The sequence below is a fragment of the Leucopleurus acutus genome, assembly GCF_964270905.1.
Source record: "Leucopleurus acutus genome assembly, chromosome: 13".
NCBI classification, from domain to species: Eukaryota; Metazoa; Chordata; class Mammalia; order Artiodactyla; family Delphinidae; genus Leucopleurus; species Leucopleurus acutus.
The window spans coordinates 46,618,066-46,906,423 of record NC_139155.1 but is presented as its reverse complement, the minus strand read 5'-3'; the positions used below and the strand labels follow the sequence as shown (position 1 = coordinate 46,906,423).

General features: G+C 39.5%; 1 protein-coding gene across 2 annotated transcripts; it reads right to left on the bottom strand.

Moving 5' to 3' along the window:
- Nucleotides 1–69,663: 69,663 nt before the first annotated feature.
- On the bottom strand, nt 69,664–284,670 carry CDH2 (cadherin 2). Of its 2 annotated transcripts, XM_082852826.1 has the most exons (16): nt 284,516–284,670; nt 254,819–254,930; nt 130,982–131,208; nt 129,165–129,311; nt 127,279–127,434; nt 122,936–123,080; nt 120,076–120,248; nt 111,992–112,129; nt 111,130–111,315; nt 108,251–108,504; nt 106,688–106,830; nt 103,599–103,832; nt 103,065–103,298; nt 100,967–101,106; nt 80,881–81,045; nt 69,664–70,877 (listed from the first exon to the last, which is right to left on the bottom strand). In XM_082852826.1, the coding sequence occupies exons 1-16, from the start codon at nt 284,573–284,575 to the stop codon at nt 70,671–70,673; spliced, it is 2,721 nt and encodes a 906-aa protein (XP_082708952.1). In that variant the 5' UTR covers nt 284,576–284,670; the 3' UTR covers nt 69,664–70,670. The 2 variants fall into 2 exon arrangements, with proteins under 2 accessions (XP_082708952.1, XP_082708953.1); XM_082852827.1 differs by lacking the exons at nt 254,819–254,930; nt 284,516–284,670 and adding an exon at nt 149,776–151,019.
- Between the last annotated feature and the right edge of the window lie 3,688 nt (nt 284,671–288,358).

Here is a 288,358-nt window from a genome sequence, read left to right as displayed (position 1 = left end):
TTTTTCAATGACTTTGGACTGTGAGTTTATATTTGAGTGATGTGAATCTGTGGATTTGGAGGACACTGGGTTGATAGATTGTTCTTCCAGGGTGAATTTCGGTTCCACCAAGTGCCCTAAGGCAGGACAACTGAAGTCCACTTGGAATGATTTTCTTGTCTTGAGATTTTTCATAACACCCAAAGAGGGCTATTTAATCTCCAGACTTGTGTGAGGAGCTCATGCCTGATTGTAGATCCTTTGGTTCAGACAAGTATCTCTGTCATTTCTTTCAGGAGGCAAATTTCTTTCTAACCAACCCCTCACTGAGGATGTGGCCCTATGAGGGTCTTAGCTTTGTGCCAGATCTCACTTCTAACTCCCTACCTTGCAAAGATCCAAAACCTTATCTCCTGGCCTCACCAGCCAGGAGATAAACCTTATCAGCTGGCAATGCCAATAGCCTTAAGTCCCTCATGCAGACAGATATGTTCAGGGCAGCTGTAGCACTGTGCTCATCACTCTGGTCTATAGCTCATTCAGTTTTTGTCCTGGAATTTATCTGAATTTCTCCTGAGCTCAGTTTTAGTGGAAGGGAACGAGGAGAGGAAGAAGTGGGAGGTAGAGGGAGAGAGGAGGAGGAAGGGGAGACTTGAGAGGAGAAGGAGAATGAGGGACAGAGATAAAGGAGAGGAGTAGGAAGAAGGAAGAGGAAGAAAGAAGGAGAAAAAGAAGGAAGAAGACCAAGAGAAGGAGGAGGATATAATCATCCAGCATCAGTTATTTTGTAGCAGACAGAATTTTCCATTTTCACTATATTACCAAAAACTTTGCAGGAACCCTACATCATATTGAATTTATCTCTATCGTTAGACCACATGCTCTTTCACCTTTGGGCCTTCGTTAGTGTCTATTTAGTTTCCTAAGCTCTCCTTTACCTGGTTTATGAATGCTTTCAGGCATTCATAACAACAATGGTTTCAACAATAAACAGATTTAATTAGCTCACCTGACTGGAATCTGGAGCTAAATGACCCAGCAGGCCAGTGGTGGCTTTCCCCCAGCCACTGGACGTGGAACAGGTCCAGTCACAAGACCTGACACCAGTGTCCCAATCAAGAAGGACAAGCAGAGGCCAACACTTCCGCTCCTCTTTATTAGCCCCACAGTAGATTTCCCTTTCTATCTTATCAATCAGAACATTCTCACTATATCCCTGGCTTCAGGAAAATGCTGATGTGACCCACAGAGTGTGGGTCGTGGCTGACTTACACTAAGCCTGCACAGCCTTATCTTCCCTGATTTCAAAATATCCCCATCCACCATCTGAGCAAAAAAGTGGAATTCCCTTAAAAGTATGTTGTCGAGTGGAGAATAATGTCTTCCTCACCCTGGAAGCTCATTGAGGTCTTTGCTAAATTGTTACTATCCCCAGGCATACCAGGTCTCCTGTGACACTCTCTCTTCAGAATACTAAATTAGGTTCCCTTGTAACTTGCTTATGGGATTTTATTCTTACCCTGCGGTAATACTCCTCACACTTGACATTATTTGTGTGATGTCCCCCTTCCCTGCCATATTGTGAACTCTATGAGTGCAAAGATCATGACTATTTTTGTTCAGTACTTATAATACTTGTACTTACATGTATTTAGTGAATACTAAACATATATTTGTTGAAAAAAAGAACAGCGATAAAAGCAAAATACAATAGGTCTCTACCCATACTTTCATTTCAAACTTTCTGCTGAGAATCAGACCCAAATGTGCAATAGTCTACTAGACATCTCCATTCACGGATCTTAATACAGCCCTAAGATAAAACTCTTACAGAGGAGTACAATTTTATGATGAGATTAGCTTCTAAAGTAAACACAAAAGCCACAAAAGTGCCCTTAGGAATACATAAAGCACAGTGATATTCAGAGACACTGTCTCTCAGGTAAAACCAACATATCACCTAGGGCTTACTATGAAACTTTTCACAAAGCAGGTACTATAAATCGTAATTACTTATTGCATATGAATTTATAGGTTTAGATGTGGTCAGGACAGCAGGGTAAACCAGAGAAAAATAATTGTGTTGTCTAAAAGGAAGCATTCCAAATTCCTCATGCCTTCTAATCATGCCTGTCTAGAAGAACCTGCCGTCAGATCTAAAATGTTGATTTACATCCTAATTATGCATTTACTAAGCCCAACAACACAACATGGATATTTTCTAGTTTTTTATTTGGACCTAAAGGATACAATCCCCATTAAAAAATTCAAAATGCAAACCGCTACAGTGAAACTGCTTCCAGGCAAACAAATAGACCTGGAAACAACCTGTCCATTTTGGAGACTTGTATTTAACTGTGAACACTGTCTTCTATTACTGGAACCCACTTAAGGGTCCTCTAAAGTGGTCACTTCAGAAGAGGGTATTTCCTCTTAGTGATAACTCTGTGATTTCTAACTTCTTAAGGTTCTCTTGAAAGCTTTAGTGTTCACTGGTTATGGCAGAAGCAGGTAGGAGATACAGCAATACATTTTTGTCAGGAAGAGCACATGGTATTTATTCAAAGTAACTAATTTAACCTGATTTTTTCTACCATGATTCATGGAATTCTTTCATTCAGTGGATTTATGCGCTGGCACTGGGTCTAAGGGAGATGAAAAAGAATAAATGGGTTCAAGAGTATATCACTCTCTAGTGGGGAAGAAAGAAAATAACCTTATAGATGATAACAGCACACCAGCAGCATGCAAGAAAGAATTTTTCATTTCTTTCCCTGGTTCTACATTCATCTTAAGACACTTCCATGAAATGTCTATCCTGAATCATGGCTGAGAGACACATGAGGACCATTTTCAGGCCCGCCGTGTAAGGACACCGTGGTTGTATATACTGCACAAAGGTGTGATGTCTAGGGAGGCCATTCCCACCATGGACATTTCCTGACAAGGAGAGATGTGGAGGCTGAATCACAAGTGTATTAAGAGGTGTCTCCAGTCACTTCTGTCCTGTGCTTCTGCTTGAGAAGCCCAATTCCTTTCCTCTAGTTAGGCTCAAAGCTAATATGGTTGTTTCCCCTGGGGGTAAGCTCACTCCACCTTCTCAGCCCCTCCACAGGAGTCTTCCTGCTGCTGTTGGCTTTATAGGGTATGCTTGTGGGTAGGGGGCCGCGAGCAGGCAAGCATATAGGTACGCGTGTGTGTGTGTGTGTGTCCGGCTAATATCATTGTCTGTGGGGCTCAGGAAAACTCCCCCAGTGTAGAGCTATTTAGGTGATGCTAACTTCTTTTTTCTCCTTAACCCTACGGACCAAACAACTTCCTGTAATTCCCAAATAGGTACTAGAAGCAATCATCATCCCATTTCACTTTCACACAAACAAAACTAAACAAAAACAAGAAAACACATCTTGCCTTTTTCTTTGCATACGCTGCCTTGACAGAAGATGATGACACGACAGCAAAAACCCCCAGCATGTAACCAGCACCGCCTTTTGTGCTGTGCACTTGGAAAACTCCTTTGATCTGCAGCTGTAGCTGCTATTTCCAGAGTCTGGCTCTGACTGAGGAATTCCTGGGCAGCCCAGAATGTTCATTCTTGAGAGGCCATGTCCTTCCTGATCACAGCCTGCCTGGCTGCCCCAGCAGCTACTGTGGCTTTCAGCCGGCCACGACTCCCCCGCGCCTGCCCAGTGTTCATCCATCTTTCCTGCTTGCCGCTGCTTTGCTGCAATTCACTGAAAATCAAGGAGCAGCCACAACTCTTTTGCTTTCTTGCTTTTTTATCCCTCTAAGGGTGAGTTAAACAGGCACAGGTAGAAACGTGAGTTTTGTTTTACAAGCACCTTTCTGGAATACACAATTTCTGTCTCCCAAGTTACCTCCCTTGACTCAATAAAATCCTTAAGACAACAACAAAGGAAACAGCAGTGTATTAATTGTATTAATCCTCCCCGAGGCACATAATAAAAGATCAGAAACAGATGACCTTTGTCACCTGAAGCAACAATAATTTCCACGGCTTAGATAACTACCTCATCCCAATCCAGACTGGATCCTCAATGATTAGAAATCCCAAGCCATCTAAATTGCACAGCGTTGGGAAATGGGAGAAAGGAGAATAACATTATCCATGACCTGGATTTGAAGGAACTTAAAACACCTTGCTTCTCGGATTTCAGGATGGCCACTGTTGCATTGAACCCTCCTGCAAGAGCAAAACTGTTTGAAACACTATCCCTTTAAGGTACAGTGGATTTAGTCATAAATAAATCCTGGAGGGAACGTTCTGCTCTGTGCCAGGATGGCCAGGTCGCATGAAGTGCCTGTTCTTTCACACGGGGCTATTTGATAGGCCCCAGCATTGGCTGGGAAATGTAATTTGCTCAGTGAGGCACGCCCAGCCCTTTCCTCTAATTACTCCCTCCTCCTTTTACAAATGCACCGGCCCTTCGCCTCTCGCCTCTCTCGGTATCCATTAGGGCTTATCTTATGCTGATAGCAAACAGTTATCAGATAGGTGATTATTTTTAATATAAAGAAAATACACAGGTCAAACAGCCAGCCATGTTGGTTCAATTACAGAAATTATACCTTTCCCTCCAGGTAATTCCTAATTAAGTAATTATAAGGCTTACAAGGCTCATTGAGGCTTTCCTGGATAACAGGGATCGCTTAGCCTTCTTCCGTGAACCGTTTTCTTGATATTTCTCTTAGGAGAGAAGGTTAATCTTTATCAGCAAAGTTTCAACTGAAAGGACACTGGTGCTCATCAGTGTTATCACTCTGGTGCGTCTGGTTTTCATCAAGACCTTTAAAATGAATAGCCTTTGGGTTTTCTATAAACACCAAGATGCACTACGGTGAGATATCTCTGAGTGGGTCAGGGATCGAAGCGAGTTTCCATTTGTGCCAGCCTGCCACTGTTCTTTCAATTACTGCTCCTACCTTTGGTCTGATTTCTTAAGGTTTGTATCCTGTAGGCAAAGGGAATAGCTATTCTTATCTCCACAGGAGTGGAGTACAGTTTGGTTCCTTCAACTAGATAACAAGCGCAGATGATTATAATTTCTCTAGATTCAAATTTAAACTTTGCTATATAGCTAAGTGCATGATGAACTGTTTTTTATTGCTCAACCAGAGTAAAGAGTGTCTCTACAAAGCCCCAGAAAAATGTGAATAGTAAATAATGGTCTATAAGGAACATCTGTTTTTGAAAAGGAGATAGAAAGACACAAATGGTGACATAAGTTGCCCTCAAATAATCCTCCGAAATTCAGTGCATCAGAGGAGACCATTTCTGTTACTGTATTCCGCTAAGGAATTTTGTTAGAAGCCTGTTTGGACAGGGCTTAAGTAGCAAATGAAGGGGATTGTCTGGGAGGAAAGGTGATGTGGGAAGGACCTGATCTAAATCTCTAGATACAAACCACTACCAGCTCTCCTCAAAGCTATCCGTGCCACTTTCAGCAAGTGCCTCTACTTCTGTAAGAATTTCTTTAACTACAGTTAAGTCCCCTACATATGAATGAGTTCCATTCAGAGAGCGCGTTCATAAGTCCAATTTGCTCATAAGTCCAACAAAGTTAGCCTAGGTACCTAACTAACACAATCAGCTATATAGTACTGTACTGTAATAGGTTTATAATATTTTTCACACAAATAGTATATCAAGAACAAACACAAAAAATAAAACGTTTTTAATCTTACAGTACAACCACTTGTAGAGGATGCACGCACTTGACAATGTACACCAGACACGTGAAATAACTTGCGTGGTTGGACGTGTGGTCGCACGTTCACATCTTTGAAAATTTGCAACTTGAAGGTTCATATGTAGGGGACTTACTGTATAAAAAATATATATTTATTTGCTAGGGTTGCTATAACCAAGTATCACAAACTGGGGGACTTAGCACAAATGTATTGTCTCCCATTCTGGAAGTCAGAAGTCTGAAGACAAGATACCAGCAGGGCTGGTTCCTTCTGAAGGCTGTGAGGGAAGGGTCTGTTCCAGAACTCTCTCCTTGGCTTGTGGGTGGCTATCTTCTCGCTGTGTCTTCACATCTTCCCTCTATGCATGTCTATCTCAATGTCCAAATTTTCTCTTTTTATAAGGACACAAGTCACATTGGATTAAGGCCCACCCTAATGACCTCATCTTAACTAATTACATCTGTAATGACCCTATTTTCCAGTAAGATCACATTCTGAAGTCCTAGGGGATTAAGACTTCAATATATAAAATTTGGAGGGATGGCTTTCAACCCATGACAGTCGGATTGGTAAAAATCTCTAAATTCCCACTCAGGTCCAAAATTGTATGGGGTTTTTTTCTTAATAATTCAGAAAAACAAACTCACAATTGTTCCTGGAAGCCAAACATGAGGGGTGGGTGAGACCAGATTCTATTAATTAATTACCTGTAATCATGAAGTTATCCAGGTCATGCCTTTGCTTTTTGCCGCTCTCTTTAGAGACATATAAAGTAGCCAGCAGATTCACTCACCAGTCTGTGTCCCAGTTGTCTCTTTGGGTGGCAGAGGAACAGTTGTTTTTTGGTGTTTGTCTGCACCTCATGGCATGCAGGATCTTAGTTCCCCAACCAGGGATCGAACCTGTGCCCCTAACAGTGGAAGCACAGAGTCTTAACGGCTGGACCACCAGGGAAGTCCCAGGAACAGCTGTTAAATGTCTGGCAGCCCTGGCCTTCCTCTGCCACCCTATACCCCAGGTCAGAACCTGTCACTGCTGCTCTAAAAGACCAGAGACTTTATTTTGCTTAATTTATTTTTTTACTAACCTTGGATCGTGTTCCTAGATGTTTCTATTGTGTCTGCATTTTTCCTTGAGCTCCAGAAACCAGAGCAGGCTTGTAACGCACACAGTAGTGGGTGATCCAACACTGTCTGGCGGTGTCGTTAAGCTTTACATTGTGCAACTAATTGCTCTACTCTGAGCCTGAGTGCAGTAGAAGCTTCTTTAACTTTCACTTATTACCTGAGTGTGTGCAAAGTATTATGTATCTAAAACATACATATACGCTCTAGGAGTTTTGTTTTTTTTTAATAATGGCTATTCTCTTTTTTTTTTTTTAACATCTTTATTGGAGTATACACTCTAGATGTTTTAATAGTTGGTGTGGTCAGATGGGGAGGGGTTGAGATGCTTTCCTAGCTGAATAGAGGCACTGGTGAGGAATCAACTTAGAACTGAACTTTGGTTCATCTCCTTTCAAAATGTATCTTTCCTAGAAGTGCTGAAGCATGTTATTTTAAGAGAGGTTTTTGGTATTATTAAAAGAATATATCTTTAAATGGAATTTGGTAGTATACCCAAGTTCCTCAAAAAGAAAATTAAGGCTTCTTTATACAGGCTGAGTCAGACTCAAAATCATCAACATATCTTTATTCTGTTCAGAGTCTCCCGCAAAGAAGACCTAGGTAGGGAAAAGACATAAGTAACCAACCTATTTTGAATGTTCACTTTTCCTTAACGTTGGGAAATAGTTCTTACTATTCTGACAGAAAAGTTACAGTGACCCAGAAAGAATTGATATTCACTTGATTTTTGAATGAGAAATGAAGTACCAAGACATTTCATTACAGCCATGGGTCCTAGACGCATTCTGAACATGAATTCTCTGATTGGTTTCTCTATGAGCACAGGGCCCCGGTGCCCTTCTCTGCACACAGCTGATGGAAGGGCGCTCTTCCTGCCCAGAGAAAATTCCTGTAAGTGTCTTCAGTGACTCCTGGTCTGAAGATGGCTATTACAGAACCACGTCTTGAAAGTATGTCAGAAAGAAACAATTTGAGTTCTTGACAAATTACGGAGTAACTTTTTTTTTGCGGTACGCGGGCCTCTCACTGCTGTGGCCTCTCCCGCTGCGGAGCACAGGCTCCGGACGTGCAGGCTCAGCGGTCATGACTCACGGGCCTAGCCGCTCCGCGGCATGTGGGATCTTAGCGGACCGGGGCACAAACCCATGTCCCCTGCATCGGCAGGCGGACTCTCAACCACTGCACCACCAGAGAAGCCCAGGGAGTAACTTTTGAATCTACAAATATTGTAGTTTTAGAGTAGAGCCCAACAGATTAATAAGTAAATCCTGTAGCTAAAGTTTAGGAAAGGAGATTATTGTATTATATTCCCTTCCAGAGATAAGACTTATAACTATGTAAGAACTGCATGTAGGATCTTCTTTAAAAGAGTATATGGATTCACACTTAGTAAGCTTAGTGTTAAAGCCTATGAATGCTGAAGATGAGTGGGATAAAAGTGTAAAGAAAATAAGTGAGGGACTTCCCTGGTGGCACAGTGGTTAAGAATCTGCCTGCCAATGCAGGGGACATGGATTTGAGCCCTGGTCCAGGAAGATCCACATGCTGCAGAGCAACTGTGCGCCACAACTACTGAGCCTGCGCTCTAGAGCCTGTGAGCCATAACTACTGAGCCCCCATGCCACAACTACTGAAGCCCACGTACCTAGAGCCTGTGCTCCGCAACAAGAGAAGCCCCCGCTCGCTGCAACTAGAGAAAGCCCACATGCAGCAATGAAGACCCAATGCAGCCAAAAATAAAAAGAAAGAAAGAAAATAAGTGATGCATCAATATATAATCTAGTCATTTATGACATCATCTCTGAATGCAGGTAAATCTATTTTTAATTTAGCCCACCTAAAGCTCCAGGAAGATGATCTTCCAGGTATTCCTCAAAAACTGAAAAAATAAAATAATCAGGGTAAAAAAAAAAGTCCTACCTGATTGTCACTTTTGTTTATGAAGCAATCACATTATTTCATAATTTAATAAATACATGATCGGAGCATTGAATTTTATACTTAAAAAAGGCATTAGTGGTCATCTAATCCTTTTGCACTTTGCAGATACTGTGTTCTTTTACGAATTGAAGGTTTGTGGCAACCCTCTGTGGAGCAAGTCTATCAGCACCATTTTTCCAACAGCGTTTGTTCACTTTGTGTCTCTATGTTACATTTTGGTAATTCTCACTTTTACATTAGTATTATGTTTGTTATGGTAATCTGTGATCAGTGATCTTTGATGTTACTATAGTAATTGTTTTGGGGTACCACTAACCATGCCCGTATAACTTAGTGAACTTAATCGATAAATGTTGTGTTTGTTCTAACTGTTCCACCAACTAGCCATTCCCCCATCTCTCTCCCTCACCTCAGGCCTCCCTATCCCCTGAGACAAAATAATATTGAAATTAAGGCAATTAATAATCCTACAGTGGCCTCTAAGTCTTCATGTGAAGAGTTACATGTCTCTCATTTTAAATTAAAAGCTAGAGATTATTAAGCTGAGTGGGGAAGGCATGCAAAAGCTAGGCCTCTTGCATCATTCAGTTAGCTACGTTGTGAACGCAAAGGAAAAGTTCTTGAAGGAAATTCAAAGTGCTACTCCAGTGAACACACAAATGATAAGAAAGCAAAATGGCCTTATTGCTGATATGGAGAAAGTATGAGTGGTCTGGCTAGAAGATCAAACCAGCCACAATATTCCTTCAGCCAAAGCCTAATCCAGAGCAAGGCCCTAATTCTCCTCAGTTCTATGAAGGCTGAGAGAGGTGAGGAAGCCGCAGAAGAAAAGCTTGAAGCTAGCAGAGGTTGCTTCATGAGGTTTAAGGAAGGAAGCCATCCCCATAATATCAAAGTACAAGGTGAAGCAGCAAGTACTGATGTAGAAGCTGCAACAAGTGGTCCAGAAGATCTAGCTAAGATAATGAATGTAGGTGGCTACACTAAACAACAGAGTTTCAATGTAAATGAAACAGTTGTATATTGGAAGAAGATGACATCTAGGACTTTCATAGGTAGAGAGGAGAAGTCAATGCCTGGCTTCAAAGATTCAAAGGACAGACCTACTCTCTTGTCAGGAGGTAATGCAGCTGGTGACTTGAAGTTGAAGCCAATGCCCATTTACCATTCTGAAAATCCTAGGGCCCTGAAGAATTGTGCTCAATCTACTCTGCCTGTGCCCTATAAATGGAACAACAAAGCCTGGATGACAGCACAGCTGTTAACAACATGGTTTACTGAATATTTTAAGCCCACAGTTGAGGCCAACTGCTCAGAGAAAAGACTTCTTTCAAGATATTATTGCTCACTGACAACGCACCTGGTCACCCAAGAGCTCTGATGGAGATGTACAATGAGATTCATGTTGTTTTCATGCTGCTAACACAACACCCATTCTGTAGCCTATGGATCAAGGAGTGATTTTGACTCTCAAATCTTATTATTTAAGAAGTACATTTCATGAGGCTATAGTGGCCATAAACAGTGATTCCAACCATATAAATTCATAGGCCAAATATGTTGTACTGTTCTCTTGACCCTTGAAAACTATTACACCTATAGCCAAAATGGTCTTTTACCACATGCTTGACAGAGTATGATCCTTGAAGTCTGTGATCCTCAGTAGGGAATGTTTGAATGCCCAAAAAAGGATTGTGATTTCGGGGGGGGAAACTCAAAAATGCAAATACAATCTGTGATTTTGCATTAATCAGCAAATGATTTTTAATGTGATAAGAACCTCTAGATATTAGAGGCTTTTAAATTCACACATAATTACAATGAAAACATATCTATGTTTACTTGCTAATTATTGATGGGTGTATCAGAATCACAGACATAAAATAAAGTGTGTGTGTACATTCCTTAGAAAAATTAGCAATTCAGTGTTCTTAAAGAGATCTAGTCAGGGCCAATCTCTATAACATTCAAACAAAAACTCAGAATGTTTCCAAATGATCATTTTATTTATTATTTTTCTCTACCAAGAAGAATCTAGAAATTCTGGTATTTTTAATATTGTAATTGACACAACCATTCCTTGGAGTGGTCAAAAATTTATTTTGTGATTCTCTTAAGATAATCTTGGCAGGAAAAAAGTTCCCAGGTGCACCTGCAGAGAGCAGACGGCAGAACAACTCTGCCTGGGGAGAGGTCTCCATTCCCTGCATGTATCACCCTTTCCTGGGGGCAAAGCACCAGGTGCTTCACAAGCTCCATTTATATTCCGTACACTCTTCATCTTCTTTTGCTTTCAAATTTGCACAAAACTATTCCTCCCTCATTTTGTATTAATAACATTTGTTTACTCTTCTTCAGATTCATTATGGGACCCTGAGAAAAGTTAGTGGGCAGGAATGACTGAAAGGGGGTCACATTGATCAGAGGATAGTGCAGGCTGGAATAGGAATGGAGAAATTTCCACTGGTTTACCACAGAACTGAGAGGGGTATGAGAGAAGTTTTAAAGGGAAAAATATTAAAGAAAAAAAAGTTTATTATTTCCTGTTTTTCTTCTCAGTACTTATCCTACAAGCTGAGTTCATACAAATTAATAACATTACCAACAGATAAAGGGAAGAAGGCTATGGCTACGGTCATCCCACAGGGGAGATATAGATTGTAGGCAAAATTTGAAGAATAGTAGTCTCATCTCATCAAAGATACGACAATTAAAGTGGTGTATCACTGACTCTCTATTAAATTATTAGAACTTAAAAATAATCGTATCCAACCCTGTTATATACTTATGTCTCGCTAGTAGCAGTATAAGTTAGAAAGTAGAGAATGTATCTCAACATTTTTGATAATGTTTCTATCATTTTTGCCAAGCTTTTCAAGCTGTTGGAATGTATCATTTAAAAAAAATACAAAAGAAAGGATGATACCAACATACAGCATGATATTCAGTGCAAGTTATGATTTAATATTAAATTGGAAAATAAAAACTTATATGTCCAATAAGAGAATAGTTAAATCCATTTTAGACCACTGACTTAATAGGATACTATGCTGTTAAAATATTTCTTTCACATAATATAGCAATATGGAAATACATTTATCATACAATGTTATGTAACATAAATTATCTCTTTACTGTGACTATATCAATGCAAAACTATTAAATAAAACATGAGTAAGTGAAAACAGTTTGGGTATTAGAAAATTGTGATTACAGATATTTTTTTCTTTTTCCATTACTTTTTTATTATATGGTTATACAGTATTTGAAAGTTGATAATACTAATATGCTTCTCTCACAAAGCCACAGTCTAACCTTTAACAAGCAATTCATTCAGTCAAAATCTTCTTGATTGTCACCAAAATTCAACAGTGTAACCAAAACAGCATATATAATAAGGAGTGTTGTTCTTTAAGGAAAATTGCCTTTCCTAGTACCCATGATTTCAGTAATAATTTCATGTTAGAATGCTATCTGTGGTCGTTAAACTGAAATAAAATAACTCAAGCAACACGCACGATTTAAAACTTCGCTTCTTGGGAAGCTTCACTATGGCCTTTCTTATTGACTCTGGTAACTCCCCAGATTGCAAAGTATCATTAAAAACTCTAAGAAAAAAAATACTATGCACATCAGGCATCACTTTGTCAAAATTAAGCTGAAAGCCCATCTGGCTCCATTGTCTTATTGAATTTGTCACATTTTATAGGTAGTTGAGTTTCTTTCCTAAAAATCAATCTTTCCAAAGGATGACAAGAATTACCTCATCGTAGAAGTAAACTGCTACAACTGGTCACATCAACATGACATTTTCTCTCCCAGAATTTCACTGCTTATCTAAATTTTGAAATTTTTATTTTGAAGATCTCATTTCAAAATCCCCAGGAGACCTCAAAGGATTCATTTGATCTCTACCACCACCCAACTCCAGCCACCATCACATCCCACTCTGAATCTCAGCCTCCTAATGGATCATCTCACATAAACCACTTCTTACTTCAATCTGTCCTCACTTTGGAGTCAGAGTGATATTTTCGAAGCACAATTTGAATCATATTGCAGTCACCACAGCCTCATCCTCTACCCTCTTCTTTTCCCTCCATCTTGCCTTTTAAAACACCCCAGTTTCCTCCTATTAATATGGCCTCCCAGTGCTTCCCTGACCTTGCCCCACCTACCCCTTCAGCTCATCTCATGCCATCCTTTCACTGTCCTTGGTGCTTCGTTCCCATTGGCCTTCTTCCATTTTCCCCAGCTATCATGACGTTCCCCTCCCCACCTCCCCCAGCCCACCCCAAATCACAGCTTTTTCTCCTGTTGCTCATACTCTGCCTGAACATTCCACGACCCCTCACTGAGCGAACTCTACTTACCATTAGGATCTCAGTTCAAGGAAGCCTTTCCTGACCCTCCAGCACAGGCCAGATCCACCATTGCACACACTCTCAGCATCCTCAACTTTTTCCTGATGCTTATCACCAGTTTATGTATTTCTGTACTTATTTGATTAATGTCTTATTCTCCACTATCTTTTAAGCGCCGGTAGAGCAGAGACCACATTAGATTTTCTTTTTATATATATATTTATTTATTTATTTTTGGCTGCCTCAGGTCTTAGTTGTGGCACGCAGGCTTCTCTCTAGTTGAGGCGCACGGGTTCAGTAGTTGTGGTGCAGGCTTAGTTGCCTCGTGGCATGTAGGATCTTAGTTCCCTGACCAGGGATCGAACCTGCGACCCCTGCATTGGAAGGCAGATTCTTAACCACTGGACCACTAAGGAAGTCCCACAGATTTTCGTCGTATATTGTCAGCATTCAGCAGAGTTTGGCTTATAAAGTGGGCACTAAATAAATGAATGAATGAAAGCCAAGAATAGATTATATTTTCTCTCTGCTTCTTTACTTTCCTGAGTTTTTTCCCCTAAAAGCCAAAATGGTGTTCTTATTATTTACCTACCACAGATTTTAGGGATTGCCCTGATGTTACTTTAAGTGACAGATATTGATATTATTTGCTAAGATAAAATGCTTGATATACAGTAAGTCCCCTACATATGAACAAGTTCCGTTCTGAGAGCACGTTCTTAAGTCCAATTTGTTCATAAGTCCAACAAAGTTAGCCTAGGTACCCAACTAACACAATCGACTATATAGTACTGTACTGTAATAGGTTTATAATATTTTTCACACAAATAATACATAAAAAACAAACAAAAAATAAAGAAAACATTTTTAATCTTACAGTACAGTACCTTGAAAAGTACTGTAGTACAGTACAACAGCTGGCATACAGGGGCTGGCATCGAGTGAACAGGTGAGACAAGTTACTGAGTGGAGGAGGGAGAGGAGGCGGGAGATGGTAGAGCTGAAGGATCGTCAGAAGTAGGAGACAGAGGGCAAGCTGCAATTTCTTTCATGCCTGATGTTGATAGAACGCATGTTTGCATCTTTGAAAGTTTGCAGCTTGAGGGTTCATATGTAGGGGACTTACTGTATGTATGGTAGGCCTTCAGAAGAACTTTAGTGAGCAACAGAAATATCCCTATATATCTGGCCAACAAGCCAAATATGGGCAGGGGTTAAACGTAAACATCTCAAGTTACTATATTTCAACTCTAAGAGGGAATTGGTCTAAAAACCAAAAGTAGCCTCTTTGCTTCTTATCTTCCAAGCATCCTTTGGACAAAGTGTTTGTCCCATACACTGCATGGCTAGGACACATGGGTGAAATAAACACAACCCCTGTTCTTGAGGATCCTCTGTCTCACAAAGCTCTACAGCACCCGTATAGCACTGAAGACAACTTCCAACATTTGTAGTCATAAAACCCCAATTTTTTTATATATTCTGTTTATATATTCTAACTTAAATGTATTCAGGTTTTACAAATAGACTGACAGCCTTTGTTTTCATGATGGGAAGAGTTTAAAAAATATCTATAAGTGCTCAATAAATTTTGGTTGAATGGACTAAATTTATCTATCCATCTATTTAGGTTTTATAGCAACTTTAAAGCAAAATTTTACGATCACTTTTTTTTACCCTCAGCTTACCTGAAGATCCTTCAAAAAGAATTGTAGCATGCAATTGTAGTGGAGGAGCGATATCTCTCAGTTGTGCTCGGGTCCACTTATGGTTATGAGAAACGTATAGCCCAGATTGGAACATCTTAGTTGCAAATCCCCAGTCCCGAGTCACTACATAACCTTCAGAAAACAAGAGACCTTGAAATAAGAGGAATGAGATTGGCAACTTCAGATTAGAAGCAAATAGCAGCAGGAGTCCAAGCCAGCAAATCGGGCATGAACTAAATCAAGTATCTAAAAGTCCAAGAATGAGCCACTCTATTGAGAGATGTTCTTTTGAAATAAAATGGGGGTAATAATAATTGTACTTTCCCTAAGAGTTTTCATTTATATTTGAAAAGTGAATTAATCTGATATTAAAATGTGTTATGGAAGAAAAAAATGTTCCGTGTGTGTGTGGTGTGTGTGTGTGTGTGTGTGTGTGTGTGTGTGTGTGGTGTGTGTGTGTGTTGGTTATTCTCAACAAGCATCCAGTCACAGCTTTTCAAGAAAGTGGGAATTCAAAGAGGTTTTATTTCCAAAGCTTATTTTAAAAGTGAGAAGATTTTTGCATGTTATGTTTTTTATATAACATTCCTTGAGCTATTTATCAAGGCACAGAATTGAAGAAACATGATAACAGCTAGTACTGGTTAGGAATTACTGTACTTAATTAAAAATTAGACGTAGATACTGGCAACTTTGGTTTCACAAGATACCTGTCCTACCCACTGAGGGAAATTTAAATTCCACTTAGAACAATCAGTACATCAATACAGAGAAGTGTGTTGTAAGCAGATACTCTGCAGGAAGACAGAAGACGGTCTACGGCTGACTAGGAAAACAGACACAGAACTATAATTATTTTTATTGAGACTATTTAAATTGTGTTGGTTTCTAATGATTATCAAAAATATGTGCTTATAAATGCTGGAGAGGGTGTGGAGAAAAGGGAACCCTCTTACACTGTTGGTGGGAATGTAAATTGATACAGCCACTGTGGAGAACAGTATGGAGGTTCCTTAAAAAGCTACAAATAGAACTACCATATGACCCAGCAATCCCACTACTGGGCATATACCCTGAGAAAACCAAAATTCAAAAAGAGTCATGTACCAAAATGTTCGTTGCAGCTCTATTTACAATAGCCCAGAGATGGAAACAACCTAAGTGTCCATCATCAGATGAATGGATAAAGAAGATGTGGCACATATATACTATGGAATATTACTCAGCCATAAAAAGAGACGAAATTGAGCTATTTGTAATGAGGTGGATAGACCTAGAGTCTGTCATACAGAGTGAAGTAAGTCAGAAAGAGAGAGACAAATACCGTATGCTAACACATATATATGGAATTTAAGAAAAAAAAATGTCATGAAAAACCTAGGGGTGAAACAGGAATAAAGACACAGACTTACTAGAGAATGGACTTGAGGCTATGGGGAGGGGGAAGGGTAAACGGTGACAAAGCGATAAAGAGGCATGTACATATATACACTACCAAAAGTAAGGTAGATAGCTAGTGGGAAGCAGCCGCATAGCACAGGGAGATCAGCTCGGTGCTTTGTGACCGCCTGGAGGGGTGGGATAGGGAGGGTGGGAGGGAGAGAGACGCAAGCGGGAAGAGATATGGGAATATATGTATATATATAACTGATTCATTTTGTTGTGAAGCTGAAACTAACATACCATTGTAAAGCAATTATACTCCAATAAAGATGTTAAAAAAAAAAAGAATTATCCATTAAAAACAGGGATTCAGTGACATTGAAAAAAAAATATGTGCTTATTTTCATATTCAGAGAATTAGGAAATGTATAGGAAATAAGATTGACTCCTAGAGCTATAACAGTACTACCAACCACTGTTAAAATGCTATTGCATTTCCTTCCAATTTTGTGTATGCATGTAGACATTTAAATTTTTCTTGCAAAATTGTGATTATGATTATATTAGATATTCAGATTGTGAGTAAGGGTTAAATTCAAGATTGAGTTTATGGATAGATTCGAGGTCAAGTTCATTGCTATGAAAACTTTATCTTATTGCAGTAAATATCTTATGACATGTTTTTAGTAACCATATAGTACTTAATTATATAGTTATATTTTAAACCATTCCCCATTGTAGATAGTTAGATGGTTTATATGTTTGTTTGTTTTTCTCTTATACATTGCTAGGTGTCTCTAATTATTAAGATAAATCTCTAAAAGTAGACTTTTATGGTCAAAACCTTTAAATACCATGTAAAGGCTATTTTACATGGATTACAAAATTGTTCACAGGACTTCTGATGCTCATAAGAAATATATCAAAGGATCCATTTCTTCACAAACTTAATATAATTGAATATTAACAATTTTATCTCTCTGCAAAATTCATGAGAAAATATAAAATTTTATTATTGTAATCTGTGTTTTTTTATATACTGAGGTTGCATGGTCTTGTACATATACTTTATTTTTGTAAATTGTCATTTCGTATATGATTGCTTATTTTTTAATAAATGTTAGTATTTTTATTCATCTCTAAACAAATCTCAAACATAGTAATAAGTTATATATTTTAAAATACTTCCTCAATTTTTATTTCTATTTTAATATTGTTCAGAGTGCCCTTTGACATTCATTCATGAAATAATCATTGAAATCTTGCTATGGGCTGCACACTGTTTGGAGCCCTGTGACACAGAAATGAACAAAACAGTAAAAACTCTGGCCTTTGTGAAGCTAAAACAAAACAGTCAAAAATCCTGGACTTCATGAAGTTTGTATTCTAGTTGAGGGAGAAAGACAACAAACAGATAGAAAATTAACATATTATGTTAGAAGATGGCAATGTTATGGATAAAAGTGATACAGAGGAGATAAAAGATGCTAGTGATGACGACTGCAACTTTTAGTAGGGTGGTCAGGGGGGATGACATTTGAGCAAAAACTTGAAGGGAGGGGTGGGGCTAGCCAGGCAGAAGAAATAGCAAGTGCAAAGTCAACAGATGAGATATGCCAGTTATGTTTAAGGAAGAGTGCAAACAATACTGGTGTGGCTAGAATCAGTTGAGGTTGAGATGCCGTTAGAGAGGTTATAGGGACCCAGATAATGAAAAACCTAGTGCACCATTGTTAGACCTTGGCATGCACTTCGAATGAAAAATGGATCACTGCAAAATTTTACATACATAAGTGCCATGATTTGACTTATAGGCTCATTCCGGGTGCCATATTGGAAATATGTGGAAGCAGGTATCACGGTTAGGAGGATACTGCATTAATCCAAACAAAAGACAGAATAAGGTGACACTGATTTAGAATGGTCAGACCCTAGATATACATTAGGAAAGAGTTGACAGGATTTACTCAAGGCAAGGTTTTAGAAGGTGAAAACAAGACAGTGATGACTCTAAGATTTTTGGCCTGGGCAACTAGAAGGATGGAATGGTCCTTAAGATAGTCAAGTGAAAGAAAAAAGGCCATTAGATGAGATGAGATCACTCAGAGAGTGATTGTAGGTATAAAAAAGAAGAGGAGCAAAGTCTGAGCTCTAGGGAATGACAACCAGCAGAAGAGTCTGAGAAATGGCCATTTAGGAGGAGGAAAGATAGAAGATTCCTGAAATATAGGGAAAGAGATAGTTTGAAGAGGAGAGAATAACCAATGGGGCAAATTCTGTTGACTGGATAGAACAGTAACTGAGATTCAGACGTGCCATGAGTATAATGACATGGAAGTTATCAATTACCTTGACAGGAAGAGTTTGAGTGAAAGCCTCTTGGAATCGGTTTGAGAGAAAAATAGGGGGAAAGGAGTTGGAAACAGCAAGTAAATACAACACTGGGGTTTAGTTTTGCTGCAAAGAGGAGTAGCGGTAGCTAGAGAGGAAGCTAGATGAGAGAGAGATTTATTTGAGATGAGAGTAATATGACTGGTTTCTATGTTGATGAGAAAGATACTTGGGGAAAAGATTCAGAATAGAGAAGATTTAGTGGAGCAACATATGGAGTTGGAAAGAAACCTCAGGATCTACTAGATTAATGGAAGACTTGACTTTAGATAAAAATATGGATCGTTTATTCATAGTGACATGAGGAGGGGGAAGATATGGACATAGAAGCTGGTATATGGGTAGACATAGTGGTGGAAACTTGAACATTTCCTACTGATTGGCTTTCATTTTCCTAGTAAAACAGAAGGCAATTTCATCAGCTGAGAGTGACACATGCTTTATTATTTTATAAGGGCAAATCTGTTGAGCTGTTTTTTGGGGTTTTTTTTTGTGGTTTTTTTGGTGATTTCTTCCATTGCTTTTCAGTTTAGGAGTCCTCTCCCGTATTGAGGTCAGTTTTTAAATTTCCCCATATTTTCTTCAAGTTTTTTAATATATAAATTTTATTATTTTTTTAATTTTTAAGGGAAAAACTATCAAATAAACAAGTCTAAGTATGACACCAAACCCAGAATCCAAAAATTAATAACTGATAAACTTTACTATTTAAATATTTATGCATGGAAAAAATTTACTATAAACAAAGTTAAAAGACCAACCTAAAACTAATTCTGCATCAGCTGGGCTGCATTTGTGACTTGTAAAATGTGACAGTGTGCCAGTTTTGATCCTAGGCCTCAAGAGTCCTTGCATGCTTCCATGTTGTCTTTTGGAACTCGGCAATCACCATGTGAACAACCCTGAGTTAGCCTCCTGAAAGATGAGAGACCTCATGGAGGAGAGTCCAATTGCCCTTGCCTGGACACAAGGCATGTGAGAGAGCCACCCCATTATGCAGACACATTTGCCTGTAGCCATGAGAGTGAGCCCAGCAAGGATCAGAAAAACCACCCAGTTGAGTCCAGTCTAAGTCATTAACCTGCAGACCCATGAGCTAAATAAATGGTTGTTACTGTTTTAAGCCACTGAAGTTTGGTAGGCTTGTTATGCAAAGATAGCTAACTCATATACTTGTTATGAGCATTTCTAAATGTTGTTGAGAGGATAAAAGATGCTTATTCAGCACCCTCTTCAGTCCCCAGAAAGAGTTAGTTCCATAATTATTAATAAGCAGCTAGTCAACATAAAGCTGATGTTAATTATAAGGGCAAATGTGAGCTTAAGATAATCTTTCCCAAATTGTTCTCTTCCAAGCACTAGTCTTACTACGTGTTTATGAAAAGAGGGACCTCCGTGGTGAAATAGTTTTAAGAAAGGGTTCATACTGCATTCTACAATTGGAGCTCCACAATGTCCATTAGCACATAAAGCCTCTAAGAAGTTTTCGGTCATGGCCTAAAACCTAGTAAATACTCAACAAATGCTCATGTATTCATATCATCATCCTTATCAACATCCTTATTATTTGCTGGCTACAAATTAAATCTGTCAGTTCAGATCCTTGTAACTTTCTAGTTAATTGAGTTAATTGATTTCTCTCTCAGATCCTTCCAGTCAGTTGACTTTTCATCTTAATATAGACTAAACAATAATTTTAAAATAATTTTATGAAGTTACTAAAACTCTTGATTTTGTCATTTTAGATGTTAAAAGAAAAAAATGAACTTTTATTGGTATGGCAGTGCAAGTTAGTTACACAAGGCAAATTTCTCAAAAGGGAGTTCTAAGTAAATAGATACCATTTTTATTAACAGCTTGTGAACCTAGGGTTTGGCGACACTCTTTGGAATTCACTACTCTGAGGTGATGATGGCTAAATGGAAAATGTCACAGGTGAAATATTCTCTGCTCTTTTTTTTTTTTTGCGGTACGTGGGCCTCTCACTGTTGTGGCCTCTCCCATTGCGCAGCACAGGCTCCGGACGCGCAGGCTCAGCGGCCATGGGTCACAGGCCCAGCCACTCCGTGGCATGTGGGATCTTCCCGGACCGGGGCACGAACCCGTGTCCCCTGCATCGGCAGGTGGACTCTCAACCACTGAGCCACCAGGGAAGCCCTCTCTGCTCTTTTAAAAACTGCACAGGTAAAAGGCAAAGTTAATTATCTTACTTACCATCAAAAACATAAACAACCATGAAGCAAAATTATCAAGTAACGCTGGAAAGTCCCCTTGAAAATCCACCTCTGATGAATGCTAGTGGCCATGTATTATAATAATGAACAGGGCAAAAAAAGCGAGAGTATTTCCTCAGAGTTTAATCCTATCTATAAATGCAATGACCTTTCTTGAAGAAAATAACAGTTTTCGTCTCATGTCTTTTCATTAAGCATTTCTCATTTGTTAAATTCTTCCTTTTTGGCATTGATTCTCATTGGTTATTCAATGTTTACATGTTTTCTGCCATTTTACTTGGTAATTAATTGTTATCAATCTATTAATTTTTATCTGATAGCCATTTTCGTTTTTGATCTAAGCACCAAACACTTGGCAGTCTTTACCGGTCAACAGATTTAAGAAATGTCCTAGATTTTATTGTTTACCTGTTTCTCCTGCCTAAGTTGCAAGAGCTTGGAAAGCAGTTGACTTAATACACCTGGATAGTAATAATTCTGCTCGTTTAGATAACATCTCCAGTCAATGTTAGTCATAGGGATTGTGGAATAAATGTATTCACCATGTTACCCTAAACCCTTATCCTAGGCTTCTGTATTAGCTTACTAGGACTGCCATAACAACAGAAATTTATTTTCTCATAATTCTGGAGGCTAGATATCTGAGCTCAAGCTATTGGCAAGGTTAGTTTCTCTGAAGCCTTGATCTTTGGCTTGTAGACGGTGCATCTTTACCTGTGTTTTCACATGGTGTTCCCTCCATACTTGTCTGTGTCTAAATTTCTTCATATAAAGACACCAATCATATGGGATTAGAGCCTACCTTAATTACCTCTATAAAGGCCCTATCTCCAAATAAAATCACATTCCACAGTACTGGTGATGAGGGCTTTTACATACAGATTTTGAGGGGCCACAACTCAGTACATCACAACTTCCTTCTTAGTTTTCCTCCTTAACTGTATTACATAAATGCTCAGTTCTCTGTCTTTAAAATAAAGATAAGGAAGCCGTTATCTTCCAATGCTGGAAGTACCATAAAGACTCAGTTAAGTATCAGCTGATACTATTTTGGACCATCTATTACTCTACTCTGGATCTGTGAAATGAAGAGTAGAATTATCAAGGGTGGAGGAAAAACTGGAGAAAATGAATCACAGACTGCTAAACACAAAACTAGTCTATGGCATAATGGTTAAGAGAACAGGTTCTTGGGTCAGATTAAAATACAGCCCTGCCACTTATCAGGCATAAAACTTTATTCATTGCTTTACGTTTTAGATTGCTCATAAATCAATATTCTTCATCAAGATGTTGAAAAGGTTAAATGAGATAAGGCGAGGAGACTACCATCGAGGTCCTTGGCAACCAGTGGCTGTTATCAAAATTAACCACCCCAGGCTAATAAAGAATTCACTGTATCCCCACTTAACCCTCGTGTGCTTTCTATTTAGTCCAAAGAAGTGAATGAGACTATTTACCGAACCGAACACCATATTATTGTCCTGAAAATGATTAGCCAAAGAAATGTACCCTTTTCACTTAGGAAGAGGAGTGATGACTCTATGAATGCACTGTCTGTAAAGGGTTCTTAGGCTTACAGCTCAGTCCTTAAGCTTTGCAGGCTATTTCTTAGATTCAGCAATTTCTGAAAGCCCAGCAAGTAACCTCACAAAAAAATTTAGTTGATCCAAGATTCACTCACTCAATTATTATTATTAAATAATAATAATAATTTATTATTTCACTCAAAATAATAAATTGGTCCCTAAAACGATGTCCAGGAGACCTTCAAGATGGCGGAAGAGTAAGACGTGGCGATCACCTTCCTCCCCACAAACACATCAGAAATACATCTACACGTGGAACAGCTCCTACAGAACACCTACTGAACGCCGGCAGAAGACCTCAGACCTCCCAAAAGGCAAGAAACTCCCCACGTACCTGGGTAGGGCAAAAGAAAAAAGAAAAAACAGAGACAAAAGAGTACGGATGGGACCTGCAACTCTGGGAGGGAACTGTGAAGTAGGAAAGGTTTCCACACTAGGAGCCCCTTCGCTGGCGGAGACTGCGGGTGGCGGAGCGGGGGAAGCTTTGGAGCCGCGGAGGAGAGCACAGCCACAGGGGTGCGGAGGGCAAAGCGGAGAGATTCCCACACAGAGGATCGGTGCCGACCAGCACTCACTCACCAGCCCAAGAGGCTTGTCTGCTCACTCGCCGGGGCGGGCGGGGCTGGGAGCTGAGGCTCAGGCTTCGGTCGGAGCGCAGGGAGAGAACTGGGGTTGGCGGCGTGAACACAGCCTGCAGGGGCTTAGTGCGCCACAGCTAGACGGGAGGGAGTCCGGGAAAAGGTCTGGAACTACCGAAGAGGCAAGAGCCCATTGTTTCCTGGTGCACAAGGAGAGGGGATTAAGAGCACCACTTAAAGGAGCTCCAGAGACGGGCGCGAGCCGCGGCTATCAGAGCGGGCCCCAGAGACGGGCATGAGACGCTAAGGCTGCTGCTGCTGCCACCAAGAAGCCTGTGTGCGAGCACAGTCCACTCTCCACACCTCCCCTCCCGGGAGCCTGTGCAGCCCGCCACTGCCAGGGTCCCATGATCCAGGGACAACTTCCCCGGGAGAACTCACGGCCGCTTCAGGCTGGTGCGACCGTCATGCTGGCCTCTGCCGCCACAGGCTGACCCCCGCGCTATGTGCCCCCCCCCCCCACGGCCTGAATGATCCAGAGACCCCGAATCAGCCGCTCCTTTAACCTCGCCCTGTCTGAGCGAAGAACAGACGCCTTCCGGCGACCTACACGCAGAGGCAGGGCCAAATCTGAAGCTGAACCCTGGGAGCTGTGCGAACAGAGAAGAGAAAGGGAGATTTCTCCCAGCAGCCTCAGGAGCGGCGGATTAAATTTCCACAATCAAATTGATGTACCCTGCATCTCAGGAATATCTGAATAGACAACGAATCATCCCAAATTGCGGCAGTGGACTTTGGGAGCAACTGTAGACTTGGGGGTTGCTTTCTGCATCTAATTTGCCCCTGGCTTTATGTTTATCTTAGTTTAGTATTTAGAGTTTATTATCATTGGTAGATTTGTTTATTGATTTGGTTGCTCTCTTCCTCCTTTTTTTATATACAGATATATATATTTTTTTCCTTTTTCTCTTTTTGTGAGTGTGTATGTGTATGCTTCTTTGTGTGATTTTGTCTGTATAACTTTGCTTTTATCATTTGTCCAAGGGTTCTCTCGGTCCTTTTTTTTTTTTTTAGTATAATTTTTAGCACATGTTATCATTGGTAGATTTGTTTTTTGGTTTGGTTGCTCTTTTTTTTCCCTCTTTTTTCTTTTTTTCTCCCTTTTCTTCTGAGCCGTGTGGCAGACAGGGTATCGGTGCTCTGGCTGGGTCTCAGGCCTTTGCCTCTGAGGTGGCAGAGCCGAGTTCAGGACATTGGTCCACCAGAGACCTCCCAGCTCCACGTAATATCAAACAGTGAAAGCTCTCCCAGAGATCTCCATCTCAACACTAAGATCCAGCTCCACCCAAATACCAGCAAGCTAGAGTGCTGGACACCCTATGCCAAACAACTAGCAAGACAGGAACACAACCCCACGCATTAGCAGAGAGGCTGCCTAAAATCATAATAAGGTCACATACACCCCAAAACAAACCACCGGACGTGGTCCTGCCCACCAGAAAGACAAGTTCCAGCCTCATCCACCAGAACACAGGCACTAGTCCCCTCCACAAGGAAGCCTACACAACCCACTGAACCAACCTTACCCACTGGGGGCAGACACCAAAAACCACGGGAACTACGAACCTGCAGGCTGTGAAAAGGAAACCCCAAACACAGTAAGTTAAGCAAAATGAGAAGACAGAGAAATACACAGCAGATGAAGGGGAAAGGTAAAAACCCACCAGACCAAACAAATGAAGAGGAAATAGGCAGTCTACCTGAAAAAGAATTCAGAGTAATGATAGTGAAGATGATCCAAAATCTTGGAAAAAGAATGGAGAAAATACAAGAAATGTTTAACAAGGACCTAGAAGAACTAAAGAGCAAACAAACAATGATGAACAACACAATGAATGAAATTTAAAATTCTGTAGAAGGAATCAATAGCAGAATAACTGAGGCAGAAGAACGGATAAGTGACCTGGAAGATAAAATAATGGAAACAACTACTGCAGAGCAGAATAAAGAAAAAAGAATGAAAAGAATTGAGGACAGTCTCAGAGACCTCTGGGACAACATTAAATGCACCAACATTTGATTATAGGGGTCACAGATAATTGAAACTTTCCAAATATTACAAATTTTAATTTATAATAAATTTCCTTTCAAAAGTATCTTGAAATCCTTTTATTTTATTTTGTAATAGAATAGGGTGAAAGGAAAATAATATTTCAGAGTAGATATAATGAAAGCTACTACTAAGATTATCTACCATCGAAAGGAGAGAATTGCATCTAAGTATTGTATTTTGGATGTTTTATTTGCCTCTAGATTTTGAAACACAATAATGTCATTTGATTTTACCTAATTTCCATTGAATCGAAATGATATTTATGTTAAAGTAAAACGCACTCTAGAGACAATACAATAGTTCCCAGAAATGTAAAATGATTCCTTTTCTTTGTGCCTAGGTGCCTCTAACAAGATTCAATCTGCAGTTTACCCATCTTTTTAATAGTAGAGACTTTGGGGAGTGAATGAAAATAACTGTGAACCTAGTGAAAGAAAAATTGGACAGGAGGTATTGAGCAATCATGCTTTATTTATTCAGTTAGCAATTCCCTTTACCAAAAATTCTCTAGACAAATGAGAGGAATTAGAATGGTTATGCAGCACATTTTCTTTGAATTTCTTTTCAACTATGCTTGGCATTCAGCAGTGATGTGTCACAAAGGTACATCGATGGCTCCACATCCTTAGTGTTCTAAGAACAGGGTAAGGAGCATGCAATGCAATAAATGTCTCCAAAGTTACGTGTTAAATTTTCATCTCTATCAGAATCTTTGGGTGTTTCCATTATCAGAAATATTATTCTCTGTTAGGGGGAGAAAACGAATTCAGTGTATCTTTTCTGAAGGTGAAGAGAAGTATTAATGTTTCCTTAAATGCAGACTCTCTGTAATCATACCTATTTAAATCAGCCTCACTGAGTACAGCAATGTCAGCATGTTATCTTGTAAAGAAGGATAAAATTATGCATCCTACTTGCTGAATTATTAATGGTGTTTAATTTCTCCAGCATTCACTTTTGATTCTAGGGTCATAAGCAGAAATGCATTTGCTGATTCACAGGAACAAAAATGGAAGAATTAGCCAACACTTTCCAATATCTATAGTCAACCATTGTCCTACTCTAAGAGCCTATTTCAAACCAAGTATATTATTCAGAAAAACTTTGGGGAATGAAAAAGTTAGCCTTGAGTTTTTAATGCAGAGTGATAAAGAAGAATTGGTGTTTTGAGGACACCAAAGAAGCGGAGCAAAATCCTTTCAAGTGCAAACAATCACAGTTTACAGATATACCTGCCACTCCAGAGTTCACCAGAAAGGGTAATCAGAATTTTATAGTGGATTTCAATGTATACACTTAAAATGACTATTAGAGTGTTTTGTCAGGGTGGCCACAGGCAATCCTTTCATTTCTGGCACTGGAGTTGGTTTACGTAAAGCAATAAAAGAATAAGATGACTTGAAAAAAAAAAAAAGCAAATAAGCCAACACATCAACAAACAATATAACTGTCTCTTGAAAATGTAGTTTTCCATAAAAATCTTAGGTTACGTGATTTTGTTTAACCTCTCTATTCCTGCAAGTGTATATGCAAAATGGTTCTTCTGTTTAAAAAGAGTAAAATCTGATTAATTTCAGTCAAAAGCGGGAAGGGGATATTGTAACCTACAGGGGCTCGAGTCTAAAGAAGGAACAGTCAGGACTTGGAGAAGTTGGGTATTGGGGTAGCTTTGACGATCTCAACAGGAGCGACCAGAGACCACCCTGTAGACTCCTAGCATGAGAATATTCAACTTCAGTCTCCTGTGCCCTTCGGTATTCTTGTTCAAATTCACATTATTGAGAGAGAACCCATAGCCCTCACTTGGGATGTGAGTATGTCCCAGTGGTAAGCTTGGGGGAGTGAAGAGTGGTTGCGGGAATGGGGAAGAGAGCGGAGAGAGAAATGACAGGGATGTGCAGTATACCAGAGTGGCATGCCCACCAGCTCACGTGGAAGGAAGCAGGGCTGCTCCTCCAATGAAAGGAGAAAGCTTTCTCTAGCAGAGGGATGGAAATATTGGCTGGACCCTGCTCCCCATCAAAAATGTAAGTAAACTGGGCTTCCCTGGTGGCGCAGTGGTTGAGAGTCCGCCTGCCGATGCGGGGGACGCGGGTTCGTGCCCCGGTCCGGGAAGATCCCACATGGCCCGTGAGCCATGGCCGCTGAGCCTGCGCGTCCGGAGCATGTGCTCCGCAACAGGAGAGGCCACAACAGTGAGAGGCCCACGTACTGAAGAAAGAAAAAAAAAAAAAGGCTGCAGTGGGTAAAAGAGCTTAGGATGGTTTCTCCCCTGGATGATACATAAACAGATCGCCAAATCTTCCATCAAAACAGGTCTATTTAATAATAGCAAACTACTCGTTCATTACTTCTTCTAATTTTTATTCATTGCTACTTTTAGGATTACAGGAACAATTATGCTTGGAATTGAGGTTGTATTTGCAACAAAGATCAGTTTGGAGAAAAACAGCATATTTGAACTTGGAAATATCTGCTTATTTTGTAAACCACTGTTTAGGAAGCAGTTAGTGTATTTGGTCTATATTAAGTATTTTGCTGATAATCACTTAAGTCCAAATCATATTCACATTACACCTCCTATGGATGTGGTATGGTAATCAAGATATTTTGATTACCTTGAAGGAATTTAGAATATAGCAAAAGAAACAGAGTTAAAACATAGAATATCTCATGGAGCATTGGTCTTATGATAGGGGTATGCATAAATATTTTGTAGTCACTCTAATGCTAGAAATGGCCAATCTTAAACATAAAATATAATACTTTAATGTTAAAATTCAAGTCCTTTGCATGACATACAAGGTTCTCTCTCATCTGGTCCATAATGACATTTCCAATGACTTCCTCTCTTTTCCATTTATAACGCAGGAATATGTGTAATTTCTAAAGATGGACTATGTTCTTTTATGCCTCCATTCATGCCTGTTTGGTTGTTTATTTGTTTATCTGTCTGTTTCCTGGTTAGACTGTGAGACCCTTGCACGGTGGCTTAATAGACCCTCATAACCCCAGCACCTGCCACAGAGCCAGGCATGTAATTGCCATCCATAAAGATTTATGAAATTAAACTGAGTTAATTGATTTATTCTCCATGAGATCTTGCAAGTAAAAATCATTGCTCATTGCTCTGCTCAGGGCTCTCACAATATTTTATCCTTCCTATCACTTTATTCTTTTTTCTCTTTATCATGGAAACGGTAGAGGACAAGATTGATGTCATTTTTCTTCTTTCACCAGCTCCTTGCACAGTGCTCACCACCTACTGGGGTCAAATATATTAACTGAATTAATTATAAGTAGACTAGGCTGATCAAACACCTTACCCAGGAATCTCAATAGATGGCATCTTAGTTATTTTTCCTAACTGCCATTTTTTTAGTGCTCCCAAAACTTCAGACACTATATCTGATGCCATCTAATGTAAAATCTTATGTAAAGGATCGTTAAGATCGATCCTAGTGAGAAAAGCAGCAAAAGTTAAAATAGTCAAGTAGTTAGAGGCTCAAATAATAAAATAAAGATATGTAACAAGTGTTAGAAAAAGCAACTCTTAACCAAGTTATTTTCTCAGGAATGCACTCATCAAGATATTACTTTGTAGAACTTACTTGTTGTCCCGAAGACAATTTCAAGCATAAATATTGGCAAATAAATGCCATCCCCACATTCCTCCCTTCAGTCCAACATCCTCATCTCATGAGGGTATAAGTTATATTAGAAATAAATTTTAAAATATATGTTATACTAAAAAAATTAAAAATATATAAAATGGATGTTATGCTAGAAGTAAATATGTTTAATCTAATTTTTAAGAGTTTCATAAAGTGAAATTAGAAGCCAAAATATTCAAACACAAAAAGCCCAAATCTAATCATGTCTGATTCTAATCTCATCTCATCTAATCGTTGATTTAGGTTACTATAGAGCCAGAGTCTTCCCTGGTCTTGAATAAAGAGATGGGGACTGGATGCCAAGGATAAGAGAGTAGGGAGGGCCAGGCTGGACTGACTGCGGGATGGAGGAGAGCAAGGCAAACTGGGAGACAGAGAGGCAAAGAAATACATTACTTTTATTCTTTGTTACAGAAAATAGCTTTTGCTTTGAAGAAGTTGCTGCATATTTTCTGCCCCTGGCTGCCCCTATTTTCGATCACCCCACTCACCACAAAATTTATAAACATCTAAGCAGAAACAGTGAACAGAAACATTAGAATGTTACCTCTTACTTTCCACATTTTTTTTTTAATCAAAAACACATGAAGTGGAATTAGCTAGCTTTTAGTGGTAGGCTTTTTGAAAGGTGGTTTTTATCTACCACTTAATTGACATAAAATCTTTGAAACTCTGCTGATGGGTGAGCACTCCATAGTATCGCCCCCCCCCCTCCAGTTCTAACCTTGGCACTTTACTTGGGTGATTGTCAAACCTAGGAACGGCAAAGAATATCCAGGCCTTCCTTTTTGAAACAGACTTGATAATAGCAAGCCAAGGGTCTACCTTATTTTTGCTGTGGTTGTTATTTATCTGTTTGCTTGGTTGATTTTTATTTATCTATGTTGTTTTATCTAGTATCTGACAGTGTAACAGGTACTTGAGCACAAAGACTTGTCTTTCCTCTGAGTAGCTCACAAAACCCAGTGACAAAAAATACATTTTAAAACTCTATCTTCTTTCCTATTTGGAAAAATTTCAGGCTAAGCTACCGGGCTTTACAATGAGTATATGGTGCTTTTCAACAAATTACTTGTGGTCTCCGTATTGAAGATATCATGATTAAATTAAGAAGGAAACATTTAGTATTCATCTGTTTTTCAGAGGGAAAGATTCATTAGGTCATATCTATATCATCCGTTGAGCAATTTAGTAGGCAAGAAATATTTTGTTACAATTGCATTAATCATTCATTATCATCCACATTAGAATATCCACATAAGTTGAATGTTCAAAATAAACCATTCTGGACTGAAATCAAACCATATCCATCCAGTGGTACATTATGAAGCAAATTCTGCTTATATTCTTGTAGCAAAGCAAATTCAGCTGATCACAGCAGCATAACTTTAAAACCTACTGAATTTCACTGAAGCCTTTCTCAAATTCACTTTTGGGTCCAAACTAAGCAAGATAAATTATGTACCCAAAGGTGTTTTTCTGAGAAAATTATTAGGGAATGAAAAATAGAGGTTAGCTTGCCATGGCCTCAGTATCACTACTGTTGTCCCTTAAATTAGATTTTCACCGAGATCTGCTACTGCTATTCCGGCCTTGGCCTTCGTACACAATGTGCCACGGAACTGCAGACAGCAGCACAAGCAATTAGATCAGCTCATGTGGGTGTGTGATTCTGTTCTAAATTTGTTAAGTTTGGACTACACACAGTATTAAATAGTAGATCATAAGCTGATTCTAAATTTGATTTCTTTAATGTACTCTATTTCATTTTATTTTACTTTTTCTTTATTTATTTTTATTTTTTGGCTGCATTGGGTCTTCATTGCTGCGCATGGGCTTTCTCTAGTTGCGGCGAGCAGGGTCTACTCTTTGTTGAGGTGCGCAGGCTTCTCATTGCAGTGGCTTCTCTAGTTGCGGAGCACAGGCTCTAGGCATGCAGGCTTCAGTAGTTGCAGCACTCGGGCTCAGTAGTTGCGGCACGTGGGCTCAGTAGTTGTGGCGCACAGGCTTCGTTGCTCTTCGGCATGTGGGATCTTCCCAGACCAGGGATCGAACCCATGTCCCCTACATTGGCAGGCAGATTCTTAACCACTTCACCACCAGGGAAGTCCCAATGTACTCTATTTCATTTTGATCTTGAGGCCTTTGTGTATCTGGGGAGTGGTTCTTGGGGGATTGGCAATTGGGCCAAGTAAGAATCACCTGGGGAATTTTTAAAGCATATGAATTCTCATACACCTGATTCAACCCTCCATTCCAATGCCCTAACTTTCTCCATCCCAGATGTGTGTAAGTTGAAAAAAGTTGATCTAATATTTTGGATACCCAGCACCGTCCAATATCACAAATTACAGAGATTGCTAGGCTGGGTTTATGCTGCCAAACTTGGAGCCGAAATAACCTGGAGTTTCTCACTCAGCAAAAATAACAAAAAAGGAAAATCTTTTTGCCCCCAACTATAGAAGAGAAAATCAAAGGGACAGGGGACACAGAGTCAGGATGGCTTGTGTCCCAGCAGCGAAGAGTTGCCCCTGTCCATAGCAGAATCCACACCTCTAAAGTCAGCCTAGAAACAGATGATGGTGTCAAGGGTGGAAGGTATCATCCTCTTCCCATGTATATCAATCTTGACTGTTCCCTGAAACTACGACCAGGAAAAACTAGCACAATAAATACTGTTATTTGCAAACTGTTGCTTTATGTTATTATATCATTGGATCCTTTTCTGCTTGAAAATGGGAAAAGTGTGAGCAGCTATGAAAATATTCTAGTGTCCTTGAGAGACCATTCACTAAAATAGAGAAGGACCTAGAAAATGCCTAGTCCTGTAATGCCTGTCTGAAACTCAGAGGTGATCGCTGAGTTACCAGAATTTGGCACTTGCTTTTATGTATTAAACTTTATGAATTCATGATGGTGACTCTTTCACTGACACTTGGTATACCCGTGTCTTTTGGACCCAGTTTAATGAAACTCTTAACATTTTCAACTTGAAATTAAATTACTTTTTGCCATCTTCCTGGACATGAAAAGAAAGAAATCATTTACCTATTCCTTGAAGGCTGAACATGCGGCCGTGTTTATTTCTGTATCCCACACAGCATAGATAGTTATAGATATTTTTGAACCAAAAGAACTGCTACATTTGAAGTCTTCATACATGTGTACATCAACACCCCCATTTGGTAACTAAAGATAAACACCTGAGTATAAGAAAGTAGGAGAAAGCCCAGCATTATATTCTTTTAAGATTAAAGTTGTGCTGTCCCTCATTCACTCAACAGTCTCTTATGTGCCAGTCTCAACAATGTGCCAGGCTCTTTTAGGCACTGGGGATACACAGAGAATCTCACAGTTTAATGAAAGTAAAGAGAGAAAAGATTACCTAATCTAGTGCGTAGTTTTCAATCCTCTTATTTTTATTTATCTCACACATCCGTTAATAGAACATCTATTATTTGATTTTGTGAAACAAATATACTTTAGCAACTTGTTTGGGAGAAGATGTGATTAATTTTCTTCTTGGCCTCTGTTACACTCCGGCAGATGTCTGGACTAGTGATCTCTGCCTGTTATGGGAGTTTGGTATGAATTTAGCAAGCAAGCTTTCCCTAATTATTACTGTGTCTCACACAGACCTCAGTCATTGAGTGGGTATCTGAGTATTTTGACTTCTCTGCTGTGAAATAATACTGTAAGGATTGGTCATCACAGGGTAGATTGACATCTTTAACAAGGAGAGAGTATGCGATTTGAAATCACTTGTTGGAAAGGAGAGAATAGCTGTGCTTTGTAAGGAATAGCCTCATTAACAACTTTATGCTAAAGACCAAAGCTAGAATCCACTATTAAAGAGAAACCAAAGAGAAAAACAATCTTAAAAATATAACTCACTGGGCTTCCCTGGTGGCGCAGTGGTTGAGAGTCTGCCTGCCAATGCAGGGGACACGGGTTCGTGCCCCGGTCCGGGAAGATCCCACGTGCAGCGGAGCGGCTGGGCCCGTGAGCCGTGGCCACTAAACCTGCGCGACCGGAGCCTGTGCTCCGCAACGGGAGAGGCCACAACAAGTGAGAGGCCCGCGTACCGCAAAAAAAAAAAAAAAAAATATATATATATATGTGTGTGTGTGTGTGTATATATATATATATATATATATATATATATATATATATATATCCCACTAATTATTTTCCCAGAAAGTACTAACTGAATATAGTAAGGACCATAACTCAGATTTATAACTCGGATTTTTTTCCTAGTTTATGGCACATATGTGCAATATCATACTAGGAATACTAAATAATACTTGATTGCCTGGAACATCTTTGATTAATTAAAGAACAAAAACTTCTCACAGTTGCTTTTCACAGACTTTAAGAAGTACCTAAAAGATTCTCGGGGAGCAGCAAAAGCACCTGAGGTAATGAACTGATATATAAATTATATATCTGGCATATAAATTATAGTTTGCACTTATATATATATTATATATATATAATTATATATCTGGCATATGAATTATAGTTTATAGGGAAATCACAGTCCACAGTCAGAAACTCAGGTGGAACGATCTAGCACCATGCAGTGTTTGGCATGTGGGAAAAGAACAATAAGATGGAAGGAATGATATCATTGTATAAGAAAAGTCCATGGATACACCTCAGTGTTTGAGAAGCAAAACCACAACTTGATGAAAAAAGTTGAGATAGATATGCTCAAAATATCTGCAGGCTGGTTCCCAGATCCTCTGTACCATATGGGGATTAGGAAATCTGTTCTCACAATGGCTTCAGGAAGAAAGGAAAGACCTACCCAAGGACACAGAACTGTTCTCTGGTGCTGTCCTAAACCTTCATAATCGGTTCTGTACCTTCATTTTCTGATATCATTTGCCCATCCTATCAGCCTGAAAATGTTTCAGGGCCCCTCCCAGCGATGTTTGCAAACACTGTTAGGCTTGGTAGCTACTGCTGTCTCTTTTGAAAGACTTGTATATTCTTAGGTTTAAGGGACTTATGACTTTGGCTTTAGACCATTTGGTGAACAAATTACACCAGGATTGTAAAATGTGGTCAACATGAATAGTCACAGCTTGTCAATAGGGTCAAACCACATGGAACTAGAAATACTAATGTCACCATTTGTTGTGGCTTTCTGACCTACAGACCAGTGAAATGACCTGGCCAAGTGTTTCCTTGTCCAATAATGCATCTCCATGTGGTAGAAGTCTTGAATTTTCCCCAGGCTCAGACTTTACTAGAATTCAAAGTATGCAGGCAATGTATTAATGCTCAATGTGTCCTGTAATGATTTTATCAATATTTTCCCATTATTTATTATGCCCTTATCTCACAATAATTTGAAAACAGGTTATAAAAGCCATTCTAGTTTGCAATATAATAAACTGAGGTACAGAAAATAGAAGTGCAAACTATAATTTATATGCCAGGCACCAAGCTTGACATTTAAATATATTTTATAATTTAATATTCACAACAATCAAGAAAGTTAGGAATTATTATACCTACTTTCAAGGTGAAGAAACTCAATCCCCCAAAAAGACTATATAGCTAGCCCCAAGTAACAGAAATCACTCTTTGAGGTTATTAATAATTTTGGCCCAAATAAAATTATTCTATGCAATTCTGAGATTGTAACTTGGACAGTTACTGTTTTTTGTTTTTTTGCTGGTGGTATTAGTTTTGTTTGGCATCTACTTTATGCCTACATTTTTAAAGTATGTTTCAACAAAATTGTCTGACTCTAAAACTCCATGAAAGCCATCTGAGGAATAGATCAAAAATCGATTTGTTTTATAAAAATGCAATAGAAGTGTACTTCTTGGAGGAAGTCCAGTATTTTGACATCACATTTGTAGGTTCAGGGACATTTCTAGGGTCTTAGAAATCTTAGGTTTTAAGGTCTACACCATTGGTAAGAGATACAGGAAAGAGTGAATCCAAAAAGGGAGCTAAAACTGAATGACACAAAATTGCTCACAGCCTGGGGACACAGTTTATTTATTCACACACATTTATTCAGTGCTACTGAATCCTCTGAGGAAGTTTCCATTTCCTCCTTTTCTCCTTCTAGGAACTTCTCTCTTGATCAGTGTAATTCCTTGACTGAATCCAGTTCTCTGCCTAGCCCATTTCTTCTTCCTGCTCTGTTAAAACAAGGAAGAAAAAAATCTACTATTCACATCCGTCTAGGATCATGGCAGTGGAGTTGGGTCTGTTCTCAGCAGACATTTAGAAGCAGGGCAAGTGGGCCTATGGATCAGCCATTCAGATGATGACTCACTGCCCCCCAAAGAAGAATTTACCAAACCAATTTCCTAGGAATTATTTGCCTTTTGCCCTTTTGACTAGATGGGGTAGATCAATTTCAATGACATAATTTCAGTTAATGTTTCCTGCATAACTTGTTTTGTTGCATGGATGTGAATCTTACCAGGTCAACCCCCAAATGCTTCAGAAGTGCTTAGGCTGTCAAACCAAACTGAAATGATTTGCCCAGCCGGGGTTATACAGAGTCAGAGGCTAACCTTGGAATGAATTACCTCATTCCTAAACCAGGAATCTATCCTCTCTCACTGCCTTTTTTTTTTTTAAAAAACTAATAAAATTGGTCTAGCTAATTACTGGATTAGAAAACCTAAGACTGTATGAAAACATCCCTGATGGCCACAGAGGTTAAAGTGGGAAGAAGCAGGATGCATCTGTGTGCTGATTACCATTGAAGGACAAAAGTCTTCTTGAAAATCATGTTCTTCTCTAGCAACCAGCCCTTATGATGGATGTCCACCCATAGGGATTAAAAGGCTTCAGGGCTGCACAAATAACAATAATCAGATCAGGAATTGTTAAAAGCATAAGACAGATAAACCCAATGAGAAACCTTCAGAGGGAAGCTGATAAGCACTGCATCAGAGGGAAAAAGTCAGTGAGGCCATTCTACTCTAAAAGTTATATTTTTTCTTTTCAAGAGAGGAGGAAACACTGATTAGAAACAGAAAATTCGCATGCATTTGAAACAAAAATGAGTCCCATGGAATGCGTATCTTCCCGGTAGACTCTCGTCCCTGGGAGTCTGGGGCTCATTTTGCATCTAACCCTCTGTCATGGTAACCTCCCCTTATGTTTTTTAAAAAGTTGGGACCGGAAAATATACATCAGTCAGGTTATAAAGCAAATGACTGGTGACACATGAGCAAATTTAAAATGAGGGAAGACCCGTGATTGAAACAGACTCAGATTCGAAGTTGGGCTGTGGAACAGCAACAGGTAAAATGCTTATTCATTTAACATTGCCTCACCCAGGTCAAAGCTCTGGCAGGGCTTCTCTTTTTTACCTCCTCAGAATCTTGATTGCCGAGGAAAAAAAATGAAATGATTCCCTGATGTAGACACATGTTGTATCTGCCTCGACATCAACACTTGCTTTTAATACTGCCCTGAGTGACTGACGCATATCTTTAACAGCTTTATTGAGGTGTAACTTACATATCATAACATTTACCCATTTTAACTGGACAATTCAATGACGTTTGCTACATTAGTAGAGTTGTGTAACCATCACCACAATATTTTCTCTTTGTCTACAGGCTTTTGCAGTTTGAATATAACTTGCCTAGGTGTGTTTTATTTGGTATGTATCCTCCTTGATGTTCTCTGACACTCCTGGATCTATGGTTCCCTGTCTGCCATTCATTTTGAGAAGTTCTTGGTGCCAGTATTTCTTCAAATATGTCTTCCACTCCCTTCTCTCCGTCTTCTGATATTCCAATTATATATAGTGTATGGTACTCCTTTTACAATTGCCCATGGTTCTTGCATGTTCTGCTCTGGTTTTGCTTTTTTTTTTTTTTTCTCTTTGCATTTGGAAAGAAATGAAGTTGGACCCTTACCTAGCACCATATACAAAAACTAACTCAAAATAGATCAAAGACCTAAATGTAAGAGCTAGAACTATAGAACTCTTAGAAGGAAAATAAATAGGGCAAAAGCTTCATGACATTGGATTTGGCCATGCCTTCTTGGATATGGTGCCAAAGGCACAGGCCACAGAAGAAAAAATAGACAAATTGAACTTCATTAAAATTAAAATTTTTATTTTTAATAAAAATAAAAGACATTATCAACAGAATAAAAAGTCAACCCACTTACTTTTTGGGAGAAAATATTTGAAAATCAGATATCTGGTAAGGGGTTAATATCCAGAATTTATAGAAAATTCCTAAAACTCAACAACTAAAACCAAACAGCCCAATTCAAAATGGGCAAAGGACCTGAAGAGACACTTCTCCAAAGAAGACATCCAAATGGCCAATAAGTACATGAAAATATGCTCAACATCACTAATAATCAGGGAAATGCAAATCAAAACTACAATAAGATATCACCTCACATCCATTAGATGGCTGCTATCATAAAAATGAAAAACAGCAAGTGTGGGTGAAGATGTGGAATAATTGGAAACTTTGTGCACTACTGGTGGAAATGTAAAATGGTACAGCCACTTTGGAAAATGTGGCAGTTCCTCAAAAAATTAAAAGTAGAACTACCATGTGGTCCAGTAATCCCTCTTCTAGGTAAACACCCAAATGAATTGAAAGCAAGATTTCAAAGAGATATTGTTACACCCATTTTCAAAGCAGCATTATTCACAATAGCTAAAACATGAACACAGCCCAGGTGTCCATTGACACTTGACTGAATGAACAAAATGTAATAAATAATACATTAGAATATTATTCAATCTTTAAAAAGAAAGAAATTTTGACATATGCTACCACATGGATGAAACTTCAGGTTATTAGGCTATGTGAAATAAGCCAGTGACAAAATGACAAATACTTTGTAATTTCAATTATGTGAGACACATAGAGTAGTAAAAATCATAGACAGAGAGCATAATGGTGGTTGTCAGGGGCTGGAGAGAGTGGGGAATGGAGAGTTATTGCTTAATCAATGTGGAGTTTCAGTTTCACAAAACTGAGTTCTCTATATGGATGGTGATGATGGTTGTCCAGCATTATGAATATATTTAATACACGGAACCATACTTAAAAATAGTTAAGATGGTAAACTTTATGTCATGTATATTTTAGCACAATAGAAAAAACAACAAAAAAAGAAAAGAGCAACTAGAATACTACGTGATTAAAAATTAACAAGTACTCTTTTTATAACTGCTGGAACTATGAACTGAAATAGCTTCTTTGGAAAGAAAGCTGGCATTATCTAGTTAGGTTGAAAAATGTTTATATCCTATGGTCCCCAAATTCCATTTTTAAGTTTATGCCCTAGAGGAAATCTTGCATTTGTGCAATAAAAGGCATACTCTAGATTGTCCAAAACAGTAGAGATTGTGATAATAAAAAAGTAAAAAGAATCCAAATGCCTGTCATCTGTAGAACGGATAAATTGTTGTATATATTCTATGATGGAATATTACACAGAAGTGATAACTGAATTATACCTATGCAAAGCAAAACCAAAAATTAATAATCAAAGTTGATAACATACTAAAGCTTATGTGGAAAAACACTAAGAGAGAAAAACTATAAGGAAAACCACCTCTACCAGATATTGAAATAAAAAGATTCTATAATTATATGTTCAGCAAACTTCTACTGCACACTCTGCTCTCTGCTAAAGCGTCTATAATTAAACCATTATGGTACTGGTGCATGACTAGACAGAACAGTGGAATAAAATATATAGCCCTGAAATAGAATCAAATACGTATAAAAATTCAGCATGTGATAAAGGTGGCATTTCAAATCACTGGGACAAGATTGACTTTAAAATAAATGGTGCCAAGATAACTGTTTAGCAACTTGGAAAAAGATACAAGTAGATCTATATCTCACCCCATACACAAAAATAAACTCCAAATGGTTTAGGTACTTACATATAAAAAATTAAATCTTACAAACACAAGAATAAAACATGGGTAAATGAATCTTTAACTTCAGAGTAGATGAAGACTTTCTAATTATGACTCAAAATACAGATGCAATAAAAGAAAAGATTAAGTTTGACCACATAAAAATTGAAAATTCATGTTGCACAAAATACCAAAAATAAAGTCAAAAGACAATTGAACAACTAGGAGAAATATATATGACAGACAAAGGACTTTCAATATATGTGACAGACAAAGGACTAAATTCTTAATTTATAAAGAATTCAAAAATTGAGGGACAAAGAATCAAGTCTTCATAGAAAATTCTGAAAAGACATAAATAAACAATTCAAACAAAAAAGGAAATAAAATAGTCCTGAAACATATGGGAAAATATTTAAATTAAATCATAATGAGTTATGCAAATTAACACTAAATGCAATGTAAGATCCTGGATTAGAATCTGGAACAGAAAAGAGCATTGCTGGGAAAAAATGGTGAGATCTGAAAAGGTCTGTAGTTCATATATTTTTCCAACGTTAGTTTCCTGGGTTTGATAATTGAACTATGCAAGATGGTAACTTTAGGGGAAGCTGCATGAAGATTATACTACACAGGAACTCTCTGTAGTGACTTTGTAACATTTTAGTGAGTCTAAAATCATTTCTAAATTAAAAGTTTTAAAAAACTATATATTTAGGGTCACATCATTTTTGGGAACACTGTTAAAAATCATGAGGGAATGATAAGTATAAAATATAGGCTAGTGGTAACATCTGAGGGTGACAGATGGGAAATGGATTGGGGAGGGACACTCAGGGGACTTCAGCCATAATTTTGAAGTTATTGTTCTCTGAATGGGCATGAATACATGAGTATTTCTTGTAACAGGATTATACATTTTATATATTTGATACTTCTTTTGAATTACTGAAATATATTTAATACATGCCAATATGTGAGATTCTAGCAGAAACAGAGTTTGCATTAGAAGAAGCTTTGTAAAAACTTGCAGTTGCATTGCATTAAATTAGAAGACTCCTAAAAAGGCCTTTCGACGTTACAACTTAAAGTGTTAGGTTTGCTTACTCCTCCATCTGTAGGTCCCTAATGTGAGCTGGCTTGCTTTTGAATATAGTAAAATCTTGGCAATCATGCAGTTTAGTTCTGAGCTCGGTATCAGTGGAGAAAGGGAAACAGTTGGAATATTTGCCTTTGGATACAATTTTAAGAAGAGCAAATGGAAGAGACTACTTACTGGCACATACTGAGAAAAATCCCCCTTCAGTGTGTCTCAAGATACCCAATTAAGATAAAATTAAATCATGCAAATATTGATCCAGCTAAATTTGCCAGGGGTAGGTCTTATTATCAGTCAAATTTCTTTATATCAAATAGCAAAGAACTGTAGAAAAGCCAGAAATGTTTTATATATTTTTTAAATCAGGGGAAATGTAACAGTGGAGAAGAACACACTTCATTTCACTTTTATGACTTGCATTGGTTATCGACTTGTAGTTTTGCTTATTATGACCGATTACGTGTAAAATACCAGTTTTTCCCAGGTGTTTAGCACTATCATGGGTAGTACTTTACCCTCAAGGAGTTGGCAATTTTATTTGAATAAGGTACACACAATTTAGATAATTTGCACAGAGCTAAGTGCATAAAATGGAAGGCAGAATATCGGTGAGACCTACAATGGCACCTGTGCTCTGTGCGTCCTTAGAAAATCTCTATTAGCGATTTTATTGGTCAAAGTCATTGGTGTTACTTTCATCACTTATGGTAATCACTCTTTCGCGGAACTTCATCCAATTGTTGTAGGAATAGATGTACTTAATTCCACAAGAGTGTTTGAATGAATGAGCATCAATTTCCTTAGTAAGATTTTTCTTTAAGGGTATAGTCTCCAAAAACAAAAATCTACCTTAAAAATTTTGCAATAGAGCAAACTCAAAAAATAAAAAGCACTTCATAAGAAAGGTACAGACAATTAGTCCTGAATTTGCTTAATATTGTCTTCACTGTTTATATCATTATACCAAGTTGTTGACCATAATCTAATGGGTGTGTCTGGTAAGGATAGTGGCTGATTTATTTCGAGTCTACCAAATTTTACAAGTCTGTGTGAATACAGACCACATCAAAGCATTCACCTTTGGAGGACACGTTTACCGTGATGCTGACCCTTGACCAAAACACTTTGCATTTCCTCTTTTGGAATTGCTCTCTCAGAGCTCACAGTGTATTCCGGGAAATCCTCAGTAGAGAAGCTTAAACCTTTGACAATGGATTCGATTTTTGAAAAGAAAGTTACGTGGAGTTCAGTATGGTTGATAAAATAGGTGATGAATCTGGCTAGTAGGATTCAGGGAGGAAAATGAGACATGATGACGAATGATGGGGATCGCTCCACGAGACATTTCAGTGGATTTTGCACAAATGGCACCTTCATTAAAATGAGCACATAAACTTCCAACGCATCTGTTTTGCAGAACAGTATTCATTTTTTGTTGCATTAGTTATGGTATTGACATTTAAACAAACAGCATTTCATAATTCCCTACAGTGGGGACTTCCCTGGTGGTCCAGTGGTAAAGAATCCGCCTTACAATGCAGGGGACGTGGGTTTGATCCCTGGTCAGGGAACTAAGATCCCACGTGCCATGGGGCAACTAAGTCCGCATGCCATAACTGCTGAGCTCAAGTGCTTCAACTAGAGAGCCCACGTGCCGCAAAACTGCAGAGCCCACGTGCTCTGGAGCCCACACGCCACAAGTAGAGAAGAGAAAACCCACGCTCCACAACTAGGGAGGAGCCCGTGTGCCGCAACAAAGAGCCCACATGCCGCAGCAACAGCAACTAAAGATCCCGCATGCCTCAACGAAGGTGCCGTGTGCTGCAACTAAGACCTGACACAGCCAAAAATAAATTAAATAAATAAATAAATCTTAAAAAAAAAAATTCCTTATAGTGCAACATTGGGGCCTGGTTAGGGTTTGCTGTCTGGTTTTGGAGGAGACTTGCACGCATCTCTGACAAAACTATTCTGTTTCTGCGAGGTTAGGGCTCTTCCCTACAAGCCACTTCAGCACTGTCGCCACCATGAACCACTGCCTTGGGTTCCCATCTCTTCTTCTAGACCAGGTGGAGCACAGAAGATTGAAGCAACGTTTTCTTTCTTCACAGAGCTTGCAGCCTAAACTAAAGGAAACCAGAAATCAAGACTGTTTCAGAGATGGGGTAGATGACAATGAAAGCCGCAGGTCACCAATCCCCTCAACCTACCAATTTGTTGAAATTTGATTAAAATAAAATGGAAAACATGTTCACTGAAGGAAGACGTACAGCTGAGAGACATGTTGGGTTGGAATAAGGGATATTTTCACCCACAGAAGCTAATTGTACGCACATAGACCTCAATTTCTATCCAGAATCAGTTAGCAGAAGGTTTTCCTCTTCTGTTCTGACTGCAACTTTCTTCTGTAATTTGAAGCTGTCTTCCCCCTACCAGAATCCTCCCAATCCAACCTGGCTGTCCTCCCAGGGCCCCTCTTGGAGCTCAGGGCAACTGATAGCTCGAGTTAGTTGGTCATACCCTGACTTTGCTGCTGCTTCTCTCCTGAACTCTTTTCTAAAAGACCAGGCCAGGGTCTTTCCTTTAGATTTTCATATTTCTTCCTCATTACTTTTCAGGCAGTAACGAAAGAGGTGAAGTGCATGAGCTTGAATCCCAGCCTAAGACCTTAAATAGCCTTTTGATCTACCTCACAGAAGTGTTATGAGGATTGAATGAGTTTGTGCAGTAAAGCATGGCCAGAATAGGCTCTCAATGAATGTTAGTTATTATTATTTTTATTAACGCCTTATTTTCACTGTGCTCAGCAAATACAACCTCTGTGGGCCGCCTCTGTACTCCCCCCTCACTACAAGCATTCAAGGATTCAAGGTCCCACCCTCTTCGGCTTGTGAGGAGGAGGGAAAAGGAATGCCTGTTACCTTCCAAGACTTTTATCTGGAACAGCCTTTATCTTTTTCTCTGTGGGGATTTTCCCCAGGCTCTTTTGTCCTCTGTTTGAGAGCTTATTTTTCCTCCCTTTTGTGTTACATTTGCTTCTATGGGGGGTGCGGTGGGGGTAGAGTTGCCCTATTTACGAGTAGCCATCACCATGGTAACTTGGTATTTTGATACAGGCATGAAACAATTCTGAAGGAAAAAGAAGTCCCTTATTTTTCAACTCTGGCATGCAGATGTATGGGAATCAAAATCCTTGCCCAACATTCTATAGCTGGTTCAAATGTCAAAGGAAAGAAACAAGTTTTGTTGATATTTTAAATAACTATTGAGCAACCCCAGCACGCTATCAATTGAGCAGAACATTCTCACAATTAATTTCTGCCTCCTAGGCACTGACGCTTGCAGGCAACATGGCATATACTTTGGTGAATTCATTCTCTGAATGAAAAAATTGGTACCCATAGTCAGACAAAGAATTGTTGTGTTCACTCAAATTGCAAAGGCGTTGAAGGCATTGAAAAGGCAGTAAAAGATGTCATTTGGAGTTTCTGGGGTATTTTCATTGTTTATTGAGAGGGAACAAGACAGAAAATTTGAAAATCAGCCTGTTCTTAATAATCAGAGGAACATGGTTGCTGTATAGATAACTTACACACTGTATGTGGAACCAGGAACCGGCTGGTTTTGATTACTAAATGTCTGCTGTGTTCAAGGCTTCCTACTATGAGCTGCTAACATTGGTGAGTGAACAGTCACTCCTGCCTTTGACACTCTTCATTTGGTGAGGAAACAAATACTTACAATACAATGTGATGTCTCTATAAAGATAGCTACAGTACACTATCAGAGAAGAGAAGAAAAGAAGACCCCATAGAGATGAATTTTGAACTCTATTGTTAATGGCGGCCAGCAGAAGACATTAGAAGAAATAGACTCTACCTAAATACTGGTGACACTACTGTATAGTATCTCTCTAGAATATGAACTGCTTTTATTCCCTCTGGCAAACAAGGGCAAACACAATCCCAACCTTGGTGTAATCCAATCACCTAGTTGTTCCTAGGTCCAGGCTTGCAGACAGACCCTGTGTGAATTCCCATGCTGAATTATTTCCAGTCTGCCCAATGTACCATCTTTTTTCTCACCATTGCTTATTTTGTTCCATCTGTCTGAAATCTCCTATCTCCTCCTCTTTCAACCCTACATGCTTGCTTTCTCTTACCAACTTTTGTTGACCTTCAGGCCTTAGCTTTGATGTTTCTTCCTTGGGATAACCACGGCTAATGCCCGGAGTGTGCTCATCCTCCTATTTGCCACTGCAGTATTCTCCACTTCCCCTTATACTGGTACTTTGTGATTGCCTGTTTTCTGGTCTGACTCATTCAATTTCACTCACTCCTTTCACTCACTTCACTAGGAAGCAATCAGTTGTTCCTTTTTGTATTCCCAGAGCCTAACCTAACTTTTGTTGAATAGATGTACAAATGAATAAAATGAGACATTGTCTATTATAACTGCTCAACAATAGAAGGGATTACCTTGTTGCATAATAATGTTTTCTTGGATTCATTATAGCGGATCTTCCTGCAAGATATTTTGATTTTTTTGGTCATTTAATTATTGAGTTCTAAGAGTTAAATATCTTGTGTACAAATTCTCTGTCTAAATATGGTGAAAATATTTTCTTCAAGGTTGAAGTTCGCCTATTTATTTTCTTTATAGTGTCTTTTGATAAGCAGAATACTTTAGTTTTGATGAAGCCTAATTTATCATTTTTTTCTTTTGCGGTTATTGCTTTCTGTGCCTAAGTCAATGCCTGCCTGTTGTAAAAATATTTTCTTCTACTTTCCTTTATAATCTGTATAGTTTTACCATTTGTGTTTAGGTCTTTGATCCAAATCAAGTCAACTTTTATGTACAGTGTGAGGTAGGAGTCAAGATTCTCATTTTTGCATGTGGATATCCAGATCTAGTACCATTAGTTAAGAGATTTTTCTTTCCACGTTGAATTGCTTTGGCAAATTTGTTGAAAATCTATTGATTGTTGTAGGAGTATTTTGTTCCATTGATCTCTTTGGTCTATTCTGTAACAATACTGTACTGACTTGATTATTATATCTTTATAGTAAGTCTTGAAGTCAAGTAGTAAAAGACCTCCCAAGTTTGCTGATATAATTATTGGTCAACTGATTAAGAATTGGCATCTTAACAATCTTATCTTACAATTCATGAACATAGTATATCTCCCCATGCATGTAAGTCTTTCAGTATATTTTAGATTTTTAAGCATAGAGATCATGAATATCATGTGTTAAATTTATATCTAGGGCATTCCCTGATGGTCCAGTGGTTAGGACTCCGTGCTCTAATTGCCAGGGGCCCAGGTTCAATCTCTGGTCAGGGAACCAAAATCCCACAAGCTGTGCAGCGTGGCCAAATAAATAAATAAATAAACAAATAAAATTTATATCTAAATCTTTTATGTTTTTGTCACATGTGTAAATAGAATTATATTTTACTTCTATTTTCCAATTGTTGCTAGTATATTAAAAAAATGAGTTTTGTACATTGATATTGTATCCTATGACCCTCCTAAATTTATTTGTTCAGTTAATAGATATTTTTTAATACTCCTCAGGTTAGTCTATAATACGTTATCTCTTTCTGTTGTAAAGATAAAGGATAAATCACTTGGAAAGTGATCACTCTCCAAGCTCTTTCTTTTTCATGAAGAAATAGTGCAATAATAATTAAAATGGTAGAAGCTACATCTATTGAGTTGTTACTGTATATACAAGATACTGTTCAAAGTACTTCATACATATTAACTCATTTAATGCTCAGAACAATGCTATGAAATATGTATGATTATTAATATCTCTATTTCCTGGTTAAGGAAATTGAAACTTAGGCAGAATAAGCTGAAGGTATTTTACAGTCTTTGTTTTTGTTACCAAGAACCTGCTCTATGGATAGAGAGTGTAATCTCTCCCCCCATACTTATTTCTGGTACCTTTGTTTTACCCACTCTTTGCTTCTTTAAAACCCTGTGTTTGCCTTTTATGCATTTCAGTTAATATCATTTTAGTAATGATAAGTTCCCTAAAATCTATTTTTTATTAATGCTTAAAAATACTGTCCAATCTTGGCAAATATTCCCTTATCTCCATCTCTGCGGTGAGCTTCCATTTTTGTCCTTTTAACTGTCATACTTGCCTGTCACTAATACTAATTTTGACTAGAAGAAATAATCTTTTTCAATCATAAGAAGTAATAAGCAATTTATGTTCCCAGAACAACAGTCTTCAACCTTTTTTTAGTTGGTTGTCCTCCATGTTGAATTATGTGTAATGGGAAATTGAAGTGAGTTACTACCCAGTAGGGATTGATTTAGTACTACCAATCTCATTTCTTCTGGGTCCTTAGGTCCTAAAACTATCCAAATGGCGATGATAGGTCCTATCTGTTTTGGTTTATTATGTCATCAGCTGCTTAAAATTTGAAGTTTACTTTTTGTAAGAGATACAGTAAAATGTTTTACAACCTCAAAAGATACTCTTTACCAAAACACAGGAAAGCAGTACTGTGCTGTACACAAAGAGCAATTAAATAATGATAGCTCACTGATGTTTCAACATCTGACATCATCTTTGTTCTAGTATTAAAAACTAGTAATAGTCTTAAGTAGCTCACCATCTTGTTATGAGGAGATTTAATATACATTTAAATCAGTTAAATATTAACTAATATTTAGTTCAATCTGCAAAGAGCTGACACACACTCAGAAACATGGGAATGGCAACCAATAAAAGGAAAATGGTTTCCTTCCCTGAGATACTTATATGAGAAAATATTATTAACAATAATGGAAGTTAGTCATTCACATTGAGAAGGCACTATGCCCATAAGTGCCCTTGAAGCCACACATCAAATTTGCCTGTTTTTAAAGTTCTGATTTATGTAGTGCCTTATTCACTGTGTAATAATATCAGTCTTTGAAGTGCATCCCATAGTTATACCAGCAATAACCATTTCTTTTTGTTTATAAAAATAGCAGTGGGGGCTTCCCTGGTGGCGCAGTGGTTGAGAGTCCGCCTGCTGATGCAGGGGACACGGGTTCGTGCCCTGGTCCGGGAAGATCCCACATGCCGCGGAGCGGCTGAGCCCGTGAGCCATGGCCGCTGAGCCTGGGCGTCCGGAGCCTGTGCTCCGCAACGGGAGAGGCCACAGCAGTGAGAGGCCCGCGTACCGCAAAATAAATGAATGAATGAATGAATGAATGAATGTATGTATGTGAAGGAGCAGCTGAAATGTAATTTCCTGGAGCAGAGATCTAAGAATTGATAGCATCTTTTTAACCCTCTTTCTATCATTTTCAAACCCCAGTTCAAATGGTCAAGGTTTCTGTTTGTGCGATTTCTAAACTATGTTGCCCCATAAAGTAATGGAATTAGCAATGATTGAAAATTACACATCAATTTAATGAATATGTGAAAATATTAAAATATAAGCACACTTCAGTTATTCAGTATAGTTTAAGGGAGAAGACATTTTATTTCTTCAAATTTTCTGGTTATGTGAGGTTTGATCCATTTGTTCTAGAAATATGAACCAGTTCACTCACCTTATCTCATTGAATCACTTCATATTTTTTAAAATATAGACATTAACTAAACACCAGTCTTGAATTTAGAAATGAAAATATTCATTGCATGGTCAATAGTCTTTGGAAAAGTATTATAAAAAGAGAAATTCAAAGTTTCCACCAAATCCCATAAGTGGAAGAGAGTAATTTTTTCCCCCAAATTGATTTTATTTCAAATATAAATTTTAATTCAAAATGTGATGCAAAAAAAAGTTTTGGAAAACAACTGGATAATTTAGAATTTATGTAATCTTATTTTAAGAGGTGATAATAAAAATGCAAATATGAAATTGCCTCTGGCTCTCTTAGTTAACAGAATAAATCTTAGTTGAATCATTTATCCCTCTTAATACATATTCATATTCATGCTGTAGCCTGAAAACTCTGGGGGAAAAGTAAAGGCTTTTAAGGTATCTAGGACACCATTGGTAAACAGATGAAAACTCATGATATTTGGCAATGTGCCTTCTTCCAGTGTCGTCTTCTCATTGCCTATGCTTATGTCCATATGGTACCTCTGTCTCAAGGTAGGCGGGATCTTGTTTTCCCCAAATGAACCAGAATCAAATTCATATTTCATGTTAATTTGCTTATTCTAAGAAATTAATGCTACCTGTCCCACATGCAGAATAACATGTCTTTGTCGGGTTAACTGTTACCATAATATATGGCTTTACCCTCTTGAAACGCCATATTTATTTGGGGCTCTTACTGTATAGAGAGACCAAGTTTACTGGAGATTTTTCTACTATGTCATTATGACAGTTGATTGATATTATGTATATGAAAAATATTTAAATTAAGTTAACTTTGCCTTTTGCAAGAAATTCTTAGGCCAGAATCTTTGGGGATTATGAACCAATTAACCTTCTTTGATTTCTCTTGGACACTTCTTGGTTACCAGTTATATTTCTCAGGCCTTCTTTGGTTTTAGGTAAAAGAAAATCGTTTTAAGCAAAGAATTAAATTTAGAGCCAGGATTCAGGGGTCTCTTTTGGAACTTACAGAGGACAGTGGGGCTGGTGCTAAAGAAAGTCTGAGAAGGAGGGATAGGACTCCTGTCTCAAGGAGTCTCCTATCCCCTCTGATTTCTGTCTCTGCACAGTTGCTGGGTTAGTCCATAGTGGAGGCCAGTTCCCTTTGTTTTTCAACCCATATGATGGAAAGTGGTTATTTAATAACTCCAAGCATACTTTGGCCCCATTGATAGATGAGAAAGATGGAGCTGAAATCTTACTTGCAATGAATGAAATGTTTTCAGAAGCAAACTGGTATTAGCCCCATCCATTCTGGCCTGAAGGCTGAATTGTGTTGCACAGACATAACCGTTCCAGTTAGAAAACACATAAATGGTGAGGGGGGTTGGCACCAGCACAATATTTTAACTCTCAAATTCCTTACTTGGAGTTTTGACTTACAAAAGATATAGATAAGTGGAATATTAGGTCAATCAGTTCTCTTCATTGATTTTTAGTATTTATCAATAACCAATCAGATATCATTCAAATAAATATAGAGCGTTATTTAAGAGAAAGCTAGAATTGGCTTTGTAACCAGGCCTACTGAATCCTACTCTATTGTCCAGAGATATTAACAATATTTGCTGTTTGGAATTATATTTGGTAGCAAATCACATTATTTGCTCCTTTTTATTTTAGAAATAAATAGCACTAGACAACAGTATTGCTGAAAATGCAAGCACATAGGTTCATATGCAGTCGTAACTCTAAAATATTGTTGACCCTGGCACTCTTCTCTGATGTAATGCAGTCATATTTGTTAGGTCAAAAGGCAGAGATGATAGATGAATTGCTGCGATCATGGTGTTGATGAAGCCAAGGTCAAAGGTAGAAGCTCTGTATGGGCGAAGATTTTTGCAGAGAGAAAATGGAAAGCCTGCATCTCAAATCTCACCTATTCTTGTTAATGTATACCATTAACAGGAGGGGAAACAGTGATAATGTTAAAGGAACTTCTTACACAAAAATGCATGTCTTCCTCTGTATCTAATATCAACTTCATAGATAAAGGGAAATTTTCCATTTAATCAAAGAATATCTTGGTCAACAATAAAACCAGCAAATCCATACATTCTGGCCTTTATGGAAATAGATCCTCTTCACTTTCAACTATAAATCTAAAAAATGTAAAGAACATTGTGAATTAATTGTTTAGTCATTCCCATGACCTAAAAAAATCATAATGTATATATATCATTCCAGAAATCTATAGCATTTTGTAAAAACTATGATTTTGCTGCAATAACTAGTGATCTGTTTTAATTTGCATAATTCCAGTTCTTAGGTTAGAAAAAAGAAGAGAGAGAAGTAAAGAGAGATTTATTACGTTAGCAGAAAAGATGTCTTGGGACCCAATATAGTGCTTTTACCTTGAGAAGTCAAACATTGTGTAACTCTAATCCATCCTGGATACCCAAAGTCTCCACAGTTTGAAACTGACTGATGAGTCAAGGGATGTTTTGGGAAAAGCAAGCTAGAAGTGTTTGGGATTTAAACAACATGGCATTATGCCTCGGTGTATATTTTCTTAGACATTTGAAGTTTTTCTTAACTAAGTCTTCCCAAACCTGTGTAGCAGTTTACCAGACTTGTTGACTTTGATGCCACAATACGTTAGCAAATGCCGAAAATTTCAGGTAGCTTTGATTGAAGAGCTTGACCTTTTTGGGATCCATGTGAGTAGTTTCACTGAGATAACGTAAATTAAAGCCAGAAAAGACGCAGCTAATACACACTAAGTACTTCTCACACAATTGTGAAAGGGTAAAACGATGAATGACCTGCCCATATCCTCTTCATTTTAATAAACACATAATAGGATAAAATATACCAAAAAATTGTGATTCCTCTATTCTACACTACTTACATAAAGTATGCTAATGCCCGCGTGTGCACACAGATGTATCTCGTAAGGTCTATTTCTTTTCCTGATTCTGCCTACTTCCATTTTAGGTCTGGTTTATGCTGCTGTCTGTGTCTGTGTCTGTGTCTATCAAGCAAGCCAGTAGGTTGTATCAGTTAACTCCCCATCACCTTCTGACATGATTCTGAGAGCAATCTGAGTGTCATTTATTCTCTGATGTACAGATTTCCTTTTAAGCTAGTGAAGGTTCCATTACTGCAACTAGGAGGAATAGATTTGTTTTTCTACCAGAATCAGAGTGGTCTCTTGTTTCTTTGATACTGTTGGATTTTCTTTTAGGAACCCTTTCCAATTTTAGCGTATCTCTTTCCTACCCAAAAGGTCAGTTATTTTCTCAGTCAAGATCTCCCTTAAAGGGCCGTATAACAATATTCATAATACATTTATTAAATAAAACAATCACATTAAGGGCTGAACCATCCTATTAATATTACAGTGCAATGAAATAGTTATATACATGTGCTTTCTTTGGTCGTTGATCACAGGACTTTATGAGAATCATTTTATTTTATTTTAATCTAATTTATTTTCCAGCTTTATTGAGATAAAATTGACACATAACATTGTATAAGTTTAAGGTGTATAATATTATATGTTGACTTGACACACTTGTATATTGCAAAATGATTACCACTTTAGCATTAGCTGATATCTTCATCAAGTCTTATCATTTCTTTTTTTGCTGTGAGAACATTTAAGTTTTACTCTTTCAGAAATTTTCTAGTATAAAACATAGGATTATTAACTATAATCACCATGCTGTACCATAAGTGCCCAGAATTTATTCATCTTATAACTGGAAGTTTGTACATTTTGACCAACATCTCACATTTCCCCAACCCCTCAGCACCTGTTACCCACCATTCATTCTACTGTCTGTTTTCACAAGTTGGGATTTTTGAGATGCTACAAATAAGTGAAATCATACAGTATTTGTCTTTATCTGACATTTCACTTCACATAATGCCCTCAAGGGCAATCCAGCTAATTTTGTTGCAAATGGCAGAATTTCCTATTTTTTATCCGTTCATCTGCTGATGGGCACTTAAGTTGATTCCGTATCTTGACTATTGTGTATAATGCTGCAATGAACATGGGAGTGCGGATTACCTCTTCAAGATTCTGTTTTCATTTCCTTCGGATATATACCCAGAAGTGGGATTGGTGGATCATATGGTAGTTCTATTTTTAATTATTTGAGGAACTTCCATACTGTTTTCCGCAGTGGTCATACCAATTTACATTCCCACTAATAGTGCACAAGGGTTCTTTATTCACCACATCCTCACCAATACTTATTATCTTGCCTTTTTGATAATAGCCATTCTAACAAGGTCTGAGGTGATAGGTCAGCATTTTTGATTTTCATTTCCCTGATGATTAGTGACGCTGAACACCTTTTCATGTTCCTGTTGGCCATGTGAGTATGCTCTTTGGAAAAATGTCTATTTGGTTTCCTTACCCACTTAGTAATCACATTGCGTGGTATTTTGCTATTGAGTTGTATGAGTTCTTTATGTATTTGGATATTAACCACTTATCACAGCTTTCCATAACCTAAGGCATAAAAATCTAAACTCTTTAGCATGCTATGCAGGGCTGAGCACTACCTGAACCTGATCCCACTTCAAGCAAGCCTAATTCCTTGTCGCCCCATTCTATTCTACAGTCCTGTCAAATGACTTGACCGTTCTGAAAATGAGCCTTGCCATCGCACCTTGATGCTTTTGATGATGCCGTTCCCTTCTAGAATGTTCTCCCCTTGGGGTTTGGGAAATTATCCTTCCACACTCATTTTAAGGTTTGCCATGATGAAGAAACAGAGTCATTTATTCTTTTTCATAGTTCCAATGCAATCAGCCTCATTTCTGCTGTGCACTTACCACGTCTTGTAGTGGCTAGTCATGTGACTCGTCTCCCGGTCGGGACAGAAGCCCCTGCAGGGCAGACCCCAAGTTTTAATTACATTTATAGACTCATGCATGGCATCATGCTTGGACAGCATAGGGGCTCAATCTACTGGTTGTTCAACAACTAAGTATCTTTCCAGGTTAACGTACAAAGTGGAATATGTTTCTTTAATACTTTGTAGTTTTTTGCACCACAAGAGTTGTCTCTTAAGGACAAAAAGATATTTTTTATTCCCATCTAAAGTGTTGAATTTAACAAAACCCTTTTAAGAATGCTTCACTAAAACCTGAACTCTTCGACTTATGTGAATGACTATATTATTCTGCTGTACTATAAACACAGCTATAATATTGGCAGAAAGTAGATCATCTTGGGAAGGTCAGATAATTTTAATTTTATGTTTTTAGTTTTACTTTGTCTTGACTGCGGAAAACTAAGCTGAAGTTATAGACTTCATTCGCAGGCTTATTCATAATGAACAACTGCTGTGATAATCACCTGTCAAGGTTAAAAGATCAAAATTAATATTTATGTACATTTACATTTGACAAAGATTTTTCATATACCATTTCTTTTTGCCTCTCACAATAGCCTTTTAAATTAAGTGCACGACAGGCATTGTTATTATGCCCATGGTAGAGATAAAGATGCCAATGCTGACAAAGTTTGTGTGGTTGACATGTAGTCATGGCATTAGTAATTGGCAATTAATTTTGGGGTGCTAGCTCAGGACTTCTAGCCCTAAAATCCTTCTCTTTCCACTAAACTATGTAACATCCCTGATTCCATGAACCTGGCTACTTACAAACTCCTTCTAGAAGCAGACCAATCTATTCCTCACTCATTCTTTCATAGATTATATATTTTTCTTTCTTATCTCTTCTTCTCCCCTTTGGACTACTTCTGCTATTTGCTGGGAACATTAGCGACATTACAATTATACGGTCAACTTTCAAATATATTAAAAGGTTGACATCTTACCGGAATGTGAACAATTTACAAGTGAAGACTGAAATTTGCTTTATTGGAGATAAAACCAGTTTTATGAATATTTATTACAATCAAAATGAAAACTAATTTAAAAGAATATGTGGGGGCTTCCCTGGTGGCGCAGTGGTTGAGAGTCCGCCTGCCGATGCAGCGGACACGGGTTCATGCCCCGGTCCGGGAGGATCCCACATGCCGCGGAGCGGCTGGGCCCGTGAGCCATGGCCGCTGAGCCTGTACGTCCGGAGCCTGTGCTCCACAACGGGAGCGGCCACAGCAGTGAGGGGCCCGCGTACCGCAGGAAAAAAAAAAAAAAAAGAATATGTGTTGGTTAAAAATATTGGATTTTAGAATTAGACATTCATGAGTTTTCCTCCAAGTTCTGTAATCCACAATGTGATTTTAGACAACTCGCTTATTTTTTTTGAACATTAGTTTCCTCAACTGTAAGATGGATTGTTGTTTGGATACTTTTAAAGGAAGATACGTTATTTAAAGCACATCAGTAAGTGTAAGCTATGTATAAAACAAAGGATTATGTTATTGCTCTATGACATTAGGCTAATTTATATTTTTGTTATTTTTAATATGCCTTTTTAATGTTTTATCCAATAATCATTGATATGTACCACTGGATAACATGAAACTAATCTACAGTCTCAGCCACATGATCTAATTTTCTCTCAAAATTCTGTTCACTAATTGTTAAAAAACCTATGGTGTGTGCAACACAACATTAGGATTACTAGGGAGTTAAAGATGTAAAAACTACATCTTAAGCTTCCTTGATCAAAACGGAATAGCTCAAAAAAAAAATTGAATAGCTCAGTACTTCAGTTAATCAAAAAATATATAATCCAGATAGTCAAGTCAAAAAATCATCTGCTATAAATGAAGAATTGCAGCTTGCATTTAATTCTGAAAACACCAGTAAATTATTTTTTACCTTCTTTAAAACTATAGGCATACATTTTGAAAAGCACACACGGTGTTCAACTGGATATGCTGTTCGACTATACAGTCAATATTCATCAATCATGTTTGTTCTCACATACCTTAATGAATTTTTATAATGGATAATTCTTACATCTGACACCCACATTCTTAAGGTGATAAAAAGTTATGAGAAGAATAAAATGAAGAAAACTTTGGGTTATTTTTTCCAATCACAAACATTTTTTTCAAATCTCTGAGATTAATGTCAGTTTAAAATTTGTTCTAGAAGATGCGACTTATGTCTATTAAGAATTAATTATTTGCTATACTTCTTTAACAAACTGTACTTTATTACTTTCTGAATATTTTCTTTATCTTGAGGAACCAAACCTCTAGGGCATTTTTTTTTTCTTTTTTTTTTTTTTTGCGGTACGCGGGCCTCTCGCTGGTGTGGCCTCTCCCGTTGCGGAGCACAGGCTCCGGATGCGCAGGCTCAGCGGCCATGGCTCACGGGCCCAGCTGCTCTGCGGCATGCGGGATCTTCCCGGACCGGGGCACGAACCCGTGTCCCCTGCATCGGCAGGCGGACTCTCAACCACTGTGCCACCAGGGAAGCCCTCTAGGCCATTTTTAAAAAATTAGTTCTTTAAGCAGCATTGAACAGTACAGTGCAATGTCATATCTAAACCTCTGTATGTATAATCTAATAGAATTTAAGGCATGCACACCAGTCAACTGGTCTACTAACATGTGGGTACATGCAAATTTTACCAGCTAAATTAGGATATTTGAAGGAAAGCAAAAACATTTTTAACAAGGAATTTAAAAATTCAGGGGGCATGATATTTACAATCTGGATAGAAGGAACTCCTTTAAATTATAGAACTACACCCCTAGAGGTTTACGCAAAGAACTATCTCTGTCAGGAGAATGTTTGTGGGCCTTCTGGGTCAGATGACTTTTCTTTCTGTGTATATTTGGGAATGCGTCCTACATTTCCCACCACCTTTATTTCTTGGACTTCTTCTCCTTCGACTTGGCTGTACATTAGGACCCAGTGAGTTTCCCTACAGTTTCTTCCTTGCAGGCACCAAAGCAAGCCCGTTAAGCCCTTGCATGTATGAGCTAATTGCTGTGGGCAAACGCTGGAAGTAATAAAAATAGCTGCAATTTTAGATGTCTCCTGGGGTTTCGGTGTCCTTAAGAGCTCCATTACTTCTATTTCAACCTGTCAATCCCCACCCCCCTCTGTATCAACATTTCTGATGTATCTTTAATTGATTTCCACAAAACACCAGAAACACACAATAGGACAAACAACAAAGCAAAAGCCCCAACCCCTCCTGCGCGTCTTTTATGGGTGGAAATGGAGGGGTGGTTTATACACCACAGTGCTAAAAACTGAAGTTGAATATCAAAATCCCTCACATTAATCTTTTCCCTAATGATATTTAATCGCACGTATTCTCTCATCTTTACCCCATGCTTTTCTGACTTCCACCCCACACCACCACTCTCATTCCTCTGGATTTCAAATACGATATTCTTTATTCACCTCTTTTATACTCGGTCTCAACCCCAAGGAGTTATGTTCCTACACATTGCCTTATTTCCTGTAAGAGGAATTGGTATACCAGGTGGTTTAATGTTGTTTTTACTAGACCACGTAATAAAATGGCTAGGTACTAAAGTTTAAAAAAGTTAATAAGCATTCCTTATGGTGTGCCTCCCAGAACTTTCTTGAGAATTGGAGAATGCAGTTCCCCCGTAGCTGAGAAAGCTGCCGACAGACAGTCCTGGCAGTCTTGTTTCAAGATTGCCTCTACCGGAGAGTGCCCAGTTATCTAGGTCAGAAACCCTCCTAGGGCGCCATGCATCCAGTGATTGGTCTACGTGGGGCTGTAGAGATGCAATGTCCTTGCCTCAATTTAGAGCAACTCTGAAGGACATTTGCAGGTTTATAACAGCCTGACATGTCAGCTGAGGTCTTCCTTGAGACAGCATGGCAGCTCATCATCTCCTTCTTCCTAATCTGGTTTCTTTCACTTGTTTTCCACAAACATCGATCACCAGAGCCCTCCCTGATAAACTTCCTGCATGCCAATCATCTCAGAATCTGCTTCCTTCGGAACTCATCCTGGGACATGTTCTTAATTAAGTGTTAAGAAGTTACCAACTCTCTCAAGTCAGAAGGGACCTCTACAATACTTTTAGGCAAACCTGGACTGGTTTTTCGCTTGGGTGATTTCACATGGTAGGTTCATTTGCTCAGAGTGTGGCCTTGGGTATTTCAGGATGGGAGCCAGGCATTAGTGTTTTTAAAATACTGCCAGCATTCTAGTGTGTAGGTAAGTTCAGGAACCACTGGCCAATAACTGCCACTTCAAGTCTCTCTACCTTCCTGGCTGTACTTCCTTATTGAAGGGACCCTTGCTATCTCTTTGGTGTTCTTGTGTTTGATTTGGGGAATAGTTTTACTTAATGTTCATCTGCAGAGCCATGCTTTTCAACCCTGAGACCCATGAGCGACTTCAGTGTCCTTAGCTCAGGTTATGGTTCCTTCATTCTTCAAGATCTCCATGACTTATTTACTTACGCATTGCATCTTTCCTAGAGAACTAGTGTAGTCATGTTAGAATTACGATTTGACAATAGAAGAATCAACTTACCATGCAAAAATAGTAGAAGACACCATGCATCAAAGGACAAGGGAGTATTTTGTCACACTATTTACTTATTTTATCCCACCATTAAGAAGTCCATAGTTACAATAAATTATTTAAGAATATTAAAATTATCAAGCAAATGAATGCTGAAACAAAAGAACAAACTAATAGCTCTATCTCTGTCCTCTCTGGGTTGTGATATCAGTAATTTCCTGGATAGCTAGGTACTAGCTTTTACTACATAAGGGAGACACATATTTGAGGCTTCAATCTATGTAGTGTCTTTCTGAAGATACATATGCTGTTCAATTTTCCAAGTTATGAATTTAATATTTGAGACCTAACATTTATACTGCCCTTTACAGTTTATAACATATCTTCACATCAATTATCTCATTTGACATTCTCCAGTTGTGCCGAATAATTTAATAAACTGGGTAATACTGGCATTAAGTTCTTGTACAGAATGTAATCATGATTAACAAAAAGCAATTTAATGTATTTGCTGCTATGCCCTATACATCCATTTATTAAGGTTTAATGTTGCATGATGACCTAATTTTTGAAAGATTCCTATACATGCAGTCAAAGGGCTTAAGAGGAATGGTACTATTAAGAAGGAATATTAGAAAGTGGATTTAGAATTAGGTGAGCCAAGCTAAAATAGATGATTCTGCTCACATAGCTCAGTTATTAAGTCTGAATTTTTTTTGCAGAAGTCCACAAAGAAAATTTCCAAAGTAATAAAGTTTTATCTCTTTAGGATCTATCATTTCCAGTCAATTTATTCAGTTTTTAGAATTTCTGTAGTTCCAAGTTTCCTGGGTGTACTTGGATGTTCTTAATCTTGGTGATTAAGGAAACAGAGTTGATAGGTGTTGAAGCAGTCTGGTCATTGGGGCCTGGAATCATGGACTTTTTTTTTTTTTTTTTTTTTGCGGTACGCGGGCCTCTCACTGTTGTGGCCTCTCCCGTTGCGGAGCACAGGCTCCGGACGCGCAGGCTCAGCGGCCATGGCTCACGGGCCCACCTGCTCCACGGCATGTGGGATCCTCCCAGACCGGGGCACGAATCCTGCATCGGCAGGCGGACTCTCAACCACTGCGCCACCAGGGAAGCCCATGGACTATTTTGCTTCCATAAACTTGACTATTAGGGCCAAATACATTATATAAAATATATTTAATGCTGCTTTTAATAAAGATAACAGAGTTTTAAAAATAGACTGCAGAAAACTGAGATTTTCTTCAACTTAAAGAGGTAAAATAAAGTCTTTTATCAAGGTAGGTGTACACATTGAAAAGGTGAAAGCATATGTATTATAGAATCTTAAAGTTCTTATGAAAGTTCCAACTGAACCTGGTTAATAATCTTTGAAAAAATAAGAGATAACATTGAAAGTTAAAGTGAGGAAGCTTTTTGAAAGTGAAAGCATTTTCTTCTCTTGTAAATTATAAAAGGACATATGGATAGGTAGATAAAGATGACTATGTCTTAATGACAGTAGATAAGAATAGCTAACTTCTATGGAGTGATTACTATGATCAAGGTCACAGGCACTGTCCTCCCAACAGCCCTGGGACGTACCCCTATTTTACAGACAAGGGCACTGAGAGACCAAGCAAATTATCGGAAGATATGAAGCAGTTAATGGGCAGAACAGGATCCGAACCCAGGGAGAATCACAGCCGCCTGTGCCTTCTGAGAAAGTTTAGTTTCTCCTTAAGGCACTTGAGGTTGTTGCAGTGTTCTGGCAGGCCAGAAGTTAGTATATTGGAAAAACAAACCGGCTCTGTTGGGTAAAGGAACAGAATAAAAGATTCATCTTTCTTAGCTGAGAAGAAAATGAGTTTCTGCTGGCAGACTGAATGTTCCCCCAGAGCCTTGGAAACGTTACTTTGATTTCCAAAATTGTTCAGCTTACACCAGAAAATGAAACGTTTGGGCTAGAGATGACAGGTGGGTCTCGTATGAATGAATGAGAGAGACTGTTGATAGAGGCTCGGAGAGGAAGGATGCTTGGAGCAGCTCTCCAGGTCTTGGGTCAACAGGGCACAGTGCTGTCTGCCTAAGATTGGGGAAGGGATTGATGCATAAGAATGCTAGGACTGTACCAGTCTTGGTATAAACAGTCCGAGAAAATGACTTAGTGAGTATAAGGAACGATGAAATTTAAAAATTGCCCTCTCATCTTGGGGTCTCTGACTCCCCTCCCTCCCACATACCTCCTCACTACATACCTCCCCTCCCTCCCACATACCTCCTTCTCAGAGTGTCATAGTATATGTATGTTTCCTTGTAAAATATATGATTTATTTTAAAAATTTAGGTTGCAGTCATTCAAAAGTTTAACTGAGGTATGTAAATTAAAGATATTCGACTGTCTTGACATCCCCAATGGCAATCCTGTATGGTGCCCCTAACATAAAGGATAGTGTGCAATAGGGCTGCTTTTTCCTTTGTTCACTCAGCCGTGTGTTTTTTCACTCAGTGCCTGCTGCCACTGAGTGATGAGATAGTGTCAGCCCAGGAGCCAGACGGTTGGGCTTAAATCTTGGCTCTGCCACTTACTAGCTGAGTGTTAGTGGACAAGCCACGTAACTACTGCTCTGGCTTCTCCATCTAAAGAAACTGGGGAAAATAGAAGCGACCTTATATACCTTAGTACGTATATCATAGACTCCAAGCCATGCTGATGCTAGTGCTTTATTGTTGTTATCAAAAGGCGTCACTGGGGAGTTTTCACACAACTTTAACAGAATAGGATGCTATGGGGCCTTCTCTGGACAGCCACCTGCCCCTGCCCTGCCAGCCTCTCATGTCCTCTGCCTGCCTTGTTTGCAAAAAAAAAAAAAAACCAAAAAACTCTAGCCTCTTAGGCCTTCCCCACGTTCCAAAGAATAAATTTAATCAGAGATATGAGAAAATGCAGAAACAAAGGAAAATAGTCAAGCAAGACAAAATAATAATAGTTTAGCCATTAAACAATGGCTCCTCTTCAAGGGCTATACATAACATTCTGAGCCATATCCTTTGAGCTGTTTTGCAGGTACTGAATCCCCCACAGGTAGAATAAGTTAACTGTATGCTGCCCACAAGCATGTAGACCTCAGACCGGTTGGAACCAGAAGGACTAGCTGACCAGAGATTTATGGCTCAGATAATGTTCCAACCACAAGCGAGACATGGTGGCTCCTTGGAAATGCACAATGGAGACAATCATCTCTGAAAATAGAAGACTGTCCCCTACCCAGCCCGTAGTCCGTTCTTCTTTTCCCTATAAAATATCCAAGCAAACTTAGGGAGTGGGGAGTTGGTTCTTTGGGACATGAGTCTACCTTTTCCCCATGATTGCCAGCTTCCTCGATAAAGCTGTCGTTTCTTTTACCCAACACCTGTCTCTCAGTATTGTATTCTTGAACGATGAGCAGCTGAGCCTGAGTTTGATAACACAACTATAGTGCTGCACCACCAGGCTGGGATTCACTCAGTAATTGTATGATGCTTTCTGATCTTGGAATTATTACATTGTGGGGGAAAAAAATGATAAGTCTATTAGAAGCAATGAAGTAGGTAATTACTGTAAGCATTAAATGAGCCAATATGCCGAGTGACTAAATCAGTATCTTTGCACATAAAAAGAACTCAGTATGGTTAAAATTTTTCCATGTAGTTGAGTGTGTATGTGTTTTGGGGTATATGTGAGCAAAAGGTTTAGTTCAATAGAGTCTATGAGGCCATATTTTCTCCAAACACAAGAGTCAACTTCAATTTATAAGTTCATAGGGGGACTGGGAAGATAAGGCATTGATTCATTTTGACTTACTCTGAAGGTCGTAGAGATCCTAGTGCAGTGATGTGAACTAAGTAAGTACAGAAGGTGAAAAAACCCTGGGGCCAAGGAAGAAGTTTCTTTCAGCCTGTGGTTGTTGATGCCTTTATTTATACTAACGATCAAAAGGGATTTAAACAGGAAGGTAAAAAATAATCTCATGAAACAAGAAAAACATTATTAAAATACAGTCTCAAGTAACCCTCCAAATACAGAAGCCATTTAAAATTAAAATAAACTAAATTAGAAAATATTTTCATACAAACCAGTCATATTTCTCTTCTGACTTGGATGTTACCACAGTAAATGTTTTTACCACACACAATCAAAAACCTTATTAGAAAAAAGCAGCAAACTCTAAAATTGTACTATGCAAACTGTATTTCCCACAAAGTAGAAACTGAAAAAATAAACCGTCGCTGATATATATGTATTAACATACAAGATAAAGGTACCATTGTAAAACTTGAAGCTTCTTACTCAAAGTACATTAGTTGCAGAAAAAGATCAAAAAACAAATTACTGTAGCAGCTGACTGGTATCCATGCAGTAATTAAGTTCATCATGCATTCCTGAACAAATAAATGCTTTTAAGAATTATCCTTGAGGTCAACATGTTGAAACTTTAAAAATTGAATAAATGAATCCAATATATTAAATATATATATTGATTTAGAGTAATAGAATACCTCAAAAATATCAGCCCACCATCATGTTTCTGATTCATAAAAGCATTTCTAGTCAAGAGACCCACTCCACCCCAGCCCATTCTCCATGTATGAGTAGGCACTTAAAATAATCAGTATCACAATCCTTACATGGACATATATTTTGTTAAAACAAAAGAATAAATATATTCTCACACTTTCAATTTGCACCTATATTCAGCACAATCATTTGTTGTAAGAGAAATTAAGGGAATCTGAATTACTTTAAATCTATAGATAATCTCCCACAAACTTATTTTAGCTAATTTCCACCCACTGAACTCTTAATTAGACTGGCTAACAAACAGAGAAAAATGGTGATATATGAACTTTCATTAACAACCTTATAGAAATGCTCACAGTCAATCAAAAAGTAGTATCTATAGTAAGACTGAATTTGCTGCCTCAAGAAAAAGAGAGTTTTGTTGCTTTCCTCCTCCAAATGCCTTCTTTTTTTTAAAAATATTTATTTATTTATTTAGTTTTGGCTGCATCGGGTCTTAGCTGCGACAGGTGGGATCTTTCATTGTGGTGTGCAGGCTTCCCTCTCGTTGTGGCACTGGGCTCCAGAGCGCATGGGCTCTGTAGTTGGGGCGCAAGGGCTTAGTTGCCCCGAGGCATGTGGGATCTTAGTTCCCCGACCAAGGAGAAACCGTGTCCCCCGTACTGGAAGGCTGATTCTTAACCACTGGACCACCAGGGAAGTCCTCCAAATGCCTTCTTAAAGGGGGTTAATCAACTGATATTTTCTAGGAAGAAGGGTTTTTGTTTGTTGTTGAACACATGGTAGTAATACACCTGTCAGGTATTTTATATTTGTATCATCTTACTAGCATCTCCTATGAGTTAAAAAAAAGCGACAGTTCAGGGTAGTATGGCTTTCTTTAGGTCTTCCAGTTTTTCCTTTGAATACAAAAATGCTACATTTTCCCCTCCCAATGAGGAGAAAATATGTAAATGAACAACTGTAAAGCTGCAAGGTAAAAATAAGAGTGGAAAGAGACCTGTTTTTTTAATGCCTTTACTGTTTTCATACCATAGGGGTCAATCAGTTCACATGCCATTGGTCTGGAGATACCATGAAAAGCAGTGTGAACTATTGGTGGGAGGGTCACCTCATATGCCCAGTTCACTGAGGTTCACTTCTAAAAATACATGATTGGGGGTTACTGGTTGCGGAGATGGTGAATTGTAAAAAGCAAATCAAGACCAAATTGTAAAAACCATTATCAAGACTGATGTTTTGACCCATCCTCTTTTATAGTGCCTGTTTGAAAATGGCAGTAAAACAAATTTAAATTTGTATGTTGGTTGCAAGGATATAAAAGGCAAAATTATTCAAAAATCCTTAACAATAAAGAGATGGACCAAGCTATATCAGGCAAATGCTAAAACAAAACCAATAGAAAAAGGAAGACAGGTATGGCTGCTACATGAAGGACAGACAAAATGGAATTTAGGGCCAAAAGCACTAAAAGTTGTCAAGCAAGATGTTTCCCACTGATAAAAGCTAAAAACCAAACTAGAGGATAGAACAGTTTTAAGCACACATCAATATGGCCTGATATACAGAAATCCAAAATGCTACAGAAACTAAGTCAAAAGTAAGTAAAACACTAAATACTTGAAGAATAAAAGAAACAGGTTTAGAAAAATGTGTACCCTGTAATCAAGTGAATAAATATTCTATATCAATAAATCAAAAAGCTAGCTATTTGAACAGAAAAATAGACACTTTAAACTACTCTGTTGAAGGAAAAAGGAAAAAAAAGTAAAAGACAGAAAAAAAAGGATACATAACTTCAGATATGAAACAGAGTTTTTAAATCCTATGTGGAACTTTCTATCAATAAATTTTTAAAATGTTAGATAGACACTTTTTCAGGAAGATGTAAATTGTGAAAATTGGTCAAAAAGAAGCATAATGTCTAATACACCAGTTTCTACTGGGAAAAGCCTATCCCCACAATGGTAAAATTGTAGAATTCTAACAAATTTTTATGAATAGATAATCCCAGTTTATATAAATTATCTCAGAGCACAGAAAAAATGGCAGTCTTCCTAATTCTTTATTGAGGCCAGAATAAATCTAGGATTAACATTGAGCAAGAATAGTGGAAAAACATAAAAGTACAAAAAATTACATGTAATTTAAAAGTCCTAAGTAAAGTGGCAGCAAATCAAATACGTGAGTCTGTTAAAAGAATAACATTATGACCAAGTAGGGTTTATTCCAAAAAAGTTTGATTCAGTATTAGAAAACCTAATGGTGTATTTCACCATATGAATGGATTAATATTTTAGTATCTCTGTGGATGAAGGGAAATGCATTTTATAAAATTCAACATGGACACTCATAAAATCTCAAAGTCAGCTAGCTATACCATGAAATATACCTATACCTATAGTAAATGTTATACATAATGATGAAATATACAAAACTATCCTATAGATGGAAACAATAAAAGCTATGATTGACATTATTACTAACTACACAGGAAATAAACTTAGTATTGATCTTGGAATAAGGAAAAAACCTCATTGTATGCAATAATGATTATCTATCAGAAAAATCCAAGAGAATCACTAAAAAGCTATTAGAAATAACACAAGAGTAAAGTGACAGTTAGAAACAAGAAAAATAAATAAACGTGGATAAATTTCCAATACAGCAGTAAAAGAATCATTTGAAAAAAATGCTGCAAAAGTAGATTGCACTAATGAAGTAAAAATTATAAAACAGTGTAATAAAATGAGATGTTTAATAAAACTCTATATATAATCGGAAAAGCGAGAGAGATTATAGTATTGGATGGGAGAATAGATGAAGCTATTAACTCTTCACAGCTCTATAAAATTTCCAAGAAAATTTGTTATGGAACTTGACAAAAAGTTTCTAAAATTAATGTACAAAAGAAAGATTAAGAATATAGAAAATTTTGATTAGAAGAAAGAACTGTGTGGACTGGCTTGTCAGAAATTATATTCTAGTATAAAGATCTAGTAATGTGCAGGGATTAAGTAAATGATCAGAATAAATGGTCTAGAAATAATCATACACTTCTATGGGAATTGTGTATATGATAAAGGTGGGTTATGATTGGGTTAACAAATGGTGTTTGGAAAACACACCATGTTATCTAGAAAGTTATTTATTTATTTTTGGCTGCGTTGGGTCTTCATTAATGTGCTCAGGCTTTTTCTAGTTGCAGTGAGCGGGGGCTACTCTTGGTTGTGGTGCGTGGGCTTCTCATTACGGTGGCTTTGCTTGTTGCGGAGTCCGGGCTCTAGAGCGCAGGCTCAATAGTTGTGGCGCATGGGTTTAGTTGCTCCGCAGCATGTGGGATCTTCCCGGACCAGGGCTCGAACCCATGTCCCCTGCATTGGCAGGCGTATTCTTAACCACTGTGCCACCAGGGAAGCCCCTAGAGAGGATTTTAAAAGTTAGATTTCTACCTCATACAAAATAATTATCAGGTAAATTAAAGAGCTAAGTAAGTGCAAAACCATAAAAAAACAGAAAACAACATAGGATAATAATTTTATAATTTGGAAGTGAGAAGACGCTCTCAAAAATCTACGGTTGAAAATACTGACAGAGTAAACCACATAAATGAAGTGTTTGTCCGTAAAACACCATAGACAAATTTACGAGACTAGCAAAAGACCGGGAAAAAAAATGCAGGTAACAAGTTCTTACTAATCAATTGGAAAAAGCCAAGTAATTCAATAGGGAAATAAAAATAGGCAATTCAAAGAAACACAAATGGCTAATAAACGTAAGAAAAAAATCACCAACCCATCTCATTAGTAATCAGGAAAGTCATAATTAGCATGAGTTTATCTTATGTTGTGTATCATATTGGCAAAACTTTTAAACACGTGTAATGTCTCAGATTGTTGAAGATGAGGATCTATAGATTTTTATATACAGTGTTGTCGGGAGTGTCAATTGGTGTAGTGTTTATTAGGGCAATTTGGTCATGTCTCATTAAAATTTAAAATGCAGACATTTTTGTCATGGAAAATAACCCACTTCACAGAGATTCTAGCACTTTGTATGCAAGTTTTTTTATTGGCAATGTTGCAGAAGTGATCCAAATCACTAGAAACGACCTAGAAAAACATGTTTCTTGATGGGGTCCATAAACCACGTTCATAAATATAGTCTTCAAGGTTTTATTACATTACATAGTTACAGTCATTTTACAGAGTATTTGAAACTAGCACTGTGGCCTGATTCAAAGGCTACCTTCCAAAGAAAAAAGAAAAAGGCCTTGGCTAGATTGTCTTACATTTTGTGGTTACTATTTTGAGCAGCATAAAATCCTTTTGCCAAAGAAGGAAGTTGCTGGCTTTTAGAAAGCCTCATCATCTTTTAGCTAAAAGGCACTTTGAAGTAACATTAAAACACTTATGATTTTAGCCATATTTAATTAACTACTCTTCACATTCTTTAATCTAGCAATTCCACCTCCAAGCATCTAACATACGAAGAGACAGGCAGAAGGATGTTAACTGATTGCAGCGTTGTTTGTAGTAGTGAAAAAGTTGGAAACACCAATTACTTAGGACAGGGGTCCCCAACCCTTGGGCCGAGGACTGGTACTGGTCCGTGGCCTGTTAGGAACCGGGCCACACAGCAGGAGGTGAGCGGCGGGTGAGCGAGTGAAGCTTCATCTGTATTTACAGCTGATCCCCATCGCTCGCATTACCACGTGAGTTCCACCGGCATTAGATTCTCATAGGAGCGCGAACCCTAGTGTGAACTGCGCATGCGAGGGATCTAGGCTGTGCGCTCCATATGAGAATCTAATGCCTGATGATCTGAGGTGGAGCTGAGGCGGTGATGCTCGTGCTGGGGAGCGGCTGCAAATACAGATTATCATTAGCACAGAGGTTTGACTGCACAGAGACCTTAATATGTCAATTGCTTGCAGGCTCGTCAAAACCCTATCAGTGAGTGGCAAGTGAAAACAAGCTCAGGGCTCACACTGATTCTGCATTATGGTGAGTTGTATAATTATTTCATTATATATTATAATGTAATAATAATAGAAATAAAGTGCACAATAAATGTAATACACTTGAATCATTCCCAAACCATCCTCCACCCCATTCGTGGAAAAACTGTCTCCCATGAAACTGGTCCCTGGTGCCAAAAAGGTTGGGGACCAGTGACTTGGGAAAGTGTTAAACTCTATGTGCATATTAAAGTATACTATATGTAGCAATTAAAAAGAATGAAGTAGATATGTACACTAATATGGAAAAATTTCCAAGATTCATTCCTAGTGAAAAAGACAAATTACAGAAAATACATAATGTACAATCCCACTTTCATGAAAACAAAACAAAATAAAATCTTTATGGAAAGGTATATGTAAAAATGCTTTTTTGGAAAAGACTAGAAATTACATATTAAATAGCTAAACAGATGTTCCTCCTGTATCAGGGCAGGGGGCTTCTACTTTGTTTCCTGTTTTTTTTAAATTTGAAAAAGTATTTTCACAAAGGAAATGTAGTCATGAATTACTCCTGCAAAAAAGGGAAGTTTTGAAAAATACTATGTTTACATTTACTGATTGTGTATATATAAAATGCTTATTATTAGTGCTTAAAATTTATATATATATAGATGTCTGTGTGTGTGTATATATATATATATATATATATACACAAGCATACCTCAGAGATATTGAGGGTTCAGTTACAGACCACTACAATAAAGTGAATATCGCTATAGAGTCACACAAATTTTTTCTGGTTTCCTGGTGCACATAAAAGTTATGTTTAGGGCTTCCCTGGTGGCGCAGTGGTTGAGAGTCCGCCTGCCGATGCAGGGGACACGGGTTCGTGCCCCGGTCTGCGAAGATCCCACATGCCGCGGAGCGGCTGGGTCCGTGAGCCATGGCTGCTGAGCCTGCGCGTCCGGAGCCTGTGGTCCGCAACGGGAGAGGCCACAACAGTGAGGCCCGCGTACCGCAAAAAAAAAAAAAAAAAAAGTTATGTTTACACCATACTGTAGTCTACTAAGTAGGCATCAGCATTATGTCTAAAAAAATGCACTTACCTTAATTAAAAAATACTTTATTGCTAAAAAAATGCTAACCGGGCTTCCCTGGTGGCGCAGTGGTTGAGAGTCCGCCTGCCGATGCAGGGGACGCGGGTTCGTGCCCCGGTCCGGGAAGATCCCACATGCCGCGGAGCGGCTAGGCCCGTGAGCCATGGCCGCTGAGCCTGCGCGTCCGGAGCCACAACAGTGAGAGGCCCATGTACCGCAAAAAAAAAAAAAAAAAAAAAAATGCTAACCATCATCTGAGGCTTCAGTGAGTAATAATCTTTTATGCTGGTGGAGGGTTTATAATATTGCAAGAATTACCAAAATGTGACACAGAAACAAGCAGTTACGCAAATGCTGTTGTAAAAATGGCATGATAGATGTGCTCCACGCAGGGTTGCCACAAACCTTCATTTTGTAAAAAAATGCAAAGCGCAATAAAGCAAAGGGCAATAGAACAATGTATGCCTGTGTTAGAGATAGTCTGTGACTGAACATCAACCATAAGAAAGTAATTGGGGGACTTCCCTGGTGGCACAGTGGTTAAGAATCCACCTGCCAATTCAGGGGACATGAGTTCGATCCCTGGTCTGGGAAGATGCCACATGCCGTGGAGCAACTAAGCCTGTGCGCCACAACTACTGAAGCCTGCACGCCTAGAGCCCATGCTCCGCAACAAGGGAAGCCACTGCAATGAGAAGCCTGCTCACCGCAACGAAGAGTAGTCCGTGCTCACTGCAACTAAAGAAAGTCTGAGCGCATTAAGGAAGACCCAACACAGCCAAAAATAAATAAAATTAAAAAAAAAGAAAGTAATTATATTTGTTTACCTGAGTGCTGCGAATTTTAAATGTTGCAACATTTGAATTTAAGAAGATAGTTCAGTTTTCATTTGGATGTACAGCAGCACAGAGGTGCAGTCTAAAAATCCATTAAAAAAAAAGACTATTCCAATTAGCAAATTAGTAAGTTTCATTATGAAAATACCCAGAGGTAAGGTCTGGCATTTAATGATTAGAAAAGTAACAAGAAACTATTGCTTACAGAGTGAATCAATAGAAAAGTAAATTTCACTAATATAAAATTATCTTTAAGTTAAGCAAAAAACCACATGGAGTTAATTAGAGGAGGCATATTGTGTAAGTTTTTTTCAAAGTGTACAACATAAGCATATGTAGTGAGATAACGATCATGAGGGATACAGGAAAATAGAGTGAGAATTTTTTCAAGTCTCTTAAAATCCATTTATGAATCATAGTATGACACTGAACAGTTTTACAGAACTGAGTAAGGTGGTTTTGCTTTTCTGTCCTCTGTGACTACATCAGGCTCCTACTGTACTATATGCTTGAAGTTTGTTAAGAGAGTAGATCTTAAGGGTTCTCACCACACATACACAAAAAGGGTAACTATGTGAGGTGATAGATTAAACAACATGATTGTGGAAATCATTTCACAATGTATACGTGTATCAAGTCATCACACTGTACACTTCAAATATACAAAATGTTGTCAGTTATACCTCTTTAATAAAGCTGGGGGGAAAAAAAGGTCCAGTCAATGAATAGAAGTCAAACCAAAGTGTATTTCACTAGCTACATCAAACAATGGCTTCAACAGATTGCCTGGGAATTCCTGGCATCCGCTGCAGTTTCCAGGGCCAGCTCTAGCCCTTTTTAGTGAGCTTTTCTTTAAACTGGTGCTCTAGTGGGAAAGGCCCGTTGGAGTCAGTTGTAACCACAAGCACGAGCAGAAGGGCATAAAGGATGTTAGGAATGACACAAAGTTCACTGAACTTAAGGATGTGATTTGTGTACCACCTTCAGTGTAGTCTAGTCTTGTGTCACTCGGTGTTTTTCTTCTATGATGAGAAGATCCACAGTGGTTCTCTCTGCTGCCCACTGGACACGGCTGCCACGCTAAGGCTTTCAGTGGTGAACAGTTGCAAGAACTAATACACGCTTTTGTACTACGGTTCTCAACGCAACTCCAGGACCTGGATCTTTGCAACATTCAAAGCAGCTCAAGTAGAAAAGAAAAAGTTCAAACCAGTCACCAGATCCAAAATTAGCATTTTATTCAGAACGCTGGGGTCAGAGGTGTATCATTTATATTCTGGTACACAATACAGAGGCAAAGCTGTTGTCAGAAGTCTCTCCAGTTTAAAAGCTTTTTTTTTCATTTTTTTAAAAAAACACACACTTTAGTAGTGCCACCAGTGTCAGGCCACCCCTTTCGTTTCTTATGTTTCCTTTTTTTTTTTTTTTGGTACAAATTATGTAAAACATTTGTGCTAAGAACTTTTCTCCCTCCCCGAACAAAAATGAAAATAAAAAATAAAAAAAATAAAAAAATTAAAAATTGAGTATTCTAACTACAGCTCAACAACTGAATCAAATGTCACTGTTTTGTAAATACTTTATCCATAACGAAAGATATAAACATGCAAAAAACCTGAATCCAGTCCAAATAATACATACACGTGTTCTGAAGTTTCTGCACTTCTCCATAGACTATGCCAATAAAACATTATGTACACATACCATTTTTACAGTGAAGTGGAAAAAATACAGTAAATAAAAAAGTGTACATGGATTAAGACCAAAATGTGTCTAACATTCTAGTTTATGAAAAAATTCAATTTTGCTACAAATTGGTGATATGAAAACTCCCTTTATTTGCAACCAGCTGCATAAGTTTTAAGATTTTAGTGGAAAAAAAAAAAAAAACAAAAAAAACTAAAGTCTAAATCTAGAAGTAATGTACATTTTCCAATCTCATGGTCTCATCCCCCAAGATAATAAAATTGCTCCATGAGTGGTTTTGTCTCTTTAATTCCGTATTTTTAATAAAAGCAAATGCATTGTAACAAAAGCGTGTCGAAGCATTATCATGGTTTAACTTACTGCTCCCACCACAAAATATTTTGTCTTTTACTTATCGTTTCAGAAATCAGTACCATTAAAGCCTTAAACATAAAACTAATTCCAATCTGAAAAAGGTACAAAAAGGCACATAAAATCCCAGTGCTTCTGTACTGTAAAATTCAAGTGTAACTGAGCTCAGTGTCTTTCCAAACAGTATTGGATCACTGATATTCCCTCTGAGCCCAAACTGGTTTACAGCCTCTGCCACAGCCTCCAGCAAGCACTGTGCTAGTAGACTACAAAGTTCAAGCCTAGCTTCTGAATGCTTTTTGGGAATATCAGTTGAAATTGTTTGTACTTGTCCAAAAGCGAAGTTCACCCTGAAGTTCAGTCATCACCTCCACCGTACATGTCGGCGAGTTTCTTGAAGCGGGGCCCCCAGTCGTTCAGGTAGTCATAATCCTGGTCGCCTCCACTACTGGAGGAGTTCAGGGAGCTCAAGGACCCGGCCGTGGAACCACTGCCTTCATAGTCAAACACTAAGAGGGAGTCGTATGGCGGAGCTGTGGGATCGTTGTCAGCAGCTTTAAGGCCCTGCAGTTTGGAAGACAAGAAAGGGATGAAGAGAGGGTTACAATTAGCAAATCCACAAGCAGACGCTAGTGGTCCCGTGGCATCAAACACTTGTTTTTAAGTTTCCACCTGCAGACCACCGCATTTGCAACCCAGAGAAACTGGGGTTATCACCATGTTTGAAAGTTAGACAAAAACTAACTGTTGTCTTTTCCTCTGCAAAGAAAGAACCCTAAGGAGTCTAGCCCAGTGAGGCCGAAACATACCACGGGACAGGGTTCATTGGAGAATGCGTTTGACAGGTGACAGAAATGAATGGCCAACTGCCTGAAGCTGTGAGGGGGAAGACCTTAAATGAAGTCTGGTAATGCATTCCTGTAACAGTACATCGGGTAAGACCAGTTTTGAATAATTACTGGAAGAGTAAGTTACATGAAATAATACAGAAGGCTATGAAATCATGTGGTATGTGGACCCTAATCTATGTAGGGTCAGTCAGAGGATTCTGACAACAAACTGGCTTAAAAGAAATTATAGGCAAGGCAAAAAGAGAGACATAGAAATGAGTGCCATATGATCCTTGCCCTCTGTAAGCTTACAGTCTAGCATAACAGACATTATTGTAGTATGAAATAAATGATAAACAAGTACCAAAACTATGAAGTCTAGACAAAAATTATCAGAATGCTGAAAACAAACTTTGACCGGCGATGAGAGCTACGTGTCCAAGGAGGAAGTGGCATTCTATTTGACATAAATTTGGAAAGATGTCAAAGGAAGAAAGAAGACGGGCCAGATGTGATTACAATACAAGGAAAGTTATTCACTAAATCATTTATGTTCTCAACAGAACATAAAATGTGAAATTAATTGATAAATTGTGATCAGGTATTATTTTTTAAGAACGGAGTGACTTCTAGCTCCCACAGGCTTTAGAAACGTCATGATCCAATATCAATACATAGTATAAACATTGAGGAAGAGGATCCTGCCAATGTAAAGTAATATGTGTATACATGGCTCTTAAAAAGAACTGGAAAAATAAGAATCAATGAAATGCTTATCAATACACTTAACTCCTGCAAAAAGATGCTTTCTTTATACATAACTCATGTATCTGAAGCTATCATAATTCATAATTATGCTCTACAAAACTTTAAAGATTTAATACCATGTCTTTCTGCCACATACTAAGTATTTTTTTAATACTAAAATACTAAGTATTTTTTTCTCTAATTTTTTCCCACTTCCATTCTAGTAAGTCCAAGATATACCAATGTTAGTCTCCAAACAATCATTCTCTTTTCCCACAACTCTTAGATGTAGACATAGAAAATGGACTTGAGGACACAGGGTGGGAGGGGGAAGCTGGGACGAAGTGAGAGTAGCATCGACATATATACACTACCGAATGTGAAATAGCTAGTGGGAAGCAGCCGCATAGCACAGGGAGATCAGATTGGTGCTTTGCTATGACCTAGAGGGGTGGGATAGGAAGGATGGGAGGGAGGCTCATGAGGGAGGGGATATGGGGACATATGTATGCATATAGCTGATTCACTTTGGTGTACAACAGAAACTAACACAGTATTGTGAAGCAATTATACTCCAATAAAGATTTAAAAAAAAATGCCGGTGAGCTTATGGTGGCTTCACTCATCCAAGACGTGATGAACTGTCCATCTTTGCATCAGTCCTTCCAATCCACATGTGTTTTATGAGTACATATATGTTTTTTATCAGTAGAAAGGAGGAGGGAGAGGGAAAAGAGCATGAAAATTAAGGTCAGAGTCAGCACACGTAGTGGTTAAGAGCTCAGACTCTGGGGCGACGCTTCAGCTCCGCACAGCACTAGCTGTGGGACCTGGGCTAAGCTCTACCAGCTTCATTTCCTCATCTGCAACTGTAATCACAGTAATACGATTATTACGGAGACCAAATAAAATAAAGGGACCCAAGGGCTCACCACAGTGTCTGGCACTTGTTAGAGCTCAAGGAATATTAGTGATTTTTTTTTTTTAATTTTTAAGGTTAGAGAAAAAAATTCTTGCTTTGGAATTTGAAAAAAAGAAAAATAGATGTGAAGACATAGCATTTTAGAAACAAAATGGCAGTTGCTGGACTTCAATCAAAAACCAGAAAGAAAAGTACACCCTACTGCTTCCCCATCCCAAAGTCTGTCTCACCAACAATCCTAACCTTTGATTAAACACCACTGTTCCTCTTCTCAGGTAGACTATAACCCAGACATGCCTGTGTAAAGTAAAATAAAACAAGTCTTCCTTGAACTACTTCAGTATATAAAACACAAATAATTTTGGATAGGAGTTTCTTGATCATATTTACAGAATAAGCTACAGGGCAATTCTGTTAAGATGGAGAACTGCAAACTCCCAATTTCTCAAAATTCCTAATTTCTTTTTGTGGTAGATTGTGTTACTGTCCTCAGTGATTCACCATCCTCTCCCTGTGGGTGGATCACACGCCCGCAGCACCACAAGTGCCTCTCTGGAGCCAGCTGACTTCCCTAACCCACTGTCAGGCTTGGCTACCCGACTGGCCTTGGCCAATGAATGGAAGCAGCTGCGTGGAGGAGACTCGAAGGGTCTAACATGCTTCCACCAGTCCCCTCGCCTTTCCCCCTCTGCCAGGAGAAGAGCCTGCCCCAGAGGAAAGTTTTCCTTCTGCCTGGATCCTGAAATACAGAAGATACGTGAATCATGGCATCAGCACCAAACTGGAAATACGGAAAGGTGAAGACGAACTTGAAAGGGTCAATGGCAGGGCATCATGTGTGCCTGGATTCCCTGGAGATGAAAACCATGGCCTGTGCTTCCTGTGACTTAAAATAAATGCTAGACGCTCCCTGGTCTTCACCGGTGTGTTAAAGGGCTCAAGACTCTTCATCAAATGTCTGTGCCACCTAATTAATTTCCTTAAAACAAATATAACACTGGTGAGAATCCAGCTCCATACTCACCACCGAGGTTCTCAAAAATATTTCTTAAAAATTTTTTTAATCTCCTGCCCTGACTTTCTGGTCATTCTGATAGCTGTTGAATCTATGCTTTACTTCTTTTTTAAAAAAGGGGTTCAGGCTATAAAACCCCTGAGAGGTCACTGTGCTAGCCAGAACATCAAACACTGCCTCAGGTTTTCATGATTACAAAAGAGCAAAACCCAGTGAAGTTTTCAAGAATTCTTAGGCAAGAGCCGTCTTTCTAGGCTGAAGGTTAAGAACTTTAAGTCCCCTCCACTTGGAGAGCACTGATTTGTATCCGAGAATAAAATATGACTGTTCCGGCTGAGGCATTATATCAATTCCGGGTAGTATTCTGGTAATTTTAAAAAGTTCATAGTCAAGTCCTGAGAAACTGATGGTGACAGGCCGGCAACCAGGGTGAACGTACCGATAAATCTGGGAGTGGGAGGCGGGGCACACGAGCTCTGGTCCTCCCTTATGGGATTCCTTTATTTGTACGTGTGGACACCACTTCACATGATGTGTGACACGCTGTTGCCAAATTTACAAGCTAACTGCATGTGTTTCTCTCTCCCTACCTGGGTTTGACTAAATCTAGAAGAGGATGTGCTTGTTTCACCTTTCCTGGACAGGCAGAGCTTGAACTCTGGATAAATCTGAACTAGTTTCCATAGTGAACTGCCTCTGTCACATCAAAGAGCTGTGGCCCTGGCTGAATTCTTGCTGAGCTTATATTTATAGACTTCTGATCCCATGCTTTATGGATGGAGACATGCTTCTATAGGGACTATAAAAAACCCACATTCTTGGGTGAGGGAACACACGAAGGATGTAAGAGGAAAGAGGTCCTATTGATCCCTTACATTCAGTCCTCTATTGTCTCAAATCCACCGCCTTAGTTCAGGTCATCATTATATCCTGCCTGGACCACAGCAAAGGCCTGACTGGTCTCCCTGTCCCCAGGACTATTCCTGCTTTTTTCGGGGGCGGGGGCGGTGTGCAGCTTGTGAGATCTTAGTTCACAGACTAGGGATGGAACCCAGGCCCTCGGTAGTGAAAGCGCAGAGCCTTAATCACTGGACTGCCAGGGAATTCCCTATTCCTGTTTCTTACTTACAAACAACTATTGGTTCCTTTCTCAGACGTTATTTGATTATTTGATGTCACATCCTCCCCACGCCAAGTAAAACTTTCTGATTGCTATCCCCTACAGCAGTGTTTCCAAAATAAGGGAGGAGTCCCCCTAGGTGTATGCAAGATGATTTTTAATTGGTGCACAGGCACTTTAAAACAATTATTTTTATTTAAAAAAGAAGTTACATTGATTAAAAGTTTAATAAGTACATCATAGATGAAGTTTGCAGACATGGAGAAAACTAGGTGTTACTCAAATGCCTGACGCCTGATGTTAGAGTAAGCTATAGGATGATGTCAAAACCCTCTGAGGAGCATTCAGTGAACCTAATCTGTTCACCCACCTCTTCTGTTGCAACTCTTCTCAATTCCAGCAACCATAACTGAATTATTCACCAAAATCTCCCCAAACCTAAAAGAGTCATGTTCTTAGTGTACCTCCATGTTATTTATGCATTCATTTCCTGCTAGCTGAAATGGGATTCCTTTTGTTTAAAATGTCCCATCTCATATTTTTTCATTTAATTTCCATCCATCCATCCATCCACTGTTAAAAATGTCACTTCTGGGCTTCCCTGGTGGCGCAGTGGTTGAGAGTCCGCCTGCCCATGCAGGGGACACGGGTTCATGCCCCGGTCCGGGAAGATCCCACATGCCGCGGAGCGGCTGGGCCCGTGAGCCATGGCCGCTGAGCCTGCGCGTCCGGAGCCTGTGCTCCGCAACGGGAGAGGCCACAACAGTGAGAGGCCCGCGTACCGCAAAAAAAAAAAAAAAAAAAAGTCACTTCTGCTGCCTGGAAGTTTTCCCCTAACCATGACCGAGAGTAATTCCTGTGGTCTCTCTGGTCCTCTTTACTTTTATTGCCATGTTTTGGTTACACTAGATTGTGACATCCCTTTCTGCTGAGGTGGTGTTGTATTCATTTCATATCCGCTGTCCAAAACACTGCTTGACATCCAGTAAGTATTCTAGATGGTAGCTTTGTACTGTTGTCCTGGGCTTAATTTTTTTCTCCTCAGCACCTCGTTCATGTTTATATCTATACCTTTCAGAAGAAGCTAGGATTTAGGTTTAAAATATCTGCGGACATAAAAGTATACCGTGATCACATGACAGTGGAATTTTGAGACTTATCAACGCCAACATGACTATGTCTCCCTCTGGGAAATTCATTTTGCTGAAACATTTTTTTTTTTTTTTGAAAAGGAGAGGTTTCTATCTGTTTTATTTACAGTTATAGGGCAGTAGAAAGTTTTTACTCCTGAACAGTAACTTGTAATGATAATACAATACTAATAATAATTAAGAGATTTAACTATGCAGCAGTCACTATACCAAGCACTTTACATCGACTTTATTATTCATTCCTCACTGCAATCTTAATAGAAGGGTCTATTCTCACCCCCATTTTATGAATAAGAAAACTAGAAATCCAAGTGGTTACGTCCAAGGACCTTGACCTTGTACAAGGTCACAGAGCTGTTAAATGAGGCACCTGGATTTGAACTAAAACGCCTAACTCTTGTAGGAGAAGACAAAGATATTTTTAAAAGAACATGTTAAATTTAATTAATAGGAGAAAAAAGGCAACAATTTTAAACTTCAGGAGTTTTAAACAAAGTATTCCAGGAGCACCTTCCATAAGTTTTTTAATAATATTAATCAAAAGTCAGTCCTTTAATAGAAATATGTCCTTGGTTTTTAGATTCCTGAGATAAAGAAATATACAGAATTAGTATCGTTACTGGAGGTATGCTAATATCTACTGTCGGGCTGAGATTAAATGACACTGTTTCAACTTTTCACCATCTGAAGGTCTTGTTTAAAAATCTCAAAATAGAATGAAATTCTGTGTTTAAAATTCAAAAATGTGTGATTTGTTTTACCCTACCTACCATCTGGAAACGCTATCATTTTTGAGATTTATTATTTAAATAAACAAACTAGAAAAATTTCTCATGCGTTTACCTATTCCTTACACCTGTAAACACACTCCAATTATAATCACCACTATATTCTTCTTCCTTTGGAACATTCGGTATTATGCTAAACCAAATAAAACCTGGGGATAAAGAAATCTGTTTGTATTTTAAGTGTATTTATAAAATGTGCTTGAGTTCTTTCTAGGTGACTTCAACCACTTTTAAAACTTTACCCGTATTTATTTTTATCTGTCCAATTATAGAAAGATACTGTACAAGTCTTAATGCGTGTCTTAGGTGGAAGAATCTACACAGTGAGTCTGAATGTAATCTCTGATTTAGGCCTTTGAACAGTTTGATCTCTTTGGACTTCTCCACAGACCTGACCATCACATGCCTCGACCCTCTTTTTAGTTGTTTTCTGTGACACCTTAAACGCCTTAGACTTTCTTTTTCCTGTGTCCAAAAGTAGGGCATTTCTAGGTATAGATTTTGGGTTCCCCTTTCTACTCCATATTCCTCTGCCTTACAATCACATTCAATTTCAAGGATTCAGTAGCCATTTGGGGAATAATTTCCAAATGTGATCCTTTTGTCCATTCATGTACTCACCGAATCAGTGTGCCCCACAATGATTCCCCAGGGATACACCTCTTCCACTGGACCACAGGAGGGCCCTGAGGGGAGGTAGAAGGGATGCTTGGGATAGGAGTCATGGAGGGAGGCGAGTTCTAGGTACATTGGGATGTCGCAGGATGGTGCCCACCCATACTCTGCGTCCCTGAGCCTTCTTGGTCTGGTAAAGACTTAACTAATATCTAGAAAAAGGGCAAAGGACACTCCAGGCAGGAAAAACACTGTGGGAACTGGTGCTGGCATGGAATCACAAGCTGAGAAGAAAGTACAAGTAGAGGTCTCTGTTGCTGGCCTGTAGGATGCAGGTAGGGGAGGGGCCTGAGATGAAGCCGGACCACCTAATAAGAACCAGATCTAATGGGTGTCCTCTGCCTGGCAAAGTAAGAGTTCAGATACTGGAACGTTTGCCTGGTACAGAGATCACGCTAGCAGCAGCGCAGGGAACTCACACAGAGAGAATCTCTGTCTAATGTCTTACCTACACATCACTGGCACAGGATGTACACACCATAGGTATTCGGTAGTTATCTGGTAAATGAATAATCCTTAACCAAGCTCAAGGTGATTTCCAAGTGAGCCATTTCTAACAAGTGCAGACAGTTTTCAGAGTATGAATGGGTTGTATTCTGGAGGTTAATCTGCAAGTCAGTTGTTCAGAACAAACTTCTTCATATATGTATCCACGCATGTTTGCTACGACCTCCAGCCACTTTATAGACTGTGTACCTGGGCGCTGTTTTAGGAAAAGGCGATTCCAAATGGAAATTCCTACTGTGTACCTTTTCCTACTGTGGCATAAGAAGGGTTGGGTAACTGACCCTTACTAACTAGATACTCTCCTCTCTCTACTGAAGAAAATCCAGTCATGTTAAAAAAAAAAAAAATGAGTGAACGCACCAGACACAAACACAAGGTACACAAAACACACAACTTGGAACAGCCAATATCCTCACTTCCTGAATGTAATCGGCACCAGTGAGGGTGAAAGCCTCCAGACATGGGCCCCAGTGAACCCCAGCCAAATGCAGATGGGTGATGCTCATGGCTGCATGCCCTACACGCCCGCCACAGTCCTTGAATTCCTTGAAACAACAGAATCTAAGAGTTACGCAACATAGTAGATGTTTAGGTTACACAAAGAAGAACGGGAAATGGCCCCCGTTTCAGAGAGAATGGACGCACTCATAAGGAAGAAATAAATACTAACAGTGACACCCCATGGTGAGGGAGAGTCTTGTAACCTTCCCAGGGGTACCAAAGGGGCTTCACAGAGAAGGGGCGCTTGAGTTGAATCTGAAGGCTAAATGAGTGTCTCACTGAAGGTCAAGAAGGAAGGGCTTTGCAAAAGTTATAGTTAAACCTGTGATGCTTTTGAGGAACTACAAATAGTTCAGGGGGCTGCAGCACAGAAAGGGAATGTGGAGGGAAGAGAGGGCAGGAATCAGATTACAGACAGCCTTAGAAATGACCCTTAGTGCTTGAATTTTATCAGGAGAAAAGCAGAGTGTCCTGGATGGGATGGAAGCCCACGGAACAAGTGACACTTCAGGGACTGGCAGAAACATTCAGGTAAGTATTTGCTGAATTACACCAAAGCCAGAAATCTTGCTTGAAAAAAATCCAGTGCCTACACCTACAGTCAAAGCTTCACTGTATCTTGAAACCTGACAACCACAGGAATAAATCATTTCTTGTAATGATGAAAGCTAAATTAGAAGTAAAATCATCAGAAGTAAAATCATCAGGCACTCTTACATATTCAAAAATATCTATATATATATAAAAATATATTTTATATAATATATATATTAATTTTATAATATATATATATTATATTTTATATAATATATATGTTTTATATAATATATATATTATATTTACATCATATATATTCCTGCTAATTCCCCTAACCAGGCCTATATGTATATAAGTAATCTGGAAAAGTCGGGGCATATTTTTGTACATAAAGGAGTTACCAGCATCCTGTTTTTGCCTTCTATCAGCTTTTAAATCGTGTCTACTACAAATTAACCTATTACCAATTTAACAGAAGTGAACAGATAAGTTCAAAAAGTAGCATGTATTTTAGGAATAGATAGTAATGAATATTGTAAAGACAGATAAGCTAATTTTGTTTCAAAACTTTTCCTACAAACTATAAGAGCATCTAAAAATCTAAGGTAGATTGATTATGTAGTTGTAATATACAACTATTTCAAGGAAGCCCAGGAAATGAGTCTTATCTGCACGAGACTGAAGGCAATATATACAACAGATGCTTTCCACTTTGTAAGGCACTGAGACCAATTCTAATCTTGGAGATTCTGAGTGGGAGGATCTGGCCAGAGAACGCAGGCCCTGCCATATATTCGCGATCAATATCAATATGTATCATTTTCTTATACTAACAATAAAAATTCGAAAGAAGAATTGCAGGGCTTCCCTGGTGGCGCAATGGTTGAGAGTCCACCTGCCGATGCAGGGGACACGGGTTCGTGCCCCGGTCCGGGAAGATCCCACATGCCGCGGAGCGGCTGGGCCCGTGAGCCATGGCCTCTAAGCCTGCGCGTCCGGAGCCTGTGCTCCGCAACGGGAGAGGCCACAACAGTGAGAGGCCCGCGTACCGCCAAAAAAAAAAGAATTGCAGTAGAACTGTAGACATGATCAAAAGAAGCAGTATAAATCATCTGACTTCAAAACTTAAGGATTAAGTGTAGCAGAACTCTTGGTCAGTAATGAAATAAGAGAATACCATAATAATTTTGACAGTGGAAATCATATCTGTTATAGTCAACAGAGAATTAGCTGCCTCTTGCAGAAGCTCTTAAAACTCCTCAACTAGACAAGTATTTAAATCACTTACATAATATTTAATTTAGCTGCTCTTCCTGTTAATCTCATATGATGGACCTCTCGTTGGGTAGGCACTGAATTCTCACCATTTGTGGCATTCAAAGGGTACAGTGTGAGGAAAATGAAAGTGAACTCTTATTACATGTATCGGTGTTAATAACTGAAATTAGAATTCACTATAATATCGTTAGCCTATTTATTACTTGTAATCTAGGGAAAAAATTCTTTTGGAGAGAGTGTGACTAATACTGATAATATATACGGATGTCATTTACAAATGCAGAACATTAGTTGATCCGTCTCTTTTGGGCTGACCAAAGCCATCTCATCTGTTCTCTGTTACTGAAGCCACATTTCCTTTTGCATAAAGTTAGGAAAAAGAATTGTGTTTTAATGAACTACATAGCTGTATTCCCAGCAACTTGTGGTCTCCATAGTACTAACTGTTAGCATAAAATGAACACCCTTATAAAAAAAAGTGAGTCTCTCTTTGCACCTCATTAATAAAGTCACCGATGTCCCCAGGGTGCGGGGCTGCAGATCGAACCGGGTACTGGGGCTCAGCATGGATGGGTCTCTCATCCAACCGTCGGATTCCGACCGGCTTGATGGCATCTGGCTCCACGGTATCAGGCTGCTGGAGCTGGCTCAAATCATAGTCCTGCAAGAGACAAAACCAACACCCCATGGGAGACGGGCATTAAGATGGAAAGTTACCACCTCTGTTTTTAAACTCATACCCAGAATGCATAGAAATGAATGAAATTTAACATAATGGAAAAGTTGCCACTAGGAGCTTTTCATGTTATGATTAAATATTTCTTTCACGCAGCTCTTTCTTCTGTGTTTTTCATTTCGACAGTCTGTGCGCCATCTGCTTTCCTATGTTCCTCATCAGTTTCCAATGGGAAACAGCAGTGAGATGAGGTCCCACTACAAAGTGACTAAAAAACCGACTAGAAAATATAGTTGTACCATAGAAGTAAAAGTACTAGCTTAATGTTGATGGGGTTCAGGACAGCTACCCCAAACTATGGCATCGTGGCATATTAAATATCTGAAGCTCAAGCACTCTTTTCAAAAACGGCAGAAGCAGGAACGTCCCTCTGACTCTTCCCACCTCACCCTTCTTCCCTGAAACAGGTCGTAACGTTCCCATGTGAAAAGCCCCCTCCTGGACCAGGAGGAGGAAAGTCCTCTTCATCATCAGAGACGAGGATTTGGGACCTAGAACTCTGCACAAACAAACCTTTCTTTAATGATAAAAGAATTACGTGTTTATGATATAAAACTCAGAAAATAAAAAAGCTATAAAGAAAGCAATCTCATCTGTAATTCTGCAATGCGGCGGTCATATTTGGGTGTATTTTATTACTATAATGAAATGTTATTTTTTTAAAAAAATTTTTATTGGAGTATAGTTGATTTACAATGTTGTGTTAGTTTCCAAGCGAATCAGTTATACATATACATATATCCACTCTTTTCTAGATTGTTTTCCCATATAGGCCATTACAGAGTATTGAGTAGAGTTCCTTGTTCTATACAGTAGGTCCTTATTAGTTATCTATTTTATTATATACAGTAGTGTGTATATGTCAATCCCAGCCTCCCAATTTATCCCTCCCTCCCTTACCCCTGATAGCCATAAGTTTGTTTTCTACATCTGTAACTCTATTTCTGTTTTGTAGATAAGTTCATTTGTACCCTTGTTTTAGATTCCACATATAAATGATATCATATATTTGTCTTTCTCTGTCTGACTTACTTCACTCAATATGGCAATCTCTAGGTCCATCCATGTTGCTGCAAATGGCATTATTTCTTTTTCTTTTTTTACGGCAAACCTTCTTAAAATAGCTCTTAACTTCCTAGTTACTTCACCATTTACTACTCTCAGCCCAAACCCTTTGTCTTGTCAATTCTTTACAAATTTACTGTTTCTTTGTCTAAAGGGTATAAGCTCTTCTTGCTCTGGTCACTTCTTCAGGTCTTCATTCTCTTGTGAAGGTCCCCATGTACAGGTAAAAGTTCGATCAAACGTGTGTGCTCTTCTCTTGTTAATCTGTCTTTGTTGGTTTGATTTTCAGACTCAGCCAGGGACCTGAGGAGGGTCGAGAAAACTTTTTCCTCCCCTACAATGTTATATTGCTTTCATATTAAAAGAAACTGTTGCAAGTGTATTTTCCTTTACTTAGAGGAAGGCATTAGTTCATCAAGGTTTCAAAACCACTTCACTCCTCCCTCCCTTCAGTGGTCTAGAGCAGGGGTCCCCAACCCCCAGGGCACAGACCAGGCCCCACAGTAGGAGGTGGGCGGCGGGTGAGAGAGTGAAGCTTCATCTGTATTTACAGCCGCTCCCCATCGCTCTCATTACCACCTGAGCGCCGCCTCCTGTCAGCATTATGGTGAGTTGTATAATCATTTCATTACATGTTACAATGTAATAATAATAGAAATAAAGTGCACAATGAATATAATGCACTTGAATCATCCCCAAGCCATCACCCCACCCCACTCCGGCCCGTGGAAAAACTGTCTTCCACAAAACCGGTCCCTGGTGCCAAAAAGGTTGGGGACCGCTGGTCTAGAGTCTGCAAACTATTGTTGGTGGGTCCAGTCTGATCTGTGGCCTGTTTTTCTTGAAGAATGGCTTTTACATTTTTAAAGGATTATTTAAAACAACGGTAACAATAAAGAAGACAAAGAATATTCTACGGAGACTATATGTGGCCCCCAAAGCCTTGCTATCTAGCCCTTTAAAGAAAAAGTTTTCCAACCTCTGGCCCAGAGGTAAGAAGCCAGGGAGTGTGGATTCTCTTCTGGTGCAGTCCTGTGGGAATGTCTTGGAAATACAGCCTGTTCACTTTGAGGGGCAGAGAAGAACTTGGGAAGAAGGATGCTCTGGGCATTGGTTGGACCTTCAGAACTACTTTCAGCTTTAGCATCAGCCAGCTGGACAGGAATGTCCAAAGACACTAACTATAATGTGGAAATGCATCAAAATTTTAGGTTTGGGCAAATACTTTATAGTTTTCAAACCTCTAAATTCTGGTGATATAAAACGTCACATCCCCAGCTTAACTGAAATTCTCTAATTCACTGTTGATATTTACAGAAAGTACAGATTTGCTGGTACTCTTTTTAGTTCAGGCTTCATCTCTGTCTGAAACCAGCTCAAAACTGTTTACAGTTATCTCTATAGTGGTTTTGATTCATTCGACGCTTGAATATTTACCATGTTCTGGCAATGCTCGAGATCCTTTACATATGTTTGCTCATTTAATGCTCTGAACAACACTGTGTGACGTTAAGTTTTATTATCCTCATTTAAGAATTGAGGAAACTGAGTCTCAAATCACCCAAGTCATCTGTCGATGGCTCCATATCTACTGAGACACAGAGACAGGCTCTGACTTCAAATGGATTAGACTCTAAAGCCTAGCTCCTGGCGCAGGCATCTGGGAGGGCGAGTCAAGTCCCAGCTACAAGGTTGGATGGATGAGGGAGAAGGGGCAGGAATGTGAAGAATGATTAAAACAACAAAGGAGTCACTGACATTCAACCCACTATGTACCAGGAGCTATACCAGCCTCCTGTAAGTGTCTTCTCACTGATACTTCTCCTTTCTTCTTTCTGAAGAATGCTTTATTACCATAATTTTAGATGAAGAAACAGACTCGGAAAGGTTGAGTAACTTGTCCAAGGTCACACAGCTGGTATTCGATTGACATGAGAATCAAAACCAGGTGTGTCTGACTTCCAAATGTCAATCTAACACTGAGCTCTGTTCGTTGAGACACCCTAGTTGTTCTGACAACCCTCCCCTAAACAACTCTTAACCAAGGGCTTCAACTAAGCTAACGAGTGAAGGCACTCAGGAAAAGCTCCTCCTCTGAGGGATGTACAAGGTGTTACGGGAGGGGAGGCAGGCACACAGAGTAGGACAAGCCAGAGTGGGATGTACGGTTGGTACATCGCCAAGTATAAAACGCTCAGAGAGGGAAAGAGCGTGTTAGGTTCGAACCTTGAATGACACGTGGGTTTGGGAGAAAGGACCATTCTGCTGGAATCAACAGCGTGAGCAAAGGCATGAGGATGCTGTCTCCTTTTGTGAGGGTAGAGTATTTCAAAGCACCCATACAAAACTTGAGTTAAAACACCTTCATCTTGCACACATGGGCTCCGTTTAAAATTTTATAGGATGTGTGAGTTATTTATAGACTATCTTAAGGCAGAGGCACATAATGCTATGACAGACGGGAAAGCCTTTGAAATGTTAAAATGTTATACAAAATAAAAAGAGGGCTTCATTTAGAGAATTCTGAACGCTTACATATGAAGAAGCATCGTTTTCCAGGTGATGTTTAATTACATAACTACCAAGCTTAACAGAGGGGCTTAACCATGAGTAAGCGTGTCTTCTGACAATGATGGAAGCTTTTTTTTTTTGCGATATGCAGGCCTCTCACTGTTGTGGCCTCTCCCGTTGCGGAGCACAGGCTCCGGACGCGCAGGCTCAGCGGCCATGGCTCACGGGCCCAGCCGCTCCGCGGCATGTGGGATCTTCCCGGACCGGGGCACGAACCCGTGTCCCCTGCATCGGCAGGCAGACTCTCAACCGCTGCGCCACCAGGGAAGCCCGGAAGCTTTTTGTAGAAAGGGAAAAACAGACTCTAGGTACAGGGATGATGACAGTTAATAAATATTTTTACACTGAGGGTGAAAAATGCTCTATTAGAGGTCTCAATTACATGAAATTAAGTAATTGAATCTTATGCTTGAGGACTGTCTTTAACCTGGTGACACATTCCTTGACCGTCCTCAGTATATCACGACGACTCCATATAAGAATACAGAGTGATTTCTTTGGCATCACTGGAGCCACGAGAGGCAGTGGGATGTTTCTTACGTGGAAAGGACTTGTCCACCTTGATTTCTTATACAGCTCCCACTATATCCAAAGGTTACAAGCAGAAATGCATTATGTTTGGTTGACAGTGTTGAAAAAATGTTCTAATAAGTTGTCAACACTCAGACTTTGGGATATTTTACCTGCAAATAGGAAGATGTGGTGTAAAACCAGGCTTAACTTCTGACACAGAAAGCTGTTACAGCTGAGAGCATCTATCTCGTTTGGACAAGGACAGACTGTCCACCTGGCCTGCTTCGCTTATTAGTGTATACATGCACGAGCATATTCATTTACAGATTCTTACCTTTCTTTCGATAGCCCTTTCCTACTATCTTAAGAACCAGAGCAGGAAGTCTACAGATGTCTGTGGTCAATATGTCAGGCCCATAGAAAGTGCTCACTAAAAATGTGTTGGATAAAAGTCTCAGGGATGATATTCATGCCAGATGTGCACAAGAGCAAGAAATGTGCTTTGGATCGCATGACACACCGTGGCAGTGATTCACAATGGGGAGGAAGGGAAAAAGACCCCGGGTCCCATTGCTGAGACTCTTTGCCATGGTGAGTACCTCCCCCTCCGTGATGCAAACGTGTCATGTTCCTCAGATACGCTGATATCTAAAAAAGAGGCACAAACCCACTGATTTACAGGAAACTAGAATCTGGGTTAAAACACGCGGCTTAACTTTTCTCTGTGATGGTTTCCCTTGTCTATTGCAAATACGGGATATGAAAATCTGATGGTGGTATGAAGTGGGCAGAAGTGTCTTCAGATCACAGAGACGGTTTTTCTGTCCACATCCATCTGTGCTCTATGGCAGAGTCCTGCCCCGAGGATCCAATTTTAAGCCTTTTGGTAAGGGGTCACTCTATGTGAAATTATACACCCTAAATTATATATCTTTATAATCCCATGATGCTTTACTTAAACACACAAATTACAGCATGTAGGATAAGAATTCTAAAGAGAATTACAGAGACTGAAAACATTCTCAGCGTCATTGGGTTCATGGCCTTACTTCTGAAGATTAGAAAGAACCCCAGAAGAAATCTTTATTTGGTTCCTAAAACTCTCTAGAGAAACAGTGGATCTGAAAATTCTCTTACGATTGTCAACCTTACTTTGTCAACATTAACTTCCCAGAGAAATCCAGTTTTCAAACGAAGGCCATGGAAAATCTTATTTTAACTAACGTTTGGAATATGTGTTATTTGGCAATGGTCATGAGAAGCAGGCATAGAATTAGGGTTTTTAGATATTAACATTGCAAGTAACTGAAAACACTTCTTTCTGGGTCTACGATTTAAAATGTCTTAAAGGTGACACAATTCTGGGAGAGTTAGTAAGAAGTTAGTCAGCAGCTTTAACTCTGGTTCTGTCTTTTCTTATTAAATTCCACTGACTTGCAATGATCTATAATTGGTTCAGAAAATGATACCACGAATTGACCTGAAGGCATTTGGTTACGTTTAAATAAAATAAAATGCTGCTTCAGTATAAAGTGAAATTCTAGATTCCCAGGCAAAAATTTCAGAAAGCTCTGTGGCTGGTAGAATCTACAGAATCGTGCAATTATGTCTTTTTTTTAAAAAAAATTAATTAATTAATTAATTTTTTTGCGGTACGTGGGCCTCTCACTGTTGTGGCCTCTCCTGTTGCGGAGCACAGGCTCCGGACGCGCAGGCTCAGCAGCCATGGCTCACGGGCCCAGCCGCTCCGCGGCATGCGGGATCTTCCCAGACCGGGGCACAAACCCGCGTCCCCTGCATCGGCAGGCGGACTCTCAACCACTGTGCCACCAGGGAAGCCCCAATTACGTCTGTTTTATAGAGCGATGAAAATATTCATTTACCGTTTCATGAGTATCCAAAGAGAGCTTACTGGGTGCCTGATGCCATTTTTAGCTCTGAGAGTGTGAAAGAAGGAAACCAGCCTTTACCTGGTGCCCATCATCTGTCAGGAGTTACCTCAGGTGCCTCCTTATGTGATATCTCAGACGCTCCAAGCACAATCCTGCCAAGAGAGTGCTGTTCTATCCCATTGATTCCCGTAACTCAGAGAGGTTAATGATTTGCCCAAGATCATGGACTCAGTTAAACAGTGTGGAAGGAGCAAACAGAGACCACCAGAGCAAGCAAAATAACAACTAAAAAAAGCTGTATCTTCATATATAGAGAACAGACCTGTGGCTGTCGAGGGCGGGGCGGGGTGAGGGAGGGAAGGACTGGAAGTTTGGGATTAGCAGATGCAAACTATTACATATGAGACGGAAAAACAACAAGGTCCTACTGTATAGCACAGGGAACTACATTCAATATCCTGTGATAAACCATAATGGAAAAGAATATGAAAAACAATATATATTTGTACACCTGAGTCACTTTGCTGTCCAGGAGAAATTAAACACAACATTCTAAACCAACTATTCTTCAAAAAAAAGGCTGTACCTTGTTGCCTGGGCCAGTGAAGAAAGGGACAGAAGAGTTTGCTGAAGGGGGGAAAATGAGGGGCTTTAAGAGCCAGAAGGGAAGTTCAAGGTGGTTATGCTAACTAGGCCGTGGAATCCAGGACTCTGGTCTGCGCACAGCCGGTTAAAGCCTCACTGACTTTCAGTCAGAAAGGAGTCTTCACTTGGGTCCAACAACAGTCTGTCACGTGAGGGAGGGGGAGGGCTCTCAAAGTTCCTGGTCCTTTCTCAGCCTCCACCGGGGAGAACCAGGGATGGAACACAAGAGCCAGTTTGGCTGGTTGGTACAAGTGGAAAATGTTCCTTTTACAGTAGCAAAGGCAAGTAACTTTCAAATTCCCACATAGATAAGGTAAATATTTTTAATGTTTCAAGACTGAGTGAGAGAAATAAAAATACTAACATGAAAGTAAATGGACAAAATTCTCAAGGGGAAAAAAAAAAGGTACCCGATACCTTTTACTTTTTCTTGCCTGTGGCAAAGGTAAGAAACCCTTCAGTCAGCCACAAAAAGGAATGGAAGATGGAAAAGGAGAACATTATTACCTCACCCTATATAGCTCCTGGCATTAAAATAATTGAATAAAATAACGATAAGGTGTCAACACATTACTATACAGCCGCTGACAGCTAAGTTGAATACACTTGCAAGCTTTATGTAAATTACATTACAACCTGATTTTCTTCCCCAGTGAGGTGTAGTTACGATGGTAGCTATTTACACAGGGGAATTGATGTGGAAAACGAGGTTGACTCTAGGGATTACGAAAGCCCCCAAAACAAAAGATTTGCTAACAGCTTTTCTGGTTTAAATCATACGCCTAATAGAAATAAAGTAACTTGGAGACTTAATATATAGACGAAGGTCCCCCATTCTCTGTTTTCATCTCACTGGAGAGCCACTTTACCACTCCCCACAGTGGGAGGGAGGTGAGTCTCCATTAAACACATTCATGGCTTCTGCTTCCGTGGTTTACCGTTCATGCTGCCCTGTCACAGCTTCTTTTAAAATTCTGTTTTCGAGAATAAGCACATTCTTTGGTGCAAAATTGTGGTTCTGCTTCAGAAACTGGCACTGTTGAAATTTTATCACAACTTATTTCCCATTGTAAAATTATGGCACGTTTTTCTGGAAACACATGCAGCAAATACAATGCAATTCAATTTGATTCAACAAAGACTTTCTGAAGAGTCTCTTGGGCCACAGACTCGGTTACTGACCTCATAGAGCTTTTAGTCTAGTGTCTTTTAAAAGGACACATTTAAAGCTAATATAAATTTAACATAATAGATAAAACTATTACAAAAATTTGGAAAATGAAGGTGTAAGGAGCTGTGAAAGAGGTGTTGCTGAAAGAAATAAGGATGTGGATACACAAAGCATTTCTAGCAGAGTAACAGGGGCTTCAGAAAGACGATATGCTTCTCTCAAAATGTAAGATTTATTTTTTACCCTGATGTTTGTAATTTCCCATTCTTTCCATGTCATTCAGTTACTGCCTTATAAACATGGACATGTTTTTTTAACCCTTTCAAGCACTGTCTTGGGAGACAAAAAGTATAGCTTTCTGAATGCATCTTCAGTAATACATTCTCACCCCAAGCCCCAACTTCTCCTTACGTAAAACAAAAATGTCACCACTCTGAAAAGGTCAAGCTCATTCTGTCTTAGCGTGACCTATTATTCTACCTTGGAGGAAATCTAAAGATAGGTAATAAAGGAATGGCAGTATTTGGTTGGGAATATGGTGACGGCATCAAAATCCTTCACTCATTTATGTCACATTGTTTTGGAATTTCCTAAAGAGATATAGTCTTTGTTTTAAGATAAATTTACAAATGAAATCAATACAGAAAAGGGAGTACAGTATTGTGATTTAAAAAAATGGATTCTGAAATCAGAGCATCTGGATTCAAATCCCGGCTCTACCCTATCTATCTGGGTGACCTTGGGCAGATTACATACACTTCCTGTGCTAACCTTCAGAGTATTCAACCTTTGGACAAAAGAGTGAATGAAGACTTCATTAATGGAAAGACGTCTATAGCAGGGATCAACTTTTCCTGTAAGACCTGATAGTAAATATTTCAGGGTTTTTGGGCCATCGAGTCTCTGTCAAAATACCTCAACTCTGCTGCTGCTGTGTCATAGTAGCTATAGGCAGTACGTAAGCTGTGGACATGGCGCAAGGCCACACAAAACGGAATTTTTATAAAGTTCCAATACAACTTTATAGAAATAGGCAACTGGTAGATCTGGACAACTGGTAGAAGTCTGGCATATATCACTTAGTATCCTAGCTTTTTTTTACATCCTGGTAACACATACTTGGCATACAAATCTTTATCTCTGTATTGCTGGGTAACTTTCCATTCCTCTAAAACTAAATGTAATAAACTTAAAATCAGTCAGGAAGAATAAACATTAAGATGAATTACATAAAATATTGTGTTAATTTATGTGAAGTGATCAGGATAGTAAATAAAATTCACATGCAGATCAAGTGCACATTAAAAATATTGAATGCCCAATAGGGAATGGGTACCAACCAGTTCAGACCATATGTTGTCTGTAGCCTACCAGTGAGTCACCTGGCCATGAGGGTTTTTGAAAACAGCATGAAAAAAAGGGATGGCAGTGTGCTAACCCAAATTCCTGGTGAAACTTTCCTTTTGTGAAATCAGTGTCACTCTTTCAATAGCTAATATATACTGGAGTTTGCAGGTGGGTATAAATGCATGAACAACTTGGGAACATATTTACAAGAGTGTGCTTTGGCCAGCAATGAAAATGTTGAAAGTGGTCTCCACAGCTATGTCCAGAGTCAGCCATCTGTTAGCTTGTTTATAAAGCAGAATGATTTTGTAAAGCAGTTATTTCAAAGAATCAAATATACCAGTTTCATTCTCTGCTTGAGTCAGAGGGTCAGGCTTGGTTGCCCACACTGGGGCTGGTTCCTGAGATTGGTGGGTAATCTTTAGAGACCGTCTTGGCTCAAGCAGAGATCCCTGGTCTCAGGGAAGTGGCTGGTTTGGTCTCCAGGTGCTTTCTTGTACCTGTGTCTCATCCTTCTGTCTAGGTATCCAGCGTGGATTTTAGATTTTAGTACCTGTTGCCCAGATTGTATCTCAGGTCTTTTAATAACTTGGCTGCTCAAATTGCTTTTCCAAGCTTCTACACTTGTCAGTGTCAAAATGTGCTCAATTTTGCAAGCCATGCTTAACGAATTAATTGGGTCTTACCCTTTGCCTGTTTTAAAGCCAGATTACCGGTGGTCATCTAATAAACTGAGGCTAAGCGCCCAGCCTCACTGTTTCTACAGAGTAACACCTGCCTGCCATAGACAAGCAAGAGTAAATAAAACGTCTTTCATGTGACCTCCATCCCGGTGCATAAGAGCTGGGCCTCTCAAGTCACGTGGACCTGGGTTTGAAAACTGGACTAATGGCAATATCTACTGCATAGGGTTGTTGGGATTATAAAAGATTATAAAAAGACACGTGAACTGAGAGCAGAGCCCAGTGCCTGACACAGGACAAGTATGTAATGAAACACCGGCATTTATGAATCTGATCATTTCCTGAAGCCATCATAGATTTCAAAAAATGAAAGTGAAGTTATCAGGCTGTAATGGTTCAATTAACCCTGTAGAAAGACTTGCAAACTAAGAGATTCTGGAAGAGGGCCCAATGCACAAACATTCTATGAGTGCCTGCGAGGTGCCAATTGTCCTAGATGCTGGAAGAAAAAAATGAATGTGACAAGTCCCTGCTCTCAGGGCCTTTAAGGTCAGGACCAGGGCTGCACACAAGATCTCAAAATAGAGGCAGACATGGGATATGCTGTGGGAGCACGCAGCAGAGACACCTGATTCAGCCTGCGACCCTGAGAGATGTCCTGAGATGGAATCTTGGGGGCTGAACAGAGTCAGGTAGGGCAAGACTGTGGACTAAGCCATAAAAGTGTGAAATAGCGTGAGACAGGTTAGATGTATAGGAAGTTCAATTCTACTGCAGTTTAAAATGCAAGGTGGAGGATCAATGGGAGGTAAAGTGAGTCATCAACCCGCAGAGTCCCCCTTCCTCAAAGCCAAACCCTGGGTCACAGGAACTGTGGGTTCCTTCCCCAGCTCAGGCACTTCAATTCTGCTAAATGTGCTTTCTGAGTCATGGAGATGCTGGGGATCTGATCTACTGAAATACTGAGACTAATTTCTAGAAATCGCGTAAGACATTAATTTCACTGAAAAAAGAAAAAAAGCCAGTTGACACTCATACAGCAATCACATCTGGATCTTTTGGGCTTTGGAATCCCTGCCCACTAAAAAGAGCTCCTGGCATGACTCCTTTTATCCTTAACTACGTGATTCCTTTCACGTGCAAGTGCTGGGCCTCGATCAAGAAGACTTTAGTATCCCCGGGGCGCAGGGGCAGTGCTCCCCAGGTGGGGGACAGCTGCTCTCCCTGGATTTAGGTGAGCCTGACACACAGTGTCCCATCTTCCTGCTGGACCTCCTGTGTCTCCTCCGTGTCCAGGGACCCACTTCTTTCTGACACATCCGGATGGGTCAGATCGATGCTCTTGATCTAGCTGTGGGTAGTTACTGTGAGAAAGCATGTTCTCACAGAACCTCAGAAAGATTCTCTAAACTCAGGTACCTAACCAGGGTGGCTAGAGCCTTCCAGCTGGTCACCAAACCCATTTATTCTTCTCTCAAGGCAGGAGTGGAAGTGATGTGTCTCATTTCCAGGCCTGGCCCATGAAAATCTCCCACAAATCATCCTTCCTGCCCTTCAGTCACCCAGTGACACATGTATGTATGGCTAGGGTGACCTTGGAAGCCACATGTGGAAGATGGGGGAGTCACTGGCGCTCTGAGTGACTGCGTGGAATGGCACGAACTTTCTCTCTCCATTCCAAACTCCCATGACTCGAAACCCAATTACGGCCAAGTAAGCAAGAAATAAACTTCAATGAGGCTTAGGTCACTGAAATCTTGGAGCTTGTTAGAGCAGCTAGCCTATTTTAACTAAGAGATCTGCCTAAATATATTTGTGGCTAATTCTCTTTCTTTCTTTCTCTTTTTCAAAAACCAGTACTACAGGAAACTATCCCATGGTTTCAGAGCACTGTAGTACCTCCTTCCCATAGGAATTTGGTTGTGTTCATCCAAAGCATAATAATTATTATATAATTGACTCAGAGTCTGCAAAAAGGGGTATCTCCAAAGGATAAGCTGATAACATAAATCCATAAAGCTGGCCTGGTATGGAAAAAAGGAAACCAACAATTACTGGAACGCGTTTGCTGCTTAAAGAAGACGTCTCTGTTTAGTTTCCAACAATCACTGCCACGTCAGGATGCAGGCCATCTTTCCATTTTTTGAGAGGACAGGAAGAGCCAGAATTCTTTTATGTGAATTTTTGTCGGTTTTTAAAGTCTGCCAGCTGAACAAAACACAGCTGTGGGCTTTTCATGAACAGACCCCCTGTGTCTGAACTGTGACTTTCAAGTGATCCAGAATCCAGCTTTCTGACACGGCCCCGAACCATCAGGGCTGGTAGCAGGTACCTTCTCAGAGAGCTCAGAACCATCTCTAGTGCAAAAGAAACTAGCCCAGAGCATGTCTCTAAGACTTCAGGACCCAAGTTTGGGCATTCTGAGAGTCCCCATCGGCCTGGAGTGTGAAGCCTGCTGAGCCCAAGAGGTGCTGGGCCTTGGGGCAAGAGACTGAGAGCAAACAGCTTATTAGCCAATTGTGAGGCTCTGCTCAACAGCAGCAGTAGGTATGGGAATTCAGAGTGGTACCCAGTGGATAACAAGGGCTGAGAATCCAAGAGTGACCCAGAGAGCGGCGTCTTCATGCAGCTCTTCACACTTTCCGTCCGGATCAGCTCTGACCAGCGTCAGCGTTAATCTCAAATGAGTTGACTCTGCTTGTGCAGATGACAAGCCTGCTCCCTTACTGCTACCCTTGTTCCCCTGAACCACCAGCTGTGGTCCTAAGGCTCCCAGCATCCACTGACTGTCACTAGAAACTTCTGAACGTGCGTGGCAGCACCTTCTTCCATAGACCCAGAGCCCCCAGACAGCCCAAGGCCTCGGGAACGGAAAATCTTCCCAAGTTAAATTTAAAGAGCAGAGAAAACTACTGTAGTAGTTTTCATTCACCCGGAGCCTACTTCAAGAAGGGAACGGCCTTCTTCCGATAAATTCAGATGACGTTGTGAAAGGCACTGTTTTCGTTGCCAGGCTGAGTTTCAGCTTTGGCAAGGAAGGTACGGTCTTCTTTGGGCTCAGGCCTACTGGGATTTAATCCCCACCTTCACTACTTTCTAACAGTGGGGACCTTCTTTGCTGGACTGGGGGAGGGTCAAATGAAATTACGGATATAAGCACTTAGTACAGGTATTCAGTACCGTGCCTAATACGTCGGTTACCACACACACCCTGCACCCCCCCCAACAATAGCTTCTGCTGTTATTATGGAGAATGAAGCTGTATCATGTCAAGAGACTTAGGCAGAGGTTGTTTAAAGACAGCACTAGTGAGTATTACAAACATAACACACATTCAGTATATGTCTGTTTAATGTAACAGTAATCGTAATTAAGTCTAAGATTTAGAGAGCAGGAAGCTAACAGTTTCTGTTTCCCATCCTGGGGCTAAAAGGGGATGGGTTCCAGGAGAAGTGAACTATCAGGTGGTTCCATTGTACATTCACCCGTATTTTATTAGTGATTCTGATATGGAAGGAACCAGATACAAAGATCGTGAAAAGGGAGCCAGTGTCTGCAATCAGCTCCACTGACCAAAAGGGCACTGAAGGACATTTACTAATGAGGATAATTAAACATGACTCGATAAACACCCAAAGCCCCCCTGATCACGGCAGTGAAGCAGATAAAGAAGGGACCTCACCCTCTCAAAAGAGACTGGGCATTATACTGAGTCGGTCCAACTGCCAACAGCGCTGTGAGGGAATAATGGTTGTGTTCAGAACACATCTAATGCCAGTTTCAGAAACGGGCCCAACCTAGTCACATGACAATGGAAACCAGAGCAGAATATCCACACGCACCGAGACAAGTCTACTGTCCACAAGACAAGAGAAAAGATACGGAGGTGTTTTTTTGGTCTGTTTGTTTTGTTTTTCTTTTCTTAGGATCTATAGTTTTAGCTATTTTGTTAAAGAAACTAGCAACGTGTGTTTTGGCACAGAACTTAAACAGAGATGCTAATCAACAGCAGGGAAGATAAAGGCTCCCTTGTAAAGGACTGGTTTGCTTTGTTTTCTTTCTAATCAGTTAGCTCCTTAAGAACACTTCCTCTGGGCGGGAAGAATAAGAATTTTGGCTAAGCCAGCTTTAGGCTAGGCATCGTAGCCTCCTGGCAACAGCTGCTGCAGACCTGCCTTTGCCTGTGGCCACAAGCCTCCACCAACTAGCTAAACTGACCTCTGAGGTCTACCCATCTTTGAAAGCTGATGATTCTGAAAGACTGTCTGGTGGAGACGTCCGGCGGACCACAGCCTGATCATGACAAGCTGTCTGCTTCCTGTGGCACAGTCTCCAACCACATCTGGAGGTAACACCCATGCTCTGTAAAATACCTGCTACGTGTAATAAAAATCGACCAAAACTTGTCTAGAATGTAACGTGGCACCAGTTCCATTTCCGAGGCTCACTCTTGTAAAAACATAATGTCTTCAAAAAAAAAACAATAAAAAATATGAGCCAAAGTCTGTTGCCAAAAAGGCTTAATGCATGCTTCAAAGAAATAGAATTTCTAACAGGGAGCCACATGTGAATTATGGATAATAGTATACAGTATACTTCACAAAACGGAACTTGTCAGGAACCGGCTATGACTTTAAGATTAAAAAGCAATGGCATCTTGTTTAGAACATGGAGAAGCATTTGGCATAAATTCACTTAGAAAGTAAGAGTATTAAATAAAGTGTTTCTTTTTCTTAAGGAAAAAAAGTAAATGATAAAATCCATCCAAAACTTTAAAATAGAAATCTTGATGAATTCTATTGGAGAAAATATCCTAACAGATAGGGAGATATATTAGAAAGCTCTAGTAATGAAAACAGCATGGTATTGGCCTAAGAATAGACAAATAGGACAACTAGTACAGCACAGAGCATCTGGAAGCCACCCCACAGGTCCACACATATATAACCACCTGCTTTATGACAAACGAACCGCTTCAATGCAGTGGAGATGGGTTACCTTTTTAGTAAACAGTGCTGGATAGCCAGCTAGGAAGAAAACAAGAGACCCCTGATCTATATCTTTTTTTTTTTATTGGAGTATAATTGCTTTATAATGCTGTGTTAGTTTCTGCTGTACAATGAAGTGAATCAGCTATATGTATATCTATATCCCCTCCCTCTTGGACCTCCCTCCACCCCCATCCTACCCAACTAGGTCATCACAGAGCACCAAGCTGAGCTCCCTGTGCTATACAGCAGGTTCCCACTTGCTAGCTATTTCACACATGGTAGTGTATTTATGTCAAACCTAATCTCCCAATTTGTCCCACCCCCACCCCTCTGTGTCCATATGTCCGTTCTCTACGTCTGCTTCTCTATTCCTGCCCTGCAAATAGGTTCATCTGTACCATTTTTCTAGATTCCACAAATAGGCGTTAATATACGATATTTGTTTTTCTCTTTCTGGCTTACTTATACTACACGAATAATCCATTACAGATGGATCACAGACTTAATATAATAGGTAAAACCATAAAGCTTCAAGAAGGCAAGACTTTTTTGGGGGGGGGGCATTCGTTAACTCAGGGAGACAAAGTTTCCTTAAATAGGTATAAATGTACTAACCATAATGGAAAAAACTGATAAATTAGACTTCATTAAAATTAAAAACTTCTTTTCATCATAAGGTACCACTAAGAGAATAAAAAAGCAAGCTACAGAATAGAAGATATTTATAATACATTTATCTGACAAAGAACTGATAGCCATAGTATAGAAGGCCCTCCTACAAATCAATAAGAAAAAGACAAACAACCCAATAGAAAAGTAAACAAGTAAGCTGAACAGACACTTCACAGAGAAGATATCAAAAGGGCAAGGAAGTCAGTAGGAACATCCCAATTAAATCGTAATGAGGCATATACCACCAGAGTGGCTAAAATTTTGAAAGACTGAGAAAACCCAAGGGCTAGTGAGGATGCAGGGCAATGGGAAGTCTCGTATGCCGCTGTGGCCGGGGGAGTGTGAACTGGTACAATCACTTCGGAAAACTGGCAGGATTGTACTGAGGGCTGCACCTATATGCATATTCTAGGACCTAGAAATTCAGTCCCTGAGCACATACCAGCGCAAGTGTGCCAAAACACAGGCATAAGAACATTCATGGCAGTTTTAGTCATAATAACTCAGCTGGATCAACTCAAATGCCAAGTGTAGTAGGATGGATAAATAAAATGTGGTCAATTCTCACAACACAACAGTATTTGGCAATGACAAGAAATGAACTACTTCTAAATGTAGCATGGATGAATCTTACAGATAAAATATCGAGTAAAGGAAGCCAGGCAGGAAAAGTACCTACTGTATAACATCCATTTTTATAATAAAATCCAAAACCAGGTAATGCCCATCTATGATGATAGAAATAAAAAATACTAGTTACTTTTGACACAGGGCATACTGCCTGAAACACAGTGAGTTTCTGGGGTAATGGAAACAGGCTTTGTTGACATGAGTGATGATTATACTCTTAAACAGGGAGGAAGCCTTCTGCTTCTGGTTGGGATAGAGAAAAGCATGAGATTATCATTGACACTCTAATGCTAAGAACAAGCCAGGTATGTTACTAAATCACAGATTTCTGAGAACATAAGATAGCTAAAAACATAATGAGATCTAACTGAATGAAAATAAAGAAACCAGCAAGCCCTTTCTAGGAGAAAGAAGACCCATAACTGTTCTTATCCCCGGAGGAAGAGTGAGAAGAGTCATTCAACGGGAGAAGGACGGATCACCCTGACTCTGAAGGAAACTTTAGTGGCCATGAGTGGATATAGGCTTGATGAAGTCACATCCTTGGGGAGCCCGTACCTACCACCAGCTCCTTCCCATAGGCCTTTACCTAGCGCACAAAGTGGGGGTCCACCAAAGGGTGGGTGCAGGGCCACAGATCTGTCATACTAAGGAGGGAGTTTGGATTTGATAATTTCCAAAGAGCAGATGGGGTGTGCATCCAGAGACCGGACGCTCATGAGGAGGCCGCCGCAGGTCAGTGATGCTTCTGACCTAAGTGAAGGCAGTGGCCTGGATGATGGTGAAAGTGAGTGGATTTCATGAACCACTTTAGAGGCAGAGGAGACAGAACCTTCGGTGTAGGCTTCCTATGCTGCATATTTTATTCCGCTATTATGAGGTCCAAGTTAGAGTGAATAAAAAACCCATTATCTAATTTTGTCACAATTTTCTATAATGAGAACTGCAAATGGGAATCGTAACAGGATCAGAGAAGGGTGGGGGCTCTTGATCTAGACGGAACTGCCATCAAAGAACCAAGAGGCAACAGGAAGACGCCACAGGAAGACCAGCGCTATTTCAATAAAGAAACGAGCCACTGAGGTCAATCCATAGCAAGTTCCAGAAGAGTCTCTGGACTATCAAGAAAGTGGGTAGGAAGCGACACATTCGTGCCCAAGAGTTGATCTGGGAGCAGAGAAAATTTCCCGGGTCAGGTAAAGAAGAGGTTGAAGATCGATAACAATTTTAATAAATCTTGCAATAGGTAAGTTTTACCATTTGATCTCAAGCATCAATCTAAGTGGACACAGTCAGTAATGGAAGTTAAGTCTTTCCTAAAATAACTACAACAATAAAATTTCATTAAATAATTTCTTAAAGGAATTGGAAGGGAGGAGAAAAAGCCAGATCAGCTGACATCAAGTACCCTGGTCCAGACCCTCGGAAGCTGTGAAATATCTTGGTTCTTGATTCTAGGCAGCATTCAGTCATGACTGATGTCCTTCTAGTTGTTACTATTTTTACCAAAGCTTCACTGAGTTGGGTTTAGGTTTATGCCTAGAAAATTATGCACAATGACATGAAAAATAAAATGCTGAAAGAAGAAGATTTATGAGATAATGTGATCAGTATAATGTTTGCTGTTCTTGAACATAGCTCAGGAAAGTGAAAGGACAGATTAATGAGGGATTAAGCCAAACATGAATTTTAATATCCAAAGACATTTATAAGCAAGAAACCCTGGGGTATATTTATAGAGCCACTTTAATTAGTCAGTATTCAAAACAGCTTTACACATGAGTCAAGTTTTCAACAGATTTAAAATACACATCTCTTCTAAATGAGAGAATTGAGGTATTGTAAACCAAGCATGGAATCAGGAATTGGAAGATTCGGGCTTGAGTTCTGACTCTGACAGTTACAGACTTGGAGAGCAAATCACAAAACCTGTTCAAATGGAAAATGGAAAACTCTGATGGGCTGCCACAAAGATGAAACACAACAATGGGTGTGAATGTGCTTTGTAAAACAAAAAGCGATATATTATTTCCTCAAAGGAGTAAAGAAGAGAAAGAGAACATATGTTCAGAAATTTGCTTGAATTAATTTTTCAAGTTAACAGTCCTATCACTAATGTCTACGTATATACTCTGCAGACAGAGTATTTTGAATTTACTGGTAATGATCCCAGACCCAAGGATTCTGGGTTCTTTACCTGACTACTACCCCCAACACTTGCATTAGTATATGGAAGTGAGAGCTATCCAATGTATCTAAGAAATACCTCTCACAGTGATTGCTCATGGATTATACTCATACCTTCCAGATCATTTCAAAAGGGACTGTATATTGATAACTATATAGTTAGTTTAGGCTGTATCATCAGACAGACCTGGATTCAAATCCTACTTCTATCACTTCCTAGTTGTATGAATTTATAGACTCCAACAATCCCTATCTGTTTGCTAACACAAAAGTGGACATAGTCACAATACAGTACACAGCTTTCAAAGATTTAAAAGGTAACAGCATTTAATGTGCTTAGCAGAATGCCTGGTATGTAGTACAGACCTTGAAAGTGTTAGTTATAATGATATCTACAATGCTGCTTCCCAGCAGATAAAGTTCTTCATTTTCCACCTATTGGTCATTCCCATCCTCGAACAGGGATGCAGTTCCTTATGTACATACAGAAGCTCATGTTCTATAACCAGTCAGGAGCTCAACATTTATTAAGCAACTACTATAAGCCAGGCACCATGACAGACATCACGGGTACAGAGGTGAGCTAGATATTGTCTCTTACATTCTCAAGAATGTAAGACTCTTGGGAATTCCCTAGCGGTCCAGTGGTTAGGACTCAGCACTTTCCCTGCCAGGGCCCGGGTTCAATCCTTGGTTGGGGAACTAAGATCCCACAAGCCATGTGCGGAGTAGCCAAAAAGAAAAAAAAAGTAAGATTCTTGAGGGCAAATCTTTGTTGGCTCTGCCCACCTCTGTTTCCCCAATGATTAAAATAGTGCCTGGATTATTGAATGTGCTTGGTAAGTGTTTATGAAATGAATAGCTTGTGCTTTTTCTGCCATACTGATAAAAATCCAAATTCCAACATAGAAACTACTTTTACTTTTAGTTTGGATATGCAATGAAGAAAAACTGTAAAGAAAAACATTTTTATCAGTACGGATATAATTAGTATTAGGTGTAAATCCTGGGCTCCTTAAATCAATGTTAATGATCTTCTCACAAAATAAATACAATGACATTTGGCACTTTGGGAAAAAAAAATCAATAAGCAGCACAGGTTGGAAAGAATTCACCAAGTGTCTGAGAATGTGATAAAGGAAAAGAAACTTGATCCCATTCTTTTACTCTATGTATTAATATTTTCCCCACCACTTTAATTTTTTTTTTTTGGTTTGTTTGTTTGTTTGTTTGCGGTATGCAGGCCTCTCACTGTTGTGGCCTCTCCCGTTGCAGAGCACACGTGCAGGCTCAGTGGCCATGGCTCATGGGCCCAGCCGCTCTGCGGCACGTAGGATCTTCCCGGACCGGGGCATGAACCTGCGTCCCCTGCATTGGCAGGCGGACTCTCAACCACTGCGCCACCAGGGAAGCCCACCACTTTAATTTTAAGATGATAAAATTTCACTTAGAGATTTAAAGATTTAAAACATTGCTCACCTGGTCTTCTTCTCCTCCACCTTCTTCATCATATTTTAAAATATTATCTCTTACATCGTCTTCTGGATCAATTAAAAGTTGCTTGGCCTGGCGTTCCTTATCCCGACGTTTCATCCATACTACAAACATCAGAACGAGGACTAGGCAGCAGAGAGAGAGTAAAGACGTACAGTGTTGTAATTTTAAAAACTCGACCTGTCTAATCACTGTCTTCAACATTAAAAATTTATACTTATATGGCTGGAAAACTTGTAATGTGTCTTTTACTCTGTTACCTATTTCTGGCCTCACATGACCAGAGCCAAGACAAAGCAGAGGCCCTGAGCGCTAGGTTTAGAGTGTGAGGACCCGGGTTCTGCAAACTGGTGCCCTGTGAACTCACTGAGTGGACATCTGTCCTCAGTTTTACCATCTACAAATGGGGACAAAAACTATTTCTGTCTTTTACTTTGTCTTGCCAGAGGACAGGATACGCTTAATGTAATGGCTTGTAAATTTTAGAACAGCAAACAACAGTAAGTGAAACAGTCACTCGTTATTTAATTGCTGTTTCATTCCAGTTGGTCCGTCATCATTCTACTCCCCAAATCAGAGAGAAGGGCACTTGTCAAGGACAGGACGTGCTTGCCAAGATGCCTTTGGTAGTACATTAGACCTGGATCAGCGACTTGATCATGAGGAGTTTTGACTCCCAAGGGCCTGGGTCCTTCTACTGCACTATTGTGCTTTTCCCTTTCCTATTCCACTGCATGTTTCAGGTAAGAAGGCCAGGGGATTAGTTTGAGCACTGAAATAACATTAGGCGTTCATGCTTTACATTTCTGTGCCAGGATTAGAATCATAAATTTTCCAGTGCGTTGATGCTACAATCAGCATTGATTCGTTTTCCTTCAAAATGGCTTGAGTCACTTCTTCATGCCACAATCCATCAGCTCTAAGTCTTTCTTGATAAGGTTGGTGTATATGCCCCACGTTAGTTGAAACTGAAACATATCCTTAAGAGTACATCTAGTGCACATTCCTTCTAAAATCTGGGGCTATCAGTTTACATCCTGAAGCAAAAGATTTAATGACTCTATTTGAGCACATTTTTATTATTGGCCATAAAAGTAAATATCCTCCTTTTAAAGCCAGATACATGATCTCATTTGCCATTGTTCCAGGGCTAAATCCAGCAAGTGGATTATTAGTACAGCATGTAGGTTTCAAATTATAGTCAGAGTAGTCTCCACATAGGAAGTAAAAAATGCTTAGCCCTCTACAGTAATTGCTTAGAAAAAAAAGGGACAGCATTCTAAATTACTAGAACACTTGCAAATGGAGAAAACATAAAAGAAATGGCCAACACTTTCAAGAAAGTGATTGGTGCATGGCATGACCGCACAGTAAACTAAGTCCTGCTGCTATTCAACAATACAACACAGGGTCCAGGCAATTTATTCTTTTAACCTGCATGCTTACAAGTGGCTCCTGAAGTACTTCCCAGTGGTTAATTCCTTGCATTCCACTGAACCAAAGACTGCAAAGTATTTTAAAAAGGAGCAATTCCTTAATCTAGACTTGCTCTAAAGACAGACAGTTTATTGAGCTGTGCAATCATTTCTATTATCCAATGTGCTGTATGAAGTACAATCTCTCACTATTTTATGCAGCCCGTCGAAAACAAATACCTTGATCCTTGCATGACTAGAGCAGGTTGCTGACTGCACTTTATATGAAGGAAAGCAATACACTTATTTTGCTAAATCACCAACTACGTGCCATGAATTCAGACTCGAATCCTAAGAGAAGGGCTCCAACTGAGCACTGTCTAGTATTTTTCTATGAAAAGAGTTTGCTACAGCTCCCCAAGCGATCAGCATCAGAAAACTGCAAAAGGGCACAAAAGAGGTAGGCTGGCTGGGTTTGCTGCAAACATGTAAGTGCTTGCAAGGATGCTCAGGGCTTCTCTCATTCTGAAGTGGGCGTGGCTGCAAGAAAATGCTCAGAGGTGGAAGAGTGTTGTTAGGTTACGATGAAAGGCGACAATAAAAAGTTACTTCGCTAAACATCCTAGAAGCAACAAGAATTACACCTAAGAGACGAGGAAAGTACTCACTGAGCAGGATGATGATGCAAAGCAGGATTGCAATGATGGCGCCCGTGCCCAGCCCTGCGCCCACAATTCTATCCACATCTGTGCAGTCCCCGTTGGAGTCACACTGGCAAACCTTCACGCGAAGGATGGAAATATTTGACTTGGGAGGATTACCCGAATCTGTGATTATGATTGGAACTTCATATATCCCGGCTTCAAGAAATTTTATCTTTAAATTGAGCTGAGCAAAATCACCTATACAAAAAAGGGAAAAATACAGTCTGATAGTTCATACATTATACGATTCAAAAACACATGGCATTTTCCAGAACGTATTACTCCCGAATGGTACATATAAAGCAGTTTTCAACTATCCTGCACTGTCAAGTTTTTTTTTTTTTTTTGTCTTTAAGGGCTTCTAATATCTTATTTAAACTTTAAGTAGCTTTTAAAATACATTTAAGGGGAAGATAATAAAGCACTTAAAATTAACTTTTCATGCCAGGTCAAAGCCTCTCAACTGCACATATATTCAAATAATGAACCTGTTCTCACCATTAAGCCGAGTGATGGTCCAATTTCTCTTAATAGTCACTGGAGACAAAGGAAGATCAAAAGCAAATGGTCCAGCGTTTGGATCAATGTCATAGTCAAGTGCCGTGATGTTAATTGAATTGGGGTCCGGAGTTTCGCAAGTCTCTGCCTCTTGAGGTAGCACTTGAGGGGCATTGTCGTTAATATCAAGTAAATAGATCTGCAGCGTTCCTGTTCCACTCATAGGAGGGATTCCTTAAAAGGGAGAAAAAAAACCACAAACCGACGCTGAACAATTCTTTCCCTTGAGACTCACTTACGATGAAACTCTAAGTTTCCAGCCTGCTTGCCCCTATCACTGCGTAACCTTGGAAGAATGTAGTTGCCACAGCATCTCGGCAGACTGTTTTTGGTACAAGGCCACTTCATGCCTCTTTTGCAGGATGACCCTGTGCTGCCCCCGCTGGGGCTGCGGGCGCTGAGGGGCGGTAACAAGGCGCACGCGCACGCCCCTGGCCCGGCCAAGGGTGATCCGGCGCCCTCGCCGTCCTTACTCTGGGCCCCGTGCACATCGCGCTCCTCTAGGCACCGGGGATTGTAAGAGAAGCAGAACCCCGGGCTCATGATCTCATGGGCCCTACTCTTTGAGGGAGAACCAAGCCGTGTGCACAAAAGAACCCAAGAATGCTTTTCAAGCTCAGACACTGCTCTGAAATATCGAAACAGTCTACAGACAAGTGATACGGACCCACAGACCTCATCTTGGGGAGGAGCCCATGGAGAAGAGACATGGTATTCACTGGTCAACCAACTACCTCCTTGAGAAAGTATTAGGTTGCTCCCTATACGTTATTTCATTGTCATCCTACGAAGTAGGTTTAAACAGATGGGCACCGAAGTTGCTGTAAACTGGTCACGGTCACACCCTCTTAGAAGTGGTAGGGTTGCTAGTAAAGACTGGTCTGCCTGACCCCAAATCCATTCTCATTCCACTATAAAATGCGGTCTCTGTACTTATCACTTGTGAACATTTAGACTGGTGACTTGGACTCTGCTGTGTTATAAATATTTATAAATAAATATATAACAAATATATAAAATGTAATGAAAACATTATTATATAAACATTATATTAAATATATAAGACAATTACATTTAATTATATAATTGATATATATTATATAAATCTAATATAATAGAAATATAGGAATTTTCTAAACAAGGCTGAATATTGAAACCCAGAGGTTTAAGTGACCTGCCCAAGGTCATGAAACTAGGAAGGTGCACACGTACACTCCTCAGGAGGGGACAAGGAGAAATCTCCACGGACCTCTCTAAGGAGTACGGGTGGCTCTGAGAGCAGGGAGTTTAAGGTGGAGCGGTAGGATGGCTGTTCCCCATATTCTACTAGCACCAGAACCACTATGCTTCTTTGTAGTTTGAGTTAGTTTCACATTTATTATCACATTTAATATTATTTGACTGCCATAACAACTTCACAGAATAGCAAGCAGCAAAAACAACAATTAATAATGAAACAAAGGCACAGAGATTATAACAGCTTGTCCAATTATTAAGGAGCAGAAGCGGGGCTCTAAATCCAGTCTTGTGATTTAAAGTCAAGTGCATTTGCAAAGCATCACAGCTACACAGATTTAACTGCTCACTTCTCTCTTGTATCAAACACCCTTTCAAGTAGAAAACAATCCACCTTGGTGAATGAAAAATCTGGTTGTAACTCACAACCAACATATATACATATAATTTTATAGCTCTTTAAATCTCAACATAATGGTGCAAGATATATTACTTTAAGTTTCACTGTGGAGAAAGCTACCACTTACATATGGCGAGACAAGATACAACACACACGAATGCTGTGCTTTGATGTGAAATGGCAGAAGAGGTTCCTGCCAAGTTTCAATTCTAAATATTTGAACAGTAGGTCTCATATTAGAAAGTATAAGAAATATTGCTTTGGCCCTGTCACCTTGTAGATTTCTGACAGATAATGATCTCATTGAATCTTATTATACAGGATTTGGAAAGGTTCTTTGAAACTGTTCTTATCAAAAATGTTGATATGCAACGTTTTTCAAACTGCATATCTCGGCCACCAAATAGAAAAGCCTACTATTTTTATTAGATGCTAACATTCATAGTCCAACAGTAAAATGATTTTAAAAGATGGTCATGATTCAGTTTTAAAACTATTAACACGTATAGAAATGTTTATTTGAGTGTTTAGTTTGTGCCAGGCACTGTTTTAAAACCTTTACATGTATAAGCCTTGTTATCTTCCCCTGTACGCTATGAGTTATACACTGCTACCATTATCCCTATTTAACAGAAAAAGGAAATGGACAGATTTAAAACCTTGTTGCCAGTCCTGCAGTTAGAAAATGATAGAACTGGAGTCTGGACCCTGGGGGTCAGGTGGAACTTCAAAGCTTCACTCTTAAACCATGTCATATTGAGAGCTGAAACAAGTCCAACTCCACTTTAACGTGAGTCATTTTCATCTTACATATCTAAAAAAAAGTGCTTTCTATTAATATCAGCCATTTAGAATCCAGCAGAGACCCAGAAATAAAAAAGATGCTAAACTATATGTTTATGTTTTTCAAAACCAACACACTACAGCTCAAGTACTCAATTATTTCAATTTAGGCATGACATTTAGAGTTTCCTAGCCTGTGGCAGACTAGAGGTAGAGAATTAGAAAAAAATGCTAGATACAGACAAACTGATGGCAACAAACACATTGACTAGAAGAAATATAAAGACCACCTCAAAAACCACTGTGTCTGGGCCACTGAGGCATCAGGGTGCAGCAGGGCAGAAAAACCACAAAGGCTTGTGATCACAATACTAGGTGACCACGGAGGGTATAAGGACATTGGGAACATTCATTACAGAAGACAGGGAATGTATCACAGAAAGCCCAGTGGAAATGGAAAATAGAAATTGGGGCCTTAGAAGAATGAAGGTCAGTTTTCTAGACAATTGGGTTTTGTAGAAAACTTCATTTCCTGATGATGCATTTGTGATAACGCTCTACGCTCTTAACAACATCCAGGATAATAGAGTGACTATGTTTAATTACGTACCATTGTCAGAAGCAAGGAAAGTAGCGTTATATATATTATTTTTCACATTTGGAGATTCTCTGTCCAAAACAGCAATTGTAGTTATCTGCCCATTCACAGGATCTATTTTTAGCCAGTTGGCAGGATCAGATAATTTTGTGTATCTACAAAATGAAAGCACAATACATTTAATATTTTTGACATGACACTTAAAAAATAAAGCCTATTTTTCAGGTGTAGTCCCAGATGAAACCGGTGCGTTAACTTGCATTTTTGTAGATGATGGTTGGACATGCAGCCGTAACGCGGGAAAGAATTTCTGTGGCAGTGGTTTGGGGAGGTACATGAAGGTTGTGTGCTGTGTGGCCAGGCGCACAGGAAACATTGCATAGGTGTTCCAGGGGAAAGACCAGGAGCCCAGTCTCCCTACTGCAGTTTGGGGTTAAGGGGGATTTGACAGATCTGATTTTAAGCTGTTATCTAGTTCATAGGATAGCAACGGTGCAGAAAAAATAGCTCAAATATATCTTCTAAGCGAGCAGGAACCCTAATGTATAGGGCTGAAGAGAAATTTTCATAGAAGTTGAATTTTCTATCACAGAACACTCCTAAAATGTTTACCACCTTATCATGGTGGAGATGTGGTCACAGTGGGGAGGACCTCCCCCCGCCCACCAATTCCCATTCCTCCTAGGATCTCCCCACCTGGGCCAAGCCTCAGAACTACACCCTTCAAGGCAAGTCCCATGGTCTGAGCAGATTGATCTGTATCAGCTTAACCTCCTTTTTTATGTGGCGTGGGGATAAGCTTTTCAAGCTTGGGAAACCAATAGACAAATTGGAAAACATATCCTATGTTTTGAGAGGTAAAAATTTGCAGGAGTCCAGGATACCTATTCATTAGCTATTTCTCTATCTTGATTCCAATGTATAGAGAAATGAAGAAGATACGCAGTTATTCATCTGTTAGCAACAGTTCTGAAAGAAGTTAAATAAAATATGAGCTAATTTTAAAAATTACCATCACCAGCGATGGATAACAGTCATGTGTTGTATGCTCTGCCAACCATCTACTCCCTCATTAGGAAGGATAAACTAGACTTTGCTGAGGCTGGAAATCTTTACACATATGTTTTGGAAGTCCTATAACCACTGTACAGGTGAGGGATGAAGATAATTAGCTCTTATATCTTGGTGTTGGCATGAGTTTTCTTTTCTTCCTGATGTGTGGGGAAGAGGTAAATGTTATAAGCTTCTGAGACTCCCCTATTTACTCACAGGAGAAACTTTATGTGATGGTTGGCATAAAAGCACAGGCTAAATTATTACTAAAGATTTTCAAAAAGGAAAGAGGACAGGAGAAAAGAGGCTGAAAACTTATTTCTTTAAATAATACATGAGTAGATCCATCTTATATTTCCGATATAAGACACACATGGGTCCACTGAAGAAACTTCATCAAAGAATTAAAAATAATCTCGTAATAAGGAGTTTGCGTGCTAATGAAAATTTCTCACTCAGATGGCGAATAGATTTTGTGCACAGCATAGAACAGAACGTAAATTACAAAATGGCATTTGATACCTAATATTTTGCTGCATATATCGATCTGGGTCCTGAGCAGTGAACGTTGTTAACATGGTACCGGCGTGAAGACCTTCCTCTTGGCGAATGATCTTAGGATTTGGGGCAAAATAAGGGTTTTCATTCACATCAATAACTGTGACAGACACAGTTGCAGTTGACTGAGGTGGGTGCTGAATACCCTTGGCTAATGGCACTTGATTTTCTGCAGCGACAGTAAGGACATACATCCTATTTGTTTCAAAGTCGATTGGCTGGAAAAAGAAAAAATAATTTTTTTTAAAGGAGAAACCGTATTTTTGCAGGAAATAAGAATATTTGCATTCTGCAGTTTATCCTTCTAGCAACTCCATTTCTAAAACATTAATTTTTCATTCACTACACCGTAGGTTCCTCTCAAATTTCTGGAAAATATGCATTAGCATGGCCATTGACTGAAACATTTATCGCAATTTAACCTACTTATGTAAGATATTTATATATCTTGGGCATTTCACAGATTTATGTTCACAAAATAATGCGTATTACTATTGCACGCTGTATTTATTTAGCTACATCTAACAACTGAGTTATTCTTAAGAACAGCACTGTTGACCAAAAATAAAAAAAAATACTAAATAATCTGGGATCAAGTGAGAACATGATGATGTCGACTGTGCTCTCAAACACTGGTACAAAGACTGCTCCTCACCCGGGAAAGCTTTCACCAGTCTGTGGCCAACAAAGTGGACAAAAGTGGACAAAACAAAAACTGGAAAATGTGATTTTTTTCCCTCATAAAGCTAAACTTACTCTATTTAAAAGTATCATTCATAATTTGAAGTATACATTTTAGAGTACACACACATATACACCTTAAATAAACAATAGTGTTTGTAGGTAGAAGGATTTTTATTTCCTCCTTAGTTAGCAAACTAAAACCTTTATTTTTTCTGGCTGTTTTCCAGAATAATTTTGGGGATTTTACTGGTCTGTACAAATCCCAAATCTAAGAATGCCACTCTAGATAAAGGCAATGAGCAAATAACCTTAATGTAAATATTAACTTCCAGAGTTCCACTGAATCCCATTGTCAATAGAAAAGTTACCAGGAGTCAAGGGACCAGACTGGACTTTCCCTCTTAATTTCCCTGACCATCTTCTAGCTGAGGTGCAGGTAAGCATTACTGTGCATAACAGTATGAAAAAAAGAGCTTGGAGAGCTCTCGTGCCATCCTGGAGAGTCTAAGAAGGACCAAGGGCAGCAGCTACGAGGAAGCCACAATATTAGCACAGACCACACCAGTTTCTTCACCTAGACCACCTCCTCAACTCTTCAGAGTTTCTTCCCTCTCACTCTACAATCCCCAGTTCAACTTCCCTTTCTGAATTATTTTCAACAAGACGGCAAAGAAGCCAAGAAAGAAGACAATTCTTTTGAGTAAGCGCATTAGCTCCATGAAACATCCCTGACAACATTTACTTTTGCTAAGACCTTTAATGGGTATTAAGCTTATTTATCCCACAGAACAACATTGAGACTTAGGTACCAGTTATCTCCTCACTGTCTGTGTAAGAACCTGAGGCTTAAAAAACCTGCCATGTTGTCTCCACTACAAAGGGCAGAGCTGGGATTCGAACCCAGAGGGGTGGCACTGTCACTCACTATGCTGTGTTCAGAGAATTTCCCACTCCCACCTCAAGGGGGAGATTACCGTTCTACTCACGCACATATAACATTCTTGGCAACGGAGCCCTTGGTACACCTTTCTCTGTAAGACCAACATTCAGGTTCCCTTACGAATCAAGAATGTTGGGATGTGAGGCAAAGAAGCAGCTCTCTTCCCTGGATGGCTAAAAAGAGATGATCGCTTCAAAGAGCTCTTCCATCTGTTAGTACCGTCTATTTGTTACCCTTGAAGTTAACATCCCTTTTACTTCCGGCACTCAGCTTTATTTTTTTTTGACAATTAAGGATCAGAAGGACCAATTTCTTAAAGTCTTGAAAATAGCACTTAAAAACAGCAATGTAGGGACTTCCCTGGTGGCACAGTGGTTGACCTCCGCCTGCCAATGCAGGGGACGCGGGCTCGAGCCCTGGTCTGGGAAGATCCCACATGCCGCAGAGCAACTAAGCCCGTGCACAACTACTGAGCCTGTGCTCTAGAGCCCGCGAGCCACAACTGCTGGGGCCAGTGCGCCTGGAGCCCGTGCTCCACGATGGGGGACGCCACCGTAACGAGAAGCCCGCGTGCCATGGCAGGGAGTGGCCCCCGCTCACCGCAACTGGAGAAAGCCCACGTGCAGCAACAAAGACCCAACGCAGCGAAAATTAAATAAAAAATTTAAAAAGTTAAAAAAAAAAAACCAAAAGGAAATGCAAGCTAATACTTAAAAAAAAAAAAAAGAAAAAAAACAGCAATGTAAATTCGAAACCTTTTAAGAGCGTAGGCCCTCTCCTTGCCTACACTCACCCTGTATTACGTCTGTGATATTTTCTGGTTTGTCCCCTGAGCCAATACTCTAATAGCAACCTGTAGACATAAGAATAGTACGTGTGGGGCATCCTTCTTAATAGCTATCAATTGGCCATCAAAAATCCATGATGTAACATATCACTAACATATCCATGGCACTGACAGCACTGTTGAGGGCTGTCCTGTCTTCACTGTTAAAACTCCCCGATGACTGAAACACAATCATATTCCAGGGATAAAGTGAGACTATCTATGTTGGCCTCGGCATAAGTGAAAAATAACAAACGTGGCTCCTCCAAATACATTAACTCAGATTCAGAGACGTTCAAAAGAAAAAAGTCCTGAGATTCAATAACAAACTAAGGGGTAGGTGGCATATATGGGTTGCTGCAGAGCGGCCATCAGAGAGACCATCGCACTTACTTTTACTACGGTGACTAAGCCGTCGTTACTGTTGGGGTCGGTCTGAATGGCGAAGCGCCCGGCGGGGTCCCCACCGCTGATTCTGTAGACGGCGTTCCAGGCTGGCGTGTGGGGCTGATCCTTGTCTGTCACCGTTAGATTAGCAACTATGATATCTACCCTGTTTTCAGGGACTTCGCCATAGAACTATAAGAAAAGACAAAGCTCAGTCAGAGGAGCGACAGGCACGGCTGAAGGACAGTGTGTCTTGACGACCACACTGCCCTGATGTTACCACCCCATTACATCTTTATCATCCACACTAAACGAGGAGATCAGTAATGCAGGTAATCACAGCATTTATGTTTGACTTTAAAAATACTATAACTTTTTTCGGCCCTCAAATTTTTGTTTTGAAATTATGTTACAGTTTCATTAATATTAAATTGGCGTCCTTCGGTGAGTATCTGGGTGGGGGGGAGTGGGCAGGAGTCAAGGACTTGTCTGAAGAAAATCATTTTACTCAAGAGATCATAATGATATGCTGACAAAGTAGCATCTATCAGTCACGTGGTTCGTGCAACTGAAGATATTTATAAATATTTTGTTATAACAGCATAAAGTCTCCTTAGGGCATTTCTTCCAGGCAGCATGTTTTAACAGCTTTATCAGTGGACTTGGAGAGAACGACAAAACAAATGACTTCGGTGCCTTATTTAAAACCCTGGTGTAAGTGACAGGAAACTTAGGAGTCAGTAGCCATTCTACAATGAGAAGAATGAAGCAAGTTCCAGCTCTGTTTTAACGCATTTATTATTCATGACAAAACTCCTCAGTAATGGACCGCAGGCCTAGACTTCCGTGAGTGACAGTCTGTACTTACTGTCATGGCTGTAAACTCTGGAGGATTGTCATTGACATCTGTCACCGTGATGACAGCCGTGGCTGTGTTTGAAAGGCCATATGTGGGATTGCCTTCCATGTCTGTAGCTTGAATTATTAACGTATACTGTTGCACTTTCTAAAAAGACATAAAGATAACAACTTAAATGCAACGAATTCCTCAAGAAGACGTAACAGTTGTTCTGTAAACGGCTCTTAATTACACACGGAAAGCACAGCATTAGTCACCCTGATTAACAGGACTCAAAATTTCCCAAGTGGAGTTTACTTTAACTTGTGAAGCACAGGTCTGGTCCTTGTCTAGAGAGATTTAACTATATGTTTTCGCCTCTACTGGCGGAAAGGAAAGCGTGGCAGATGTGTGAAATTCACTGCGAAGCTGAAACTTCCATCTGGTCTCAACCTTTCTTTTTCTTCTGAACTTCACAACATTGTCATCAAGCATTCAAGTCATGTGGTTTGTATTTACTTTCTCAGACATTAATTTCTACTCGGTTTAGGATACTGAAAACAATAAAGAAACTTGAGAGAGAAGAAAGCATATATAATTCATAAAGTATATATGCTTTCCTTTTATATATCCTTAAAGATGTTCCTTCTATTATGCCAAGGTTGATACAGTAATTTTCTCCGAATTTCCATTAGTGTATACTATTTACAACTATAGAGGAGAGAGACATTGTTAAATGAAGTCAAAACCAGAAAAAAGGGTTTGTGTCTATATCCTTCATTTTGTAACACAGTAGGTATTTAACAGTTGCATACTCAGTGGACTGCTATTTGGGCATAACACTCATTGGGTCCACAGACCTATAATGAATTCGGATACATTTTCATATACATGGTTAATATCAAATAGCATCACTGCTTTCAAATTCCAGACTGAAGTTTTTAAAGGGGAACCATATTCAGCTGTAATGTGTCTCAGAGAAAAACCGTGAGATCGTCTGAAATGTCTACAGCACTAGTTGATGAAGTTCTGTATTAGGAAAACCTAAACAAAACAAATACCTGAAATCATTAGAAATCTCTGTGGAAACTGGCACAGATAAAAAACATAGATCACTGAAACATGTTAAAACATCCTGAACAACAAAACTCACTTCTTCATACAAAAATAAACAGTCACTGCAACGAGTAGTTTTCTCTAATTCTAAGTATAGCCAACATTATGAATGGCCACTCTTGAGGGATTTCTGGAGCTTAAGAGAACAGACACAAATTGTAGCTCTTGCTTTAGTTGTTAGTGGCAAAGGCAAGGCAAAGAAAGGGGTAGGAGGGAAAGTCAAACCTCACACATTCAATTTTTAGTGTCTGTCCACCAAGACGCCAATCTCTAGCAGTTATTTCAGTTCCTTTTCCTTTGTCTTCCAAAAAAAACACCCACTTTTTTGATTGGAAAAAAAAAAAAAGAAACAAAGGAATAGTGTTGGTTGAGCCATTTTAATTTTTCTTAACCCATAACCCCTCACCATAATGCTTACACAGGCTAAAATATTTCTCAATGATTTCCATTCCCAATCAAGAGTGTCATTTCGGCTTAATGCTCTCACAGTTAACAAGAGAATTTTGTAGGGCATTCAATTCAGCCTCCCAGCTGAAAATCATGAAAAATAAAAATTTGTTATGACTTTGAAATGCCATTTTTGTTGGCTGCTATTTGCAGAAACAGATGAACATTCTCAAAAAAGAAAAAAATGGAATTTTTTACAGAAGATAAAAAGTGTACATAGGTATTATCTGGAGATATGGTTCTTTGTTAATGTCTACTTTACAGTGATCTTTAGAATTATATAAGCATAATGTGTACAATTTTCCACTGAGCTGAAATATTGGGATCAGTAGCTAATACCTGAAATTTCCCATTGCTTCAAGCGAGTCTTCAGATATCTAAGTTACAAAAGAACATTGTTATTTCTAAAATGCAGTGCTTCTTCGAGTAAAGAAAAATACCAACTTGGTAGATAATATAATCTCCAATTTTAAGTGCCTGATTGGTAAAAATGCTTTTACATTTAGTAAGGAAGTCATCGCAGTCTATGTTTTAGACAACCAAACTATTTAGAGCTTCTTGCCTAATTTAGTCACTTGGCATCTGGTTCTGAATGACTGACATTTAGATTTCATAAGAATTTGACTTCCCACCCTCATAGTTTCGCATCTGATCAAGGGGGCTTTGCTTAAAAACATTTCCTTGCTTTCTGTTCTAGAAAGGACAAAGTCTCAACCCCTCTGCTTGCTGTCAATCCTTCCATGTCTGTGACTCACCTTTCCCACCAAAGCTCTCACCTTCCATTCACTGACCCCATACCTTGAGCTGTTTGTATTTATCTTCAAATGCCTATCGCATCCCTGCGCCACTGCATTTGGCACTTTCCTCTGCCTGAATCAGTGGTTCTTAACTGGAGCGATTTTGCCCTACATCTCCCCTAGGGGATATTTGTCAATAACCTGAGACATTTCTGGTTGTCACAACTGGGTAGTGCTGCTGACGTCTAATGGGTAGAGACCACAGACGCTACTAAACACCTACGATGCACAGGACAGGCTCCCACAACAGAGACTTATCCTGTCCAAAATGTCAACAGAGCCGAGGTTGAGAAACCCTGGCCCAGAATACCCTTCCCCCTTTATCGGAGCCTAGCAAACACGAAGCTTAAAGTCGCCTCAGAGATGACTTCTGAAAGTCCTTGAGGAAGAGCTGTTTGCCTGCTCAGGACACACCTCTATCACTGTTTCTAGTTTCTGAGGCTGTTATCAGTCCATCTGTCTGTCCTCCCCGGCTACATACACATATACCCACACCCCTCCCCAGGGTCACTGCTTTGCAGACGTTTATGTCCCTGGCATATAGCGTAATGCCTGACACAGCATAAGCAAGGGACAAATGCTTCTGAATCTGTAGCTGGTGGGTGAATGTATGGGAAACCTCGGGCCTTGCATTATATTATAAAAATCACTTCAGGTTTGGGAAAAACCATCTCCTTATTTACATGGCTAGCTATCATTTATTCATTAAAACATATATACTGGGAGCATAAACTAGCTCACTGTTTCCCAAACCGCTAAACTGATTCATATACCATCTTCCCAATTCTGCTATATCCTCATATTTCTACACCATGAGTCACTTACTATTTATCTTGACGTGAACTCCCTTTTAAAAAACAATTTATTGTAAAAGTACTGTAAATGGAAAAGTAGCATCACTTGCCATAAATATAACTCTACAACTAAACACAGTACAAAGCCTGTGCTCTGGCAGTCTCTACTTGATGGAGTAGCATCTAAAAGACTTGTGGTCTCTGGTTTTCCCTAGAGGCTTCCCTACATGTATCAGTTAAAACCATTATACTTGTGTGCCACACTTATGAAACTAGAGCCCTGAACTAGAGTGCTCTAAGTGAACGAAGAGGTGAGAACAGTCAGTCATCCATTTGGCACACATTTAATGAGTGTCTACTAGGTGCCAGGCAGTGCAGTGCTTACCTGGAGAAAATAATGAACAAAACCAGAGATGGCTTTGCTGCCATTAAGTGAAAGAGACAAATATGAATGGGTCACAGGGCCAAATGTGCAATGCAACCATAGTGAGAGCAGGAAGAAGTGATGGGAGGAAGCTTTCATAGGGTGCCTTCAACCGGTCCTCCAAGCCTGGAGGGAGGAATGAATGCAAGACGCATTTTGGGGGTAGACTGAGAGGAACTTGACGGTTAAATCAATCAGTGGATGGAAGGCAGGGCACAGGAAAGGGAGGTATAGACCATGATCTTGGGAAACTGGGGAGGTGGCACACTGATCACATGAAATAGGAAATTCCTCAGGAAGCACAGGTTTAGGGAGATGATAGGTTTGCTTTTGAAAAGATGCATTGAGTTCAAGGATGGACAAGTAAGTAATAATGTCTGAGAACTTGGGAGGGAAGTGCAGGTTCGTGACCCTGTTCAAATTCTTAAATGCAAAGCCCCAGTTCCCTCATCTGTGAAATGGGGCTGACAGTGCTATCTACCTTGTAAGTTTATGGGCTAAAACATTTTTTTTGAATGGTTACTGTATACCGGGGCATTGTTCTAAGGGCCTTGATAATAAAAAAATAACATTTATTGCAAAGGAGCACTAACTATGAGCCACACTATACATTGTGTCTCATTTAGTCCTCAAAATAAACCTATAAGGCAGGTGGACTGTTTTCATCCCCATTTTACAGAGGAGGAAACCAAGGCTTAGGGAGCCAGGGAAGCTTTGCCCATTGACACCGAGTCATAAGCAGCTGAGAAAAGATTTGAATCCAGGTCTCTCTGAGTCCAGAGTCTGTACCATTAATTGTTGTGCTATATGAGTGCCCTCCAAGCAAGTGGGAATATAGGCACGGCCTGAGTGAATCCTGAGTGGGGGGAAGGAGGCGGAAAGCCAGATTCCAAGGAGACCAGGAAAAGGGAGGGGTGAGAGGTGAGTACGGGCTGCCCTTCTTAGGAGTCTGCTGTTGACAAGAAGAAAATCGAGTAACTTGAACTTTTCTTCCAGGTTCCTGTTCAAGGTGAAAAGAGGAGCACATGGACCTCAGTGAATACCGGGAGCTGGCAGGCAGGTATGTTGTCCACGTAACACGGTCTCCGTGTATCTGGAGGAACACACGCCACTGTGTGTGCCCTGGGGAGGGGCTGAGGACCCGGCTCTTGGAGAGCGAGCATTAGCCTGCTCTATAGAGAGATGGGACAGAAATCTTCAGGCAGGGGAAACAAAAGACAGAGAAGAATAGAATAAGTTCAGATCTGTACAAGGACTGACATGTGGCTGTATGGGCGGAGGGCATCAGTGGCTCCTTAGCAGGACGTAAGGAATTCTAGGAGCTTGGACTAAAGAAGGCTTTGGGACCAGTGTGCTCGAGGGTCTGGAGCGCCACGTTAAAGAGCTCTGACTTCATGCTGTGGGTTGTGGATTATGAAGGAACCAGTGGGGTTTGTAGGAGGGAACCTGCAGAGGAGGGAAGACCAAGACCACAGGAAACAGGAGAACATTCCTTCAGGGGAGAACAGAGAATCGAGGGCACAAGTAAACGTATTTTTTGGCGTGGAAAACAGGAAGCATAATTCTTTCTTCATCATGAGAAAAATTATGATGAAGAGTCAAAGTGATGGTGATCGTACACTGGATGCTGGGAAAGGATTTATGATGGCAGCAGGGAAAATGAGAGTTAGTATGTATTGGACACTATCCTGAACGCTTTCTGCCTCGCGTTACGTCATCCTTACAACCGTCCCATGGAGTAGATGTAATATTATCACCCCCATTTACAGACGGGGGAGCTGAGGTTTCAGGTTAATACACTGAAGGTCAAATAGCCCATCACAGGCAAAGCCAGAATGATTCAAACCTAGTGAAGCAGAGGGTAACTCATCAGTAGTCCTGACCGAAAAGGGCAGGAGATGGACATATAAAAGCTGGAGCAAAGAAGAAAATGCCAGGAATGGGTACCACCAAATCAGGCAACAAGAAGTCAGGTGGATAAACAAACAAGGTCCTACTGTATAGTACAGGGAACTATATTCAATATCCTGTAATCAACCATGATGGAAAAGAACATGAAAAAGAATATTTTATAAAACTGATAAAAAGGATATATGTAAAACGGAATCACTTTGCAGTACAGCAGAAATTAACATAACATTGTAAATCAACTATACTTCAATAAAATAAATTTTAAAAAATGTATTTGGAAACCCCCCCCAAAAAAGAAATCAGGTGGAGATTAAAAAACTGAAGACTGGCAAGTATGGTGGGTACAGCTTTAGGCCTGGAAAAACCCCAAGAATTGGAATTTTTTTTAAACGTGGAGATGAAAGGTAAATAAAAAGCTGAATCTCAGTGAGCATTTCAGTGATTAGGAATCACTTAAAGGTGTCATCCATCCTGGGAGGATGACAACGGAAATGACTCAACATAAAGAAAACTGTGAATTCTAATTGAAATAAAAGCATCTCCAGCCAGCACGGAGGCCCGGAGATGTCAGAATAAGGTACCCCCGGCCTCAGGCAGAATTACCATAAACCATCCAAGACAGATACGTTTTCCCCATGTTAAATGACTTTTAGGAAAGGAAGGTTTTCTATAACTTTCCCTAGTAACTCGTTGTTGTGTTTAATAATTTCACTGTTAAGGAGCAATTTCTCATACTGTATCTAACCGTCATTCACCAGCTTTGAATTCACGTCCACATTCATTTCATCGGGTCGTGGATAGCTGCTTCCGTTCACCGCAAGACATCCTTACCCAAAGTACAGCCTGACTTTCGACTTTCACCCTCTAAACTAAATACAGTCTCTTTGATTTTTAAATACAGTTGGTTTGCTTTGGCAAAACTATCTTTCATTCTCTATGCCTCTTGCTTTTCATAAAACAGTGAGGCTAAATGTGAATATTACCGTATGAAAACAAGACGAAGCCCCATTTCTGTATCTCACAATGAGAGTGTGAAATGAAAGAGAAATATTAGCTTTGGGAGATGAGCTATACCAACTTAGTATGTGAGCAGCCTGGCACTCAAGAGACAATATTAAAAAATATAACATATTCTCATATAAAATATAGCATTCATGCTGAATTTACTGACATTTAAGAATAGTATTTCATACAGTAATGGAAGAGGTGTAAAGACATACATGTTCCAAATATCACTGAACTAAAGGTACTACTGCAAAAACTAAATTTCAACAATCTCTGGTGCAAAACATTCCTAGAGGAAGAATTGTTGACACGTGGGAATTAATAAGCACAATGTAATAGCCATACATCTAACTCCTAAGTAAGGTCTCAGCTCAGTTGTGAATTAAGTAATCTTGATTGGCTCATATTACTTTATTAAAGTGTTGCTAGCACTATCTTGCGTATATAATGAATTGCAATAGTAATGTTTTCTTCAATCCAATTCAATTGGATGCTACTTACTAAGGCAAATAAAGCGTCATAAAAACCAACTCCTAAAATCCTTGTCAATAATATTTAGTATGGTAGGTCTAATGGTTGGTTCCTTTTGACACACATAATATGAGGTCTTACCACTACAAAAGCTGGCTCAGCCAGAAATCTACAAGCACGGATCTCTATGAGTTGGCACCTGGATAATTCACTCACACAGCGATCACCAGTGGTCACTAATGACCTTGAGAATCTCTAAGGAAATGGTCAGAACAGAATAGAGAAAGGGTGTGAAAAAATTGTGAGGGCTAGAGTTTTCAGGAAAGGATATAAGCAGGGCTTGAATGGCAGCATGGAGAATTGGAAGGTTCAAGATCAAGAAAAATGGGCAAAGACATTCCTGGCAGAAGGAATCACGTGAACAAAACACAGCAGGGTGCCGGAGCATGATGGGCTCAGGTCTGTCACAGCGAGATGACCCATCTGGAATGACTGAAATACCTATTCCCTCTCAGCCTGTGATACTACATAATAGTTCAATACTGTCAAGATTTTATGCCTTTGCAACAAAATATTAGGCCAGAAATGTGTTTCTCTGAATTTAGAACTTTAAAGGCTTGTCAGCAGAATGAATGCCATTCTTGGTGTTCAAACCTGTTAAATAAGTTAATCTTATTTAAAGTTAAAGGGAAGGAGATCATCTCTTCTGCACTAAATCAGGAGGCCACAAAAATACTCATCATACATGTTATCTGTAGCCTCTTAGAAATACGAACGTTAAAAATTATCCTAAATTGATGTATACTTTATTTGGGCATGATTTTTCACCTAATTCCTCACCAAAACCTTTGAATAGGAGGGAAAACAGGAAATGCCAAGAACTGTAAAAATGAGATGCCAGAGGGTTATTGGCATAACTTAGTCAATGATCACGTTAAATATTACACGGACCAGCAAAGATTCATCCAGTATACCTAGATCACCTGACCAACCTGAAGTTCTGTAGAAAGCAGTACAACAGATTTCTTCGGGACCGTGAGCATTGTGAATAATCTTGTGGAGTCCTTATTACCTGGAGACGAACTGTATGTGACCCTGTGCACTTTTAAGATTACAAACAAATTCAAATACAGATGTCAGTTGGCTTACCTCTCTGTCTAGTCCAGCTGCCACTGTGATAATGTCCCCAGTCTCGTTGTTGATTGTAAACATGTTGGGCGAAGGGCTGCTTGGTGCCTGGGACAGGATTCTGTACCTCAGCATCCCATTGAGGGCATTTGGATCGTCAGCATCAATTGCAGTGACCGTCATCACATATGTTCCTAGACACAGCAGACATGGAAAATGAATGGTCACACTTCATGTCAGCGTCTCCCAAACGGAAGGCATATTTACCTTCTCCATCAATCTTCATTCCACTTTTTCAAAGCAACATGTAATCATTTCGACTTGATTAAAAACACTACTGATAAGAACAGGACTCAATTCAAAAAATACTGAACATGGTTGTGATGCTTGAAAGGAAAATAATTTTTTTATAAATTTACATCTATAAAGACTCAATGTTTCCATATACTTAGAAGACAAATTCACTGTATGATTCAAAGAAAGAACCCCTTTAGACCGTCACTGATATAAAATGCAAATAATAAGTAACATGGATGCCATCTGAAACTTCTTTTATGGCCACCAATGCCTTCCCTCTGCCGTATTTTTTCCGTTATGCAGTAACATCTAAAATGACATGCTGGGCATGATTCTCCCCAATGCCTAAGTCACTTTCTGAAAGTAAGCCAGCTGCGTAAGGACACACACTCCATTTACTGAGGTCGTGAGGAATCATCCCATGCATGACTGTTTTGGTACATTGAATATGGGGAGTTTTGCATTGTGGTTCATTATTTCCTAGGAGATTAAAAGAACATTGTAACAAACTCAGGGACTTCAATTTACTAGATATTGTGGAAAGGAAGTCTACAAAGCACCAGGATCAAATAAATTCCAACTAGCTAGACAAACTGTGCAACTGAGAAGTAGAGAGAAAAGCAGTTACTATTAAAGATGGTTTGTTCTTTGTGATCTTTCTAAGAGCTGGATTATAAAATGTTCCATCTCCAGTCTACCATCTTTGTAAGTACCCTACGGTCAGTTCTAGTTTAGAGCCTTTACCATTGCTGTTCCCTCCACAGGGTACATTTTTTTTGCCCCAGAATTAACGAAGCCTTGTTCACATAATTCAAATCTCTTTTCAGAGCTTGTCCCTCTAAACAAGACACGCTATTTGATGATGTGCCAACTTTGATTATTTTTTTTCCCAAAATTTTACTGCACATTTACTTGCTTGTTTGCCTTTTACATTTCTCCTCTACTAGATTTTAAGCTCCAACAGGGCACAGCTAACTTGTCACTGCTGTATCCACAGTGCCAGAACACTGCACAGCATGTGCTCTATAAACATTTGTTGAATGAATGAATTGTTGAAACAAAAAAAAATATGTTTTGGAATCTTGAACCAAATACTGCTTACAATATTGCATCTTAGTCTAACTCAAGATTCATGACATTATCAAACCTTGCCTAGAAGGATGTTTTCAAACTTACACTGCAGGAAATCGACTCACGAAATGTCTTTATGTCTCCTGGTCACTGAGAGTCATTTATTTATGGGAGGGATTTATGGCAATTCATGGTCAGATGCGTAATAAATATATCTGTAATGGTTTATTTTTGACAAGTTTTATGAAACAATACTTTTGATACAATTAGAAATAATAGAGGAAAAAAGAGAATGAATGATTTTAAAAGACCAAAAACCTTCCCCAGGCAAAAAAGCACAACGTTTATTTATCCTTAGAATATATGTAAAAGCCTTGTGTTTTAGTAAGGATATGTTTAACATTTTTTGATTTTTTTTTTTTCCTGTATTTTAAAATACTGACGAATGCGACTCTGAAATGTGACTCAGAGCCACAGATGGTTGAACTTCCGGCACAGGCCCTGTCTTCCCACCCAGCTGCCTGCACACCCCACTCTTCTGAGGATACAGACAAGTGTATTTGGACCAGGAAAAGTGCCAGTTTAAGGCATAGTTGGCTATATCTATAGATTGGCTTATGCAAATCCAGTATAGATGACGAAGGAAACGCATAGCGTAAGTTGAAATGTCGAGGCTTTCTTACATACAACATATTAAACTATGATTAATTAAGTCTGTAAATACCCAAACATCTCAGGAAAGCTGGCAAAATGTTGCCTTTTACCATCCCAACTGATTTTCTTGTCCACAAGTTTTCCAAACTCAAGAGACCTTTCTGGCCTTGGTATTCCACTGTGACTGAAGTTTACGGGGTTTTCAGCACAGAAGTCTAAAATCTTGGTCAACTATCACTTCACAATGGCGAGAGGCTTTCTGGCAGCTGCTCTTTCTAGGCTAGGTCACTTTCCATGACACTAGTTTAAATGCAAGGGCTGCAGAAGACATTAGGGTCGCCCTGAAAGGAAGTATCTTGTGTAGCTAGAGAAGAGCAATCTCCGCTGTCACCAAGCCCCCTCTCTGCTTTTGGTTTTGCCCCACTGCCTGGTCCTAGGAACGCCACGTGTTTTAAGACACTCCAGCTGTTTTAGGTGCTGCTACGACTAATAAGATAAAACCTACACTTTACAAACAGAAAGACCCTGGTCTTCCAGGGTTCACTTTCTAGCTGTATGGCTTTTATCAACCATAGCAGAATCAAAGGATTGTATAGATTTTACAGTCTAGAGTCAGATACTGTAGCATATATTTTTTCAAAAGTCAAAAACGTTATTGTAGGCAGTAGAGGGGTATTTTTCTGTTTTCTCTCTTCAGTCTGTTTTTCCCTAAGTTAACCTTCCTTTTTGCCTAAAAGCAGCATGAATGAAAGAAAATGACACAAAAGACTCACATGATTTCTCCTTATCCTGCTTATATACGTGTTGGATTACACTGCATTTCCTCAAGCAATCTCCAAATTATGATCTTTGAACTTACCAGGCTTTGATCCCTCAGGAACCGTCCCATTCCAAACCTGGTGTAAGAACTCGGGTCTGTTATCATTCATGTCAATAACATTGATGACAATGTCAATCGGGTTCTCCACTTGGTTTCCATTAATATCCACTGCATGCGCCCTCAACTGCAAGAGTAATTAGAAAACAAAACAATTTAACAGATTTAGGTCTCGAGTGAGAAGATAAAAGACAACATACCCATGCTACCAAAACAGCACAGATGGACTGAAAACCAAAAGCTATTCGTCCCATCAAAAAAAAAAAAATAAAAGGAATTCCCTGGTGGTCCAGTGGTTAGGGCTCCAAGCTTTCACTGGCGAGGGCACGGGTTTGATCCCTAGCTGGGGAACTAAGGTCCCACAAGCAGCGTGGTATGGCCAAAGGGGAAAAAAAAAGCTATTTGTCCCATCAAAATTTAAGTTAGCCAAACTTTATATAATTAGGGGAGATGGAGTAGCAAAAGGTCAGCACTTGCTATCTGCTAGGCACCCTGCTCAGAGCTCTAGGGATTTTACTTCGTTTAATATATATACAAAAGAGTGAGGTAGAAACAAATCCACATTTGAAGGTAAGGAAATTGAGCTTCAGAAAACCTAAGTAACTTTACTCTGTTTATTGACAGAGCCCCTGTCCAAAGCCAGTTCTGTCCAGCTCCCAAATCCTTTTGCTAAGTCTGTACAAGAGTCAGGGTAATTAAAAATGTGGTACTGGCCTAGAATAGTCATAGAGAACAAGAGAAAAGGAGAGAATCTAGAAAGAATTAAGTGTGTACAAGGAATTTTGACTCTTTTTTAATTGTAAAAGTCACTCACTCATAAATATTAAAAGTACATAAGGCAGTTGTTACTCTCCCAAGGTTGAGTTCTCAGTATTATAGGTACTTTTCTAGAAATTTTATCTTTTTCTTCCTTTTTTTTTTTTTTGCGGTACGCGGGCCTCTCACTGTTGTGGCCTCTCCCGTTGCGGAGCACAGGCTCCGGACGCGCAGCCTCAGCGGCCATGGCTCACGGGCCCAGCCGCTCCGCGGCATGTGGGATCTTCCCGGACTGGGGCACGAACCCGCGTCCCCTGCATCGGCAGGCGGACTCTCAACCACTGCGCCACCAGGGAAGCCCTTTTCTTCCTTTTTAAAAAAATATAATCACTCAGCTACTCTTGGCAAAATATCTTCAAAATCTTTTCATCCGGAACATAGAAAACCATTTCAATCTTTTCAAAAGCTATGTACTGTTCACTGAATTGTTTCTTTAAAAGAGAATGCTTCTATGATTTTCCTGTTAAGTATGATGCTGCCTGCTGGTTTCTGTTGGATATGCTTTATCAACCTAAAGAATCATCAACATATCCTTTTTTTATTTAGAGGTTAACACATGAAACAATGTAAATTTTATTACACTGGCCTTTTCAACACCTACAGAAAGAATTCCTTTTTCCCTTGACTTATTTAATACATTGATGGTATTAAATAATAATAATACTCTTATTACATTAAGAGATTCTTAATAATGAACTATCCCGGCCATTCTATAATTAATTCTATTTTGTTACGGATATTGCTCATTTATGTGCAAGTACTGAGAATCTGGAGATCAAGAATTCACCCCGAAATTGACCTGAAAATATTTATTTCCTGAGTTTTAACCACAGAAGTTCAGAGAGTGAGAATTCGTACAGAAGAGATATTTAGAATTTTTGATATTGATATTATTTGTATTCATAAATTAGAAACTAGGCTAATTAAGGACTGGTCTATTGTGTGCTGCCTTTATTAAGTTTTCTTATAAATGTGATGTTTTTGTGAAAGGCTTGCAAGTTTTACTTCTTTCTTTATGTTTTAGAACAATATAAAAAGCATTAGAATTACATGTTCCTTAAGGATTTTAGAAGAATTTGTTGATAGAACAATCAAGGCCTTTGGGAGGAGGGAGTTGAGTGATATTTCGGATTTAAAACATTTTTAGTTTTTTATATGTTTATTTGCCTGTTTATATCTAGGGGAGTCTTGCTCTACCACATATCAATATTTTAATAATTTTCAAAACTTCAATAATCTTAAAAGTTTGTACAAGTGCAAAAAATTCAACAAATATATTAATGAGAAAAATAAGAGTCTAAAAACAAACACATGCATAGGTGGAGTAAAAAGTGTGGAATGACATGCTAAATCAATGGGAATACTAATTCAATATATGGTGTTGGGATAATTGCGCTGGCCGTAAAGGAAAAGCAAAGTGGATCTATAACCCTTTCTTCTTTTAGTAAACTGAACTCCATAGAGGTTGAACATTTAGAGGCAAAAATAAATAAATAAATAAAACAGATAAAATGGAGGAGATTAGCATCTTGGAGAGGGAAAAACCTTTATAAACATCTCTGGAAAGCCAGAATGCCTGATAAAATTAAAACAACAACAACAAACATCACCATGTAAAAACTACAAGTTATAATAAGGTAAAAACTATAAACAAAGTTTAAAAATAAACAACAAAAGGGGAAATATATGACAAATCATGTATTAACAACGCTAGTAGATAAAAGGTTCTTAAGAGTACAGAAAAAGATAAACAACCCCCTGCCCAAATTCAACATAAGACAGGAGTAAGGATATCATGATATTCAACATATGCAACTTAAAACGTCAAGATAATTCTTTTACCAATAGTACTGGCAATAAATAAATAATGCCTGGAATTGATAATGGAGTGGAAAGTATCTACTATATAGTGGGAAGGTAGTGCAACACAATACAACTATTCTAGAGAACAATTTCACTATATTTATCAAAATAATTCAATTTTAGGAAATTTTTCCAAGGATATAATGCGAAAATGTACAGAGAGATGTTCATTGTCACATTATTTATACAGTAGTTGTAAAATACAACTGAAAGAACTAAATTACCCTACCAGTATCTACCAGTAGGTAATTACTTAAAATTACTTTAGAGCAATCAAAAATGATGATATAAATAGTGATTTACTGACATGGAAAGATGCTAAATCTTATGATTGTTAAGTGACAAAAGCTGGTTTCAGAGAATGATCCCAATTTCAAAACAATACATTTATGACTCTATGCACAGAGAAATATCTTACAGAATATCACCAAAGTTAGGGGAAAAAAAAAAAAGAAAATGGTTAGTTTTATGTACTGGGATTTCAAATTCTTTTCACTTTCTTATTAATACTGTATTATTTGAAAAATTTCATTTCTGTATTATTTGAAGTTTTTACAATGTGCCAATATTCTTTTCTAAGAGAAAATGATACTTTCATTAAAAGTTTTAGTAATTCCTATAGAAACTGGAGAAGTAACAAAGATCAACTTAGGTTTCTATATTAAATGCATGAAAAAATTGTTGAAATCTTGTTCCAGAAAAATGTGCAAGCATGGCTAGAAAAAAATGAAAGAAAAATGCTTTCTGGAATTTAGACTTTAATATTAGGTAATTCTTGAGTTTTAAAATACTCATTACAATATTATTTTTAAATCAGTTTCAAACAAATACGTATATTAAAAAATATGAACATATAACTATATACAAAAGCTGTTATAACTTAATAGGAAAATGAATAAAATAGAAAAATAACACAAAAATTTGCATAAGAAATATAACTAGATAATATACCTAAGAAAAGATTGTTCAGACTGGCAGATTGATGAAACCAAGTATTGGCAGGGTTATGTGGAAAAGGGAAATCTTAATTCCCAATAGGCAGACCAAAACGGCACATCTTTCTGGAGTTAATATGACCAACAAATAACAAAACAAAAATGTGCTATCCATTTACTACGACTCTAATGGTAATAATAATACCAGCAGGAACAGATAAGATGACAAACATAAATGTATATTAATAAGAAACTGCTATTAAAATGATAGTTTATGTATTCAACGAATACTATACAGCCATTAAAAATGTTGTGGTCTTTATATAATTTATATGAAACAGTATTGACCCCTTTCATGTAAATTTGTTCTTATAAATTCTTAGCCACGTATCTGAAGGCAAGTATCAGCATGTAAACAGTAATATGATTTTAAGCAGTTTTAGTTTCTTCTTTGGCATTGTTTGTTTTTTACCATGAGCATTCATCAATTTTATGAAAACTGTAAGTTATAGTAAGGTAAAAACTATAAACAAATAAATAAAATAAACAATAAGTAAACTTATGAAAAGTAAACTGAAAAGGCTACAAGTACATTTCTGGTGTTAGAATCAGGATCAAAGCTTTAAGACTGACGTGAGAGGCAAATGTTAAACCCTGCACATATTTGGAAGAGTATTAATACAGAGAATTATCAGCTGGCTGAAATCTTACATGAAACCGGGCTATGAGCTCGCGATCCAGAGGCTTGGTCACTGACAGCTGACCTGAGATGGGGTTGATAATGAAGATACCAGTTGGAGGCTGGTCGGCTCCCGGCCCAGTTACGCTGTACCGCAGAGAGAGGTTTTTATCTCTATCGGACCTGATCTGAGGGTCAAGAAGACAATCACATTAAACAAGGGACTAAATAAGCTCATTATCAGAGACAGGGCATGCCACACCTCACGGTCTCTTCCAGTTACAAACGTATACCATCTCTTCCCAGAAAACCCTTGAAACTCTGCCTGTCCTGCCCCTTTTCCTTGCTGCTGGGTGATGGGCTTCAAAACGAGATGTCACCTATTACCAGAAGGACTGGGGGCAATGTTAACATCTAAAAGAACACACACTAGGAGTAGTGCAAAAGTCAAAATTAAGGGGCATCAGTTTTTAAACAGAATCAAAGTCTCTCCTGGGAATCTGGAGGTTAGAATATTTAACCCTGTAACAGGTGTCCAATTTAATGAAGATAGAAATTGTTTACTTTTTGCACGAGTTAGGATAAGAAATAATTGTCTCACCATAGTGTGAAAGAGCCTCACATGGGAACTCTAAGATTATGGTTGAGCCCGGAAGTGAGATTCCTCTACTTGCATCGTGCTGATGCTTTTCACTGCAACCAAAGCTTCCCATGTTATTTTAAGGTGGCACCTAATACCCCAAAGTCTTTATTAATAACAAAGCAAGCAAGAAATGATTTTATAATATATCTCTATTACTCTTAAAAATTACACCCATTATAGGCTCACTGCCTTCTCTTCCAAATACAACAATTCCCGGAAAAATAAGTTTACAGATGAGTGGTCATAGGAACAGGTTATAAAAAGGGAGGAAGGAGAACAGTACAGAGAAAGGGCCAGCTGAGCAATACTGTTTGGAGGTGATGATACAAGATATTTGTGTATTAGGTAGATATCTTTAATCCAGTAACAGAATCCAGTTTTTGTTTTGTTTTGTTTTTTTAGCTAAGGCAAAATTCTTTTCTTTTCTCATTCTCCATTAAAGTAGAAACACAGAAAACACCTCGATTGGGGGGCTACGTCTTTCATTGTTAAACTGAATTATAATGCTCATTACCATAGACTATACAACACAAATAAATGACTTATTAAAAAATACAGCTTTCTGTATGTATCTGTTGGAATGTCAAATTAATCCTATACAGAAACATTTACTTTCTACTAGATGGGAATACAATGACTTTGTCTTATTTTCTTTTTGTAATAAATAAAAGGTTGCTCATTTTACTAAACGTGTAGAGATATCCGTCATTTTGTTCTCTGGGTCCGATGGTATGCATTTAGAGTAAATGGAGAAAAATCTCCCTCTTCAGCTCTGAAAGCCTATGTTTGTGCACAGCCCCAGGGAGTTTGTTAATGGTATCAGAGGTCATTTTTTATTTCTTTAGAAAACTCTCAAACGCACTTGGTACTGGCATTTTTAGCAATGATTGCCCCTTTATTTTTTCTTTGGCCCAAAAGCTATTTGTAGAGGGCAAAGATCATCACGGGGAGTGCAGATTTCAGACAGGGAAGCTAAGGTGTGTGGGAAAGGGTACGGTGTGGGTGTGAAGCACGTTGGAGCTAAGGCTCCAACAAACTTTATCATCCATGAAATATAGGACTGACCCACAGAGTGCTCTATCTATAAATAATCTGAGGTAATGAAAAAATGGAGAAGAGACTGTTTATAACACTACAGACATTTCATCACTACAAAACAAAATATGTTTTAGTACATACATGTTGTAAACTCTACCTTGTGAAAAAAGAGACAAAAGCACTTCTAACATACACTTGACACATGCCATGGAGATCAGTGAAATTGTGCCACCCTACCCTGACAAGTTCTTGAGGAAAAGGCCCTCTGGAGTTTTCTGGCAAGTTGATTGGAGGGATAACCCAGTCTCTCTTCTGCCTTTGTAGGTAGCCATTGTGCTTAGTCAATTGTCTTGGGAATACTATTTCTTCAATTTCTCGTGATTCCTTTGCATTAAAATACAAGAAGACATTCCTGAGTACTAGGAAAACATTTTCTGAAAGTACATCAATATCAATGGATACCTGTAAGCGTAGGAATCACAGTTTATTATGAACAAGAAAACAGGTCTGGAGGCCCTCTCCTTGTCCCCCGATTAAAATAATAGAAAACACCGTAAAATTGTGGGTGACAGTGTTCACTGAAAAATTGAATTCCAAAAAATTTATTACGTGGCACAGCTGTGTAAACTATTTGCCGTTTCTATAAGCCATCTTAGATAGTAGTTAATACTGAGCAAAGTTTAATAGTACCCTTTTATACACTTCTCATTAGTTTAAACCATAGTTCAGGTAATGTGCTACTGTGTACGTTAAATTTAGATCTTGATGTGCTAAAATATAATTTGGATTTCAAAAGAAGTTTAATACATACTGCTAAGGAACGTCTCAAATATTTATGACCCTATTAAATCCCACAGAATTAATGCTGTACTTATTCTAAACCTATGTCAGTCGAGATGGATGCTGGAGATGACCCACTTTGCACATGGGGTATTAATCTCTGCTGGGTGTCAACGTTTTCTTCTGTTTCTCCCTATGTCTGTAGACATTTTAGCCATTAGCCCTTGCTGTTTCAATGCAAAGATCCAAGCTAGTTTGCTGGAACACAGCGAATCATCAACAACCACCAAAGCATCTTTTCACTCAGTTACCGGTTCCTTACTTTATAGTACCCACATGACATGATTTCCCCTAACAGTTAATAGATTAACAAATTACATTTCACATAATGAAAGTCCAACATGGGTATAAGAGAAAAAATATCTTTTTCTCTAATATTTATTCATATTTGATTATGGCTGTGTATATCACATTTACAATGAAATACCAGAAAAGAATGTGTGTATTCTTATCTCTCACAGTACAATAAATATACAAAATGTAAAAGTCATAAAATCATGGACTTGAGATTATATTAATCAACTCAAAGGACTAGAACATTCAGAACTAATAATGTTATCATAACTTTACTGAAGAAGTTAACGTTTCTATTTAAAATTCTTAAAATAGTGCCTTACACAAAATAAGTGCTCAATAAATATTGAACTGAATTGAACTTTACTCTGTTAGAAATGTATCTTATTTATTTTATCTTGGCTTATAGCAGCTTCCACCAGAGGGAGTATATTATTCCTAAAAGTCATGTCGGTAGTATAAATAATTCATACTCCCCAATTTAATTATTAAGAGACAAGACAAAAACCCAGTACTCCTTGACAGAAATTCTTTCCTTCTACTACTATAAATCTGTATTTCCCATCTAATAAATTTGGCTGGTGACATCTTACAAACAATTGTTTATTTTGTGGTTAAATTTAACACCTTATAAAGTTTCTAAGAAATTTAAAACAAACAACTACTTCTAATTTAAATTAAGTTATAAATCTCAAAGTATAAACAAACCTTTCAAATACAGTTTAGGATTGCTGATAATATATTTTGACTAAGCATCTTATAAGGTTAAAAACAGCAAAATACTATTGTAGCAAATGAAGTTGATACAAAGTCAAATATTGGCCACCCATTAATGTGATGCAAAGTATGTATTTAGTTCAAACTGCACATTTCTGATCTGCAAACATAACTCCACCCAAAGCCATACTTGGATACTCTACCTTCACTGAATCCTCAGATAAGGTTGGTTTGAGGCTCAATTTTACTGCCACTTGCCACTTTTCCTGAGTCTCTTTGTCTTGAGCATATATCAGGAACTTTGAGTGCTCAGAGGAGAGGGGAAAGCTTCTCACGGCATACACCATGCCATCTGCATCCACCTTAAAATCTGCTGGTTCGCTGCTTTCATACTGTACTTTTCTTTTCCCGTTGCAGTTGCTAAACTTCACTGCAAAAGATAATAAATACATAAGACTAATTATACCACAAAGGCAAAAACAACTATTCATCTAAAGCTATATCCTGATTAGGTTAAAAATAAAATGTAGCATCATGAAACACAAAAATTTTATTTTATTTTATTTTTTGCGGTACGCGGGCCTCTCACTGTTGTGGCTTCTCCCGTTGCGGAGCACAGGCTCCGGACGCGCAGGCTCAGCAGCCATGGCTCACAGGCCCAGCCGCTCCACGGCAAGTGGGATCTTCCTGGACCGGGGCACGAACCCGCGTCCCCTGCATCAGCAGGCGGACTCTCAACCACTGCGCCACCAGGGAAGCCCCCAAAATTTTATTTTTACATTATTAAATTTTCATTAAAAATTATTTTAAAAGTTACACCACTCCATTTACAGTTATTCCAAATATTAGCTGTATTCCCCATGTTGTACAGCACATCCCTATAGTCTATGTTACACTCAATCATTTGTAACTCCCACCCTCACCCCTGTATTGCCCCTCCCCGCTTCCCCCCACTGGTAACCACTAGTTTGTTCTCTATATTTGTGAGTCTGCTTCTTTTTTGTTTCATACACTAGTTTGTGGTATTTTTTAGATCCCACATATAAGTGATATCATACAGTATTTGTCTTTCTCTGTCTGACTTATTTCACTTAGCGTAGTCCCCTCCAAGTCCACCCATGTTGCTGCAAGTGGTAAAACTTCATTCTTTTTTTATGGCTGAGTAGTATTCCATTGTGTGTGTGTGTGTGTGTGTGTGTGTGTGTGTGTGTGTGTACCACATCTTTAGCCATTCATATGATGATGAACACTTAGGGTGTTGGGCTGTGAAAGAAAATGAATTAACATTTGTTGAATGCTAGGCACTGAACAAGACACTTAAGGTTATTTACTTTAACCTTAAGAATAACCACCCAAAGTAGGAATCATTTTGTCTGTTCTACAGATGGGGAAGAAAATTCAGAAAGGCACCAATGCTCCAAGCTTTTGACTCTTAGTTGTTGTTTGCCTTACAGGAGCACAAAGGGATCTTCACGTCTTAAACCTTTAATAGACAATGAAAGTAAAGTAAAAGAGGCTTGATAGATGCTTGGGAAGAGAGTAATGCCACATTTAGATCTCTGAAAGTACCAAAGTAACTAGCATATTAAAAAGGAGTTCTTCATTTGGAGCATAGCTTGAATGTCCCACAGAGAGGAGGAGCTGAGCCCCTCACGGGCTAATGAGAGTGTGTGGCAAATGAGAAAAATTCACACTCACTGTTACTGCCACTGACTTCGGCTAATTTGGTACTCAGCTTACCTATTTAGATTCAGGTGTCAGAAAGATGCAGGCTAGGAAAGATAGAGGCCTTTGAAAAAATGTATTAGCAAAGAAGGAAAAAATGTGCCTTTTCCTACAAAGGGTCACTGCACAGCCTATGAATGAGAAGTGGGTGATCCCAGAGAGTTTGACATCGGAGAAAACACGTGGGAGGAAATTGCATAATGGTTAGTTACTTAAAATTGTTTCGCTTTGCTAATACCCCTGCCCCCATTGGTTTAATATTTCTGTTATTAAATTGTTCTGGGTTTTTAAAACAACTGGTAATTTTAATTTGCTTTAATATTAAAATAAGCAGCATTTGGGACATTACTCAGTTTTAAAGAAAGGTCTTGTATTACATAATTCCCTTTGTACATTCAACCAGTGGAATCAATACCTCAACTCAAGGTCCATTGCCAAATGAAAAAGTTCTCCTTAGTGAAGTATCAATCCTGATTTCATCCTGTGGTTGTGATTTAATGCACAAAATATGCCTGGTTCACATGCTTAATCAATAATTACCAGGTTTTACTGTTTTCAAGTCATGCAAATTAAAAAGCTTATTAATTTCAATGAGTGTTATGGACTGAATTCTGTTCCTCAAAATTCACAGGCTGAAGCCCTAATTCCCAGTACCTTAGAATATAAGTATATTTGGAGATACGGTTTTTAAAGAGGTAATTAAGGTAAATGAGCTCATATGGCTGGGCCCTCATCCAATATGACTGGTGTCTTATAAGAAGAGGAAATTTGGACATAGATGCACATATACATAGAGGAAAGACCATTGTGCGGACAGAGGAAAAGATGGCCATCTGCAAGCCAAAGAGAAAGGTCTCAAGAAAACCCAAACTGGCTGGCCCCTTGATCTCAGACTTCCAGCCTCCAGAACTGTGAGAAGATAAATTTCTGTCATTTAAACCACCCACTCTGTAGTCTAATAAATGGATAATACACGAACTCCATTTGTTAACCATTGGTCAGCGTTTATTGTGTGTTGTTTTGTTCATTTATGACTTAGATGCACCATGAATATTTTCTCAAAATTGACCAGATTCACTTCTGCCCTAGCACCAAGTGCTGAAACTTACTTAGGAGAAAGTTTTTACAGAAACATAGAAATTAATAGAAAAAAGTGGAAAACCGCCATGTTATAGAACTTTAGTTACAGCACTAATACATATTTATAATATATATAATATATTTATTTACCATTTATGGACTTTCAAAACGGTTTTCAGGAGGACTATGGCAAAATATGTTTATCAAAAAACCTGGTTAAAAATAAAAAGGAGATTGGACAGAAGCCACTTGAAAGGGAGAACGAGATATTCAAGGGACATGGTAAAATTAAGATTAGATTTAAATTTTCACTTTGAGATGAGGAAGGCAAACATCATAGTTATATGACTTGTGAGGAGAAATATATAGCTCACTGGAACCACGCTGTTTCTGTTATTAACATATTTTCCTAACGGATAGTACGTAAAGAATTCTGAGTAATATAATACGATTTTCAACCTTTATTTTCCAAAATATGAAGCAGTTTGAACATTTTTTAATGTATAGGTTTTTAAGAAAAGGTGATGATACATTTACTTTAAATTAAAATGCATCCTTAGCAGTGAAACTATTCTGTATGATACTGTGATGGCAGATACGTGACAGGACGCGTTTGTCAAAACTCATGGACTGAGCAACACAAAGGGTGAATCCTAAAGTAAAATTAAGGACTTTACAGTAATGTATCATTATTGGTTGTAACAAATGTGCCACATTAACGCGAGACGTTAATAATAGGGAAAACTATGGGGTGGGGTGGATATGGAACTCTTCACTTGGTGCTCGATTTTTCTGTAAACTTAGAATTGTTCTAAAAAATAAAGTCAATTCATAATTAAAAAAATACTTCCTTTAGGGGAACTAGCTATATTATTAGATATTTAAAAGGAGTAGATAGTTGTCAATATCCTGTCTCTCCCAAACATGAGTTCCAGTGAATTGCCCCAATGTGGTTATTAGCTGGAGCTGGATAATATAACTGAATCGATAACTTTACATGAACACCCTATGTATGGAGATACTGAATGTAGTTTCATGAAAGTCATAATATTTTACCAGACATGTAATAAAGCTGAAATTCTGTTATTTTAAAAACAATCGAACTCAACTTGAAATATTTTTTTTCTGACGATCTTCTTTACATTAAGACGTTAATTTTGCTTAAGTGCTCAAATAACTTAGAGTAGAAGCTGTAGAATTTCAAAACATAGGAGAAAAGGAAATAAATTGCCTTAGACAACTGAAAAAGCAAACTTGATCCACTGGATCATTCAAATTTAAAACAACTCTACACACAATTAAATGTTTGTGCCTAAAAACATCATCATATTAAACAAGAAATTTATTATTAGAGTCATTGCATAGTTTACATATAATATATAGTTACTGTGTTCTAGCCTACATAAAACTTTGTTAACATGATTAATATGAAATTAAACACCAGTGAAATAATTATTTTAAAGTACTTTTGACTCTTAAAGCCATACCTCAAATTAATGTTGACCATAAAACCATAATATCCTTATAAAATATTAATGGCAAACCACGGATCTTATATATTAAATGTATTAGCAGTTAATAGCACTACATAAACCACAGAAATGAAAATGTGCAAATACACACATACAGTTTATAATTTTTGCCTGAGTAAAACATCACCCATATTTAGAAACAATTACAAGAGAACACTGTAAAATAGTTTTGTGCCTAAATGTATCTTTGACTTTTTTATTGTATTTTTTTCCCACATGAATTGCTATTTCTGAAGGCATATTGGGAAAACAGAAATAGTTTCACAGTGTTAACAGACGTTCTCCTTCTATGGGGACAGGGCAATATTTATTAAGGAGTTAGCTAGCTAGCTATTAGTGAAGAAGTGATAGGGAGGAAGGTAGAGAAGAACTGTCTCAACATTAAGGATTTCATGGTGTTTTTACTTACAGATTCCAATGGAGAAAGGTTACCAAGTGCAGGTTTGTTCATAAATCTGCTTAGATATTCTTCGCTTACTCTAGGCCCTTTCTGAGTTTCAATTTGAGGAACAATTTTTCCTAGAACCATTTAGGGTCCACCAATCCTTTTCACACATGCACAGTAGGATACACTAGAGACAGTTTGGAAATTTCCATATGGACCTTGGTGGAAAAAGTCATTCCATTTTCTTTATAGCATATAATTATGATAAAAAAAAATGAAATACAGAGTTTTGGGAAACATACTGACTATTAAATATACATAAAACTTCCATACAAAAAAATTTTTTAAAATCTTTAATAAGAAATTTGAGCTTATTTGCATGAAATGCCTTTTTAATAACAAGTTTTGTGACAGAGACATCAAATCCTTGATAATTACCACCAAGGCAAACTTTATTCACAAAAGTTGGTGGTAGCAAATGGGTAGCACAGAGTTCATCACTTTTTCTCCAATTGACAGAAAGTTCTTTCTCGTCATGAACCATGAGGGATATACTGATTAAATTTCCTGGTCCTTCTTTTTCTTAATTGACAAATACAATGTTGAAATTCCTTGTGGAAATGCAAAAGTTTTCATATTTTTTCATCCTAAGTATTTTAAAATAATGATAAAACTTGACTTCAAGCATATATAGGTATTGCTCTAACAGTCAATAATTCTTCCTTAGGATTTAAAATGTAACACCAACTAAATATGACAAATGAATCATTTTTATCCTTTTTCCAAAGCTGAACTTTGCTTCAAATCCATAAGCTTGGTGAGTATGTGTACTATTATTTACATGGCCTTTGCGATTTTCAATTAAGTTCATTCAGGTGCTCCAAAATGTCAGTTAAATAGGTTATTTTTTTCAAGCAAATAACTCTCCTTCAACAAATCTGCAGTGAACAACATTCAAACACACTCACAATCCATTTTTCTATTAGCTAATAAACTCTTGCAAAAAAAGTGTCCTTTGGACAGCTTGGGCACTTTGGTATATATCAGCAAATATGGTTTTCTAATCCCTGATCTTTGCATAAAGCTGTTGCCATTTATTTTCATAATATCAATTTATGTGGTTTTAAGATTTATGAGCAAACCTTTATATACAAGAGTTTCTAGGTGAGTAAAACTAACAGAATCATGGGGCTCTCAGATTAAATTCCTGACGTTTATATCTTCATACCATTTATAGCCATCATACCTTCACGCCATTATGGCCAAAGCATCAGCCTCATGTAATATTTGCTTAAAATCTTGCTTTAAAGTGTTCATTTGGGTCTTTGAATGTATGATTTACAAAAGTTTGTCCTCCTTTGTTTTTCAAAATGAATAATGCTCTTTAAGGATTCTAACGACTGCTATTAACCAACATATTTATTAATTCCTTAAAGTCATCAACATGCAATGATCACTCTTTTGATCTAATCATCTTTTTGATTAGTGCTGTCACTATGATGTGTGACATGCCAACAGTACCTCTCCTGAGTGTATTATTCAAAAGTGGCTCCTTTTCGATTTCTTCTACTTCCTTGGTTTCCAGTATAGCACTGATGATACATATATAGGCTGGTAAACTAAGAAGTTCTGCCTTTGTGTGAGGCATTTTGGCCTCAGGCATTAAGTGTAAAATCCCATAAATGGCTTTTAGAACTTGATCATGTAGTGCTAGACTCAATCTCATAAAGGAATTTGCTTACTTTCTGCTTAAGAGAATCCCAAATTTCTTCTGCCTAAATTGGTTGTTTTGGGGTACAGTGAGCACACAATTAGTCCTGCATGTAGCTTCACTGGCTCACGTTTGCATCAAATAAAGCCTTTAGACCAGGTGTGAGAATAATTATAAGGACTCATGAATTCCAATTTGAGGGAAAACATTTGAAGGGGTTTTTGTAACTGAAGTCTTTTCATTTTCCACTGGGTTGGGAAAGAAAACATACTTTAAAATGAAATCTGAAGACAAAAGAGACTGCAGGCATGTATAGCTTCAGAAAATCTATGTGTAAATAATATATAATATACATATAATATATAAATAGTAAAGTAGAAGTAATATTATCCTGTAATATACTAATGAATATTATAAATATTACAACTATAAAATAAATATATTTCAGGTCTTCTGCATTGTTAAAACATTTAAATATAAGGCATATGAAAAGCTTGGAAAATTAAACGTACTGTAATCTAAATTGGAATACTGAATATTAATTTTCACTTAATTTAATAATTGAAAGTCTTAAAATGTACAAAATATAATCATTATTTACAGTCTGGATAATCAAAAAATATTTTGAAAGCAATCCATTTCTGCAACTTACAGTCCTGTTTAGTAATTTAGTAAATTTTACGTCCAGAAAAACCAATCAATTTAATTCTAAGGAATTTGTTTCCAAAAACCTATATAAATTTAACATAATAGAGACATTTTAATTTTAAAAAACACACAAAAATTAACTATTGGTTTCCATCGAGAAAAGATTTTGACTGTTAACTTTAAAATCCAACAGGAATAAAGGAAAAAAAGCAAAAGAAGAAAGTAGAAAAAAGAAAAAGAAGGAGGGAAGAAGAAATAAACAACTGAGAAATCTAACCAAGTTAATAATTCTCTGGAACCTGACAAAAACATAAAATTTATATATACCTTCTCTTTTACAATTAAATGGAGAAAAGTATGAGCAAAAGATGCAAGCAAATTAAATTGAAAGAATAATAAAAGTAACATTTGCATAAAATTTTCACTTAGGATAAACACGCTGATATGAAAACAATGATCAGGTGACTGGGGGGCTTCAGTGGGAAAGGGGACATTTTGGTGCTCACTCCATGTGCGGCGAGTACTTGGCCAATGAAAAGATCTGGGGAGATGCTATGTGGAGACTTGGGTCTATGCAAGTCTTAGCAAAAGAGAAAAATAATAAAAATAATAAAAACTTTCAGGAAGTTTTTACAGAAAGCAATGAAAGAGCATTCAAATGTAATTTTCACTATTGTGAGTTAATTTACTGACCTGTTTTATAATAAAAATGCCTTCACATTTTTAACACTATAAAAAAGTTCAACCATGAGTATCTACAGCACACTTATATCCCATTCTTGGCAATCTGGTTGGGAAACACTGATCTATTTTGCCATACTGCTGAAATATTAATGCTTCAGGTGGCATTGCGAATGATGACCAATAATTTCAGTTTTTCTCCTCTTTCTAAACATTCATAAAGATGACACTTCTTATCTCCTTGGCCTTCAGCATGACCATGTGGCTTACTTTGGCCAATAAAATCTGGGGATTGAAGTCACACATATCGCTTCCCAGCAGCAGCATTTAAAAGTTGATACCCTCTACATCCAGACAAAACTATAATTCAAAAACATACATGTACCCCTATGTCCACAGCAGCACTATTCACAATAACCAAGACACGGAAACAACCTGAATGTCCATTGAGAGAGTAACGGATAAAGAAGATGTGGTACATATATGCAATGGAATACTACTCAGCCATAAAAAAGAATGAAATAATGCCATTTGCAGCAGCATGGATGCAACTAGAGGTTATCATACTAAGTGAAGTAAGTCAAAAAGAGAAAGACAAATACCTTACGATATCACTTACATGTGGAATCTAAAATATGACACAAATGAACTTCTTTACAAAACTCGCAGACATAGAGAACAGACTTGTGATTGCCAGGGGCAGCAGGGCGGGGGGTTGTTGGGAAGGGATGGACTGGGAGTCTGGGGTTAGTAGATGCATAGAGAATGGATGGACAACAAGGTCCTACTGTATAGCACAGGGAACTATATTGAATGTTCTGGGATAAACCATAATGGAAAAGAATATAAAAAAAGAATATATATATATATATATATATAGAGAGAGAGAGAGAGAGAGAGAGAGAGAGAGAGAGGGAGAGAGAGAGAGAGAGCCACCTGAGTCACTTTGCTGAACAGCAGAAATTAAAAAAAAAAAGTTGATGCCCTCTTTCCCTGCAGTGGCAATTAAGAAAGGACATGTTAAACGCAGATAATAACAGGATCGAACCCCCGGGGTGAGTGAGCCCAGCCATGGAGAACTGCCCTGGAGAGTCTCCTGCTTCCACCGAGGACTTCTTCACAGGAAGGGGAAATTGACATTTTTTATGTTAAGCACAGAAGAATGGGGGTAATTGTTACTGCAGCACATCCTAGCCTATCATGATAAGGTCTCAACTTGAGTGACCTAAATCCCTCTCACTGCAGCAGAATTAGGATGAAGTGTCTATGAAATGAAATAAATCAGAATCAAACTTATTGTAGATCAAATTAATACAACTAAAATATTTCTTATTACTAAAAGCGTTGGTATTTCCCCACCAAAAGCAAGAGGTTTTATTATAATGTTCTCTAAAATGTTATAAAATCTAGAGAAGCTGTTATTTCATTTTCTTTCCAGGGCAAGTCATGTAGTATTTAACTGACATCTATATACAAGTTGCCACAAATAAAAGAAAGGAATAAAGAGCTATGAGATTCTTCGTGAAATTGAAAAAAATCAAAACAAGCAGTAGGGATGATGATTATGACATTCAAAATATGAAATTTAGATTTTCAATTGTCCAATAATGCTATGCATACAATTTCATATATTAAACCTCTGGAAAAGCAGTAAGGTTATTACATTCTCCCTTATATGCAATTCTAGTAACTCAAAAAATTTAAACTGTTCTTCTGTTCTTCACTTCATTGATATTCTTCCTCCAGGCATCTCCGTTTCATGAAATTCAATGAAAACCCTTTCTTTTGACAGAATCCAGCTAAAAATATATTAAATGATCAGTGTTCAGGCAGAATTACTTTTTTTTTTTTTTTTTTGCAGAATGTGCCCATTAACAAATTACACTGAAATATCACTACCTCTAATTAAATTACTCTGACAGAACACAGGTTGTATGGAAGCTCTTTTCCCCAAATGTATGATTATTAGTCTCTGAAATTTGATGCAATTTAGTTAGCTTTATGTTTCAGGCTACTTATGTCAACAAAGAAGGATCCTAATTCCTAAGTTTTGTGACAGGTTTTTGTTAATTTTTAAAGAAAACAGAGTTCTCCGAATAAACTTTGCTGAAAAAAGAAATTCTTGCTAATTGGAGTTTTCAAGTATACCACTAGAAAGGAAAAAACAAAACTAAACTAATCTTGTGTTTAAATCAATTTCAACAATGTGGCTTAAAAATGTGCCACAGAGACCAGAAAGAGGGAATGTCTCCCCAGAATGCCCAACTTGCTAAGTAAGACATGGGTATACCAAGGAACAAAAGGATGTTGTACATTTTATAAAATTTGAATAAAAGAAAGAGGTACATAGAACATAATGTTCATTAAGCAACTCAGTCCTACAGTATGACATGATATCACATGAATGGAAATTAAAGTCCATTGAACTATTAAACTATTAAATCCCAAATTATTTGCTGATAGTAAAGTTAGAAAACAGAAAGGATAAGATTTTTATCCTAAACACTTAAAACAATTTAAGAAATATTTATTCCTTTACTCGATTTTAGAGAAAAATATCCTTGTCATATATGAAGAAATGACAATGTACTGATATATAAAACAGCTCTTGAAAATCTTCCATAACACATAACTCATAATTTAAAAGCTGAATTCCCAATTATTACTGCCAAATTCCCCCCAAAGAAATACTGGCTCACTAGCTACTGGAAAGAACTTTGCAAAGAGCAAAGTTGGACTTTCTACAGAAAACAAACTAAAAATTTAACAAAAGCAACACCAAAACCCACAATATTACATGCGTTATTTCTAAAGGCTGTCTACATTTTTCTGAACATGAGCAACATGATGTGTACTAAGTATTTAATATATGTCGGATTCCATAAAAATGTCATCAATGTTACAATGTCTTTCACAGAGCCAATGAAGTTGCTCAAAGTAATTATATGAAGTCCCTAAGTTGCCAATGAAATTTAAGTAGTAAAAGCAATGAACAAATTCTAATGTAGATTCAATTAATGGGTTGTTAGTGGGTAAACATCACTGTATAACCTGGGGAAAAACATGGCCTCCATTTTTTTATTGTCTCAGTAGACCAGTTTCCAACTTTTTGAAGAATTATTGTATAAACCCTAGAAAGCTGCTCTAACAGCATGAAAGTATTCTTCCAACAGCCTAACCGGACAGTATTTCTTAGTACTCACTCTGATCTACTGCAGATAGTCACAAGAAAAACAAGGGTAAGTAATCTATGACATATAATAAAAAAAATGGGCTATGATTTTAATGCATCAATATAATAGTAGTAAAGGGCTATTTCAAGATTATTTGGTTTTACGCAAATGCATAAATATTTGAGTAATACTCTTTTAAATGTCAATTACTTATTTATATTTAGAAATTATATTTTATGCTTATTAAATTTTTATTATAATGCCCAAAATTGCAGTCATTCCAAAATGCTGTCATTGGTTTAAAAGAACCAACCAACCAAACAAAAAAGTGAAACAAAAAATCCTCTTCAAAAGTGTTCCCCTCCCTTCTATCACAGCCTGAAATGAACATCTACCTCCGTGAACACACCAACTCAGCAATCCAAATTGCTGGGCAAAAATCTGCTGCTTCAACTGACAATAATAAGCCTTCTACTCATTAATGCGTTGACATTCCCTCTTGGAGAAATGATTACACTTCTATTTCACCATTCTCCTTAATTATATCAAAGTGCATGGGACGAATGGTCACACACTGTAATATTATGGCTAGCTCACATGCTCCACACTGTGATTTATCTGAAAACATCTTAGGTGCATGAGTGTTCTGCCCAGGGACATTATTCTTACCCCCGCTTTTCCAAATGACACTTAGTCCAGCTCTAAGGTAAACTTATGAAGGGTCAGGGTATCTCTAAGTTTTACAGAGATAAAGATTTTGCATGTTTGATTTACCCCATGAATACACAGGCATGTATTAAAGGATTTTCACTACATTAACCAAGAGGATGTCAAGGCAAGTATCCTGTGTACACACTATTTACTCCCAACTTAACCAATTCTCAGTCTGCATGTGTTAGCTACAATAAACTGACTTAGGCTAAAACAATATCCTTATCCCATCCTGATAAGTAGATGCATTAAGCAGACCAGTTGGAATTACATCTTTTTGCCTAAAAGCCCCAGCAATACTAATGTTTTAGGATAATATACTAAAAGCCCTATTTTTTAAAAAGTAACTTAGACATTTGACTTCCAGAGTCGTTAAAATGAATTAAAACAACACACGTAAATAATTGAGACAAAGATATAAAAACATACACCTAAACAGGGATGATGAAAGATCTATTAAATGTGAATTTTTCATCTTAAAAACTCCCATTTAAAAAAAAAGAGGGATATAAAAACCAAGAACAAATAGAAATGCAAGGTATGAAGGAGACTTCTGGATAGCGTGGCATGGCACAGTCGGGTCATGTTTTCGATGGACCACCTTGCTCCAAACAGGCAGCAATGATGAAGTATAAAGAGTTTTTAAAAAGAGAGAGACAAAACCTAGCCACACTCTAAAACAAAATAAACATCTCTGTGGACCAGAAATGAACTTAATGTAATTTGCCACCTGGATAGGAAGCAGGCAGGGACAACTGGAAGTTCAGCTTCTGTTGGGTTAAGGGGCTTGAAGGTCAGAAGATGTAGGGCACAGCATCTAGGTTGCCATTTGACGCCAGGGAATGGGGCTGGGACTGGGCTCAGAGTGGTTTTGTGCAAGGGCAGAATGAGAGATGAAAACAAAAATTCCACAATCCCAAATCATCATACATCAAACAATCTAATACTAAGGACAGTCAACGAAATCAACAATCAGAATCTAACACACTTCAAATGAATTTAATTTCATGGAACATTCCTCTGGTTCGCTCTAACCCACTGGCTGCTTCTTCTGCAATTCTGTAAGATGCCTCAAGCTTCAGCCTGGCATCTTCACTTCTTTCCATTCTCACCCTAGGTGATTTCAACCAGCCCCAAGGTTTTAAAAACCACCTACACAAAGAAGATTGTTGAGAAAGTCTGTATAAACCTTGACTGTTCCCTCGAGCTCTAGACTCCTATATCCAATTGCCTACTTGCCACCTCCATTTGGACATCGAATAGGCAACTCAAACTGAACAAGTTCCAAAGCCAACTCTTGATTCACTTCTGCCCTCAACAAATGCCATGGTGAACAGTTTCACCCTTCACCCAAATGCTCTGGCTACAAGACTAGGAGTTGAGCTTGACTCCTGTCTTATTCCAAAAGGAATCTATTTGAAAGTTCTGTCAGCTCTGCTTTCAAAATATATCCCCAATATGGCCATTTCTCATCACCCCCACGGCACCAGCCATTATCTGGGTTGAATTACAGCTGGAGCCTCTGACTCGCCTATCACTCCCACTCTCTGCGACACCTAGAGTGGCCTTTTAAAAACATAAATTAAATCATGCTCAAAGGCTTCCTATCACACCACGTAGAACAAAATCCTTAACAAAAGCCCTTGGCCCTGCAACCTCTTCCTCCTTTCCTCTTGGAGCTCATTGGGCAGCCACAGTCACGTAGGCCGTCTGGTGATTCCTCCAAAAAGCTACACTGATTCCTGCCCCAGGCCCTTTTCCGTATATTTGGAATATTACACAAGGCAGGAGAGAGGAGAGGAAAGAATAAGAGAGGAAGCAAGAAAACTTGGACAACAGGCAGGCAGGAGATTGATTAATTGATAATTAATCAATTAATTGATTAATCAATTGCCCAGGTAAAAGACCACTAGGTTAATTTTAGTCTTTTTAGTCTTTATAGATAAAGTCACCTTTCCTAATTTTTTCCAACTTGCTTCCTTTCTTTTGTTTTCCATGTCACTGATAGCAATACATGATTAGAGTTGACTTTTTCCAATCAAACCAGAGAATGAATAAAAGGAATGCAAGACACTCTTTTTATTTATTACCTGGGTTGACTAGGGATGAGTAATAGGAATCACAGAACACATAGGGGAGGAGCACAGCATATCATGCATCTTAATAAGAGCTAAGCAAATAGAGAGGCAGCAAACGGAAGTGTTTTGATGTTTGCAGCCTAGTCATTGGCCTAATGGGCAAAACGTGTAGCCATGGCTGGGCTGCCACAGACCACCCAGAGTCTGTGCTCTACTGTACTACATGACCTCTCAAACAATGGTGGTTTGAAAACTTGCAGGAGGAATGAACAGATTCCAACCAGCTCCTCAACACTGAAGAATAAGGCAAACAACAACAGTCTAGTGCTGAGCTAGTGTTCATTCTTGTATGCATGAAGTCTCCTCAAAACTGGGGACCACTAAGAATGGGCATAAAGCAACTTGTGGGTTTCAGCATCTTAACCACCAGCTATAACCTGCTTCAATGAGAAGGTGGATAGGATGACTCTTTTTTTTTTTTAACTTTTTTAAAAATTGAAGTATAGTTGATTTACAATGTTGTGTTAATTTCTGCTGTACAGCAAAAGGACTCAGTAATACATATATATACACATTCTTTTTTATATTCCTTGGATGACTCGATATAAAGAAACAAAAGACAAAGGTGGGGATTTCACCCTCTTCCGCAGATCAAACAGTACTAGTTAATAACATCACATGAACTTATTTTGTATGTATGTGTGAATCCATCTATCTGTCTACTTAGTGCTGTACTCTGAATAAGTAGTAACTACAGAGTCGGTGGTCAACTTACAGAGTAACTCAGCAGGTACAGAGTAAGCAGTCAACTAATACTCTCAGTATTACTGTTTCCAAGTCCAGGGTTCAGAGTTTAGAATGTTTGTGATATGTCTCATTTAAATATCACCTACAATGATATAAATACTTTCATGTACTTATTTTTTCCTGTTTTTTCTTTAGCTGCCCATCTTCATACATAGGGAAACAGAAGGCCACAGAGTGTAAGTTCCCTCATCACATTGAGAGTGTGGCCACTGCTGCCTGAAATTCTTTGGGGGCATCCTAGGTAGCACCCATTACCTCTCAGGACGAAGGCTGATTTCCATTTCTCCCCGAACAGCCCACTCTCAATGAAAATTAACCAAATGATTCCTTGTTTGCCATTTAAGATGAATACTGAAATGAAGATAACAAGATCCCTAATCTCTAGGAGTTTAAAATTAGGAGGAAAGGGCTCCAATAACTAACAGTAAAGTAGAACAATATATAACAAGATGGGCTAAACCAAAGCTTTTGACAATTACAACCGAAGGGAGAAAGGCGATCACTAAAGATGTAGTGAAATGGCAGCCGACTTTTGAACTGAGCAGAGAAGGATGAACAGGACTCCGATAGGCTGCATGGCGACGGGCGAGAGGTGGTGGCTTTAACGTGATCGAGGCATGGCAGTCTGGCAGTGATGGTGCCTTCACAGAGGCATCAGCGTTTATGGAAAGAGTGGTGTCTGGATCAGCTCAGCTGCTCCTCGCTCAATGCCTTTGTTAAGGATGAGTATCTGTAAAGGATCTTTTTCTAGGGCAAATTTGTTTGGCAAGGAGTTTTGGGGACATATTATCTTTGTGGGGGAGGGAGTCTTATGGGCTAAAGGCTTTACTGAGAGAAGCAGTCTCCAGGTAGACTGAAATCCATTCAGCTAAAAGAAGAAATGTCAACAGAGGTACAAACGAACAATCTAATCACTGATGCACATGAAATTGGTTCATAGAATTCAGGGGCAGTGCATGTGTATACCATGCCTATGTGACAGTAGGATTCACTGTTAAAATTTAAATGCCATTCTAGTTTTTAAAAAAGGCTTAGCATTTCCCCTTTTCCGGAGCCCATGGGTGACCTCTTAACATGAGGAAGACCATGAGTGGCATTTTTTAATGGGAATTATTCAAAAATACACAATATAATATGCAAGATGTGATTATAAAGAAATAGGATTGATTCCGCAAATTACACAGAAAAATCAGACTCATTATATAACAAGCACGCCTTGAATAAATTATAGTCCAAACAACAGGGGCACTAAATATGCACTTTAATTTGGAGTACAGTACAGAGGTAACTTCAGCTTCTAATCAGATGAATTATTCATAAAGCTAAAAGATACTAAAAAAAAAAAAAAACCAAAACACTGCTTGTATAATAAAGGCCAACTCTAATCTCATGTATTTTATAAGAAATCTCCATTAAAACACTACCGTTTTATACTCAATTGAACCATACCCTGAACTAGTCTGACGTAGGGTACTTTTCTCTGAATAAGAAGGAACTGCACTGATGATGAGATATTTTTTTCTTATCATTCTGTTCTTGTTTGCAAAAAATAAAGAGAAGAGAGGACCACAAGTCAGTAAATTCAGTTTTGGTTGCGGTCCCACTGATGCCCAATAATCCTCTGAACAGCTTTGGATCTTCATTTCTTACGGGAAAGTCTCACTGGAAGACTGCTAATATCTTTTACAGCACTAAAAATATGCATACACATATTCTAAAATTCAATATCATAACAAATCCCTGAGTGAATATTACCACTGAACGTGATACTCGTTTTTTTTTGTTTTTTTGTTTTTGGTTGTTTTGTTTTAATTGTTGTTGAGTAAGTTTTAAGTAAAAGACAATGGCTTCTCCGAGACAAAAAGCAAAGGACTACTCCTACAGGAATAAAATCATTTTAAATGTATTTATTGTTCTCTAGTTATTAAAAGCTATCAAATCCCAGAGCAAAGTTAAAATCTAAGTATCACATTCCATGTAACGATGGATGAAAGGGCAGCAACAGCTAGAGTGATCGAAATCATGACAATGATTCAATGGTCACTCTTCCTTTCAAGAGGTTAACAAATTATATGGGCATTAATGAATTGTACTTTATAATCTGGTTGCTTTCCTTTTGCTAGAATTTCTTTGTCACCAAGAAAAGTAAAAGAAGCTTAAGTTATTCTGTTTGAAACACAATTCTTCCTCTGATAGACCAATCACCTTCTTTGCATGAACAGATTTCAGTCATTTCTGTACTAGGGTGTCACAATGAGTATAAATCTTTGAAGGCAAAAGATACGACCAGTATTTCAAGTTCCAAATTCTATTCCTCACTCCCTTTAAAAATAATGAATGTCGGGCTTCCCTGGTGGCGCAGTGGTTGAGAGTCCGCCTGCTGATGCAGGGGACGCGGGTTCGTGCCCCGGTCCGGGAAGATCCCACATGCCGCGGAGCGGCTGGGCCCGTGAGCCATGGCCGCTGAGCCTGCGCGTCTGGAGCCTGTGCTCCGCAGCGGGAGAGGCCACAGCAGTAAGAGGCCTGTGTACCGCAAAAAGAAGAAAAAAAAAAAAATAATAATGAATGTCAATGAGAAGAGGTAAAGCCTGAACTTCTTTACAAGACATTTCTTTAGAACAGTTCTTTAGAAATACTTCTCTGGAAATAAAAACTCTGGAAGATAAAAATATGCATTTGAGACAACTAAAGATGCGATCCATGATTTCTCCTGAGTTTGCAATTTTGATAGCATAAATGCGCCTCAGGAAAGATAAATTGAGGACCTACAAAGTTCCTTGGGAGATTATACGGCAAGAAAACCAATGTGACTATTTCAAGATGAAGTAAAATAGGTACTCCTTTAGCTTTTACACGACGTATTTTCTTTTAAAAGTTTCCAATAAAATAAACTCAGTGTTTGTTATAAAGGAGACATTCTTTATTCAGTTCTTACCATAATGGCCAGACAAAAACATTCTGCTGCCAAGTTTTGGTTTCTAATGAGTAGCATTCTTTTTTTTTCAGGTTCAAAGTCAATTTCTTTATACCGCCTGTTTTATATGCATATACCACCTTTGGATAATTCTTTCATGGATTACAGTTTAGCCTTTAAAACAAGAAATGTTGTTGAATATCTGATGATTTTTCTAGGCGGTTTCAAAGCCCTTGATGTCTGGCAAATTTTTACAAAATTAATGAGGTTAACCTTCATTTCTCAGACTTGCAGAGTTACTTTAGGTTAACAGAGATCTCTTATTTAAAGATGACTCGTAGCCAAGGACTTTTAAATTTGACTTTATTTTCAGGAAGATCTACTAAACTCAAAGTATATCTTAAGTAAGAGAAGTATGCGACACATTCTTAATCTTAAGCACATTTAGACAATACAGGTTAATCCCGCTTCAAATAAATTAGATTTGTAAAAATATAGACATCTGAACTAAAATGTAAAGGGACATTAATAATGTTTTTCTATTTATACGATTCCTTTTCATAGCTGCCTAATATTCTATTTTCTTACTCCTTTTCCCATGTCTGAACGTGTCCGTCCTCCTGTAAGGAAGGAGCTGAAATCTAAACGTAAACATGGCAAGTGTTCTACCGTCAAGGAAGTCACAGTCTCATCTAAATATTTCTCTAGCAAATTATGTGATTTAAGATGAAGATCTACATAGTGGGGATTAGGGAAATTAGGCCACGAAATCAAAAAGCTGAAGGTGACATTTAAAAACATGTTTAAATAGAGTATCGCAAAAGGGATAAAGTTTGCCACAAAAACGTGTGGCTTGTAAACCTTTCATTTATTTGCAGTTTGCAGGAAAATGTCTACTACATACAGAAAGGGACGAACAGAGTCTGTTGCCAAGTATCAGCAGCTGGATTTGAAGATGTGCAATTCTCTATACTTACAGCACTAAGGAAGGCAAAGGAGAAATACGGCTTTTAAGCATTCCCTCCTTAAACCACCACCCCTGCCCCACAGAATACATGTGCACAGTTTTTTTGTGATTATGTTTTTTTTTTTTTTTGGCTGCATTGGGTCTTCGTTGCTGCTCTTAGGTTTTCTTTAGTTGCGGCGAGTGGGGGCTACTCTTCGTTGCGGTGCACGGGCTTCTCATTGCGGTGGTTTCTCTTGTTGCAGAGCACGGGCTCTAGGTGCACGGGCTTCAGTAGTTGTGGCTCACGGGCTCAGCAGTTGTGGCTCATGGGCTTAGCTCCTCCCCGGCATGTGGGGTCTTCCTGGACCAGGGCTCGAACCCGTGTCCTGTGCATTGGCAAGTGGATTCTTACCCACTGCATCACCAAGGAAGTCCCTGTGATTATGTTTTAATTTGATTTTTAGAATCACAGAAATTCATAGCATCACTGACTTCTTTTTTTTAAAATATAAAATATGCTTTGTATATAAGCCTTCTCATTTTATGCTACTTTGTTTGCTGGTTCAGCCAAATCACTGTTAGAATGAATGAGGCAATTTCTGTTACCTGAAAGGAAAATGTAGGATTCTGCTTGGTTCTTTAATTTCTCCATGAAGATACACACATAGCCCTTTAATAAAAACATGCCATTGAATTTCCATTTCCCATGATTCCTTCTGCTTAGTGAACAAAGTCATAATAGGTATGTCAGAATAAAAACAGGGATAAAGTTCTTTCGAGTGGGCGGAAATGCCTCTGCAGCTTTTTATAACTGGAATACTGACCATCAGCAAAAGAGAGAGATTGGGTGGCTTAACAGGGTCCACATTACATCTGATTCACTGATCCCTTTCAAATTCTTGCCCCCAACCTCGGTGCAACACAAAACCCTCCTGAGCTCTGCCGGTCCTTTTGTCTGTTTGCAAAACAAAATACAACAGAATAAATTCTTGGGGGTGGGGGTAGGGGTCGGGGGAAACAGCTTTTCTCTTTGGACAAATCTCCCCCTTTGGGTTCTCTTAAGATGAGTGTTCTACCTAGTTTTGTCAGCTAGTCACTCTCCGTCACCTGTTATTTAGCAATTCGTTAAGTAATAAATATCTGTAGCTCTCGTAGCTTTCTCCAAAGAAGCAACTCGGATGAGAGGTCAATAATGAACGTGCTTTGTGTACCCAGCAGCGCTCAAAGTGCTTCTAAGATCATTAAGGCTGGTAAGGACTCGTTGGTTTTGTACCCAGAATTGGGTATGAATCCAAGATTAAATGTCGAAATGAGTGTGTCGGAGAATACTTGTTAAAATACAAAATTTCGTAATTAGAGAAATGCACTCTATGCTCTAAACGCACCTAAAAGATGCTCAAAGTGTAAACCATGCCTACAAATAATTTCGCTAATGGGAAGACACAAGATTCTTGAGCGCTTTTTCTCTCAGATTGCTACAGACGTTAAACGTTCCAAAAAACTTTATAAGGTTTTCAGATAGGGTTCTCGCGTGAAGGCAGAACTACTTTTAACAATGGCTAGTCAGACGTTGCCTTGTTCTGAAACATCCCCCTTTCAACAATTAACTTTCCAGTTCATACCATATGCTAAATAGTTGAGTATAGCATGAGAGTACTGTGGGAACCAGTGAGGAAGTCTACAGAAGTATTCTGGGGCAATTGTGAACCTTGGAGGATTTGGGAAGATGATACTAGGAAGAAAAGGGAATTCCGGTAGGTAACTGGAATAATCCAGAGCAGAGGAAAGAAGACTTACAACATACCCAAGGAAAGGCAAAAGCTAACCACTGCTTGAAATATCAAGTTAATATAGGGATAGAGTGGAAGATGCACCTACAGATTTAGTATAGACAAACTGTAGAGCGCTTGTAAAAATTTGGGAGACAGATGCTGAAGATTTTTGGGCGGGGAAAGCGCAAGTAGTGTTTTGGGACAAATGACCTAACTTAAACACGCAGGCTGGGATTAGAGTGAAAAGCCAAAGACATTTTACTGAAGAGATCAGTGTTGGAGCATGAACTAGGGACCCGAGCCAGTGATGGCAACAGGAATCCCAAAGAAGAAATACAGATTCAAAGAAGTGGTGAAAAAAGAATCCATAGGAGCAGAAGACTAATTAGATGTGAGGAGGAGAAACGGCGAGGAAGGAAACGTCAGGAGTCGAAAAGGATTCCAATGTTTTGAGTCTAGCTGACTGTTTAAAAAGAGGAGTGGAAATGGGCTAAATTTGAGGGAGGAAATAGTTTTAGGAAAGACTCCTTTCCAGAACTGCTGATTTAATTTAGCATTAAAAAATATATACGGGGCTTCCCTGGTGGCGCAGTGGTTGAGAGTCCGCCTGCCTTTGCAGGGGACACGGGTTCGTGCCCCAGTCCGGGAAGATCCCACATGCCGCGGAGCGGCTGGGCCCATGAGCCATGGCCGCTGAGCCTGTGCGTCCGGAGCCTGTACCCCGCAACGGGAGAGGCCACAACAGTAAGAGAGGCCCACGTACCGCAAAAATAGATAAATAAATAAAATAAAAATATACGAATCGTGCATCTTCTGAATGCCTGACATGGGGCTAGGTAGAAGGAATTCATAAATTACCATACAGACCTTATCTGAAGGAGCTCTTAGTTTGATTAGAGAGACAGGCACACAAATTGTGCGCTCAGCCGAAGCCACAGGGATGGGGTGAGATCTTTCAGGGAGAGTCATGTCTAATCTAAAATTTTCCTGCTGAGGTGATCTTGTTTAGTTGTCTAATTGACAGAAAACACCTGATAGCCATCTCATCCGCAGACATCTCTTCAAAAAGATAAAAACTTACTGAGTCAAGCTTTTGTCTTTTTTTTCCTCCTTATAAAATCTATTCCCTTCTTTACTCCTGAACCTTTGGTAATTTGGGTTTTTTTCCTCTGCGCCGTATTCTAACTTGCTACTACCTTTTTCAAACATAAAACTCACAAAATTAAATTCTTAAGAGCTCCAACGCTGGTGCGAATTATTGCAAACAACACTTGAGTACCTACTGAATGTAAAATAGTTTTCAGCTTTTGTATCTCTTAGGCAGGCTTGGCAACTTCTTCCGAGCCTAAAAATCTTTGGAAGGATTAATGATCATTGAGCCATGCATGCCCCATCTCTGGTGTTGTACACAGGGTGGCAGCGGCCTCTAAGAGTCATTCTTTAAGTTCTTGGTCCCTTGCTGAATGCTCTACCAGATTTATGGCTTGGGTCTCATGTCACAAAGAACCCCTTCATTTCTCTCTTTTCCACAGTCACTGGAAGTTCTCTCTGGTGAGGCCACAACCTATACTTCATGAATCCAGTTCTGACATCTGAGGATTCTGAGGCTCAGGGGAGGGCAGGAACATACGATGCATGGGATGGCAGGTGTTTGAGGTCAGGGCACATGGGCACAGTGGTCCCCTTCACTTGGCTGCATTCTTCTAGTGTTCCTTCCAATCTGCTCTTGGATGGGGGAGACTGGCGGAGACTGGCGCTGACATTTCAGTGATTCCCAGACGTGACCCTAATGGTACCTGACGACTCACTCCAGCCTGAGTAGGCAGCAACTCATATTTCCATTTTACAATGAATTCATTAAAGCTCAGGGAGATGAAGCAACCTGCCGGAGGTCCCATGACTGTCAAAGAGAGCAAACTGCCATTATTCGGGACCAAATGAACTACAAATAATCGTAGGTTTCTAGCTCACATTTAGCTGATGGCTTGTTAAATGACCTATTTTCTGCTCTATCAGTGCCAAGTCAGGATTTCACAGTCTGTATCATGTGTTTTTTTGGTCAAATCGAGGTTCTTCTCACGACTGATTTGTAAGGATAATTTCCCTCCAATTCTACTAGTTGTAGGGATAAGCAATTCCCCCCAATTTAGTCTTGTGTGACTATAAAACAGATCTTGGTATTTTACAGTGACACCGCAAACACAAAGGAAGCAAAGTTAAAGTAAGTCAACATTCATGGTGCAAGAAAAGGAGAGTATTAGGCAACCAACAATGAGTCAATGTCTTTTAAACTATATTCTGATGATGACGCAGGCTTTACTATTGTCATGACTGACCAGCAATGCCCAAAATAGAAGCAAAGCCTTTTTGACTAATTGAGCACAAATAAAAGTTGCAAATAGTTTTTATTATGATAATACCTTACGATGGTGTCACCAAAGAACAAATATCTATTTTCTTAGTTGGAGCCCGTGATGCTTACTGAACGTTGACTAAGCACTTGTGCCCGGGGCCTTGGAGTTAAGTGTCCAAGCAACTGTGTGTCATGCTGTGGCCCTTTCCACTGCTCTGCTTTACAGCTAAGACACTGCTCTTTAGCAAAGGGAATTATATCAGCTGTACTGTCTGATTAAGATAATAATAGGACCACTATCCTCCAGCTATATAGCGCTTGAAGAGCTACAAAACTGCCTTCATATAAGCAGAGGGTAAATTATGATTTCTGCTAAGGCAGTCCTCCAAAAATGCGACGCCAATGGCAAAATAATTAACTCATTTCCCAGTAGCTAAAATTCCCTGAGGAACAGAGCATGGTAATTCTCTTAGGTCAGTGCCCTGATAAACACTGCGTTCCTAAGATCTGCACTCAACACAAAATTTCTTAGTTTTACCTCCTGTTAACAGAAGTGTCAGAAACAAGGTCATCCATAGGTTGCAAAATTGATAACTGCTTGAAAGACATCAGATGCAGAAAGCAGAGGAAACAGTATAAAGGAGAAGTTGAACTGACACAGTCCAGCTGAGCTTTGAAGTGGAATTCTGCAAACCCTCACTACAGTGAATACCCTACTAAGTGCAGCAGTATTAAACACAGAACACCAAGATGGGGAACTCCAGTCCTGGCCTCCAGAGACTCACAGGATAGTGAAAGAAAAACAAAGACCAAGGATTCTAGCTCATCATTCTCATATTGAAAGATCTTTGGTCCATTGATTCAGTGATTATGCCAGATACACTACATACACGATCTCATTTAATCCTAAAAACAACTCTAAAAGGTAGATGCTATTTTAGAGATGAAAAGAAAAAGAAGAAAGAAAACAAGTTACAGGGAGATAAAATACCAGGTCCAAGGTCACACAGTGGTGGAACTAGTATTTGAACACGGCTGTGTGATTCCAAAGCCTGGTATGCTTTTTCAAAAATACCTCACTGCCTTTCAGTTTTGGGAGAGGAGTCCACAGTAAGCACAAGTGGAGAGTAAAAACATAAGCCTTGCCATGAATCAATATATTTATGAATAAAACTATCTTTCCCTTAGAAACCACACTAGATTACACATTTATAAACTAATGAAATCCTATCGTTTGATACATTCGTGAAACAATCTCTCTTAATTGGCATGTTCGTAAAAGTGGTTTCCTGCTGTGAAAATCTGTTAAAATAAGGTATCCACAGGCACCTGGGCTTCATAAATCTTTTTGACTTTTCTTAAAAAAAAAAAATCACAATTCATTTAATTTCTCACTGGAATCACACATCGAATTTTACATGAAATAAGAAGAATGGATTTCTACTGAGTACTTCTTGCTTTAATCAAAGCCTGAATCAGACCCAAGACTCACCAGGCAAAGTGAAAAAAATGGACAGTCAGCAGGCATCTGTGTGTTTTCAATGGATAAGTGTCCATGACAACAGGAAAAAATGCCACAGTAGTGCAAGCAACACTGTTAGCAGGCTCAAAGAGATTAGGAATAGAATTAGCCTAGAGATCAATCCACCTCTTTCCTTTCCTTCTTAGAGATGAATCATTCTCAGCAGAATTAAGAAGCATTGCAGAAAAAAGGACCTGCCTCCGCATCACTTTTATACCTGTTCCTGAACTGCTAGAGAGCTTGTGTGCTAAGTGCTGTCCATCTGGCACTTTTTAACAATCCTACACTTTACATATTTCCTTGTAATTCATAAGCAAATTATAAAGTTCCCAATAACCGTAAGAATGGATGAAATGAAAATGTATGTGTATTTTCTAAAAATGAATACACAAAGGTATACCATTTTATCAAAATGTTTCCAATTACCTTAAGTATGTAACCCTGATTTCACTTAAATACAATTTTTTCATTCATTGGACTTATTGAGGTATAACTGATGAATAAAACTGTAAGATATTTAAAGCATACATTGTGATGATTTGATATACGTGTACATTGTGAAGATTCCTCTCATCTAGTTAATTAACACATTTATCACCTCACACATTTTATATGTGTGTATATATATTTATTTTTTGGTGAGGACCTTTAAGTTCTATTGTTTTAGTAAAACTCAAATATACAATAGTGTTATAGTCACCGTGTTACACATTAAATCCTCAGACTTTATACATTTTATAGATGAAAACTTTTAAAAATATAATTTATTGATGAAACAAATGAATTAATACCAAGAAACGATTTTCTCTTTAAATAGTTGTTCTTAGGTTTTGTTACACCCTTTGTAGTTACAACTGAGAAACAGCTGTACACTAGGAGGGCAATCATCATCATAAAAACAGGATATGAAAGCCGTAGCTGGTATATTTGTGTTTGTTTTTTTTTTTTTTTTTTTGGCTGTACGCGGGCCTCCCACTGTTGTGGCCTCTTCCGTTGCGGAACTCCGGACGCGCAGGCTCAGCGGCCATGGCTCACGGGCCCAGCCGCCCTGCGGCATGTGGGATCTTCCCGGACCGGGGCACGAACCCCCGTCCCCTGCATCGGCAGGCGGACTCTCAACCACTGCGCCACCAGGGAAGCCCTGTAGCTGGTATATTTGAAACACCAAATTGTTAATAAGCACTTTTTTTATTCACAATATATGTGCTTTTATATTTTACTAATACATTTTGTTGTTAAATTTTTTTGACTCTATGTATAAAGGAAACAAAATTCTGAACATTGTATTTAGACCAATTGATTTATTTTTCTGTTGATTCACAGACAAGATTTTCTGTTTTTATAATAGCCAATAATATAGCATTGGAATTACTGAAATAGTGCTTTATTATTTTACTTTAAGTGTACTCTAAGTTAGAGGTTCTTTGGTAATTCCATGATTAACCTGCCTCAGATGACATCTAAGGTGATCTGTTTGACACTAAAATCCACTCTTTATAAAATGGTATTATAGTTGGTGCATCTCCATTGATGGCCTGACATAACACACCCAAAGCATATACACATCTTAAACTTTGATAAATTCTGTTGTAATCTTCATGTTGAAAATAAGTAGACAAATCACCTCACTTTCACATGTCATAAAATCATTCATTCATTTAACAATTACTTATTTTTCATTGAGGTATAGTTGACTTACAATGTTGTGTTAGTTTCAGGTGTACAGCAAAGTGATTGTCATATATATATATATATATATATATATATATATATATATATATATATGCCTTTTCAGATTCTTTTCCCTTATGGGTTATTACAAAATATTGAGTGGAGTTCCCTGTGCTATACAGTAGGTCCTCGTTGGTTATCTATATTATATAGAGTAGTGTGTATATGTTAATCCCAAACTCCTAGTTTATCCCTCTCCCCTTTGGTAACCCTAAGTTTGTTTTCTGTGTCTGTGGGTCTGCTTCTGTTTTGTATATAAGTTCATTTGGATCATTGTTTTTTAGATTCCACATATAAGTGGTATCATATGATATGTGTCTTTCTCTGTCCGGCTTACTTTACCTAGTATGATAATTGCTAGGTCCATCCATGTTGCTGCAAATGGCATTATTTCATCCTTTTTTTACCGCTGTGTAACAATTACTTATTGAACACCTACTATGTGCAAGGCACTGTTATGAGCCTTAGGAATACAGCAGTGAACAAAACATCCCCCACTCCCACCGCACAAGTTTTTAAGTGAATGAAGGCCATGTTTACACAGATAAGTCATTAAAGGAAAATAAGGTTTTAAAAATACACTTTTAGCCTTATTTCTGCTTGAAGTCTACAAAATGAAGGGATTTCATCATTTTCCACTAAAGAAGAAGAAGAAAACACAGAGTAACTAGAACTAGTGACTTCTAGCAGAAATCATGACCTGGCACAGGAGTGAAAGGAGCGACCTCCTTCCTACTGTGGAGATAAAATGTGGATATCTGAAAAACAGGTTTGATTTGGAGCAGTTCCTGGAGATCTGTGATTTTTAAGGGCACTTGAATAAGTTCTTTAGTGGCAGTGAGTTTTCATTACCTTTCATTTCACTTCTAACTTTATGACTTTTCCTTATGAAATAAATATCCCACTAGCATTATTCTTATGGCCCACACCTTCGAAAAATGTCATTTTCATTTCAAGTTAACAAATAAAGATAGAAGAAATGATTTCCCTAAGATCAAAAGTTGGACAAGCGACGGAAAGGAGCTGGAGAGGCCAGGTTTCCAAGCGAATGATTTCAAGTGACAGGAGCAGCGCTGAGGAACCACCCCCAGCTAGACTGCGCATCTCTTTTTCAGCTTCTTGAAATTTTGAACAGAGATACAGAAAGCCAGGGCCCTGCAGATAGCATGTTAATTTTCGGCTGAACCCTGGAGGGGAAATTCCACAAACGGCTCCACTTCTTGGCTGTTAACCTCTTACTTTGTTTCTGGGAGACTTTCTTGGGATTCTTCCAATAAACAATCTTTTTGCTTAAGTTGTTTTCTGTTATTTGTAACCAAAAGAACATTAATATTATAATGTTATCAGGTTGGACACAAAGTTCGTTCGGGTTTTCCCATAACGTCTTACAGAAAAAACCCAGACAAACTTTTTGGCCAACCCAATACATCCCTTTGCACTGGTTCATTTTATATCCTTATTTGAATTCATTTCCTTTTTTTCTAATTACCCTGCTAAAGACTTTCACTGTTCCCAACTGCCAATAAGATAAAATCAAATCTGCCAACATTCTGATATTCTCTGGATGGCTCTCCAATAAGCTTTCAAATCCAGGTCCAAGTGCACACATAGCCTGTCACCACTTCCATCCCTTGCTTCCAATTCTTCCTAAAACAAAATAATGGAAAAGACAGTGAACATAATTTTTTAAAAAATAAATGTATTTATTTTTATTTTTGGCTGCCTTGGGTCTTTGTTGCTGTGTGCGGGCTTTTCTGTAGTTGCTGCGAGCGGGGGTTACTCTTCATTGCGGTGCGTGGGCTTCTCATTGGGTGGCTTCTCTTGTTGCACAGCACGGGCTCTAGGTGCACGGGTTTCAGTAGTTGCGGCACGCGGGCTTCAGTAGTTGTGGCACTTGGGCAGTGAACATAGTTTTAATGATACATGTTTGGCTTCAATGCTGGACCTGCTAATTATTAGATGTGGAAGTTCGCACAAGTTTTCTCACCTCTCTAAAACATAGTTACCCTTTAATAAAGTGAGGATAATCATATCTTGTTCCTAGAGTTATACTAAAGATGAAAAAGAATATATATATAAATAAGTAGCACAGGGTCTAGCATATAGAATGTTTTCCATAAATGACAGCCATTTTATTTCATTATGACTTAAATCTATATCTTTAACCTCAAGCCCTTTCTTGAGATTCAGAGCCACAGATTAAAGGGTCTCTATGACCTTTCCATGTAGACAGACCTCAAATTTCAAATTCAATCTATCCAAAAGAAAAATTAACATCTTCATTCCTTTCAATCTGGGTTCTCGTACATCCCTTACTTTGAAGAATGAAGGATACCATCAACCATCACTCACCTAGCCACAAGTCTAATCATCTTAAAACGCTTTCCTCATCCCACTCGAACCCCCACCCTGTAAAATTTACCCCCTTAACATCTCTCAAACCCGTCCTCTCCCCTTCTCCGGGTACAAAGATCTTCTATGCCTCTCACCAGGCTTCCAACAATAGCTTCCTATCTGATATGCTTGGCCTTTGCAGAGCTCACCAAATTTACCCTCCCAACAGCTAATGAAGATGTCTTTCTGAAACTCAAAGCAGATCAAGTTTAAGTCTATTAATAGCTCTCCATTGATTAGAGAATAAAGATGTACTCTTTGGACTGTTACACATGTCCTTGACAATGTGGCCATGGCCTGGAGTTAATTCTCTCATTCTCTCATCATGCCTTGTTAGTGAACTCTGCTCCAGTCACATCTACTTGCTTACAGTTTCTGGACCACAGCAGCCTGTTCCTGCTGGTCCATCTGAGTGGAACGTCCTTCCTTCAGCACCCTGGCAAGTGGCTATGCATCTTTCGAGGGTCATTTCCTTTATGAAGCCTCGGCAGATATAGCCCTCCCACACATTTGCGCTCCAACTGTATCCAGTTGCAAATGTAACCTTAAATACCTCCATCATAGCACTCACACTTGTATTTAATGTGTTTGTGTACCTATTTTTCCAAACTGAAAGGGCAGAGCTGTGCCTTTTTCCTTTAGGGTCACTGATGATCAGCTCAGGTCTGGCCCATAACAGGCCCTTAATATATGCTCCCTGAATGAAGGTAACAAACAGAAAGAGACAGCTAAGGGAATTTAAAAGTTGAATTTCAAGAATAAAAAGCAAAGTTCAGAGTATGTTTTGGAGTCTGAAGACATTCAGCATCTCACAGGACCCACAATAATACAGAATATCGTAACTGTTCATAATTATGATTTCTACTAATTAAGAAGACATTCCATCATAGCTATTCAGAATACCCTATTGAAGGTAACCACGTGTGTGATGAAGCTGACATGTTATTCCAAAAGGGGCTGAGTCAAGCGTGCAGTTTTGTAAGATGGCTATTGCCCCTTAAATGACAATTTGAGAGACTTATAAATGTCTTCTGGTCTAAAGAATTTCAATGTGGTGCATTACTGAGCAACACCAGAAAACAGCTTACTAGTGTCTAGTAATCTGAGACCATCTCCTATATTATTAGGAAATTTGGGCAACTTTAGTGTTAAGTTGCATAACTTCCTTAATGGGTACTGAAAGTTTTAGAAGAAAACAAGAAGATAAAAATGCACTGGGGGAGGGCTTCCCTGGTGGCGCAGTGGTTGAGAGTCCACCTGCCGATGCAGGGGACACGGGTTCGTGCCCTGGTCCGGGAGGATCCCACATGCCGCGGAGCAGCTGGGCCGGTGAGCCATGGCCGCTGAGCCTGTGCGTCCGGAGCCTGTGCTCCGCAACGGGAGAGGCCACAACAGTGAGAGGCCCGCGTATCGCAAAAAAAAAAAAAAAAAAAAAAAAGCACTGGGGGAAACTGTTTGATAGCTGATTAAAATAGAGAATTACTTCTTTAAAAAATGTTGATAAATATGCAATAATAAAACATTAAGAAAATATGCAAAGATGTGGTCAGAAACCAAAAAAAAAAATCAGTATTTTTTGACATAAGGTGATTCAAGGAAGGGAAGTAAAGAGAACTAACAATTTAGAAGAAAATCTTACATTCCTGAATCAAATTATGTTGTAATATAAGACTCGGTGCTGAGAAAAGCACTCTGCAAATTTCCAGAATGCATCCTAGATAACAGATCTTCTACATATTGTCACAGACCAGAATAAAATTGACATAATTTATCCATCAGTTTCAACCTACTCAGTCAAAAAATCTAAAGGAAATGAATGGACATTTTAATAGACTTTAAGAGCACTATCCATTCTAAGTTTAATAAACAGTTGAAAAAACATTGTTTAGACTTTTCCAATGAACTTCCCTGGGAGCAAGACATAATTTTGCATTTAAGATCTCACTTCTGTTGAACTGGAATGATGGATGAAAGTGACAGGAGCCATGACTGATTAAGCAGAAGTAAATTTCTCCTTTTCAAGCTGCCGAAAAGGCAGGTACACGATATTACCTTTGTGAAATCTAGTGGAGGGTTGGGAAAGGAAGACGATGAATTTCAAGAAGCAGGCATTACTGGGATGTGTGAGAAACCAAATGATTGTATTTGATGGGATTCCTAGAGGGATTCCTTAACCCTTCAGATCTTCTATGGCTTGTGATCTGCCATGCTCCAGGGAGTTCAGAAACGAATTACCATCACTTCCAGAAGAAGTGGATTCTCAGCTGTAGGAAAGGCAGCTGAGTAAAAAAAGCACTAAGAGATTTAAATACCTAGAAGCTTGCTAGAAGCCAAGAAGGAATGAGATACTGATAAAGGTTAAACATCTGTCCCTAGAAAGCCTTGACCCTCTATATTCATTGCTGAGCAAGAAAACATGTCAAAATACTCTTCACTTTACATCCCAAGATGTTTTAAGACCAGAGGGTAAGATTGGCCTCCCGAGCGCTCAGCCAATGAACTGTAATACTTATGATTATCCTTTTAAAATAAAAAATATAACGTTAAAACTTGCCTTCTAAAGCCAGGCTAGACTTCAGTTCCATAATTATCAGTTAAGGTAAAATGGAGTTTTCATCTGATTATTTAAGTTCTCATTACAAAACATTTTATTTATTTATTTATTTATCTATTTCTTTTTAATTATTTTTGGCTGCATTGGGTCTTCGTTGTTGCATGTGGGCTTTCTCTAGTTGCAGCGAATGGGGGCTACTCTTCATTGTGGTGCACGGGCTTCTCACTGTGGTGGCTTCTCTTGTTGCAGAGCACGGGCTCTAGGTGCACGGGCTTCAGTAGTTGCAGCACACGGGCTCAGTAGTTGTGGTGCATGGGCTTAGTTGCTCCGTGGCATGTGGGATCTTCCTGGACCAGGGATTGAACCCGTGTCCCCTGCACTGGCAGGCAGATTCTTAACCACTGTGCCACCAGGGAAGTCCCACAAAAGATTGACTAACCAGCTCATTTCCATATGCAGAATAATGCTTTGGTGAGTTTGAAATGTGGTATTTTTTTTTTACCTTTAGTGTTTAAATGCCGAATGCCAAAAAATAAAAGGGGAGGGGAGCTGAAATAAAATTTCCTGTTACACTTTGGCTCCACCTCTGCTTCTCACTTGACATGATGGTCAAAGATTTTATCATGTTAAACGTATACACAGAAACAACCCTGCCAAAATATGCGTCACATGGTGATAAATAATTCCAGTTGTTATAAAGAGTAACTGAATTTGATATGTAATGTGGGTCCAGTGTCCCCAAAGCATACAAAGTGGGAAACGAGAGACTGACGTTAAAGTTTTTTTGGCATTTCTTCAAAACTACAGTGTTATTCATGACGCTATTTCCCAGCCTACGTGGAGGTGTTTCTATTTAATATATCGGAAGCACGATACTCAGGGACATGAATGAATCTGAATGGAAGGAAAAAACGCTGAACCCCTAACTAAATGCAGCAGTCTCTCTACTTCAGAAGAGGCAAACACTGCCAGCAAAAACAACAAACTCAATTTCTGTTGAAACAAAAACGGCAGGGCGTGAAAGAGCAGCCTGCCATCAGACATTGGGAGTTTGATTTTCATCAATGGCAGGTGAAACAGCCCTCTCCTCCCACTTGTGTATGGCGAAAAAGAAAGGACAGACAATACTATCTGCATGCAAGCAGAAAGACAAACTTGCCAGTCCACTCGCTCACTCCAGCATGAAATCCCCAGCAGCCTCTGACGCCCCTTTACGCACTATTTTTTTCCCTGAACCCATGTTATGCTCCTAGTTATTGTACATTTAGAGGGAAACACAGTGCTTTTTAAAAAGATTCCGCTGGTGTCACATCATATACGGGAAAAGTTTTCAACCAGAGGGCTTATGATTGATTTGTTTGGGGTCATGTGGAGGTGCAAGGAAAAGTCTGAAAGAAGCAGCATGCATTTTAAAAGTCCCCTCTGTGATGTCTACACAAAAACGTGCCGTGGGCACGTGGTACTTGTGCCAAAACAAGAGTCACTAGTTGCTTTACAGCTATTTCCAATTCACCTGTTACAATGCTAAACAAGCTCCTGAAACTCTACCTTCAGTGAGAGATGAAACTCTTCACACAGAGATGAAATGAACAGTACAAATACACACTGTGGTAGACTGAAGGGCAAGTTAGATGGAATAATGCAGATTGATAAAACAGAAAACATCCTCAGCTAGATGCGATCATTAACGATACCACAGAAGCACCAATGTGCCTTACAATTTTTATATGCGTTTGTTCATCGGGCATAGCGTACTGACCAGAAGGATGCTGAGGGACTAGATGAACTCATCACTGAATAACGTCCATGACAAGGCCACATGCACATTCAGCGTCAAAAAGTAAACAACCAACAACGAAAAACCTTCTCAGCCGTATCCTGCAGACCTGTTCGCTGCTTTTAGAAACTTTCAATACAATGTAACCAAATGCAATGAATAATAATGACAGATGATGATAATCGTTTTAATCGTTTGAATTACTAGACAGGAAATATTCACTCGCTTCTTCCCCCGCTATGGGCAGAATATTACTTTCCCATTCCATTGATGTTGGGCTTGAATCTGTGTCTTGCTTTGGCCACGGGGATGTTACTAGACGTGACACAAGCCAATGCTTGAAACGCGCTTCCACTGAGGGGCCTGCCTTCTTGGAGGATGCCATCACGGTGCAAAGGAACATGATCTGGCTACCACGGAGTTCAGGAGGATGAAGGGAATGTGGAGCAGATAGAAACTCAGTCTGCAGCTTGTATCCAAGCCCAGCCTGGAGCAGCTGAGCCTTCCCCAGTCCACAAATGCACGAGCAGGAATAATGATTGCTGTGCCTGCCACTGAGTTTTGCAGTGGTCTGTTATGAAGCATTATTTTGGCAAGAGCTCACTAAGATAATAGTATTAATAATGATATGATTAACATATCATCATAAATAGTGTCTCTATGTTAAATAATGGTATAGGGTGAAATAAAAACATAGAGATTTCATTATTGCTGATAGACTATAGTTAAAAGCCTCAATCAAATTGGACCTTCTTAGTTTTAACCCCCTCCAAGTTCATGTAAGTAGCTGCTGCCATTTCTTCAACATGATGTTTCAGCCTCAGCATCTCAGGCACTAAAGCAGTCACTTTCTATTCATTTGACTCTTAAAACAATTCCCGTAATGTAACTTTATTCCCCTTCTGATAAGGGAATCAAAACTCACAGAGGTTAAGTAACTGAGTCCACAGAGCTAATAGGCTGCAGCTCTCGATTTCAGGTAGGTGCATCCTTAATACTTACCATATTTCAGTAAAGTTTTTTTCTATTTAAGAATGTTTAAAGGAGGAACAAGCTGACTCCACAGAGGAGATATAATGTCTTTTTCATTTTTGTTGCTCTGTAGGGACTCATCTGGCACTGAAATAGCTCTCCCGTTCCCACCCCCAGATGGTCCACTTGACAAGGAGAGGCCTCTGGGGATGACTGAAAGCTCTCTTCTTGTAAAGGAGAAGTACAACCTAGAAAATTCCTAAGATAGACATACGTTTTAGCTCAAGAGGGTACTTAAGTTTACTTCTTTTCATCTATGATCATTAAGTTAGCTCAGGCTTGATAAGGGCTACTTATACATACATACTAAGAACCGAAAAGAAAACAATTCTTTCAAACAATTTTCCTTCCCCATTTCTAAATCTTACGCATATTATTAAAAAACAGATAACTATGAATATTATCCTATGGATGGTAGCTTTTAAAAGATTCTGACGCAGAGAATCAGCCCTTCTAAGCATTATACTAAACTATCATAAAATTCCTGTTGCTCATAAAATTCCTGTTTTATCAGATATATTTCCTAATATTTCAGGGTGGTCAGGCTATTTCACAGTAGTGGAAACTAAAGGATAGCTAACATGACACTGGGTAAAGATCTTTCAAAACTTGAAGATGTAGGAAAACTAGATATTATGTTAGGAGTAAAAATGACCTTGCGAAGATACCGAATGCACTAACAATAACACTTGCATAATTGATAGGATGACATTACCTCTACAGTCAGTAATATCAGGCTTGCAACCAAAAATGTCTGCGCATCCTAAGAAATGAAGTCTATAAAGTAAACGGAGGTAATTGCATGTAAGATGACAGATTCTATGTCAGAATCATTCTAATACCTATCAGGAATGCTTGACTTTTAAAAATTAAGATTTTAGTGCTCACGATTTTTAATAAAAAAAAAATAATTTAATCCTTTGCTGCAAATGAACCATACTCAAAACTGCTTCCTACTAACTGTAGAATTGCCCTTCCCCTGGTACAAGATTCTTTATGACTACGTTTCCTAGCACACAGTCTGTATCAGGCCTGCTAGGAATGCCTGTGTCTCTAGGAAAACAAACTGTATGAATCAATGTGGTAAATACTTACTGGTATATATTTTTCTATGGACTCACTATGTAACGATGATAATTATGTCATGACATTAATGTTAATTGGGAATAACTGTAAAATACACAAAAGGAGAGAATGCACAATGAACTCATACCAATCATCCCGAGTGGGCTATTATCAGAATTTTGCCATATGTGTCTCTTCTGTCTCTTTTGTCGTCACTGCTTAAGTATTTTAAAGCAAATCCTTGATCCCATTGGTATCTGTCACAAAAAATGTGAACACTTTCTTACAGAATCACAATGCCATGACAGCCCTAATACAATCAGTGATAACTGTTTGGCATCATGGAATAACCAGTCTACGAAGTTTAAAGCAAGTTTGTTTTCCCATCATAGTCTATTTCACAAGGAAAATTACTTGTATTTCCCAGCACTACAATACTTTTCCAAAAGGCACAATGAAGAAATGAAAAAGTAATTAGATAAGTCATAATTTCCATTTTCAATTTATAACACATGGAAAGTAATTTGTGTAAGGGATGTATGACTAAGAGAAGACATGGTATCAATATGTATATCAAACTTGTAATTAAACAGACAAAGGGGGAGAAATCGTTACTTGAATGTTAGTTTATATTTAGGCTGTAACAACAGCGAATGAAAAATTGCATTTAAACTTCTCAGAGTTCCTTGTCATTAAAAAGCCTACGGAAGTGAACTCTGAAGAACATCCTTTCTTAAGTTAATTTAAATAAAAAGCTTACATCATACTTAAGGGTTTGCTTCTCTATAGGGTCTTACTCATTTGTTTGGAAAGGGAGGGAAATTCCAAAAACTGTAGAGAGGTGGTTTCAAGTGATTAGATAGTGCCCTAACTTCAGTGTTGCACATGCATCAAAAGAAAAGAAAAGGAAACCAGCATGGGAACAAAGCAGAAACGGACAAAGGACAGAAAGTGAAAATATCTGGCATGACCAGGTGGCCAGGTGTTCTCCAAGGGCTTCTGCTTGTTGGACACCAAGAAATAGATCGTTGAAACAATAAATGCTGAAGAGAGTGTGGAGAAAAAGGAACCCTCCTACACTGTTGGTGGGAATGTAACTTGGTGCAGCCACTATGGAGAACAGTATGGAGGTTCCTTAAAACACTAAAAATAGAACTACCATATGATCCAGCAATCCCACTCCTGGGCATGTATCTGGAGAAAACTCTAATTCGAAAAGATTCATGCACCTCAATGTTCACAGCAGTATTATTTACAACAGCCAAGACATGGAAGCAACTGAAGTGTCCATCGATAGATGACTGGATAAAGATGTGGTACATATATACAATGGAATACTCCTCAGTCATAAAAAAGAAGGAAATAATGTCATTTGCAGCAACATGGATGGACCTAGAGAGTATCATACTAAGTGAAGTAAGCCAGAGAAAGACAAACATCATATGATATCACTTATGTGTGGAATCTAAAATATGATACAAATGAACTTATTTACAAAACAGAAATAGACTCACAGACATAGAAAACAAATTTATGGTCACCAAAGGGGAAAGGGGGTGGGGGAGGGATAAATTAGGAGTTTGGGATTAGCAGATACAAACTTCTAATATATATATCATAGATAAACAACAAGGTCCTACTGTATAGCACAGGGAACTATAGTCAATATCCTGTAATAAACCATAATGGAAAAGACAATGAAAAAGAATATATATATAGGTTAGATCATTGAAACTAGCTAACTTGTTTTTTGAACAAGAAAAGAAATCAATCTCCCTCCTCAGATCACTAAAACATTATATTTTGTGTGTTATGGGCTCGATTTTGTCCCTACCCCCCAAATTCGTAAGTGGAAGCTCTAACCCTCAGTACCTTAGAATATAAGGAATTTAAAGAAGTAATGAAGGTAAAATGAAGTCACATGGGCAGGTCCTAATCCAGTATGACTGGAGTCCTTATAAGTAGAGGCAATTGGGACACAGATAGGCACATACACTGAGAGAAGATCACGTGAGGACATGGTAGGAAGGCGGCCACCTGTAAGCCAAGGAGAGAGGCCTCAGCAGAAACTAAACCTGCCAACAACTTGATCTTGGACTTTTTAGCCTCCAGAACTGTGAGAAAGTACGTTTCTGTTGTTTTAAGCCCCCCAGCCTGTGGTATTTTGTTATGACAACCCGAGCAAACGAATATACTATGTAATGCCGAAAACTCTAAAACTTAAGTCACTGACTTCATTCGTAATCAGGGAAGTCAGTATGACTTTAATTTTTTAATAAGTATTAAACATTTTGTAAAGATAGCAATATGTATCATATCTCAAAGTGAACTATAATTCATTACAATGACCAAATATTCAGTCAGGAATCGAATTTCCCTGACTGTCATGTATATACATACGTATGCATATATACATACACATTTGCATGTAGATGTGCTTGTTTCACATATAGACTTTATGTGTATTCGTATGTCTATTATACACCTGCACACACACATACACATTTGTTTGAATCAGATTCCGGTGAGACTGGCTCCTTTAATTTATAAGTTCTCCATCCCCTTTTTCCTTTTAAGTTTTTTGCTGTTGCTGAAGAAACCAGATCATTTGGGCTACAGCATTTCCCCACAATCTAGATCTTGGCTGATTGTAATTCTATAATGTCATGTAACATGATCCTCTGCCCTCTGTGTTTCTTACAAGCTGACAGATCTAGAAGCTCGATCAAATCCAGGCTTATTAATTATTTTTTTTGTCAGGTGACGCTAGTTCACAGATGATGTTGTGTATTCTTAGAAGAAGGAAACAACAGATTTTCTTTCTTTTAGTCACTGGTGATCATTGCCTAGAAACACTATTTTAATAAGAGATGCAAAATGGTGATGATTTCTGTAGTTCCTTCTTCATGTATTAGCTTCAATACTTCTATAAAAAGGAACTTACTCCCACCATCTATTCATATATAGGGCTACCATGAAATCAAGCATTATAGAAAAAAACAAGATAAATAATTTATTATTTCCCATTATTTAACAATTTTCAAATCAATGACCAAAATGGGTTTGTTTTTTTTCCACTTCAGTCATTAACCTTGTTCATGCCAAAGCTGACCCAACTTGGGGAAACTTTTTGATAAGACTAGTAATCGTTGATAGTTGTGTTGCTGTGTGGTAGGGCAACAAGATATTCCAGGTCATCCCATATACTTGTGGACAAAGAATGTCACCTGCCATATCAGTAAACAAAGGATGTTGTGGCCATCAAGCCATCAGCCCCTGCAGCCTCAGGTGTGCAACCTGAGGGGATTCAGGATGGAGAAAAACAGGATACTGGCCTTAGATAATCAAGGTGCAAATCAAAGAGATGATTTCATTGAGCCTAGATTCTTACATCTTCTCATACATAGAAAAGCACTAAATTCATTAACTTGAGATGTCTGGTTTTCTTCAATTAACAGTAATCTTTTGATGTTCCGACTACTGGTTTTTGTTGCAAAACATCCTATATCCTGGCTTCTCCCTTACCTCTTTGGAACAGTCCCTCACAGCTATCTGAGAGGCTGACTCCCGGGCTTAAGTCCTCAGTATGTCCACTGAATAACACATAATTCTCAGCTAAGGTTGTGCATTTTTTTCAGTCGACACACTTCTTGCCATTCACCTGGAATCAGCCATTTCTTCCAAGAGGTTCCTTCTGGTGAATCTCAATGTGGACCCCAGGGGAACTCATGGCTACTGGAAGGATGTTCATTGTTTTCAGGTATTTTAAAGGACACATTTAAGAAATAAACATTTTAAAGATGAATTCATTTTGATACCTCTGACTTGATTCAGGGTATCAGGATTTTTACTCAGCCACACTAATCTTACATCTTCCTTCTCCCAGCCAAAAACATGGTCACTTACTTGCTTTACCCCACAATTACACACACAACAGTTTCCAAAACTAACACTGCGACCAAATATGATTGCGAAAACATTTAAAATTTCTTTGCCTCTTTTTTTAGATCTTAGAGTATAATCCACTGAGGATATACAGTCAAACTTCTGTGTCTTAGTATCATTTGAAATGATTTGTCTCTGACTGGTTAGACCAGAAACTAGATATACAGTGAGGTTTATTTATTTCATCTTTAATGGTTGTCTTCATTTTATTGATTTTGTTTTATACTTATGTAAAATATGGACACATTTCCAGAGCCAAATCCACAAAACACCCCCTTAAATAAGCAGTAGCACTGTTTATTTGAGTACACTTTCCTGGGCAGTGCTGTTTTCACTTAACATTTTATCTAAGAGATCTCTCCACAGCAGTTTATAGATAGCCCGCATTCCTTTTATAGCCGCATAGTACTTGCTCCGATGGATGTACTATAATCTATTCAACCAGTACCCGACTCAGAGTCATTTGGTTTGTTCCTGTCTTTAAAGTTTACAAACAGCTGCAATGAACAGCCTTATTTTTTGCAATAAACTTGTGAGATATTGAATCTTTATTCTAGCCACTTATGTCTCTTTTAACTTTAAAAAGTGGCTAACATTGTTTCAAAAGGAAGGGAATATAATGGAATAGGATAGACTCCTGGCAACTTTTCACGCACCTGTCCACTAAATGAAAGGATCTAGCGATGTTTCCAACAGAAACTATAGAACATTCAACTAACTGATGGCGATTTATAATCTAATATACTCAACTTGAGTCAATAACAGAGTCTCAGTTTTGGGTATCTTCATTATTTTTACAGCATACTATAGATGAAAACTTTTATCATTCCTAGGCGTTTTTTAAAAACATCTCCTGATACTGCCAATCAGGTAATCCACGCTATGTAGTTGAGAAATACAAATAGGAACCACATTAACATGAAATCAGGCGACCGCGTATATGAAAACTTTCCAAATTTTAATGGTACAATGTTAAGGGAAAAAATGGAATGAAACATCACAAATTGTGAAATGCATGTTTTATACGAGCCTAACAGGCTCCCAAATTGTTCAGACTATATTATAATATCATAGAAAAACAAGCAGGGCTTCAAAAAGCAGCTACTCCCTCTTAAGCCAGTCATTTTAAGGGTGATTTTCTAAAAAAATAAAAGCAGAGAGCTTTGTACAATTCTATTTATTTCATGAAAAAGGACTTGGACAAAAATCACACACCCCCAAATTATTATAGGGCGACAGCAACGTTGATACCGTTTTCTTGCATTTCGAATCTCAACCATTTTACTGGACATCTCATTACTACTATAACACAGTCACTGTCTGGTGTCAAAGGAAAAAAGAAAAGAAAAGTGGGCAGGGAGTCAAGAACCAGCAACAGAGGAAGAGTACACGGACCAAAGGCAGAAGAACACCCCATTGTTTGGGGGCATGGGAGGAGAAGCAGTCTTTCTCATCTGGAGGAAAAAGAAATGGGGACCCCTGGCAAGTTATTTATGGGGGCACACACCCAGCACAACAGCAGATCCCTCTCACCCGCCGTATGGAGCAGGAAAGCATCATTAACGCACCCTAATAAAAACTTTGCACAAGGGTTCCTTTCTCATCTGCATGCAAAACTAAATGTCAGCAGGAGGCCTATAGCTTCAGGAAGCCGTAAAGGGAAGCCTGAACCCAGTAATGATCTGTAGCGGGGTGTCTATGGAGACAAATTCCCCTGGCTGGGGCAGATCTGACAGCGGAACTGTGTATATGTAAAACTTCACATCATTTAAGCTACACGTCCCTGGGATTTGTAGACAAAGTATCCTCTTTCATGCTTCAAAAAGCATTAATAGGCTTTTCTACATTTTTTTTTTCCCCTAAAGGAGCTTCCTATTATTACTGGTAACCATCTATATTCTCCAATCTTCAAAAATCACTGGCAGCACATTCTACTACATACAACCAGCCCCAATTTATTCTATCATTAAGGCCAACTTAAGCAAAGGAAAAAGTAATACAATATTTATTGCCTGCCTGAGAGGTGTTAACAGCCAAAACAAGTTAAAATATATGCTGTCCTTCATTTATTTCTCCAGACGTGTCTGGATGAGAAACATCTGGAAATCTCTTAAAACTATAAATTCCTCAAAGCGGGAAGGGAGCGGGGAGAGGGAGAGTTTCTTTCTCCTGTCTCAAAAGGAGCCTCACCTCTGAATCTAGTATTTGGATGGAAGTGATCTCTGGGAATTAGAACAGTTTTCCCCATTCTTTTTCTTTTACGGGCTTCTGAAAGTAGAATTTTTTCCATGAAGTACCAGCCAGAGCTTATGGGGATATAGCAGAGTGTACTGAAGTAGAGAATAGGAGGAGAGGGAGAAAGGGGGAGGGAGAGAGAGAGAGAGACAGAGGGAGGGGGTGAGGAAGGGGGGAAGAAAAAAAGAGAAAGAAAGGACTGAAACAGAGACTACAATAGAAAAACAGGGATGAAGGTAACTAGCCACCCCTCCTAGTGTTCTGAACTTCCTGAAGAGATCTCAGAAGAAAGAGACCTGAATCTCTCAAGGCTCCAGTAATTTTGGTGATTCATTTCTCTCATTTTAAGTAAATGTTCACTCCATTTTACATTCTGTACTTTTTTAAACAGGGCTTCAGGTTTCTGAATACATCTGGCTTGGTTTCCACATTCATTTATTCCTTTTCTTTTCTTCAAACCATTTACTAGAAATGTTTTCAGATTACAACCTGGCTTCTCGTCCCCTTGGAGGAGACTCTGGAATAAATCCCAACAAATCCCATCACTCAGGGCCTGCAAGTGAGGGGCCCTGAACTTCCAGCTTCCTTAGCTTCCTGATAAACCCGCCTCTGCTCTTTGCTACTCCCTCCGCTTGTCCTGTTCAAGAACCATGAATTTTCAGGTCCCTTCCTTCCCAGCAGCTGCCTACCATCATCAGATTTCTCAGACCCAAGCACGTCACAAACGGTGTTGTGCTACAACTCAAGTGCTGTGCTCGGTGGCCACTAAAAAGCTATAAATTACTGTGACCACCCTCGTTTGTAGCTCATTTCAACATGCCTCAGTCCCTCTTAAAAAGGGAGCTCTTGGGAGGAGAGTCAGAAACTCAGTCATCAAGGGGTTTATCTCCCATTGACACTTCACTGTTCAGAGAGGTAATAAGATATAAGCCAAGATCCAAACCAGGGCCCCAATTCTATTAGGCATCACAATTGATAATCTATGCAACGTAACACCCAGATATCAGGATGCAGGTAACAGGCTGATTAAGGAGTCTCCAAAACAATGCTTTAATTGCAGAAGACGTATTACTCAAAAAGGCACTCAAATTGTACGTTAAGAAGAATCCCTCCCAGAGCAAACGTAATAGAGAAATCTTCTGAAAGGACTGCTATTTTCAACTATAAAATGCTTCCATCTCCTAATATGGAAGAGGGATTACTGTTCTACATTCTCAGACGCTGGCTCAAGTGCGAAGAATGCTGGCTACGCTGATAATCCCGTTATTGTCAACCTCCAAAGAAATCCATGGTCACTTGCTATAGAATTGGTTCCTTGTTTTCCCAGAGTGCTGACATGATAAGAGATATTACATCAACATCTTCTCCACGGCAGTCATTGTCATTGTCATCGTCATCGTCATCATCATCATCATCATCGTGTCCAATTCTACAATATTAAATTCTGCAGGAGACCATAAGCAAGGGTATCTTAGAGGAAGACCTAGTCAGTCCCCTGGGTAATGAGGTGATTAACGACTCAGAAAAGCAGGACAACCATCGGCATTCATTTCGTGTAGGCAACACCAGACTTGAATGCTGGGGGTTTGAAAAAGCTCGCAAAATTAAATTTCACTCTCCCTAGGCCCTGATGATTATTCCTTAAGATACATAGTAAATCTGAGGAAGAAGGCATCTTGGGGCTTTGTGGTTAAAGTGGGGGTGGGAGGTGATAGGGTTTGGGGCTACATCCCCCCACTTTCCCAATTGTTCATCAAATATCTGAGAGCCTGCTAGTTTCAAGATCGGCATGTCAATTTCTGCCACAACTCTCTATGATAACTGTTTGAAGGGTACTTAATCACCGTCTTTAAAAGAATTATTCTTAAATTCAAAATGTTTATCTGAAAAGCTAGAACTCAAATGGATTGAACTGGATGGCTTATTTCAACTGCACACAGGAAAAAGAAAAGACTTAGCCAAAGCAGATAATTACGAAATGTAAAATAATTTTATTTTCAAAACCAGTTACAGATGAACTTCAAAATTGCAGATATTTCATGAAGAGAAACACTGCTTTTACATGATTGAAAGTAAAACTTGGATTCCTAATCAGAGTATTTTTAGAGTTGAAGGTTGCCACCTTTAGAGCGAGAGTTCGAACAAAGGTTCTTATGTTTAATGCATCAACAGTTTTCAGAATAATTCTTGATAGCGGTGCATGGGATTGTATTGACAACCCCCTTTTCCAAATAGACCCCTTTCACTTTTCAAAGGCTAAACTCTCCTTTTCTTACTGCCTATCAAACAGACAAGCATGTAATTAAAACCGTTTTACTAATTCTCTTTTCAGTTTAGGTGCCACTGAAAGGCTGGTACTACTCTACTGTTTGAATAATGATTTCTATTATAGTCAAGTTGAATCTGAATGGTGCAAAGGATAAGTTTTACCACTGGATCAGATGATGGAAAAAAAAAATTTAACCTGTAAGTTACAAAAAATGTGTATTGTCAGAATCTGAATCCACAGTATGAGCACATTGAACATTCCAGAGACTCAACGCTTGCAGCATTTGTATACATGCTCCTCCAACATGAAAGAAGTGACAAAGCCCCAAAATGGAAAAGCCCAAAGTAAATTTGAAGTAACACTTGAAATAAAAGCCCTAAAACAAAAGCATCATAGAAATTTAGTTTTCTACCTGAATCTTTCTTCTCATAAACAAACAAACCTACAAAAACAAAACCTCATAAACTGGAAGGGAAAACAAACTCTATAAATGTACTAACAAAGAGATTGCATGGATTTATATACTTCATGGTAACGGCAATAACTAGAAATTTATTTTAAAAATTCACAGAATCTGAAAGCAAATACTGGTAAACTCATATTGAATATGCAGTATATGTATTCCTGTGTTTGTGTTTTTGGTTTTGTTTGTTCTTTGTTTATTTCCAGCGACACTGACTAATTTTTTCATACCTTTATTGAGATATAATTCACATATTATACAATTTACCCATTTAAAGTATACAATTCAATGGCATTTAGTATATTCACAGAGTTGTACTTCCATTACCACAATTTTTTTAATCCAAAAAGAAACTCTGCCCCTCTTAGCTATCACCTCCCTTACCACCCCCCATCTCAACTCCCTACTACCGAACCCTAGGCACCCACTGATCTACTCTCTGCCTCTATAGATCTACCTTTTTTTTTTTTTTTTTCCCCAGTACGCGGGCCTCCCACTGCTGTGGCCTCTCCCGTTGCGGAGCACAGGCTCCGGACGCGCAGCCTCAGCGGCCATGGCTCACGGGCCCAGCCGCTCCACGGCATGTGGGATCTTCCCGGACCCGGGCACGAACCCGTGTCCCCTGCATCGGCAGGCGGACTCTCAACCACTGCGCCACCAGGGAAGCCGGATCTACCTATTTTTTAGATATACATGGAACATACGGCCCTTCCTGACTGGCTTCTTTCACTTAGTATAATGTTCTCAAGATTCATCCAGGTTGTAGAATGTAACAGAACCTCATTTCTTTTTATGGATGAAAAATATTATTTTAGACAGCTATGCCGTATTTTATGTACCCATTCATCAGCTGATGGACATTTGGGTTACTTCCAATTAACTACTTTTAAAAATAGTAACTCTTATCTAGTTTTACTTTCTTGACTAAATATACTCATCCTATCAAGCTCTACAAAGCATCCTCTCCGCAAAGTAAAATAATTTACTTACCGTTCAAGATTATGGTCAAAAGTACTAAATGTCCCTGAGAGTCCAGTTGTAAGAGTTAAAAGCAAGGCTCACCACCTTATATGGGCCTCAATTTTCTCATTTATGAAATGATGGATTGTCTAGTTATGGTGAAATAAAAATTATTTCTGAGTTTCAAGTATAAGGAATCTAGAAATTGATTCTCTGGCAAGGATTTCATTGGCTAAATCCATCCAGAAACAGAGGGCAAAGGAGCCCAATGGTGTAGCCCATACAGGCCAGCCTCCTGGGGCAGAGAGCCGACCTGGAGGAACAAAGAAAAGATTCCTGGTCCCCAAGCACTTCACACAGTGTTTCAAATTTTGAAAGCTAAGAGCAAAAGAGGAAAAAAAAAAAATATATCAGAGTTGCTTGCTTTAAATTGTCAACATTATGAGCAAGTATGCTGGTTATTTATAAACACAAAGAATGTTCCAGAGAGTCCAAATGATACGTAGTCAGTGTGCATTTCTGAAGCACCAAGTAAGCGAAATTAACAAACACGCACACACATAAACACTCATAATGTCACTATCAAGACCACTTTGAACAATCTGAGAAGGAACCCTCAGATAAATGTTCTTAACCAGCACAAAACTTATCAACAAATTAAAAATAAACCGAATTTACTCATACAGCCGATAATGCAGACACCTGGTATTAAAAGCAGAAGTGTCAACAGCATGACCAAAATAGCTTCAGTAAGCCTCGTGGCAAGGTTATGACACCTAACGTTCATACGTGAAGATAATGACATTAGCCACTATCACTCAGTAGCAGCAGCTTTAAGACTAAATTTGGTCTTAAAAAGGCTGACAAGAAATGCCCTCCAGCTAAAGAAGAGCTGTAGAGCCAACTCATCATGGTGAACTAGATCCTGGGCTGTTCCATTAACTAGTGACTAATTGGACAACCTGATAGGCACCATGCTATCAATAGTGAAAAGCTATTCAATCCGAAATCTGTTTAATAACATGAGAAACTGAGGTTAAATAAGAAAAGGACAAGTCATTCCCTACCATATAATAAACCACCTTTATACTTTCTCTCTCTCTCTCTCTCTCTCTTGCTATTTTTGGAGAACAGTCATGTATCACTCAAGGAGCATATTCCTGGATTCTCCCTTAACCAAGACTATGCCTGGTAAATGACTGAGCTATTTCTGTTTACCATATGAAATAGAACCACCATGAAAACTCATTCAGCTCAACCATTTTGAAATTGTTGTAACCTTGACACATTTTTTACTTGGGGAGATGCACATTATTTCAGAATTTATGCAAAGAATTTTCTACATATCTTTATATTCCAGTAAGTATTTTCAATTTTGGAAATTCGATAACACCGACACTGTAATGCTACCCTTTGCTTGTCTTGCTAATCTAGAATTTGACATGCTTCTTCAACATTTTTCGAGGTAACAATCTGAAAATATCTATATGATTATTCTCTAAGTGGTGAAAAGAGTTAAGTTTTTCTGAACCTCCAATATTACTCCCAGGCAATGGAAACTGAATTTCATTCTTCCCGAAGGAACTACCCTCCTCATTTTGTCCTCTGTGCCATGGTTTTTCACTCCAAGTTTCAAGTGTCCAGAACCAAGAGACCCAGTGACAACCAACTCATCTTAACGCGACTTTCCAGGACACCTTCCAGGTGGACTGCCTTGAACGTTCCTCTCTGAAATCTTGAGGATAAAAGACAACATTTGATATCTCACCTGAAGATGAGCAGTACCCAGTCCCTGGGCTTCCGCAAGCTTATTTGATACCTGTTAGTACAGCACACACACACAAGGAATAAGATGCCCCACCAGAACGTGAGATACGTGAAGGCATGGACCACGTTTCATGTGATGCTGGAGTCACCCCCATAATGAGCCTGAGCTGTGTTCAGCGCTGACTATCCAACTTATCTGGATGCATCTGGAGGAATGACTTACCTCGCCCTCCACCTCACTTTGAAAAACCCTGAAGGTTCCACTTCCCTGGAGAGTCTATAAAAAAAATGTGATACACAAGCAGCCTCCCAACCGAGAATAATGCAAAAAGTGAAGGTCTCCTTTCAGGCCTCCAGCGCATCCACAGCCACGAGAAGCCCAGGAGGCAAGATGGGCTCAGGAGGATGAGAAACACGGTGACTAGCCAGACAGCTAACCCGATCTGCACAGGATCAGAGATGGGAAAACTGGGGTGTGGTTTGGGGATACAGCTTTGAATTAGGCAAGAACTCTGCAGGTCAAGAAAATTTACACACACACTCTCCCTCTATTATCTATTTGTCTATCTATCTATCTACCTATCTATCTATCTTCTTCTCTGTATGAGGCACCTTGCCAAGAGTAAACGTTGCTTAGGAAGTATAGTATCTGCAGCTATTGCTCTGCCCTCTTAACAGCCCTAACTACAACTACTGCCTTCATAATTTACAAAGTGCTTTCATAGTAATTATCCTTTTTGAGTCCTATTACCAGCCAAGGAGGTAGGTATAATTACCCTCCTTATTGCTAAGGCTGGGAAAAGTGCGTAAAAGTTGCTAAGGTTCTTGCGGGGTGGAGTAGAGGTGGACTGCGGTGGGGGTCATTCCATCCCACGGCAGGAGACGAACTCCACAAGCCCAGGGAGAAGCCAGGGCCGAAATGCAAAGGGCAAAGCACGGAGCCAGTGCATCTGGGAAGAGAACACCACTGGTCCAGCCTCTCTTCTGAAGCTGGACGCCTCACTAGATCAATCTCTACAAAATAAAAACTGCTTGACTTTCTCTGACGCACGCAAGAGCCTTCTGGAACATCTATTCTGGGTGGATCACTGAGAAGGCAGTATGCCTGGTCCCAGCTCTCACTGAGGTCCCTGGCCTAACTGGAGACAACCGAGTGTAAACAAGTAATTAAACATCCTAAGATAAATGTTTCAGCATTTATCAGACAGCGTAGGTAGAGAGGTGAAATTTCAGGAAATGGTAAAAAAGCATGCCACACCGCTAATTACGAGCAATACATTAGTGGTAGGATTCGGATTAAATTACAACTAGATTTTACGTATTTATTATTCATTAGACATTCTGTTTTTCAATTATTTTTTCTTCTTCCTCCACATTAGCCCACCCATTTTTAAGCCTCCAGCATTAATTTGATTTCCCACCAATAATTCAAAGATAATGACTTGTGTCTTGGTTCTGTCTGCATGGATCTTCCTCTGATAATCTGGAGAGAAAATGATGTGTATCTCCCCTCTTTTCAGACAGTGGCCTTAGGGATTTTATTCATCGTGGGGGCAGGGCCTTAGCTTTTCTGACAGATTTAAGGAACAGGAAGACAGAAATCCAGAACCGAACAAATCTGTTAAACTCATTCTCTTGCAGGGTTTTCTGCCAATTTTTGTTCCCTCCCTCCTCCCCCCACCTTTTTTCCCTTCCTTTAAGTAGGAGGAAGAAGCTGGGAAAATATGTATTTCCCAGTTCCTAAAGGGACAGAAAAAAAAGTGCTAGTGAGCAAAAAAGCAGGTGTGTACAAGCTGGAAGGTCATCTCTGCTCTGAGCAAAAATTCAGGTGTGTACAAGCTGGAAGGTCATCTCTGTTCCCTGGAGAATGAAGCAGGAAGTTCACAAGGGCAAGTGAGTGAGTGAAAGAAACAGAGATGGGGGGGACAGAGGGACATCTGTCCATAACTGTAACTCCATCATCAATGCCTTCACAGCAGAACACTGGGGACAGGAGGCCACCTCAGCCTTCCTGGAACTGCAGGACCCTGACCCACCCTACCCTTCTCACCCCTTATCTTCCCGTTAGTTCAAAAGCAGGCAAATAATTAAACCTCTTTTATTGCTAAATAAGAAACCACCGGCATTCTGAAAAGCCAGCATGCATTTTCTTAAATCAGTAACCAACCCAAGTAATTTTGTTTATAAGCTACTTAAGATAAATCCCGCCACTTAAAAATTCGAGATGAGCCTATGTACACTGTCCATTTCCTTGAAGTAGCTTGAGGAAGCCTTTCTTCCCTCCCTCCTCCTTCTCATCTTGGGGACTTCACTAATAACCCTAAGGGTGGCAAGAATGCTGCCTATGGTAGTTCCACCATCATTAGAAAAAGGGACGGGACTTCTGTGGTGGTGCAGTGGTTAGGAATCCGCCTGCCAATGCAGGGGACATGGGTTCGAGCCCTGGTCCGGGAAGATCCCACATGCCGGGGAGCAACTAAGCCCATGCACCACAACTACTGAGCCTGCACTCTAGAGCTCGCAAGCCACAACTACTGAGCCAGAGTGCTGCAACTACCGAAGCCCGCGCACCTAGAGCCCGTGCTCCACAAAAAGAGAAGCCACCGCAGTGAGAAGACCGTGCACTGCAATGAAGAGTAGCCCCCGCTGGCCGCGACTAGAGAAAGCCCGCACACAGCAATGAAGACCCAACGCAGCCAAAAAAAAACTAATTAAAAAAAAAAAAAACCAAAAAGGGACTAGTTTTATGAGACTTTCTTTTTAACTTTTTATTTTGTATTGGAGTATAGCCGATTAACAATGTTGTGATAGTTGCAGGTGCACAGCAAAGTGACTCAGCCATACATATACATGTATCTATCTCCACAAGACTCCCCTCCCATCCAGGCTGCCACATAACATTGAGCAGAGTTCCCTGTGCTACACAGTAGGTCCTTGTTGGTTATCTTTTTTAAATATAGCAGTGTGTACATGTATGGGACTTTCTTATACAATTTCTCTTCTAAGATCCTAGAAATTCAATAGACAGTAGGGATAATGATACTGCTTTTGATAAGCCCACCAATGACTGCTTAATTGCCCAAGTCAACGACTCTGTAGACAGCTTGTCTTGAAAGATGCAGTCAGATCTGACACCGTCAACTCTGCCCTGAACCTTCACCCTCCCACCCCTAACCTAGCTCTTGGTTATCATTTTCTCCTGTTCCTCTCCCACTTGTGTACCTTTTTCTTATCTCTTTCTTTGTCCTCTCTCTTGAGTTGAATCTTCTTTAAATGGTATAAAGAGCACTTTGGCCCATCCAAGCTAACCACCCACCTATCCCCAGGCTAGCCTTATATGACCGCCATACTGCATGCTTTCTAGCTTCTGAGCAGTGTCTGCATCCACGTGGCTCTCTCTTTCCTTTGCTCAACCTTGGAGACTCAACCTGGCATGAATCTTCTCCATCCTCACCACAATTTGGTATCACGACTTGTTAGCTGTCTGTCTGACTCACTAGTTTCACCAGGTCAGGGACTCCATCCCTCTAGTTATCCACACTACTGCTCCAGAACTTCACAAGTAACCAATCAAGAGTTCTGAGTAACAGAACAGATGAGAAGGTCATATCTAAATGACAGAGACCAAAACCAAAACGAAACGATAATTTTCCATGAAACTTTTACATGTAACATGGGGAGACTTTCTGAACTTTAGGATATATTCATCATCACAATGTATTATCCTTCAAACAGAAGTAATCTATTAAAAGACCTTAAATACCACATCTTCTCTATCCATTCCTCTGTCGATGGACATTTAGGTTGCTTCCATGGCTTGGCTGTTGTAAATAGTGCTGCAATGAACACTGGGATGCATGTATGTTTTTGAATTAGAGTTTACAATGGAATACTACTCAGCCATTAAAAAAGAATGAAATAATGCCATTTGTAGCCACATGGATGGACCTAGAGAGTATCATACTAAGTGAAGTAAGTCAGACAGAGAAAGACAAGTATTATATGATATCACTTATATGTGGAATCTAAAATATGACACAAATGAACTTATTTACAGACAGACTCACAGACAAGGTTACCAAAGGGGAAAGGGGGTGGAGGGAGGGATAAATTAGGAGTTTGGGATTAGCAGATACAAACTACTATATACAAAATAGATAAACAACAAAGTCCTACCGTATAGCACAAACTATATTCAATATCTTGTAATCACCTATAATGGAAAAAATATGAAAAAGAATACATATATATGTGTAACTGAATCACTTTGCTGTACACCAGAAACTAACACAACATTGTAAATTAACTATACTTCAATTTTTAAAAAAGTCCTTAATTGTTTGCACCCAAGGCAATTTCTGCTGTATGCAAAGTAATGTTTGAACATGAGTGGTATCATAAATTCAAAATAAAAAATCCATCAATGTTCAAAAGCATATGAACTCTAGTTAGATTCATGGGTTACACAGTTATGTGCGTGTGTGTGCCTATACACACCTACATGCGTACTCACACATACACACACCTAGAGTTCCTATGACTGTCTGAGCTACCAGTATACTAATTGTCAATAATCTCACATAAATTATATAGATGGTGACACAGAGTGTTTTTTTTTTTTAAATAATCACTTTACAAATGCATATAAGCCAGAGGGTACTGCGAGAATATCACCGAGAATCATTATGCCCTGTCATTTGGATTACATTTCCTTCAGTTCCCTAGTGTAAACAAGCCTTCTTCCAAATAGCCCTATTAGTAAATGAAATGTTTACCACACTGATAAATTTGCCACAAAATGTGCTGACCAAGAATGTTTTTAATGTTGAGAACTTCATTTCACAAGGCATTTATTTCATATCCTTTGTCAAGGTTTACATACAACAGAGGCCTTTAAAAAGCTTACTAGGTTCTTAAAAAAAAAAAAAAAAAGCTTACTAGGCCTGTTTTCTAATGACGTTTTTTAAGTTTTTCTTTTTAAAAAAATCAATATAAATATAAGATCTCTTAGTTGATTGTTTTTCTTTGAAAAATATAAATCAAGCTCCTGAAGCACTAGAAAATGAAGACATTACTTTAAACTCTGCTTTTAACCCTGACTCTGCATCTTTAAATCGTTACTTTGTTTTCAAGGTGGGGGGTGACTGTTACTAAATGGGTGACCTTGAGCCTTCTCAGCTTACCAAAGGCAGATGACAGTGCCACTCTGCTGAGATTCTTGTAAAGACTGTAATGCATGGGAAGCATTTGACTTGGGACCTGGTACACTGGAAAGTACACCGTATATATTTACAGAATTGGTAAAGACATGAAGCTACTGTGGGAGGATTACAGGCTCTAGAATGAAAGTCCCTGGGTACAAAATCATTTGCTACTCGTCATGTGACCTTGGAGGCCTTTACTCAATATGTCCAAGATTCAGTGTCCTTAGCTACAGAAGAGGGTTAACAAGATGACCTGGCTCCCGGGGTTGCTGCACGATTCAATAAGATGGGGCCTAAGAGCTTAGCACAGCACCTAGCCATTCGTCCTCTTATTATTTCCGCCGTATTAATTTCATTTAGCAGGGGCAGCAGATGTGCCCAAAGAATTCTGGAAAACTAAAACTTCTCACTCTACAAGGATTTTTTAAATTAGATTTTGTTTTTTATTCACCAAGTTAGCACGAGTATTTGATGCCCGCCTGTGTCCACATGTACAAAGAGGTACAAAGCAGTCATGGGAAGGTGGACTTGATATGTGTATGATACTGTCTTGTCAAGCAAAGGTCAAATGATGCCATGCCATGCTGTACGAAGCTTTGAAATCATCTGAACGAGGAAAGCAGTGAGGGAAGTTGGTTGCCATGTGACACATGCATATATGAGAACACTGAACCCATTAGCGTAATACAGACACATTTTGTGTAATGCTTGTTTCAACAAAACCTCATCATCCATGACACTGAATTAACACTCTAACTCCAATTTTAATGACTTTTTAGTTTGCTGGTGTGGCTTAAAACTACTTTGCCTTTATGAGAGATGTACTGTAAGAAAGGCTTAACTAGTTTCATATTTTGCATGTTATAACTAACATGATAGAATTTAAATCATCTGTGAAAGAGGCCCTTTTTTAAATTCCAAGCTTGAGAAACGCTGCTTTTAGGGAATGCATTGCTTAGTTCATCAGATCTCTCACAAAATTATACCCAAACATCTTTGCCAATCTCTGACAGGTGAAAAAGCAAAGAGCTGTGAAAATTAAATGAGATGATGCATGAAAAGTACTCTATATGGTACCTATCTCCTGTTCTTAATAAAGTTTTGTCATTATCATTACCATCATTATCGTAATCATCAGTCATCATTATCTATAGACGTATCTATTCATCTTTCACTTTAAGAAGGAAACCTGGGTGCTATTTGTATTAAGTAGCCAAATTGGCCATAAATGTTCATTTTATGTTTCCTATTTTAGATAGTTACTGTTTTCTGGTACATTGGCCATACTGTTGTTCTAAGTATGTTCAAACTGGGAAAAACCAACAACTGAGTAACAACATTTTATTCTGCTTGTGAAAAGCAGAAGTCATAATCTTGGAATAAATATTAAATGAATAAATTACATCAGAGATTTCAGAATCCAAATTGACTAAAATGTAAATTTATAAAGGAAGATGTTATCAAACTAGCAATTAAAACAAGACTGATATGTCCTCTAGTAAAGGAAATCACCAGTACAAGGACATTCAAAAATTCCTGCTTCTGTTACACTAAAGCCTTCTAACAGAGTAATGTCCGAAAACCCGGAAAGACCATCATCTTTTAACTTCCTCTAAAAATCAACAGAAAAAAATTAAAAGAAATTGCAAACATCTATCGTGTTTTAAAAGAAAAGGAACAGTGGTTATCACTAACATTTATTCTCCTATAAAGTGGAAGCTTTGTAAAATTCTAGATGCTAAATCAAATCTGTGGCCATTGCAAGGGAGGCACTGCTTGGTTATCAAGTTCAAAACTGATTAGGCTCTGTTCAGAGAACACAAAGTTGGATGTAAGCTTTGTACCAGGAGACATCCACGCCATGGCATATATACTTAACTACTTGCAAAATGTCCTTGCATACAGAACACATTACATTCCTTTTGCATTTCCACTTGACATGAAAACACAGTTTTCAAAAGATCTTGGAATGTGCTTTCCAAGACCTACTCTGTGCCCCAGAACCCTCCAGATTAACTCAAAGGATTCTCCAGGGCTGAAAGAACTTTCCAGGTCATCTTAAGCTCCCTGTCTTGGGCAAACACTACACTTATTCAATTCGTACAAGGAAAGTAGTGATGTTCACATATAAATGAGATGGAGAATTATTAATGAATTTCTTGATTCACTAATGTCTTGATAAAAAGAGGAGTGGGCTTCCCTGGTGGCACAGTGGTTAAGAATCCGCCTGCCAGTGCAGGGGACAAGGGTTCAAGCCCTGGACAGGGAAGTTCCCACATGCCGCGGAGCAACTAAGCCCATGCGCCACAACTACAGAGCCTGCGCTCTAGAGCCCGCAAGCCACAACTACTGAAGCCCGCGTGCCTAGAGCCCGTGCTCTGCAACAAGAAGAGCCACCGCAATGAGAAGCCCGCGCACCGCAACGAAGAGTAACCCCCGCTCGCCGCAACTAGAGAAAGCCTGCACACAGCAAGGAAGACCCAACGCAGCCAAAAATAAATAAATAAAATAAATACATAAATTAAAAAAAAAAAGAGGAGTATCTATATTTCAGCAACAGGAAAGGTAGAGTGTTGAGGAAGAACTTAAGGAAAGGTAGGTTGAGGTGGTAGGGGCAATCGCTGGTGACTAACTGGGAAACTGGGGTAAGGGAGTGGAATGATGTTATCTCCAACATCAGAACCAAGTGCTTCCTGATCTTACCAGCCTGCCTCACCTCCTGAGCCTCCCCCTCCTCACATCTAATACCCAAGCTACACTAAATTCTCCCTTCCAATACAGTAAGTCCCCTACATACGAATGAGTTCCATTCCGAGAGCGTGTTCGTTAAGTCCAATTTGTTCGTATGTCCAACAAAGTTAGCCTAGGTACCCAACTAACACAATCGGCTATATAGTACTGTACTGTAATAGGCTTATAATACTCTTTGCACAAATAATACATAAAAAACAAACACAAAAAATAAAGAAAATATTTTTAATCTTACAGTACAGTACCTTGAAAAGTACAGTAGTACAATACAACAGCTAGAGCTTCTTAGCAGTACCGGCTACGTCACCGCTGCTCTTACACTTGCTTCCAGATATCCTGGGCTTGAAATAAAGACACTGTACTATTGTACTCTATACAGTACTGTACAGTAAAGTACACAAAAGCGCAGCCACTTGTAGAGGATGCACACACGTGACAATGTACGCCAGACACGTGAACTAACTCACGTGGTTGGACTTGAGAATGCACGTTCACATCTTTGAAAGTTCGCAACTTGAAGGTTCGCATGTAGGGGACTTACTGTACTGTGTTCTTTCAAGCACTCGTGCATTTGCACATGGAGTCTTTCTGCCTGAAATACCTTTCTCCAGCAGCAAAACTCCTACTTATCTTTCCAGACTCTAGGAAAACATTTCCACACATCCACAGCTTTCTGTGCCTTTTCCCCATTAGTCTCATCCCTGTCTTTTATGCCTCCAAAGCCCACTGCTCACTCTTCCATTGTGAGCGTGCTTATTTCACACAGGGCTGAGCAACCAAATCTGGGATAACTTAGAATGGGAATTTCCTCTGGACACTCATAACAGCAGTCTGCCACACACGAATCAAGAGAGTAGAGCCCACCTTGAACTGTAATTGTTTACCTGGTTTTACTAGTGGACTTTCAGTTCCTCAAGACTATAAGAACGTTTCTTATTTACCTTTGCATCTAGCAACATGTTAAGTGCTCAACAAATATTTGCTAAATAAATAATGAAAATAATCTAACATTTAGCTATTTAAATTAAGATTCCTTCTTACACAGAATTTTCAACTTTTAGGTTGTGTGTTTTTTTCAGTAGACACTTGGCTTAATTTCTCAAAGTAAAGCTCTGTAGTTAAAAAGTAATTCACCTCCTCTCCTCCTCCATAGGTGGGGATGAGCCATATTTCTCGTCCACTGAATATATTATAAAAACCCTTGTTCTCTAATCATTCTTTCTACTCCTTTCTTTAATTTCTCCATTAATTCTTAAAATACGGCAACCTAGCAAGAAAATAAATATTATTTACAAGGGAGGCATAGTGAAAGGTTTACGTTATTTCCAATCTTGTGTGGGTCCTGTCTGTGTACAATCAAATACATATTCAGCTGTATTTGGGTCTCTCCAATTATTTGCTGTTCTATAGCTCTGTGCTTTCCCTTGATGCAAATTATCCTGCTTTTTTAGAGATCATGGCTTTAAATTCCATAATCCCAATGAATATTTTTCCTTTGTAGGATCAATTTACTTAAAAAAAAGGATGCTCTGGTCAATGGTTTAAAGTGGTAAAGATTCCCAATTCCAGTTCTGTTATCAGGTCAGAGGCAAGATGACACATACTTGAGAAGGGGAGAGCTCTGTCAACAGGACACTGTCCTCAAAACCACAGCCCTACATTGTTAGAGCAAGGCCCTATGACCGAGACTTTAATTCTAGCAGATACAGTGGGTAACCTTTATAAAACGTGAATTATTTTTTCCAGAGAAAATGTGTCATATGATCGTACAGACTTAACTGATTTTTAAAAACTGGCCCATTATTTTCTACATTAAAAAAAAAAATAAAATTTTAGCAAAGGGAAACATGAGGTCAGAAAAACATCTTCCTACATCTAACATGTAAACTGAAATTCTCTAGAATGAATTTACCCAGAGTCTGATTCAGGGACCCTGAGGAGTTTTCAGTGACTAATGACAGATTCCTCAGGGCTGATATTCAAAAGAGAAAGAATATTCTGGTAATTAATTTACCAGAAGGTGGAGAAAAGACAAGGCCTGAAGGCAAAGAAAAAAAACACAAAGAGACAGCTGCTGTAAGGCCAAAGAGAAATTAGCCATGAATATTGAAGGTCACTACCTGAAATCTAACACAAGCCCAGAGGCCTCTCAGGGATATTCTAAAAACCATGAATAACACCAGAATCTAACACCAGAATACAGAAATCTCTGTTTTCATTTCCTATTTAATAAGGCAACTTGAAATAGCCCATTCCTATTCAAAAAGAAATTAAAATTCCACAGAAATTACACTAAGACACAAGTTTACAATGCAAACTGGTTGACTTTTGCTGTAAAGATGCCTCACTTTCTAAATTTTGAAGTTGTCAGACAATACCGCATAAATTTAATGATCTTTAATAGGTCTTTCAAAAATTAACAGCACAAGACAACAAAGGAAAAGGAAGTACTTTAAAAAAAAATCTGACACCTTTGATTATCAAAGAATGGGGAAACAAATTACCACAAGTTTTAATACAGTTTAAAAAGTTATTTTGTTCGTATAATACTTATGGCTCATTTGTGAAATCATGCTCATGCTAACTTTTAACCCAATGACCAACCTCATTTAAGTATTATACAGTAAATTGAGAAAGATGCATTTCTCCTGCACACTGTCAACTAAGATACCTGAGCACCTAAGATATTCCACACCTTGTAATAAATACCAAGAAAGATATTTAACGATAATCAAAAGGGTCCTGGCTCGTATGTAAATCATTTTTCCAGTAATGCAGATTTCCTATAAGCTCAGCAGCCACGAACTCCTGGAAAGCACCGCTGAGCCTACCTCAGGGCCTTTTTTAAGCATTCCTTCCACTTTGAATGTCTTCTTATCCCAAAGTAGCTTTGTGATCAAGGGTAAGTGACTAAGCTCTGAGACTTGGGCTCCTGGTTGAGAAAAGGCTGTTATGAGGCTTACCATCCACAAAGGGCCTAGCAGGGCCTCTTATAGACCACTGGAGTCACTTACACTTCCCCTCATCATTCTAGCTCCAGTCCTAGATGCTATTCGTCCATCTAGATCAGGATAATCTCTCCTTTCCTGGATTCCTTTAACTCTAACAATTTACATTTAATTGCTTTTAAATTATTTACTCAAATTAGTAATTCTCCCCAGGTGTATTTTATTCCATTAGGACAGGTCCCTTTTATATCCTGAAGTACTTCATAAAGCACTAGTCAAGATAAATATTCACTGAAGCCCAGAGTGGAGCCATTTAAAATATGTTTTAGGCAAACAGCTTATACCTAGATATTAAAATTAACTTTTAGGGAATGTTTTAAAATTACAAGGCATCCCTCACAAATGGGCTATTTTTAAAGTTTTTTTATAAACCAGCTGTAATATTTTATCTGCTAAGGTGTTTTTTGCAAGTTGCAGTATTATAAGTCTTACTTCTTAGACCATCCTACAGAAGTAATTTACTCTCTATTATATGAGTAAAGCACAACATTAATTGTATTATTTCACCTACCATGTGTAACAATGCTTCCTGGATGGTTCATAAGACTTTGCTGAATAATGATTACGTCGCATCTGTAAAATCAATTATTTTCTACGCTACAAGCATCAGTCCATGTCAGCATGGTTTAAACGGTTAGCTTAGTGGCTGTGGAACCTCACACATAATTTAACATTAAGGTAATGAAATATATGTGAATAATGTTTGCCAAAGGTGAAACATTTTAGAGCAGGGTATTTCATTTGATTAAAATGCACAGCATATGCAGGTCAGAAAGCGAGAGGTTCATATTTTCTTCATTGCCATCTCTTAAACAGTACCTTTTTCTGTAACGGCTCCTCACATAACATATTCAAGTTCAAAATTAAGTTTATAGTTTGGTAAGAAAAATCTTGCTGTGAACTATTTGCAAGCTTATTGTAACCAAATGGCTGATCCAAGTATTTTCTACCTATTACTATAAGGAACACAGCTACCTCAGGGTTTTTTTTTTTTTTTTTTTTTTTAAGTTTTAAAAATGGCAACCCATCCTTTTAGGCTTGGTTACATTTCTTCTCTGGAGACTTCTTCATAACCTAAGTCGATTCGAACTAGCCACAGTGGATCAAATTCCTATGAAGTATCTTTGTCACATTAAAGATTTTAAGAGGCACCCCCATCTAGAAATTAATTTCTTTTTTTTCCTACAAACTGTTCAAAGATTCACAAAGCAATTCCTATCATTTCATTAATCCTATTTTATATTAGATTATGAAATGGGTGCATTACACATGTTGTCTTATGACCACACAGCTGTTCCTTAAATGATTGCTTTCTTAATTGTACCTCAGCTTTCGTTTCTTGAATCTAATGCAAACACACGTTAAATTTTTTTTCATTATTTAGGACTCAAGGAAAAAGAACAGGAAAAATACTGTCAGTACCCACAGGCGAGAGTGAGAGTCTTCTCTGAAGGGGAGGATTTCAGCACTGGCGGAGGACTGATCTGAATCACCTCGAAGGTTCTTTCCCACAGGTTCTTTCCCACCCTGGTCTATGACCACAGGAGTAGGGTTTGTTCTTCTTCACACTGGACTAAACTAAAATGCGCTATAAACACTTCGGAGCAGCCTAAAAGCAAGTAACAATTTATGCCAACCCAAGCAGAAAAGAATGCTGATATGAAATTTCCTGCCCATGAACTTCCTAGGGGAGAAGTCCTAGAAAAGATGTGTGCTCTTGTTGATCTGTTTGTAAAGCCATTCCTTCAATTAGCTCCTGGAGACATAGAGAGTATAATTAAGTAACTACAGATAACATCTCCCAAGAAACTCATTTTCAACATCAGGACAAAGCCTACAGCAGTATCTTGCCTAAATCTTTTTTTTTTTTTTTTTTTTTTTTTGCCGTACTCGGGCCTCTCACTGTTGTGGCCTCTTCCGTTGTGGAGCACAGGCTCCGGACGCACAGGCTCAGCGGCCATGGCTCACGGGCCCAGCCGCTCCGCGGCATGTGGGATCTTCCCGGACCGGGGCACGAACCCGTGTCCCCTGCATCGGCAGGCGGGCTCTCAACCACTGCGCCACCAGGGAAGCCCTCTTGCCTAAATCTTATATTTTATCATCCCTGTCCACCTCTCCCTGAGGTGGTAATGAATAGACAAATAGTCAAAAGTCACGAGACACACAGAAGACTAAGAATTTGAAAAGAAAGGGCTTTGATCCAACAGAAACCTGGGTAATCTATAGTTTAAGCACAAGCACTGTTGTGCCAGGAAAAAAAAATGTGGATCACATTTACCCGAGTAGAAAACAGCAAGGAAAAAAACAACTGTTGTAAAACTCTTTCAAGCACAACTGAAAGAATCATGAATTATTAAGAGCTGGAAAAGACCTTAAAGATCATTTTATGGCAGAGGAAATTAAGACCCCAGAGATAAGTGACTCACTCAAGGTTACGAAGCTGGTTAGTTGCTGAACAAGAACCAGAACCCAGATTGCCTTATTTTCAGGCCTAGGTTTACTCACAAAGTCCCCAGCCCCCTGAAGCTTGATTTCAATATGTTCTCTCATTCCTCAAAGGTATGACCAATTTAAGGTCGACTGAAAATATACATACACACACTATAGTCAAATGAATTAAAACCATGATTTTCCTTAAGGCAAATGGAAACAGGCACAGATATTACAACGTCAGGGTAGGCAGTAATCACTGTCCTAAATTCAGTGTTTGGAGAACACATTAGGTTGGTTCTATGACCAACTCCTCAAACTCACATTTTTACATGGGGGTGAGAAGGTACATATTTTGGTTTAGTTAGCTCCCCAGCTGCCTTGCAGAGTACAGCAGAGAGCAATTTTGCAGAATTTAGAGAGCTGTCTCCAGCTGGGTTCACATACAATCTGCAGCCTGTCCTGGGTAGCCAGTAAACAAATCAGCCATGAAGACTTCTGTCTGACAAATTCAAATTACCGAATACCAACGGTACATGACTCAGGGCTGGCAGCTAGCATAAATGAATCCTATTTATTTAACTCTCTGTATACCTCTTAGTCTCTGAGTTTTTACAAATATCAAAGGCAGTACCCACAGCTTCTTTGTTGCCTGAAAACTAGCAAGCAATATTGAAGACACAATTCAACCCCTTACTCAGAATTCTAAGGACATCAATGGGGTGGATTCAGCCAGAGTCACTGAGATCAAACACACCAGAGAAAGGACTTTTATGTTCCCTCCTTTGTTGTTTCTTCATTATTTTGCTTTCCCGGAAGACTCAAGAGTACCAAATGATGACAGGAAGAATCACCAACACTTCAGGGCTTGCTTTTCGTGTCTTCATCTGTGGTCAAGCATCTGAGAAATGGCCAGAGATCTCCCCGTTTACCTGGTTTCTCCAAGCCACTATCAACACATTTCATAGAGAAGGAAGGGTACTGAGAAGCCATGGCGTGTGCACGCATGCACGTGCACACAAACACACGCACACGCACACACACAGACATCACGGTCCACATATCTAAGCCCCAGGCCACCCTTACTAGGTTACTGATCAGCTAAATGATTGTTCCATTTTGGCCTGATCTTTCAACCTCATCCGCCCAGCAAAACTTGAAAACTGGGATCAATATAGCAAAGCACCATCTCACGCAGATGTAGGAAGCTGAGAGTTTCTGGAAAAAAATCTTGCAGCTCTGCATCTCCTCCAATGCACGCCTTGAGTCCTAATTGGGTAACTAGTAGGCATGAAGTTTTTGATAACACTTTTTTCTCCCCCTCCTTCAGGGACCACACTGAACCTTCACTAGACTCCCACCCAACCAACGGGTGACTTTACCTCCTTCTCTCCTGGGAAGATGGAGGCCACCAGCCATGGTCAAAGTTCAATTCCCCACTCTTCTACCTATAAAGTTATCAGCATTCACACCCATTTCCAACTCCAGGATTACAGTTGGAAGTTCTCTTCCTATTGGTGACTAGCCTTCCAACTTTGTCCTTGACCCTGATTTCACCTAGAGACGTAGGTCACCCCCCCTTCCTTTTTTCAACTACTCTTTTTACACTTTCCTGTATGCAGACCATAAGCTTGTTCCAAAATGACCATTTTTCTCTCCAGGCTAATCACTACACTTTTCAGGCTCTACTTGGCAGTCCCTTTCTTCCGTGCCACCCACCTCCCACCACAACGCATGCAAATGGACAGACACATGCACCCTACAACTCAAGCATACTGAGAAAAGGAACTGTGCTGCCCGGCAATCACAGCACGGCCTCTACTTGTTTCACCCTGCTTCTCTGAACAGGCTTGATTTTCCATCTCAGGTGCCTCAATTTCCCACCCGCCCCTTGAATCTTAATACCCTGGGGGCATCATTCCCAAGTCCTGGCTCTTCTCACTCATCCTGAATGATTCCATCCACTACAGTATGCTATCAACAACCAGCTCCCTCCTGGGGACTCCTAGATCTGGACCTATTTGCCTGGACTTAACTGCCGTCTTCAGAAAACCATGTTCAGTGAGGTACTTGGCACTGACTGACATTACCAAGTTCATGGGCATCTTGATCTGAGGGAACTTTCTTCCAAGTGTGGTCCTGTACTCGCTATCCTTGGGTCACAGTAATCCTTGAATCCCTCCTGCATAACACTGTGTTTGGGACTTAATATGTACTTAATGTGCTGAATGAATGAACTAATTACTTCTAACATTATAACTTCCTATAAAATTAGCATTAGAGTCATGTGAACTCATAGCATGATAGTCAACAGTGTAGGACACAGGATATAAACTCCTACTGCGCCCATCTTCTCAAAGGGGAATGAAAATATTATCCACCAGGAAGCATGTTTACCACTGTATTATAAACTTGTTTTAGAAACTAATGACATTTAGTGACCAGACCATAGGACCTTTGAGACCCTGTTAATTTCTGCCCAACACAAGGGCAACTTTCTAGTAGGCAGAAACAGTGAGGCTAAATTTGCTCTGGAACAACCTGGTTTGCCACTGAGAAGTTGATGCAATTAAGAACGTGTTTATACCTTTCTAAAGAAAGGATTAATGGGGTTACTATTTTCTTAGCCTAATGAAGTGGCTTTTCAGTTCCAGAATTACCCTACAGTCCTTTCCAACAGCAGAATTTTGTACTCCTCCAGTTATTGTTAAGCTTAAACAATTTCTCTCCTTCTGTTTAACTCCTTAAGTCTCCTGGTCAAACTTTGCTAATTTCCTTGATTTATTAAGACTTCATTGTTTTTAAGTTAAAAGGTCCATTTACTTATCATTCAATCACGGTTGAGGTCTTTCATTTCCCACTGAGAACAGACTGTGTACACAACAAAAATCTTAAGAGTGGAATCAGGAATGGATAAGAAGAGCAAATTTCCTGGGTCAGCCTCACATCCTGTCAAAATCAGGACCCTATGAGCTCTGTGGGAGCACTGACCACGGCTCTCAATAGTATATGAATCTGGACAATTACAAATGTATGTTTTTGCTTTTTGCTCATACACAAGCCCTACTAGGGGCTCGCCTCAAGCTGAATGGCTCCTGTGTTCAGTCTGGGTTTCCCAGACCATGCCCTCATCTCATTAGAATTTCTGTATCCTCTGGTCTTGCAGAGTTCCCTTTACCTTCTTTTGTATCAGACAAAAGATGGTAATTTACGTCTAATTAACGGAACTGAGTCATAATGAGTTCTCTTCTCTTAGACAGCATTTGAATGTCCAAAATAAACAGCGAGATTGGGCTTTTTAGACTCCCTCCAGCTTAAGGTTTTCTAACACAATACTCTTATTCAGGCCTTCTACTTTGCATACAGTCAGAGGGCTGGAGGTTATCCACATTGTGAAATTCTTTCGCTAGCCATGCCCTGAGTGATTTCATGGCATGCAGGCCGATTTCATATTTTCTGCTGAGCAGCTCTGTTGAAACAGTCAAGCTTACGATTGCATTCTTTTTATGCCTCTTCCTTATACTCTGAAATGCTAGCTTTTGCCTGTTGATGAATTTGATAGCATTCTTTATGAGATCAATTTCCTTGCGAAAGATACAAAAGACAGGATGAAAGAGAAGTTTGAGGCAAAGCACACAAAGGGCTGTGCATCTGTTGTGAAGAGAAGCGCAGGGAAGCATAAAGTGTTTCTCCCCATGCGATGAGGAGAGACAAAGATGGAATGGTGTAAACACGACGAGCCTGCCTGAAGAAAGCAGAGCACATGTTCTAACAGAAACAGTAATCGGGTTCAAGGACTAAAAGCATCTTCTTGCTCTCTCACATGCCAGGGTATTTTATACCACCCTCTATACATGCCTGCATGCCAACACAAACAAGCCACACACTCATGCCCTCCTGCAATGACACCATTTGGACACAGTGAGTTTTTACTCCTGGGACTGTCTTCATCCAATCTTTTTACTACATTCGGTTAAAAAGTAAAAAAATAAAAAATAAATAAAATAACAATCTTTCTTTCTTTCTATACCTCGAATACCTCAATACCCAAATATATACTCCTTGGCTATAATACTGTTATATTTTGAAAAGTGTGGCAAGGCCACTTAGCTGTCATCATCTCCTGCTGAAATACATATTTTCCCACTGCTCCAGTCGTAAAAACAGCAAGAAAACAGAACAAAAAATCATGCTGACCAGACTTCTACCACGGGAGCCCTGGGACAGGGAAATTATAGCTGCGGCACAGTACAAGGACAGGGAAATCCAGGCTAGTAGTGGTTTGTACTGTTTGTCTCCTCATTATTTTTCCCCCTCAGAGGGGGTAGAATGTAAAATTTACAAACACAAGCTCCTCAGTGGACATGCTTAGTTTGTCAAAATGAAAAGATGACTCTTTGGTAACTAGGCTCCTTAGTGAAAATGTTAAACCAGACAGTAAGTCAGAGAAAATGAAATACTACCTTGATCAATTAGGCTTAATGGATGAGAAGCAACTAAGTTATATGGCTAAATTGACAAAAATAGGTTAAAGAAAAAAGAGACTTTCACATCAAATTAAAGTATAATTTTTTTCTTTTTTATGGGGTGGGGGGTGTAGACTGGTACTCAAAAAGTGAATTGCTTTTTTTTTTGTGGGGGGGGGTGCACGGGCCTCTCACTGTTGTGGCCTCTCCCGTTGTGGAGCACAGGCTCCGGACGCACAGGCTCAGCGGTCATGGCTCACGGGCCCAGCCGCTCCGCGGCATGTGGGATCTTCCCGGACCGGGGCACGAACCCGTGTCCCCTGCATCGGCAGGCGGACTCTCAACCACTGCGCCACCAGGGAAGCCCGTGAATTGCATTTTTGAGTATATAAGCAAAAATCGCTCTGGGCACTTTTAAGCAACTGCCCTTACCCAGTGAGACTGAAAATCTAGTATCAGAAGTAAAACATGTGAACCCTGAACATACAAATGGGTTTGAAAGTTAATTTACAGGTCTGACTCTTGATTTATTTCAAACTAAATTGGGAATCATAGGGATGTCTCCAAAATAGCTCAGAGAATCCTTTCTAACCTAGAATCCTTTCTAAAATAGTGAATTACCAGCACAAGGAACCTCATGTACTTGAATGCACGCAGACCCTGACAGTGATGGGGCAGGAAATGTCCTTTCTGGGTGTAGGTCTGTCCTAGAGGGGTCTAGTGAGCTGGGTACCTCCTAAAGTAGCAGATAGAGAGAGTAAAGCTCCCAGCTCTAGCAGCGTCCCCAGAGGTGGGGAAGGGTTCCTAAGGGGTTGAGGGAGGTTTCCATGGCAGCCACCTTCCCAGCAAGTCAAGTGTTTCTAAACTGGGGGCTCTCTGTACATACCAAAAGATAACAAGGATACAAAACAGCGTAAGTGCGAACCGAGTGGAAGCAGAGCCTGCGTAGTGTGAGAGAAAGCAAGAGGTTTATGCTGGGTGTCAGGTAAAGACTACAGTGCAAATTCAAAGGGAGAGCAAAGCTGACTTAAAGAAAATTATTATACAGACTATTACACTTAAGTATAATTTATAATAGCGATTCTAAAAGAGCTTTATAAACAAATTAAAAACTACTTAGTTTTATTCATTATTATTTATGTGGCTTAGTTTTATTCATTTCTTCTTTCTCATAACTGAATATACATTGAATAGAAAAGAGAAAGAAGCAGAGTTTGACAACAGATTAGAAGGATGTTCCCTTTACTTGCAGTAGAAACAAACCTCCTAAAAACCTAAATGCCAAACAAACTTCTCTGACTCTAAGCCAGATAAGGACACCATGAACTGATAACTTTCTGGAAGAAAGATTTTAGGACTTCAAATAAAGGAGTCAGAAACCACATAATAATTACCACGGAAAAATCAAACAATAATATTCAGTCACCACTTAGAAAGAATAACCAGTTGCACACATTTCTTCACATTATAATTATATACATCACAATTATTCTCATTGTCAACAGCATTTCCTAAAATGTGAGAAGTTTAAATGGTCGTACCTCTCTGTATACAAGAATATCTGTTTTTTCACAGTCTTCTTCCTAAAAAGCCTATAAATTGATGGTCTGTAAAGAGAGTCATGCTTCAATTATTTAATTATTATTTAATAAAGTTAATTATTTAAAAAATTTAAATAATGTAAAACAATTTCCACTGCAATTTCTTTCAGGTCCAATAATCTTTCTAAAGCAAATGGTTATATCTAATTTATCAATTTCCTATTTGGTTATATCTATAACTGTTTTTTAAAAGAAAAATTGGGGGAAGTAAGGTTAGCTGGTCTTTTTCCGAGAGATACAGTCAGCAACAAATATTTTTTTGTCACATACCACCTAACAGTGTATGACAGGTGCCAGGAACACTGGCAGGACACAAGACAGAGCCCCATGCCGGTCCCACTGGAGCTGTCCACACTTCGGATCCGTGTTTGGCAGACAGAGACCCTTCAAACCCAGTGTAAATTGTGTTTTTATAAACTTTGTGATTTTATCCTTTTAGTAAATCTTTGAGGTTTCAGTGATGAGAAACTAAAGTGTAGATAGCAACTTTCAAAAAATTATTGGCTGCCACAGCTATAAGGGTCTTAGAGATCAATGAGGCTGTTCCTTTCCTTTTGGAATGTAAGTTCTAATGTTTAATTTATAAACAAAAGTACACAAAACACAGAACTGACTTCCTCCCACATATTGGTAATGTTCTTTTTAGCATCTGTGGACTAAGATAATGATAATGAAAGAACTATTTTGAATTCAATATGCTTTTAAACAGATGCATATTGCAATTATCTCAATCGCATCTAAATTCATTTGAAGAATAGTGGCAAACGTGTGGTATTAATATGGATTTGTGTATTGGGCAATGATTCTGAGGTCCCTAAAAGCAAAGAGCCCAAATCTCATCCACCTCCCTCATGTCACCACTGAAGGCCAGAGATGATGGAACCATCTTGCCAAGGTCACACTCCTGTGAGCACGATAGTTAACGTGACAACACTGAGGTCTACTAGCTTCCACCCAGGTAAAGATCTATAAACCCTGCTCCGGTGCTACCCACAATCTTCCTTCCAAAGAGGACATTTCTCCTTTACCTTTCCAGAATTCAGAAGTCAACACTGTGTATACATCCTACTGCATTTCAGTACACTCTTGGAAATGCTCTACAAGATTTTCTCCTTCCAATCTTATGGTAGATAAGAACGTAACGAAACCTAAAATATAACTTCAGGGCAAAAGACAAATTTTCTCTTACTGTACTGTAGAATGTTGCGTCTATCATGGCCTAAAATCACCCAGAAGCCAGTATAATATTTCTAATGCAACTTTCTGGATTGGGGAAGAAAAGAAAAGTCTTTTTATTCCTTTTCACTCTGCCTACAACTAGAACACTGAGATAATAGAGATTAAGCCTTAAATTTCTACATCCAATAGTGGTAGAACCACAAGAGGACTGAAAAAGCATTTGCCTCCACAAGCTAATACCCAATATGTTAGTCCTTTGGGCAGCTTACATTGATTTTGCATTTAATTGCATAGGTCGACTATCCCGTATTTTCCAGGATAAGCTGTAAAAATGATAGAATCTAGATATACTCTGATATGAAGCCGCAAGAAGAAAGTAAACGTAAGAGTACTGATTTCTGTAATACCTACATGATTGCAAAAAGGTTGCTTTCGTTTTTGTTTTCCCTACTAGAAATCAACAATTAGGGATCATAAACCAAATTGAGAGCAGAGGTGATAAAACTGTACTTTCTTCCCTTTCCCTCTTTCTTCTCCCTTTATTCTTAAATTACCTTGAGAAAATGGCAAATGAAAAATGCCCCCTGGCACTGAGCTGCCTTTCACCTACTCTGTAACGAAGTGGGTTTAATTCCCTCTAGTTCAGTTAGCCAGAGACTTTGTCTTTCAGTCTGTCTGGCATATATTTCACAATTCCAGTGTGTTTTTGTAAATTGGGGAAGAAAAAAACAACTTATTAATTTAAACCATCAAAGAAGATAAAATAATATTGTGATGGGAATGGAGCAATTAATCCTAATGATTAACGCAAATTCTTTTCACAGAAAAAGATACTTTAAAGACAACCTACTGATCAGCGCCCTGAAGGAGCTGCCGTTGGAAAATTAACAAAATACTGATGGCTTTAGGACACTCTCAAAGGGGCTGTGAGGAAGGGACATGGTTTCCAAAGGAAAATGATAGATTTATTTTTGTCAGTTGATTAACTGAGCTTGAAACACGGCCCCCTGTATTAGTTCGCTAGGGCTGCCTAGCAAAGTACCACAGACTTGGTGGCTAACAACAGACATTTATCTTCTCATAATCCTGGAGGCTGGAAGTCTGAGATCAAGGTGCAGACAGGGTTGATTTCCATTGAGGCCTCTCTGCCTGGCTTATGGATGCCCATCTTCTCCCTGTGTCTTTACATGGTCTTCCCTCTGGGTATGTCTGTATTCTGATCTCCTCTTGTAAGGACTCAGGTCACATCGGATTAGGGCTCACCCTGATGACCTCATTTTGACTCGATGACCTTATTTTGCCTTAATTACCTCTGGAAAGACCTTCTCTCCAAATACAGTCATTTTTAGAGGTACTGTAGGTTCAATATATGAATTTGGAGGGGGACAAATTCAGCCTGTAACATCCCCACTAACCAAAACTTAACCCTCTTCATTTCTGTCTAATTTTCTCAGCCCAGCATTGTTTATCTCCAAGGCCAAGGAAAGAAGACTGTGGGAAAGTCAGGAAAATCACTGACCATGATGCCAGACCAACAACGGTCAGTGCTAGTCGTGGTCTAACCTTAGCCTTTTTATAACTGAAGAAATGATAACTTTTTGTGTATAAATTTGGAATGGTTATGATCAAACCAACATAAATAAGTTAGAGGAAGAGTTAGACACACAAATTTTATTTGTTAGCGCTCAGAAGCCCAAGGTGAGGCATTCAATCCAGTTGTCAAAATTCTTTCAACAGCCCTAAATCAAGAAATAGGAATAAAATATTGATCAGAGGAGAAAAAAACAAAACAAAACAAAAAGCATGAAAATTGTAAAAGCCTTACAAAAACTAAGCAGTTGAAAATCCTAATACAGAAATATTATTTTTGTCAGAGACCATATCTTTAAGGAAACCACAGCTAGGCAAAATCTATAACCCAGGTGGCACCAAATCACACTTCTAGTATTTATTTCTAATTTTATTTACATTCCATAGAATGCATGAAATTATACGAGAAAGACGGAATCACAGAAATCTTCACATCTTTCCCCTCATTTTAACAGTAAAGGATGAGGTCCATCAAAAAGAAATTTTCTCGACAACCAAGTGGAATCATGCAATATTCAAGCCGAGGCCACCGCCCTACATCTAAGTTACATCTCTTTCCAAAGACAACCAATGAATCTGAATACTTTTCATACTGTTGAACAAATCACAAATGTAGGTAACACTGAACTGTCACCTCTGTCATTCTGAAGGACTTGTTCAAAAAGATAGTGACAACAGAGTTGTTTGCCTTTTCATAAGTCACCTCTTTCACCTTTGAAAATACTGTTGATGATGTTATAAATCCCATTTTCCAGAAAAAAATACACAAACATACAAAATTTGGCATTTCAGAAAAATCAAATACTACCTTAAAAAGTACTCAAGAAGTAAAACTTCTGACATGGATCAGAAACAAAGCCCAAGTTAGAAGATTTTAACTGGAGTTTTTTGCCCCTGAGCCCCCCCCCCTTTTTTTTTTTTTTTTTTTTGCGGTACGCGGGCCTCTCACTGCTGTGGCCTCTCCCGTTGCAGAGCACAGGCTCAGGACGCGCAGGCTCAGCGACCATGGCTCACGGGCCCAGCCGCTCCACGGCACGTGGGATCTTCCCGGACCGGGGCAAGAACCCGTGTCCCTTGCATCAGCAGGCGGACCCTCAACCACTGCGCCACCAGGGAAGCCCCCTGAGCCCTTATCTTAACTGAGAGTTTCCATGTAATAAACTAATAAGGTGGGAGTTCTAAGTTTTTGGAACTCGGTAAAGAGATACTATAGAGTTTCAAAGGTTTCTTTCTGCCCTTTACGCCATTCTAATCCCATATGGAGGCCACTGTTAGCTGTGTCTGGTGTGATTAAGAAAAATATGTCTTCATCTTTTAAAGTCTAAGCAAAGTAAAAAAAAAAAAAAAGACAAAACACAACATTCGATTGTTCTCAAAAACAAAAAAGCACTTGACAAAGTTCAGACAAAACACTGTGAAAAACACTAATACTGCCAGCCGGTTGCATGACTAATACAATTTCCTTGACATAGCCTATTTCATTCTTTTACATATTATAGAGAATATGGAAAAACGAAAACTCAAAACCCAGTAGTAATTTGTTCATGTCCTTGTCACAAAGAGAACTATAACTAAAGTCCCAAAACTTCAATCCCACTTTTTAAAAAGCAGACAGTATACACAGGAAGCATTTTTGGAGGAACACATAGGATGATGAGAGATGGGGTAGCATATGACACAGACTTCCCTAAAGGCCAATTGGACACACTGTCACAGCCCACGAATGAGCAAACCTAAGTTATTCTTGCATCTGATTAAAAACTCTTAGGCTCAAATATGCAAAGAGGTGCCTAAAGTTCTTCATTATATTTCTTAAGAAATATATCCTTCTACATTTTTGAAATATTTTCTTTTTGAAATAAAAACCTCAGCTAGCCTGAGGAAAGTCACAACCGCTTTGCAGTTCGGCTTCCCCAACTGTAAAGAGTTTTAAATAGATGATTTCTAAGATCTCTCCCAGCTCTAAATGCTACTCTTCCAGGACTTGAAGTTTTTAATGAATGAGTGTGGGGATTTATAGCTGGCCAGGCCAATTTAATTAAAAGTTGATCAAGTTTGGGAAAATAACCTTTGATGAATTTATAGCATGTTATTACATAATTTTTCCAATAATTCCTGATCATTGCTGCTATAAAAAAGTGTCTCAACTCATATTTTCTAGTGCTTAAGACCCTTTTAAGCTCTAAAATCAGACTTGTAAATTATCTAGGGACCCAGGTTTTCCCTCCATAAATAGTCTGGTCAGACTTCAGGCACCAGGGTTTTCTCATCTTTATATACTCTGTGCCCAATAAATCTTAGGACAGCACTCAGACATCCAATAAATACTTGAATTAATGAACAAACGTAGGAGGAACTGCATTGTTATGTGTTAGGCGTGAGGAATTAAAAAAAAAAGAAGAATCTGACTATGGGTTTTCACCTCCCAGGAAGCATCCAGAAGAGGGAACACAGACACATAAAAAAGAATTACGATGTACTGAGATTAAGTCCTACAAATGGAGAGTGTACGTACATGAGGTATAATAACAACAGAAAAGGGATGAACGAATTGGTATGAGGCCTAAGAGGTGATTACTGTGAATAACTGGGTGCATTCCAATGTCAGAAAATAAACTATATGGGAATTATGCCCTTTGTACTAGCTCTGCTTCTTTTAGGGGTTATTATGAGGGTGGTTCACACATGTATTTATTCCTTAGTCTGGATCCAAATGAAAACCCAATAACATGAGGTGCAGTTCCCTCTGTACCACTAGGTCTGTGAACGTACACATTAGAGATTTTAAATTTTACGTACATAAGAAGTATATGGAATAACTCCATAAAAAATGGAATGACCTTAATTGTGGCAAAGAAAAGGCTCCACTGGGCAAGTATTTGGGTAAAAATTATGAATAATGATTTTGCACAAGACAAAATTCCAACAGTAAATACTATTAGAAAAAGGTCTATCCTTGCTAGAAATCAAAGATACATAAATTAAAGCAAACTTGAGATGCCATTTTATGGCCGCTAAGGAAGCAAGACTCTTTTTTTTAAAATAACACACATAACACACGATGATGGGGTAACTATTGTAAAGAATACTATTAATTAACAACACATTTTTGGAAAGCAGTATGAAAATACACGACAAAAGCAATGAAACAACTCCAAGTAATTCCACTCCTAGGAATATATGCTCTAAAAATATCCCACAAGAAATAAAAAAGATGTGAGCATTAAGCTGTTCTTTGGCACTATCTGTAATAATCAAAAAGTGGAACAAAATCCAAAATGATCAGATTAGGGTAAAATGTTAACAAATTAAAATATAGCGACACAATCTAATATTACTTATTCAATAATTTACGATCTCAAAGGCACTGCAGAAACAAACTGAAAAATCTGATATGAGGAAATGTGCAAACTATGAAATGCCACATGTACTTTGTAAATAAGAAGTAAATGGCATAAATCAACATTTGTTCTCTTGTAGCAGCAATGCCTAAAATAAATGATAAGCTAGACACGCTCACTACTCAAGAAAAATCATATGCAAAATTAAACATCTGCCAATGTAGTAGAGGCATGCAAATTTATAGCATTAGATAATTTTTCCCATTAACATAAGTCATCTTTCAATGTCTAGCACACACGTCACCTCTTTCAGCCGTCAATTCTCACAGCAGAAAGTAACATTTACTCCAACCTTTGTATTTCCAGTGTATTCAGCTCAGATTCCTCCTAAGGCATTAATCAGGATCTCCCTTGCAGCAGAGGGTCTATGTGTACTTGTTCTGACTTGCGGGGCCGGGGAGGGAGTGATACCCCTTCTGCGCTTACACACCTGCATCTACAAAGAACAGATGTGTGATTCTTGCTTCCTGAATTTAGAGATCTCTAACAGAGCTAGACAAAAGAAATCAAAGAGGGGCTGTAAATGGAGGTAAACAGTCTGAGTTCTCCTCCATACCTATGGGTTATAACATTCAGAAGAAAATAAAGCTATGTAGTTTGGTTCTTTTTTGGAAAGGAACTTATTTATTATTTATTTATTTATTTATTTATATTCATGTATTGTCGATCTACAATGTTGTGTTCGTTTCTGGTGTACAGCAAAGTGACTCGGTTATACATGTATATTCTTTTCCATTATGGTTTATTACAGGATATTGACTATAATTCCCTGTGCTATACAGTAGGACCTCGTTGTTTATCCATTCTATATGTAATAGTTTTTATCTGCTAATCCCAAACTCCCAATCCATCCCTCCCCCATTCCCCAGTTTGGTTCTTTTTAAAATCTTGAATTCACATTAGAATATTCAAACCAGTCTTCAACTGTATCAATACAAAGAGAAGGTTGGACTAAAAAACCCTAAGGGCTCCTGCAAGTGCATTCTTATCTAATCTGCAATTCTCTCCCTGTCTAAAATACACTGCCCTGCAAGTTAAATATATTAGAAAACAGTTGCTATAAATGGCCACTGAAATGAAAGATAAAAATAACTTTTATAATTTTTTCAAAATCCCATAAAAGTTTTCAAAATTTGATAAAAATGGATAGTTTTGTTAATTTCCTTTTTTTTAGAAAAGAATACATTAGAAAGATCACAAAGGAATTTTACAAACAGCAAAATTCTCAATGTGCGTACCCTCTGTTCCAAAATTTCATCTGCAGAAAATTTATCCTGAGGAAATAATCATGTACATGATAAAGATTAAGCTACAACGATGTTTATTCCAGAATTGCATACAACAGCAAAAAGCTGGGGGGGAGGGTTAGTTACTGCTCTATAAAAAGACTTTTATTAAATAAACTGACAGCCCATCCGCATACTGTATTGCTACAGAGACATTAAAAAGACACCGAAGAATATTTAATGACACAGAAAAATATTCAAAATACACCATTAAGGAAAAACGCACAAATGTACAGTGCAAGTCAACTTTTGAAAAGTGAAAAAAAAAAAGTTGATTCTTGTTATTCTCTGTAGTTATGTTCTATAAAATCACTTCAAACACTGATTTAGTGAATATTTAATTATTGCTCCTAAGAGAAATTCGGAGTTAGGGTCCTGCACACCTCTGGTCACAACATTAATGTCAACTAATCAATACATAACTTTGTGGTATGTGTATTTCTGCTTAAAGACACTTATTAAACATATATTGATAATTCATTAACATTGAGCACACGGCTAACGGCACTACAACACATGCCTGAATGAAGCTTATCTGACACACCTATTTTCTCCAAAAGGCACATCACAGCCTTCTTGCACTTAGGAACACTAGATAGCACTTCAGTACTATGCCTGTGAGTACAAGAAAATCACCAACAAAAAGTGCAACTAAACAGACTGTAAGAAGGACACCTGTTTACAGGATGAGGACTGAAACAAAGCAGAGTGTTGCTTTGCTCAGTATCAGCAGGGAAAGTGTATATTAGGTGACAAATTTTTGCCACGCTGCACTTGGCTGTGAATGACCTTGAGAGAGCTGCGAGTACTGATTAGGGGGTTACAAATAAATTTTAGGGAGGAGGTGAGTTCACAAGTACAGAATCCATGAATAACAAGGATTTACTGTCCATATACAGTGTCATAGGGGAGAACTAGATGGATAAACTAGGAACAGAAGTCTCTCCATGTCACAGCCAACGAGGTCTGTCACGAGGGATATTTATTTTCTTCTCTTTGCTCATCTGCTGTTTCAAAGTAAACTTACCATACTTCAATTGTTTTTAGAAAGTACATGATTATCAATTCAAACTTTCTAGAGCAAATGTTAACTTTTTGATTAGGGGAAGAAAACAATTACTAACAAAATCCTCTAAATTATGGTATTTCCATAATATTTTCAGAACTCCCTTTACACCATTAAATATTTTATAATATTGAGAGTTACTTAAAATTAACGATGTCCCCTAAACATTGACAGTGTCTGTTATGTAGGAATTAAAAGGAATGCAGGTCAAGAAAATGTTATGATCCTATGGTGAAAATACCAGATTAAGAGAAAATGAACTCAAGTTATTTATATATAATAAATAAGTTTTTGTTTTGCTTGTTTTTTGCGGTACGCGGGCCTCTCACTGTTGTGGCCTCTCCCGTTGCAGAGCACAGGCTCCGGACGCGCAGGCTCAGCGGCCATGGCTCACGGGCCCAGCCGCTCCGCGGCATGTGGGATCTTCCCGGACCGGGGCACGAACCCGCGTCCCCTGCATTGGCAGGCGGACTCTCAACCACTGCACCACCAGGGAAGCCCCATAAATAAGTTTTAAAATATTAATGTTGTATCTCATTTTTTCTGTTTGTAGTCATACTAATAAGTTTATTATCAGTTGGAAGATTTCATTGAACAATTTTTCATCAATTAAAATCTGAAAAGTTATTATCAACACAGTGAAAATAAAGTCAATTGGCAATAATCCATTAGGAAGAAGTTCATTAAGGGCAGAACTCACGAAAACCAAAATGACTTAGAGTGATGAAAAGATAAATAGTAAGTATAAATAAAGATAAATAAAAACAAAATTAAATATAAATATTAAATACCATGAGGATAGGGGAAAAAGGAGGTCATGGAAATTTAAGAAAAACTGAGAGGCAATGAGATATTAAGGGAAGCAAACAGCAAGTAAAATGAATGGTGTGCAATTTCAGAGAAGAGACAGGTTTAGATCCTTTTGAGTATCTCTGAGTACATTCAAAGGTAGGAATAACCTTCGGCTTGGCCCATATGTTAAATGCAAGGTTCAAAGAATATTATATTTCAACAAACATCTGTGAAATTATGGCTTTTCAACCAGCAAAAACAGAAGTATTTCCAGATTTACAGAATGGAAACTTATGATTCTTTAACTTCTATAATGAACTGTCATTTATCCATCCATCATCCATCCATCCATCAATATTTATTGAGCACTGGTGTTTGTATTGTTCTGGGCACTGTACAGGCACCATGTGTGATGTGGAAATTTTATGTCAACTTGACTGGGCCACAGGTTGCCCAGGTATTTGGTAAAACATTACTCTGAGTGCTTCTGTGAGGGTGTTTTTGGATGAAATTGAATTAAACAGGTAGACTGAGTAAAGCAGACTGCCCTCCCTAATGTGGGTAGACCTCATCTAATCCGTTAAAGCCTGAATGGAACAAAAAACGCTAATCCTCCCCTCCAAGTAAAAGAGAATCCCTCCTGCCTGACTGCCTTCGAACTTGGACATCAGTTTTTTCCTGCTTTGGGACTTGGAACTGAAACATCGACTTCTCCTGGGCCTTGAGCCTATGGCCCTCAGGCCAGAACTACACCACCGGCTCTCCTGGGTGTCCAGCTTGTAGACCTCGGGACTTAGCCTCCATAACCACTTGAGCCAATTCCTTACAATAAATCATATATAAGGGTTTATACAATAAAACATATATAAGTGTTTCTCTGGAAGACCCTTAGTAATACAGTAGTATACCGTGTTAGACTACCATGGTATATACGAGAAAGACAGAGGGCCTGAGTTTCTCCAAATCTGGTACATGACACAATGCCTCTGGTCTTCAGTCTAGCTTGGGAGACTCTTCAACCATGAGACAGTCCAATGTTATGCATATTTAAGACTATGCATCATGTAAGCATATTTTTAAAATTTCTAAAAAACCTAAAAACGTTTTGTTGGAACTGAAAGGACTACAATTATTAGACTCTCTACAGTTATTACAGTAAATTTGAGACGCTAGCTCAGGACAGGCCACCTGCATGGCAATGACATGTGCTTCACCTAACTGACACTTTACCCCTGTCTGTCCCATTGAACAAGAAGGTCTGAACGCAAGTGAGTAAGACAAACTCCACTAAGAGGGGTAAACTGGAATTCACTCAGACACATGTTTTAAAAAAGGGAAATTTGGTAAAATTTGTCAACAAGTGTTACTGTCATATTACTCATGGCACTTCATATCTGATTCTAGGACCTCCGAGTGGAGGACTCGCCATGGCGATCTGGATTACAAAACATAATAGTTCACCTCTAACACAGCTGTTGCTAATGACTAGAATTCATGTGAATGATTTAAATAACTCTCCCGTTACACTATACCTAGAAAACCTCAGGAGGTTGCTTCCCACTTAATATTTTTGATGTCCAAACTTCTGTTCGAGAATATTCGAGAGCTTCCCATGTTCCCATTCTCAGCTACACACATAGCTGCTACCTCCCTGGCAGTGTCATCTGAGCCCTGGAGCTATTTATACGACCCTCCCGACTACACACAACTTATTTTCATCTCCCATAATGAAGTTAGTGGTGAATTTTCCCGCCTCTCAAAGCCATCTGCAGCTGTATGCATTTCTTTAACAGCACCCTCTTAACTTAAACTTCTCCAAAAGCCACCTGGAGACTTGACTGTACCCACACCTGTGATGTATAAACAAATACACCACAACACGTTTCAGAATTTAATCTCACCCAGCTTACTTAATACCTACGTGCAATTTTGAGTAAAACATTATGTTTGCCAGAAATAGCAGTTCTTGGGGACTCAGTTTTAAAAAGAGAAAGAATTGATTAAAGGACAGGAATACACTTCTCTGGAATCCAGGAAACCAAACACAATAGATCACAAAATCTGCCCTGAGTATCAAAGGGTTTCTAATTTCCTTGATTGCTTAAGAAGGCTTCCAAATACGCAAAAGTAAGAAATAAAATTACTTCACCCTACCAAGACTCCCTGCTTTGGTCTTAATGAATATCCTATCAAAGCCAAGATTAGCCACTCGTGCACCTGTTTCAGGTTTTCTCTGCCCTCTCCATTTCCACCTACTTCTCTTCCTGTTTCTCAAACTGCTCAAGAGGGAGCCAGCGATGGACATGCAGTGTGAGAAGCTGATGCGTGTTCCCCTTTCCCTCGGCCATCTGTACAGAAAGGCCCCCCAGTCTTAGCAACTCCATGGGAGGGGCTGAAACCACTTCTACTGTGAAATTGGCCTGTGTCCTCGTTTCCCACTTAGAAGAGAAAGTAAAAGTGAGGGGTTCCTCCCTCTCTTTGGGGGAAACTGTGATGTCTTTCATAAACCAAGAAATCATGAGTTAATTTTCGTAGGAAAAAAAACTTATTTTTTTTTAACTTTATTAAATGGAGAAATGAAACCCCAAGCATTTGGAATTGATGGACTGCAAAATACCTAAAGAATTAAGAAATGAAAAATTTCAAGCACAGTCTAGCCTGAAACGTTTTCTTTGGTTTTGTTCTGTTTGGACTAGAAATACTGGGTACACTACCATAGACCCAAATCTCTGCTTTCTGGTTCTATATATCCAGCCGGGCAGTCAAGGCTGTGGAACTTCATGCAGGACAAGAGGCCCATTCCCACACTGAGTATCCATTAGTGAGTGACAGTAGCTGGTACCTTGGGGAAGGGCGGTGGCAGAGCAGATTATTAGTTATTTTTTAATGAATATGTAAATTACTCTCTTGCCTGTTTAAGTCAAGAGTTTAGGCACTTAATGTAAAGTAAACATAGAAAATCCTAAAACTTATCTTGTGGTTTGAAGCCAATTTTTGTCATTAGAGGCCTTATTTATTTGGCTTATTTGTGGGAGAGGCGGCAGGGGGTTAGGGTTGTGGCCCAAAACTACTTATCTGAGAAATGGAAATTAGAAGGAACTGTAAAGTATAAAAAGAGGCTATTAATAACTACTGAGCAATGCTAATTACCTAAGAATGCCTAACACTGCAACTTGAAACTGGCTTTCAGATTATAAAAAAATTTAGAGTGTAAATGTGAAGTCAGGAAAAATACATGAATACGTACAACGGAGCTGATTACAATCATCAAAACATGATTTGCCTAGAAAGAGCACTCTGTTTTCACTAGTTACTTAATAGGTACTTGTAGGTAGGTAATCAATGAACAGCCAGTTAAGAAATAAATGAAGTAATATAAGTAAGCGTCTTAAGCCCAACTGATAAACTCTTACATATTTATAAATGCCAAAAAAAAAAATTAACAGGATTTTAAAATGCAATTAAAAGAAAAGTTTTGGGCTCTATAATATGAAAAAAGGCTGCACATGTGCATATCAATGGCCCAATAGAAGCTGGAGTAGCACTTTTTTGGCAAACTCCACCAGCTGTGGCCAGCGGCACTAAACTCTTGCTATACTTTGATGCCAACTGGCTGTGCCGTTTTTCTGTCTGCCCCTCTAAGAAAACAATCACTGTTAACTCCAGTTGGTTATATTATTGATTTTGGTTATTTAAACAGATTTATAATGAAAGAATACTATAAATAATGTTATCAACAGTTTCTGTTGGTTCTGTACCAAATATTATGACCGTGAAAATATTGAATTGGCCAAAAAGTTCATTCGGATTTTTCTGTAAGATCTTACGGAAAACCCCAAACGACCAATTCAGCCAACCCAATATTTACCACAAATCTATGCACTGAAAGATTCCTCACGCATTTGCATCTGAAGAAATTAACTAAAACAAAGGTAATTAAAAGTGCACAGGTAGCTGTTCTATACAATAAAATTTAGTTACCTCGAAGTTGAAATTATAACTCTTGGTATATTGAAACTAAGGGTCATAAACAGATGATAATTAATTCTCATCTTTCTTCAAACATTTTTGTAAAAACCAGGAAGTAATCCAAGAATTGAAACTAGTTGTTTTACACAGTATCCCTATTCCTCCCCACTATCTTACGGAGGTTTTAAGGAGCAAAAGTCCTAAAACTGGGTCATGAAAATAAATAAAATTATCCTCACCCAAATAAACTTATTCTTGCAATTAATTCACAAATTGAATTAAACATACTTTAATACAAATAAAGGCATTTAACTACCTAAACATATATGTGGATGCAAAAACGAATTCACCATAATGAAGTATACTGAAAATAAAATTCAACACCCTCCAGCTTCACACCATAATTTTCTGAAGTTATAGTACATTTATTGGAGAGAATTTTTCATGGTAAAAATACCTGACCTGGGGCTTCCCTGGTGGCGCAGTGGTTGAAAGTCTGCCTGCTTATGCAGGGCACACGGGTTTGTGCCCCGGTCCGGGAAGATCCCACATGCCGCGGAGCGGCTGGGCCCGTGAGCCATGGCCGCTGAGCCTGCACGTCAGGAGCCTGTGTTCCGCAATGGGAGAGGCCACAACAGTGAGAGGCCCGCGTACCGCAAAACAAACAAACAAACAAAATACCTGACCTGCAGCTAAGACTTCAGGGTTACAGTCCTTTTTATACAGCTCTTCAGCTGTGTGTCCTTGGGCAAGTCATTTAATCTCTCTGGACCTCATTTCCTTCCACTGTAAATTGAGAAGGTTGTGGTTGAAAAGCTCTAAAGTTCCATCCTGTTCTAATAACCTATGAATCTGTGAGAGAGAAAGTTCATAAATATTCCATAATCTTCCTTTTACCAAAATGTTACTTCCAAATATAGGTAACCTTTCATGACACAAAGCAAATGTTATGACAAGGTACTGTTCAATTAATGCAAATTTTTCAGTTACTATTTAAAACAATTCAAAAATAGAGCAGACTCTATCAAGATGTTGTGATTTCGGCTATTTCAGAACACAACATAGGGATCACATGCCAATCAAAATAAATCTGAATGAAGCAAACTATTAAGTATGAATTTTATTCATACTATTAAGTATGAATACGTCCAGATTCCTTCTATCCTTTTCAAAGTAAGACTTTCAGAAGAAGAAATACAGTAAGCCTCAATTAAACGGAAGCCATCACTTTTATATATTTAAAGTTAAAAAAAAATTCTTTTTACTCTAATCTTAGAGGGAAAAGTTCAATTTGACATCAGAACAAATTCGTATCTGTCATTCAATAAACCTTTTACTCTTTCCTCTAACTTCTGGGGCATGGCCGTGTCACAGAACTCTAAAATGAAGATTCAAATTCACAAAAATATTCACCCAGATCAATGCACAGTCCTTAATTAAAAATATAATCACATTCATTATTGGTGTTATAATAAATAGTTTCCTAATGCGTTTTATAAAAATGTTTAAAAGTAAAGCTTGAATAGAACTAGGTTCCTGGTTAACCCCTACAGGACTATAATGAACCAGGAAAAAAACCAACAACAACTGTGTGGATTAGTTAATTGAGGACCTACCATAAAAGCAGTAACTGGATGTTGTAATATATGGGAAATGAGTAGAATGCATTCTCTTGAGCAATATCCTCATGCTATTACCTCCCTCAAAGGGCTTATTCACAAGTTCTCTGCTCTGAGATTATGAATGTGAGATTCTTGAAAATGTTTATTTCCTGCCAGCAGTCAGTCACCATGAGCAAACATGGGGTTGGAAAGTGTTATCTGTATCTTATGAGCATCAACTTACTGGGGTTTTTTCTTCTTCCCTGATAGGTGGCTTGAATTTAATTTTTCATCTGAGAAAGAAAAAAACTATCTATAGAAATTATCCACTACAGTTATAAATTTATAGATATGATTTTTTAAAAATCATGTAACTTGTAAGTACTCAACAGTGAGGAAGTCCACAAGATGAGCTAGTCATCTGTTTCTGAGACTCAGAGCATCTGTCTCATTTCATAGACTCTTGTTTCTGGCTTAACTAAACTATTCTTTATAAACTATTTTCCTATAGAATTAGTATCTTATATATCAGCTTTTAAAAAAATCAAATTCAAGTCCTTAAAATAATTTATAATTTAGATTTAGCACGTCTAACTGTATTAATGATATTCTAGGTCGCATGAGACAATTATTTTTTTTACAGTTCATTTAGCTACACAAATGTTTAGTGAAAATTATTTTGGATATAAATAGAAAAATCAAAATTACATACAAAGAGAGACTAATTAGAAATGTGCACACGCACACACACACAAAACTAAGCATTCATTACCAATTCCCTGCCAAATATTTTCTGAGATGGTGAGAAACTTGGACAGTAAAATTGGAAAACCCCACGAGTTTGACAATTCAAAGTAGACAAAACTAGAATATTCTACTACAGTACATTTGCTGGAGTTAATGTCTCATAAAAATCTAGCACCGTTTTAGACTATAAAATCAAAGCTCATCAGGAATAATATATTCTCTGAAGCAAGACACCTAAAACCTAAAAGTGAACCTAGACACATATCTACAACACTCCAATACCTACATATGTTATGTTTAAAATGTTGAAAAATTAGCTGGTTCTTGGTGTGACAGTAAAGTCTAGAATGAGAGCTGGTATGCATACTAACGCAGAAACCGTGGAATCCGTCATATATTATAATATCTAAGAGTGTAGGAACACTATTTTCTAAGGCCTTAAGATGACACAAGACTAAGGAAGAAAAAGCCCCATGTAAAGAACTAGAAGAACTGAATAAATGACTTCATAGGAGTATAATATTGCTACAAGCCTTGCATTTACAAGTGGAACTCATTCCCCTAACACGTAAGAGTTACAAATAAGCATATTAGAGTTCTTCTCTGCTGTATATAAGAATCAGTCAATAAAACAAAGAGGGTTGCAGAGAAGAGGGCAGAAGATCAGAAAGGCAGTTGTCAAAAGAAGTACGGGAAACAAAGGAAGTAAAAGTTTTTATGTATTTTAATTAGCCTACTTGCAAAAATATCCAAAAAACAAACAACAAAAAAAACAGGTGAAGACTACTAATTATCACCTTCCAGCCCCATAACACTTTGGAGTCTAGCAAAAAGGAAGGAAAGGGGGTGAAAAAAAAAAAAGAAAAAGAAAAGCAGCCTCTCACTCAAGGCCATTAAAAAAAAAAAAAAAAAAATATATATATATATATATATATATATATATATATATATATATATATATGTCAAGGCTTCCTCCAGCTACTAACAAGATTTATCTTCAAAGAACTTTCTTGTTTACAATACAAATCTTCTCCTCTGTTTCAAATTAAACCCAATTATCTGGTGAACAGTTTCCATAATAAAACCTCGTAGACAGACAGAGGAAAGCATTTCCATTTTTTCTCCCTCCATTTGATAGCCTGCAGGTTCCAAGAAGTGAAAACCATTCTTCCTTATCCCATTAGTACATAGGTGTTGAGAGGGCATGGAAACCCTGGAAAGATAAAAAGTGAAATCATTTTCCTTGGATCAGGCTTTTGAGCCAACTTCCAAAGACCTGAAAAAGTACTGAAAACTCCCAGTTGCTTATTTGATCCATAAATTTAAAAACTACTATGGGAAACATAACATTCTACTGAAAAGCATCATTAACTCTTTCTGGTCCATGGCATCTACAGTCATTGGTGTATCTAGTCATTGCTGAAGGACGAAGTACAAATTCTCAAAGAAACAGATCCGTCCGTTGAGATAGCAAACAGATGAAATGCAATCATAGACCCTTGAATCCTGACCAATTCTCACTCATGCCAATAGACTCGGGCTCAACTTTTAACCAAGCGGCTGCTCGAGGACACATTTGTGTCCCTTTACCAGTCAAACACAACATCCATCCAACGAGGAATTTCAGAGAAATCAAGTTTATTCTACGTCCTCAAAATCCATTTGTGCGTGCCTGATATACACAAACCTCAATTATAAAACTACAAACTCTGGTTTATTCTATGGTAATACTTTGCATTAGGCAGATGATGTATCAGAAGGTTTTAACTAGCCATTTTCTATTGATGTGAACTCTGCTTTGCAAAAACATAAAGGGGTACGTTAAAAAAAAACAGGTCACGGTTAGAACAGAACAGCTTTTCCCAAATTTTCTTGACCTTAACTAGAAGCAAGAGAAAAGTCTAAACAAATCTGAAACACTTCCCTCTCTTCGTAGTCTATAGAATTCTATTTACCTGATCTGTGAAGAAATGCAGAATAATGAAACCCAAGTCCAGTCATCCCTCAACAGGTTCTGTCCATGTTGAACAGTAAATAATACTTTGACAACAGGGCAGCACCTTCTCCAGTACTAAAAGCAGTCTGACTAATCTTATTCAACCAGCATCTGAACCATGGCCACCATGCAGTGGGAAAATATGAGACTGCTAACGACATAAATACTGTATCTACAAACTCTTATGATTGGAACTAATAAGGGTCAAAAGAGAAAGTTTGTTCTTGAAATGCCCAACACAAATTAAGAAAACTTCCCATAGAAACAAGATTCCTAGGCCACAAAATAAATAAATTTTGGTAGATAGGCCTGTGACCTTAAGTAACCTTTACTGTAAGTTTTAACACTTATGACAGAAGGAAGTTTTGCCAGTTTACAAAGAACTGACAAATAAATAAATAATGGAATGCCATCTAAGTTTAACTGGGGGGAATTCCTTTATCTGTACATATTTAGAAATAAAGAGTCATGCTTTCTTCCCCCTTACAGTTCATGAAAGACTTAAGGAGAAAGGTTTACTGAGCATAATGAAAACTTAAAGTGGAACTCTTTGGCCGTGTCTCCTTCTATTTTATTTATTTATTTTTTTAATTGAAGTAGAGTTGATTTACAATGCTGTGTTAGTTTCCATGTCTCCTTCTAAGTATTATCATAATAAATAATATGAGACGCTAACTATGGGAACGATCATACAAATAAGACATTTTGCAATATTAGTCCCCCAAACTGGGGAATGATTTATTATTGCAGATTTCAATATCATGCAAGACAGAACCAAGTCTTCCTTCAAGGTGATTTCACAAATAGCTGGTGTCAAAATGTCTTTGACACTTTCCCTACTACTTTGCAATATGAAACTCTAAAAACAAAAGCCAAAAAAACTCCCCAAACTTTCATGTCTAGAGAAGCAGATCAGAAAGAAAGCTTTCTTTAGTGTTTATAAAATTATGTATTCTTATTATCATTGAAAGTACATAAAAGGTGTCAACACTTACAGGGGGTTGTTAATTCCTCTTTCATATGTCAGAGCCGTATTTTCAAAAATGCTAGTTAATGCACACTATTCCCTTCCTTTTTTGAATGATCAGCAAAGAATTTACATACTATCCTGGAGAAAATCCTTTTTGACAGAAGGAATTGTCACAGCAGGAGTATACAAAAACAGGGCGATGTGCTGTCCTTTCTTGAGATAAGAGGTGAAAGGCAATCAACCTTTTGGAGTTGACTGTCTTTCTGAATTATGAACTTGGCGTTGCCCATGCGAGCTTATGAAATGAGAACACTCTCACGCTGGACTAGTTACACGCAGGACCTCTGCTGTTATCACCACTGCGATGCACTGTCCTCTGGTAAATCCTGCTTTGTTTTCCTTTCTGTGTTTTAACTTTTAAAGAAAAAGAATTTTTTTTGATGTGGACCATTTTTAAAGTCTTTATTGAATTTGTTAGAATATCGCTTCCGCTTTATGTTTTGGTTTTTTGGCCCCAAGGCATGTGGGATCTTAGCTCCCCGACCATGGATTAAACCCGCACCCCCTGCATTGGAAGGCGAAGTCTTAACCACTGGACCGCCAGGGAAGTCCCCCCTGCTTTGTTTTAGTTCCAGCCAAAGACTAACAGAAAACAGCATCTCCCTGCGTGGGACCCTCTATCAGCCACATTCCTTCACCGCATCAATTGTTTCTTGAAAATAAATCTTTGCCTCTGTTCCCCAATACTTAAATTAAAAGTCTGCACTGCCAGCTAGTGGGCTGACCCCCTAAGCAATAGTAGGGGTTATCTGGAGATGGTGAGCTTACATGCTATTCAGGAGCCAAAGGTATACAGAGGATGACTTTCTGCTACCAAATAAGGCAGTGATGACCACAAAGTAAGTGTGGGACATAAGTGCTAAAGTGAACCTGTTACTACTGCATCAAGAGTCTGGAAGAGAAAGATGCCCAGGCCTCTGTAGGCTGCAGCTGAAACTGAAGCCAGAGGGAGGTGGCCAGGCTTGGCCAAGGGCACCCAGCTGGCTGCAGAACGCAAATCTCTATTCTCCAAATCGTGGGTTCCCTTCACCCAGCCACACTGCCTCCACGGTCCAATTCAGAGACACAGCAGGATTGAAGGTAAATCAAGCTGAACCGGGTTGGTAGAGAAATTAAAGAAGAGGATGAAGAAAGAACACGCCCATCTGACAGTCGGCGCCGAATCAGGTGCCTTCTTGCCCAGAGTTGTAACAGAGTTCTTATCAGTTCTTCTATCAACTCCCAAGGCTGACCTTCAGTGGCTCGCCTGGCCTACTTACAGGCCTTGGAAACAGGCAAGACAGATACGGCCAGGAAAGAAAACAACAGAGCGGGACTCCTATCACCAAATCTCAAAGCCCAGCAGCCTGGCCTCGGCTTCAGTGCCCCCTCCCCACCCTGACCGAGATGAAGATGCTCAGAGCTCACGAGGCGCGAACACATCGTGTACTCAAGTCTCTCCTCCCCACCCAGGCGAGGGAATCTCACGTTCCTTCTTTTCTCTTCGGTTTCAGCTGTAATTTGAATGTTACTTAACATAACCTTGAAACAGAAGTGGCTTTTTTAAAGATTGGAAACATATGCATTTGAGGTAATGACACTGTCCACGTCAAAAAAAGAAATAACTCTTGTGCTATAATTTGTGGGAGCGCAAAAACATCTTAGGAATCTTCTAACCAAGACCTATCATTTTATAAATGAAGTAACTGAGGATCAGAGAGGCAGGTGTTGCTTCTTTGAAATTAAAAACACAGATGTCTGGATCTGCCTGAAACTTTCTGAGTGAGAAGAGTCAAATGCCGGCAGAAGGAACACTAAACGGAAGTGTCAGAAATTCAAAGTTTGGTTTAACCTATGCTGTTCATTAGCAGGGAGACTTGAAAGAAAGCATTTACTAATATGCAACTTGGAAAGATTAAGAGCTTGAAACAGACAATCTCTAGAGTCTTTCCCGGCCCCCCCCCCCGCCCCCGCCCCGATCTAAAGTTCTATGATTCAGTTCCAAACTCAGCAAGAGTAGATAACAAGAATAAAGTAAACAACAAGAATCACAATAGTAAATAGCTTAAGGGCATTACAGTGATTGCTTTCAAAATTTTAAGCTAACCACGTTATACAAGTGTACACTTATTTTTGTATATATTTTCTTTCCTCGCTTCTGTCACAGAGATAGAGTTTTATATCTACAAAACTAGAAAGACAGTTTGACCTTAACATTTAAGGGCAGCAGACAATGACCCTGACAAACAGTTAGTGGATAAGAGTTAGATATATTTAGCATTTAAGAAATGCACTATCACTACACTGAACGTATTTGGAGTCTTTCGTCATCAGGAGATAGAGCATGAATCATGTCTGTGTTACTACCCGACCACTCATTAAATCTCTTCCACTACAAATGCAAGACGCTATGTCTCCAGGGCTGGTTTGTTTCATGTTTCAGCTCTACAGCCACAGACAAATTCACTGATCCAAAATAAAACCTTCTGACTTGCTGCACTCCCGTCCTCAGATGGGTTAGTGATGTCTCTGCCCGCAGAATTCCACACCAGGCTCTTAATGAGCAGCAGGGCATTCCAGGCTGCTCTCAGTAGAGAGGACACCAAATGGCCAGTGAAAAGGCCACACCGAAATTCCTTTGAAGGAGGCACCGAGGTGACAGATTCAACAAAAGGCTATGAAGTTCATGTAGAATTTCGCGAAAGCTTCAAAGGCTCTTAAAAGAAATTACCAGGCTGGTTTGAAAAAAAAAAGGAAGTTTCTTAAGACTACATTGTATTGCTTACTTGGTCATCTTTTATAAGAAATCATGTATGTGACTTCTTATAAATGTCCTCTAATTGGTCACTCAAAATTAATTTAATTTATTTATTTATCTATTTTATAAATTTATTTATTTATTTATTTATTTTTGGCTGCCTGGGGTCTTCGTTGCTGCGCGTGGGCTTTCTCTAGTTCCGGCGAGCAGGGGCTGCTCTTCGTTGTGGTGCGCGGGCTTCTCACTGTAGTGGCTTCTCTTGTTGCAGAGCATGGGCTCTAGGCGCGCGGGCTTCAGTAGTTGAGGCACATAGTCTCAGTAGTTGTGGCTCGTGGGCTCTAGAGCACAGTCTCAGTAGTTGTGGCGTACAGGCTTAGTTGCTCCACGGCATGGGGGACCTTCCCAGACCAGGGCTCGAACCCGTGTCCCCGGCACTGGCAGGCAGGTTCCTAACCACTGCGCCACCAGGGAAGTCCCTCAAAATTTATTTTAAAAGAAGAACAAAAAAACTTCCTGAGGATCTCAGCCCACATTCAAGTAGCAGATTTACAAACACAAACAAGCAGATCAAAGTGCACTCTAAGACCCCTTATCTCTGCAGGCTGGCAAGCAAACAAGCCCCAGCCATTGAAAGGGTGTCCACTAATTCTTTTAAGGAAGAAAGTCAAAGGCATAGAGACAACACAGGGAAGGAAATCAAGGGGGCCAAATCTGTGGAACAAGAAAAAAATTTATTTTAAATATATTTGTCTGTTTTGCTAAAGTTTAAGAATACTAGAGGAGTGGTTAAAAGTATAGGGAAGCATTCATAGAATATGAAGACAGTAAATATTCTTTCCACACCATCTACATTTATCAGACCCTGAGTAAAATACTGAATCTGGGTTCTAAGGTGCAAATAAACTAAATAGATTCTGGAGCAGCGCTGCCCAGTGGGAATATTATATGAGTTGCATGTGTAATTTTACAGCTTCCAGTAGTCAGTTTAAAAAAAAAGAAGGTATATGGGGCTTCCCTGGTGGTGCAGTGGTTGGGACTTCGCCTGCCGATGCAGGGGACACGGGTTCGTGCCCCGGTCCGGGAAGATCCCACATGCCACGGAGCGACTGGGCCCGTGAGCCATGGCTGCTGAGCCTGTGCATCCGGAGCCTGTGCTCCGCAACGGGAGAGGCCACAACAGTGAGAGGCCCGCGTACAGCAAAAAAAAAAAAAAAAAAGGTATAAAAGAGCAAGTGAAATTAATTTTAATAGATTTTATTTAACCCAACTTATCCAAAATACTATCATTTTAATATGTAATCAAAAAAGGAGATGTTTTATATTCCTTTTTTTGTACTCAGTCTTCAAAAAAGTAGCCACATTACAATGTCCAGTAGCCACATCTGGGCTGCTGGCCACCGTATTAAACAGAACGTTTAAATACACACATAGTTGATTGTCTGAAATTCAGAAGTGTCAAAATACTGTTGTAAGCCAGGAGAAGAAAAAAAAACAACATGAAAAAAAGGCATATGTTCACCAAAGATGTGGCACAAAATTCTCTGCTGCCTGAGAAGGGAAGGCAAGATAGAGATAGATTAGGCATACATGAAACATGAACGATTTAAACTTAGACATCAGAGAGAACTTCACAGCAATTGGGACTGAAACATCCCTACTGTAGGCATTTATACAGCTCTTCTTCCTCAGAATACTGTGTAAAATGAGCATGATTTTAAAAAATAACTTAGGATTAGCTCGGAAAAAAGGACAGGGAACATGGAATACTACTGCTATACATTCCATCAAGCTTTTCATGATTCCTAGTGTATATAAAGTTACCTTCCACAAGAGACTGAGTGATTTATACAAATTCTAAGGAGGCATAATGAAGATATGCATTTGCCTTTTAAAAAAACTAAGGAAAAATGACAGTATCTTGAAAAGGACAAAGGAAAAAGGCAATGTAAAACATGAGCAGTCATTTGGAAAGAAATCAGGTTCCATGGTATTTGGTAGTGTCATCCTCCACTCCAACAATTAAGACGTTAAGTGGGACAAGAGAACCGGTCCTGGGCTTTCCTGGTGGCGCAGTGGTTGAGAGTCTGCCTGCTGATGCAGGGAACACGGGTTCGTGCCCCGGTCCGGGAAGATCCCACATGCCGCAGAGCGGCTGGGCCCGTGAGCCATGGCCGCTGAGGCTGCGCGTCCGGAGCCTGTGCTCCGCAATGGGAGAGGCCACAACAGTGAGAGGCCCGCGTACCGCAAAAAAAAAAAAAAAAGAAAACCGGTCCTAAAATATTTCCAATTTAACACAGGCCTATATGCCCGCACTACTAATTATTTTTCTAACTGATCCTCCAACATACAATTAGTACAGAAACATGTGATGAACAAGAAAAAAAATAAGCAATTGAGTTCTTCATATCTGGATTACTTAAGTTTTTATTTGAATTTATTTCTAAATTTAACTGACAACTGATGAGCAATAAAATCCGCTTTCGTTTCATTTAAATTGTATTCTTTTCCTCTTCTTTCTATGCCATGTAGCTGTCAAAGAGGGTTTTGAAAAATGACTCACATTAAAGCTGTAGATCAATGTTAGCATCATCTAAATCTGATGTCAGTAAAATACCTAAGGTTACTATGTCATGAGAGGTTTTAGTTATGGGGCATCTAAAATTGTGAGGCCTTGAATCAGTTATTAATATGCCATAACCTCAGGCACATTGCAAACTTTGGCTCAACCTGTCCATCTTCTAAAAAAAAAAACATTGTAATACCCTCTATCTAAATTGTAGGCTGCCTTCATAATGGAAACAAATATTGGAAAAATATTTTACAAGAAACAGTATTAAGGTTTAGCTTCCGTCTGTCAAAAATTTTTTAGGCTCCCCCAGTTCTCAATCATTTTCCTGCCCAACCCACCAGAGGGGTATGACAAATCCCTAATAATAACCAGGAGGTCCTAAGCGGTGACTCGGTGATGTCAAAGGAGTAGGTCCATTCTCACTCCTGGAAGATGTATCTTACCAATTGAAACTCAGTGAGTTAAGAACCCTGGAGTGCCAGGTGTCTTCAGCCCTTACTTGAAGGCTGGGAACCAAAGTGATACCCTGGAAAGAACTGGGTTTACCTAGAGTACTGCCTCCTGGCTGTAGCGGTGGCTGAAGGATTTTATGGGAGATATTCCTGACAAAGAGTCCCCTACCCACAGGTGCCACAGTGATGACTTCCACAAGGGGGCATGAGTCATATCACTTTCATTCCTGCCTCATTCTTCAAACCTTCCAAACTGGAAGATGCAGGAATGTCCCCAGCATGAATCACCATGCTCTTCTGGGTCTGACCACTTCAGCACCCATTCGTGACTGGAAGAGGAAATCAAATGAGTCAACCCCTAAGGATTCTCAAACACAGGCCAGTGTTTCCTACTGGCTGGTGACAAAACTTCCCACTGGTCCGCATATCTTTCTCAGGGAATTTCCTGATGTCAGGGCCCCTGGCTACCCAATCATGAAGGTCAACAGGACCCTCATCAGAACCACACCAGAACCACCACAACAACTGTACTGGCCATTTCCAGTTTGCCTAGAATACTCCAAAATCACGTAACAGATGTTAAAATTATTACCTCCATTTATACAGACATGCCTATGTGAGTTAGAATTTTTACAATGATTTTTTTCAGTGATGGAACAAGTGGTGCATCTGAACTCCACTTCACCTTCTATGATCTGGTCCAGATCTGTCCAACATGTATCCGGAAAACAAGTAAACTACATAAATCTCATAAAATTTTAATACTGCATTTTTATTAGGTCAGCTTAAGTTTCCCACACTATCCTTCCTTGAGAAGCCTTATCCTTCATTCCGACATTTCGGGTGTTAAATGATGGTAATAATTGTTTAAGGCAATGACTCTCAACTCTGGGTGATTCTGCCCTCCAGGTAACATGGCCGGTTTTAGAGGTATTTTTGATTGTCACCAAAATACTGAGGCATCTAATGGGTAGGGGTCAGGGATGCTGCAAAACACGGTACAATGCCCAGGACAGTTGCACACATCAAAGAATTATTTGGTCCAAAACGTGAACAGTGCTGAGGTTGAGAAACTGGGGCGAAAGCCTTCACTAGGCAATTTTTTTTTTTTGAAATTTTACTTATTTTTTAATCCAAATGACCTGGAATTGCTAAGCTAAAACGGACAACTTGTTAGGGAGAGACCACTGGTTGACAGAGTTTAATAATCAAAGAATTTTCAGACTAGATAACTTTGAAGCCTGAGCATCTATAAGAATGAAGGTGATAACAGATGATACATTTGCATAATGTTTTTTTTAATATGGTGGTTTTATTTTTTATTTATTTATTTATTTATTTTTGGCTGCAGTGGGTCTTAATTGCTGTGCGCGGGCTTCTCATTGTGGTGGCTTCTCTTGTTGCGGAGCACGGGCTCTAGGCTCGTGAGCTTCAGTAGTTGTGGCATGTGGGCTCAGTAGTTGTGGCTCACAGGCTCTAGAGCACAGGCTCAGCAGTTGGGGCCACAGGCTTAGCTGCTCCGCGGCACATGGGATCTTCCCGGACCAGGGATTGAACCTGTGTACCCTGCATTGGCAGGAGGATTTGTAACCACTACGCACCAGGGAAATCCTGCATAATGTTTTAAATTTTACTAATTGCTTTAACTTGTTTTCTGATCGAACTCTATGTACATTTCGAACACCCTTTTATGAACCATTTTGGATCACACCACACGGATTTTAGCTTAATACAAAGCTTCTCAGAAAAATAACTATTTCAGTAGGAAGTGGGTTCCTTATCACTGTAAGATTTTACATGGAGAGTGAATGACCACGCATGTGCCTATTTTATTTTATTTTATTTTATTATTTTTTTTTTTTTTTGCTGTACGCGGGCCTCTCACTGCTGTGGCCTCTCCCGCTGCGGAGCACAGGCTCCGGACGCGCAGGCTCAGCGGCCACGGCCCACGGGCCCAGCCGCTCCGCGGCAAGTGGGATCTTCCCGGACCGGGGCACGAACCCGAATCCCCTGCATCGGCAGGCGGACCCTCAACCACTGCGCCACCGGGGAAGCCCACATGTGCCTATTTTAGAAAGAACTCCCAAAAGGCCAGAGGATTAAACAAGATGATACCAAAGGTCATTGACATTCAAGGTTTCTCTCTAAGACCAGTCAAGAGCAAAGACTATGTGTTTCACACTTTTCCAAACAACTCTTTCATTTGTTAATAGTTTTCAAGCTATTTCCCTATTGGCCTTTGATCCTGAGCTCAGAATCAATGTGACACAATCGACACTCGATGTTTGAACCACTAGAGGTCTGAACTCCTGACTTCCTGAAACTGAACCAGCCCTTACTAAAGGGAACTGAAAAAGTTCACACAGGCATACTCCAAAGGAATAGCTGCTTGTTTTATGTAGTAAGTACCTGTCTTAGGAATGAAGTGGGAAGAATCAGTATTTCATCTTTTTAAAAGCTAGATTACTTAAATATTGTAGGTGGGATAGGGTTCATTAAACAGCTACATGTCCCACAACTGTGTCCCCAATCTGGTTTTTGTACTCTCCCTCTCCCTCCCTCACAAATTACAATGTGTTTGAAACAAATCTTCTAACTTCTGAAGTTTGAAGAGTGGCTTGTTTATCTTACTCATTTTTCTTCATACTGATATTGAATATTCCCTTTAAATTAAAATTGACTCTTACTACACAAAGGGGAAGCAATGACACATGAACAGAAAGCCACACCTACTTGTGAAAACCAAACTGTTCTAAATAAGATTGGGACTGGAAATACCAACCTCAAATTAAGTGAACTAAATCCATATGGCCAGACATGTGATCCAAGGGGAATACGGATAAAGGAAAAAATATGCAACAGGGACAAATGTTCACAACCAGCAGATCAGACAACCAGCAGGCTGGGCATCCTCTCGTCTGTAAAGGATGCACACCTGGCACGGCTGCCCACACCAGATGCACACCCACAGCTTCACTTGTGAACTAGTTCAAAGGGATTTTATGTAAGTGCTCCTTGATCACAGTAGGAAGAGGCTGCATGCTATCCCCAAGGACCAGAGCTTACCATCACTAGGTCACAAATTTTATTAAGGAAGAATTTAAGCTATCAAGAAAAGCTATCAAGTATCTTTAAGGTAAGATGGATTGCACAGATCTATGCACAAATCCTGCTTTGCAGAAAGTGGCTTTAAAAACTGCTGACTTATTGTTTTATTTTATGTTAATTTTAAGATAAAAGTAACCAGTAAAATGAAAATCACAGACCTGAGAGAAATCTTAATTGATCACATAGTGCAAGCCCTGCAGTTTACAAATAAGAAAACAGGCTGGCCCTGAAGCCCAAATTTCCTGACTCCTAGACTGCTGCTCTAGCTAATAGCTTAGGCTGCCTGTCATCTAAATACTATGTACAGTCCTGGGGAAAAATTAAGAGTTTTCACATACCCCAACCTAAGTGTTTGATCTGACTTAATTTCTTAAAAATCAAAACAAAGATTAGTGATGTGATATCTCCATCTTTATTTAAATCTTCTCTGCCCTCTGCCAAGTATAGGGCAATAGAGACATTTTCCTTTTCTGTTTGCCCCCGTTGAGTTTTGTTTTTTCCCCATGATATGATTCTATCCATACTGTAAAACAGAATCCTTCAAGATTTGTCTATGTGATAATTAATATCCTCTTATATCTACACGAAAGCACAGAGAATAGACTGAGTTTGAAAGAAGAGTGAGAAATGAAAGGACAGAAGTGCAAATAGGCAAAAAAGAATTAGGAACAAGTGCTGATTTTGCCACAAATGTACTGATGCATTTTTACAGCCAAGCAGTGTTCCATGTTCTACTATATATGACTTTTAGTAACATCACTATTGGTCCTCACTGTTGTATATAATCAAAGAAAATAATCAAACAATTTCAAAAGAATACTGCTAAAAAGAACAAGGTCCAAAGTTCTCATTAAAGAGAATAACAAAGATAAAACTAGGTGACCAGTTTTTTGTTATTTTTTTTAAACATAAATTATCCCTTCCCTGCTCCCTCTATGGTAACCATAAGTTTGTTTTCTATGTCTGTGAGTCTATTTCTGTTTTGTAAGTAAGTTCACTTGTATCATTTTTTAGATTCCACATATAACTAATATCATATGATACTTGTCTTCCTTTGACTTCCTTCACTTCCCTCTAGGTCCATCCGTGTTGCTGCAAATGGCATTATTTAGTTCTTTTTATGGCTGAGTATGTTATTGTTTCATAATACATTTAGGGTCTGATGAGTGTGTGTGTGCTAATTTCAGGACGCAAGCAATATGAAGGTCATTCCAGGTTTTGCTGTGTATGGGATTTTAAGCATCAAACCCAAGTGCACCTAAGAGAGGCTTAGCCAGTATACCTTAATGGTTATTGATGCATTCCATCAATTTGTATTAAAATTGCCTCTAATTTCTTAAGATTGTTCATTCTAAAAAATCCAGAAGTTATAGTGCGATTAAATGGGAAATTTTAATATCTGAATTGCTCAAGAAAGGAGAAGAATATGCATAACTACTAGCTAAAAGTATATTTGTTATGCTAAAAAAAAGCACTTTTCGAATCCTGAAAATTCACTAATTAAACAGACATAAAGAAAGTTATTTTCCTTGCTCCCTGACATGACCAATTGACTACAGTGGGGGCAACTTCGTAATATATTAGAAAATTCAAAACCAAAAACGAATCCAAGGAACAGAAAGAACCTGAACCTTCAAAAAAAATATTTCCCATGATAGCAACCAGGTCTAAAGTGGATTGTGTTCAGGGAATATGGTACAGAGCAGACTCTGAGTGAATGGAGTGAGGAAGAAGAGACTTTTGGGGCAATTATGCCTGTGATTTTCACCAGATACAGCCATGATCGTCAAGGCCAGTTTTTCACAGGGATGTGGAGACAACTGTAAACACCTTAATGCTAAAGCCTATGTCCCATTCATTTTCTATCTCATGTAGTACCTGGTACAGGACCTCCACTTAGAGGAGCTTAACAAAGAACTGAAATAAATGAATGAACAGAACAGCATTCAAGAAGTCATCAGACACAGGCCAACGCTAACCTGCTGGGAAACAAATGGGCCTCCAGCAGCAATTCAGTGCCACCCACCACACAACCAAATTCCGCAGATCAAAGTTCTGGAATTTGAGATCATCACGTTTTCCAGTTGAAGGAGATGTCTTAGGCATCATTCATAAAGCATTCAATAATGCCTTAATATTGACCAATATTGAGCAGACATTCAATAAATGATCTATAATCATGCAAATATAGAGAATGACATTACTGCAATTTAGATACACAAACTCTATTGTGCCCTAGGACAGAAACTGTAATCCGATTTTTATTCTTACCTTCTTCCAAAGTAACAGAATTTTTAGTTGGGCGCACAGCAGCTCAGAATAAAGTTATTTCCCTGCCTTCCTTCAGGTGGTTGTGCTTCCTATGAAACCTCTGGCCAACAGGATGTGAGGGTCAGTGATGTGTGCAACTCCCAGACCATGCCTTGAAACAAAAGGGGTATTCTCTCCCTTTCTGCTGCTTGGCCTGTAAACTTGACTATGAGCCATCTTGGACTGTGCAAATGAGGGCGACACTTTGGAAGGCAAAACAGTGACAAAGGAGCCGGGATCTCTGGGTGACTTTATGAAGCAAAGTCACCCTGCCTCCCCTGAATGTCCAGTGGCAACTTCCAAATGGCTACATGTGAGGGAAATAAACTTCCTTCCTTTTAAGTTATTGTTATTTCTAGCTCCTGTTTCACACAGCCAAATTTGTATCTTACGTAATTCATAAACCAAGTGAACAAAACCCACACTTTTTAATTATCCTTAAGTATTCTGTCTAAATTATATTACACACACACACACACACACACACACACACGATTGAAACGATACACACAGACACACATATATGTATGTATCATACACCTGTGTCTTATACATGTATGTGTGTATGGGCCCCAGTCATTTTCGGATGGAATATTTTGCTGACAGCCCTAACATATTTCTTAAACTTCCTCTCCCTAATGCTTTTGTCTGGAGTAGATGCTTTCAAATATGACTAGTCAAGAACTTGAGCAAAGAAATGCCAGGATATTCCATCACAGAAAAGATACAGATTTTGATACATAAGTTGTATACATTACTTAGTCTTCTCCAGAAAGTTTTTGCTGTTACATAGTCATAGGTATAAAACAAGTACATGCTTGTCTATGACCAAAATTGATTTTGCATCCAACAGGACATAGCTAGACAGCCTGTGTGTACTGAAAAGACATGACCGTAAGAAAGAAGACAGATGAGCAGTACTATAAAAGTGATAGATATAAAAGGAAGGCATGATTTATGCCCGAGTCAGACAGAAAACCTATGGTACTCCATCGACCCCATCTATCCTGTCCTAAATTGTAAACCTAAGAGTGAAACAACAGTGCTGAAGAAATAAAGACACAACATAGAATGGTCATCCCTAGACACAGACGTCACCCATCCTATCAAAAGTTGTCTTCTTGTTTTTATTTCCTTTGATAACAATTTCCTGATTCGAAAATTAAATTGTTTGGCAAGGGTTTCAGCCCTTCTCAAGAGAAAGTCCCTTTGGCCACAGGTGTAAGCTGTTACTCATGGAATTTGACTCTATCCACAGGCACTGGGACAGCTTACCGTTAACAGGCTCATTACAAGTCTAGGACAAACAGAGAAATCCATGGAAACCACGGTGAAACACTAATGTTATTCTTCTGTGCAGTTTCACAAAAGTATCCAGTACTTAGAATATGTTTTACTCAGTAACCAGCTTTCAATCAACTAAAATGACCACAAGAAATCCTCAGCCTGCTGGTTACCCAGGGGTGAAGGGTCAATAGAAAACACTTAAATAAACTAAATTGTCCAGCACATTACAAATAACATGTGAAAGCATGGGAATGTTTTCTTAAAGAAACACATATTTTCCTCTTAACCGCTCAATTTAAACTACTCTCAAGGGCCTCAAAGGCTGCCCGTTCACCAAATGCAACCTTTTCATTATGTCTCATTTTTCTTGGCCTCCCTGCAGTATTTTAACTCCTTGGTCATTTCCTTCATTCTTGAGATTTTCTTTGTCCTTCGTTTACACTGTACTGGTTTCTCTCCTAACCTCCTTCAGCTCCACGTTTGGATCCCACGAGGCAGTCCGAGGCATACTCTTCTCTTCTCTAGATTCTAGGCTTTAAAGCACCAACTGTAACTAACTAGATAGATTAGGTTCTCAAACCTCTCCCCCAGCTCCAAGTAAACCCAAGCCACACTACTGGATGTCCTCCCCTCAGTTATCTTTCCAATGATCAGAATTCTTTATCCTCTTTCATTAATCCAACAGAAATCTACTGAGTATTGACTGTGTGCCCAGGATGAGGGTTACCAAGAAAAACAAGGTCACTGTCGTGCCATAAACTAAAACCACACTCACACTGGTGTGATGAACCAAGAAAGGTTCAACGGAACCACACATCCTTTGCTCAGCAGAACCACAGGTGCTAGAAAAGGAGGGTGGTCTTCCCTGCTCACCCTTGAAATTTGGTCTTGGTGCTCCCTTATTTTCGTCAGAGGTACCGGCAGTCTTCTAGTTACTAATACTTATTCACACATCTTGAAAGTCTTAGGCTAGGTTCCCTTCTCCTCCCGGTATCCCCTACCCAACAACTGCCAAGCAGGAAAATCCCAGTCAGTTTCATCAAATTCATGCTTCTGTTTTAAGGCCAAGCTCCAAGGCCATGTCTGCAGCAAGCCTTTCCCAACCACCACACACACAAGGAATCACTCCTTCATGGATCCCCTAACATTTCAACTGTCTGCCATTGTGCTCAGCTCCATTATTTGATGAAAAGCTCAGAGAAAGCAAAACTGTTTCTGTCCACATATGCGCTACAGCAGCGGTCCCCAACCTTTTGGCACCAGGGACCGGTTTCGTGGAAGACAATTTTTCCACAGACGGGTTGTGATGGTGGTGGTGGCGTTGGTTCAGGCGGTAGTGCGAGCGATGGGGAGCGAGGGGGAGCGGCAGGTGAAGCTTTGCCCGCCACTCACCTCCTGCTGTGCGGCCCAGTTCCTAACAGGCCAGGGACCGGTAGTGGTCCGCGGCCCCGGGGGTTAGGGACCCCTGAGGTACAGTATTCGTGCAGAGCAGGTGCTCAAAGGTGCTGCCTTTTCTCCAAGTAGGTTTTTTATTTCCTATTCATCCTCACCCTGGCTCTTATTATTGAGTATGTTCACAGTCTCATTTTACTCTGTGAGCAAAGTCAGCATACATTAAGTTAGCTAATTTGTGGTTTACTGTTTTAATTCACGGACCCCATGGAAGGGGGGCAGGGCTCGCCTAGGCCATGTGCAAAATTCCTTGCGAGTCTAAAATTCTAGTCTTTTCTTCGATCTTATAAAATATGGTTAAGGAGAAATTGTCAATATGAAGATTTCTAATTATAAAACACTGAGGGGACTTCCCTGGCCGTCCAGCGGTTAGGACTCCGCGCTTTCACTGCCGACAGCCCAGGGAACTAAGATCCCCGGGAACAGGCTGATCGGCGGGGCCCAAAAAAATAAAAATAAACCACTGAGAAATAAGCAGTTTTGATTCAACACCCGATTCCTCCAAACGTTCTTACGCACAACTCTTAGCACACTCGAAGTCATGTATGTGCTTCATGTTTGCCTAAGAATATAAACGTTAGCTTACAACATTTCGTATAACAGAAACTAGAAAATAAAAAAATCTCCAGTGGGTCTCATATTAATGACTTAGCTGCCATATGAAAAACAAGTAATTTCCAATAAATAGGACCACCTTTATTGAGATAGACTATGCCAAGCAAGAACAGTCTCAGAACATTGTTAGGTCAGGCTGAAAGTTTGTACACAATATATGAAGATGTAAACAGCCAACAAGATGACAAATTGTGTTTTAGCACTTTATATAAGGGATCAATGTTCAGGCTTCAGTTCTGCCTGCATATCTTGATGCAAAAGTTATAAAACGGATATCCCAAATGCCCTAAAACACTGTTCCAAATATAAAAATATTTTTAAAGTTAAGATGAAAACTGCTTAAAAGTCTCACTAAGAGCAAAGCCTGAACAAAACACAGAAACTCAAAAGAAAGTACGATAGATTCCAATCTGTTGTATTCCTGCTGCAAATGAATCTATACAAAATTTACAGTGGACAGATCACTTCTCTGAGAATCCACAGACTTTTCACAAGCACACAGCTAATCTGTGGGCATACTTTCACAAAAAGAAGTATTTTATTCCAAGCCATTTAGCAGCAGTCATCTTACATGATTAAGTCACAGATATTATTGAAGCAGTATTTTACTGACACTAATTTTTCTCTCTGGAATCACATGATCTCTCTTGACGCCTTCATTATTATAGGAGACACGTCTTTGGATGGACTGGGGAGTGCGCTTGGTGGAGCTTGTCCGGAGGGCGCTCAAAAGCGCTGCCCAGTCCAGAATAATAAGAAAAAACCTCTACCATAATTTTGATTGTGCTTTAGAACAGAAAAACAGACACCTCCCTCCCTGGCCCGGCCGGAATGTTTGGAAAGAAGCTGGAACGCAGACTTCATTACACTGTATTGATCTCACTAAATAAAGGGTTCGGAATGTATTGATCAGCTCGGATTAAAGCCCTGACTGTTCTGCACCATGTGAAGGCCGGTTCACTAAAGAAGGAGAAACAGAAAGCACTTTTGTTCTCCGCAGCCACAGAGCAGCGTTTTCCACTAAGTAGTAGATTAACATGATTAAAATAATAGACAGCATTCAGTTAGGGAAGAGGCAGGGAGATACAACTTGTATTCAATTCAAAGATTTCTCAGTTTTAAAAAGGACGTCATAATAAGTTAAAGGTAAAACGACTTTAAAAAGAGGAATATCTTCTTTGCAGACTTCAAGCAGAAAGGCAATTGTCTCCTCAAGACAGTTGTTCAATACAGTGGAAACCCCCCAATTATGTCTGTAATGATTTTTTTAAACTTTAAATCTGCAGCAGCTTTCCCTTTGCCCTTGTCATTTTCAACATGACTGTGAATTGATACATTCACATGATCACGTGCATCACAAGGAGGAGTAAATCCAAGATTAATTTTAAGGTTCGTTTTGTACATCTGCTCACTTTCATTTGGAAGGACATGATTTTCTTTAGTCAAACTCAATTTTCATTCAAAATGCCTGGATATGCTGCGAACTGATCTTATTACAATAAAAAACCGCTGTCAAGGGGTAAACATACACCCCCTTATCCTGGTTTTCAGAACCCAGGCCAAGCATGTGTTTCCAAATTTCGTGAGTGTCCGTCTTTACATGTTCTAATTCTCGATTTTAAAACAAATAAACGAAAAACTTGTTTTTCTAAACTTCAGCCAAAGGAATATTTCTGAAAAGTTCTTCCACCTTCTCTTCCAAGTTCAACGGGTTAAGTACTTTGATCCACTATCATATTTACTCATTATTATCATCTACATTTACTACTCCAATATTACCATATTTAAAAGACAGGAAGACAATGATTTAGGATTAAATCACTGCATTCATTTCCTCCTTATCTCTTAGGTCTCTTCAACCTCACTGACCAATAATGATTAAAGGATGACTCATTTAAAAAATAAAGTAATTGGTTGTAGTTCAGAGGAGGGTGGTTAACGGTGGGGAAATCTAGCCCCGGAACTGGATTCAAACTTGAATGCAGTCCAAATCCCGGTTCAGCCACTCAAGGGCTGTGCAGTGCAGTACCTTAGGCAAGTTGCTATGCTTTTCAGTTTCAGTATTATGGAGTACACACTGCCTACTCACTGGGTTGGTTCTGAAATTTTAAGACAGTTATTTGAAAACAGTATTAGATACAAATATGAGTTATTTTAAAAATTGCCTGGGGTTTAGATTCTAAAATCTTTATGTCCACTTTATCAGGAGAACACCATAGCTGTGCCGCAGATAATAAGGACTTTTCTATTTGGGGAAGCAGGAGGGAGAGACTTCTCCTTTAATATTTATGTTTCAGACTATGAAGTATGAGAAAACTGACCTCTGAAGGTCGAGAAGCCAGAAACCCAGCACATTACTGCCCAGCCATTGATTCATTTAACCAATATTTACAAAGTACCTAGAATGAATAAAGCAGCTGCCCCTGCTCAATTAATACACTGAGTACAAAAACTAATACCAGCCAGCAGTGACTCCAAGAAGACAAGAGGTGGAAGAGAGTAAGACTCAAAATTAAAATTAATTTTCTTCTTCAAAAGGAGGTCAAGATTAAGTGGAAATACACTGAGGAGAGAGAGGAATGAGGAACTCAACCCAAATATTTGTTTCATAAGAATGGACTTATCTACCCTAACATATTAAATACAAATTAACTTGATTTCTGAAAATCAAGGATGAAAAGGAAGGTGTAGAAGTTAAAGAACCCTCAATTGGGCTTCCCTGGTGGCGCAGTGGTTGAGAGTCTGCCTGCCGATGCAGGGGACACGGGTTCGTGCCCCGGTCTGGGAAGATCCCACGTGCCGCGGAGCGGCTGGGCCCGTGAGCCATGGCTTCTGAGCCTGCGCGTCCGGAGCCTGTGCTCCGCAACGGGAGAGGCCACAACAGTGAGAGGCCCTCGTACCCCCCCCCAAAAAAAAAAACAACCCTCAATCACCATAATGAACATTTATGTAGCATTTACTATGGGCGGGCATTGTTCTAAGCAGTTTATAAATATTAACTCGTATATTCACCCTAACAGGTGTGCAAAATAAGGACTGTTATTATCTTCAGTATTTGAAGGAAGATGAAGGGGCTACATCTCAGATACAGTTTATGACCTACAACTCACAGATCCTGATTACAAAATACATATGTTTACCATTTCAGAAATATTTGGGAGTATAGAAAACATGCAAGATGGTGTCAACATTCTCCTTAAGTTGAACTGAAAATAGTATGGAAAATGAAAAACATGAAAATTTACCTTAAGTAGAGTATTTTTACAGGAAAAGAGATGAAGTCTACAGTTAACTGCATTGTTTAAACACTTAGAACTGCTCAGACCGACAGCACAAGGGTTCACATTTAAAGAAGAACAGGGAAACGTTTAATAAAATGAGATTGTTAAAAGGTCATACATTGTTATTCTAGAGGAAATATCCAGATGCTATGCTTTTAAAACTGTACAATTGGTTTTTTTTTATTTTGAAGACTGTTATCATTCAGAGAAAAATGGACCATGATATCCATGACTGTTTGCTTAATTATACACTGTCCTCAAGTGGATATATGAGATAAAACTTAAACAGAATAATAGGGGGAGATAATATGACTACATAATAAACTTTTAAAAATCAAAATGAATCATTTCTTTAAAGTCCAGAACAGTGTATACATACGCTAGCCTTAGAGAGATGGCACGTAGCCTTTTGATAAAATATGGAATCTTTCAAATACTAGCTAGGTGCTTGTGCAAACGCCTTAGCTTTTCCGAATCTGTTTACTCAATCCCTTTCAAATATATATAAAATTTACCCCACTGGTTGATAAGATAATTAAGCTAAACAACACATCTAAGCCCCTAACACGTACATAAATATAAAACACAGAGGGCTTCTAATCTCTCGTCTACAAATAATTACCTCTGAAAAAAATTTTAACATTGGGTAAATCACTCCAATTTTCTAATCTCCTGAATAAAGAGAATGAGTGAGTGAAATCCATCATTGATTTCAGATAGTACTGAGTGTGCTGTGCTTGGCACAGGAGATAAATATGTGAATAAGACACAGGCCGGGCTTCCCTGGTGGCGCAGTGGTTGAGAGTCCGCCTGCCGATGCAGGGGACAGGGTTCGTGCCCCGGTCCGGGAAGATCCCACATGCCGCGGAGCGGCTGGGCCCGTGAGCCATGGCCGCTGAGCCTGCGCGTCCGGAGCCTGTGCTCCGCAACGGGAGAGGCCACAACAGTGAGAAGCCCGCGTACCGCCAAAAAAAAAAAAAAAAAAGACACAGGCCAGCCTGGCAGAACTGCAAAGCTAGCATGGAAAAGTGACTTCCAACTTCCTAGAATTGCAAGGTGGACGGAGGGGGCTAGTAGGTTCTGCAGAGACAGATCAGCACCTGCAAAGATATGGCAACGTGATCCAATCTGCAACCAGGACGCATCAATAATAGTTCCCTATGACGGGGCCCAGAATGTCCACAAGGGCCGTGGGGCGAAGTAACTGCAGAGGCGAGTTTCAGGGCCAGATCCTGCAGGTGAAGGCCTTGCATGGTACACCAGGCAGCTAGACTTTGTCCTCACAGCACTGCTGGCCCATGTAGACCCATTAGGCAGGTGACAGACACAGTATCCATTCTGTATACAGAATTCCAGCAGCAGTATGGAATATAACTTGGAGAGGAATTTTTATTATAAAAAAAGATAAACATTGTGTTACTTATTAAATCATCTTCTTCTGTAGAGAAAAAGAATGACTGTCAAGTCATCCAATCCACCAAGCTGATACAGAAGAAATAAGATGAAAATCTGTAGGGCTTTCCCCCCGGTTCCCATGGCAGCAGTTCTGGATTTGGCTGATGGATTCAAAGTTTGAGCGGCTTGGAAATGTATAAGTTTCCCCCTAATAATAGCCAATTCAAATTCCGGTAGCTGGAGGGACAGGTTCTTCGAGCCCTATCTAAAATCTGCAAGCAGCCATCAGTACAAGGCCCTGAGGTGAAGGAAAGATACTTTTTAGTGAGCAATGGTCAAACCGATTTACCTATTCACACACATGTAAGATTTTATTTAATGTTATTAAAATGATGCTGATGCCACTTTTTAATAAGGAAAATAATCTTTTAAAAAAGCAGAGCACTAAGGCTGACTACAATACAGTAATTTAAGCCATGCCAAAAAAAAAAAAAAACCTCTACAAACATATATAATTAGGTCTAAAAAAAGTGGGGTTTATTATGGTTGGAAGCAGAGTTGCCCTAATGTATACAAGACCTTCAAGGCTTGTATTTTAGTACGAACTTAATTAGAAAATTCTTTCATAAAGGAACAAAAACGTGTGTCATTTCCTCTTTCATTTCATATAAACACATGAACTCAGCGAACTGTATGGTTAACAGATTGTGAAGCTCTATGTGCTTAGGCATCAAAGGGCATGGGTATCGCTGGCCAAAGGTGACGGTGGTCAAATATTTTGCAAAGCCGAACTATTACCTATTAACTTGTAACCTTAAAAATATGCGCAGTGATGGGCTTCCCTGGTGGCGCAGTGGTTGAGAGTCCGCCTGCTGATGCAGGGAAGATCCCACATGCCACGGAGGGGCTGGGCCCTTGAGCCATGGCTGCTGGAGCCTGTGCTCCGCAACGGGAGAGGCCACAACAGTGAGAGGCCCGCGTACCGCAAAAAAAAAAAAAAAAAAAAAAAAAAAAAAGCAAGCACAGTGACAAATATTTGAGTTAATGAATGAAATGATAAAGAAGTGACCAATGACGAGTTGGCTGCCATCCTGGGACACTGCTGATGTTCCCAGGACATGTGACTAAAGGAAACAGTGAAACAGTGTGGTCAGTAGGCCATGAACAAGTACGAGGAGTTCATGATAACTCGTTATCACACTTTTGATGTACTTTAACAATGTTATCATGAAATTCCTTGTCAGTTTTTCATCTGGTTTTTCTGTAATCAAATGTAAAATGAAAACTAATTAATAGGTGCTGAAAAACTTTTAAAATTATAAGTTTTATAACCTTATCACTTATGTAATTTCCTAAATTATTCATCAAGAACTCTGTGTGTATGAAACAATAAGTGTGTACCCAAAATATCAGATGTAGTATATTTATTTCTCATATAGTTAGCTACCCTTCAAAGAACCTTGATAGTTAACCTACAGTATTCAAAGTTTTATTCTAAAATGTTTCAATGGCATGAGTTAAGGAACTCACTGAACACTGGGTTTAGCATTAACCCTGTTATTAATGAGGCTACCTCCCAAAGAAGGACACAAAAACACAATAAATAGAAGGAGCTTTACCTCATGTTCAATACACACCCTATTTATTTGGTTCTTGCAGATACACCAGTGTAAGCCAAAGCCTATCTGAATTGCTGTTTTGTTTATATTTGAAAGTAAATTTGTAGGCTAATTTCAGATGCAGCCAACAATGGACAGGTCACATTCATAATCTCTAATAACATTAGACCTTCATAAACAGGTTCAGGACCCTAGGGTTCAGTTGGTATCCTAGCCAACTCAAAACAATTAGGCATCATATATTATGTGATTTTTGCCCCTTCTATACACAAGCAGAACTTAGAATTGCCTTTGTGTGATCTGTTTATTAGCTACTCCACTGAAAATTGTAATTTGCCTTTTAAAACATCAAGTCCAAAGTTGACACATTCCTAAGGCTAAGTTATTTTTCTCTGAAAACGAATTTGCTTCCATCACTTTAATATTTTAAAATTACAGCTGTAAACATTTTAAACTCACAAACAAAACATAACTACCTGTGTATAAAAAATCTATCCATGATTTAAGTAAATATGCTTTAATTATCAAAAAATATGTGAAAGAAGATGGCCTTCATTCCTTTGGTAAACATAAACCAAAGATAAACTATCAAAACTTTCTTGTTCTTAATGAAAGTTCAGCTTATGATTTGCAAATCAGATGAATACCAGTGAGACTCTAGTCCTGGCCACAACTTGGAAAATAAAATTTATTAACTTACAGAAAATGAATGAGGAAGGACTTACCTGGTGCTCCAGTGGTAAAGAATCCACCTTCCAATGCAGGGGATGTGGGTTCAATCCCTGGTCGGCGAACTAAGATCCCACATGCCACAGGGTGACTAAGCCCGCACGCCACAACTACTGAGTTCGCCCGCCTCAACTAGAGCTTGTGTGCCGCAAACTACAGAGCCCACGCGTCTGGACCCCACACGCCGCAGCTAGAGAGCAGCCTGCATGCCACAAGGAGGAGCCCGTGCCGCAACGAAAGATCTCACATGCCTCAACGAAGGTCCCCGCGTGCCACAACTAAGACCTGATGCAGCCCCCCCCCCAAATTTTTTTAATAAAATAAATATAAGAAAAAAGAATGACGACTCTATATGTCATCAGTCATAATTTATATAACTTTCTTACCTATTTTTAGGAAATCCAGAACTACATAAGAGAGGTGTTATTAGGTTAAAAAGCCATACTTTTGGAATAATTCCGCTTTAAGCATAGTGTCCCTTCTCTGCTACATGCTTCACAGAATAAGGAACCTCTCTTTTCATTTGTAAAATAGACATACAATCACAGCGCTCACACCTAACAGATGATTGTAAAGCAAATGGGTGGTAATTCAAACACACAAAAAACCCTTTCATATCTAGCACACAGTGTTCAATAAATAAATACTAGTTAGAAGCATTATGACCACTTTGGAATGGCATTAGCACTAATAGAGTGACTGTGGGCATGGGGAAGTCATGGCAGGTCATCGGAGGGCCACTTCTGCTGGAGAACAGACAGAAGCCCTCTGGAGACTCTGGGGCTGAGTACTCCCTCCACGCTAGAAAGCAGGGCGAATACACTGCTTTTCAAAGTACAGATAACAACAGATTATTAGTATAATTTGGAATGGAATGGAAAATGGAGTACATCACAGTCAAGGGTAAGTGTACTGTCTTGTGAAATACATATATACAGGATCATAAAATGTATTTCTGACATCTCCCAGTCATAGCAATTTGAAAACTAGTGCCCTAAAAGACACGGGTATACACCCACCCGACACAGGGCATCTGCGAAGTAATGACACCAAGCTGGGGTCTGTATGGCAGAATGAATTGGCAAAAGTCCTGAGAAAACAGAGAGCATCACAGCAGCTGAGCAGGCCTCTTCCAGCGAGCCCTGCAGGAGAAGATTTGGGCTCCCTCTCCAGGGACTAAAGTCTAAAATTATGTTGGAGGCCTCCATTGGGGCCCTGAGAGCTGTAATTCTGCCAAGACTTTCCAAAGTGGAGTTCCACTGTGAGGGCAATAGCCCTCTTTAAAGCAGTTGAGAAGAGTGAAAGGATTAAATTTCCATGGGAGGCTGAGGCTTCAGTAATCCCCAATTTTGATGAACCCCCTTTAAGAGTCAATTAAAAATTTAGAATCAGGCACATATCTGAGCACACATACTCATCTATTCAATGGAATCTTTATTTTTAAAAACATCTCTTTACACCATGTCCTCAGCTAACCAGACATATAACCAAAAAAATAGTTCCAAAAATCTGAGAAAGCAAATGTCATTTTGGACCCACAGATACCATATAATTACACACAAAAGCTCAAATACGATATTCTAAGTTCTACAGTGTTTGAAAGTGATGATTTCCTTTCAAGTCTCTTCTGTCCTTTTTACAAATCTAGAATTGTATATCTTTTCTTTTTCAAAAATACTAAAACTTATGTTTAGTAAATACTAAATTTTATGCTAGGAACTTGCTATAGACTGAATATTTGTGGCTCCCCCAAAATTCATATGTTGAAACCTATTCCCTGATATGATGGCATTTGGAGGTGGGACTTTTGGAGGTGATCAGGTTATGAGGGTGGAGCCCCCATGATGGGATTAGTGTCCTTATGGAAAAAAAAACAAATAACAGTGAGCTCCCCTGCCCTTTCCACCATGTGAGGACCCCATGAGAAGACAGCTGTCTGTGAACCAGGAAGCAGGCCCTCAGTGTATCAGCCAGAGTCTAGATCTTGGACTTCCCAGCCTCCAGAGCAGTGAGAAATAAATTTCTGTTGTGTGTAAGTCTACAGTACTCTGTTACAGCAGCCCAAAAGGACTCAGACAGAAACCAAAGGAAAAAAATTTCTTGGATAGTGAATTTCCTTTCAATTTTTAAAAATCCAACCCTCTGAATGACATTTGCATCCTTACTTTGTAAGAACAGAGGCCATAGGGTGAAGACGACCATAGCAAGGTCCCTATGACCATAGCAAGGTTCCTATGCAAGCACCCTGAGGATTTTTAATGACAATCCCTTACTTCACTTCTAGGCAAGTTACAGGAATACTTTGATAGAATCTTCACATAGCACATCAATCACTGCTATGGTGATTTTCTATTAAGATCTGACCTAGAAAAACCCTTAATTTTTCTTCCTGCACTTTTCTATCTTACAATATATTCTTGTAAGAAAATCAAAATATTTTGGAAGAGATTTAGAAAAAAAAAAAGGTCCATTTAGAGAGAGAGAGAGAAAAAAATAAGGATACAGTAGAGAAGAAATTGTTCCCAAAGCAGTTTTTTGTGTCCTAAAACAGTGAGACCCTACAGCTTAGTCAAAATTTCCTTTTACCCAAATACTTTTCATCAATTCACAAGCTAGCATCCCATTTACATCTTTCAAAATTACTAAAGACTTCATTTTTCTTTTAATTTCCATACTATTCCCTGCAACAGATGATACTCTCCTTGACCTCATTTCCTATTTCTCGTAAATCTCCAAACTTTTGTTCACACTCATTTAATCTATCAGCTAGAGCTACGGCCAGGATTTGGGAGGTATTGTGTGAGGCCCTGAGGATAATGGGTAAGTAAGTGACACGTCCCACCACATAGAGCTGACCACCATCTCAAGCCCTCAGCAGAAAAGCACAGACCCCTGATCAAAGCAGCACCTTTCTTACCTCTGTCTTGATACTTCCCCTTCCTGGCCATAACCCTGTAAACCAGTTTCTCCTGCCCCTGCAGGTGGAGAAGGAGTAAAATTTCCCTAAACTTGACATCACTGGTCCAAAGGTTTCCTCTGCGGTCCTCGGAATAAGGCCTCTTCCCTAAAACTGGAGGAGGATTAAACTTCTCCTAAAGCTAAGAACTGCACAGTAATTGAGGAATGAATCTCAGGGAAGGCTGCCATGATGTCCACCATGCCACTGATTCACCACAAATCATTATGCACGTACTGTTTATAGCTTTTAAAGTCAGCTTCATCCATATGGTCCTCTCCAGAATCCGTAATTACCTAATTCTCCTTCCCATCTCTGGATGACTCCCACCTCAACAGCCAACTCAATCCCTCACTCTGGAACTCAAGGATCTTTAAGACTTTGTCCCATCAGTCCACATTTTGGGGGTGTGTTCTCCAATAAAAATCTTCCTCCCATGTCCATCTGATCTCAGACACACACCCCTTATTCTATGTCACCTCCTTATGTATCCAAACTGCCCCTCTCCAAAGTGTTGCTCAATCACCTCCTCCAATACCTCATCCCTGCTGGATCTGGTCCCTCACTGACCTGACTTTTCAGCACACCCTGTGGAGGCAGCACAGTCCATCAGGAAGAGCGCAGGAGGAGACATCCCACAGACCCAGACTCAACCCCCAGTTCCACCACTTGCTAATGGTATACCTCAGGGAAGTCACTTTAAAACTGTTTACATCTGAATTTCCTTACATGGAAACACAGGTAAAGATGAAACTTAACTTCTATAAGGACCTGGAACATACAGTCACTTGATAAATAAAAAATCTGTTATCATTATTGGACCATGAAATCTCTTGTTTATACACAGTCTTCCGTTGCTGTCTAGAGCTCTCATATGCTAGACCTTCAGTTAACAACAAGTATTCTGGGCAAACAAGAGGATTCATCTCTCTATCTGTGCCCAACGAGCTGTATCTGGCAAAACCAAGATGCTGCTTCATGAGGGCTACCTGTGTCTTCTATCATCTTCCATAGAAGTGAATTTCTACTTCTTAAGCAGAAAACATTCAGGGCGTAGAGTATGCTGAGTAGACGGTGATGACACACCACGAAAACAAACAAATAAGCAAACAACGACAACAACGACAAAAACCCCTAAAACACACCGAAGTTGCTGAGAACCTATTAGAGTTCAGAAAGGTGGGGCAGTTGGACCAAACGACTGAGAAGAACTCAGATGATCTCAGTAGGGAACTGAGCAAGGTTTTGTGGTCATTCTTATAAAAGAACGGATGAGAAAATGAACTTGCACCTTGTCTGGCAACACAGATTTTGAAGCCCCAGACAAGCGAGTGAGCACTGGCACGTGGGGGGTGAGAGCGTCGAAGGGGCACAAAATGTCCCACGCGAAGCAGCCTTTCTGAGCAGCAGAAAGGCTGCTCAGAAAGGGATCTCTCATGAGCTGGAGGGGAAGGACTCTGTACAAGGGACAGAAATCAGAAGACAATATCCAGACCACATCCAGCCACTTATTACTCATGATTCCAAGTGAATCACCTCACCTCCGTAAACTCACTTTCATCATGTGAGCATAGAAATGTTCCCCTCTCCGCACCCCCGGGCCCCATCCTAGCTGTCCCTCAGAGTTTGGGGCAGCCAAAATAACATTTATGAAATTTCTCAAGAAGTATAAGATGCTATGCAAATATAATACACTTATAAATAACCAATCTGAATGTGGAAGGTAAGGAGATTCTTACAAATTTCAACGTAGCATTGCCCAGATGTGCAGGCTGCAAACACCAGACATTATACATCAATAATCAGCAAAACAAAGGATGCATCCTGCTCTAAACTGCCTAGTTTATTTAAATGGTTGCTTGGAAAATGATGAATTATGATTATTATTTGAGATAGGTTAAGCAATTAGGGCATTTAAATATAAAACTACTGAACTTCTGAGAATGTGGCACTAATAGGGATTGAGAATTCACGCTATCTACTAATTTGCTAATCATTAGTAAAGTGACAATACCATACTGGGGCTTTATCAATTTGAGTAGTTAGTGTGAGATTACCTCATAAGGGAACATTTTCCTACAATATAAATGCAACAAGATGCTTTAATAAATGTCTTCTACAACGACAGAAGAGATGACAAGTCAACAAAAGATGCTACAGCGAATCAAAGTGACTGAACTGAAGGAATAATTACATATATGCATAATGTGAAAATCTGCAGGGTTTAATTTCACAAAGGAATTAGGAGAACAAATATTCAGCTCTGTCGAATTTTTTCACCGAGCTTTTCATTAAGGTGGCCCATTATTTTTGCCCTTTAAAACCACACAGAAATGCTCCAAAGAAACATTTATAATTTAAATAATTACCACAAATTGGGACTATTTTCCCCGCTACCACAACGAATACATGTGAGCTGGGCACTGGCATTTTCCAAAGCAATGCAGAGTGACTTCCTTACCCAGAAGAAAAAACAAATATTTGTTGAATAAATGTTGGGAACACAAATACTCCCCAGGCTCTGAGAATTTCCAAATCAACATTTTGTTAAATTCCTTAATCTTAATTAAGTGTCCTTAATCTGAGGACACTTAATTTAAAGTGAAATTCTGAAATAAAAGACAAAAGTAATAATGAACTAGCCCTTGTTTGTAGGGTTTGAAAATGCCCTTCAACAAACGGCTCAATAAAGTCAAGGGCTAACAGGAAAGGAGAACTTCCGGAAAGCCAGTTGATGTCAGAGGAAAATCAAATGTAGTCTATCGGGTGCTTCCCCTCCGATAGAGATGCCCTGGGTTAGACCACGACATCAGCAAGTGAATGAAGCGGCCAGGAAAGAGGAGATTTCAACCCTAGGAATTAGAATTTATGAGCCATTTCCTTTGATGTAACTCTTTTTCTACCAGGTAAGTGAAGAATCTTAGTCTCGATTTATTAGCACTTTTTTAGAACTTAAGAGTCTCCTCATCTGGTAAAATAAATATTCAGATGTTTAAAAAAAACAAAAATATAATAATAGTGGACACAGATATGTTTGGATTGTAAACATGAACAAAGGTTTCATCAATATCTATCTTAGATGATCCAAAGCTGTCCAAACAAAGAGAAGAAAGTAGGCTTCTTCATAAAAAAGCACTCGAGAAGACGTAATGTACAATCTTCAAAGTATAACACCTCTGAAGATCCATCTAACCCGTGTTTCTGTCATGTAAATACACACTAAGGGCCAACTGGGTAAGTCAGGCGGAAGACCACCTTTATTAGAATCACTCGGATTTCATCGGTAAAAACTGGAATGTCTAAAAACCAATCATACTGGTTAAAAAAAAAGTAAGTTAAGAGAACTCTGGAAGAGTAATTTCCTGTACTTTTTTAATACAGACACTACAAACAAAAGTTACACTCGAAAGAATAAAAGCATGTGAAGAGTGCAGAGCCATGTAACAGTCATTACAAGGCAGTGCAATTAAAATCTGATGGATTTGTATGTTACAGGGATACCTCCTCATAGACTGGAAACCTTACACAGAGGAGAAACGATGCACCATCACAAAGACTGACTGGCTGCTACAGTGAGGCTCAGAGAAGGCACGTGCCAGTGCAGAGACACACGTCTTCAACAGTGGTTGGCATTCTCAACTTCACTCTTGAAACAACAGCGTACGATGATGATTCCCTTTGGGGGAAAATAACAAACCTAAAAGACATTTTCCCCCCAAAATCACAGCAAGCTACAACGTCCACAAAAGGAAACTAGTCCACATTGAAGAAAGAAAAATAATAGAAAGAGGTATCAGTGAATTTCCCCTTGAAAGTGAGCAAACTCCTACTAGGGTGCGCTATAAAAGATTCAATGAGGAACAATTAAAAAAGCAAACTTTAGATTCCTGCAGAGACAGGGTTCAAAACACAAAGTTACTGAAGGCCAAAAAAAAAATAAAAACCCCAAACACCAAAAAAAACCAGTGCTCACATCTCCAAATGCAATAAAAGGTTCATCTCTGTTCTATGTTCCGTCAACTTAGGGGATAACCATCTACTGAGGTAGAAGTCCTCAAGATGAAATGGAGACTTTGTAACACCGATAGATGTGCTTTAATAAGATATGTGCATTCTTGAAAATAGATGATTTTTATTTTCCGTTAAGACGAAGGAAATTCATTTTGCAGCAGGAACGTCAAACAGTAGTAACTGGGATGATCTAAATCCCCTCTTATTTATACCTACACATATCTGCCATGGGCCTTTTCTCCACTGCCTGACATGGAGATATCCTATTTTTAGAAAATCATAAACCATGAATTCAAATAGAATCTTAACATGTGTCTCAAAGTTGCTATAGGCTGAAACTCATCCACCACTTTTTGGTCATTTAACAATTTAAAGAGTGTGTGAGTGTGTGTGTGTTGTGTGTGTGTGTGTATGCTTTACTCCACCAATTCGGCATCTTATGTCATCTTAAACATACAGATGTTATCATATGCCCCTTCGTTCAAATGAAGATTTAAAAGAAATACTGGCATTGATTCCTGGGGCTTCTATGTGTCTAGGTTGCCAGTTGGGGTCTCCAGATGGTGTTGAAGCTAGGGCCTTTTTGAAAAAAAAAAAACCTACGTATAGGTTTAACATTTGAGTTCAAAAATCACTTTTTTAAAGTGCAAGACAGTAAGCAGATCGAGTTCAAAAATCATTTTTTTCAAGTGCAAGATGGTAAGCAGTTCATCTGAAAAACACCCATGAGTGTTCGTTAACCACAGTCTTAACAGGAGCCAACAGAAGGACGCAGCAGTGAACAATGCTAAGTCCACCTTGGGCTGCACTAGTGTGGCATCCACATCGAAGGCAAGAAGGACACCTTGGCAGCACAGGCAGGACACAGAAGGTATGCGTTCAGTCCTGGAGGGAAGCTCAGTTTCCTCTGTTTGAAAGGAAAGAGTAAACCAGAATGTTCAAACACCACGGAAGAAACGGTTTGATGTTCAGCCTACAGCAGAGATTTAAGGAGCCAAGGTGATTATGCTCAGGTATTTGAAGGATCTCTCAGTGTAAGTTGCCACTGCAAGGATTTTGCCCATCTTGTGGACCAGCATTGCCCTGTTCCTTGAAAAGGACCTGACATGTGATGAATGATCAAAAATACTCATTGAACAAAAACTGATGAAATGAATTACCTCAGAGCATAAGAGAACACACTCGCTTCTCCGTGCGGTGCTAAATGACGAAACAGGCACCAGTGGGTAAAATCTTTAGGAACATATGCTTCAGTTAAACTTTTTCAGAAATCACTTTTTCACAGTAAGAGCTCTCCAACGATGGAGCAGATTCTGGAAAGGAGTGATCTCCTCCTCCTGTGGGGGGAGGGGGGAGCAGTGGTATTCTTGCAGAAACTGGATAACCATCTGTCAGGGATGCTACAACGATGAAAACACTGTTTACATCATTGAACACCACAAGGGTTTCATTTTTATCCTAGCTGCCATTTCTGTACAGCAAACCTTCTGCTGACATAAAATCATCAAGCTGAAAGGAAGGACTTTAAAACCCTTTTAGGAGTCAGTCAACAAAATGGGCTAGAGTGGTGCCCAAAGACAGGTACATAAGAACATCCGTGGAGCTCATCATAAGTACAGATTTCTAAGTCCCACATGATCTCACTTTTTAGTCCACTCCATGATATTGCCCTGGTAATTGTCTCCTCTCTTCTGCACCATCACCTTCCCTCCCTACTGGAGTCTTTGCCATCAACATGCAAACATGTTACTCCCATCCTTAAAAACTATCCTTGGGACTTCCCTGGGGGCACAGCGGTTAAGAATCCGCCTGCCAATGCAGGGGACACTGGTACGAGCCCTGGTCCGGGAAGATCCCACATGCCGCGGAGCAACTAAGCCCGTGCGCCACAACTACTGAGCCTGTGCTCTAGAACCCACGAGCCACAACTACTGAGCCCATGTGCCACAACTACTGAAGCCCGAGTGCCTAGAGCCCATGCTCTGCAACAAGAGAAGCCACCGCGATGAGAAGCACACACACCACAACGAAGAGTAGCCCCTGCTCGCCACAATTAGAGAAAGCCCGCATGCAGCAACAAAGACCCAAAAAACAGCCAAAAATAAAGAATAAATAAATTTAAAAATAAATAAATAAAGTACACAATTCAATTTAAAAAACAAACAAAAAAACATCCTTGGGTGGGAGAGGGCAGGAGTGGAAGTTTGGTATTAGCAGATGCAAACTATTACATATAGGATGGATAAACAACAAGGTCCTACTGTAAAGCTCAGGGAACTATAATCAATATCCTGTGATAAACCATAATGGAAAAGAATATGAAAAAGAATGTATATATGTATAACTGAGTCACTTTGCTGTACAGCAGTAATTAACACATTGCAATTCAACTTTACTTAAATAAAAAAACAAAAAGCCCAACATCCTTGGTTGACCCTGCTTCCCTCTCCAACCTCCACCCAATTTCTCTCCTTCCTTCTAAAGGAAAACTCAATCTGTAGCCAGCTTCCTTCCTCCACCTGACTGTGGAATACACCTGAGTCAAAGACGTCCAGCTACCACCATGCCTTTGAAGACACCACATCCTACTGATTTTTCCCCTAACTCTCTGGTCACTCTTTCTTGGTTTCCATTTCTCCTCTTTTTTTCCGTTTGAGTCATACATTTTTTTTTTTTTTCTGTGGTACGCAGGCCTCTCACTGTTGTGGCCTCTCCCGTTGTGGAGCACAGGCTCCGGATGTGCAGGCTCAGCGGTCATGGCTCACGGGCCCAGCCGCTCCGTGGCATGCGGGATCTTCCCGGACCGGGGCACGAACCCGTGTCCCCTGCATCGGCAGGTGGACTCTCAACCACTGCGCCACCAGGGAAGCCCCAGTCATATCTTTAAAATGAGAAATCATAACTGTAAAGGGATGAAAAAGCTCCTGCATAAAATTTTAACAGCCATATATCCCAAATATTTGAGACCCTAGTCAAAAACTATCTAAATTTTAGAGGAAATGCCCATTATCATGTTGATAAAGGCAAAAAACCAATCTTTTGAGGTTTTTTAAAATTTTATTTTATTGAAGTAGAGTTGATTTACAATGTAAACTTATTTTTTAATTTTTTTATTGGAGTGTAATTGCTTCACAATGTTGTGTTAGTTTCCGCTGTACAATGAAGTGAATCAGCTATATGTATACTTATGTCCCCTCCCTCTTGGACCTCCCTCCCCACCCCATCCCACCCATCTAGGTCATCAAAGAGCAAGATGAACCTATCTTCCGGGCAGGAACAGAAACGCAGACATAGAGAATGGACAGGTGGACACAGGGGGCAAGGGGAGGGTGGGATGAATTGGAAGATTAGGTTTGCCATAAATACACTACCATGTGTAAAACAGATAGCTAGTGGGAACCTGCTGTTGTGTTAATTTCTACTGTACAGCAAAGTGATTCAGTTATACATATATGTACCTCTCTATATACATTCTTTTTCATATTCTTTTCCAGTATGGTTTATCATAGGATATTGAATATAGTTCCCTGTGCTATGCAGTAGGACCTTGTTGTTTATCTCCATACCACCTCTTAATCCTGACTTCCTAACCCTGGAGTGCTCAAAGGCACCATACGAAACCATTTCTTTCTCTCTTTGGTTTTCTCCTCCTCACACTTTGTGAAAATCCTCTTATGCTTTCACCCTGGGTCATGGCTTTCCTTCATACACTTAGGACGCCCCACTCTAGAGCCCAGCCCACTCCACTAAACCCCAAACCCACAACTCAATGTCTTCTTACCTATCTTTGATAGTCATCTCCACACACTCAAACCAAGTTCCTGATCGTTCCCATCACAGTGACTAATGTCCTACCCAGGGTTCAGACCAAATATCACGGAGTCATCCTTGACCCCTCTTTTCTCACAACCAATCCATCAAATCCTGTCAGCTCTACTGCCAAAACGTATTCCGAGAACAAAGCTGGACATCTATCTCACACTACATACAAAAATGAACTCAAAATGGGTCAGTGATCTAAATAGAAGAGCTAAAACCATAAAAATCTTAGAAGAAAACACAGGAATAAATCTTTATGACCTTGGATCTTACAATGGATTCTTAGATGTGACACCAAAAGCAAGAGCACTAAGAGGAAAAACAGGTAAGTTGCACCTCGTCAAAGTTAGAAACTTTTTGCATAAAAGAACGTTATCAAGGAAATGAAAAGACAGCCTAGAGAATGGGAGAAATTTACAAATCATCTATCTGAAAAGGGTCTAGTATCCAGAATACATAAAAACTTTTACAACTCAAAAATGAAAACCAAACAATTAAGAAATGGGCAAAGGACCTTTCTTTAAAGAAGATATACCAATGATACACATGAGAAGATTCTCAACATTGTTAGTCTTTCGGGAAATGCAAATCACAACCACAAAGAGGTACCACTTCACACTCACTAGGATGGTTACTATCAAAATAAACAGAAAACAACAAGTTTTGGTGAGAATGTCGAACAATTGGAACCCTTGCATAGTGCTGGTGGGAATGCACAATGATTCAGCTGCTGTGGAGAACAGCTTGTCAGTTCCTCAAAAAGTTAAACACAGAATTACCATACGACCTCTTAATTCCATTCCCAGGTATATACCCAAAAGAACTGAAAAAAGGTACTCAGAAAAGTATATGTATACCCATGTTCAAACCAGCGCTATTCACAATAGCCAGAAGGTGATAAGATCCCAAATGTCCATCAATTAATGATGGGTAAACAAACTGTAAACTGTATACACATATACATACGTACAATGGAATACCATCAGTCGTAAGACAGAATGAAGTACTGATACGTGCTACAATCTGGATGAACCTCCAAAACATGCTGAAGTGAAAGAAGCCAGACACAAAAGATCTGTGGAACTGAAGAGGATTGGGGAGAAAATGCTTAATGGTTAAGGAGTTTTACTTAGAAGTGGTAAAAATGATTTGGAACTAGATAGAGGCGGTGCTTACAAAACACCGAAAGGCACTAAATTCCATTGAATGGTTCACTTTTAAACGGTTAATTTTATGTTATGTAAATTTCACTTCAATAGATTATTTTTTTACTATTCAGAATCCACCCCCTTTTCTTACCTCTACAACTACTACCTTGGTTCAAGCCACTGTCTTCTCTCACCTAGATTATCACTAGCCTCCTACTTTGTCTCTTCTTCCCCTCATATCCCCTTTGGGGTTTTTCTCAACACAACAGCCAGAATAATACTATTTTTTCAGTCAGATCATGTCTTTCCTCTGCTGAAAGCCTTGTGATAGCTTTCTACCTCCTAGTAGTTAAAGCCTACGTCCTCACGGTGGTCTACAGGACCCCACACAACGTGGCCCGCCACTGCTCCAGCCTCATCTGACTTCACCCCCTACTACTCTGCCCCTTCCGCTCTCCATGTCTTGTCACATGGAGGCTCTTTGCTGCCCCTTCAACATTTCAGACACAATCCCGCCTCAGGGCCTTTGCACTTGCTGTTTGCTCTTATTTCAAAGGTTCCTCTCCCAGTTATCTATAGCTCTTGGACCATGTGCAACATCAATTCTTATTCAGATGTCTCCTATGCAATGACACCTCCCCGACCATCCTATTTAAACAACAAAACCACACATTCTCCCTATTTCCCTTCTCTGCATTATTTTTCACCATAGCATCTAGCATAAAGTAAATTTTACTTATTTACTGTGTTTATTTTCTACTCTCCACCAGATGCTTACTGGACAGGCTAAAAGGACAGACCGAGAGGGGCTCCCTGATCTTAGGAGGACAGATTTTTAAACCGTTCAGTGCCTGCTTGCCGATACGTTTGCACAGGTGAGGTGTGACTTACTTTCTTTATCACAGATCTGGCTGCTAGTTTGTAAGACGGCAGACCTCAGCTACTCCAAATTACTGAAGGCTATGTATAACTGCAAAAGGACTTTAAAAAAAAAAAAAAAAAAAAAGAGAGACCAACCAAACTGGCTTATCTTGGTTTGCAGCATTGCATTAAGAAACCTGGACCTAAAATACATCACATTGAAAGGGGTATAAAAAATTCCAAGTCTTTTTTTCTTTTTTGCGGTATGCAGGCCTCTCACTGTTGTGGCCTCTCCCATTGCAGAGCACCGGCTCCGGACGCGCAGGCTCAGCGGCCATGGCTCACGGGCCCAGCCGCTCCGCGGCATGTGGGATCTTCCCAGACCGGGACACGAACCCGTGTCCCCTGCATCGGCAGGCGGACGCTCAACCACTGCGACACCAGGGAAGCCCCCAAGTCTTAAATAAAGTCTAAATGATTACGATGAAAACAAGGATGAAATTTCTTAGTTCTTATGTTGATCTTATTACATCCTTAATAGTTCTTTAAAAAATAAATGCCACGAGGTATTAAAAAAAAAGTTCTCCATCCCTGAGAATCGTTATTTCATTTGTAACTCCTAAGAGCCTATCATCAATATCCAAGAGAACGATCTCAGTCCTTAACACCTTTTCCCACAATCAACTGGGAATCAGTAAAGTGTAAAGGGTTGCCCAACGGTATAAACAAGATGCTTAGAAACCTACCTTTTAAATATCTTAAAACATTTACACGTTCAATAACAACAAAAAGAAGATTTATCAAAATGTAAAAAAAAACCACAGTAATTGAAACAAAAGCCAAGGTTTCCTAACATATTCATACAAGCCTGGAACACAGCAGAACTGCTTAAAATATAGATGGCTTCCCAATTCAGTAATGCGTAACATACACAAGCACTTATATTACTAAAAAAGTAGTGCAGTTGTATAGTCCTGCTAGATAATAAAAAAATTTCAGTACTGGTATCTAAAGATACCGTATGACAGCTTCCTCTCAGCATGTTAATGCGGGCGAGCCTCAATCAGTAAGTAAACTAATCTAAATCAAATTCCATCTAGTTGAAAATAATCATCATGGGCTGCCCAGAGTTGGTGAGTCTGAATGCATTACTGAAGAGCTTCTTGGTAATTGCAGGTTGCTATTTATGTTGACCAGAGTTGGAGGAGTTTACTTAGCGAGATGTCTAAGCATGCGGACCACCAATGCAAAACACACAGGAAAATCACTCTTCACATCCAGCCGAAAAACGGCTTAGATGCTCTCTGCTGATATTGCAGCATGGTTGTTATTTCCTAGTGTCAGACACACTGCTGGTGACAGAATGAAAATTTATGATTGCAGTTATTTTATTTCAAGTAATGTGCTCCCACAAGAGATTTTTTTCTAGTTCAGTGGAGTGTAAGTGAAATATTCAAGACTAACTATTATTTTCTAAAGCCCTAAATGTTTCTGCTTGTAAACAGATATGCACAAAATACTCATAGTGACAATCATTGAGAGATATTTTTTAATCATAGGGGGGTTTGTTTGCCTTAGCGTCACCAATTCCCAAATGCGTCTAGTAACACACAAACCATGGTGTTAAGTGGGAAATAAAGAAGACCAACTCTAAGATAAACTTGTCACGAGACACATGGACAGGTAGGCTAGCTCTCACTCTTTCCTGTGTTATTGTATAATGGCTTTTTATCATCATCATCGTCATCATCATCACTAAATTAGGTATCAGAAACCTGCGTTCTAATTCCGGATCTATAGTTAACAATCTAAAGAACTGTACAGTCATGGGAAAAGCCTATTATGTCTCTGAGCTCCAATGTGCTTACCTGTAAAATGAGGGGATTGGCAAGAAATGCTTTTAAAACAGAATAGAAAAATGCAACGTAAAAATGACGACCTAAACATATTAAAATTGACCCTAATTTACAAAAGGCAAGCAGAGAATACCACGCGATAAAAAAGGAATGTTTTTCACCTGAGGGGAAGTAGGAAAATAAAAAACATTGTAAAATTCAATGGTAATGAGGATGGAGAAAAGAACTAACAGACCTTCAGCCCTGAAAAGAAGAGTTCTACAAAAATGCACCAAAAAAGTATATACGCTCTCCATTCCCTTTGACCTAGTAATTTTACTTTCGAACACAAATCCCCAAAGAAAATATCCCTAAAGAAAAACCAGAGTTCGCTAAAAAAGAATCTCCACAGCAGCACAATATGTAAGAGAAAAACTGGAAACCACCTGTAAGTGCAAAAATAGAGGCACAGTTAAGTAAAATCTGGTTTTGCTAACAAAATGGAACAGAGAGAGGCCTAGATAACCATTTTTTTGAAGTACTGACCTCTTTTCAAAAGAGTGGAAATATTCATCATGATATAATGTGAAATGGGAAGGTTTATCACAAAATACATTTGCCCTCTTTATGACTTTACCAAAAACTCTCTGATGAAAACCGTAAGAGAAATTGGAGGGATAGCACTAGCTCATTGGGTCCAGTCTTTCTATGAAATTCATTACAACGGCAGAAAATAGAAGGGGAGGATGGGAGAAGAGGACGCTCTTTAGACTAGAGCCCGCTTTTCTAACATGACTATAACGCTGTCTCTCTCTAGCCAATGCTTGATGTTTTTCAAGCACCTTCACAAAGATTGTGACTTCACTGTTTGAAAAAGAATCAGCTTTCATGGCACTTATACACCCAAATGTTAAACTTTTGTACAAAGTCTAGTGCACCAGGAACGTACACTATGAAACCATCCTAGACATATGGTTGGACTACTGTCCTCCTTTCCCCAAATGTCATCAGTGGGAAATTAAAGGAGGCATCAAGAGTTAGGAGTCATGACTTCAACAGGTTTTTAGACTCTAATGTCAACCTTAATGTGGTAGAACCTGCCATGAGGCAAATGCCTTGGAAAACTGTTGCATGTTTCTTATGCACAATTACTTCTTTCCTTGAACACTGTAAATCATAAAACCATGGCAAAAGTGATCACTCTGGTTGGTCTTGCAATAGATTCCTCTCAGCTTTAGAATATACATGGTGAATGGACTTAGCGCAGAACGTAGAATTGGTGAATATAATTATGGTATGGTATTTATTTGGGTTCAGTGGACACACCCAACTTTGGATTATCATCTCACTAAAAGCTCCAAAAAGACGGAAAAGGTAAAAAAAAATAATAACTAACTAGAATTCTTCTAAGTAACACTTCTCCCAAATAAATAAAACCGGTGACAACACTCTTGTAAAAAGGAATGTTGATGTTTCACAAAAGCCCTCCTCCTTCCAAAAAAACCCGTTTTTTCTAGGAATCAATACTATGAACTTTACGTTTCACACACTGAGATGCTGGTGTTCTTTAACATATTCTATGAATGATAAAGAAAAAAAATAATGGTGTGTCAGAAGAGAAACAGTTTTATCAAAAAGGCTAAAAGATAAAAATGGTAATAACTGGGCATACGGAAAGCGCAGAAATTCTACCAGAGACTGTCATACACACTCCCCTCAGAGATGGCTAGAGCACAAAGTCAGAAGTATTTTCAATCTTTTATATTTACAAGTAAGCGAAGTTCCAAGTTTCTAGGTTATACTAAAATGACACTGGCAATCAGCTGTGTCCAGTTTCTACTGTCACCAGCATTATCTAATAACTAAAAAACAGGCTTTCATTTTCAAAACTATTCAGCATGCCAATGTATTTCATCTTAAATCAATAGCTTCTAGAGACAGACCGTGTGTTTATTTGTAACCAGCAAATTTCAACAAGCTTTTAGAAGGAGAAAGTAGGAGAAGGAATTATCCATTTAAAAATGTATCTCAAAAATAAAATGCAAAAATGCAACAAATTCCACTGACACTTTTGCTCTGCCTGAATTATTCTTTAGAATCATATCAATATATTTTTTCAGCATTCAAATAATATTTAAGGTCACATAGGTCCTAGGATGCCACATAATAATTTATAGATTTAAAGAAAATGACAAATGTGCAGAACTCTGAAACTTGTATTAAGTAAAAAAAAATCTACACACTTTGATTTGAATTAAACCTCTATCGCATCAACCATTAACCGCTAGATGAGATAGCAATTCAGCATCGAGACAGATTGATTTAACATTTACTCGTTAAAATACCACGTGATGAGGCAGGGACGGGAGGATGTCTTTAAATAAGAAATCAACTTCAGAACGATCACATAGGTGTAAGCAAATCACAATCAGAACAGAAATTAAAATAAAAGATAACCTGCACCACAGATGCTTAGTAGGGTCCATTTACATTTCAAAGTCCTCTGTCTATGGTATTCTTAAGTATGGTACCACTAAGGTTTGTCAGAGCTACAGAGACACTTCAATTAAGGCTGTGTGGTAGAGTCCCGTGTAAATTAATTAGTTGAGGTTGCTCAGATTTTCTAAAAGCGACTGTCTAAAACAGGCTCAGAGAGATGCACGATTTGTGGGAAATTAGAACCTAAATACAACTTCTTAATCAATTCTTCTTGCTTTCCTATTTCAATGACATTTTGAGTAATGATAAATAAGTCCATGAAAATATTACTACCCAAAATTTTATTTGCTTTCAGTTAGAGGTAACAGAAGGGACTTTGAATTTTGCTTTTGATTTCAAGTTTTATTTCAGATTTAATCTAGACTTATTGGCAAGAGTTTTCATATGATAACTATGATGACTTTGATCCATATTTAGATAGAAGATGAGTCTATATTGGAAATTCACATATATTACAACTAAAGCAGCTATCTAGTAATTTCTATAAACAATGGCATAATAAAAATATGGATTTCATGATCCTGTCTTGAGACTTTCTTTACCTGCTAAATCTGTTCATTATAATTTTGCTAAATATTGAAGTTTGACATGTCTCAGCAGAGATAATATTATAGCCATTTCTTTGATTCAAAATACTAAGTAGATGACAGCTGTAAATAATTTTTAAAAGCAGTAGAATCAGATATTTGGTAAATATGATTTTTCAACATAAGTAAAATGTAGGCAGAAAATTGTAAAAATTAATTGTGTGATGGTTTCCACTGTAAATGAAAAATGAAAGCTCTCTGACGTTTTCAAGAGATCGGGAGCCTTCCAGTTATGTACATAAGAGATTCGTGAGCTCTTCTATAATCCTAAAATAAAGTCCCTACAGCTTCATTATAGGGACAGTGAAAAATTCATACTTATTGTACAGTAGAGATCATTTAGAGACTTTTTCAACTGCAGCATGGAACAGTGTTTCAAGAGCACAGACGCTGTGTGTACAAATGTATCTTTTGAGATCCTACCATTGAGAAGAGGCTGTCCTTCGAGCACATCCTGGGACAAGACTGCACTGTAAACATCTTCAGGAAATCCAGTCTTGCATAATGCGATCTCACCAGAAGCCTCCACAGACGCCTGCAACACAAGAAAAAAAATGTGTGCGGTGATTGCCACCTCCTTCAACCGAGAAACATCCCACTTGGCATAAAGCCTTGCTTTTCCCACTATTTTGTACAAATAACCCCTTTGTTTTCAGAGTGGTTGCGATTAGAGTGTAGAGGTCAAAGGGTTAATCTTTTTGATAACTAGGGTAGAAGAAACAAATCCCACTTGTCCAGTAAAATCTAAATAATGCACATTCCAGGTTCTTCTAAGGACTGAACATTTCCATCAAAATGGTCATTGTGAATGAAAAACTCTCAAGTGAAGCAGGAGGTGGGGGGACAGCCCGAGAGTTTTGAGCCTCCACAAATCACCGTCACTAACTTAACTTCGCAAGAAACATGTGTACGTTTGAGTATATTGATTTCTATATTCTCGTCTAATCCTCTATGAAGTTTGTTTCAATATACCCTTGAACTAAAAAGCATAATTGCAATATATTTACTGAAGGATATAGAGTGTCTCATACCAAGTAAAACCAGCCAATCGAAAGTATATATTTCTCTAGACTCACAGACACAGATAGAAGACAAACTTATGGTTACCAAAGGGGAAAGGCAGGGGAAGGATAAATTAGGAATTTGGGATTAACAGATACACACTACTATATATAAAATAGATAAAAAAACAAGGACCTACTGTATGGCACAGGGAGCTATATTCAATATCTTCTAATAACCTATAAGGGAAAAGAATCTGAAAAAGAATATATATATATATATATATGTATATATAAAACTGATCACTTTGCTGTACACCTGAAACTAACACAACATTGTAAGTCAACTATACTTCAATTAAAAAAAAAGTGTATCTTACTCTAATTTGATCAAGGGCAAGAACACATTAAAAATGTAAATAAAAATTAATATAATTATGTTTCCTTTTTATACTTAAAAATGAGAAAGTCACTATCTCTTGCCGTGTTCTTCTGTCTCATCACATACACAGCTAACTTCCCAGTGGGCTGAAATCTCCATCATACCAAGTGCTATCCACCTGCCGCCACCGTCCCCACCCCAAGTTAATTTCCCTACTTCCTACTGACATCATCACAGGATGATTAAGCCTCAGTAGAACTCATGCAGCATTTACGTTAATTATAAAAATCTTTACCCGGCCCTGATGGGGATCCAAATACAGGAGGAAGAGAGTGGACAGAAGCTGCCTGAAGGAGGGATTTTAAAAGCTCCAGGACCAGCCTTAGGAGAAGTCTGCACTGGGGAGGAGAACAAGAAATTGGGACGAAGGAGAAAGGGAGGCCCCAGAAATAGGGATACCTCAAAACAGTTGTCTGAATGAAGCCATACAGCACAGCTTCACAACTGCAGGACTTCCTGGATGATGCATGGGAAGTACTGCAAATACTGAAGTTGCAAGGATCCAGACTAATCTAGTATTTAAAGGATTCTTTTCAGATCCGAGTAAATCAAGAGAAAAGGACATTTGGACTTTGTTAAATCTCACACAGTATCTAATCTCAAAACCGTATTTGGAGCAACAGTGAGATATTAGGTCAGACCCAACAAATTAGCAAACAATATTAAGTCTGTTAAGGGCAAGAGAAGATTGTCTCGAGTCAAGGATACAGAGCAATTAACCCCCTTACATAGGTATCACCTTAGAGTGCAATTCGGAAACTCCTAGTAAAGGTAAAAGTAGACATATCCTACATGGCAGGTATATTCCCGGGGAAACTCTCCCATGGGCGCCCCAGTCAATGTGTGCAGCAATGTTCACTGTAGCATGGTTGTAACTGCAGGACCTAGAAACTACCTAAACGCCCATCAATAGGAAAAATGGACCAATAAATTTTCACTTAGTCAAAAAAAAAAAAATCATTAAAGTGGAAGAATTGGAGCTACGTCTATCCACGAGGTTCCATCTCAAAATACTCAGTTTCTTTAACTTTCAAGTAAGGTTGAAAGAGAAATTTAATTATAAATCAACCTAGGAACGACTATTATCTTTAGTAAGTTTAGAAATCTATTCATACGACATTCCACATTCAGACTGGCAACAAGGTGCACTGCAGTCTAAATCATGCAAACAAAACCCAAAAATCCAAAGCATGACTGATGACTGTTTTTATATATAAGGTATGAATTCAAAGGCTAATGTACAACATACATATGTAGTAAGAATATAAAAATATACGAAGTAGCGATAAGCACCAAATTTAGGAGAGTCGCTACCCCAGGGGAAGGTGAGTCAGGAAAAGCATCAGGAAGAATCCTACAGGCAGCTTTGATTTTATTTGTCATAATTCATTTCTTTCTAAAAGAATCTAAAGCAAACAGGGTAAAATGTGAAGGTGTGCACAGACATGTGGGTGCAAAGTATATCATTCCCTGTATACCCTGCCTGCTCTACGTATTTCAAAGTGAGAAAGAGAAAATCGCTAGGACTCTCTGAGAAGTAAGAACTTGGGCCTCCAACAGCCATCGAGTTTGGGACACAGGGTGATATTTTGCTACTTGCCAGCTGCAACCATCCAGGCATTTATACTGGCCCTGGCACAGAGAAAGCGCTTCTAGTTAACTTTTAGCTAACTAAAACAAAGAAAGCGAAGTCCCAAGTTCGCCACATAAGTTGGACCAATGTGTTCTAAATCTGTGTCCCAGTGACAGGTTAGGGGTTAAGGGGCCTTTTTACCTCCAGCCTTCCCACTACAGAGGGGAGCCATGGTGGGGATCCAATCCCAAGAGGTAGATGGGAACAGAGCTCGGAGGGGGCAGCAGGCCAGAGACAAACAAGGGTCACATTCCATCCTGTGGGTGGTAGGGTTAGGGCGGTGTGTGGTTTTCTAGGTGAACTCTCAGAGGGCAATGAAATCTACAGACTAGAGGAAAACTGTCATCTCTTCTTCTTTTTTTTTTTTTTGCGGTACGCGGGCCTCTCACTGCTGTGGCCTTTCCCGTTGTGGAGCACAGGCTCCGGATGCGCAGGCTCAGCGGCCATGGCTCACGGGCCCAGCCGCTCCGCGGCATGTGGGATCCTCCCGGACCGGGGCACGAACCCGTGTCCCCTGCATCGGCAGGCGGACTCTCAACCACTGCGCCACCAGGGAAGCCCCTATAATGTGTTTTCTTAAATATAGGCTCCATAAAATTATTCAAGTATGTATTTCTCCCTATTAATTTATTATTAATTTCCCCTCTTAATATTCAGTCCAGGAATAACAAAAGTAACATGTTCCTAAAGCAGACAGGAAGCACTGAAATGAATACAATCGCCAAACAGGTCTTTTGTAGATGCGTGGATATCTCATCTAATGCTCACAGCAACCTTACAAAACAGGGGCTGGGACCAAGTCCGGGATCATGCGAGACCCCAGAGCTGGTGACACAACCCATCTAGGGAAGCCAGCTCCAACTCATGAAGCCTCTAGTGCCAACAGCTTTTTGGACATTGAAAGTTTTGTAGTCTCACCCATGATGCTTCAACGTTCTCCAACATTCATTCTCAACCCGGGGTGGTACTGCCCCCTCAGGACATCTGGCAACATCTGGACACATTTGTCATTGAAACTGGAAGAGGTGACGCCACTGGCTTTTAGTGGCCAGAGGCCAGGGATGCTGCCAACCATTACACAATGCCCAGGACAGCCCCTACCACAGAGAATTAACCAGCCCCAGATGTCAATAGGGCCAATGTTGTGACACCCTGCTCCACAGTGACACAGAAAACCAGTGACCACTACCCTTAACACCCCCAGCAGTGCAGAGGTCACTATCTATCCCAACAGCCCACGAAACTCTTACTGGAACGTTCTCCTTTTCCGAAAGCCCAAAGCCAGCTCCTGTGGCTTCCCCCCCCCCGCCCCCGCCCCAACATTAACTCATCACTGCGGGGACCAGGGGGAGGGCTCCAGAAGTTCAAAGAGAGGAAACCTCCTCTCAAAAAGTTCCGTGTACAAGGAGGGGGCAGTGAATCGCATGCATTTTCCTAACTTGAATAATGTACTCGGCTCTGCTGCCGAAGTGCAAAAGTGGGCAATCAGTAGATGAATAAACGTAGCTCTGGTCATTCAAATAAAACTTCATTCATGGACATCAAAATTGAAATTTCATATAGTTTTCAAGGGTCAAAAGTTATTATTATTATTACGATTTTTTAAAAAGCATTTAAAAATGTGAAAAAGATTCTTGGCCATACAAACTCAGGCAGCAGGACTGAAGTTTGTGGATCCCTGGAATAGGATGCTAAATTTTATAAAACACCGCCATCTTGCTTAATTCTCACAATGGCCCCCGAGGGGACTGTAATTACCCGAATTTTACAAATAAGCAAACAGATTCTCCCTCAGAGGTGAATACCCAAGACCTCACCTCCAGGAAGAGGAAGGGGCAAGATTCTAATCCTCTAGTCTTGCCAAGTAGGACAAATAGTTACAATTCTTTGCAGAAACATGTATTAAGTGTCCACTTGCCAGGGGAAACAGAAGGAAACACAGCCCTGCACTTAGGAAGTTCAAGGCTTCAAGTGAGAGCAAAATAGAGATAATTGCAATAGAAAGTGGCAGTGAGAGGTAGAGGGATGCAGAGGGCATGGGGAGAGCCCAGGGCAGGGATCTGGGGGCCTCCCAAGCCGAGCCCAGGAGGAGTCAGGCAGTGGGGGGGGGGGGGGGGGCGGTGGGCAGGGAAGCCATCCCAGGCAGTCACTGCTTGAGCCAGAACAAGGCAGCAAGAAACAGCACACTGCCTGGGGAATTACAATGAGTTCAGTGTCACGGGAGTCCAAGAAGCAAGGCAGGGAGTCAAAAGTTGAGGCTGGAGAGTTAGACAGTGTTAGATCATAGATGGCTGGGGGCTTGGGGTTATCCTGTTGGCTGTGGGGAGCCAGGCACACATTCTCAGCACAGGCAGATTGTGTTTGATAGAGAATCCTCTGATGCTTCGTGGGAAATGTGTGTGTTTTTTGGGGGGGCAACAAGTGACAGGTTGGCGACAAGTTAGGGCACAGACTTGAATCAGGCAGGGGCTGCAGGAATGAGAAAGGGGCGATTGTATCAATACGCAGACAGTTAAAATTGATTCCTCGGCAGGGACTCGAGTGGGAGGGAGGGGAGGGAGGGAGGAAGGAGGTTCTGCCCTCCTCCTCCGTGTTTCCAGCTGAGTGACCGTGGACATGAGTGGCACAAGCTAAGACAGATAATCGCAAAATTATAACGTCCGGAACAAAGTGCTAAAGCAGCAGAATGGGATGATAAATCTGCCTGTAGAAATCAAAGAAGACTCCATAGCTGCAGTGACATTTAGGCTCTGCCTTTAAAGATGATTAAAATTTTGCCAGGAGAAAGAGGAGGAAGTGGAAAAGGGCATCCCAGGCAAAAGGTACAGCAGAGACAAAGGCCTTGTTGATTTATATTGAGCGCGCAGTCAACCCAAACAACCCAGGTCTTTTTTACCAGGCAACTGTTAAGTAGTGGCTTCCAGTATCTTTGCTCTGACTTGGGGCCCTGAGGGGCAGCAATTACATTTAACCCTCCAAGACTTGATCTCGATAAATTAATACTCCCATCCAGATTTAGTCATTCCTCCCGGCTGTCTGGATCACCCCAATGTCTTCATAATGATGCTACTCTGATGTTAAAGACAGGGCATGACACATGCCCAGACGTGGCCCTTCCCACTGACCCAGAGCCATAAACCAGGCTCTTAAGAGGGACAGCCCAGACTTTCAACACGCCAGACTGCCTGAGTTTGAATCCTGCCCATCACTTACTATCTGTGAGACCTCAGAAGTCCCAGTTCCCCCATGTGTGCAATATGTATATTGAGATAGCACCCACGCACAGGGCGGGTGTGAGGATTAAACGAGATCACATGTGTAAAGCACTTAGAATAGTGTCTGGCACGTGGTTATTCAGTGTATTAGCCCTGAGTAATATCAGTATTGATACTATGATGACAACACGATTCTACCTCGTACATCTGTCCTAAAGCCCAGTCATTCCCAACTTACTCAGCATAGCAAGTAATCTGGGACATTCACCAAAAATTGATTCCTGGGTCCCAACCCAAGACTCACTAACACAGAATCTTAAGAGCTGTGGTGGATAAATCAGTATGTTTAACAAGTGCCCGTGCAGCACTGGGCAGCCACACATCCAACCCAATACCTCCATCTCCCCAAACCTTTCTGAACTCCAGATATCGGCATGCCTGCCTTTCCGCCCTAGTCTCCAAGGTTGAATAACTTTGCAACAAAAGGGAATAAAGAAACAATTATTTTTTTCTGTTCTGAACAAGTCCATGCTGTTTCCTAGTTACTGTGTACATCTGAAAATGAAAATTGCAAGCCAACCTTTCCTCATTACTGGCTGCAGAATTCTGCCCCAGGTCAGCATGGGGCCCTCTATTCTTTTGTTTGAACACCACATTTTTCTGGATTTGGCTTTTTTTTTTTTTTTTTTTTGCGGTACGCGGGCCTCTCACTGTTGTGGCCTCTCCCGTTGAGGAGCACAGGCTCTGGACGCGCAGGCTCAGCGGCCATGGCTCACGGGCCCAGACGCTCCGCGGCATGTGGGATCTTCCCGGACCGGGGCACGAACCCGTGTCCCCTGCATCGGCAGGCGGACTCTCAACCACTGCGCCACCAGGGAAGCCCTGGCTTTTTTTTTAATTGGGACATTAACCCATCCCCAGTCCATGAGTAATTCCCCTGTTCTCCACAATTCTTCCAAGATGAAAGCAGTGGGCACGTCCTCCTGGCCCACCAGGATGAAATTCACGCTGAGCAGAGGATCCCCACTCATTTAGTGCTGCTCTGTGTGCTCAATACAATCAGCTCACCTATCCTGAGTTTCAATTTCCTCTTACAAGTATTTGCTCTACTCTTCCCAGGCAGAAGATCGACCTCCTTGTCTAAAAAGGACAGAAGCATAATGGGAGCGGAGAAGTTCTGCGGGCCTGTTAGGATTGGTCTATCTGTTCCGGTTCTGAACCCACAGTGACATCGCTTTTTATTCTCGTTATGATTTTCCCATAGTCTCAGTACCACGAGCTTTCAAGCTGAGTCCACTACTCTTTGAGGTTCCTATTACCGTGATTCTTTTTTATAGTCTTCCTTGGTCACTGGCTCTGCTTTCCAATTTCCTCCAAGTCACTCCCGAATCCAAGCTCTTAAAATATTCCACCGAAGCCAGAGCGGACCTTTCCATGCCCCTCTTCTTCCTGATCAAGATCATTCATGGTGACTGGCTCAACGTTTCACATCTGAAAGCAGCCCAAACCTAATGGAAACTTCCTCTTTTCTTTCTGGCTCTGAAGACAGCCTACCTAAAACCGAGGCTCTTCTGATTATCATAAACTCTTTAAGTTTAACCAATTGAATGTTTGGTTCCCCCCCCCCCATACATTGATCTCTACCTTTTTTCCCTTTCAGATGGTCAGAATCTACTAACAATTAAAGTACTGAGAAGGTAGATGATCAAATACAGTCCACAAAGCTGGAAAACTCTTTTTGCTTTATATGTCTGTTCCCCTTATTCTTTACGGAAACAAAGGCAGGAATGTGTGTAGTAGTTAAGACCTGGGCCTCCAAGCAAACCTGCTTAGGTTTAAATCCTGGCTCCCCTCTGGCTACGTATGTGACCTTGACAATCTTTATAAATTCATCTCTGCCTCCACCTTTTCCATAATAATAATAATATGGAGAAGAAGAAGGAGCGGGGGGAGGAGAAGAAGAAGAAGAGAAGTACTGGCCTCCTAGGATTGCTTTGAGGCATAGCAACAACACCTAATTCACCATAAGACAAGGGTTAGCTATTGTCATGATATTGTTGGGGTTTTTTTTGTGAAGACTTTTATCTCTTTGCTACATAAATACCCGAGAAATATTTTTAGAATTTTGTGAAGTAGGAATACTGAAAAGAAACCAAGGTGATGCACTGTTGGTGGGTATGTAAATAGATACAGCCACTATGGACAACAGTATGGAGGTTCCTTAAAAAACTAAAAACAGAATTACCATATGACCCAGCAAGCCCACTACTGGGCATATACCCAGAGAAAACCATAATTCAAAAAGACATGCACCCCCAATGTTCACTGCAACACTATTTACAATAGTCAGGTCATGGAAGCAACCTAAATGCCCATCGACAGACGAATGGATAAAGATGTGGTATACATATACAATGGAGTATTACTCAGCCATAAAAAGGAACGAAATTGGGTCAGTTTTAGAGACGTGGATGGATCTAGAGACCGTCATACAGAGTGAAATAAGTCAGAAAGAGAAAAACAAATATCATATATTAACACATATATGTGGAATCTAGAAAAATGGTACAGATGAACCGGTTTGCAGGGCAGAAATAGAGACACAGAAGTAGAGAACAAACATATGGACACCAAGGGTGGGAAGTGGCGGGGGGCGGGGTGCTGGTGTGATGAATTGGGAGATTGGGATTGACATGTATACAGTGATACCTATAAAATAGATAACTAATAAGAACCTGCTGTATAAAAAATTTAAAAAAAGAAAAAAAAGAAACCAAGGTGACAAAGAATAAAACTTCATTCACAAACATGTACAAAAGAAAACAAGTGAAATTCCTTTCATAACAGGTGATGTGTGGGTGTGGGTGGGTAGCGGTGGTGGGGGGACAGCTCTGATGATGCTTTTATTATGCCTGTATGTCTTCCAAACAATATAAGCAATTAGTGAAGACACTTTTAAAGCAGTTAGTGGGGAACATGGTAATAGAATAATGGAACCCTTCAAGACCAATTCTGCATGACTAATTTTTTTTTAATGTTTAAATCCAATTTATCACCATACATTTGCCAGATTCTCTACATTTCACAGGATTCTATCCATGACGTGGGAGGCTATGTTAAAAAGATTATTCAAGAGCTAGTGCCACTCTTTAAAGATCTTTCTCTGCATAAGTCATGCCACTGATGACACTTTGGATTTCATATCCCTGGAAATATGCTTGAAACGTGCAGAAGTTTAACCCTGGACTTTGATATTTTTGTTTTGTCACGTACTGTCCTGGAGGGAGAGCACAGCGTTTTGAACGGGTTAACTCTTTCTTGCCTTCATAATACAACCTAGACCACCTTAGGTGCAGGGGTCACACTGCCCCCTGTGACCCACCTCGTGTCCATCTTGATTTCAATTCTGTTATTAGTACAGGTCCTTGAATATCTCTGGTATCAGTACTTTTATTTTTTTCTGATTTTCATTTCTTTTAATCAAGTAAGGACAAAGAGAGTCAAACAGCGGTGTTGATGCTGGTCCAGGAACCTGACAACCGTGCTGACCTTGAACTCTGAGCTGGAGGACAGCACTGCAGTACAAACGCTTGACAGACAAAAATCAGAGCGCCTCATCGGAGATGCAGTTTAGAGTGTGGACTTCTCAGGAGTTGAACCTATCAGATCTTAGGACCACATACAAACATGTAGCAAGTCATGTCCACAGAGGTCTGTGCAGTCGCTGATCTCTTCAGCCCCTGTGAGGGGAGGCTTCCTAGGCATCAAGACTTTGTGGAGTGGAGTCTCAAAAGATAGACAGGAGTTTACAATAAGCATCTGGATGTTTAACGTCAGGGGTAGCAACGCTACACCTACAGATTGACTCGGCTTATAGAAGTATAACACAATCCTGAGACAGTGGCTCAGGCAGTTATGCAATTAAACTGCCACTGAAAGTTCCAGAAGTGCCTACAGCAATTCCAGTAGACGTGGCCAATCCTGGCTTTGATTGATTTTGCCCCATCAACTCATTACACTCAGCAGAGACTGCAACATGCTTTTACACAAGGTTCAAAATGCCATCAAGTAGTAGAGTACGTGGCATCAGACTGTGGCTATAATCAACTTGGAAATTAACTAAATGCACTGAATGTTGGTGATTGCTAATATTTATCGAGTGCCTAGGAACGGTGCTACAATGCTTTCCATGCATAGATCTCAACAATCTTCACAACAACCCTACAAGGTAGGTACTATTACTACTGCTGTTTCGCAGGCAAGGAAGCAAACTGAAGGGAAACCGCCATGAGGCATTTAGCTAGTCAATTTAGGGATGATATTCAAACCTACACCAAAAGGCTTTGCGGACCACTGTTAGCCACTGCCCCATCTCATACACACACACATGCACACACACACACAAACCAACCATCAGGAAGCAACCTCAGACCCTGGCTAAGGGCTGGAAATTGTCCTATAAGAATTAAGACCAAGTGACAAATCTACCTGCTGCCATTGTGAATTTTTTCCTAAAATACGATTCTCAAATATGACTGTGATATACGTTAACAGAATAATTACAGTGTTTCTGTTCACCATGTGAAAAAAACGGAGAGAAGACATCAGGTCAAACTTTTATAAACAATTTGTTTTTTAAGTCACCCCACTCCCCGCCCTACCCGGCCTCCACCATAACCAACCCCAAACTCTTCTAAAAGCACACATGGAAAATTATCAGTAAATACCCACCATGGTGAGTGTATTCATTTTCTGTAGGTGATGTATCGATGAGGGCTTAATTACAGCCTGTGATAGACTCTTTGTACACTTTCTGTACCCCACACTCCTTGGTCTTCATGTACAATTACGTCTGTTTCATAAAACCTGGAACATGATTTCACTTTTTAAAAATGGTTACCAATGCTTCTAGTGCCTGTAACTCTGATTTAATTTGAATAGCTGGCCATGGTGATGATTTATCTCATTCTGAGTCCTTGATGAGATAATTATCAAGACAATTATACCATTATTCTTGTGAGAAAATCACATTCCCAGCACAGCCTCCAGAAATGTGCTGCCATGAAGAGGGCTCTGTCAATAACGTCAGAGTTCCAAGCCATTCCTGAATCTGCTCCCAAAGCAGCACCCTGCCCGGCGGTGTTCTAGGTTAAGCCATGAAGAAGCCAGCGCACCAGCCCTGCATGCTAACCCACAGGTTACAGGGCTAATGTCACCAGTTTCAGGTTCAACTCGGGGGGACTGCAGACTAGCATTTCTTCCACCCATGGTTATCTTGAGTAGTTTAAGCCTGGCATTTGGACAATTGCACTGTATAACCTGTAGAGGGGGAGTGCATCTTCCCTTCTCGAAGCTTCTTTCCGTGTGGAAGGAACTCTGCTTTCCTAATACTCTCATCTGTTTCCACTCCACCTGTCAGTCAGACTGAACAGCAGTTCTCAAAGTGTGGTCTCGGGATCCCTATGGGTCCCCAAGATCCTTCCAGGGGAACTGAAAAGGCAAAACTACTTCCATGATATAACAATATTCTTATCCTTTCCACTCGCATTCTCTCACGAGTGTCAAGTGGTTTTCCAAAGGGTGAGTGATGTGTCATACCTTCACAGAGTAAACGCAGAAGCAGATACAGGAAACCCACTGTCTTCTACTAAGTCAGACATGGAGATATGCAAAAATACAAAAGCACAATGCTACTCTTCCTACTAATTCCATTGTTCTGCTTTGGAAAATATAGTTATTTTTCATAAAAATTGGTATTTGTGTTACATAATGGGTTTAATACTTTTAAATGAATTAAATCAATACCATACAATTTCCTCAGTTTAATTTCTAATATGCTAAACAACGGTAGATATTACCCACATTATAGAAGCTCATTAGGGCACTTAATGATTTTTAAGAGTGTAAAAGGGCCCTGAGACCAAGAAATGTGTGAACTGCTACTCTAGAGAGAAGAGGGATGAACTGAACTTATTTGAAGGCTGAATTCGAAATAACAATCTCGGCACCTGGTGCCCGGCTCTGCCCCCTACTCCTCCCACCTGGGAGTCGCAGGCCCACAGAGAACAAGCGTGGTGATCTCATTTTCCACGCTGGGAGCTCACGGATCCCCTGCAGCACTTGTAGGTGGGGGGGCAGCACCACCTGCAACTGAGTGAGCAGGTCTGTGGAATTCTGGGGTTCCATATTGGCAACAGACAAGCCCACGGATAAAGGCCACGCCTTCCAGCCCAGATCTCACCAGAACCATGGTGAGATTTTCCTTTCCTAACTTGACTCTCATGGCTTCTATTTCACTCTGTTCAGAACCTGGTTCAGGGAGGAGAGGTCCCATTTATTGGGCCCCTTCAAAGACTTAGGCATTTGGTGTACTCTCTGGAGACTTTGAGAAATAATAAAAAAAGGAATCCAGTGCTGGGGAGGAAAACAGTCGCGGAGGTACTGGGGCTCTGGGCAGGGGAGGAAGGGTGCTTTCCTAGGGCCCTGCCTGCTTTTCAACTTGGTGGTTTGTAGTCTTGATTGTGCAGTGTGGTGGGTTTTTATAGTTGGGCAGGTAGCTTTTAACATCAACAGGCTTTAGTTCCTAAACCACAGGGTATTTTGATCTTGATGTGTGACCACAACTTACGGTGGTTATTCTCTAGGAAAGTGCTTGTTTACAGAGGTAGGGCCCAGAGCAAAGACGGTGGACTTCAGGGAAGGCCATGGACCAAGGAGACAGGCCACGCGATGACCACAGCCAAATGGCAAAGGCCTTTGGGTGAGGGCTGTAGCAGCATGGCCTTGGTAAAGGTCTGAGGCAGCTCAGGACTCCTGGGGGTGCCCGTGAATGAGCAGAGACAGCTGAGGCACAGAAAAAGGGGATTATTTCAACATCTCCTGCCTAAAGACTAGTGAGCAGAACAATATTTGCTATTTTTAAATGGCAGTGAACTCAAGAGCCTTGTGGAGGTTCTCACTTCAAATTACGAATGACAGGTCTAGGAGGGCGGCACTGCATTGTCTGCCTCTAATTCTGCTCTGCATTCGGAGGCCAAAGAAGGCACATCTTGGCTTCTTGTAACCCGACCACAGGCTCAAGGGCCAGCCTCCACCAAGCAGTCTGGACTGATCTTTATAAACTAAGGAGAAATCTTCCCCCGCACATGGCCTTTTTTGGCCAAAGCAACCCCACAGCAAGTGGTGAGAGACAGAAAACACCTGCTCCCAAGACAGTGCATCCCCCAGTCATCTATCCAACAGAACCCACGCTGGGGACAGTGGCGGGCTGACAGCCTCAAGGGGCTCACAGGGGAAGGCCAGGTAGAAGGTTTGAATGTGCTGGTTGCAAATCAAAATTCATCTGGGAGAGGCTCCCTGTGGGAGGTTAAATTTAGCATTCTGTATTTATCCGGGGGGAGGGGACCCACCTGTGCCTTCTGGGTTTTCTTTCAGGAAGCTGGCATTTGAGATACTGTCACCTATGTGCAAGGTTCAGAAATACCCCCGGTGGCGATCCCCATCTTTTCGGAGGTGCCCTTCCTTCTCATCCAGCATATTCTGTCTCTGTAAGTCTCCATTTCCCCTTTGACCTCTGTGTTTAGTTCAAAGGTCACGACTTACAGACAACAGGCTTAGCCCCATTAGCATTGGGTAAAGACTCGACCAGGGAAGGTTCTTGCCACCCACGGTGAGTCCTTCCCTCAGATGTCACCTGCTTCCTATCACGGTCTTTGGGACATTTAAGAACAGGCTCTGGGGTCATAATGTCGCCTAGAAAAACTCTCCTAGGATCAGGATCGGTTTGCTTTCCAACTTTGTAGGCTGCACAACTACAGGCATACGCAGCTTTACTGCACTCTGCAGGTATTGATTTTCTTTTTTTACAAATGGAAGGTGTGTGGCAACTGTGCATTGTCAGATGACGGTTAGCATTTTTTAGCAATTAAGTCTTTTTTTTTGCTGTACGCGGGCCTCTCACTGTTGTAGCCTCTCCTGTGGCAGAGCACAGGCTCCGGACGCGCAGGCTCAGCGGCCATGGCTCACAGGCCCAGCCGCTCCACGGCATGTGGGATCTTCCCGGACAGGGGCACGAACCCGTGTCCCCTGCATCGGCAGGCAGACTCTCAACCACTGCGCCACCAGGGAAGCCCTGAAGTCTTTTTTGATGAAGGCATGTACATTGCGTTTGTAGACATAATGCTATTGCACACTTAAAAGACCACAGTATAGTGTACACAGAACTTTTATATGCGCTAGGAAACCAAAAAATTTGTGACTCCATTTACTACGGTATTTGCTTTATCACACTGCTCTGGAATCTAACACACAGTATTTCCGAGATGTGCCCGCGCTGCTGTGACCATCTTGCGTGCTGCATTAGGCTTGAGGATTCTTTATAAAGTAAAGCTATTGATCGTCCAGGACTTCATGAAGTTGGGAGCAAGACTGTCCTGAGAGAGTCCATCTCTCCCTCTGAGGGTGACTGCCACTCTTTGGAATGAGCACACACTTGATAGGTAAGAACATAATAAACTCAATGGTTAATGCAAACTCTGCGGAAGGCTTAGCGGAACCCTTACTCCCTCCTTCCATATAGAGCTACGTGAGCAACGTCCCACCTCCACCCACTCCCCATCCTCTGTCAACCTTTCTGGTCAGTTTGGATGAAACGACTGGGCACACAGAGCCTGGTCCCTTCCTCACCTCTTTTCTGTTGGGTGCCCAGCCTCCTTCCACAGTGCAAATGTTGCTATGCTGCAGATGACCTTAAAACAGCAGGATCCCTAGGTGGGAAGCTGGCTCTCATCCAGCACCATTAAAGACGGGAGGCGGGTGGAGGGGGAGGGGAATTAATTCAGTGACCTATGTATGTTCTACCCTCGTCCTTCTCAGTAATAAAGGTTGTATTGTGGTTCTTTATCTGCTGACTCTTTTGTCTTATTCATCCAGAACTCAGATGGATAAGAAGCACTATTTATTAGGTCTCTTCAAAGACAACAAAATTACCAACAAGGTCTCAACATTACTGAATACTCAGAGGCCAAGGCTGAAGATCAAAAAGAAGCCAGGCCAAATAACATCCTGAGACCGCCAGCAGGGCCACAAGACCACTAGGATGGCTGGACACTGAGGGTCTGAGAGCAGACAACCAAGTCTCTTCAAGTGCTCGGGGAAGCCCAAGTCCTGGGAACAGAGAATCACATGTGCCCCTGCATTGCTGGGTGTCTACAATTCAGGGCCAAGCCGGCTTGAGGTCAGGAAAAACGGCAATTCACAGCACTGTCAACCAATCAGTTACCTGCATCTCTTAAAATCACCACTAGGGGTTGTTTGGCCAGAGACAGAAATCACCTACTTCCACAGCAGCCTAGCCTAATACTGGCTCAGTGTTAGATTTTCCCATTCATAAGGCCAAAGGTTGCTCCCTGGAATTGAGATCCTTGAAGTCTTCATTCTAGAGTCCAAATTCTCCTCCAGGCTGCAATCCTACAAAATCTTGAATAGAAAGACTTATCTTGCTCCCACTGGGTGGAGACTTCCAAGGACCTGATTGTTACCAGGGGGGAAGAAATACTCAAACCCTGGGAGGTTCTAGAGGTGTGCCTTTGGGTTAAGCCAGGCTGCATTCAGACTTTTGTAAAATGGATGATGATAATGATGCCGACTTATCTCAGGAGGCTGAGGTGAGGATTACATAAGACAATGCAGGCAGCCTGCTTGGCCTGGAACATAGTAAGCACTCCACAAATAATAGATTTAATCACGAGTGAGCTTTCCAGAAGGCTCACACTCCTTGGAAAGATACTATACAAACCATGACTGGAAACGTTAGGCAAAGAGAATGGGCAACAAATAGCAAGGCCAAGCTACAGACGAGTTACAAACGTCATTCCATGGACTAGGGCTCTGCAGACACCGCAAGGAAGACGAAAGGCCGGAACATATACAAAAACAATCTCCATCGTGTTAGTAACCAAAAGAATGCAAATTGAAACCAAAAAGAGATACCATTATGCAGTCCACCAGGTCGTTAAAAATGCTAAAGCTTAACTAGAGTATGTATACTAAGATTATGAAAAAAGAAAAGTATGTACATGGTGCTGGTGGAGCAGCTGGAGAACAACTCCTGCAGTAGCTGGTAAAGAAGAACAGGCACATAACTTGTAACCCAGCAATCCTACTCCTTGGGACATACCCCAGAGCAGACCAGCATTCCATCACTGGGAGCTTGCTGGAGATGTACTGAATCAGGAGCTCAGGGGATCGGGCCAGGAATCTGTTTAACAAGCTTTAGGTGATTTTTATATAAGCTAAAATTTGGGAAATGCAGCCCTAGAGTATCCCTGGCACTTATGACCAGGTGGCATGTACAGGAATGTCTGCAGCAGCAAAATTCTGAAACCAGACACACAGTCCATCAGCAATAAACTGAGTAAGTAAATTGTACCGTATTTATAGCATGCAGTGCTCTAGAGCAGTGAAAATGCATACATTATAGCTACACGACTCAGTTGAATGAATCTTACGGACATAATACTGAGAAGAAGGAATCACAAAAAATATATTATATATACATATACACACACATTTGTGTATATATACACACATATACATACATACACACGTATACATGGTACATTTACACATATATGCATGATATATACACATTTATATAAACATCTCTATATATACATTTACACATATATAAAAGGAATATATACATAGATGATGAAACTATAAAGAAAATCGATGAATAATTATCACAAAAATGAAGATAACGGTTACGTCTGGGAGGAAGGAGGGAAATGGGAACAGTACTCTGGAGACTTTCAAGGCACTGGTAATATTCTATTTCTCAAGATGTCTGGTAGTTGTATGGACATATTTTGTAAACTTTAATTATTGTTTAAACTGCATGTATGCTTTATATACTCCTCTACATGTACCACATTTTACAATGGAAAAAGCTGTTTTAAAAAGTCTATCCTGCCTTAATTTTTTTACCTACATTCAAATAAATATCAAACCTAGGAACACAGGCTCCGACATCAGGCTGCTGGCATTTGAATCCTAGCTCCATCACTTAACAAAATAACTTTGGGCACCTCAGTTTAACCTATCTGTACTTTGGTGTCCTCAAACGTAATTGAGTAAAATTTTTTTGCAAATTAAATGAGTTAATAAATGTAAAGTACTTTGAACAGTGCCCGCACGTAGTAATTACTCAAAAATAATGCAATATTATTAAGATAGAATGAAACTAAGTTAAATGTAACATTTCTTGCATCTAATCATCAATAAATCATCAACATCTACAAGAACAATGAATCTACCTTCACTCTGTTTTTGCAGATTCTGTACTGGCATCAACCAGTATGATAAGACTACCCTTAACCCTCTCCTCTCTGCTGGGTCCTCATGATCATGTTAAAAACATTCAGAGACTAAGTAACCTACTCTGGTTGCAGGCTAGTCTCAAAACAACACACACACACACACACACACACACACACACACACACACGCTTGTGTCCATGAAAGAACATTAAAGAATTAAATCACAGAAGCAAAGAGACAGACCTACGAAGACACCAGAATAGCTCCTGTTTGATTACCTGTAATTCCCAAATCAAATTGCTGACAGAATGACACTCCATATATATTCATCCCTTTCCCTAATTGTATCCGCCTAGACAACATCTGTTAGAATTAAAGGAGGAATGTTAAAATATGTGCCCTTCAATTGTGGCTTCCACATGCCATCTAAGGGGCACTGGCAGCATTCCATGCAGAAGGGCAAGTTATCCCCCTGGAACACTGAACACAGAACAGAGCTTCGAACGTACCAAGTACTCAAACAATTAAATTACCCCTTGATTATGTTTGTGTAAAACGAGGGTAATGATTATACCCCCAAATCTTCAGTTAAAGATCTTACATCTTGTTTACCATATGAAAGCACTTTTCTAAATGATGTATATACATCAACCCACCTACTCTTCCTAACAACCTTATGACAGATACTACTTATTACCCCCATTTTACAAACAGACATCCTGCATGATAGAAACGCCACACATGCTGTCCAAGTTCACACAACAGCCAAGTGTCAAAACCAGGGCCCCAAACAGGTCGTCCTGCTCCAGAGCCAACATTCTTAACCATTGTGCACACTGCCTCACTAGGCAATCAGCACAACTGGAGAGAGAAAAAAGGACATCCAGAAGCCTATGGCAATCTGTACTTAATAGAGGAAGCATTTGTTTAGAAAAACCAGAAGTTTTCTTTGACAAATGACAGCTACCCACATGTTAAGAACTCCTATTTCGGGGCTTCCCTGGTGGCGCAGTGCTTGACAGTCGGCGCCTGCCGATGCAGGGGATACGGATTTGTGCCCCGGTCCGGGAAGATCCCACATGCCGCGGAGCGGCTGGGCCCGTGAGCCATGGCCGCTGAGGCTGCGCGTCCGGAGCCTGTGCTCCGCAACGGGAGAGGCCACAACAGTGAGAGGCCCGCGTACCGCGAAAAAAAAAAAAAAGACCTCCTATTTCATACCAAATACAAAAGTAAATTTCAGATAAGCAAAATATCTCAATGTGGAAATATAAAGAGGTAAATATAATTTGATACAGCATGATGTTTGAGAAGACTGTGTTTGGAGGTGGACAGTCTCAATTTATATCTTGGCATACCCGCCAAAGTAGTATTCCAGAAACACACCATATGTATATATATTTAATTTATTATATATAATTTTATTCCAATATATACAACTTATATATAATATATAATACATATTACATGTTATGTATATTATTATATATTATTTATTTTAATTATGAAGAACCAAGACTTCAGAAAATAAGATATCAGAGTCTTGACGATTCTTAACAAATCCATTACATACACAAACACTAGAAAAAGTAACCTCACTGTTTTCCAAAATGCCTTTATTCTAGGCCATAAAATGTTATAAGCTATCTACACATAATCCGTTGTTATCTACATTCAAATATACCACTATCCCCCTTTCAAACAAAGCTCCATTGAGACAGCCTCAAATAAAGGGAAAGACCATAAACCAAATCACGGATTTAATTCAGCTTCATTTACAAGGCACTTAGCTATAAATCAGATGGTAAATTAAATCAATGGTTATGCGATTCTCCCCAAATGTTCTTAGCTATCTGTCAAACAAAAAAGACAGAACTGTAAATAAAATTTAATGCTGAAAACACAAACACTGTATGTAAACAATTGCTTTTATGGTAGAAAACTATGTGTAAGGGCGGAACACAAGTGAAGTACCAATTAGATATCAATAAGCTAAAGCCACACAAGAGTACAATCTTTCTAAATATTGTGAAGTCCACTCATGTACAAACATAAATGAATTAGAGCTGCCTTGAAAAAAACCAGACCCTTGGTGGGCCATTCCCTCTGGATATGGATTCCTTAGTCCTTATCCTTATGCATGGAATCCTCCACCTAGATTCTAGCTCTACTCAACATGTATTATAAATGGAGAGAAAAGGCCCTCAGAAAGAAAGCTTGGGACAAGCATGGCGCTCTGCATCCTTCATGGCAACCTCTCAGATATTTAAAAAAGCTACACAAACACAAAAGAGGATCAACTATACCCAAAGATGCACTGATCAGCTGGAAAACTAGCAGTCTGTGGTATTGTAACCCCCAACTTAACCTTTTTTAAATTAAAAACAAATCTTGATACTATGTATAAAACATAATTGATGAGAACATACTGTACAGCACAGGGAACTCTACTTAATGCACTGTGGTGACCTAGATGGGAAAGAAATCCAGAAAGGGGATAAATATATACGTATGGCTGATTCATTTTGCTGTACAGTAGAAACTAACACAACATTGCAAAGCAACTATACTCCAATAAAAGTTAATTAAAAACAAATCTGGGTAGGACCTCATTGAGAAGTGGGTCACTAGGAAGCTCAGAGAAGGTATTAAGAAGCATCACTGAAAAGATTAGTCTTAACACCCAAACCTTCTGCTTTAAGACTTCAAGTCAAAAAGATATTTAGTGCTTTGTCTCCATCCTCCTTCTGATATAGGGAAGCCAAGAAAAGCTATACCTTACTAAATTCCAAATGTCTTTGGTTTTTGGTGAACAATATTGCCGATTTACCAGAACTAAAGAAGAAGATATCTAGGTAGGAAAATCCACAAAAGGTGTTTCGTGGTTTGACACCATGAACACTGAAGTGACCTTTAGCTGCAATGAAACAGCCTGTTTTTATTTTTGTTTTTAACTCAGTTTTCACCTTCCTTCATCCCCCAGATCCTTCTATAGAGTCCATGAGCCTTTCCTAATTTTGTGACTATTAAAAAATATATAAGATACAAATATACAGATGATTCTACAAATTGAGTGAAAGATGCCAGCTACAAAACGGCATACAGTGTACGACTTCATAAAGTATGGGAATAAGCTAAACTGATATATGCTATTAGAAGTCAAGTAAATAGTAACCATTGAAGAGATGGCTCAAATTGGAGAGGGTACCCCTGGGATGCTGTGTCTTGACTGGGTGCTGATTAAATACTATGATCAATTAATGAACACTCAGCAGGCTATCCACTTATACGTGCACTGTCCCGTATACATTTGATACTTTCATAAAGAGTGTGTGTGTGTGTGAAATTTAAATTTTGAATTTCCTGAAATATAATATGAGAAGCAAGACATGAGAACCCAATCTTGGAGTTGCTCTTGCGGGGGTGTATACCAAAGGAGCTGTGAAAGACTAATATTTTGGTTGCACAGAACACACTTTTCTTTACTAACTGGACCAGAAAGCCATAAAGAATGAACTGCAGACTTTGAACTGTTGTGTTAACCAATTAAGACAACAAAAGAAAAAAAATTAAAGTAGCCACAGCCTCTGATTTATTAAAGATTTGTGTTAAGCACAGGGATTAAATCATAGCCTTTAACTTAATAAGTTTAATGTTTTTTAAGTGATTTATTTCAGAGTTCGCTTAACAGCTCCCCAACCAACTAAGAGACATTTTGTTTGCTATTATAGTCAAGCCAAGTGTATCCACCCACCAACGATAGGTCAAGTTACAAACAAAATAGTTCTAGGCTTTCTGGGCAGCAAACAAATCAGCGTGTACTCAGTCACGCCACAAAACAGTCACACAAAAACCTGTTGTAGATGTGGATGTATATATTTTTAAAAGATGTCAACTGATTTCATTTGTGGGAGAAGTAATTCGAATTACTCAAACATGGAAAATGTGCCATTAAACATTAAAATGTTTTAACACAATGACAGAATCTCTTGAATTTACTTTTATTGAAAAAACACAGTTTCAAAAAAAAAAAAACCCAAAAAACAAAAACAACCATGCGTAGCCTGAGGCTTTCTTGGCTCTTAGAAAGTATTTTAAATTCCAGGATTCACACACAAAAAGATATTTTTTGAGTACTTACCAACACATTATTTGTTGATCAAGACAATCTGAAGAACATTATAAAACTGATTATGAATCATTTACCTAAGATTTTTTTTCTTCTTTCTCTAAGGGAACATATTAAAAAAAAAAAGAATGAAAATCTTAACCAAGCATTAAATTTTGGTTTCAGATGCCAAAATAAATCAAACTATTTAAGGTCAAAATTAAATAGAGAATGTAACTCAAAAGTTAACTACTTTACAAAAACCTTATAAACTCAGTAGTGAGGAATTGAAATTTCCCTCTAATTCGATATTCATTCCCTGAATATCATATTAAAAGGGTCCCAGCCTGGTGGAGGGAAAACACCTTGGGCCCTGCAGTCAGGCTTAACTCTGCTATAACCAGATATGGTTCTACTATGCACTCTCACAATAAATACTCAGACTGTCTGACTCCCTCTTTGATAGTCTCTAAAATGGAAATAAAACCACCTATGTTACAAGGTTATAGAAATAATTAACTGAGGTAACATGTTAATTTCCTTCCCTACAATTAAACTTATTTCATTTTTAAGGTTTAGTACTACCAGACGTTGGTTTTAAAAAAAATATTTGAAGAGATGACAGCAAATATCTAAAGTTTCAAATAGTTTTATCTGGCATGTGTGCTCTTCTGACTTATATGAATGACCTACTGATTATTACTAAAAATAAATTGTGAAATGTCTTAGAACTGCATATGGGAAAAAAAAAACACTGAAAGGGCATTCCTTAGATTCCTTACTGGAAGCAGTAATACGAAATTCGATACTTTTTTTTTTAATGTGTGAATTGTCATTTATATTTTAACCAATTTTATTGTGGTATGATTTACATACAATAAAATGCATCCATTTTAAGAGTATAGTTCAATGAGTTTCAAAAATTATACATTCACCTAACCACCACCGTCAAGTTCTAGAGCATTCCTGTCACCCACAAAATTCCCTCATGCACTTTTGTAACCAATCTCTTGTCTCCATCCATATCCAGCCCCAGAAACCACTAAACTATTTCCTGTCCCTACAATTTAGATTTCCCTTTGCCAGAATTTTACAAATTTTGATATTTAATGCAATAGAAGAAAGTTGAATAAACTCAAAATTTATTATAATAATGAGGATAAAGAGAGTCATTTCACATTTCTAGTTCCAATAATTTCTGGAATAATAAAGATTCCAAATTATGATCCTTTAATTTTTTTTTTTTTTTTTTTTTACTAATTCCTCAATCCACCAAAACACCAAATTATATACAGAATGGGGGTGGGGAAACTCCACATGAATGTTTTAAATTATGATGGTCAAGTACAATTTTTTAAAAAACACAAAAACAAACATTAAAACTAAGACCATAAAAATATAAAACTATATGGTCATACATAAGTATGCTATGGTCAAGTTAATTTTTAAAATCAACATAAAAAACAATATTAAAACAACAGTATGTAGTAGTACAGAAGTACACTATTATTCCAGGATTTATTTATTTATTTTTAATATAGATAGGTATATTTTGCAAAAGAAAATCTAAGAACAGATCATGGATCAAATACTTCTCCAAGTTACTGGATTATGAATGCCATATTATGTTTATAATAACACCTCCTTTTAAATGACTCAAGCTGTTTTAAAAGCATTACACCACGAATTCTCCCAATGCTACCTGAGAAAGTTAAATATCTTACTTAATTGAGGCTGTAGACCAAAACATCCGATTCTAATACTAAACATTCTTCTGCATCTCAAGTTCTAGGTACTGGTAAGGTCCACTTTAGGCTACCTTTTCACGATCAGAACAGGTGAAAAATTAAAAATTCAATCAGTCAAGAGAATGTAAGAAATATCTTAATGGTTTAACCAACTAGTATAATCTCTCGGGCACAGATAACTCAGCACAGTGTGGTCATTCCATGATACAACATGCAAACTATCTATTACATAACTACGCATTAAATTTAGCCAATTTTCCTTGGACTTACTTATAAGCTCAGCCTGCTACGGGTTGTTCTCAACCCAACTTTAGGATGTTCTAGTGTTAGTGTATGTTATCTTCATCTTATTTCTACTCTCATTGATTTTCTGTTCTTCAGTTATAGCTTCTCTCTGTGGTCTATGTCCAATTCCTCTTCATTCAGAGGTCTTGAAATCCCACTGATGATTTTGGCTGTCCTTCCCTGAAGCTTTTCTAGGTAGATACCTAGTGATTATGCTAAAACATTAGGTGGTTTAACAATAATTTTCTTGAACTGTAAGTAGAACTAAAATGTTTTGTTCCACACAGCAGGGGTTCTCAAATCTGACTGCACATTACTCCACAATTTATTAAATCAGTCCCTACCGGACTTTCAGAGACCATCTAATCTGATCTTTTGTAATTATAAACAATGCTTCAATGCAAATCCCTGTATGTGTAAATATATACATCATGCATACATCATGAATACAGACATATCTGTAAAAATGACTAGAGAAGAACTTGCTAGGTCAAGAGGCCATATTTTTTTTAAAAAAGAACTACTATTTATTGTTAATTTACAATGTTGTGTTAGTTCAGGTATACAGCAAGGTGATTCAGTTAAACATACATACATATATATATATGTATATAAGTTCTTCTTCAGATTCTTTTCCTTAATAGGTTATTACAAGCTACTGAATATAGTTCCCTGTGCTATATATAGTAGGTCCTTGTTGTTTATCTACTTTATACATAGTAGTGTGTATATGTTAATCCCAAACTCCTAATTTATCTCTCCCCCCTTTTGCCTTTGGTAACCATAAGTTTGTTTTCTATGTCTGTGAGTCTATTTCTGTTTTGCAAATAAGTTCATTTGCATTTTTTTAGGTTCCACATATACGTGATATCATATGATATTTGTCTTTCTCTGTCTGACTTATTTCACTTCATATGATAATCTCTAGGTCCATCCAAAAGAGCTATATTCTTAATGCTGAATGATATGCTATCATATATGATAAACTATTGTCAATAGCCCTCAAAAATCATACTCTATCACTCTGAATACCTGAAAAATCTCTGCATTTCAGGTTAGTTATTAAAGTCATTCCAAAGTCTTTGAAAAGGAATCATTTTGGGATATTTTAAGCAGCCCCAAGAGTCACAGGACTAGAAAGTCCCTTAGAGATCAACTAATCCAACCAGGCCTGAGGTTTTATTATTGAGGAAAATGAGGTCAGCAGAGTTTAAGAGACTAAACTACATCTGGACCAGATTAGAACCCCAGGCTTTCTGCCCTTGACACTAGCTCTTGACCTTGACACTATGTCAGGGCAGCTCACTTGCACAGAACAAAGTTATTATACTCTTTGTGCCCAAACCACCTTGGATGACACACACAAAGTTATCAATTAACTATCAACTGACAGTTCATGCCAAATTGTGGTAAATGTTGCAGGAAACGCATGTAGATAGCAGTCCTCAACATACGTACTGCGCATATATATGCAACCCAAGAGCCTGCCTGCTCTAAGTACAGTTGGAAGCTCAGACAAGGAAGTACACTGGGTCCTAAAGAGAGTAAGAGGGAAAAACTGAGCAGTATTTACGCATAATCTAAAATAGAGCTTAAAAACTCGATTGTAACACAAATCATAATCTTTAAGTTAAATTTTTCAAAAGGTCCCATTTAGATCCTGAATTCACCTTCTGCCTACTTTAAACTCATCACTTGGTATATGCAGAAGATGTAGCTCTTACTACAATATTTATCTGTATATACTTCCTCCCTGGCATGAATAGGTTTGCTTAATTTAAAACTTATCTACATTCAGTTAAATACACAAAGACTATCATCCGCTCAAATTAACTGGCATAATTTACTGAAAAATTCAAACAAAAATAAATTTGTAGAAGGAAAAAAACAGAAATGTGAGGCGTAATGATTTGTTGGTACAAATTATGTTTCAGCTTAAAGTTCTTAACCCAACTTGAAAATAGATTCTAGAAGGTGTACTCATGGCAGATGTGAAATAATTACTCAAATAACAAAATCCAAATTCCAAATCTATCATATTTTTTAAATGGCTGATGAAGTTCACCACAAGTCTGTGCAGTGCTTAAACTTGATTAATTTTTGTATTTGAGCCCAAAGAGCAAATTTGAATAATGTTAACTTGGGCAAACCCATAGAAAGTACATACAAACACTACACTTCTTAAATAACAGCTGATTTTTTTTTTAAATCACTCTTCTAACTTGAGACTATCCCTTTGAAAACACGATGGAGATGAGGATTTTTTTGAAGGCGTTTTAAAGCAAGATTAACTGTTGCTTTAAGTCCTGACAGTTCACAATTAATAACCCTAAAGATTAATGAGGCGCAACAGATTTAAGAATTGAAGATATTTTAATGAAAACGGAAATTAAGGACAGTTTGGTGCAATACACTGTCACCAAAATAATCTGTTCCAAGAAGAATTGAGTCTCTACACGTAAAAAATACAAACTATCTAAAAGAATTTCCCCTTAAAATCTCAGTTCAAACTTTCAGAAGAAGGTCAGGGTAGACTCTGATGAAGGTATGAAAGTCTACTTTGTAAGTAAATTTTGAACTTGCAATTAAGGCCTAAAAAATTATATATAATTTTAATTTATGTATATAATTTTAAAATATGCTTATATTTTAGGATACACAAATTATTTTTCAAATCACACCTAGAACATGTGCAACACACACCACTTGTTAGTAATGGCCACATGCCACAAGTTTAAAAAAGGGCAGAGACGCATAAGTGGAATAAACTGTGAACACCAACTATGTTAATTCTTACTTTCATAGGAACTTGTTACAAAGTTGTTGAAAATCAAATAAACATGGTGAATACATATATGGTCTATACTTAAAATGATTATTGTATCCTAGATTTTCCACATTCTAAAACAAAGCTTTTTTTTTACATTTCACGTGTTGAATATTAATGCCTTGAACGTCTATACTTAATAGGTGAAAATCACATATGGTTTGTGCATCTTTTTTCATACATCCTCATCTAGGGTTGAAAGCAGAACCAAGGCAATAAGACTAAGAATCTAGAATATCTGTGAACCTTAAGGAGGTGTCCTTGATTCTTCATAACCCATACAAACATATTTAAATTAGAACAATGCAGCTATGCAATTAAAATGGGAACTAGAAAAACAAAGCAGGCTTCTAATCTATTCATTACTGGATGGGTAGTAAAAGTAAAATTGGTTTTTATTCCTGATGATAAATCTATTTAAGGATTTGAAAGTCACTTGTATAATTTAAAAGGAAAGCTTGTCATAACTTTGTGATATCCCTTGATCAGTGAAGTTTAATGCTCAAATTCTGCTTTTTTTAAAAATAGGACGATGCTAATGCCTCAAGCTAAAATGAGGAAGAATAGAGAAAATCTTAAACCTGAATATCATAATATGCAAAATTGACTAGAATTATGTAAATCTAGGTAACAGAATAACTCAACTAGTAAAGATTCTCTCAAAGTGAAAAAAAAGAAGTGTTCCAAGTAAAAGAACACTTCAGTTAATTAAAGGCATAAAGTCCTTTTGAATATTCAATTATTCTTCTTTAACTGGTCTGAAAAAATAAGGTGGCTCCGTATCTACACTAATAACCTACTCATTCTCTTTTCTAAAACTCATGACTCCTTAGTCTGGCCTGAAAACAAATGAACAAACAAACAAACAAAAACCTAGACTTTTAATAGCAGATGACTGCAGAGGGGCCATTTTCACCTTGCGGATAGAGCTGTGTTATTCTGGTGTGTAAAGCAGACCATTAGCACAGTCATTTCCAATCTCAGTGTGTACAATCCACAAGGTGCACTTAACCCTAAAACTCATGTTGCATAAACTGCTCTGCTTCCACTTCTAATGACCTTGCAAACCACTCAATGTTATTGCTCGACTCGAACCCGTGAATAACCCAAACTTGATGACAAAGTTTTAATCTCCCCTTTCCTCGAGGTTTATAAAAGTCAACAAGACATTGGCTTGGAAGAAACTGAGAAAGAACATACAATGGAAAAGGGAAGGGCGTGATTTGACGTTTATAAATGATATATTTTTAAAATGCTTAAGGAAATAAAAGAAAATGACCTACAAAATCCACACCTGGTTTCAAGGCAGATGACTCAAAGAGGAAATGAGATTGCTCCAGTGGTACACACTTTAGTCCCATGTTATTAGCGACCAACAAACGTCTCCTCCTGTCCTAACTTCACTGCACAGTATTCAATTAAAACTTACTTTCAGATCAAAAAGTTGGTGAGCATACCATCCACTGCTGGACTCACACTCTTAGAACTTATTATAAGTTGCCTGTAAATAAGTCAGACCATGCCATGATATCCAAAACATAATGTTTTTTAAAGTGAGATTTGTTTAATCTATGACATATTTGTTTTAAAAAAATCTGATGTCCACAGGGTTAAGTTTATCTTGCTTTCCCCTTAACTTCAAACACTTGAAGTAGCACTTTTCTCCTTCTTCCCCATTCAGCCTAACCTCTTCAATAAACCCCATTTTAAAAGAAGAAACAATAAATGAAGTGACAGGAGGTGAAATAATTAGTGTGCGCTCCAAGAATAAAGGGCGGTTTTATAACAGGAGGTACTTTTGTTAGCAAGTGACTGGCAGGTCTCCTCCCCCAAGTTACGAGAAATTCCATCCACTCCCCAAAAGTGCAGAGGCCAAAATGTCTAACAGTTTTGAAACCCCCGAGTCAGGAGAGAGAATGGGGACGGGGGAGGGGGAGCGGACTGGCGAATGGGGGAAGGGGAAAGAAAAAGACCAGCTGGAGATGATAAGAACAAAAGGAGAAACCCAAGAAAGGAGAAAGGAACGGCGGGACCCGGGCGGCCCGGGAGCCAGTGGGAGGGAGAAAGCCGGAAAGTAGGAGAACTGGACCCGGGGGAGGAGAGCGCGGAGCCGGCGCACCATGGACAGGGCTCGGCGCAGCCGCGGCCCACACCCCTCTAGGGGGTGGCGGGAGGGAGTGTGAGAGACCGCGGGCGCCAGCCCGATCCAGCCCCCGGCGCCCGCGGCCGGAACGCGCCAGGCCCTGACTCACGCAGACCACAGAGAGGGACGATCCGCACCATCTGTCCCTGCCCCGGTCGCCCCGGTGGCAAAGGCACTTCCAAGCCGCGCCCGCACTTTTTGGAGCGGCCACCGGCCGGCCACTCCTAGCCGTCAGCGGTGCGCTGGGGGCCCTTCAGGCGGATTCCCCTGAAGATCCTGCCCTAAAGTGAAGGCGGACACGCCCCTCTCCCGCAGCTGCTTGGGGCCCCCGCCGCTCGCGGGGGCAGACTCGCGACCCCCGCCCGGACCCCGCCCAGCGCGGGTGTCGCAGCCGCGGCGCGTGGCGTCGCTTCACAAGACCCGACTGGCCATCCGGGAGGGGCCTCGGTACATCCTCCGGGCGGACGCCGCGGGAAAGTTGGGCGCTCGGCCGGACTGGGGATCCGCGGCGCGGAGTGGGGAGGGAGGCTGCGACCAGCCTGGAGCAGGTGCTTCCTGCCGCGGAGGAGCCTCCCGGTACCGACTGCGGGGAAAGGCTGTCTGGCGCTCTCCCGAAGGCGTGAAAAGTAAAGGCGCCCCCAGGACGCACGCAGGGCAGAGGCAGCCGGACAGGAGAAGAATAAAAGCCGAGTAACGGAACTTCTCCCCGCCCGGCGGGATAAGGGGCGTGCGGGCCAGGGGCTGGGTGCGGAGGCGCCGACTCGCGTAGACTCTTCGGGGCTAGGGGGTGAGGTTTTCTTTTCAGGCAGGACCGACTCAAAAAAAAAATTGTGAGGGCAGGAAAACAAAAATAAGAAGCAACTCTAAGCTGCGATAAAGACAATAGAACGGGGGAGCCCTTGGGCACCGGGAGGCGCGCGGGTGCCAGGGTGAGGTGGGGTGGAAGCAAGTCCCGTAACTAAGATACCAGAGTGAGAATTCCTACTGCAAACTCGCGACCCATCCCTGCAGAAATAAACAAACAAACAAAAAATGGAGCAAAGTTCAATGCTAAGGGCGAGAAGCGCGGAAAACTGCAAAACCGGAGTGCTATCCTACCTCACCTTTCTGCTGCCTAGGGACACCCCCCGCCCCGCGAGCTCGCCTGACCCTGCAGGAGCAGAGGGGGCCCGCGATCGGCCCCTTCGGGACCCGCCAAGAGAGGCGCGGGAGACCGGCTGGCTCCGGCAGCCCTGCCCTTGCGCCCTGCCCAAGCCTAGTGTCTGCGCAGCTCCCGCCCGCTTGGTGCGGCAACTCCCTTCCCGGGTGCGCAGCCGGGCCCCGCAGCGGCGCGGGGAACAAAGGGACCCGGCGCCGCCCGCCCCACCCCGCCCGCGGCCCGGCCCGCGGGGACCGCCGCGTACCTGAAGCAGGGCCGCCAGCAGCGGCAGCAGGGTCCGCGGCGCTCCCACTATCCGGCACATGGAGGCGGAGAGGGGCCGAGCGAGGAGCCGGAGGCGGCGGCGGCGGCGGCGGCGGCGGCGGCGGCAGCAGCGGCGGCAGCACCAACAGCGGCGCGGAGAGACGGCTCCAGGCAGTTTCCACCCCCTTCCCTTCCCTCCCCACCCCACCCCCTTCGCCGCTGCTCCCCGCTCCCCGCCAATGGAGAGAGAGCAGATGACAAATAGCGGGCCGCGGAGTCCGCGGGACTCGCAACGCGAGTAATAAAACAGACCGAGAGATCAAGGAGCTGGGGAGGGGGCGGGGGAAAAGGCGGGCGTGCGCGTGAGGGTGTGTGTGTGTGTGTGTGTGTGTGTGTGTGTGTGTGGCCGCGGTGGCAGCGCCGGCTGCTCTGCCCAAAGCGCAGCGGAAGCCAGGAGGGATGCAGGCGGCGGGGACCTTGGCCGGTGGAGGATGCGGAGGTGGAAGAAGAGCGGCTGGCACCCCCCAGGAGCTCCGCAACGCGAGGTTTCGGTCTCGGGGTTTTGCTTCCTCCGGGTCCCCTCTCTAGGGCCGCTCGGCACGACGAAGACGGCGGCGAGAGCGCCGCGGGGAGGGCGCTTCGGGCCGTGAGCGCTGCGCCCACAAAGGGCAGCTGTCCCGCCGCCCCCGCTGCGTGTGGGCTGAGGACCCCTTCTGGGCTCCCCTTTCCGGTCCCTGGGAGAGTTGGAGACTGTTCTCTGGCCTCGACCCGCGAGGGTGAGGCCAGGGTCCGGCGCGGCCGCTCCCGCCGCGGCTCCGTCCCGCGTAGCTGCCGCCGCGGCTGCCCCTGCTGGTTCCCGCCCGCCGGGAACCCGCCCGCCGGTTCTCGCCCCGCGCCGCTCACTCGCGCGCGCCGCCCCAACCCCCTCCGCCGCCGCCGCCGCCGCCTGCGCGCCCCGCTCGTCCTCCGCAAGCGCGACCAGGGCGAGCTGCCGCCGCCGCTCTCCCCGCGCTCGCCCGCCCCGCGAGCTGCCTGGCTGCGCAGCCCGCTCCCCGCTCGGATCTCCTCCCGCCGCCGCCGCCCTCGCCCCCGCCTCCCTCCTCCGCCGAGCTTCCCCGCCCGCGTCGTGGCCAATCGGAGGCCACCAAGCTGCAGCGGTAGCCGGCCGGATCCGCGGCAGCCACCCGCCCCCGCCCAGCCGAAGCGCCCCATTTTTGCTGCAGCCAGCGGGGGGTCGCCGGAGGGAGGCCTGGGGTGCGCAGAGCACCGCCCCGGCAGGTGGAGGGGCTGCGGGAAAGAAAAGAACTTGCGCAGGAACTTGATTGGTGGCAGGTTCATTTGTGGACCGCGAAGGGGAATCAGAGATTAGGCTTTGGAGAGGGAATGCGTTCTCCGTCGCCTCACGCACGCTTCTCTTTCTGTTCTGGCTGTTTTTCTGGGCAGGGGCCGACACAGCAAACTGGCGACGCAGGCAAAGCCCATCCTGGCCATTGTTGTCTGCGGCGCTCGCCGCGAGCCACCTGCGGGCCTGGAGGGGGGAGGCCCCGTGGCTTCTCTCGGGCGCACGCACCTCTCCCTCCGTTGCGGATGTGCTGGAACAGCCCAAGTTTGTGTGTGCTTGTTTTGTTGTTTTTCCCTCTGGGGGGTTGAGAGTGCGTGTTATTTTATTTGAAATCTCCTGTTGTCTGTTTCTACTCGTTAGTGATACTGTTCACAATTTTTAGCAAACGGTCTAAGGGACTTTGACTCCCTCCGTACACCCCCCCCCCATAACAACAAAAGAAAGTAAAGAAAGAAAGAGAAAAGGGAAAACGACCTAAAACCAGAACTTGCCGTGAAAATAGGATTATCTGAGACATGAATGACAGATTCAGAGTTCGCACCAAGTAAAGGATATTTGCTTCCTCTTTTTAAGGCATGAACTTGGAGTGGTTCACAAAAAGTGAGAGACTTTACAAGTTTGGGTCACAAGCATTTGTGGAATGGACGGAAGGGTGAGGAGCAATTGATTTTGGCGAGGTATTAAGTTTTTGTCAGAACTTTTTTTTTTTTAAGGTTTTTCAGGTAAATAAAAATACGGTTTTTTCTCTAAGCGTTTCAGCACTTCGGAGATCATTGAACTTCGTTGCGGTTAATGTACATTACTCTTCTGCTTTGGGTAACTGAAGTATTAAGATTATTTGAATTTGAGTTTCAGGATACTGATCATTTAAGAACTTGATAATGAATCTCTAAAAATCAAGTACTAATTTCTTTGACGTAAGTGATGTAGCTTTTAATAATGTACTGTCGCTGGCTAGGCTTTTCAAAATTCAATATTCATAGGGAAGTTTATGCAATTTTAATTAAAACATAATATTGTAGGCCTTTTTAAAATGAAATTCAAAAATTTTTTCTGGATTTTCTTTTCAAAAGAATAAGGAAGGTCATGTTAATTAAATGTAAAGACAAAAAGCCCCACTTGTTCTTTCTCTTCCTTCTTTGCTAGATATTATTGTCATACTATGGTTGATTGGCCTAAAATTACTCCTCGCAATAGGGTATTTATAAATTCCACTTTCAAGGAGTCATGCATAATAGTAAAACACTTAGTAGCAATATGGGGATATCCTTTGTTGTATTCCAAAGTGGAATTTATAGATCCCATCTCTATGCCTAAGCATTAAGCTGTGATCCTGGACTTGAGACTTTACTTACATCCTCACCACTCCCAGCAATAGCCACTGATGTTTATTGCCATTCTGATTAATGTAAAGGTAGAAGAGATTTCAGCATGAATAACTATTGCTTGTTAGTATTATTTGCTTGAAGCTTTAAACACCATGCCCCTTATAAATTAAACTCTTATTATGACTTCAAAATCTGCTTTGGAATGCCTGTCAGTCAACTAATTCTCTGACTCCAGTAGATTTCAATCAGACAGGTAAGCATTGGCAGCATTTTATTTTTTTACTTTTTTATTTTATGTCCAGCTTCCATGCCTCTCACTCTTCAATGGTTATGGACTGCTTTGGAATCTTGCCTGAGTTTAACCTGATCACGTGGTCAGCCGAACCTTGCTAATCAGCCTTTGATCACAAGAAGGGATAGCCTAGTCTCAAATCAACTTATTGGAGACTTGTGCATCCATTTGATGCTAATGAAAGTAGATCTAGTGTTGACTTTGACACCCAACACAAATGGTACTTTCATTGCACCATTCTAAAGGTAATCTAACGGGGCCTTTCATTTCTCTGGGCAAGTGGTGACCCAGCGGTCAGGATTTCAGCTTCTCCTCAAGGCATTGCCAGTCTGAAGACTTCCTATCAGCTTGCTCAGCTCCAGGGCTGCAGGGACTTAGGCAGTGACCCAGAGAAACAGCTTGATTGTGAGGGAAGGGGGGAAAGAGGGGGAAAACCAGAAAAATAATAATTAAAACTAAGGCTGGACTCATAACACTGAAAATCAGCCTAATCCCTTGATTTCTGACCTAGGCACTGCTGCCGATTTACTACAAGGGGTCTGCAAATGAATACCTGCATCAAACATTACAGACAGAGTGACTAAATGACGCCTCTTGCACTCATGGCAAGTTTTCATATGCATGTAAATGCCATGATGATTCCTTTTTAAACGTTCATTTCAAAGAAAAGTCATAATAACTTTTTTTTCTGGTGTGTATTCTCAAACAGGAGTTGCTAAACGTTCATTACGTGAATGTTTTTCTAAAAGGATCCTGACATTGGAAAGAAATGCAAACAGTAGTTGTCAAGTCTGCACACACACTCCTCCCAGACACACACACCTCTGGGGCAGGACACACACTAGTCTTGGCCTCTGACACCCAGCTGAGTGTCCTTCCCAA

Coding starts and splice junctions, on each gene's coding strand:
- CDH2 (XM_082852826.1), bottom strand. CDS start 284,575: ATGTGCCGGATAGTGGGAGCGCCGCGGACCCTGCTGCCGCTGCTGGCG. Junction 123,081..127,278: donor AGCTCATAGCCCGGTTTCAT/GTAAGATTTCAG, acceptor TTACTCTTGCAG/TTGAGGGCGCATGCAGTGGA. Junction 70,878..80,880: donor TCGGTGACTTTATTAATGAG/GTGCAAAGAGAG, acceptor TCCAAACTGCAG/GGCCTTAAAGCTGCTGACAA.